The following is a 240,617-nucleotide window of genomic DNA, read 5'->3' on the forward strand; positions in this document are numbered from 1 at the left end:
ACCTGGTGCTGACCCCAGCAACTTCAACAACCTCCGCCCAATCTCTCAGATTCATGACCACCTTTCCCACAATAGTCTCTATGACCATGTTTCAATCAGGTTTCCCTCCCCTACACAGCACTGAAACAGCTCTTGTTAAAATAGCCAATGACCTCATTATGGCTGTGGACTCTGGACTTCTAACAATTCTCATCCTCCTGGACCTGAGTGCAGCGTGTGACACCATTTCCAACACCATCCTCATCGACAGACTAGCCTCCCTTGGATTATCTGATACACCCCTGGACTGATTTAAATCATATCTCTCAGACCGTACTCAGTTTGTCCAACTTTAGTCATTCAGATCCCATTCCTCCCCCCTCTCCTCTGGTGTTCCCCAAGGTTCTGTCCTTGGACCCCTTTTGTTCATCATCTACCTTCTCCCCCTTGGCCATATTTTCCGTCAATATAACATTCAGTTCCATTGCTATGCAGATGACACCCAGCTACCTGTCCACTCAACCCACCACATCCCTCCCTCCCACCTCTCTATCCAACTGTCTTCAGGAAATCAGATCCTGGTTCACCCAAAACTTCCTCAAACTCAACAGTGAAAAATCAGAACTCCTCCTAATTGGCACCACATCCATTCTCTCTAAAATAAATTACTTTTACATCTCCATTGAGAATTCTTCTGTATTCCCCACTCCCCAGGCTAAAAGTCTGGGTGTCATGCTAGATAGCTCCCTATCATTCCAGTCCCACATCAATAACGTCACTCGGTCAGCATATTTCCATTTACGTAACATCTCTTGCTTGCGCCCATCTCTCTCCCCGACAGTGCTGAAATTCTAGTTCACACCCTGGTCACATCCCATCTAGACTATTGCAACTCGCTTCTCTTTGGCTTACCTGACAAACTCATCCATAAACTACAACTGGTTCAAAACTCTGCTGCCTGTATCATCACCAGAACCCCCTCCATCAGTCATATAACACCTGTCCAACAGCAACTCCACTGGCTCCCCTTCAGATACCGCATGATCTACAAGATCCTCCTCCTTTCCTTCAAGGCCATCAACAATCTTGCCTCTCAGTATCTCAACGAGCTTCTCCATATCAAGACACCCACGTGTTCTCTCAGGTCCTCTTCCTCCATCCAGCTCATCCTCCCACCTGCCCGTCTGGTGACTATGGGATCAAGAGCTTTCAGTCGCCCCACCTCTGGAACTCTATGCCTCATTACAGCCAAAACTCCACTTCCATTACCACCTTCACACCTGAAAATCCATCTCTTTAGACAGGACTACTCCCTTTAATTTAATCTACTTTCACGAAAATGACCCCACCTTTCTCTTTGTTTTTGTCAGTATTATTATTATTATTATTATTATTATTATGATGTAGTTTTATTAGTATTTGTATGTAGTTTTATTGCCTGCTTTTATGACTGCTTGTTTGATGGACTAAGTGTTTTATTGTTGATTTTGTAAGGCGCCCATAAATAAAATGTATTTATTATTATTATTATTATTATTATTATTATTGTTATTATTATCATTATCATTATCATCATCATCATTATTATTATTGCTATTATTATTAATGATTTTGGTTATTATCAAGTAAACCATGGAAAATGTCTAGATATCAGCTCTTAAATTAAACCCTTATGAGCTATTTTGTGGTTATTATATTTGTCCAACAAAAACGTACCTTTAGTTCTACCAGGTATTAAAATGAACAAGAAAATGAAGAAAACAAAGGTGGTCTAATTTTTTTTTTCCATGACTGTATACTTGATTAAACCTGGTATTGTTTATTTTTATTGCTCCAGGAATCACATAAAAAATTGAGTGACTGGGTTTAGAGCAATCTGTTTTTAGTTCAGTTATTGTGTTACTCTGTACTGACTGATTGACTGACTGTTTGATGAAGTGTCTGGCACTCACTCACACACACACACACACACACGCACACACACACTTTCCCTCCATTGTCTGGATGCCAAGCTGATGTGTAACCCCCCCTCTCAGCCTTCTATCACTGTAAATTTAGCAACAGAAGCTTCTCAGCTGCTCCTTTCCTAAACCTGAGCCCTCCTCTTCCATCCACAGTATTTCACCCATCTCCTTCTCCAGGGTCACATAAACATATACACTACACACACACAGCACACACACACACACCTCACTCTCATCCCACAGCCAATAAGGGCCTGATGAGCTCAAGTATCACTATAACACAAGGACTTATTCTCTGAGCGGAGGCTGCAGATTCTAACAGACCTTCATCTTCATCGTCCGAGGAGCTTCTCTTCCTCTCTGAGGTAAGACAGCGCTCACCTGACCCAGCCTGAAACTCCTCGCCATTACAAAACTACACAATTCTCACTATCTATTTCATCTTTTAGGCGAAAAAAGGCCAGATTTTTGTTGGTTTTTATTGCTTTTTATTGTGTGCAGCGGTAGAAAAAAAGAGCCTCAGGTGTTGAAAGAGAAAACTCAGATCCTCATGTGTGAGGCTGTAACCTCAGGAGGGGCGTCTGAAATACCCGTGGACATGTTCTGCTGCATGTCAGACATGTGTAGTTTACGTTGTGGATGGTTTGAGAGCAGGAGTCCAGTTTCCTGAGAACAGACTTATTAACAGCTTCATAAAAATGCCATTTTATGTTATTAAATACATGTTTCATTAACCTTTTAAAAGGACATAAATCATTTGAAACTGAGTGAAACTTAAGAGTGTGGTTAAGTAATCAAAGGAGCATAATGTAGAGTGATATACTGCCAAATGTTCTGTGAAATTAAAGCAGTTTGCACCTTCACTTTATGTGATGTTGAGGTGTTCAGCTGTGAAGCTGTAAAGTGTCGCCATAAATGGATTTTTCTTTTCGATCTCTTCAATTCGTTTTCAAACTGGTTTTACCTGCATGCACCAACAAAATCTTATTGATTTAATCTTCATTTTTTTATCCATTTAAGTCCAGTTCGACTTATATTCACTAACAAATAGCACACATCGGCCCTGAAGTTTAGCATTGGATGTACTGTGACTGTGACCTGCTGAATTGTGCAATAAGATTGTAATTCTTCGGGATATGCTGCTCGCTAAGAGAGGCTCACACATGCCACATGCCAACAAAATCACGGCTTGTTTACTGTAAATTAGCAGTTTTGTGCCTCAGAGAAATTAACTTTAATTATATTTACCTCCACTAAGGAGGTTATGTTTTCAGCCTGGCTTGTTTGTCAGTTTATCAGCATGATTACTGAACAACTTGCCCAATTTTGATTAAATTGGATGAAAGATTGAAGCATGAGCCAAGGAAGAAACCTTTCAATTTTGCAACAAATCCGAGTCACTACACTTAATATTTTTCACTTTTATTAACATTATGATAAAGAGCCTGGCCGTGGCGGAAGCCTCTTATCTTCGAGTGCCTTCCCAGCTGTTATATTCTTTATTGGTTGAAAATTGCTGCATCTTTTGTCTTTGATTCCCGCTGAATATTCTGTTTTTGTTAATGTGATTCTGCCCTACTGCCTAATTTTCCTTGAGTAGACACCAAATTGTCCAATCAGTTCAGCCTCTCCTTCCTTCTTTTTTGCCCTTTTTGTTATTTTCATTTTTAACTCACACATTTCTATATATATATGGAAACTGGACTATTCTCCTGCTCTAATCTCTTGCCAGTATGCTGAACTTTCCCTGTGAATTTAACACCCACGTAGCCGTCGTGGTCGACCCGAAAACCAGGCCAGCATCTTAGAGCTCTGAGGTCTTGGGATGGTGATGACAGAGAAGGTGTGTTTACTGTCACAAACAAACAGACACATCCTTCAGCAGACTGATGCATCACTCTATAAATTCATCTCATATTGGAATTTACATCTAATTCTGCTCTGCATTGGCTCAGGATGTGCCCTTCACCTGTCTCATCGGTCTTAGTTTCAGCGCTGAGTTTTTAGTTTCAGAAAGACTTAGGAACTCATCCAGTGTTCTCATACTCAAGACATGAAGTGACCGTCCACTAAATATACGGAGCGCTGAAGTGTCGGTATGCACACAGTGAATGCTGCACACACAGAGGTGAGGCCGCTGTCAGCTGTAAGTCGATCAAAGAGCTCGTTTGTTGGAGGCCGACGCTGATTGGCCGTCCGAGTGGCGAGGATCCTCCCGCCGGACCAAGCCGAGGGATTAAAGCAGCTATTTGGACACCGTTCCTCAGCTGATGGGGAGAAATCTGATCCAGGACTAATCCTCAGAGTCCTCTGCAGCTGTGCTCACGGCTGAGTGTGAAGGAGTCATCCAAAGACATTTTATATATATCAAATATGATATATAGAATAGACAGAGAGCAGAGATCCTCCCACATTGTCTCCAGCAGAGCGGCTCCTCATCCCCCGCTGGGACCTTGGGAGAGATGCTTCATAACGTCAGCGAGAATTTGGGGCGGATTAGACGAGTATTTCCCAAATATAGGACTGGACTTTGGCATTTCTTTATGAGCTGTGAAAGCCGGTGCTGAATCCAGGAAAGACGTCAAACGCAGATCAGGCTCAGTTCTGGTGGATTGTTGGCACCAGCAGTCAAATACATTTACTCTTTACAGGATGCTCCGAGCTGAAGAGTAGAGCTGCAACCATTAGTCCACTAATCTAAAATCTATCGCAATGTCAAAAACACAGCAGCAGGACAGCGTCATGGCAATATTTATGATATTTAGATGATGTTCTGATTATTGCACTATGTAGAGAATCTGGAGCAAACCTTAGAAGTCCTGTCTGACTAATATGGAGTACAGGGTTTACAAAACGTCCTCCTTATTGGAAGTGAAGTGAAAATACTGAGAGTATTTTTATAATCTAGTTATCATTCTGGATTTGACACTGATATAAGCAAATACAAATAGCATGAATTTAGTCAGAAAGTGAAAATATCAATTGATAGGCTAACAAGGCAGAAGTACATTATATTTTCCTTCTTTGAAAGTTCGGCCCCCACACTGTCTGCTTAGAAAAAGTCTGGGACTTGGACAAATGATAGTTGATGACCCCAGATGTAGACTATTTATTTCATGAATAACCAGAAATCATAGTATTTTGTGATATGTATCATTATTGAGATAGTATGAAATTGCCTGTATCAGGATAGAATATTTTGATCATATTGCCTGGTTATAGATGGTCGCCCATGAAGTAGGAGTAATTTAATTTTCAGACATAATTCTCTGTTAATTGTGGTTTCATTTTCTTTGTGACATGTTTGGAAGAGATTTATTAATAGAGTTTCGAGAGGACAAACAATTTATCTATCAAGAATAAATCATATTATCACAATCATTTCATGTAAAGAAGTAAAAAATATACATATTCCAACTTTAGAGGTAACCGTGTAAAAGCCATTTTTCATGCCAAAAAGTCAGAAAATGCCATTTTCAGCCTTAAAAAAAAATCTGATTTCCTCCTTTTCTCTGTTTTACTTCATATTAAACTGAATATTTTTGATTTTTTTAGCTTAATTAAAAAATGTATGAAAGACATCCCTTGGGACTTTTTTTTAATATACAAAATGATTAATGGAGAAAATAATTAGACAGATTAATCGTTAATGAAAAGGGGTCGGTTCACCCAAGTTTCAAAAACAAAAAAAACAAAAAACATCTTGTGTATTAAGTCTTGTCGCCAGTTTTGGTTTCATTGTCCAACTGGTGAGATTTCTTCCCTTACTCAAGAAAGATGGAGGTCAATGAAATTTAACTGGTGGTTCTTGTAGTGTTGGGGAAAAAACTCCCTATTTCCTATAAAGTGCAATATCCTTACCAATACTCTGAGACATTTTATTTGAATGTTGAAATTCTAGATTTTCTGCCTCATATAGTGCCCTTAAAATGGAGCATACACGCCTACAATAGATATAAAATGCACTTTCTGCTGACAATCACATACCATGAAGTGCCCTGACTTCATTCCTATCGGGGATGAAGTCAAATCATCATGATAAGTGTCCAAAATCTTAACAAGCTGCTCACTGTAGAGTTAATAATTCAGTGTGTATTATATATGGAGTAGTGAATAAGTAAAGGAGTGAGTTTGTGCGGAACATTGGTAATATAACCTGTTATATATATCCAGAGTAGAAGCTACTTTTTAAAAGTGATTTTACAGTTCTGTGAGTAGCACACACAAAAACCTGATTAAATACAACTAAAGCTGTGTGCATGGCAGGAAACAACAGGGGGAAAAAATCTATTTTTTTATGTTTAATGTTGCATCTCCTTTGCATTTATATGAGGCTTAACGGGCGAGGCGGGATGTGTGATCTGCAGGAGACACTAAATGTCACAACAAATCAACAGGAGAGAAGCATTAAATGTTCTTTAGGCTAAAAACGTCTCAGTGACATAAGTAGTGATGATGTGTTCTTCTGTGGAGAAGTTAACACCTCTGAACCAGCTGAGTCAACAGTTGTGGACAAGGTGAAAATGCTTCACTAAAGATACATACAGTATCATTATATCTGCTGCAGCTCTCTGACCTCTGAACTATCAGTGGAGAAGTACAACTGAAGTGCTTCACTTCAGTAAAAGGGAAAAAAAAATCTTTAGGTTTGACATTTGTGCAGCAGGACAGACATCTCTGTGGGATCAAACTAGTTTCTGTTTGTCTGTCAGCTCATCAGACTCTTTATCTTCTCCCTCAGGTTTGAAGTCTGCTGTCAGCATGTCCGACACTGAGGAACTGTGAGTGTCAATAACAACACACGCTTCTGTCTGATGATGTTTTATTAGTTTTCATTTCATTTCAAAAGAAAACAAGCTGATGTAGAGAAGTCAGCTTTATGTTTGATTGATTTGTTTTATCTTTCATGTTTCAGGGATCAGGTCGAGGGTAAGTGACAACAACTCAGTTTGTGTTATTTCTTATTTCTTTGTTCTTTCTATATATGTCAGTAATATATTAAAACTAAACAGCTACAGTCATGGAAAAAATATTAGACCCTTGTTTTCTTCAATTTATTGTTCATTTTAATGTCTGGTACAACTAAAGGTACATTTGTTTGGACAGATATAATGATAACAACAAAATAGCTGGTAAGAGTTTAATTTAAGAGCTCATATCTAGACATTTTCCATGTTTTGTTTTTTGATAATGATTTTGGTTATTGTCAAGAAAACCATGAAAAATGTCTCTTAAATTAAACTCTTATGAGCTATTTTTGTTGTTATCATTATATTTGTCCAAACAAATGTACCTTTAGTTGTACCAGACATTAAAATGAACAAGAAATTGAAGAAAAAGGGTGGTTTAATTATTTTTTCCATGACTGAATAGTGCTTTATTTTAAATTATGACTTAAAATGAACAGAATTTGTTATTTCTTCCATTTAAAGTTGTTGTTTTTACTGACTGTGAAATACTTTGTCCACATTATTTAAATGGTCCACATGGACTTTTATTTAATCATAATTATTCTACCATAAGACTATAATAATATTTTTTTCAAATTATATTTAAAAATATGCACCAAATGCAAAGATTATATGTGTTCTTTTTTTAATTATATTTTTAAAATGCATTTGGAAATACATGTTGTAATATGTAATATGTTTTCCTTCTTACTTCATTGGACCTTTTAAGAATTTAACTGTAATTTACATGTAGGTCAATTTAGAGGATAATTAAATTTAATGTTATTTTTGTTTCTGTTGTCCCACCTTGTTTTTTTTTTCGAAACTGAAGAGGAGGAAGGTAAAGATGACTGAATCGATTCCATATTCCATATTTAAAATCTTTTCTCCATTGCACTAATTTGTCAGCTGCCTGATTTCACCCTTAATCTGAAGTGTTTGACGCTGACACCTGCTTTCTATCAGGACGTACTAACATCTACACAGTTTATTTGAGCCGTAGCAGGATTTCTAAAATGCAAAGTGGAATTTCGAAACCTTATTGTAGTTAAATAGGTGATAAAAGTTAAACAGATCAGACTCTCAGTTTATTTATCCTCGGTTGCATGAATAAAAAATCCTGGAAGATTCTTCACTGTTTCGTTAAATATTGTTTTTAAAAGGGACAAAAGTTTATTTCAGAGCGCTGACTAACACACAGCTGTCAGTCAAACACGTCCAGGTTAAGGGTGACCTTTTTCTGACCGAGTGATGTTTTGTATCACATGCTGCAGAAAAAGATGCAAGTGAGCTTCTACGCTCTCTGCATTTATTTTCTCGGCATGCGACATGTTTACATTTTCATCTGTTGATGTCACATCAATGCAGCTGTCGCTGACCTCGTTCACACAACAGCCATATTTCTAACAGTGGAGGTGGAAATCTACCTGAGCAGCTGCAGAGACTTAAAATAGATCAAAGGGACAGAAACTGGAAGCCATGTGAGCTACCTGGGGAAGACTTGACACATGGACATACATTTGAAAATGTTACATTTTATTTAAGATTATTGTGCACAAAGTAAAGAAGGTAAAAAAGTGAGCCACAGTGGCAGGGAAAAGGCAGCATTCGAAGGATACATTTAAAAAATAGGTAAAATAAATATTTAAACTATTTGACCTTCAAAGTCTTCATCAAGCAAGTATCAATGTAAACAAAAGGCAGGTTAAATATAGACACTCCATCGATGATGTACTATGTATGTAAAAATCCCATAAAAAGTTCTCCAACTCATACCATACGTTCTTACGTTATAAAACAATCCACAGGACCCGTTCAGGACCAGTGGCAGTAAGACATTTTCCATGTTTTTTTTTTTTTAAATGATTTTGGTTATTGTCCAGAAAACCATGGAAAATGTCTCTTAAATTAAACTCTTATGAGCTATTTTTGTTGTTATCATTATATTTGTCCAAATAAATGTACCTTTAGTTGTACCAGGCATTAACATGAACAAGAAATTGAAGAAAAAGGGTGGTCTAATATTTTTTCCATGACTGAATATTACTTTATTCTAAATTATGACTTAAAATGCATGAAATTAAATGAACAGAATGTGTTATTTCTTCCATTTAAAGTTGTTGTTTTTACTGACTGTGAAAGACTTTGTCCACATTATTTATATGGTCCACATGGACTTTTAGCGTAGAAGCTCTCAGTAAATCAAAATGCTACACAAGAGTGAGCTCAAAGTTCAGTTCACACAGATTAAATTAACTAGTTTATGTTCATCGTTTACAATTTAAATTTGTTTACTGTCACAATATATTTACGTTTATTCCTTTCTTTGTATTTTTAACAAGAAAAACACTGTTCACTATTTGATGGGGGAACAAAAATTGCAAAAACAGTATGCTGGGTGCTGTCAATCTCAGCATTAGCATTGGCAACTGTTGGCACATTATTAGTTGCAAAGTGATGTGTTCGGTTCACCATTTACAAAAAATATTAGCACATTGTTAACATTTTTAGTGCGTTCCTGCAAAGCAGTTTAGTTACATTTCGGCACCAAATCTATTATGTTGAGGAAAAGATCATGGTTTGGGTTCAAATAAGATATTGACATATGAAGTGAACCCACATTGACGTGATGTAAATTAAGTCGGCTTTTGGGTTCACACGGGACATCAACAGTGTTCTGTGTTAGTTTGACACATTGCAAATTCCTACTTCCCATGAGAACTTTGTTGCTCTTTATACTGCATCACCTGACTTCTTCCTTTCTCCCGTCATAATTACTACAAAACAATAAACATAAATATCAGTTGTAATCAGCTGCTTGTACAAACGACCTACGGGGGAAGAACAGTCTCATTAATGGCTAATATTTAAAAGCACACTTAATTATTGTTTTAATATTTCTTATGTATTGATAAAATTAACTACTTCATGTCAATTATTTTGTACTGTCCCAAAATATGTTAATTCCTCCTTCTGTTTCTAGGAAACATTGTTCACTACTTGATTGGGAAACAAAAATTTTACCAACACAATCATGCTGGGTGCCGTCAGTCTTACAGTTAGTGTTATTAACTGTTGCAAAAGTTAAATGTGTTCAAGTTCATTAGTTGCAAAATGATGTGTTCAGTTCACATTTTTACTAAAAATATGAGCACATTAAGCTAACTTTTTTAGTGCGTTCATGCAAAGCAGTTTAGTCACATTTAGGCACCAAATCTACTGGGTTATGTTTAGGAAAATATCGTGGTTTAGGTTCAATTTTAAAGCTGCTGTTGCAGAAGTTACATATGAAGTGAACCCACATTTACGTAATGTAAGTTAAGTCAGCGATTTTGGTTTCACATGGGACATCAACAGCATTCTTCCTGGTTTTTTTTTTGTTGACACAATGCAAATTCCTCCTCCCCATGCGGACTTTGTTGCTCTTTATACTGCATCAACTGACTTCTTCCTTTTCTCCCGTCATAATTACTACAAAACAACAACCAGAAATATGAGTCGTAATCAGCTGCTCATACAAACAACCTACAGGGGAAGGATAGTCTCATCAACAGCTAATATTTAAAAGCACACTAAAATGATTGTTTTAATATTCCTTATATATTCATAAAACATAGAGAATTTGGGAATAGAGGCTTTATCAGGTTTACTTTTGCTAAAGGTTGACTATTAACAAAACAATCCTGCTAAAAATAAAATTTTATTCATTCAGCATTTTTGTCACAGAAGTTGTTCACTTTCTAGAAATATGGATGTTAGTTTTATAATGTTATAGTTTCTGCTGAATATATAAATTATTATAAATGATCAATTATCTCTCATTTATCTATCATTAATAGATCAGCTTCTTTTAATCAAATTAACATTTCTGAGGTGAAAAATGAACTTTGGGCACAAGATAGAATAGAATAGAATAGAATAGAATAGAATGGAAAGCCTTTATTGTCATTGTATGAAAGTATACAACAAAATGTATAATTTTTTACACCTTTGACTTCAGTTTTATTATTAATAGATGACAAAATAATTAGAATAAAAATGTTCTGCCTTGGGGGTTTACTTAATTAAAACCTCAAGTAATGGTAGAAATTTAAAAAACTGAATTAAGAAATGTTTTCAGCACCAAACCTGCTGCTGTTGATGAAGTTTTCCACCTCAGCAGTTCAATATGGCTTCTGTGTGAAAGGTCAACTGACCTCCTCTCACCATCATGTGTTTCTCTCTCTCCAGCAGCTCTGTCCCCCACTCGCTCACCCACCCATCCATCCTCTGTGTAACTAAAGTAATCTCTCACTTTTTGTCATGTCTGTGGTCTTCATTAACGGCCTTCTCCGACACCCTCCCGACGGTTTGGTGCATGCTGCGTGCCCGTAGCCCAGGAGGAGGTAGTAGAAGTAGAAGTAGCCCCTGAGGCGGAGGCCCAGGTGGAGGCAGAGCCAGAGGTAGAGCCTGAACCAGAACCAGAACCAGAACCAGAGCCAGAGCCGGTGGTGCAGCCGGTGGTTCATGAGGAGGAAGGTACGTGGCACGGGCGGTCCGTTCACTGTTCTCTGCAGGACACTCAGCACTGTGTAGGTAGAAGGTCCTGTCAGCATCAACACGCGGCAAAACATGTTGGCCTCACAACTCCAGAGTCTCCACGGAAAATCACACATGAGTCCAGTTTCTGCTCATCTTTTACATCTTACATCTCTGCAGTGTTCTTTCTGTTTTTACCTTTTAAAGATATTCATTATTAGATCAGCTTCTTTTAATAATTTCTGAGGTCAAAAATCTGTCACAAGATAGAATATAATAGAATAGTAGAAAAGAATAAAAAGCCTTCATTGTCATTGTAAAAAAGTATACAACGAAATTTGTTTTTCTAACGCTAAAATTTCTTGTACAAAAAAGTATGCAATGCAAAAACACACTTAAATGGAAATAAATAATAATAATAATTAAAATTTAAAATAAGAGAGTTTGAACATTGATTTAGAAAAATAAATAAATAAATACAATTAAAAATTAAAAAATTAAAAAATAAAATAAAAATAAAAATAAAAATAAAAATAAAAAATAAAAATAAAAAAAAATAAAAAAATAAAAAAATAAAAATAAAAATAAAAATAAAAATAAAAATAATAATAATAATTTGGGCGGCTTTAGTATGAATAATAATAACTGGCCTTTTCCAATTCAGTCAGTGAATGTACTAGCCTGGGTATACCCAGACTGCCTTGCGCGCTCGAATTTGATTTCGAACCTCCAGCCAGTCTGGAAACGAGGCGATTATCGTAGCCCTGTTTTAGGGATCCAATCACAGAGCGGGGAGGGACGGTGAGACGATGACGCGTACTACTCGGCACTTGGAAGCTTTCCGGATCCAACATGGCTGCTGCAGACGCGAAACTCTCTTTAGCTGTAGATGGTGTTTTAAATAGTTTAGAGCCAAAGTTGAAAGGCGAAAGGTCTCTCGGCAGCTCCGCTGTCCCCCGGCTCGTAGCGAGATCACCGGTAGCGGGGCTATTAGCGCCGCTCGGGCGGTTTCTGCGGCTCGTTGCGCCGAGCCGGTGAGACCGCCGGTCACCGCCGGTGATCTCGCTCCGAATCGGGAGACAGCGGAGCCCCCAGAGACCCGCAGCAGCTTGTTTATTGCCCATAAAATCAGTGGATGTGTGGCTGAATGACATGAGGGGGAATAAAGCGTGAAATTAAATAATCTTGCAGAAAGGGAGAACTGGAGAAGCAAAGCAGCAGCAACACTCTCTCACAGACACACACACAACAAACATCCATCTCTGTTGCTCTACTACGTCATCTGGTATAACTGATCTGATTGTCTAAGAGCTACCTACAGACGCTTTGATAGACATTCTAAGCGCCCAATAAACGGCTCCGGAGGATCGTAAACCACACCTCCTCTACGGAGAAAAGCATTGTAGGTGTCCAGACCTAATCTCCAATGAGATTTGGTCTGGTGTTAGCCAGGCTATGAATGTACAGTAATAATTCACTGTGAAGGAAAAAGTCCAGAGTAAAGTTTTGCAAAGTTGCACCAATATTTATATATTTATATATTATAATCTCTAAAATAATGTCAAAAATATGTTTTTGAGAAGTTTAAATAGATTTTAATTAGCTGCTCAGTTAGGGGTGTGCCATATCGTATCGTTCCCGGTTATACCGGTATATATATTTTTTATGGGTTAAAAAAAATGCATATCATGATATTGGCAACATTCCCTACTTCTTGACGTAGTGGTGTAAGGATTTCCCATTAATTACCTAGACTGTGGCGGCCCGCTATAGTATCACGTCACATTTCAAGCTACTGAAAGTATATCTACACTATCCATAATATTTAAATATTATTTTATATTATATATTTATATAAGTTATTTTGCAACTGTTGAGATTTGCAATTTACACTACATTTAGATGTATGATTGATTTTTATCTTGTTATTTTTTTTTACAGACTAAAATGTTTTCTATATGTTTTTCAGTATTTTTTAATATTGTCTAGAATGTCATTGTCGAGAAATACGAAATATCGTGATAATCTTTTAGGGACATATTGCCCACCCCTATTCTCAGTCACTTTGTGGCTCAACAGTAGCTGCAAGATGATGTTTCACAAACTGAAAAACATAAACTTTATTTGTGAATGGCAGCAATTAAAAAAAATCTGTCAAAAATCTACAAAGAAAGCAATGTTTTTGAGTTGATAGGAAGTGCTACTATTTATACCATTTTCTTCTTGATGAAAAATAACATTCATCAGCTACTGAAATTAAACTAAAAAATGTATAATAAAGTAGTGATTTACATTAGAATCTGACAGTCAGTTTTGCTAAAATTACAGTAATTTTGTTGTATAAAATCATTACAACTAAAGTAAATCTGTTTAACTAGAAAAGTTATCAGAACCATGTAGGTGACAGAATCAGTGATTTGACTTGACGTAAATATGAGCAAAAAGTTTGCTATATGTACATTTAATATATATATATAAAAAAACATATTATCTCTTAGATGCATTATATAAATAATTGTATAAATACTATGTTTAGGTCTATAAATTTACCTATAAATAAGTCTCCTGTTCAGACTTCAGAGGCAATTTCAGATTAGATTTGCTGGTTTTAAAGTGTAAAACTGTCAGGAGATGCTAGAAACGAGCAGAAACTGTAATCATAATAAATATGCTTTTGAACATGTGAAATAAATCTGCCGTTGTGATGAGATATTCTCCTGTTTTATTATCTCTGCAGTAGACATTACTCTACAGTGATGATATCTCATCTATTGGCAGGTTTTATTCCTCTCGTTCTTCTGAGACTCTTTTGTCTTGTTAGGTTTGACATTTTTGCAGCTCACTAATCTAGCTCCCCTCTAGCCTCCCTTTAGCCCTTTCCACTGGAGTTACCTTCTCTTCATAACCGCCCAGTATGACAAAAGTTGTGAATCTGCACAATGAGTGAAGAATTTGTGTCAGGCACATTCCCAGCAGGGACAGATGCTATTAATAGTCTGGAAGAACAAAAACAACAAACACAAAGCCCACATGTTACTGAGTTTAATTTAGCTGCAGCGTGTCAGAAAGCAGCTGCAGCTCGCCTCCAAATATTAGAGTGATTTAGTCGTGGTGTGCTTTTTTCTAAATATAGATGTATAATGCAGCTAATTAAACAAAGTTAATGGTTCAGAGAATTCACTGTCAGTATCTGCTAAACCTTTGATAACAAAGCAGACATGTTACAACCCTGTGACAGAAAATAAGGTCAGAAGTTTTGTATATTGTTTTGTATTATCAGATTATTGAATGGGTGTTTATCATTGCTTATCATCCCAAAAGTATGGGCATGTGGGGGCTTACTCCATCTTCTAGTAGGTTATTATCAGCCAATTCAATGGAAAGTCTTTGTTTCGTTAGATTTCACTTTCAGTTTTGTTAATTTTAGGCACAGAAAACTACTTCTCTAAGGTTAGGGCAAAAAAGATCCTGGTTAGGCTTTATAAAAGAAGTTTAAAAAGTGGGAAAAAAAGCATGTAAATGACAAAAGTAAAGTTTTTATGAGGACAAAGTTCATACCAAAAGGGACGTTATGTTGGTTACGTAAATAAGTGTTGCACTGAAGTTATGTGATGTTACCTAAAATACACGGTCGCCTATAAAGTTGGAATAATTTTGTTTTCGGACACAATCCTTTGTTAATTGTGGTTTCATTTTCATTGTGATATGTTTGGAAGAGATTGATTAATAAAGTTTTGAGAAGATATTGTTCTATATCTGTCAAGACTAAATCTCATTGTCACAATCATTTCATGCTAAGAGGTAAAAATATATATATTTTATTCCAAATTTATGAGCAACCGTGTATTAACATTTACTTTTGGTTTCACATGGGACACAAACGACTGTTTCCTGGGTGAAAATGATGACTTTGTTTCCTTCTCTTAGAGCAACTTTTCCTGCTTTAAAATATGTTCCTCTACTTCCCGCTTTGCTTCCAATCTTCCCATCGTACATAATTATTATAGTCACTGGAGGGCGCTGCCTAAAATAGCTAATACAATGAGCTGATAACCTGCTGTAGCTACTAGTAGGCAGAGTAGGCCCCTACAACATTATTATGATATGATAAACATCCATTAAATTGTCTGACAACGATCAAATCAGCTGATGAAACAAGCCAGATTATACATTTTGAATTATTTAGATGAACCTCAGACAAAGGTTTATTTATTACACTGTACACAAGATATCTCTTTCTCGAATCGGCAAATGATTGACCGTAAAGTTCATGCACACCTTGTGCAGACATGCAGGAGGAAATGTCCATATAGGGAAGAGAGGAGACTATTCCTGCACACTGTTTACCTGTAATAAACTTTACTGAGAAATAAAAGACTTTTATCAGCTAAAGAAGAGTCTCACAGTCTGTGTGCATTTAAGACACTTCTCACAATCAAAGGTGGACAATCCACAATCTACAATAGACAGAAACTACATAATTTATATACACACATTGATTAAGATAAGATAAATAAAGTTAAATGTTATGTACAGAATCATCCCTTCCATTATGACATTAATAATATTAGGCTAATAGTCATTTTTAGGATAACATGACCATAAATTTAAAGTTTATCGCAAACATTTACCTATTAATATGCATAATATTACCACCAAACAAAATATTTTTTGCAACTAAGTAGGGTTCATTATTCCAGGTAGGATGAGCATAAAAACCTTGACTGTAAAGTCTCATGCACACCTTCACAACTCTCTTAGAAAAGGCCACATTGCTTTATGTATTTAATGCTTTTATGATCACATTTGGAGTTAATTTGTTCTTTTCAGGACACTTGAGCGTCACCAGTTTAATGACATGTGCTCGGGGCCGGCGTGGCATGACAAGGCCAGTGTGTGTCGCACTTTAGTCTCGTTCTAAACAAAGAACTCTAAAGTGCCTTTTGGTGTCTTCGGGCTCCTCGAAGAACCTTTTTTTTCACTGCAGCAAACATTTGAGCTTTGCATTATCACAACACATCACCATCAGTGTTAGCTGACACAACAAACAACACATGTCCTGTTTCCAGTGTTAGATGTGTGTTTTCAATATGTGCATATCAATGTTGAAAGGGAGAAGAAGAAAACCAGCTGCTTTTACATGACCAGACTGCCCTCTATCCACGTTTAGGCCTCATTGACCTTTTTCCATTGTCGTAGCAGAGAGGATGCTGGGTAGTTTCAGTCATGTAAAAGCTTTTCTTCTTGCCTCCCTTCTGTCCATGTTTAGCATCTTTCTTTTCATGCTTTCTATAGATGAAGAGTTGCTCTGAAGCATTTACGTTGGGGTGTTGGGATGCAAAGTCTTCAATGGAAATGCTTTAGTTTGTTTGTTTCAAAAAGCTTTTTATGATCAGTGATGGAGTCACTGCAGAAGTCCCAGGCTTCTCTGTCCGCTGGCTCCACTAATGCTTTGATTTTGCTGCTTCAGCAGTTTCTGTTCAGAGAATCAATATTTTCTCTGTTGCAGGAAGGAATATTATTACCATATATTAGTGGTGGAAGAAGTTTTCAGATCCTGTACTGCAGTAAAAGTAAAAGTACTAATACCACACTGCAGAAAGTAAAAGTACAAAAGTATCAGCATCAAAATGTACTTGAAGTATCAAAAGTAAAAGTACTCATTCTGCAGAATGACCCCACTCAGATTGTTTTACATATTCCAAATATATTATTGGATTATTGTTATTATTGTTATTGATGCATTTATGTAAGCAGCATTTTACTGTTACAGGGTAGGGCTAAATCACCTACTTAACATACTGTTATGAGGTTTAATTTAGAAAAACATGTGTAATCATTGTTATAAATTTATCATGTTTTCATGTTAAATCTCCACCTGAAAAATAACTAAAGGTGTCAGCTAAAATTAGTGGAGTAAAAAGTACAATATTTGTCTCTAAAATGTAGTGGAGTAGAAGTATAAAGTTACATAAATTAGTTCAAGTACAAGTACAGGTACGCCCAAACTGTACTTGAGCACAGTAATAGAGTAAATGTTCTTAGTTACCTTCAACCACTGACTATAAACACAGAAAATACAACTTTAAAAACATATCTAATTGCTGATCTAATTTCCCCAAAAATATTTTGTGTCCATAATGCAAAGATTAACATCACATCCTGTTTATCAGATATCATGGAACTTGACCAGTTTACAGGTATTTACTGTTTTAAGGGAACTTCTTGATGAACTTGAATTGAAGTAACTAAAACTAAATGTAAAATGAATTAAAAATTACAATATTTACCTCTAAAATGTTGTGGAGTAGAAGTATAAAGTTTCATGAAAGAAGTGCAGATACCTTAGAATGTATACTTGACCACAGTAATTGAAGAAATGTACTTACATACAGTGTTACATTCGTCCCCTGTTAATTTTTTGCAATTTCTTTGATATATGCAAAAATTAAGAGCAGCATTAAACAATATCATATTAATAAAATGCAACAATCATGATGGATATCTTGATGAATGTTAAAAACTGCAGTTTGAAGTTACTTAAATAGTGATATGACACAACAAACCTGCAGCACATAGAAGATCAAACCAAACTGTTATAAAGTGCTATAGTGAATATTTCATACACACTAAGGTACACACACATTTAAACGAGGATCTGTAAGTAGAAGGCTGTAACTAGGAAATCAACTTATTCTTTGAAATATTTTTACGCAGTCAGAAGGTGCTTCTCTAAATAAAATTAGTACATTACGATGCAGGATAAATGCATGTTACATCGTGGGACTTCTGCAGTGGCTGCCTCGGCCCGTATTCACAATACGAACACCCCAATCTGGTAAATGTGCTTGATAAGCTGTGCAGCGTAAAGAGGACAGGAGCAGGCTGACCAGTCCCACCACTAATGATCTCTGTTCTGCTCTTGCTTTGGACGCTTGCTGCATGCAGACGCCTATGAAGAGGAAGGTATGTTGATTTGTATTCTTCTCTGTTCTTCTGTTTCTGTTTCCCTGTCAGACAGGGACTCTTTCACAGCCTCCACACATGAATAATAATAATAAAGGGAAACAGTGGTATTTACTCATGTTTTTGTGTCTAAGAGCACTGGGAGTGCTGCAGGCTGCAGCCATGAAACAGGCTGCAGTGTTATCCCTTAGGCCAGGGGTTACCAAAGTTTTTTAGCCGCGCACCCCCAATCCCCCACACCTTAAAAAAAAAACTAAATGCAATAAGCTTTTTTATAGCCATTTTAAAGGAGGCATGCTTAATTATGCTCAAATGACCAGAACACACATATAATAAAATAATCAGGATCACAGCAATGCGCTCTCGCATTTGAATTAATCTGAAACACAGTTTCAATATAATGAAACTAAAATAATTACATTTTTCATCTCGTGCACCCACTAGCGGCAGCCCGTGGACCCCTCGGGGTCAGTGCACCACACTTTGGGAATCCCTGCTTCAGGCAACTAAAAAACATCAATGTATTTGTTTTTGCCACTGATATCTCAGAGGTGAATTCACAAAGTGCAGCTGCTAACAGCCCTGTCTTAAGGTCTGATTCACAAAAGAAGTTGTGCTAATGATACTATGGCGCCAACTCTCCAATACAGTGTTGCAGCTGTGTGCAATTTGCCCCCTTGTTTGCATATGATCCATGTTGCAAAGTATAAATGTTGTGACATGTTGTGAAATGTGAGTTGCTGCCAGAAGACAACAGTGGAAACATGAGTGAAAGAGTTCAGACAAGAGTTTGTTGTGTTGGAGAACAGAACACGTAGCTTAGTTATTTATCAAAAAGACTTTTGATGTCATGGCTGAATATCTTTTCCTGACAATGTAAGAGGAAGAGGCCACATTAGATTTCTTCTTGAGTAAGACTTAATTAGACACAAAGCCAAACAAACCACACCAAGTGAAAGGTAAAGAAAATAATTTAATTCTCTTTATTTCTCTTAATTTTGTTACGTTTTCCAGATGGTCACAGTTTGTCTAGGTTTAGGCAACAAAACTACTTGCTTAAGGTTAGGTAAAATGTATGTTATGTAAAAGTACATGGTTAGGCGTATCAAAAGAAAGTTTAAAAAGTCAAAATAAATGGATGTAATTAGCAGAAGTGAGGTAGATCCATCACTTTCGGTTCCACATGGAACAAGACCACCGGTCTCCTGGGTCAAAGTCCTGTTTGTTTGATCATCCACCCTGAGCGGACTTTGTCAGTCTTTATACTCTTTAAACTCTAAGGCAGGAGTCATCAACTACATTAGTCTGAGACCCAGACTTTTTCGAAGCAGACACTGTGGGGGTCGAACTTTTAAATAAAGAAAATATAATGTACTTCTGCCAAGTTAGCCTATCACTGTTAGATATTTCTACTTTCTTACTGAATTCATGCTTTATTTGTTTACCTATATCAGTGTCAGCATAGTCTTAATAAACATGGGAAATCCAGAATAAAAACTAGATATTTAACTAGAAAATGCTCTCATATTTCTGCCAAGGACCCAGTTCATTGAGGAGTGAAACCTTTTTGTAAATATGCTGAATCCCAGAACACTTTTTTTTCCTCCTCACATTTTCTGAATGTATTAGGCTGTTATTCTGCAGTTGATGATCGCTGCTCTAAGGCTTTCTTATACACTTTGTAACTTTACTTCCGTCTTGAGTGACTTCATCATTACTGCACCCACTAGAGGGAGCTGGAACTACAAACAACCTATTGTTTTTAAAGGAAAGACAGCCTCCATAAACAAGCACTTTTGTGGACATACATTGACTGTTTTTGTTGCCTGAAGGATTACACTGCAGAACTTAAACTCAATACTGGACTGATTTCAAAACTGTTGTTCCCTTTAGTCACTTAGACATAAAAACGTGGAATAATAATTTTAAAAAAAAAACAAAGTTTCCTTTTAAGTTTGTCACCAATCCTTGTTGAGTGAAAGGCAGAATATTTCCGTTGTGATGTGGAGGAACAGGGTGAAGGATTCAGAAATGCTGAGTCATGGTTCGGGGCCCCTCTGCTCATCTGTGCTTTTCTCTTCTTTGCATGAATGTGTCCTGCCAGAGGACGAGGGAGATCAAGATGGTAGTTTGTATTTCCTGCTGAGTCGCTGTTGCCCTGCCTGCGTTTTTCCTCCTGTGTTGTCTGTTTTGGGTTTTTTTTAGTGTGAGGGTTCCATAAAACAAACAAAAAAATAAATTAAAAAGCTAATCACAAACCTTTATTTATTTATTTGTTCCTGTAAAAAATCCCAACTGTGTTCTTTTTTTTTTTTTACCATGCACATCAATTAACAGTAATTCAGTGTCAAACTCCCTGTTGTGAGACGTGTGCAGAAAATTAAACTCTTAAATAGTTCATGTGGTTTATGACACACACCGTACTGATGTCTCCGATTATTGGTTTGATTCACACACTAATGCACAACAGATTAACTCATAATAAATAGATAAAATTACTGTGTGCTTACAGAACTTAACACACAGGAACTGGGCCACTGATATAAACTGAGACTGACTGTGAAACAACCTGCAGCCTGAGATGTAACTCAGCTTGTTCACATGGATCTTCCCTCTGATTAACAGCAGCCTTTAGTCTGTCTCTCTCTGTTACCGTGTCTCTAACAGTCTGATCTCTCTCTTCTCTTCCTGATGACGCTTTAATGCTGGAATAAATAAAGAGGAGAAGCCGAAGTTCAAGTGAGTATTTATTGTATTTCCTGTGGTAAATTACATACAGACTGTACCGTCATTGAAAATAATATTAGACCACCTTTGTTTTCTTCATTTCTTGTTCATTTTAATACCTGGTACAACTAAAGGTACATTTGTTTGGACAAATATAATGATAACAACAAAAATAGCTCATAAGAGTTTAATTTGAGAGCTGATATCTAGACATTTTCCATTGTTTTCTTAATAATAACCAAAATCATTATCAAGAAAACCATGGAAAATGTTTTAAATTAAACTCTTCTGAGCTATTTTTTTGTTATCATATTTGTCCAAACAAATGTACCTTTAATTGTACCAGGCATTAAAATGAACAAGAAATTGAAGAAAACAAAAGTAGTCAGTTTAGTCATTTTTTTCCATGACTGTATAGTTCTTTAGCCTCTTTTAGTTGTTGTTTTGTGTTTGTTTATAGTCATTACGTACATCTCTGCGATTTTGTGTCTCATTGTAATGGTTTTGGTGGTCTTGTTTGGTGGTGTGTTTATTATTTGTTGTTTTTAGTATCTTTGCTATCCTTTTTTGTCTCTTTGCAATAGTTTGTTCGTGTGATATTTTTTTGTCTGTGGTTGTTTTGCCCATTTTTATAGTGTTTTTGAATCTCTCTTTGTGAAATGATCACAAAGAGAGATTGTGTTTCTTTATGGTTGTTTTGCCCCTTTTTGTAGTCATTGTGAGTCTCTCTATGTTTCTTTGCAGCAGTTTGGTATCTCTTGGTAGTTGTTTTTGTGTCTCTTTATAGACATTTTTTTGTCTTTGTGGCCATTTTGAGTCTCTTTGTAGTTGTTTTGCGTCGCCTTTGTCTTCTTTTTATATGTCATTTTGTCTTTTTGTAGTCATTTCGTCTGTGTTTTTGCCCCTTTTTGCACTGGTTTTGAAGCTCTGGTTGGTTGTTTGCCCCTGTTCTGTATGTTTGCATCCCTCTTTGTAGCCATTGTGTCTCTCTGTAGTTGCTTTGTGTCTTTTTGTGGTTGTTTTGCCCTCTGTCATCATAGTTGTTCTGAGCCTCTTTGTGTCTCTTTGTAGCTGTTTTGCATCTTCATAGTTGTTTTTAGTGTCTTTGCAGTCCTTTTGTCTCTCTTTGTAGACATTTTATGTGTCTTTGTGGTCATTTTGAGTCTCTTTAGTTGTTTTGCGTTACTTCTTAACTTATCTTTATAGTGTTTTTGGTGTGGTTGTTTTGCCCCTTTTTGTAGTCTTTTTGCATCTCTTTGTAGTTATTTTGTGTCTTTGTGATTGTCTTTCCCATTTTTACAGTCATTTGGAGTCGCATCTGTTTGTAGTTTTTTGGTATTTTCAGCCTTTTTCTGTCCCTTTGTTGACATTTTATGTTTCTTCTTTTTTTCCTTTGACAGACCTTCTGCTCCAAAGATTCCCGATGGCGATAAAGTGGACTTTGATGTAAGTCGATTTGTTTTTGTTGACTGACCTCACTACACCACCCTGTAGCCCCTATATGCAGGAACACAAATAACTATATTCAGGAGAAAATTATCAACAAAACTAAGAGATTTGCACTTTTAAAAAGTGTTGCCTGAAGGAGACCTCCATACATTAGAAATACTGCAAACATGCATCCAAATCTTACCTCTGTACCCCTGGAAGCATTTGAAACTCATAAATCCAAACAATGCAAGTTAAAAACAAGAAATTTAACTTTGAAATAAAATTGCTTTTAACTAAAAGGAGATCAAGACTTTAACAGTGTTACAATCAGCAGAGACAGAGCCGGCCAGGAAGCTCTCAACAGGTCCTCTCGGTCCCCTGACTCTGGCTGTCAGTCCATCCTGTCTGTCTGTCTGAGAGACGTTTGTCTCCTGTCCTCCTCTAACAGGACATCCAGAAGAAACGTCAGAACAAGGACTTGTATGAGCTGCAGTCGCTGATTGATGCTCACTTCGAGTGCAGGAAGAAGGAGGAGGAGGAGCTCATCGCACTCAAAGAAAGAATTGTGAGATTTCACCCAAATAAAAACACAAAGATGCACCTGATAACCTGTGTGTGTGTTTCTACATGTACTTTTATGTTGATTTTAAACATCACAGCAGATATGAAGTAATAAACCAGGCTAATAAAGCTGTAGCTTGATCTCTACACATGGTAAAAAACTGTGAAACATGGTGTTTGATTTGTGTTTTCAGGAGAAGCGTCGGGCTGAGCGAGCTGAGCAGCAGAGGATCCGTGCTGAGAAAGATAAAGAGAGACAGGCCAGGAGGGAGGTACGTCCCTCTGTCCTGTTACTTCTTTTATTATTTCAACAGCAGTAAACTGTTGGAATACATTCATTTAGAATAGATTTCACTTTACAAATAGCCATCAGTAAGAATTTATTGTTTATATTTTGGATCAGCACCTTATTAACACCTTATAGTTATCTTTATATTTTAGTTATTTGCACTTTTCCCACTCTGTATTGAACCTGCTGCACAATCATTTCCGAGATAAAAAAAAGTTTAATTTTGAGTTTCAGACTGCAGACATCACAATAGAGATTTGAAGAGTAACTTAAAGCTACAATATGCAGGTTTTTTGCTGTCATTGGGCAAAAATTCAGTGTCGGTTTATTTTAAGAGTTCTGAGAGAAAACAAGACTGCTGCAGCCCTCTGTTTTTAGGGGTTAGAAAAAAGCCAGGAGACTTTGGTCAATCAAAGGTCATTTCAGAGAGAGAACGTTCCTACTGGCTGTTCTACAAATGCAGATGAGCGTGCAAATGGTGAAATGTCTTCAAATGGTGAAAGTCTGTTTCATGGTGGAAAATTCTGCAGAAAAAGCTGCAGCTGAAAAGCTGAAAAGTAAAGTGCAGCCTGTTGCTCCTTGCATGGTGTGTTCACTTAAATGCAAAGTTTGAGTTTCCCCATTGTACGATTAATAAAGGATAAATCATAATCTTAATGATGTATATGTAGGACTAGGACTATGGTTAGTGTTATTTATTTACCTAAAGATCATGATGTTACTCTGGAAATATCAGGCGAAATATATTTTAAAAATATGTATTATTTTATTTGTCACTTTGGTGGTCATTAAGGCTTATGTTTTTTTGTTTCACACTGCAAAGCAACTATGACAAAATAAAGAAAAAAAGAGTCTAAAAGAGAGTCTGACAATAATCACAATAAAAAACAATCATATCATCTTTGGGATATCAGTTTCCAGTACGTTGCATTACTGCAACAAGTGATACATTCAATCACCGGAGGTCAGCAAAAACAAGACACTGTTTCATTACCATTTGTGGACATAAATAAAATAATGCCAGTTAACCAAGTGGTTTTCCTTAGACTTGTGAAATTGTGATATTTTAAACGAATGTTCCAGGCGGAGCGGCAGAGGAAGGAGGACGCAGACGCCCACAGGAAGGCCGAGGATGAAGCCAAGAAGAAGATCGCTCTGAGCAGCATGGGCTCCGGCTTCAGCAGCCACCTGCAGAAGGTACAGGCTCAGTTCTTTCTGTTTGTTGTTGTTGTGATTCATTTGTGGTGGATGCTTCAACTTCACAGAAACAGATGTTTGTACGTGTTTGTGTTTTAACTCGTCTGACTGTTGTAGGTTGAAGGGAAGAGAGGCAAGAAGCAGACTGAGAGAGAAAAGAAGAAGAAGATCATGGCAGAGAGATGCAAACCTCTGAGCGTTGACGACCTCAGCGACGACAAACTCAGGTGACACACAGCAGGAAAAAACTCCAAAAATAAATCAATAAATTACTCTAAATGAATTAATATGCAAATAAATTGACTAAAAACAATATTAAAAATAAAAGTAACCATTTATTGATTGATAAAATGTGACATAAATGGATATTTCTGTTTTAATTTGCTTCTTTATTTATTTACCCATGTATTCATTCACATTTATTTACTTACCTCTGTAATTTTCACTGTTGTTTATTAATTTTTGTTGCTTTTTTAAAATGTATTTATTTATTTTGCACTCTGACTTCCCCCTCATTTACACAATGAAGAACAAATCCATAAAGAAAATAATAAATAAATAAATACTTGAGTAAATAAATAGGGGAAAGTATAAAGCATAAATGCAAAATAATACAGAAATTTAAAATAACGCATGAATAAACATATATTTATTGAAAAAAAAAAACATGGACAAAAAAACTCAAGTAACTTTACATGCAGAAACATTGTCCTTGTGTCGTACAACTTATTCTTAAAGGATAAAACAAAAAGCATTGCATACATGGATAATAGAAAAAAAAGCACAAAAGAGAAGTTAAAGCAAAAGATAACAGAGCATGTCATTGTGCATCCCATGCAGGATTGTGAAAATCAGAATAATGTGCAGGTCTGATTCTAGTGTGTTTGAGGTATTATTCAAGACAGACAGGCCATGGAAATGTTCGTTCTGTCACTCAAGATAACAATGTTGTAGTTTTTTGTCACTTGACATGCAAAACAAAGATGTTCAGCTGGTGCAGAAGATCGTTCAATGAGTGTTCGGCTCCTGCTTTGTGTTTGTTCAGGGAAAAGGCGAAGGAGCTGTGGGAGTGGCTGCACAGCCTGGAGGCCATCAAATATGACCACTGCGAGAAGCTCAAGAGACAGAGATACGAGGTCAGTCAGGATATGTTGGATCTTTTCTGCACAATGCAACACACTCTGGTGGGAGGTGAGGTTAGTCCGATTACAGTTTACAGGAGAAGAGTTTGGTTTCTGGCAGAACTTCAGGAAAAAGTGTGAAGAGGTCAAAAGTCCTGCAACATTTTTAGTAAAAAAGAACTTTGCTGTCAGATTTAATCATTTAATATAAAATGTGAAAACAGTGAAGGTATAAAACAGCTCTGTATATAAATCTGCTTTCCAACCTGAAGCTGTAGCTTATATTTAAAAGAAAAGAAAAATGTCTGGAGTTTTTCAGGTAAAACACAGGATCTTTTTACATTTGAGCAGTTATGTGTGATCAGTCAAAAAAGTAAGAAAAATGGAAATTAAAAGCAGCAAAAGATAATCAGATTCAGCAAACTGAAGTTTTGGGGTCTAAAATACGGCACACTGTGTTTAATTGATGATATTTTATCGTGGAAATAGTTGTATGTTGCAGCATTAAACAGGTGAGAAACATTCTGTATCTGCTTCAAACAGCTGTTTGTCTTTCAGGTGGTCTCTCTCAGGAATCGCATTGACGAGCTGCAGAAACAGTGAGTCACTCAACACAAACAATCAAAAAAACTCTGCATCACAGTTCTTAACATATTCTGTTATTATTTATTCTATCTCTGAGTGCACATACAGTATGTTCTCGGCAGAAAAATGACAAAACAATCAAACTTCTAAATCCAAACTTTGTGAAAACAAAGTAATGAAAATTAAATGATATACTAATAAGAAGTAAATTGACTTGTTTTGCAGAATGGCCCATTTCAGAATAATAGTATATTCTGTGATTGTAATGATTGCTGCATTTCATATACTGCCGAGTAGCTTAACCTTTAATAATGTTAATAACAAAAATAAAAAATAATAATAAAGAAATAATAAAATGTACAAAAATGCACAATATTTCCCTCTGAAATGAAGTGAAGCAGTTTAATGTTGCAAAAATATGACATGTTTAGGTAAAGTGCTTGTTTGTTTTTACTTTTTTCTCAAAAGGACCAACTTGACAGTTTGACATCAGTTTATTATGGTGCAATCCTGGATATGGCTTACTTTTTCTATTTTTTTTTTCTTTGAAATGTTTTTATTATTATTTATGCATTAACAATGTCTTGCTAAATATTATCCCAGTCAGAGTCCATGGTTGTAACTAGTAGTTCTAAATCTGGACACTAGAGGGCGATGTGGCCTCAAGAAAGTGCTCCAGCAGTCGGTTTATTTTTTATTCTGTGCACTCTTCTAAATAGCCTATCACACGTTTAATATTTTTAAAACAACTATCCATCTATAATGTTTAACATGAAGTCACCATAAAGCCTCGCTGTACAGCTCTGACTCTGTTTTTGCTCTTCGCGCTCTGCAGCAGCAAGAAGGGAGCCGCGTCCCGCCGCAGGAAGTGAGCGGCAGCTGGGAGACGGTCAGCCCGGACAGGAGGAGCCTCTCCTCGGCTACAGCAGCAGCGCAGAGCCCGCAGACACCTGGACGTCTTATTGTGTCTGCTTGAAGTGAAACTGTTTTCTGGATGAATTTAGCTCTAATAAAATAAAGAAATTAAAAAAAAAATGTCATCACTGTGTTTGTGTAAAGAAAAAAAATCTGATAATAATATGCCATAAATATTGATCAGCCTGCAAGTCATTCTGTTTGATCGATCTAATTGATCAGCTTCATGTGAATGAACAGAAGGTTCGTGCAGTTAAATTGGCATTCAAAGGCTTTCAAAGAGAAAAATATATTTTAAAAATCTCCAAGAGCATCATTAAAATGTTTATTATAGCTTATTATAATTAGCCTATTAGCAAATGATATATACTCATAAATCATAATATAGGCATAACATTTAAAAAATAAATAAAGAAATGCATATAATGCAAAGAAATTATAATATATAAAATAAAATTATTTCCAGTATGCTTTTTCATACAGTTATGTTATTTTTATTCATTGTTGAGCTTGAATGTTATGCTTCTAAAATATTTTGCGGTCAGTTTCTAAGTTCCAAGAAATTACAGTTTAATTTTTGTGTACTAAAATCAATATTTGTAATAGTTGGCCCACATTTAGGCATCTTACGTCGCTACATTTCAAGTCGCATCAGAGAAAAGGAAAAAATGTACATGAAGAAGTTCTGGGAAAATGTGAGAATAACAGAAGAAAGGAGAGTATTTATCAACTGCATCAGAAAATGTGCAGATCACTCTGCCTACCTGTCTGTCTGCTCACCTGTCTGCATGTTCACCTGTCTGCCTGCTCACCTGTCTGTCTGCAGCTGTAGTTGTCTGTGCAGCCGCTGGGGGGCAGTGTTGACAGGTGAAGTGAAGTCTGCTGACCCTCCGGAACAACATCACGTTGAATGTGGTGTGAGGGTGTTGTGAGGCTTGTCGCACTTAAATGAATGATGGGGTTGACGTTTACCGTTGTTGTACGTTTATATAGTTTTAAAACAAATTTGACTCCCTTAATTAATTAATCAGTGACTGTATGCATCAGTCAGAGAGCAGCTAAGTGAAGCAGATGAAACACACCCTCCCTCCAGCTGCTGCAGGTGCAGCTAACATGCTAACATGCTGACGGTGGATCCTCCACCAGGTGAACTTTACCTTCAGAGTGGACTGGTTTTACTGGGACCGGTTATATTTTGCAAATTGAACCTGGAGCAGAGGAGGAGGACTTGATGGTGCACCTCACAGAAGGCGTTCAGACAGGTGAGTGCTGCAAGAAGCTGTGATGGTTGTAACTGGTGCGTGTGCATCATGCTGAGCTAACATCAAACGATGTTCACAGTCCCAGACTAAAAACTGAGTCAAGTAAATCTAGGAGTTTTATTGGAGTCGCTGGGGGGCGCTGTTTCTTAGTAAAGAGAACATTAAGGAGACCCAGTTAAAATGTATACATAAATATATAGCCTTCATAAATAAGTAATAAACAATCGATGATGAATGTTTGATTAACTAAATGAAATTTGAAATAGCTGATACACATAGTTATTCATTAAACACATTGTAATTAAATAGGACATAAATGTATTTTATGAATTAATTTCAAAATTTTCTAAAAATTTCTACAATCTTCATTACATGTATTTTTTATTGTAAAATAGTCAACTTTTCATGTCAGAAAAACAGAAACCCTTTTTCAGCTTTGTGAGGGGCATTTTGTGGCGTCTTCTCTTCTTGTTTTTTTTTGTTTTTTTTTCAACACAAACCACTGCACACACTAGAGCAGCTGGAGCCAAAAGCTGCGTCTCTTCCATTTTATAAGTTTTTACTAAGAGCATGATGGGAAAAGAATGTCATGGTAGGAAAAAAATGCTAAAAGAATCTAGTAAATAGTGACCCTGAAAGATTCACAGTCTGTCTAAAATCTCAGTGTGAGACTAAAAAACACTCTAAACACTTGTCTTTAGATGTGAGCAGGTGTGAGCTGAAAGTTTTCCAGGAGTCTTTTCCAAATTTTTTCAAAGTCTTCTGATGTATAGGTAGCATTAGGCCTACACTTTGTGCACAAATTGTGCAGCTTAATTTGTGTTTGTGTCTGCCGCTGTTGTGCAGTTGATATTGTTGAAACATCTCTGTGTTGTGGCTTATTGTTGGTCATTTTCCGTGCAATTGTTGGTTGGTTGTCATGCAAACAGAGACAGTTGGTTGTATTCAAACAGGCTGCAGTGAGAGCTCTGTAGTGTTGTTTCTATTTATGCACAACTTAATACACTTTATTTTCAAGAGTAAAGTGTTCTGGGTACATTATTAAATTGAACTTTCTGATTAAGGCCTTCATGAAGTACTTCTTTTACTTTTATCCATGTACATTTTTTCAAAAGTAACTTTCTTATTTCCTTAAAGTAACTGAGTAAAAATATTTAAACTTGTTATATTCACATCATTTGTATCTGCACCATACCACCAAATGAGACTATTCTAAGTCTTTGAATCCTCACATGTTTCTCACATATTGACCACAGAGACTAAATATCATTCACAGTTCATAATCAGCTTTATGGAGCTTTTTGGTGTCTTTCAGCTCATTGTTTTGGTTTTGGCAACTTTGTTGTTTTGGCTCAGTTTCATTGATCTATTCAGGAGGAAAGTTCTCTTAAAAACCCACAAAAAATAACTGACAAAGACTAGAGCAACTAGAGTCAGAGAACAGTAAAACAATCAGATTTACTGTATCTGTCCACACTATGATAAAAAAAAATCGTAATATTGTTATTATTGTCAATATCACGCTTAAGTTGCATGTTTGGAACAAATGTCTCAAATGTAACTAAAACTCATAACAGCAGCAGTTGTTCCTTTAGGAGAATAAATCATTGACTTTATATAGATGATATGATAATGATATGATATGATGATAATAATAGAGGCTCTGTTAATAAAATATTAGACAATATTAAAGTAATTTTACTGAATATAAATATTTCTTTATTATTAAAATGCCATTCACTCATAAATAATATTTAGAAACGTGACACAACAATCGCAGCATCCTGTGTGTGTGTGTGTGTGTGTGTGTGTGTGTGTGTGTGTGTGTGTGTGTGTGCGTGTGTGTTAGGGTTGTCAAAAGTATCGATACTCAAAAAAGTATCGATACTAAAACGTTGTATCCGGATACGATACTCATTTTCAAAAGTATCGATACCAAGCTTTCCTAATATTGTGCACAGCATACAACCTCAAAATAGTGTTCTAATTGCTATTGTATTTATTTATTTTCTGCACTACCTCAGACCTGAAGCTTGTTATCATAGTTGCAGTTTCTTTTTGCACAACTTTTTTTTATCATAAATATTTAACCTGTGGTTCTGTTAATTTTAACATGTTGCATTTTTCTTGTTGATAAAAATATTTCTGTTAAATTTTGGGGTCTTTGTATTTATCCTGGTGGTATCGAAAATAGTATCGAGTATCGAATATTTTCCAGAGTATCGGTATCGAGTTGAAAATTTTAGTATCGTGACAACCCTAGTGTGTGTGTGTTTGAGAGAGAGAACAAACAGCTCTTATTTACATTTATGTACAAAATGGTCCTCAGTGATCTGCAGCAGGAGTAAGAAGGAAAGTGTCCGTTGTTTCCTGCTCAGATTGATGGAACTCAACAGCATCTTCATTAAAAACTGAAGAAACTCAAACAGGAAGAATAAAGTTTGTTTAGTGGAATAAGAGTCCTGGCTCGCTCGGGCTCAGAGCGGCTCGTAGATGCTGCTGGGTTCAGCCGAGGAGGAGCTGGAGCCTGCAGGGCTGCTCTGAGGGGATTCGGGGCCCCGGGGGACCACGCTGTCGCCCGGGGGGGCCACGGCCGGATCTGTGCTGATCCGCTCCACGATGCTCGACAAACAGTCCAGACTGGAGACGAGCGACGGTTTACTGCTGCTGGAATCTGTCAGGAAAGAAACAGGCAACATTAGCTTCTGCAGAAGATCTTCTAATGACTAATTTTTACCAAAGTTTGAATATTAGACGGGTTTAAAAGTAAGAAAACTCTCAAAAAACAGTCAAAATTATTATTCTTTCCCCTTTTTTTTAACCCAGCTTTGTGAAAATAGTAGCTAGCAGATGTTTGCAACATTTGACTTGGAAGATATGAGATTTTAGTATGTCCATTTATATGGTTACATTGATAAAATAATTGTTTTTTTAATAAATTGACTCAACTAGTGTTTCTCCTGCAGACCAGCGAGGGTTTAAAGTTTAATTATCAAGTCGACTGATTGTTTGCAGCTCTAGTTTCTCCTCAGTTTGCAAAATTGTTTGTTTTTTTAACTATTTTTAGGAGAAAATATGTCAGATTCTCAGAGTTTCTAGTATTAAAGAACAACCAGGTCAAAGTAAATGTTGTATTAAAACGGCAGTGATCACATTAAAAGAGTAAAATGTTTAAATTGTATTGTAATTTAAACAAGAGGCCAATGATAATAAATAACTGACTGAATTTTATATTCAAGGATAACTTTGTTTTAGTGCTTTAAATAAAGAGGAGGCAGATATTTTGAAGCAGAATAAAGTCAGAATCAAGTTGTGTTTAAGGAGGAAACTGGTAATTATGATTATGATGGAAACCCAAGCTGGAGTTTCTATAAGGTGACGAAAGGTACTTTAATTTATAGTTTGTTCATATTAAAGGCAAATCTAATATATAAATGAAGATGAAAATGCAGAAAAGGGTCTTTTTAGAGGACAAACTGATGGAATCATGAAGCTAGCAACATTGAAAGAGAAAGTTTTTAAAGCCACAATCAGAAATGAGTCATATTAACACAGAAAGTGGTCAAATGAAAAGAGAAACAAGACGAAGATGAATGTGAAACTGACCGTCTGTGTTACTGCAGTACGAACCGTCGCTATTCTCACTTCTGGTCGAACACGGAGAGATGAAATCCATCTGGAAGCACAAAAAAGAAAAAAATTAATGATCAATAAAGGGACACAATGTTTGAGGAGAAGATTGGTTAAAAAACAAAAGTAACTTAAAAGTAAGATTTCAACATGATTTATATTTTAAAAACTTTTTCTGTATTTTCTATCACTTAATTACGTCTTTTTAACAGTAAAAAGTCTTTGTTCTACAGAGTTTGTAGGGATTTAAACATGAAAACTAAACAATAGAATTTTAATTCTGGGAAAACTTTAAATAAATACTTCCCTCTCTCACTGACAACAAAGATATTTCTCATTAAAGTAACAAATAAAAAGCCCATTTTAAACAGTCCATCTGAAATAAATGCTTGAAAATGTGTTTCCAAATTATTTCCCAATAAATAGCAAATTGGTTTCAGTCTTTGAAACTGGCTGACTATTGAAAATGTTGAAGAACATCATTTCAGAGTAAAAAAAATAAAGAAAAAAGACCTAAAAAGTCGATTTTAAAGGCGCCCTTCATTGAAAAACTACTGAAGCCCTGTGGTTAAAAATAAATTTCCCGAACACATTCCAAACATTTCCTGAGGCAGCACATGAAGCATTCAGCTGTCAGGGACTCACCATGCCGTCAGAGCAGTTGGATCGGGGGCTGGAGGCGCCCGAGTCGCCGCCATAGTGCTCCAGCGGCGGGTAGAAGCCGTCGTCCCGGCCGCTCCGCAGCAGCGCCTGCAGCGACTCGATGTAGCTGATGGCGTTGCGCAGGATCTCCACTTTGGGCAGCCGCTGGTTGGGGTTGGACGCCGTGCATCGCTTCAGCGTCTCGAAGGCGTCGTTGACCTTCCCGAGCCGCCGCCGCTCTCGCATGGTCGCCGCCTTCCTCCGGTCCTCGTGAGACGTTTTCCTCTTGCAGGCTTTGCAGGCCCACAACAGGCAGTGCCCCGCCTGGTGGAGGCCCCCGGGGGCCCGCACATGCTCGTCCTCCTCCTCGGCGATGGGGACGTGGTGGTGGTGGTGGTGGTGATGCAGGTGGTCCTCGGACTTCAGCAGGCCGGCGTGCATCAGCCGCGAGTCCAGGTCGTCGAAGAAGTTCATGTCGCTGGTGCTGAAGCAGGGGTCGTCGTAGAGGTCATCGGCGGAGGCGAGAGGGAAGGGAAGGTCGGACAGATCCATCGTTACCAAGAGTCCCGACAAGAAGAAGAGGAGAAAGTTCCCAGAAAAGTTCCCCCAATGACACAAAAAGTCTCCACAATGTGTGAAAGTCAGCTGGTTGGAGAGCTGGAAGTGTCTGCAGAGAGCTGAGTGATTAAAGGGCCACACCGTGAAACTTCAGCTGCCTCAGCTTAGGATCACTTTATAAAGCAGTCAGGGTGGAGGCGGGGCCACAGCCGCACGGACCAATGACCAGAGGGGTGTGGGTGTGTATATGTGTGTGTGTATGTGTGTGTGTGTGTAGGTAGGAGGGTGTCTCTGAGGTAAGACTCAGCAACAAAAAGGAAGCAATAAAAAAGTCCATGTTCACAAATCATTCAATGTCTTCTGATGTTTCCTCTTGAATAAATTAACTAAAATAACTGTAAAATGTTTTTAAGCATTTTTCAGTGTTTAGATTTGTTGTTGCTGGATTTCGTTAACCCAATGGTAGAAAAAATATCAATTTTGCAACATGAAACAACTTTTTAATTTTTTGTAGTGCAGGCTGGTTTGTACCCACATTATCACAAAAACAATATTAATGGCAAAAAATAAATAAATATTAAGTGAACTCAGTTCTGCCTTTTTTTTTAGAGTTTAACAGTTTAAGAGTTTCACAGTTTCATCTGATATTTTTCTGCAGTGGTGGAAGAAGTATTCACAAACTTTACTTAAGTAATAGTACTGATACCACACTGTAAATGACTCCACTACAAGTAAAAGTCCTGCATTCAAAACTTACTTGAGTACAACAGTACAAAAGTATCAGCATCAAAATGTACTTAAAGTATCAAAAGTAAAATTACTCATGATGCAGAATGGACCCACTCAGATTGTTTTATATATTCCAAATATACTATTGGATTATTACTTTTATTGATGCATTTATGTAATCAGTGTTTTATTGCTGTCAGTGGTTAAATGGTGGTTGATTTAATCTAAAAAAGCTTGATAATTTTAAATATATCATGTATTTTATGTTAAATCTCGACCTGAAAAAAAGCTGTCAGCTAAATGTATTGGAGTTAAAAGTTCAATATTTGCCTCTAAAATGTAGTGGACTAGAAGTATAAGGCTAAGGCTGATATTGAAGAAAAGGCAGAAACCTCTGCAGCACTCCGCAACATAATCTACATTGTAAAAAATGTCTGTAGATTTACGGTGAAAAACTGCTAAACCATGACAGTAAAAGACCGTAAAATGATAAATGAGTTAATTCAGTTTTAGTAAACACCCAAATGTATATATCAGCCAAAACAGTATTTTTTACAGATTGTTTTTCTGTTGGATAATACATTACTCCACTGTAAAATACACTGGCACCGTGTTTGTAACAAAAATATACTGTTAAATATATACAAGCATCACTGTAATTTTTCCATTTCTCTTTTGTAAAAAATACTTTTTCTCACTGTTAAATGTACAAAACACCATATCTCTAACAAAAATATACTGTAATATTTAATGGTAAAATCTTTAATTCATGCAGCATTTATAAAGTATTTTCTTGTCAATTATATGGCAGAACAGCTTTTCTTTTGATGGAAAAACTTTTAATTTTATGGTAAAAAATTGAAGCTCTTTAGTCCTGAAACAGACTGACTCTTCAGTCTGACGTCATGCTGAGGAGGTCGTCATGTCGCACAGCCGCCAGCTCTCTAAACTCTGTGTGTGTGTGTGTGTGTGTGTGTGTGTGTGTGTGTGTTCAAGAGGGTTGTGACTGGACAACAGTTTAAGACAGTTTGTCCAACAGGTGAAATGATCTCAGCTCACAGACTGATTCTCATTTGTTTGAAGTCGTCGTCTGTTTTTGTCTCAGTGGAGTTAATTTAATGTGCTCGCTGTACATCACAGGTGTCTTTTACAGGATCTGATCGTGGGAAAATAAACACTTTATTTCAACATACATGGGAAAAATTAGGGAATGTACAAAGTCAGAAAAACTTTTAAGCTTTGAAGAAAGATTAAATTATTTAATATGGCATGAAAATCTTATTTTATTATATTTATATATATTATTTTGAAGAACCCTTTTTTAGAATATGATATAAATAACTGGTGTTGTTTGGTATCAAAAAGACAGCAAATATAGTGGTTAAAATGAGTCACACTAAGGTCTGATCCTTAAAAATTATTATTTAATTATTATATTTATTTATTTGTTGTCTTGTAACTTAGCTTTGTATTTGTTAGTTTTCTTGAAAATTAATTTATTTTTTGTTTTGTTAATGTGATTTTTATTTGTTGTTTTGTGAGTGTGTTTGTGGTTCATTTATCTGTTGTCTTGTAAATTTGTTTGTTTATTTATTATGTTGATTGTAGATGGGTTTATTTCTGGTCTTGGGAATTTGTTTTATTGAAAATATGTTTATCTGTTGTCCTCTAAATGTTTTTCATGTTTATTTGTGTGTTTTGTAAATGTGTTTTGTGTTTCTTGTCGATGTTTATTACGTGTCTTGAATGTTTTTTATGTTTGGTTTAATTGTAAATTAAAGTTTATTTGTTTTAATGTGTTTTGTGTTTATTTGTTTGTTTTATTGTAAATGTGTGTATTTGTTGTCCTGTAAATGTGTTTTGTGTTTGTTTGTTGTCTTGTAAGTCTGATTCAGTTTATTTATTTGGTGTCCTGTAAATGTGTTTTGTGTTTGTTTGTTGTGTAGTAAAGTGATGTTTCTCGGTGCAGCGGGACAGAGCAGACTCCTCGCAGCTTTAATGAGACGACACGATGTTAAATTTAGCAGCTTGTGAAATCGGAGACGAGTGGCCTTTTCCCTGAGCTGGTGTCAGTTCAGACCCTCAGCCTCGCTCCTCTTCCTGGGACACGTTCAAATAAGCCCAGAGAACGTGAACCTGAGAGCAGCAGAACCAAACGCTGCGATGGAGGCGTCAGAGTTGGCATCATTTTTACATTTTACAGATTTACAGACTCACACAAATAAGAACATAAAAGATAGTGACGTGAACAAGTATTTTGTGGCATAATGCTCCCAGTTTTGTTCATTAAATCCCTGCCAGGTGTTATAAAGAGTGATTATTTTGATTTGACTGTTATGCAGCTTTAAGACATTTTATGGAACTTATTATAATAATTATTCCAAATTCCTATTTTCTGCACGATGCACCTTGATGTTCAGTCAGATGAATGAAACTCACCATGCACTCTGATGTCTTAATTGCAATAAAATATACAGAATACTTTGCACACAAACAACATTTTGTGCAACACATGACACCCTGTGATCAAATATTAGTTATTAGGTGAATTTAGACACGAGAGGCCTGTCAAACTTTGGGATTTGTCTAATGTGGAGTTTAGATGGTCACTTTAAGCCTGGATTTGCATTTAGCGAAAGGCCCAAACGGTGTTCATACGGAACCTGCTGAGGCAAGAAGACAGGAGAGGCTGTTTACACAGAGCCAAGAGGAGAGGACAGGAGAGGCTGTTTACACAGAGTAGAGAGGAAAGGAGAGGACAGGAGAGGCTGTTTACACAGAGCAGAGAGGAGCGGACAGGAGAGGCTGTTTACACAGAGTAGAGAGGAAAGGAGAGGACAGGAGAGGCTGTTTACACAGAGCAGAGAGGAGCGGACAGGAGAGGCTGTTTACACAGAGCCGAGAGGAGAGGACAGGAGAGGCTGTTTACACAGAGCCGAGAGGAGAGGAAAGGAGAGGCTGTTTACACAGAGCCGAGAGGAGAGGACAGGAGAGGCTGTTTACACAGAGCCGAGAGGAGAGGACAGGAGAGGCTGTTTACACAGAGCCGAGAGGAGAGGACAGGAGAGGCTGTTTACACAGAGCCGAGAGGAGAGGAAAGGAGAGGCTGTTTACACAGAGCAGGGAGGAGAGGACAGGAGAGGCTGTTAACACAGAGCCGAGAGGAGAGGACAGGAGAGGCTGTTTACACAGAGCCGAGAGGAGAGGACAGGAGAGGCTGGAAACATGTTGAAACATTTTAAATATGTACAATATGTGGAGACCTATTTTTTTTCAATATTCATGAAACGTATGGGCACTTGGAAAAGTGTTTTATGTATGAATTACATTTATTCCAATTTTTAAAAAATAATGTATCAGAAAAATTCAACTTTTGTTTTTCCTGTTTTTTTGTTTTTTTTAATGATTTCTGTTATTCTAACTGTTATTCTGCACAAAGACATGTTTGAGTTGTTCCCACTTCTAGCCATGATTGTGCTGATTCCATAGAGCTGCAGGACTTTTTTTTTATTTTTTTGCAGTGAAATACAAGGCCACGGTGAGTAAAAATTGATTAGCACTAAAGAGGGAACAGGAGTGAATTTTCACTCTTTTCCCATCTCACTCCCACAAAAAATCCTGCTGTGATCTCCAGTAATTAAAGAACAACTCGTCTCATTCTGTGTTAAGACCTAAAATTCCTTCACTGAAGAGCACAAAACACACTGGCTGACTGTCTCTTTACTTCTTCTAATGAGCGCCAGCGGCCAGATTCCTGTTTCTTACACTTTTGGATGGCTGGAATCTGTGTGTCTTTATATTTTACCTGTTATTATTATTATTCCATTCCTGCCTTGTGTTGACTTATGTTCTTGTCCCGTCCCAGTCAGTCCTGGGAAAAATACAGAAATAAGGGATTCCCGAAAAAATGTCAGCCTCTAATTGGAACAACTGGGTGATGCTGTTCAATGTGTGCTATATACTGAATATACATAATATTTGTATGTTTTTACTTTAGAAGACCTAAAACCAACATACAGTGATGAAAAACTCAGAAAAATCTACATTAACCTCTAACTTTGTTACTGTAACATGTTGTGACACTTTCAGAGCAGAACTGTGAGTCATTGACTGTCTGCTGGTATTTTGATGTTTTCTTTTGTGGTTTTAGTAGAGAAACGACTCTCTGCTTTTCAGTCCTGTTGTTGACCCCCGCCCTACCCTGATTCCTAAAAAAATCCTCCTCATGTTTGTCTAAGTTTGATTCCTGGAAACAATACTCCTCCTCCTCCTCCTCCTTCTGCTCTTACGCCACCATCTAACATCAGTCTTTTGATATCAGCTTTGTGGGAGGTTCAGTGTGCAGTTAACTTACAGTCAACAAAATGTATCTTTAGACCTTAAAACTGTTTCACTGGAGACACAAATGTTCAGAGGAGAGTAAAGAGTATATAGTATAAAAGTTTGCAGCGCTATGTGAGTCTAATAGTGAAACCTCATACAGTAAATCTACAAGAACCAAAAGCAGATCAGGAGTCCATTTTAAAGGGATATTCACCCCAAAATATTATAAATTGTATAAGTGCTCGCCTCCCTCGGACTCTCTGTGCTCTCAGAAGATTTCTATCAAATGTACTTTGATAGAGGATGAATAAAATTTGGCAAAAAAGATTATAAAATGTGTGAAAAAGCTTTGTTAAGCGTTTCAGAAAAACTGTTTCCTTGGTACAAGACACTGCACAAGATTTTTCAGAATGTTTTTTTCGGATGTTTTATAACCTTTTCTGCTGTAAATTTTTTTGTTTTTTTGATAGAAAGGTTTTTTCTTGGGCTTTAGAGACCTTAGAAAGGTGAGTACCATAGAAGATTTATCTTGTTTTTGAGTGAAGTGTTCCTTGAATTTGGACTGCGGCAGTTGACACATTGACAACCACATTCACACCTTCGGGAACTTCAGAGGTAACCGGGGTCCGATTCCTCCAGCCCTCTGGACGCCAGACTGTCCTCCCCATAGGTCATTTTTCCAGCAGCTTAAAAATGCTAGTGGTTGTAGTAGGGTTGTCAAAAGTATCGATACTGAAAAAAGTATCGATACTAAAACGTTGTATCCGGATACGATACTCATTTTCAAAAGTTCCCGTGTTATTATTAGCCATTAGCCGCAGCTAGCAATTAAAGGCTGACGTCAAGTTAATGATTATAAGCAACGTAAATAAATCAGGCACGTAGTATGCCCATATTACGTTAATTGACACAATGTCAGTATACATACCGGTAAACATAGAGTAAATAAGTTTACATAAATGTTGGTGATTGAAAAATGTTATTTTCTCTCTTGAAGTCCCACAATGAAGCAGAGAAAAGTCGACCTGCAACCAAACAGCAACAGCTGACTCTACCTCTTTTTTTTAATCAAGCTTTCCTAATATTGTGCACAGCATACAACCTCAAAATGTTCTTCTAATTGTTATTGTTTATTGTATTTATTTATTTTTTGCACTACCTCAGACCTGAAGCTTGTTTTCATAGTTGCAGTTTCTTTTTGCACAACTGTTTTTTATTATAAATATTTAACCTGTGGTTCTGTTAATTTTAACATGTTGCATTTTTCTTGTTAATAAAATTATTTCTGTTAAATTTTGGGGTCTTTGTTTTTATCCTTGTGGTATGGAAAATGGTATCGAGTATCGAATATTTTCCTGAGTATCGGTATCGAGTTGAAAATTTAAGTATCGTGACAACCCTAGGTTGTAGTTATCATGAATGAAACGAAGGCTGAAGTAAAAGCAAACGTGGAAGCGAGGTTAAAGAGTATAAAGAACACTAAGCGAGTGTGGGAGGAGCAGCAGGAGGATCAACAGGATCTCCAACCTAAACAACAGAATATCTGTTAATACCACCCAGACGACCCAAATGAGCGTTTTACTGGTCCACAGCGGAGGATTCGTAGATTAGGTATTGAGTTGTGGAACGATAACGGTAGAAGAGAGAGCAGTATTGGAGTCAAGACCACCTAAACCGAGTCAAGACCCAGACCAGTCCCTGTCGCTTCTGTTAGCATTGCTTTGCAAAATTTACAAGTTACTGTGTTTTCCTTTTTTGTAGCCGTGCACAAAAAATCTGTGTGGTTCAGGAAACCAAATTCTATCACAGACAAGTTGGCTGACATCTTCTCACGGCCTCTTCTCCTGTCACTCACATGCTCTTTTGAGCGGGGCAGGTGAAAGGAGGCGGGAGGAGTGACAGCCGTTACCGGTGACAACAATTCAAATGACATATGAGCCATGTTATTGGTTGTACTCGAAGCAATACGATTTACGCAAAATCACAGTAATGATATTAACAAGTAAATCCAAAATTGCACAGTTGTGGTCTTGACCAGTCTTGAAATAAAATCCAGAGTCCGCTTTCTCTGAGACTAAGACAGACCGAGTAAAAATGCAGTCGATTCCAAGACGAGATCGAGACCTTCAAAAAGTGGTCTTGAGACCAAGACTGATGTCGAGTACTACAACACTGAGAGAGAGTATAAGGAGCAGCATGGAGAAAGCAAAGAGTGTAGTTGAAGAGAACTTAAAGAAAGGGAAGAGCAAGTTAATTGAAGAACTGAGCTGTTAAATTCAACCACTAAAAGGTCATTATTGGTCTGCACACATTCTGCATAATGAGGACTTTTTGTACTCTTGAGTATATTTTTAACCCTTTATCGGGTGAAGAACCATATTTGGTAACTTCAGCGGTTATCCAAAATGTGGTCCCCATGTCTGTCTGTTTGGTCATAGAACCACATGGATTTCTTCCAGCTCATCAGCAAAGATCAGGCTACGTCACAGACAGTGACACCATGACATCTGACAATCAATCTGACATCAATATGATAATAATATAATAATATTAACTTTATTGACCTTGACCTCCAATGTAAAAATGACGGGGGGGGGGGGGGGGGGGGGTGTTGCAAAGTTGCAAATTTACTAGATTAAAGTGGCAAATCTCCAAGAAAAAAGTTGCAGATTCACCACTTTAATTCTCATAAATCTGCGCATTTTTATAGAAGATTTGCCACTTTAATCACATAAACTTTCTTCTCTAAATATTACTCCCCTCGCTCGGGTCAGTATGGTTTTTTTTACACATTCTGGCAGTATGTAATATCCTCCAACATTCTCTAGGGTTGAAATTTGGAATTTGCAAGTATTTCAATGAGTGTCCTATTAAGGGTTAGGCTGATACTTTTGTACTTTTACTTCAGTAACACTTTTAATGCAGGACTTTTACTTGTAACCAAGTATTTGTACACTGTGGTTTTGATACTTTTGTTAAAGCGCTGATCAAAATTACTATATACTGTGATGAAGAAATGGAAACTACATAAAAAATAGCCCATGTTGTTATGCATAAATAAGATTTGCTGTTGTGAAAAAGTCTGTAGGTTCATTGAATTTAGGCTACAAAACCACTGATCTAGGTTAAAATAAATGTAGTGAAGTAGTTAGGAGGACGACGTAACTACTGAAAGTGACATAGTTCAGTAAAAACTTGATGCAGTGATGTTTATTAGAAGTCAACCAAAATAAAACAAAGATAATATGTTGAAGTTAAAAATTGTAATTTTAACAAAATAAACAAAAGAAAATACAAACTGAGTAAAAAACAAAATCTCATTTATGTTGGGTTTTATAAAGAAGAAGAAAAAAAGTCCTTGTTTCCCCCTTTCAGATTATTAATCCATTTCATAATCCTTTGAAAAACAACTAAGAATGGAAAAGAAAAAATCATCTTTGGAAGAAGTAAAAGTTTTGTTTCATGGTTTACTTTTGTTTTCGCATGGGACACCAACACTGTTTTCCTGACTGAAAGTCCGGGTTTGTTGGATCTATCCAACTAACTTTTGTGCTTTATACTCATTCAGAGTTACTACAGCCGCTACAGGGCAGTCGAGAACAGTCTAAAATCTAAATATGGGCCATATCGAGCTGCTTTCTTTTGCCTGGGAGGATGGGTCAAACCATAAAAAGTTTCATGTTTAGCTGTGGATAGCTTTTACTTCACCTACATTACTACCTGTCTTCCAGCAGTTACATCCTTTTATTTAACTTTTTTTATTGGCTCTGCCTCACCTTGGACCTTAAACACGTAGTTTTATTGCCTGAAGCTGACCAAACTGTGACTGTTTCACAACGTTAATGATGTGTTTAAAACGTCACCTGTAACGTTAGGGATGAGGACGTGCCAACAGTTGTTTGGTTTGATTGACTTGTTGCTGGACACCATTTATATATTATGTATGAAACCATGAAAACTCAATCTGAAGTCATCTATTGGGCCAAACCTTTCCTAAAACCCATTTTAGAACAGAACTTTTTGACTGAAAGGCAACACAAAGAAACTGGATCGTTTGTTCTTTATCTCTGCAGAATGAACACACTGATTCTCCAGCTGGTCGTGTTATCGCTCAGGCCGTCCTCAATCCAGATTTTCTGCTTTCTGAGTTCGTCTGAAGCTCTTAATCCCGTTTCCGTCTGCTCAGCGCTACAGCGAACGTCTCGCGTTACATTCAAGTACCCTCGATATCCCACCGGGGCCTGATGCCAGGGCAGTTTATAGCGCAATGTACCAGGCAAGGTTATTTTTATTAGGCATGTGTGTGTGTGTGTGTGTGTGGGTGGATGGGGGGTGGGGGGGCATTTTGGTGTCTTTCAGCTCATTGTTTTAGTTGTTTATTTACTATTTATTATTATTTAACTTTATTGTTTAGGCTCGGTTTTAATGAAAAAGTGCTCCTAAAAACCCACCAAATAACTCATAAAGACTGGAGCAAATAGAGTCAGAGAACAGGGAAAAATTCAGATTTACTGTATCTGTCCACACTATGAGAAAAAAAAATCAATATTCCACTTAAATAAAGTTAAGCTGCATGTTTGGAATAAAGACTTATATACCATAAAACTTATAAAAGCAGCAGTTGTATCATTTGAATTTATGTAGATTCATAATAGAGGCTCTGTTAATAAAATATTAGACGCGTGTGTGCGTGTGTGTGTGTGTGTGTGTGTGTGTGTGTGTTTGTGTGTGTGTGTGTGTGTGTGTGTGTGTGTGTGTGTGTGTGTGTGTGTGTGTGCTTAAACTGTGGTGGTTTGTTAGATTTTGTCATGAAAGCTGTAAAATCAGAACATTGTTGGTCAAATGAAGCTTTGAGTTGTTCATCTTAATTAACATATTATTTCTTAAAAAGACCAATATTATTGTAGCAGCTGCAACTAAAAATAACCTCCACTCATTTTTATTGATAAGCCCATTAATTATTTAGTCCATAAGACTTCCTAGAGTTCTCAAGCCACAAAAAAATGGAATTGAACAAACAAAACGTAAGAAAAAGAGGAAAACTTCTCCTTGAAGCCGTGTTTGGTATTTTCTACTTGATAATTTACTAAAAAGCTTCACTGATTGGACTCATTTGCTGCTGTTTTGTTAAAGTCCACCTTTGTCAGCTGCTGCTGTTGTTTTTCTCTAACAAACACAAACGGACAGTAAATCTTCAGCCGTCATCATCGTGTTCTCATCAAAGCTCAAATGAGGAAACCATGAAAAGTCAATCTGATGTGATGTGAGAGCGACATGTTGGCACACGTAGGACACGTAGGACAGGACAGGACAGGACAGGGGGACAGACTGCTGCTGCTGGATGTGGTTTCCAGATGGATCAGAGCTCAGAGGGACTCCCCAAACACACTGTACCCCCTCCTCAGTTTTACGACCCGTGTTAACAGTCAAAACAAACTGACGTCTGGCTTATGAGTTGTTTCTCTCCTCTCTCAGGTCTTCTCTGTGTTTTACTGACAAACCTACGAGCTCATTAAAGTCTCAGTTTGCTTTAAACTGAGTACTTCAGATTAGGGGTCTGCCATATTAATATTCAATTTTTATGAGTAAAAAAATGCATATCATGATATTAGCAACATTCCTCCTTCCTGACATAGTGGCGTAACGGTTTCCCATTAATGACATAGACTGTGGCGGCCCGCTATAGCCTCAGGTTAGTCACATTTCATCTACTGAAAGTATTTTTACACTATTCCATATGTAAAGTTATTTTTGAGTTGTGTTGCCATTGCTCAGCAGAATGTCTGTCACCAGTCTGTGAGTCAGTCAAAACCTTGACCCACCTCTCCGTCCTCCTCTGAGACATGCACGCACACACTTACTTACACACACTGAATATACCAAGCTTCCTCAAAGTGGACAGGATTGATGCATTTCACTTGTGTACAAAATGGGGGGGGGGGGGCCAGATATGGTTATTTTTATTATTTGCTAATACTCAAGAGTCAAGAGTACATTTTTTGTATTTGGCAACTGTTGAGATTTGCAATTTACACTACATTTTAGATTTATGATTGATTTTTATTTTTTGTTGTACGTTTTTTATTTATTTATAATTATATTATTTACCAATAATTTGTGCAATAGATTCTCCTTCAACGTGCAATATATTTATGAACACTAAATAGCATCATATCTGCTTCTGGCAAATTGAATTGAAGACTGTGCACCTTACCTCCCTTTCTTGCCTATGTTTTACATTATATCTTATATATTTTTTCTTTACATGTACTTGCCTAAGTATGTGTATGTTTATGTTTATATTGTATATTTTTATTTATTTATTTTATATGTATTTAATTTATTGTCGCACTGCTTTTTGGAGTCTCAAATCGAATTGTACATGTGTATAGTGACAATGAAGGCATTCTATTCTATTCTATTCTATTCTATTCTATTATACAGACAAAAAAATCATATTTTCTATATATTGTTTCAGTATTTTGTAATATTGTCAAGAATATAGTTATCGCAAAAATACCCTGAAATATTGTGATAATCTTTGAGGGCCATATTGCCCACCCCTACTTCAGTTTATCTTATAGTCTTTGAAGCCCACTTTCTGATGGTGGAGACCTGGATATGTTTGTAATTTAAGAAAATCTGACAATCTGATAATCCATGAAGCGAAGTGTGTGATTTGACAAGGTTTGAGCTTCTCTCTCAAGCTGTCCTCAATTCAATATAATGAATGCCTTCGAAGAGAGACTGTCTCAGAGTGTGCTCAGTTCGTACAAGTTACTGTGTCTCAAAAACTCTCTAAAAGTGTGCTTATATCTACCTGTTTTCATAAAAAATTTCAGTTTGTGCATAAAAAATGTCAGCGGAAACAGGAAATATATTACATATAATATATAATATCTATTACAAAAAGTGTGACAAAGTGTAATGGAAACAGACTTATAAATCATGATGAACATAAAGCAATTAATACATAATACCTATGAGAAATAACATATTTCCACAAAATTGAACATCATTATTGAGAGTTTTACTAACATCAGTTCAAAGTACTCTCTTCTTCTGCAGCAGTTTAATTGCATCCAACTGGATTATTGGTTGTTTATCTTCATACATACAATAATACAACTTACTTATAAGTTGTATTCACCTAACTTAGTGGAAGCATTAATTTGTTTTTGTTTGTTTTTTTAATTTGCTCTACATTTGGACTATAACTTTACTTAATGTACAGTCTGTGAAGCCCTTTGAGGCAAATTTGTGATTTTGGGCTATATAAATAAAATTGATCTGATTTTGATTTGATTTAATGACAGCAGGCATTTGATCCTGTCTTAAAGGGACAGGTCACCCCCAAATCAAAAATATGCATTTTTCCTTATATTAAAACTAGAAGGCTCTTTGCTTGTGGTGTTCAAAGTAATAAATAAATAAATAAATAAACAACTTAATAGCAATGTCTTTCTTTCCAGAAATCATTATCTGGTAACTAGAGATAATCCACAGAGCTTTTGCGAGCAGTTTCATGTGGAAACCATACTAGAAAAAACTATTTCCTAAATTAACTTCTCAATTACAGTCTGACTGTGGAAGAGGTGGAGGTGGGGTGGACAGGTGTACAGCTCCTCTGTGGACCAGCTGAGTGATGCTGACTCTGAATTACTACTTCCTGTTGGGCGGGGAGGTGGTTGACCTCTGGACTCACTGATCGCCGTGACTAACTGCTCTAATAGGAGGCAAGTAGCCTGCTGAGACGTGCTCACACACACACACGCACTCACACACACTCACACTCACACAAGCAAGTTAATTTTTACTGTAAATGCCTCTCGATCATCCAACACTGCTGACGTTGTTCTATTGTGGAGTTTAAAGCAACCAACATTTTTTCTTTTAATTCCAGCTTTTATTGGCTTTATTGTGCACTTGACACTGAAACTGGAAGCAGATTTTTAGATTTTCTTCTGCTCATATTTTGATGCACAGTGAACAGTTTGTTGTCTCTGAGTAATGAAAGGGCAGAAAGAGTTTGATTAGAACAGAAGAAATCAGTGTGGTTGAACTGTTGTACAGCATTTTTGTTCTCCACGTACAAAACAAAATACTATCTACCTGAGGACTGGAGATGTAATTGGGAGGAACACTTAATTGCAATCAGTAATTGGTTGTTTATTTTTCAAAAGCATTATTGACATTCACAGAATCACAAAGACATTAAAATAAGAAGAATCTACAGAGTGAAACCATCCGTAAAACTCTTGTTTTCTGATCTTTTTGGTTTTCAACTCTCTTAACTGGAATACGAGTCTGTTTTACTTCAATGGTCTTATTGTTTTGGTGTGAAACAATGATGGTGCGATGTTTTTAAAGTGTTTTATTTTGCTGTCTATTAAGTATGGAAGCCATTGAGATAGAAAAAAAGATAATTTAAGTTCATTTCTACAATGTAAAACTATAAAAAAAACTCAACTCAAAAACTCAAAACTCAAATCAAGCATTTGCGGTAACAGATTCATAACTTTTAGGCCACACTTTGGGTCACACAGTGAGTAAGTTGAGTAAGTAAATTTTGTTTATAAAGCGCTTTACACAGGCAAAAAGCGTACAGGCAGACACAGGACTTAATATCCCAAAGTGTCCATATTTGACAACCTGGGAATAAAGATTAAGGTTAAGATTAAGACTCCCTTGTTAGTCCCACAATGGGGAAATTAAAACTCTGCCTTTAACCCATCCTTTTTTACAGACCAGTGAACACACCATGCTTAGGAGCAGATTCTAATGAGAATCCAGATCTCATCCTGCACATTTAAATCCAACATCAGTGAGTTGTTTATTTGAACTCTTTTCTTCCATTCAAAGCTGCTTTCACTCTGCTCTAAATGTATTATTGCACTTCTAACAGTTTCTTGACTGCAGCTGTAATATATGTTGTGATTCTGTTCAGTTCCTACACTATAAGGACTAAACAAAGGCAGTAAGTGAGCGGGCAGCTGCAGCTCTGATCACTCATGTGTGACTCCTCATCGCTCGGTCACTCTTCAGTCACTGTTCCTGAAACTTCTCACGGTTTTTCCCTCTCTGATGAACCAACACGCTGCTATGAATCATCACAACTGAGAGAAAACCACAGAAATGTATTTCTTCACACAGATTTTGGTCGATCTGTGCCGATTTAGAAAGTCATGACTTGAGATACAGAGGAGAGGGACAGTCTGTGAAGTCATTATCGGTTAAAGCAACAGAAAATGAATTGTAGATTTATCATTATAACTACTAATTTCTCTTCAGTGTATGCGAATATACTGACAACAGCTAACAGGAAGTTAACATGAAGCCAAGCTGTTGCCTAACAATGCAGTTCCAGTGAAACTTTCTGCAAATTTCAGAGGAAAACATTATATTTTTTTCCATGATATGACTGTTTTAGTTTAACTTTCCCATTGAGTCAATAAATCTTTTTTTCCAGAGAGTCCTGGCCAAGTTAGGCAGCAGCTCAACGTGTTTCGGTCTTGAGAAGAGATCAGCCTTGTCCTCACTCCTCTCCGGGGTCGAAGGTTAAATCAATTCAACCTGCTCTCTCTATCTGCTCCTGCTGGGACAAAGCCGTCAGGTCACTTCCTGTAGAGGAGACAAATGTCCAGCGCTCTGTCCCAGGACGTCACCTGACGGCCGGGGTCTGGCCTTGTCGTCAGCTGGGATGTTTTTCCACTCGTCCTCGTTCTCCTTGTGATGTAAATCGTCCTGTTCAAAGCTGCAGAGACAAAAGGAGTTGTGACTGAAGTTCTGACGGCGCTGACGTGTTTTATGAGCTTCTGACCTCAGACAGGAAGTTAAAGTGGACTTGAAGAGTTCCAAAGTGACAACTTAAAATTGCTCTTCTTTACAGTTGAATGGTCCAAAACCCAAAATATTTAATATACAGAGAAAAGCAGAACATTTCTAAGTATAAGAAGTTGGAAACAAAAAAAAGTTGCTTTAAAAATTAATAAATCATCAAAACACTTCCCAATTAATTATTTATACAATAGATTAAGTAATTAACTGTTTCTGTGTCATTTATTTCCACCAAAAATTAAGAAAAATAGTATAAAAGCAACTTTAATATTTATTATTACTCTGGAGTATTATATCATTATTATTATTATTTATTAACTAAAATTAATGTAAAGAAAATCGACTAAAATCCAAATAAAATGTATTTAAAAATTATTAAAATTTATCATCATTATTATTTCTTTTTTGTTTAAATTATTTTTATTATCATTATTATTATATTTAATCAGTTTATGACACAATGTACCTTTAATTCTGCTAATAATCAAAAGAAGACAGATTTAGTCAGTTTTGACTCAAAACTTAATGAATCACCTTTTTTCCATTTAAAAAAAATATCTAATTTGAAACTTTATTAATGCATATTCCATTCATATAAAACTGGTTACATAAAAAAGTTATGTCGGCTTTCTGTATATTTCTGAATATACAGTACAATTTTTTGTCTGCAGGCTGTCATGATGTTCTGGTCGTTCTGCGAGTTTTTAAATTGCAGTTGATGCCTGTCCGATGACTGCAGGAATGATAGTAATAATAATAATAATAATAATAATACAGTTACAGTTATGAACCAATGATATTAAAGCAGCTCCGTCACATGTCAGAATCCCTGAAACACAGATACAGAACACGTGAAACTCCTTCGTAGGAACTCATTCATATTATATATCAGAGCAGATATCATATTGCTGCACAGCTCATATTCAGCAGTCAGTGTGTGAACAGTTGGCAGCAGGCTGGAAAACATGCAGAGAAAAGTCCTGCAGAGCTTCAGAGCCAAGCATGTGGAGCTTTACTACATACATAATACATAGACACACACTAAAATAAAACTTTTGATTTTAATGAATGATTTCTGTATAAAAAAAGTATCAGACTCTTTAATATTGCTTGAGTTGTGTGTATTATCTGCATTACAATGTGTGAAGTTGCATTAAGCTGCACTGAGATTTTATTTGATGCAACCGGTTACTGCTCTGATGTTCCGCCGGCAGAGTGATACGCCGCATCTTTTTCCCGGAGGGCTTAGCGGGCTCAATTTTAATATTATACTAAATTGATATAATATGAAACTAGAAGATCATGTGATTTGTCGGGAAGTTGTTGAAAAAAATGCTGCAAAAATAGGCTATTTTGGAGATTTTCTAAGTGGTCATGTGACCTCTGACATCATGCTATCTGAATGAAAATAGGCTCCCTCCTCTTTACATACATGCCTATGCTGATAACATGTAGTTTAAGGCAAAAAACCACATGGTTTTTTCATTTAGCACTAATTTGCCATTTTGCCTACTGTATTTGAATATTGTGCATACTGAGGTCCCCAAACAGGCTTTGAATGACATAAACTGGGTATCAGTGGAAAGCTGAGACTCTTGTGAATTCAATGAGCCCAGTTTCTTCATGTGGGATGATGTTAGTCATCAGTAGTAGCCAGTTCATTGCAGTGAGGGCATTTCTTGAGTCTCCACTTCAGTGTATAGAATGAGCTGCTGTGACTTCTAGGATAATCACAGCCTCATGAAACTTACAACCACAAACTAGAGACCTAGAAGAGACCTAGTCTTGGCATATTGATGTAATATTCTGGAGGGTTTTTCTGACCATTTTTATCCATTCTCGATATGAATAAAATTGCATTATTGAGCACCAAATGTGTGTAACAAATGGTAACAACTCAAAAACTGCTTCAACAACTTCTGGGACATAGTTGAACATGTGCTGGACTTTAGAAAGCGTTCCCTAATGTTTTGATTTTTTTCTTTATACACCATATTAGGCTTCAATAAATAAATAATTCATTCATTAAGACATTATAATTAGATATTTTTGACCAGAACAAACAAATAAAAACTTCAAAACAGAATTTCATCTTGAATTAATCTTTAATTAATCTTCAGGTTCACAGCTTTCAGATGATGTACACAACTTCTATGTGGCATTTATTGTTGACCTGCTATCACCCCTAAACATCCACCACCGACAACCACCAAAAATTAGAGAAACGTCTAAACTAGAATTTGCATTTTTTGCATATAGTATGTTGTAAATAAATGGATATAAGATGCAAAAACAAAACCAATCAGCAAAGTATTGAGGTTAGCTGGGGTCTAAATTTCATTTGATTTTAAGTAAACGGATAAATCATGTAAAGCCTCCATCATGGTCTTTTAATCTTTGATATAAATGTAATCAGAATACAAAGAGTACTGCAGCAGCTGGTGATGAAGATCGTGACAATGGTTGCAAACGAGTCTCCTGCTTGTGTTTCACTCACACACACTGGCACAGGAGAGCATGTGTGTGTTTATGTGTGTTTGTGCAGCTGCTTTGAGCTCGTCAGGTTGATGGTCATTTTCCAGTGACGTCACTGTGAGCCATTACCCACAATGCATTGCTCTCTGGCTGGGACTCTGCTGGTAAGATCAGCTCTGAGCTGAAAGTTTTGGGGATATGACGGGTGTCAGTGTTGGTGTGGACAAATCCCCAAATCTTCATAATTTATTGGGTTTAACGGGTTTAACTTGTATGTTCATCCAAGATGTTGACCTTTTTTGCCTTTAGCACACTTAGACTTGCTGTCAATAACATTGTATTTTCTACTCTTCTCAGACAATTTGAAGCCACTGTTGTAAAGAGCGTAATCACTGAGTGCCTATGAGTCATCTGAGGACAGATGATCCTGCAGACAGATCTGTTCCTGCAGCCGACATACTGTACATACCACTCTGTAAATACCAGCGTGTTCGGTTTAACTCCTTATCTTCCTTCCCATAACTACAAATTATACATACTTGACTAGTTTTCTGGGAGTTTGTTCCAGATGCTGCTTCCCAAAATTATCTCAGTTTATTTAATTTGAGGCTTAAAACATTTGTGTGTGCCTTTTTAATCTAATTTAATTCAGGGTTATTTTTCATACCATGCACTCCCCTGCAGCACTGCAATTGTATTCAATATTTTTAATTAATGTCTTTATTTATTTTATTTTTTTAACGCAATGCATATCTATGTTTTTATATACATTGTTCTAATGCTAACTGATAACACAAGTCTCATAATAATATAGAACAATGTCATTTTTTAAATGAATGCAGACCCAATGTTCATTCACATGGTTCGCACAGTTAAAGCAAATACTCTGCTCCAATAAAAGTCATGCATTTAAAATATTACTTAATTAAAAAAAAAAAATAGTAAAATATTCACATAAAAATATACTGAAAATACAAGAAGTAACAGGCTCTTATTATGCAGGATGACGCTTTACGTAATAATATATTTTATATCATAGTATTATAATTATTGACGTCACTTTAATGTTGCAGCTAGAAAAAAATAATTTGATATACTGATGTGCAGCTGAATTTCTAATAATGCATCACATTTTATTTGTTTGTTTCTTGTTTTGTATCATTAATCTGAATCTGTACAGGAACTAACATGTCAAATAAATGTAGTGGTGCAAAAACAAATACAAGTACCTCAGATGTTGTTTTTGTTTTGACCTTCTGTTAGTGTCTGGTTGTTGGAGGCATGTCAGTTCTGTAACTGTGTTGGTTGACAAATTAATCTAAACATGCAGCTCTTCAGCAGGGGGAGGGAGGGGAGGGTTTGAGGGTTTGTAGTGGAGAGAGGTGCAGCTGTTGCAGCAGGATTACCAGAGCAAGATGAGCGCTCCCAGCCCCCCTCACAGCCCTCACACCCCCACCCATAACACAACAGTACCCCACCAAACCCTCAGTGCCAGCACACTGGGAAAAGGAAAATGTGGGCATCAGTGTTATCTGAAAGCTGTGAATGTGGGTTTATTGATTTTCAACTGTATTATTCCCAGTAAATTAAGGTGCATTCACGTTTTAATGTAATCAACATGTCCATAGAAACTGTTGTAGAGAAGAAAACTAAACATGTCTTTATGTAGACATCAAGCTGCATAGTGAAGCCAGTGTCTTCAAACTGTATTCTATCTAATGTCCAGCAGGGGGCGACTCCACTCGTTGAAAAAAGAAGCCAGGGGTCAATTTAGTCTGTTGATACATGGTAGTATAGTTTGTCCAAAAATTACCCCCTCACAAAAAAGTCATACTATATGTCGTTTTTTGTCAAAAATTGTCAAATTTTAATAGGCTTAAAAATGCTTAAAATGGGTGAATTATTGTCTGTTGATACATGTAATAGAAAAGTTTGTCCAAAAAAGGTGAAGAAGCACCATATTATGGGATGTCCAAAAATGTCCCTTTCACAAAAAAGTCATACATGTCGATTTTTGTCAAAAATGGTCAAATTTTTAAAATGCCTGGAAATGCTTAAAATGGGTCAATTATAGTCTGTTGATACATTTGGTCCTATAGTTTGTCCAAGAAAGTCAGAAAAACAGCATATTATGGGATGTCCAAAAATGACCCCTTGACAAAAAGTTCATGCATGCCGATTTTTGTCAAAAATAGTCAAATTTTTAAATCACCTAAAAATGCCTCAAATGGGTCAATTATAGTCTGTAGATACATGTGGTAGTATAGTTTGTCCAAAAATAGCGTAAAAACACCATATTATGGGATGTCCAAAAATGACCTGCTCATAAAAAAGTCATATATATATATATATATATATATATATATATATAGCATGACGATTTTGGCTAAATGGCTAAAAATGCTTAAAATGAGTCAGTAATAGTCATAGTATAGTTACTATGACTTTTATTACGAAATTTTGACATCATACTTTGAAAAGTTGACTTGTGCATATGAAGATTTTGTCCAATGTGATGCAAAGAGATTACTCTTAAGGAATTTGGGTCAATTTTGTTATCTTTTTAATTTACATAGTTTTTAATGTGCTTACGCAGAGGAAGACATGATGATGAAAAACAAGGACAACAACATTGGAGAAATAAAGATAAAGAGACAGGACTATCATATCAACAATGTATAAATGTATTTAAAAAGCAACAATTATCAACAACAAGAATACATTAAAAGATGACGCACAATTCAAGTGTTCAGTTAGTAATTTTTTAACTATAGAAACAGTGCAAAGCTATACAGTCTGCATGGATGATTATGTGCAGTATATGTATGTATACTTCTATTACAACCTATAATCGAACAGTTGATTGTTTTTTTGTGTGATCAGAGTGACAACCTGCACAAAGAAACTGTTTTTGTAGTTCTGACATAGAGTTTTGTAACATCTGTATGTGAAGAGTCTTCTGCGATGCTTCCTGCCTGTGGAGGGCAGGTTGGCACCACCAGTGATTTCCTCTAGAGTGCCGTCGTCATAGTCTCTTCCTGTCCTGTTTGATGTCCAATCTGAAACACATACTCCATTTACATACTATGACATCATATGTGGTCAAAATGTCATAATAAAGTCATAGTTAAATATATTGTCAAAATTTCACAGAAAACTTATTATGTCGTCAAAATTTAGTGAAAAAGTCGTACTATAGCATTTCTTTTTTTGTCAAAAAATGTCACATTTTAAATGCATAAACATGCTTAAAATGGGCCAATTATGGTCTGTTAATATATATCGCTTGTCCAAAAATAGTGAGAAAACACCATATTATGGGATGTCCAAAAATGACCCCCTCAAAAAAAAGCCATGCCGATTTTTGTCAAAAATGGTCAAATTTGAGAATACCAAAAAATGCTTAAAAATGGGTCAATTATACTCTGTTGATACATATTAGAGCATTATATAGCCAAAAAAAGGACAGAAAATCACCAAATTATGGGACGTCCAAAAATAACCCCCTCAAAAAAAGTCACACTACAGTTAGTATGAATTTATTTATTTCTTTTTTGTGAAATTTTTTTTCACAAACATTCTATATAGTTTATTATGCCGTCAAAATTTCACAAAAAACGTATGTTTTGTTTTTCTTTGCCATACTATACCATCCCATTTTTAATAAAAGTTCTATAACAGTCAGTTCTATGAGTTCTATGAGTCCGTGGCTCAGTTCACCCTCTGCACCTGAACAGCTCAGTCCTCCTCCTCATTCACTGCTAACAGCTCTGAGCTCTGTGTGAGCTCCTCGTCTGGTCTTGGCAGCTCATCAGATATAAACGTTTGTGGCCGAGCTTACATGTCTGCTGAAAAATCTCCTGGATTTTGTGGGTTCAGGGCTCGGTGTCATTTTCCCGCCTGCCCCTGCCAACACGATGTAGCATGTAATCTGCCGTGTGTTCAGACCAGCCAGCCAGTCTGGAGTCAGAGATACGAGAGGAGGAGGAGGAGGAGTGGCACATTTACTGGTCCCACTTCCTCTCAATATCCATCCTCACACATCTGGTTTAGCTGTTGATTGATACTGGACACTGGCTCTCTGAAATTAAAGATCTGCAGTGGTTTTCATTTGATCTGAAAGTGTTTCCCTCTCACTGCATCTGCTCAAGAGGCGACACACAGAACTGTGAAGTCAGAATAAAAATATAACATTCAAAGATGCAGTTTAACACCAGCAGTAGTGAGCAGAGACTGATAAAGAATAAATTAAGATAAATCATTAAAACTGCTGAGTTTAATACCAAAACAAAACTGTCATTGTGTCCACTAACTTGTTGATGAGATCGTACAAGAGTAAGGTCTTTTATTAACATTAATATCAAACAAACACTCAATTTAACTTTACTTTTATAGCAGCTTTCATACATGTTTGTGCCTCAGAAGACAATAAAAAGGACAGAAGATTAGACTGTAAAAACAACAGAAATATTGGATATTAATGCTCTATGTACTACCAATTTTCTTGTTTTTTATTTGTTCTTTGTTGCACTTTTTTTCTTTGCACTGAATGGGATTGCCCACACATTCCGTGCATAATGACATTAAAGATTCTGATAACAGCAAGCAAAACAATCAAAAACAGTCAAAACTGAGCACAGTTTAACATTATATTGAGACATTTGAAAAAAAAATGTTAATAGTGTGTGTATATTATAAGAGTCATTTTATAATAATAATAACCAAATCGATTTTAAATGCTGTTGAAATGTGTCCACCTTTATGAACATCATGAACATGGCACATTATCCAACTAAACATGCCAATAGCTCACTAAATAAAAGTAAAAAAAATAAGAATTGAAACTACGGATGGGCTTTCGGAAGAAACCTGCCAACTCAAGCATCCATAAGGTTAACGATCAATGTATAAAAGCCATTGAAACATACAAATATATATATATATATATATATATATATATATACCAGGGATGGGCAACTTAAATGCTGGAGGGGGCCACAATTTTTCATGGACACTACCACAGGGCCACATATAGGACTGTGCACTTAACCAGATAAGATGAAACTGCAATTTTAAACATGTTTACAGTGCAGTAACTTAACATATTTCATGCTCAAATGCATGTATAACAGTATAAATAGGAATACAAAAGGTTTGAAGCAAATAAAAAATAACCACTTACTATGATTTCTTTTGTTTTCAGTGCAAGAACAGCAGACCAACATTAATTGCAAGAAGTCATTTTGTGCATTTTTACACTACACTTTTAAGATTTCATGCTCAAATGCATGTAGTTGTACTGAGGGCCACTTCAGGTGAGAGTGCGGGCCGTATCTGGGCCCCGGGCCTCAGTTGCCCATCCCTGATATATACATGTGTTTTTTGTTTAAATAAGTTTTGGATAAAATTAAAGTTAGTAATTCATGTTAGCAAGGTTTGATACAGTAAGCTAGTTTTGCTCCAATTAATAATATTAAAATTAATAAACATACAGATCAATTAAAAATTCCAGGTGATCGACCAAATTCTTAACGACCATTAATCGATCATCAATTAATTATTCCCATCCCTACTTGGGAACACAAAATTATTTAGGAGCATAAAGCTTCAAGAAGCCTGATTTAAGCATTAGTAGCGAACGAATGCTTGTTTTTATACAGAAAGGTTAGACTAAAAGGACCAAATTTCAGTGCAAATAATGTCAATATATACTTTAAATTTGTACGTTTATAAATATGTTTAATTGACTGGTATTTCTGGTGCAGACTAGTGATTAATAATCTAATTGACTAATGGTTCACATCCAAATGAAATAAGGAAAGTCACAGTAACAGAAATAACACTTCACACTGTTTTCTAATAAACAGAACAAACGAAAAACAGAATGTATAGTTTTTCCAAAGGAAATATTTATTGAAAATGCAAATGTACATTTGTATGATACAAATCCTCTTTAAGTCTTGAACTATCCAGGTGGGTCTGTTTGATAGAAACAAATTTAGTCCACAGAGAAACGTCTACAAACACTCCGCCACACTCTCTTAATATTCTTCTTGTTCTGTAATCGGGAATAAAAACCAAATGGAAAAGTTTTGGATCCTGTTCGGTTCGTGTCTGTTGGGCCGAAAGCTTCTCTTCATCTGTTCTCTATCAAACTCCAATAAATAAATAAAGTGCTCCGCGTACAGCTGGATTTAAATCAGTTAATACACCTCGCTAGTGTTGATTATATGAAGAAGATTTCACATCACTGAATATACAGTTTATTGTCCTCTCGCTAAAAGTAAAATATCTAAGAATTTGATATTGCAAAATCATTTTTTTAAGTTATTTACAAAAACAAGGCACAAGATGAGGAATTCTGGGAAAAATATGATCTTCAAACAACAATGATGATGGACTGAATCTGAGAATCTCCTGATCGTCTCTATCACATCCTCCTTTTAAAAGCTTTTCTCTTGTGGCAGCACTAAGGCGCTCGAGAACAAAAGATCAACTTACTTTTTCGATCGACATTTTAATCCCTCTGCAGGCTGACAGGGAGGAGACAGTGCAGTAAAGCAGAGTTCAGGTCTTTGCAGAGAGTTTTTAAAGGTGTTCATGTATAGTTTCGAGTTTCTGACAACAGAAACTACTAGTGAAGTGACAACTAAGCTTCGTGAACCATTTGCTTTATTTTTTGACCCCACTAGATGGTGGTCTTGGCTTAAAAAAGCCTCTAGCAATGGTAATTGAGTGTGTTTTCAGCCCTTTGTTGAACAAAGAGCGCCATCTAGTGGGCTCCGAAAATAAAGAAAGCTTCGTTGTCACTTCACTAGAAACTACTGGGGTACAATGACTTTCTTTACTTTCTGTGAGTAGAAAACATGATATTTCTCTGCTTTAATATTTTATTTTACAAATATCTAGCACTCAGGCTGGGCAGTATAACGACTGGATCGATATATAAAAAAATCTATTGTATATATTTTCTACAACGTTTCAATCAAGATGTTAAAAGAATATCTGTTGAATTTACACAATTTGAGTGTCTAAAAATAGGCTTTACCTTGTGGTTATTTCATATAGACAATTTTATTCATTACGTACCAGAAAACATGCTGTATCCTGATTTTTTTCTTCAGAATAAAAGCCATATCGCCCAGCTCTAAATTAAAACTTTTGAGTAATAAAAATGTCCTCAGGAATCGAAATACAAACAAAACGTGTCTTTTGGTGTCAATATTAGTAGGCCATCCTCTTGTCTAATTGTGACTTCTTTTGCTTCCCTGATAAAGTAAATATCAGAGGTCAGAGGTTACTTCAGTGTCCTGTGGTTGCAGCTGCAGTACCACCTCCCTGCCAGCAGAGGCAGCAGAACAACTAACTAGAGGAGCGTCAGTCCGGCCAATGAGAGCTCAGTATTCCTCTCTCCCAACGTCCTAAACATGGCTTAGGATTCTTCTTCTTCTTCTTTGTGTGTGTGTGTGTGTGTGTGTGTGTGTGTGTGTGTGTGTGTGTGTGTGTTTAGGACCACTGGCAGGAGCAGTCGGTGGGCTCCTGGATGCTGTAGCTGACCCAGGTGGCGTTGCCGCTGCAGTAGAGCTGCACGGAGCGCCGCTGCAGCCCCGTCTCCCTGCAGCACTTGCAGAAGCGAGCGTACGTGTTGATATTGTAGTTGTAGATGCTGGCGGACGGACACTTCCCGTCACACGACACAATGTTCACCTGCAGGACACAGAGAGCAGAAAGCACCAGCAGACTTAGGACTTATTCTTTGTAAACATGAGGTGCATTTCCATTAGGTACTTTTCCCTCTAGTGAGCCATTCATTAATTTGCAGACTGGATGCTGAGGAGTTAACATCTCCTGCTCTGACTGCAGCTGGGAGAGACTGCTGCGGGAGGACTGGGCCGCTTGTGAGTGCTTTGGGACGTTGCTACTCGTTAAGAAGAGTAGGAACCAAGGTTATTATAGTTAACGAAAACTACCGAAATAACGAAAACTAGAATTGAAAAAACATTTTTTCGTTAACTGAAATAAAAATAAAAACGAGAGTTTTTAAAAAAAAAATGTATAACTAACTGAAACTATATTTTGTGGTTAGAAAACTAACTGAAATTAGAGTGAAAATGTCCTTTGTTTCCGTCTTTGTCACCTTTTTTTCTTACGTAAACCTTTTTGGTTGATATGAAATCTATTTCATCTATCTGGCTGAGATGGATAAGGCAAAGGAAATAAAGGCAGCATTTATTGTGACTTTTTTTAATCTGGCAGCCAACAAATAGCCCATTACAAAAAACTAAAACTAACACTAAAACTAATAAAAACGAAACTAGAACTAAGCTTTTTCCAAAAATAAAAACTAATTAAAACTAGCAAACTCACTCTAAAAACTAATTAAAACTAACTGAATTTGAAAACAAAAAATCACAACAAATTTAAAACTAAAACTAATGAAAAATCCAAAATTATTATAACCTTGGTAGGAACTAGTCTCCAAAAGTCTCCAATATCACCAGATAAAGTCTCTAGATTTGTCGCTAGTCGCTTTTTTGAAAAAGAGTCTCTAGAGGGTCTGAATAGTCGCTAAATATAGCGACAAAGTCGCTAAGTTGGCAGCACTGATTGCCGTGTTGGTCTTTTGTCACATTTGAACTCCGTTGGCTGCTACAAAAGTAGCTGTATGGGAACAGAGGCCGAGGGGAACTAACTAGAGGGCGGAGCCAAAACACTCAGCCGCTTTCCAGAAAGTACTCATGAAGTACTCAATAGAAACACGCCTATATTGGATGGTTGGTTTGATGCGTACCGGTCTGTTGCTGCGACAGTCGTTCTTTCTGATCGTCATCCTCACCGTCACCTTCTGACACGACTTCCCGTCTTCTTTACCTGTTCACACGACAAGCCAGACAAAGTTCACATGAAATATATTAAACAAAACATCTGACCTTCTGCATGTGGAGACACAGCAAACAGCAGGAAACTCTCAGAGAAGTAAAGAGGCTGGAGATCATGCGCAAGCTGTCCAGCTGTTTTTAGTGGGTGAATGAAAGCTTTAAAGTTAGAAAGCAATAAAGGAGGAAGCTTCCCCGTCAGTGAACAAAAAAAAAGCTTCTTCCAAATGAGACAAAACAAACATATTCAAAATGTATATAGATCCTTCATGCATTTATCATCAGCACAAAATGGCTCCAAACAAATATTTCAGAATGTGTAAATAAATTAAATAAAAGAAAAGTTTCCATAAACATGCTCCATCAACCTTTGTGCCATTTAGAGGAAGCAACAAACAAACAAAATCAACATAAAGCTGCCATGTGTGGCATTTAGTCTTTTTTTCACATTTTAATCCTCTTTCTAAAGAGTATTTCTCAGTTTTTCACCATCTGCAATCACCAGAAAACTGTAAGTCTTATATATTTGGATATTATCACTCACTATTATAATTTGATTTGATTTAATGTTCTTTGACCTCTTTCACATATTTGCTACCTCACATTTATTTAGACTAAATCAAAAACAATATAATCAAAAACAAGCCATTTGTTCATGATGAGCAAACTAAAAATATTTAGGTAAACTTGTTTTTCCTCATTGGTGTGATGATGGAAAGGTCCTAATCTACAGTCATTGTTTTGGTGCTTTGATTGTTTAAATATTTGGGTTTTTTTTCTAAATCCTTTATTAAGCATTTTCATTTAAGAGATGCTTTTCAGTTGTTTACCTGTTGCCTTCTGAGAAAATGTTGTAGTGTAATATAGAATGTTTGAAATATTCCTTATTTTTATAATGAAAATAGTTTCAAACCAAAGTTGCCAGTGGGTTGAATGTTACTTCAGTCTCCAGCAGGACAATTTAAACATGTTTGGCACTCCTGTTTGTTCAAAGTAAATTCAAATACAAACTTGTTTTATTTACCAAACTGCAGCTCCGAAATCAAGGTGTGAACTGAAATTTCTATATAAAATGAAAAAAATCTGAACATCATTTGGGAAAAATGATCCTACCAAGTCTGCATCCTACTTTGTATCTGATTGTTATTCAACTGTCTTCATGGTTCGGAAACCACCAACTAATGTTGACGATTTGTCACAAATGATCCATTCAAGGACAGTCGGAGAGTTGAATATCTGACGATTTTTTTGTTAAGTTAAAAATAAGATTCTGGGTTTTTAAGAAAAAAATGTAGGGTCGGAGCACCAGATGCCGCTACGTCCCTGGTAACACTCTTATTTGAACCAGATATTTTCTAACACAGTTCGTCTTTTGTACTGATGATTAAAACATATCCCAGCCTTGAGTCACCTTCAATGGTCTGTGCAAAAAAGTATTGTACTCTCTATTATCTGAGTGTTTTTAAATAAATATACATAAAATCTCTGATGTTAAATCCTTCACATGGCAGCTTCAGTTTCCCTCTCAGCTCCCCCTGGTGGCGCAGCAGCATCATGCAGATCTTCTACAGCAGCTACGTGTCCGGTGAACAGACTCCCAACACCAAACCACATCAGGTTCTACTGACACATGCAGACGTCTAAGCCCGACTACTGGGCCACTACCAACAGTACATTGTTGGCAATCAACAATGCACTGCCCAGACAGTGCTAATGGGGAAGGAGTTTAGCTGTCATGTAACATGTACGTGATCCACAGGGAGGGGCGGGGGTAAAAACTCGTTACTGTCCTCTCAAGTGTGGCGTCATTTACGGCCTACGGTAAGGATTGTGTCCCCGCCTCCTTTGAGGTATAAATTACATTGACTTATTTGTAAGATAAAAACTTGGAGAAAATTACAAGAAATCTACAAGAAGTTTGCTGCTTCTTGAAGCGAGCATATTGCAACTTCTGCCCCAAAGTTTGTTATAAATACATATATATTTTGCTTTTGGTGTCATGTTTTGGCTTTAATCTACAGATTTTTCATTCCCAGAGACCTGAAATGAGACAGCAGTTGAGAGGACTGTTCTGCAGAGGGCAGGAGGATGCAGTCAGACTTCCTGTGTGATTATAATATAAATCATTTTGTTGTTGTTTGTTTTTTGGAGGGAGTACATTGTTGAATATCAACAATGGCACTGACAAGCCTTGTTGTTTTGGTACCTCGTTCACAGTTTGTGTTAACTGTGGGAGTCAGGGGGCTAACAGGGAAAGGGAACAGAGAGAATCCAGTACCTGGGGGGATTGGTACATGATGGTAAGCTGCAGCACATAAACCACAAACCCACTTGCAATGTGATCAGATACTTTTCAGTGAACACTTCTTCATTCTATCATTTGGCTCTGTGAAAGAGTTTCATGTTTTACTGAATTCACTGAAAAGCACCTGACAGACTCTCTAATCTGAATAAACAGCAGACAAATGTAACGGAAAACAACGGCTACGATCCAATTCAGACAACGTGGTCGATGATCTTGGGACTGAAACGGAAAAAACTGAAGGGCAAACATGTTGGAAACATGTTGAGCGGCAGGTGACGGTGCTCTTCAGTGTCACTGCAGCCTACAGCGCTACACTAACTACTGACTACGCTCAGAGCTCCTACTCACACGTCTTGCAGCATCCGTCCATGTAACTTACGACAGTTCCACCGATCTGAAGGCACAAAAACGTTACAGTGTTAATGTGGAAATAAAGAAAATATCCTCAAAACCTCTGTCTTTGCAGCAGAGTTTGGTTTTTGAAAGTTAACATTCTTTGACTGAAGTCCCTGATGCTTTATAAATTCTGCCCTTACTAGGGTTTGTCATATTTAGTTCTTTAGTAATGTTCAATATTATATTCTCATATAAATATATTTATTTCAGAAAAAGATTGGCCTATTTTATTTCATAAGCTGTTTTATTTAAGATATTTTTATTTAAATGTGCACTTTATGGAGCTTTGATTTTAAAAAGGTACTCCTGTTGTTATACAGTATTTATGTTCACTTAAATAAATGTTTCAATAAAACTACTTGTGACATGTCATATTTGACTTTGACTTTGACTGAACATTTGCTCTCAATTTGCGATAAAAATATCGTGATATATATTGTATATCGATACTCAGCCTAAATATATCGGGATATGACTTTTGGTCCATATCGCCCAGCCCTAATTTAGCATTCATAGTGTTAAAAAGCTTGTAGATGAGTGGTTTCCATCAATGATTTTGGGACTGATCCAGGCAACCTGCAGCTAGGGGTGGGCAACAACAAAAAAAGTCTGGATCTTTTATAATTTGTGATGTGATTTCTTTACTAATAAAAGTTGTTAAAATTCTTCTTGCTTACCAGGACATCTCTGGATGGGCACAATGTTTCAGAACAACAGCTTTTGTTTATTTTCTTTTAACTTAAACATTCAAGAGACTCCCAGTTAAAGTTCAATGTAGAGACATTAAATTAATAAAGTAAACATTCAGGTAAATTGTGCAGCACACAAGCATGAGCAAATAAGTGGCAGATTATCATTTCTTAATATGGTAAACAAAGTGACTTTCATGCACCTCTCTTCTACAGTCTATTTGCCTTTCGTTTGTTTTCTTTCTGAGATATTATGCACTCTATACACTATACACACGATAATGTAAAATTGGACATCGTTAAAACAATGTTTACAATATTATTGTAGACGATATATATCGCCCACTTCTACCTACAACAAAAATAGCTCGAGAGTTTCATTTAAGAGCTGATATCTAGCCATTTTCCATGGTTTTTCCTGATGATAACTAATATCATTATCAATAAAACCATGGGAAATGTCTAGATATCAGCTCTTAAATTAAACTCTTATCAGCTATTTTTGTTGTTATCATATTTGTCCAAACAAATGTACCTTTAGTTGTACTATGCATTAAAATGAACAAGAAATTGAAGAAAACGATGGTGGTCTAATAATTTTTTCCATGACTGTATGTAAGTGTGTATGTATAATATAAAAACCTGCAGAAAAAGAGGACTTAATAAACACATTTTGATCTAAATGTGTTGGTATACAGAAGCACTGAAAAAAAAATGCAAAAAAAAAAACCTAAAAGAAAAAACGAAACTACAGGATTTAATCCTCTGATTCAAAGAGCGTCAGTCTGGCCAATGAGAGCTCAGTATTTCTCTCTCCCAACGTCCTAACATGGCTGAGGTTTCTTCTTCTCCTTTGTGTGTGTGTGTGTGTGTGTGTGTGTGTGTGTGTGTGTGTGTGAGAGTGAGTGAGTGAGTGAGTGAGTGAGTGAGTGAGTGAGAGAGTGAGTGTGCTATTGTGTGTGTGTGTGTGTGTGTGTGTGTGTGTGTGTGTGTGTGTGTGTCTGTGTGTGTGTGTCTGTGTGTGTGTGTGTGTGTGTGTGTGTGTCTTTGTGTGTGTGTGTGTGTGTGTGTGTGTGTGTGTGTGTGTGTGTGTCTGTGTGTCTGTGTCTGTGTCTGTGTGTGTGTGTGTGTGTGTGTGAGTGAGTGTGTGTGTGAGTGAGTGAGTGAGTGAGTGAGTGAGTGATTGAGTGATTGAGTGTGCTATTGTGTGTGTGTGTGTTGCAGCACGCTGACCTTCATACACTCTGTCTCGTTGAATGGCGGGCAGCTGAAGGAGTAGGAGATGAGTGTGGGACCGGACTGAGTATCTGCACAGTCGAACTTCATACAGTTTGATACCCAGGACTTCCCCGGCTAAAAAAAAACACCAACAACATCAATTGCAGTACCACAACTACTTCTAATGCTACTAATACTACCACTGCATTACTGCAGATAGGTTGTTCAGCTGACTCAGAAGTTTTAAAGATATTTTGTAGTAGATTTTTGGGTTATATGAGAGAATGCATGTCAAATATTCAGTATTACTGTTGATATATAATTTCTATGTAATCCATCAGCTTCCCACCTTATAGAGAACTGTCGTCCCATTCTCGTGTTGGTAGAGGCAGGAAATGTTCTTACACACACCGCAGCACGTCGTCTGGTCCTTCGGAGGAATGTAGATCTGATTCTGAAACACACAAAGAAGCAACATTAGCTTTCAGGAGTTAAAATAAAATAAAACTAGAAAAAGACAGATTTGTTCAGCAGGAAAATAAGTGAATGTGTATGTTTAAATTTAAATTAAAAATATCTTTGTGTTTGAGAGTTGTTTTTAAAAGTCACAGGTGTGAAATGTCATTATTTTCATTAGTTCTCCACTTGAATCACTATGAGTAGGGAATTAATTATCTGAATAAATTAAAAATCTATTAAATAAATTGTCTCCAATGCTCTTGTGTCTATTATCTTTTCTATGTTTTTAATTATGTCCTGGTGCAACAACCAAGTTGCCCAATTTGGAATTAGTAAAGATCTATCTAATCCTATTCTTTAAAAAACAGAAAATATATTGAATAGACCGTAAATATATTTTCTACATTCCAGGAAGAGTTTTATTTTGTTCTTTGTATCGTTAAAAAGTTACTTTTTCTACAAATATTTGGTCAATAGAAAAAAAAATGCAAATGTAAATCATAAATTTACCAACTTTGTCGTCCGACTAGCGGTCCAAAAGTGAGATATTCAGTTGAAGATGAATAAAAACAGCAGATATTCACATTTGGGAAGTCAGGACCAGTTATTTTGTGGCTCTTTCGTTTAAAAACAAAAAAACATGAAAAATGAATCAATTATTAAAATATGCTGTTGCTGTTTTTTCTATCAACTATTTGATAAATTGACTAACTAGCTGTTTGAGATGATGAATCATGCACCATAATCTGGTTGAGAGGTAAAATCTGTACCTGTGTATCTGGAGGGTTTTGGCTTCTGTGGTTCTTTTCTGAATGCAGACATTTTTATAGGAAAGGCAAAAGGAAGATGAAGAAGGAAAAGAAGAAGAAACAGGTTGAGATCAAGTTGAGGAGTTAAGTTCAGGAAAAGGAAAAGTTGAAAGCACATCAGCAGACTGTGTGTGTGTGTGTGTGTGTGTGTGTGTGTGTGTGTGTGTGTGTGTGTGTGTGTGTGTGTGTGTGTGTGTGTGTCTCACTGGTTGGCAGTGGGCGGAGCAGTTGATGCTGCTGGTGCGCAGCAGGTGGAAGCCGCTGGCTGGGTCAACGATGCGGCTGCACTGCCGGCTGTGACACAAGCCATCGTCGTGGTGCTCCACCAGAGTCTGACCTGGCCGCAGCACGCCACGCTCCCCGAACACACACACCGCCTCGCGCACTGAACACACACACACACATAGAGAAGGTCAGAGGTCACAGTGCACAACGTTTCTGCGCATTTTGTAGATACTGGTTTTGGATACTGGCAAAATTCAGTTAACGTGTGTTTTTGCCGTTTGTTGTTTTCTTATTTTCCTTCTAAATTATTCAGATTTGTATTTGTCTCAATGTTCTGCTTCTTCTACTCTTTTAAATAATGTATGTCTTTGTTTTTCATTGTATTTCTGTGTGTGTTTCATCCTTTTTAATTGTAATTCAGTTTTTTCCTGTGAAAATAAAATTCATATAAAGATTATGGTCGTTGTTGTGAGAGAAAATGTGCACTTCTCACCACACTTGTATCTTTTGCAGGCACACTGGTTCTGTGGGTCGGACAGGAAGGCCCGGTCCAGCTGGGCGGCTTCTCCCTGTAGAACAGAGAGAGAACAGAACCAAGTTGTTGTTTAAAAATGTAACGCACAGAATCAGTTTTTTTGAAAAAGCTGTATTATTTCTATCTTCACATAGTAAAGGGTCCTTATTATTTTTTGTGTTCTGTAGTTTTAGAAATGCTTTAAAAAAACAAAATTTCAGCTGGCCTTTTATTAATTTTTAAACATGTATAACTGTCAGATTTAATGACTTCTATACATATAAAATACAGCATTAGACTGAACAATAGAATTCATACAGACGTACCAGGCCACATTTAGGGGAGGTGATCTTTTCACAGGAACACTCTGAAAACACAAAAACAAAGAATAAATGAAGAGTCGTCATCTTCCGTTTTAAGCTGACAGTTGCACTGAAAACACCAAAATATTCATTATCATTATAAACCAAAACTCAGGGTAAATTCAGACTGCAAACAGCCTAAATTAAAGCTGTTTAAAACCCATAATATCATACTGATTAAGCTGTGTCTTGGAATACATTTAAAGTGTTCCTATTGTTTAAGGTTTTGGAAATCATACCGCATGTTTGGTTCGGACAGCAACGACCCGGACTGGACACGGACACCACCGACATCCCAACAGGACAACTGAGCAGAGGACACCTGTAGGGCTCACACACTGCATACACACACACACACACACACACACACACACACACAAAGCAAAAACATACCAGTCATTTATGTTTTACTGCAATTTTAACTGCAGTAATATTGCTAAACATGTTTGCCAATTTTGCACAAAACGTTTTCATTCTGCACAAAGTTTTTCCAGTTAAAAGGCAGATTTATTTCAAAATGATGGAAGTTGAAATGTAAAAAAATAGAAGTACATAAAAATATTTCACATATTTTTTTAATCTTTGAATATTTTTATTAGCAATTTTACTATTTTATTCATGTTTCTTGACTGCAGCAATTTTATTTTCTGTTCCACTTTTTATTGTGATGCATCAAACCACAGAGGTGGATTCCTTGATGTGTAAACCTCCTTAGCAATAAATGGTACTGACATTGATTTTGGGAAATAAAGAAATCTGAAAGTGTGTGTGTGTGTGTGTGCGTGCGTGCGTGCGTGCGTGCTCTCTGACCACACTGGTAGGCAGGGCAGCAGCGGTCCGTGGTGTTGCTGTCCACTGTCAGCACCTCGCCGTCCTGGCAGAGAGGAGGCGTCTCCAGACAGGAAGAACACACTGCAGGATACAAACACACGTCATTTATCACACTGATGACTTTAACTTTAACTCAGTGCTGAATCACTGATGGCTGAATGAGACACAGAAGTTAGAAGTGAAAGTGTCAACTGACTGCAGATGTGAGCGAGGCAGCAGCTGCCGTCGGCTCTGGTGGCGATCAGCGTCTGGTCCTCTCTGCAGGCGGGAACGTCCGACTCACACAGTTCAGGATCACACTCTGAAACACACACACAGTAAAGGAGTAGTTACACATTTTAGGAAATAGGTTCACCTGCTTTGTTACACATTGAATAGAACGCTATAGCCAGGAGACACTCAGCCGAGCATAAAGAATAGAAAACAGGGAAAACACAGAGTCTGGCACTCTACAAAGATTTTAAAAAGCCTCTCAGTCTCACTAATAAAGTCTCCAGGAAGACTAGCTGGAGATCCCATAATAAAGAAACAAGCGTTATACAGTCATGGAAAAAAATATTAGATATTCAATTTCTTGTACATTTTAATGCCTGGTCCAACGAAAGGTACATTTGTTTGGACAAATATAATGATAACAACAACAAAACTGGTAAGAGTTTAATTTAAGAGCTGATGTCTAGACATTTTCCATGGTTTTCTTGATAATGATTTTGATTATTATGGTCTCTATTTTTTTCCATGACTGCAAGTGTGACAAAAATGCAAAAAAAGAAGAAATCAGTAAGGGGGCCAAGACTTTTTTACACCACTGTAGGTGAGGTTGTACTGAAAAAAACCAACATGGCATGGTAAACATTTTTAAAGTGGTACATACAGGCAGAATGAAAAGGAGTCAAAAATGGATGAAATGGAAACTCACCACACGCGTAGTCCGGACAGCAGGAGTCCTGTCTGTAGTACGACACCAGCTTCTCTCCGTATTTACAGTCAGGAGGCAGCGGGTCACACAGGCTCTGGTTACACACTGCACACAAGTAGAAATAGAAAAAACACGTAATGAGCCTCAGATTTGATGCAGATTTGAAACTAAAAAGCACCACGATCAGGCCTCGAATCTCCTCACCGCAGACTTTGTGCGGGCAGCAGCTGGAGTCGTCTGCCAGGCTGATGATCACCTCTCCGGCCCGCCGGCACACCGGCACCGCCATGCTGGAGCAGTTGTACTCCACGGGGACAATGGTGTCGTTGTCGCAGCGGTACATGCAGCAGGCGTCCTTCGAGGCTTTCCACACCTCGCCGTGTGCACGAGGAACGCCGGAGCTGTCAGTGCAGGCTGCACATTCAAATACACACACGCGCGCACACACACAAACAGACATGATTTGTAGTTCAGTGGTAATGAGCTGACAGTACTGAAGCAGAGTTCAAGCATGAAGGGTGTGGAATTTTAAATTACTTGAGTATTTCTATTTATGTAACTTTATATTTCTACTCCACTACATTTTAGAGGCAAATATTATACTTTTTACTCCACTACATTTATCTGACAGCTTTAGTCATTTTTTCAGGTCCAGATTTAACATGAAAACATGATCAATTTTTATTTAAAAAAGCACATAACAGAAAGTTAAGTAGTTAAAATTAGCACTACATTGACACCAGTAAAATGCTGCTTATCTAAATGCATCAATAAAAATAATAATCTAATAATATATTTGGAATATATAAAATAATCTGAGTGTGTCCATTCTGCATAACGAGTACTTTAACTTTTGACACTAAGTACAATTTGATGCTGATACTTTTGCAGAATTTTGAATGCAGGACTTTTACTTGTAGTGAAGTAATTTTGCAGTTTTTGGTTTTACAGTTTCAATAATTAACTTAAAGCATTGATCACAGAGATTAAAGACATAATAATTAAGGTATGTAACATGATTACTATGTATTGTTGTGGCCCTGTTGTACTGACAGGTGATTTGTCGTCTTACCACACTTGTCCGGTGAGATGCAGAGGGCGGAGTACGGCCGGTGGAGGAGCGTTCCCTCGGGACACACGCAGCCCTCTGTCAGGCCGGAGCACTGGTCTGGGTCCGAGTCGAAGTCGTGGTTGGGGCAGGACTGAGACGTGCAGGCCGGCAGACAGGCCTGATACCGCAGCGTGTCAGGACACACAAAGGCTGCAGGAGGGCACACACACATGTCAACAACATCACTTCACTTTAGACTTTTATTCAAACGATAACAGCTGAATGAGTCTAATACATGAACTTAACCATGCACCCTGCAATTAGGTCTCTTATTCTGTCTGATTCAACCTCTGCTCAATTTCAAGCTGTTTGATGTCACCAAACTGCATGCAATAATACCATTGTCCAACAGACGCAGGAGTGTGAGAGATACTTAATCAAATCTTATAACTGCAGTGTTTGGATTCGTTTTGTATATTAAACAGAAATCTTACGGCAGTAATCTGGACTCCTCCACTCAATGCAGATGTTGAATTTGTGGCAGGAAGCCACATAGGCAGCCAGCGCCACACACTGGTTGTTGACATACTCTGCATCCTGGACCCAAATCTCACAAAAGGTGCTTGGCGGGACCTGGAAACAAAGAAACAATCAAATCAAGCTACTAACCCTTATTGTTTTACTATGTGAAGATAGAAATAATACAGCTTTTTCTTTCATTAGCAGTTCATATAAGGCATCTTTACAATAATCTGATCCATAATTTACATTTTTCATTTATTTGTCAAACATAAGGCATTTAGACTCTAATGATTTAATTTTTTTATCCTCACAAGAAAAACAACTTTGCCTTTCTAGGTTTCAAACAGAAAGAAGAGTTTGGTTCAGAATCAGGTGCAGAAGCTGCTAATCTCCTGGCTTCAGTGTGAGCAGAGGATGTTAACGTACGAAGGAGTGGCAGGGTGAGAAGGCGTGGTTCTGCAGCATGAGGAAGCAGCCGGAGCAGTCGCTGGTGGAGCAGTTGAGCTCGCGGCGGCGGCTGTGGCTGACGTAGCTGGTGGTGTTGGGAACCTGCCAGCTGTCGATGAAAACAGCCGGATCCTCGCTGATGCCCACCGTGGTGCCGTTGGCCAGAGTCAGGTCATTTGTGGGGTCTCCGTCACAGAAACCTGAAGTGAGTGTATGAGTAGTTCAGTATTTTTTGCCAGATATACAGTCATGGAAAAAATTATTAGACCACCCTTGTTTTCTCCTTGCTTTCTTGTTCTTTTAATGTCTGGTAAAACTAAAGGTACATTTGTTTGGACAAATACAATGATAACAACAAAAATAGTTCATAAGAGTTTAATTTAAGAGCTGATATCTAGAAATTTTCCATGGTTTTCTTGATAGTGATTTTGGTTCTTATCAAGAAAACCATGAAAAACAGCTAGATATCAACTCTTAAATTAAACTTTTCTGAGTTATTTTTGTTATTATCATTATATTTGTCCAAACAAATGTACCTTTAGTTGTACCAGGCATTAAAATGAACAAGAAAATTGAAGAAAAGGGTGGTTTTCCATGACTGTAGTTTATGTTGCTGCTTAAGAGTGGTGAACCATTTGTGAATTTGTGCGCTCACTCCAGTTCTTACTGATGTTATTATGCCCATTTGCAAACATCTGTATAAATTGTGATTTGTTTGGCGTTATTAAGAAATTGACTGAAATAATTTCTGTACTTCTACTCAAATCTTATCTTTCATGTAACTTGCAAAATTGACAAATAATTGACAGTTCAATCATATCATCATATCATGAAACAAAACTTGACTTGTTTGCATGTGATCTACCCAGTAAGAAGGGAGTTTCCAGCAGAAGCACCAGTGCTACTAACTTCCTCATTTCATCGCACCACTGCATGACTTGGTTGCAAAGCATGTTATTAATGATTGGCCCTGCATGCTGATGACTAGTTTTAATATGCATACCCTTGCTTTGCATTGTGTAAAATATGATCATTGCCATTCGCCTCCATGGAGTAATTACTTTCATCTAACCATTCAAAATAATTAGAGACATTTCAGGTCATTCATCTCTCCCTGCAGGTTTCTTACTCAAAGTTTTAATTAATGTGCCACGTTACCGAGAATGCACACACAGCATGCTTTCCCCTCATTCTGGTGGTACTTTTTCATCTTCAATGCTAGCAGTTGCAACAATGATAATGATTGTCATATACTTGCATGATCATGACCATGTAACATCTGCAAATGTGACAGTTTTGATCGCAGTCTTATGCCTCTTCTAAAACTACATGCAGGCAAGTGAGGTGTAGAGGAACTATTACCATAAATATCTTGCATGGAGTACGACTGTTCTTACCACAGAGGCCCATGGTGTGCAGCTTGTTGCTGGAGCTGTCAGAGTCGATCACCATCATGCCGGTGCTGTGGTACCACTGCAGCTTGAGACCGGCCGGGCTGCGGATCAGGTACATGTTGCCTGTGTCGTAGATCTCAAAGCCAAACTTCTTGAATCGAGGCTTGGCGTACCGGGAGTTGACGTAGAGCTGAAAGAGTCCATGTTATCAGATTTTATCAGCGTTAGAGGTGCATTTTGAGCTTTTATCTTCTGATGTGACAGATGAGAGAGTGCCTCTTACCCTCCTCTGCAGCCTGTTGATGATGATGTGGTTGGAGTTGTGCGTGATGTTGAGTGCCACCAGACACAAGTTGGTGAAATTCCAGAGGAGCTTTGAGAGAAAATCAGGTCAAAATCAATAAAAAAAATCAAATAAATGACTTTTGTTCCCATCACTTTGAGGGAGGTTGGGACTTACTGGTGACTGTGAGTCAGCGGGACACTCCTGAACCAGGACGCTGACCGTCTCATTGGGCAGCTGGGTCACTATGTATGAGGCAGCTTTGTAGACTGCGACACTGTTCCCATCAAATGTGATCACATTGAGATCTGGAAACATCGAGCAGCGACCTGGAACACAGAAAAGACAATAATGAAACACCTGGAGAAATGTGAAAACAAAAATGTGTGTAGAGTAGGGGTGGGCAATATGGGCAAAAAAACATCTAAATTTTTTTTTCCCCGATAAAGATTATCTGACAGTGTCCTTTAAAATGTGATTTCTTTACTAACTTACCAGTTACTTACTTACTTCTTGCTTACCAGGACATCTATGGTTGGGCACAATGTTTTTAGAACAACAGGTCTTGTTTATTTTCTTTAAACTTAAACATTCAAGAGACTCCCAGTTAAACTTAGAGACGTTAAATGGGTAAACATTCAGGTAAATTGTGCAGCATACAAGCATGAGCAAATAAGTGACAGATTATCATTTCATAATATTGTAAACAAAGTGACTTTCATGCACCTCTCCTCTACAGTCTCTGCGCCTTTCGTTTGTTTTCTTTCTGAGATATTATAAATACTACTAATATAAAATTGCACATCATCAAAACAATGTTTACGATATTATCGTAGAGAATATACAGTCATGGAAAAAATTATCAGACCACCCTTGTTTTCTCTAATTTCTTGTTTATTATAATGTCTAGTACAACTATAGTTACATTTGTTTGGACAAATATAATGATAACAACAAAAATAGCTCATAAGAGTTTGATTTAAGAGACATTTTCCATGGTTTTCTTGATAATGTTTTTGGTTATCATCAAGAAAACCATGGAAAATGTCTCTTAAATCAAACTCTTATGAGCTATTTTTGTTGTTATCATTATATTTGTTCAAACAAATGTACCTTTAGTTGTACCAGGCATTAAAATGAACAAGACATTGAAGCAAACAATGGTGTAATAATTTTTTTCATGACTGTATATTGCCCACTTCTAGTGTAGAGTTAATTTTTAGATGTGTCTGTTTCCCTCACATGGACAGTCCCACTTGGGGCAGCACTTGTCTCCGTTGACCAGTATGGCGAAGCCGAGCAGGCCGCAGTTCGGGGGTTCGGAGGTAAAGGGGCAGCTCTGGGATTTGTTGAACAAGACGAGTTGGTTATTGATGCAGATGTACTTTGTGCATTCATCCACGATTTCTGCATACGGAGGCTGGAAGCAAAGAAATTAAAAACTGAAAACCCAGAAGTCACACAACAACAAAAAATAAAGCACAGAGATTTTCATAAGCCAGAAAGAAAACTTAAAAAGAGATTGATTCAACCTAAAATGTACCTAAACTCTTTGTGTGGAAATTAATTAATGAGTGAAACGACTCTGTGATCAAATATTGTAGACTCAAGGTTTTTCTTACAAGCTTTTTCTGAACATGCTGTTATTAAACTCATTAGGAAAAATCTTTACTGAGGTAATAAATCAAGTTAGAAATAGGATCCTTTTTTCATAGACTTCTAGAGAATCTGACTTCTTTTTTTGCAGCCAGTAAAGTCTCTTCCCGCCTGTTGCTGTAAACATTTGCATAATTAAAGCGACAGCAGGTGGTCTTATTTAAATGTAAGGCTTTTTTTGGTCCACATATAAATGCCAAAAATTCTAAAAAATATATTATTTAGGGACAGAAAACATATACATAGGGAAGAAAGTAGTTTACAGGTGCATCTCAAAAAATGTTAATATCATAGAAAAGTTTATTTATGTCAGTAATTCAATTCAAAAAGTGGAAACACATTATATAGATCAATTACACACAGAATAAAACATTTCATGTTTTAATTCATTTGATTCATTTTTTCTCAGTGTAATGATTATGGTTTACATTTAATGAAGACCTAAAATGTGAATACTACAAAAGACCAATTTTATGGATGTGTTTATGGAAATGTTGGCCTCTGAAAAGTATGTCCATCTATATAAACTCAATACTTGGTTAGGGTTATTTGACTTGAACTACTGGAAATGGACTTCCATCATATTCTAATTTATTGAGGTGCACCTGTTTATAGAAACATGTTAAAATTGTGTGAAGATGTATAATAACTGGACCTACCGTGCACATCCTTGTCGGTGACACAGCGACAGACGTCGTCCCCTCTGCTGTGTGTGTGGTCGTTTCTGAAGGTGTGTGAGGCACCACCGGTGCAGGAGGCGTCGTTGCATGTGGAGCAGTGTGATCGACTCTCTCCGGCTCAGTCGTGTGTGCTGAGGTGGCTGCTGGGAGTGAGGTCGTAGCGGGAGCGGGAACACCGGGCTGCTGGGTGGAGATCAGGTGTGTTTCAGGAGGCGTCTCCAGTTTGGGTGTTGATGGAGACACTTCGGTCTCCTTAGTTGTAAGTGTTTTCTCAGATGTGACTGACTCTCTGGTGGCTGTTGTGGGGGCGGCTGTGGACACTGGGGCAGGAGGTGGAGCGGCTGAAGTGGTCACTGCTGCGGTCGTGTCGACATGTTTGGTGGCGATCGATGTTGTGACCGACTCTGCAGACATTGCAGCAGTTGTAGTCGGCGCCTCTGAGGTGGTTGTCGTGTCGGGGCTTGTAGGGACGGTCTCTGGGGCGGGAGTGGTCACTCTGGTGGTTACTTCTGGAGGCCTTGTTCCCACTGTGACCCTTGCAGTGGCCGGCCTGGCGGTCGGCCTCTCTGTCGACGTGATTCTTGGTGTAACTCTTGTTGTGAAAGGAACCCTTGGTGTCGTTCTGAGGACGGTGGTCCGCGTGGTGGTGGTGGTTGTTCCGGCGGGTGTAGCTCTCGCTGTGGACACCAGCCGGGTGGTGACTCGGTCCTGGACAGTCGTCTGCCTCGCAGCTGCAGCAGAAGTCGTAGTCGTGCGCAGTGGAGACGAAGATGGAGGTGGCGTGGTTGTCGTTGACACCTCCACTCTGCCCGTCACCGGATGTGTCGTCTCTGTGATCGGCTGCAGGACGACGGGTCTGAGCGTGGTGGTGACAAAACCTGGTGGAGCTCTTGTGGAGACGGTGGTGAGAAGCGTCTCGGGACTTTCAGGCGCAGGTGGAGGCGGCGGTGTAGCCAGCTTTCTGGTTGTTGTGGCTGCAATTTCTGCAGTTGAGATTTCACGAGAGGTTGTAGTTTTGGCGGTGGTGGCAGCTGATGTTGCAGAGGTGACAACCGGCTCTGATGTTACAGGAAGAAGAGGCACTTCTGTAGTTTTTGTGGAAGTGACTGGGTGGACAACAGCTTCTGAAGGTGTAGTTTTCACTGTGGGGCTGGAGACTGGGGTGGAGGAGGTCTCACCCCATGGCTCTGAGGTCCGCACTGTAGAAGCAGGATGTATGGAGCTCTCTGTTGTTGGTAAAAGTGGAACAGCAGTCGTTTCTGTCGGAGACACTGGAGGTACGGTTGGTTTTGTTGTGACAGGAGGACCTGTGGAAGTTTCTGGAGGCTCTGGAGGCTCTGGAGGCTCTGGAGGCCCTGAAGTCGTGGTCCAAGTGGTTTTCTCTGCTGTCGGGGGAGCTGCAGACCAGGAGGTCCTCTCAGCGTAGGATGTGGTGGAGGAGGACACTGGAGAAGAAGTCAGAGGTGGCGGTGGAGGTGCAGTAATGGTTGTGGCAGCTACAGGAATTTGAGATGCAGTGGGTTCAAAAGTGGTCACTTTCTTTGTTGTTGTTCTCCAGTCTGCAGCTGAAGAAGGAGTAGGTGGAGGAGCTGTTGTTGGTGCAGCATGGATGGGGGCTGAGGTTGGTAACTCAGGGACAGCTGTGGTAGAAGTTGTGGTTGTTGAGGTGTGCAGAATCTCTGTGGTAGCAGGTGTTGGTGTCGTCTCTGGACTTATGTCTGTTGTTGTTGTTTTACTGGTGGTGAACGGTGCAGCTGGTGTGTCTGATTCTGTGGTTTTTGCTGAAGTGACTGTGGGCAAAGATAGAGTTTCTGTGTGAGGTGAGGTGTGGAGAGGTGAGGAGGCTGTGCTTGGTAAACCAGGTGGGATGGGTGTGGTTGATGTTGGGGGGAGTCGCTCCACTGTTACAGGCTTTGTGCTGGTGTCTGTGTGTGCAGTGGGAGCTGTACTGGGAGCTGTGGTCCTGTCTGTAACTGTCTCCGTCTCTGAGACTGGAGCAGGACCAGATGTGGTTACAATCGGAGGAACTGCTGATGAATGTGTTGTAGCGTCTGTGGTCTGTGTGGTTGGTTGCAGGAGAGCAGGCTGAGGGGTTCTGATGGTGGTCGGCCCTTCCACTGAGCTCGTGGTCGGTTCTGCAGTGGCAGGTGGCCGCAGGGTTGAGGCAGTGGTGGTGAGGAACGGCTGCAGGAGGTCGGTGGGCTTGGTGGAGGCAGTGAGCCAGAACAGAGCGGTGATGGCGAAGGGGGCATCGCTGGTCCTGGACGTGCTGCGGTCGAAGGGGGAGGAGCTTTCACCGCTGGTTGTCCAGGCTGTCGTGTCTGCTGTGGTGGTGGAAGAGGCTTCAGTCGCTCTGACCGTGGACCGCGGCTCCTCCACCTCTGGTCTGACAGCAGGGAGCGCTGTCGGAGGAGCCGGAGGTCCTGCTGTTCTGGACACTTCCGGAGCTGCTGCAGAAGGAGAGACGGTGGCCTCACGGGTCGGCTCGGCAGGAGCGGGCGGCGCCTTTGACGTGGTTGTCTGTGTGCTCACGGCAGGAGTAGTGGTGGTGGTTTTAGCGGTCGGACCGGTTTCTGGAGGGATGGGGGATGAGGTGGTGCTTGTGGTGGTCTGCAGGGGGGGGGTGGAGGCAGCAGGGACTGTGGTGGTTGCAGAAGTGACAGCTGCAGAGGTCAGTGGAGCGCTGGACGGTGTTACAGGCTGCACAGCAACTGGGCCTTTAATGCCTGAGCACAAACAATAAAAAGAGTGTTAGAGAAGCGCTGAGCTCAACAGAGACACACTTTATGGGACAGGACAGCCTTTTTGGCTCTTATTTCATAGAGGTATTAGGGATATTTTGGGTTAGCAGTAATGTTAACAACAAGTCTCTGTTCTCTGCTCATTTCAGGGTTATAATACTGTTAATTGTTTTTAGTATTCTTTCATTTGTTTGACTGATTTTTCATTGTTTGGTCTGAAACTTTTTATGCTGCCATCATGGCTCCGTCTCCCCAGCGAAGTCCAAGCTCAGTGTGACTTGCAGTGTGTGCTTCGATAAAGGTCGAATAGATTTGAGGATACTCACAGTCTTCAATAAAGACACACCGACGGGTGACCTCATCCAGGACCATGTGGTGGGGGCAGACAGGCAGGCAGCCCTCCACTCTGCAGAGAGAAACACACAGACATGAACAAAACGTCCACTATACAATAAAGTTGTGTTACTTGTGGTTAGACTTAATTACAGTTAGACTTGATTTAAATCTTGATCATCTCATACTTGACCTCCAATTGAAAAACTGCTATGAATATCTGTATGGAATATTTCACTTTTCCTGCAGAGATATTTACTTCAGATTAGAGCAAAAGGTACAATTTGGGAGATAATTTATTTGTATTTATTCTACATATAGGTGTTATTGCTGTTATGTTCACCCTATAACTACAACATTTCTGCACTCTAAATGAATAAAAAACATAGTTGAAGATCTAATTGGTAAAAGAAGCTCCATCAGATCAGATATATCAGTGCAGGCCTGGATGAATGTCTACAATCTGAGTTATGCTGAGTTTTACTGAAAAGGTCAAAGGTCTCACTGTGGGATGGTTTGGCAGGCTTCGGCTGACGGGTCACTGCAGGTCTTGAAGCAGGGGATGACGCAGGAGTCGTACCTCCACTGACACCGAGGGCTGGGCGGGGCGTCTGGGCTGATGCCTGGTGAAACATACCAAACATTTGACTCCTTTACTTCAAGCTCGCAAGACTGAATTTCTCAGCAGTTAACAAGTCCAGCTCTGTGCTGAAGGATCCCACCATCACAACTCAAATATTCTTTACAAAAAAACAGATCTGAGAAGAGATATCCATGTGATCTTAAACATACAATAGAAGAGGAGAATATGAACTTTTGTAGTAAAACAAGAAAATATCGACTTTCAGATCAGATGTAATTATACATTGCTTGATGAGCATTATGTCTGTAATCAGTATCAACAAACTTAATTCTGCACATCCCCTAAATACAGATTTATTAAAACATCATATCATATCTTTTTGTTTCCTCCACTTCACTATGCTTTTAATCACTGCACTATTACATCAAATATACATATTCTGGAAGTTGTGTGTATCATTTTACATATAAAACATATTTGGTGTCTTTTGTTTAAAAAAACAAAACAAGCGTGAATTTACCTACATGCATGCATCCACACATTTATACATTATCACACACATAAACACACACACAAACAAACAACACACACAAACAAACACACACTTGACCTCCATGCCAAATTTCATTCAGTCTTCTGTAGCGTAAAAAGCCACACAGTCACTTTCTAGCAAAAAATAAATTATTGTTTACATTTCCGAACAACTTCTCTCTTTTTGCAGATTAATGTTCCTTTCTGTCCACAAGATATTTCATGAAGGGGGGGGGCGCTATAGAGCAGCTGGATGCAGCTATAAAGTGATGTGGTTTTAAAGAAAGCTTCACCAAAATACATGAGGGTGAAACAATGAACTTCACCAGTTGCAGCAGGGCCAAAAGTGTTAAAATATATATTATGGCTCAAGTTAAACAGGTTATGTTCTACTGATATAAAATAAGAATCACTGTGATGCCTGCTCAATCTGCAGGAAAACTTGTATAACAAAAGTATCTCAGGTTACTAATCTTGCCCGGCTAAAATGATCCTCAGATGTTTTCACGGAGCCGTAATGTGATGAAGTTAGAAAGCCATTAGTGTCTGAAGGCCGGACTTCATCTCTCACTCACAAAGTGTTCAGCATTCACTGCCGTCAGCAGGAAATCCAATCTGCTATTGGCCGCCCCGCTTTTTCCACCAACTCACACAAATGCTGCAGTATTTTTAGCCTCGGTGATTAGCCCGGCTGCTCTCGGAGCACAGTATGCAGCCAGAGGAGTCACTGGGCTTGACCTTTGACCCCTGGTGGCCAGCTGAACCCCAAGCAAATCTGCCTGACTCCTCAGTAAGGCTCAAAAATATAACGAGAACCTCAACATCAATATAACTTTACGACCTATAATGTCTGAATGTCTGTCTCTCTGAAAATCGATATATTATAATAACGACCTCTTTTAACCCATTAAGGCCTAAAGCGCCTGGAAAAAAATGCCTGGAAAACCTATGGGCGATTTTCAAATGACCCCCTAAAACCTGAAGTTTTTCTGGAAATTCAACACCTACTAAATAATAGATTTTTCAGCCTCTGTAGCAGATAAAAATGAAATTCAAAAAGTATTTGAGAGCTTATACCCGTGGCTTTCATTCGAAGTTGAGTTTATTTGTCCAAACCTTCAATAAATTTTTTTTAAAAATCAACAAACTCAGCAAATGTTACATTTGTCTGAATAAAAAATCCTATGCATAATACTAATACATGCCCATTAGCAAGATGCAAACATGATATGACCATTGGAAGAACAAGACATAGTTCTCATTAGCCTACTCTAATAAAAAAATGTTTTATCATAATAATAATAATAATAATAATACATTTTATATATTGCACTTTTCAGGGTACTCAACGACGCATAAAGTAATATAAGACATAAACAGTCATGATTTCTTATATCATCATCACAATCAATTCGCCTATTATTATTATTAATATTAATATATTATTAATAATATCATTATCTCCAGATGGCCACAAATCTGTCTGTTCTTTGGTGAAAATATGTCGTCTAAAAACATATTCCTCATCCATAAATGCCGGTCGATTGGTTCCGAGGGTTCAAAGTCCGGATCAGCAATTAAATCATCGGCGCTGTTTTAATCAGATCTCCTACGTCACTTAGTGTTGAGCTCCTCCGCTATAGTCGTCTTCCGTCATGATTTATAAGTTCTGGAAAAGTCCGATGTTGCATTGCGACACTCCCGCATGTTTTCTGATCATGTTCTGATGCATTTCATTGGCCAGGGGACCGAAAATAGGTGGAAAAAAATACAAATACTACAAAATGACATATCCGCTGTCCCGGCCTTAATGGTAGAGTGACGCAACAGCGCTCCCGGCTTTAATGGTAGAAATGCGGTAATGCTTTCCCGGCGTTAATGGGTTAATGACACAAATGTTGATGCAGGGTGATAAATCCGGGGAGGTTTAGCTCCTAAGTTCCAAGCCTCACTTGGGACATTTGCCCTATAAATGTATATTTCCCTGTTTATTTAAGTTCCTTAAAATAAAGAATTGGCTCATATTAAAGCACTTGCATGTAACTGTTTCCCATAATTTGCTCAGAGGGCGCGATGTTGATTTGCATACTGGAGGAAGAAGCACTCCGATCATTTATTGAAGTAAAAGTAGAAATATCACTGTCTAAATATACTTTGTTATAAGTAAAAAAGACACGCAGCTTTAATCAGAAAAATTAACTTGAAGTATCAAAAGTAAAAGTACCGATTATGCAATGGCTCCTTTCAAAGTGTTATATGATTATAGAATTTTATAGCCGGCTACTGCAACACATCATGTAGATTTTTATGTTAAAAGTGTAGTGGAGTAAAATAGTATTACTACTGCAACTCCCTCCTCTCCGGCTTCCCCAGAAATCCCTTTCTCGCCTCCAACTGGTTCAGAACGCAGCAGCTCGGCTTTTTAGCGGTTTTTACAGCCGATGTCACATCACCCTGATTTTAGCTTCTTTGCACCACCCCTGTTCATTTTAGGATTGATTTTAAGATTTTACAGATCACTTTTAAAGCTCCTTTAGGTCGGCTCCTAGCTATTTATCAGAGTCATTCATTAAGAGCCGACCTGCGTCCTTACTGAAAACCAAAGGTGACCGGGCTTTCTGCACCAGAGCGCCCAGAGTCAGTAACTTCTTTTAAATCACTTCTTAAAACCTACTTTTATGTAATGCTTTCTATTTTAATGCTCTTTTTTACTTCTTTACTTTTTTACTCCTTATACCTTCTAATTCTGTTCTTATCACTTTATCAGAATACTTTTCCTCTGTATCTGAGAATGTCTTGTGATTGTTCCTACAGTGTCTTTTATTGTTTTTTCTTTTAATTGTTTTTAGCCTTATGGCATTGTTCTCCTTGTGATGAACCATTCTCTGTCAAAGCACATTGCAAGCTGTTGTTTTTAAAAGGTGCCATAAAAATAGTGTTATTATTATTGTTATTATTATTTTATTATTATTATGTATACAGTCTATGGTACTTAGTTGTGTTTGGGTTGTGTAACCTATTTGATATTTGTTGTTTGCTTTTGTCACAACTTTTAAATGTGTAGAGCTTTAAAAAAAATGAGTCAATTAACCGATCATCAACAAAATAATCTGCAACTATTTTAATAATCCAGTAATGGTTTTAGTGGTTATTGGTTTAATACCCTTGTAAAATATTCCAGCTTCTCATTTATTTGTTAGTAAACGTTATTTCTTTAAGTTTGTGACTTTTCAGACTGTTGTTGTTGTTGTTGTTGTTGTTGTTGTTTCTGACCTGTCAGTCTGAACAGCGTGGCCTTGCGGAAGCTGTCCGTGTGTCTGTACTTGAGCAGGTGGAGGCGGTTCAGCGTGGCGTGCAGGAAGAAGCCTGGTTTAGCATGGGACTCCAGCGAGTCATAGCCGGGGATCCAGGTGTTCCTGTGGAGGACGAAGGTGGCGCCGTCCCAGAATGCCATGCTGTCTTCCCACTTAGCGAGCCTCACCTGCCCGCTGGGGCTCGCTGACAGGAAGTAGTTCGGTCTGTCTGACGCCTCAAAGGAAACCCGGGATGTGTCTGTGGAGAGGGAAACAAAATGATGATGAATTGATGCTGAAAGAATGACTAAAAAGCTCCATTGAGTTTTACAGTGTGGTGATAATGAGTGACACATTTCCCATTACATTCGTTGTCCATACACAGTTTTTAAAAAAGGACTAAAAACTTTCCTTTTTAGCAAAACTTATGGTTCTTCCCCTTTGGATGTTTTTTTCTGTTTTTACCTGGTTTATATCATTTTTATAGACATTTTTTTAAAATAGGGTTAAAGTTTATAATAAGACTGGTATGCTTTTTACCTGCAGCACTTTGAGATTTCCTTAAGGGTAAGGTGCATTATAAATAAAATGCATTATTCTTTTTTTAAATTATTATTATTATTATTATTATTATTATTATTATTAATAATAATAATAATAATAATAATAATAATAATAACATTATATTGTTCCATTATAAACATAAGAATACTGATTAGAACATCTTTTTAATATATTTTATTTGACATTTTTCCTCCACAAATCCTCTCTGTTTCTTGTTATCAATCATTTACATGTGCAGCTGGATTAATGAATAGATGATGATCTGCATAGAAGGCTCCACAAAATCTTAATAGAGAAACTATTTTCTTTTTTAACAGACTGAATTAATTTTGTCAGCAGAAGGTGATATATTATTGGATATTAAGTTTCCTGCCAAGTTAAATTAGGTTTATGTTTGTCCTGACATAAAATAATAGAATGTTTTCAATGGAATCAATATTTTATTGGCATTAATACTTTTTTTGGTATCTGGAATCCATTGGTACCAACCATGTCATGATATCTTGGATGAAAATGGGCTCTATGGGTACCCACATGTCTCCTCTTTACAGACATGCCTACTTAATGATGATAACTTGCAGTTTAAGGCAAAATCCACATTTTACTCATGCATTTGATGATTTATGCATACCTAAACAGTCTGTTTGTTGCATAAATCGGGTATGACTGGAAAGCTGAGACTCCTGTGGATTCAATGAGCCTAATTTTCTTCATCTGTGATGATGTTAGTGAACCTTGAGCTCAGTGTATAAAATGAGCTGCTGTTACAACCACAAGCTAGATACCCACAACATTCAGAGGATGGATGGCTTTCCACACTATATTGACAATAAGGGGGTTTAGCAACCTGTTGCAGAGGCAGTACATGAATACATTTCTATGTGTAATATCACAGAGAACAATCAGAGCAAAAATGTTAATTTATGTAATCAATGGTCCAAAATGTGTCTGATCCAGAGTACAGCAGTATCGCAGCTCACATGCAGTTTACAGTGAGAGCAGCTTGTTCCAGTCTTGGCTTGCTGACCGGCCGATAGCTCAGGTTGCCATATTAGCATCTGGCCATCTGATTTCAGAGCTCCTTCTGTCACTGGAAGTCATTGGAAGTCCATCTGCTGCATCACTGTTTTCACTGAGACACTCAAATCATCCAAAACACTGTTGAACGCAGGGGAAACAGAGGAGGAGGAGAGCTACGACCGGCTGGATATCAGTGTCTCTGAAACTCTCGGATTCTCAGATTAGCTGATGGAGGACAGATTGGATGTTGGATCTCTACACCTGATATTTGGTGGCTGACTCTGCTGTTCACGAATCCTGAACTCACCAGGAAAATCAGAGTATAAAAAGTCGGGCACAGGGATGTATTCATGGCTTCACAGTTGCACTGAGGAGTACAGAATTTAATGTTTTGACAGGATCTGATCAGTACAAACTGTTGTTTTTTTGGGGCAATTTTTTTTTAATGACACATGTAGAATGAAGTGATTTTGATGAAATATCACTATTTATTTAAACTGTGTCACGCTTGAGATGTTCAAGGACCTTTGGGAAATTTTAAAATCAGATGATAACTTTTATTTTTACAGTTTCTAGCTATGATAAATGGTTTAATTTTGACATTTTTTGTAATTTCTTTACAAAAAATGTAAACATTCCTTTCAAAACCTCCAGCAAGTAAAAAAAAAATTAAATGTATTTATAAAATGTATTTCTGTATTAGAATAGTTCTTATTTTATTTTTGTTTCAATTGTTAATACTTTTTATATTTCTACTTGTTTATATTGTAAATTGTTAATACTTTATATATGTTTTTACTTGTTTAATTGCCAATTACTCTGTAATTACGCTGTAATTCCTTAAATTTCTCCGTTGTGGGACTAATAAAGGAAATATTAATCAAATCTTAATCCTAATCAAATGGCTGAATCTGCAGTTTCCAAAGACTTATATAATGGACACGGCAGCTCAAATCCATCTATGTTTCTTCTAACAGTGAACACAAATCTTTATTTAAAGTTTTTTAGTAAATTTTAAAGTAGTTTTAATTGACTAACCAGACCTAAACCACAGAAAACACTCTTATGTGAATTTGCAGGGAAAGGCATTTTATCTCTACATTTTGAGGACTTGTGGTGAAATAGTTTCCTGCTGATTTCTCACAGTCGAGTTGCCTTCAGTGTCTGACAGGAAAACATATCTCTGTGGTATATCTACACACCGATCAAACTTTCCCAAACTCCACTACAGAAGTTCCCTTTCATGCACTGATACTGCATCTGCTGTGTCCTGCATTAGTAAAGCAGACACGTCTTCTTTTCCACACTGACAGTGTAAAATAAAACTATAAAGCCTCTCAACTAACCACACGGTTCCCACACTCACTGACACATACTGTACAATTCAAGGAACATTTCCATCATTTTAAAGCTCTTTTTCCAGGATAGGACACTGCTCTTGTAAATTATTAGGAATTAGTATCAATCTTTGTCCGTGTGGGTGTTTTTTATAGGTCATATTTTAAAGGAATTGGCAAAAAAATATATAGATTGAAATGCTACAGTTGACGCAGTGCCATTTTGCAAGGTATCACTTCTTAATATTGGGAAATGTGCAAAATTTTACTACAAAACAGAGATGTTGGGGATAAAATAAGACACTGATTAGAGTTTACTCTGTGTTTTCATACTTCTAAAGTCTTGTCAAATTAAGAAATACTGATGAAATCCTAATTTTTTTAAAAACTTGCAAATTGCAACAAATCTCAACATCAGGGTTTTTCCTCAAGATGTGATCAGGCTCATCAGTAAATCTAGGCTCTGTTGTGTAAAGAAAATACTTATAAGAACATTTATTATAAAACTTTTAAGATGCTTTTTTTATGATTTCATTCTCAGATCAATAGTCTGAACATTGAACGGCAGTGACTGACCGTGTGGTCGGGCTCTGCTGAGGCCTGGCGTCATCATGAACTGTGAGAGGACTCCGGGAGCGGCGGTGACGCTGACGTTGCTCTGCAGCAGGAACACGGAGCCGCTGGACCTGCTGGCTGCCAGCAGCGCCGTCCGATCCCTGAAGCTGATCAGCCTGAAGGGACCTTTACCCAGAACTGCACACAGGACGACATTTTAATGTATTATTGCACAAAATATTCAACAAATCCCACAAACGCTACATCACAGCTACACATTCTGCGAACCATACTACTACTACTTTTCCAGCGGATCCATACAGTCACTGTTTCCTGTTCACTTCTGTATTGTATGAAAATAAATCAGCAGAACATCAAATCTATTTTTTTCAGAGTTGTATCAACATCAGAGGTTAATGTGGTACAGACATTTAACCTCAACCAGTGGCTGTCTGGAGCTGCAGCAAAAATCATCCAGTTTAGTAGCTAAAACTTGCAAAAAACAGTTGTGAACGTTATGTGTAAATGGTGGCTGTGCTGTTTTGTGTGCATTGTAAGAACCTTTGCTGTCAAGCCAAAAAGAAAGGTCTTCAATAAAGTTAAACTCATCTAATCTAACATTTACTAATCCAACATCCACCAAATACACGAAAACAGCTTCTGTAACTTCAATAAATACTGTGAATGACAACAACCTGTTGAGTGATCAAGTCTGCCTGAGTGAAGAGGAATATTTTTAGCCATAAAAACCTGAGAGACTTTCATGAAATTCAAAAAAAATCACTGCACAAGTTCCTCTGACACCTCAGCTCAGTGCAAGAAAAAGCTTATCAATACCTTTATTTATCTGTGTGGAAAGTGTTGCAGTTGCAAATTATTTATGACTTTTCTTTTAAAATGGGCAAACAAAGCAAGTAGATCCAGTAGTTGGTCTAATAGCTAATAAATCTGTGGAGAGATTTTCATACCTTTGTTGTAGAATTCACAATCATAGGCTGCAGAGAGAAGCACAGAGACAGTTAATAATAATATGAATAATAGTAATGGATGTCAAAAGTGACTCATATGCAGGTTTTTGCTCCCTGCGTTCTGACTTACGGCACAGAGACGGGGAGCGCCAGTCGACAGGAACGCCCTGGTGGCAGCAGCGCTGAGCGTACGCCGCCACGCTGGTGCAGAAACATTCACAGTCACCTCCACGGCTGCAGGCACACGTATCTGCCAGGCAGTTCATGTAGAACCAGGTGACGTCCACCTGAACACAGAAAACAAACAACAAATACTTCAGTACTACTTCACTTCAGCAACTGAACATCTATTCAGCCTGAAGAATAAGTGTTTGACACTTCAAAGATTTAATTTGCATGAAATTAAAAGTGTCAGGATTATAAATACTAGCACATATTTTGGGTCATATCAAGTTAAAAGTCATAAATTAACTGTAAAACACAATCAGATGTCAATGAGCAGTATGAAGTGGAATAACTGAGCTCCAAAGAGTCCAAACTGCAGGTCAGAGGGCTGTTGTTGTTTTATCACTCACCACCGGGTGGCAGGCCTGGAAGACCTCACTGAGCAGGACGCTGCACTGCCGCTTTGCAAACGGCTCTCTGAGCGGACTGAGGCTGCAGGGGTGTCTGATATCTGGACTGTTCACACACTGAACAAACACACACACGGTGGTGTTAAATTCAACTTTTCAACAAGAGGTTAAGTAGTAAAGTATGAAAGCAGAGGTGGAAGCCATTTACACCAATAAAACAACTAAAACCACACTGCCAAAATACTCCACTACAAGGTGAAGTTGTGAAAGGGGATTAAAATATGTCTGCAAAGTAGTTTAAGCTGTCTCTAACTTTAAAGCTCCACTGAGAGTTAAAAAACTTCAAGTTGATGTTGATACAGGCGACGTTTCTCTCACCTCTGCTGCTGTCCAGCTGTTTCCAAACTCCTGCGGAGTCGGGGAGTCGATGTTGTCGGGTGTCCGCATCTCGTTCACCGTCTTCATGTCAAAGTTCCCGCACAGCCCAGTCAGCTTCCCCTGAACACATCACCAGCTCTCTTTAAAAAGATCAGCTTTATACATTTCAACTTAACTCTAAGAAGTCTTGGGCTATTTTGTCCATTTTTGAATCCTTTCGTGTCTTTGTAAGTCATTTTGTGTCTTTTGTCGTCATTTGTGTCTTTTTTGTTGTTGTTTTTTTGTCATTTTGTCTCTGTTATTGTGTCTTTTTTGGTCATTTTGTGTCTTTTTTTTTTTTTTTTGTCTTTTTTTTGGTCATTCTGTGTCTTTCTTTGGTCATTTTGTGTCTTTTTTTAGTCAATTTGTGTCTTTTTTAGTCCTTTAGTCCAACATAAAATGTGATTTTGAATCTTTTTTTTACTTTCAAAACACTATCATGCTCAATAAAGAATTTTAAATGTTGCAAATGTGAACAAAGGTTGCAAATATAACATATAAGAGGGTTACATCCAGTTCTATCATTTTATACTAAATATATTTGACCTTGTCTCCAGTTTTACTTGGTATATCATCATCAAACTGAAACTGGCCTCGTGGAGTTTACAGCCAGAACTTTAGAGGTAAATTTCCAGTAGGGCTCCACGCTGCTTTGTTTTCTTTTGTCTGAATGCGATGAACAAGTCATGCTTTGGCTCTTTTGGACTCTCCAGAGGGTTAATATCATCAAGTTCTGAATATAATATCCTCTTAAAAAGTTCCCATATGGTCAGAGTTGACTGAGTGGAGTGAACCTCCTCATCTGAGTGTGTGAACAGTTTATACTCCGACTGCAGCGTTGTTGCAATACAGCCTCTGACCACTGGTGGCAGCAGTGAGCACAGCATACTATGCAGAAATTTTAATTTACAGTTAGTAAACGCAACATTCAGACTTGGCCCAAAAACCCAGATTCACAGCTTTGTCCAATTGCCAATTTACCTCACTGTATTTGCAAATTTTTACGCATTGTGTGTTATTCTCATAGGGTCAAGAATTAATGTGTCATGTTATTTATCCTCATCAGTGAGGATTTAGTAGAAAAAGCTGATAGAAAACTTAGTCTGAATATGAAGAACACGCTTTGACTGTAAATATTTTATCTTTAAATCACTCAAGAGGCAAAAAAAGGAACCAAACCAGCATCCTACCTGCCAGCTGGGTCCGACCTGGATGTGGACGGTGGTCTTGCGGTCCCAGAGGACGGTGACGTCTTCCTCTGGGAAATGAACCACTGTGAAGTATCCGGCCGGCCAGATGAACATCCTCTGCTTCCTGTCAATCACACTGGAAGGATTCTGCAATAAACAGAGAAGTTTAATTAAAGTGCAACAGCGAAACCTTCACATTATTCTGTTTGTGTTTGTTTTTTTAATTATCTCAAATATGCTGCTGGTTAGCTGCATCATAACTTAACAAACAGAAAATATTCTGAAGGTGACTCTTACTGGTTTTCCAGACTCGTCATCGAATGCTATGAAGGATCTGCCGATGTTGATCAGCAGAGATTTCCTGCAGATGACTCCGCTGTCGAAACAGTCGATGTTCTCGGCCGTTACACTGAGCATGACATCAGCACTGCTCTGTGGAGGAGACAAGACACAATCACAGAAACTAAACCTGATATATTTATACTTTAATATACACTTAAAGGATCCCTGTGAAGTTTTTGACCTCTCATATTACTATGAAGGTGGTTTTCTATGAGTGCGTTAAGTTGTGTTTGTCTCATGCATTAGGATGCTAATGCACACAAACAAATTACATGATACACATTCATGCTGACCTTTTTCACAGAAGACTTATTGACTTGTCACAGTAGGAAAAGCACAGGTATAAATAAATAAAATAAATCATGACTTAATTCAATTTAACTGCTTTGATTTCAGGGTTCTGGAATCAAGCGGTTGATAACTTCTTTTAATCTTTTATTTCCAGTAAGAGCAAATCAGCTTTTTTGTTTTCAATTAATGTCAGTAATTAAAATGCATAATTTACAACAGTGAATATTCTTTGTATTTCATTTTTTATTGATCTAATTTGATGACTAAAAACAGGTGAGATTTGAATCACAAAAGTCTGTAATACTGTAAAGTGGACAAAATGGGATTTTTAAAAGGCTTTGCCAAACTCTGTGGTTTGTTTGTTTGACTTACTGCTAATTCGCACTTTTTCCCCACATTTCACCTGATCATTAGTCATTTTTTGAGCTACCAAGAGGACCTTGTTTACTACAAACTGCAGTGATCGACAGGTTTAAATCTGTTGTTGTCCTTTTAAAAGAGCTATAAACATTTAGTGTACAGATGAATAGTTCATGGATTAAAATATGTAAAAAAAAACAGTTTCTCTCTTGCAATAAACAAATAGTCTTAATACCTTCACGAGATAGACTTTGCATGCACCAACGTAGTCAAACAGCAGTCCATCGAACGTCCTGTAGTGGCGGTCACCGTAAGCCATGCACATGGATGGACACGGATGAAACACACACTGGAACGTCCCATGCTGGCAAACACTACAAAGACAGCAAAGCTTCAGTGATTCAGCATCAACTTGTTCCCACTTAGTGCGAGGACGTTTTTTTCACGTCTAATGGGCTCCTTTTGTGAAGAGCTTCAGGTTTACAGCAGGCAGAAAAGTGGCCGGTGAATTGTCAAAGCCTGAATCGCCACTCATTTCGCTATTAGGCTGTCATCTACATCTTCTTCCCTGGCTGTGGCTTGAAGGAGAAATGGAAGGATGGGAGAATGACTGAGATCACTGGGAGAGAGTTTCCTTTCAGCAGTGATGAACGGTCCGAAGCAGAGGGAATCAAAGAGTCATACAAGGGCCCGCTCTGTTTCCAAGGCCTTATTCTGTCCCGTGATAACAGAGAATTATGGATATCAGGTGGCCACTTTCGCTGCTCCGACAATCTCAGGACCCCACGCTTTCAGGCGAAATCTGACTTTGAAAAATTAGCAGCTTTGTTGGAGATTTGTCTTAATTCTGATGGATATTGTTGCCGAATGATTGGTGGGGTTGATACAAATTTGTATGCTGTGACAAATGATATATGAAGACCCACTGAGGGAAGGAAAATATCATGAAGAATCACCAGACATTGAAATTGTCTATAATAGCTTGATCAGATTTTATTAACAGAAACGTACCACTGATGGCAGGGGGAGGAGACTCTGTCGCCGGGGTAATACTCCTTTCCTTTCCACAGACAGGGGCAGGCTGCAGGTTCAAAGCACTCGTCTCCGTGTTTCAACAAGCTGAGGACAAACACAAAGTTGTTAATGATTCTGGGTTGAGATTAAGGTAAAGCACAGTAAATTATCCAACTGTGGCTCGCTAACCTACGGTGCCATGCCATTGGTCGAACGACCCAATAGTCCGAAAGAAGTGGTCTTTCTATAATCCTAAACAGGTGGGTTTTGTGCCTAAACCATACCATTCTTTAACCACAGCATTGTAACATAGTTATTTTTTTAACCAATGGGATGACGAAACATGAGCAATCCCTGATCTTACAAGAGACATGGGGTTCCGGATGTTTGCTGTTAGTTGGCTTGGTTTTTCCACTCACTATGATGACATTTTTACCAAAAACATTCAGCCAGATGCCTAAAAAGACGTATCTACTGTTTACAATGAGAACATAATCCAACCAGCTACAGGAAACAACCTCAAAACACAAAACTATAGTCTCATTTATCAAGTATTCCCAACTGGTCTGAGCTGAGGGCCATATTAATTCCTGCCAAAACAGCAAAAGGAAATGAAAAGAAAAATGCTCTGAAAATGATGTAGCAAAGTATTGGGACAAATGAAGACAAATAGACCTTAGAAGCTGAAGCAAAGTGCTGCATTTACTGGAAACACATGAAACTGGAAATGCATTTCAACCAGTGAAAATAAGCTCAATACAGAAAGCAACACAAGATGTGAGGACATAGACTTTCAATTTCAAGGTCACAATTGCCTTTTGATTGAAACATTTTGTTGTTGTTTTTTGCAGTCTATAGACTTAGACTTAGTCTATAGAGTCTTGATTCAACAATATCAAGAGATCATTGGTTTTATGCACCAAAATCTTCTTTAAAAAGGTAGGCAAAGTGGTTTAAAGAGATGATATGACATATTTCTTTGGGAATGTACCACACTAAGGCCTCTTGGGGTCGCGTACACCCACTTGATAGTTTTGTGGGTTGTCACTGAAAAAGGTTAAGAACGACTGATCGATGACACCAGAGACTAAACTCCTTGTCCAGGCAACATTACTTTGTTTTATGTTTTTGTTTCACGACAAGACCCCTCCATTCCCTAACTTTAATTAGGGATGGGGGTTAGGGTTAACTAGACTAACCCCACACAGAAAAAGGTTAACTGGCCCTAACTGGACTTTACCACAGAGGTTGCAGATAGATAGCTGATATATAGGTAGAAGGACATCTTGGTAATTTATTTTCATTAATGGACCAAAGAGGACAAATAGATGCGGTCCCACCTGACGATCACGATGTGAAGACAATCAACGTAGAAATAAGCTGATTGAATTGTTGGCTGAAATCTCCAATTGGCCAATAAAAGGGCTTCATAAGTCAGTGCAGTCTCATTTGGAGTCATTATTCCAGAACTGTGGGCTAACAGGACGCTATCATGTTATAACATAATCATCACTCGGAGCTCTCGTGTTCATCTCCAGCCCAGATATGAGGACTCGTCCTTTGCCAGGAGAACGACAGAGGCAGAGCCAAAGCAGGTTGGCTTCCAGAGCGGAGCGGTGCCAGGAAACAAGAGGGAGAGGGTTTCGGGGGTGGGCGACTGTGGATGAAAAGCGGTAACACTCGTTAGCTACATGAGAAAACCAGACAATTAGGATTCTCAGAGATAGGGAGAGAAACAGTCTTTGTCTGGAAGCCTCCATTTGCCTTCCACTCTGCGAGACGAAGCTGATAAGTATCTTGTAATATCCAGGGTTGAGCTATATCCACTGGCGAGGCTGCAGACAATGAAGTGACATACTGAATGGTCCCGCCACAAACCTCAGGTTCATCTGAGTAGAGTTACACCCCAGATAAAACGGTGTTAACAGCTTCCTTTATCCGCCCGCCAACCTGCCGTATCAATTACTCCGATCAAAGATTCTGCAATCATTCATTCTCCCGACCTACGTGCATATTATGAATAAATCCACAAAAACACAGCCCTCATTTTCAGTTTAATTCCATCAGACGATGTAAAAGTGGTGTAGGGAGACGCGGCTGCATGGAGTGGCGACAGGCGAGCCAGACGGCGCAGAGCGGAGACTGCAGTCTGCAATGACATCCGGTGTCCTGCACACACACTGAAGATTTCATTATACCAGGTCACAAAAGCAGAACCTGTTAATAACCTTTTTTTTTTAATAATAAACATTCTTAACCAGAACTAATTTTCACGTGTTGCAAGCAGTGGTGGAAGAAGTATTCAGATCCCTTACTTAAGTAAAAGTACTAATACCACACTGTGAAATTACGTCCTGTATTCAAAACTTATTCAAAAGTACAAAAGTATCAGCATCAAAATGTACTTAAAGTATCAAAAGTACTCGTCTAAGTAAAAGTACTCGGTATGCAGAATGGAGCCACTCAGATTGTTTATATATTCCAAATATATTATTAGATTATTTGTATCAATCACCATTTTAATTTTCTCAAGATAGGGCTCATTTTAACATTTTAATAAACTGTTATGAGGTTTAATCACTAATCAACGTAAACTAATCATGTTTTTTATGTTAATCTTAACCTGAAAAGCAACTTAAGCTGTCAGCTAAATGTAGTGGAGTAAAAAGTACAATATTTTCCTTAAAATTTAGTGAAGTAGAAGTATAAAGTTAGATAAAATGGAAATACCCAAGTAAAGTACAAGTACCTCAAAATTGTACTTAAGTACAGTACTTGAGTAAATGTACTTAGTTAGATTACACCACTGGTTGCAAGGAAGGCCAGTGAAGTAAGATGTTCGGGATAGCAAACAGATTAAGTAGTGGAGCTGATATTGTTGTTTGTTTTCTTAAAATTTTTATATGAACATTAGGTTCAACTTTACATGTTGACAGAGAACTATTTTCCATTTGCATTTTTTGCTCTGTGTGTGTTATCTCCATTTCTGCCAGATATTTAGAAATCTTTAAGTCCACCATTTCAATTCCGTCCTGACAAGTCCTTAAAATGCAACCTAATGTTTCGTTTGTTTCTAGCCTCAAAATCAAGCCACAGTTGCCAAACACATCAGTTGGAGGAGATCAAAACCTACTCTAACACAAACTTAATAATTTCCATTGTAAAATGGTGAAAGGTTTAGGCAATAGAACTACATGGCAAAACGTTATAAAAGATAATAGTTTAAAAAAAAGTTAAATAAATACACGTAAATGCTGTAAGTGAAGTTGTTTCGTTGGTGATGTCCAGAAGTAAATTGACATGTTTTGACACAAATGCTGGTCTCTTGGGTGAAAGTCCTGTGTTTGTCTGGCAACAAGTGCCCACTCAGTTTCAACAGTAACTGGTACTATTACTGAACTATAACCGACTTCTTTCTTTCAGAGGCTACAGTGGACTCAGCAACTATTTAACAGCAAACTAGAGAAAATACAAAAACTCCAAAATGTCTACAGTTTTGCATGGATTTTTCTATAGTGTTCCTTTAAAGTCTTGGTGAACTAATTGGGGCAATGGCTCCTTCCCTACTTCTGTTGACCTTGCTCAGATCACACCCATCTTCGACCTCGACCTTCATCTTGATCTCAGCTACACACTAGTAAAGTTCCCTGACTTCCTCTTACACAGTTGTAACAAAATATGTCCCCAGACACACATATAAACATCTGGCAAATTATTCAAAACTGCTTCTGTGGTTGTTGCTGCTACAGTATGCGTCTTGAGGACCACATTTTGCCCAAATTAAACGCACACACCCAGTCTCCCAGGTTGAAAACAATACCAGCCATACACTGTCATGACTTGTGAAAAAATATACTCCTGAGTTTTGCTGCAGCACCTTATCTCACCATTCAATTGTTCTTCCAGCTGTTGATGATTCTCAGTTAAATCACCCTGAACATCTTCCAAATAGCATCTTTGCTGACAGGTTTGAGGTTATTTTGTGTCTTTATTCCGTACCGTAACACTCAGTTTTAGTTTATAACACTGCCAAACTTATTTTTACGGTTGTATGCACGGTATGCATGTACTGTAACCAAAACCAGATTGTGGTATGCTGCTTGGTCCTGTGCTGCACCTGATAGTCCAGGTTCATACGAGTTCAGCTGGGCTAATTGTCACAGAATGAGGAAGGAATGAATGGTCTACATTTTGATCATAAACAAAGTGTGCCATTGTGAATGAAAACACAATGGTTTCTTCTGTCAGCACCTCAGCTAATTATTTCCCATTAGAGGTTTTAAAGTCCTGCTGCAGATGAATACCTTGCAGTTGACTTTGAGTTTTATTATTATTATTATTCTGACGATAATATCCAAGTGTAGTATTAATATGACAGAGGGAACACCTGCTTATCATCAGCAAACCAAAGTGAGTTGAAGACATGCGACTGATGTAGCAGATCAACAGATGTGGGGGGTAAAACGTGAACATCTTAAAAGAACAGTGCCGATTTTTAACTGGCTTTGTGTCACTGCAGTGTGGGTGGTGCTTGCAGATGAACATCCATCATCATCGGTAACATGTTTCTCATCTTCCAGTGGACTTCTGCCAGCAAATGAGCGGCAAGCTCTGGCAACATGGGGGGAAAGTCAAACACTGTTCATCTGCATATATATATACTCCCAACACTGCAGTGACACAAGCTGGATGAAAATCTGCAGAGTTTCCCTTTAAGTCAGGGGGGAATATTCAAGCATGAGAGGATTTTTACGGGGAGATGGCCTCATCTGACTCAGAAAACATTTATGTGCAACTTTATTTCTGCTAAAAAATCATTTACACAATGTGTGAAGTAATTACCAGCCCAAAATGTTGGCATTGTTTGTTTCTGCAAACCACAGAGACATTGATCTGCAACGTTTTTGTCAGCAAAAAAAAAATTGAATCATTGTATGTACCTGGAAACCACAGATATGTTGATCAGTTATTTTTTTGACATATGATGTTTAGACGTGGCAACATGATGTATATTACCACATACGTTTGTGTTTAAAGCAGCCATAGTCACATGTCTATCGAAGCAGGTTGCAGCGGTTCAAACGATCATAGTCAGTATAATTAATTTGGTCAAAAAATGAATGGATTAGTCATAGCTGGAGTGTGTGGGAACTCACGCTTAAAATATGTTATTGCAGCCAAAAAGCATAGCAAAAAAATTGGGTACACTCAAGTGAAAAAGTAAACAAGGAGCCTTGATTCTGCTAAAAAATAAATGGTCAAAGGTTGTAGTGACTATTTCCCGTAACGTCCTGCTTCTGGTGTGGATGTAGCCACGGCAGATAAAGTCAATAAACAAGCAGTTAAAAACAAACTAAATGCATTGAAGCAAGAATTCAAGAGACAAATCCCTGTAAGAATGAACATTTAAACTGTCTATTCATCCCTGAACTTATCAGGGAGCTAAATAAGATCTTTGTTTCCATATTTACGGTAAAATTAGCTCAAACATTATCAGGTTCCAGTTATTAAACACTTGTACAATGACTGGTAAGATACTCATCACTATAAAGGTCATCCTGCCTAAAGTAGCGAGGAGGAATAAATGAATCACAGCGGTGAGTGAGGGGAGTTTGACGCAGGATGAAAATGACTAAAAGGTCTCTGTACCTGTCCAACTGTGACACAGAGGAAAAGGTTAATGCTGCTAGATTAAACATTGCACAAACATAAAACGGAAAGACGAATCAAATATGCATGGTTGAAGCAGGAAATACCATGACATTTTGACTATAAATTGATGCAGAAAAGGCACAAAATATTGCAAAAAAACACCAGAATTAAGTAGCGAATTAAGTGTTTTTCACTCAATTATATTGGAACCCAGATCCTGTGCTTAATATGTGTCCCCCAAAATCCCACGCTTTTATTCTGAAATTTCTGCTCATCAATATTATATATCAGGTGTGTATTAGTGACCAAGCCCTGCAGAACACAGGGCCTCTGTTGTCAGATACGATCAGCTACATTATCTGTACAAACGCGTCATAATCTCTGATATGTTTCTCTAACCTCCGCCAGTGCATATTGTGATCAGGATGACTCCTGGTTGATGTCACAGAATGAAACCACTTAACCCTCCTTTCAGGCCGACAGCCAGCAGGGATTACAGTGATCAGGTGACTGTAATCTACTCCACGATGTCTGTCCACCTCATCGGCTGCTTGTGAGGACTTTTGTTTTTGTAAAGACCCAAGACTCGTCAAGAAACATGGACGAGAGGAGTCCAAACTAAAATATCATTTCCTCACTTGGCATCAAGAATTAGGTGAGTTTCAGCAGACCTCTAAGCTACTGGAATTAAATCTCAGCAAATCAGCATGTGGCTGATAAATCTTCTGACCAACCTGAACAATTTCAAGCAAGTTTCCTGCCCTGTTTGCTCAAGAGATTAACCTAAGAAACTCTGTCTTATTATGACCAGTAGAAGATACAAGAAAGTTTTAAACATCTCAAAAAAATAGTCAAAATGACAGGAGAATTTTTTTTAATTTTGACCACAGCTGGAATTTCAACTGGTCCATAAATAACAGAAATCTTTTTCCAATCAATACAAAAAAATCCAACAAAATCATTAATGATCAGTGGAAAAAAACACTCAAACATGACTGGTACTGTCTTTACTCATCATCACCATCAATATGAATAAACGCCTCCCCTCAGGTAACCTGTCACCAGTTACAGGGATTTTTTTGATCATTGATCCTTCTGCAGAGGCAGGAGGAGTCGGAGGGTCAGAGGATTATTTCTGGCTCATGTGACATTTTTAGAGTCAGTGTGCAGCTCGACCCTCTGCTGACCCCGACCCAGCTTCAGATTTCACCAAATCTTTACAGTCATTTCTTAACCTTCATCTATCAGGAAAAAGAAGGTTACGCTCTTTTGCAGAATCATCCTGATTCACCTTCATACAACAACAGCTGAGCAGCCAGAAAGCAGAGGGACATTTGGGGCTTAAACTGCACATTATTTTAGTAATGTTAGCTCCTACAAAAATCAAAATCAGGGCTGCTCTGGATAGACAATTTGTGTGAAATGTGTGATAAATATGCACAAAGTTGCTCTGGTTGCAAGAGCCACGACTGGAGTGTGTTTGAGTTCACCTTTGACTGCAAACCTCCAACAGCAGAGTTTTATACTTTTCCTGGTAACACTTTAATTGAAGATGTATGCATAAAACTGACATGACATCTGTTTTTAACTGGAAGGAGTCTTTATGAATGTTTTCATTCAAGTGTCATTCGGCAAATTATGTCACCTTTAATGCAAAGTTGACATTGTTTCTGATCAGTCTGTCGAAGTTATCACAATGGGCATTATCGGCAAAACATACAAAGGCAGCTTTCAGAGTCAAATTTCCGTAAAAAACCCTAGTATAGGCACAAGTACATTTCAACATACTAAACTGCTGTGACAGTGTCAATGTCAACCTTTTCCTTAACAAGAACCATTTATTTTTTCTGTATAAATGTGACAACTCAAATGAAATGACAAAATTATTAAGATTATTGTCTGTTTTGTTGCCATAACAAATTACAGTTATTTTAGTAGGAGAGCATTTGTTCTTTGCATCTTACTTTATTTTCCTATTCACATATTTTATATGTTCCCAAGTTTATGTTCCCAATTTCACATCCAGAGTAAAGATATATTGTTAAGGACCAAGTGAAAGAGACACAGCATCTGTTGCGTCTGACTTGAATATTACGCACTAATGTTTAAATTAAGTACAGGAGACAAACATTTGATGAAATGTTTTTCTTTCTCACTCAACGTGATCTAGGATAAAACATTTTTGTGGACTGTTCTCTTCACTGTGTAGATGATTCAGAAGCCATAAAATCATGAAACTGATTAGTGTTGTGACTGGATGTTGCCATTTTCAGAGTTACACAGATTAAAAATAGGAAAGTCATGATGCTGCAGTATGTGCTACAACAGATGTAAATGTTTGCTGAACTTATTGTGTAAAATGGACCCTGAATTTCAGTTTTATATTAGTAAAAGTAACATTTGCATTTCATTTTAAAGTGTAAAGTCCATTTGACATTGACTTAACTATAATTATGGCAGGGGGATAGTTCAGAGTTAACTTGTGTGACGTGTGATACATCACAAAAATGACAAAGTACATTTCAGCTCGATGTAATATCAGCAGTCATGTTCTTCTCTGCAGAAACAACTATTCAGTGAGGTCCAAAATGACTCCACTCACCCAGGAGGGCAGGTACAGCCGGGCACGCAGGGCTCGTGTGTCGAGCAGGTGAGGTTGAGTAGGTAGGACTCGCAGGTGCGCTCACAGGCCACGCCCCTTCCTGACAGGAAGCCATCGTCCTCCTCTGAGCAGTTCTGGTAGAGCTGACCAGCCGGACACAACATTTCTGCAAAGAGGAGAAGAAGAGATCACATGTATGTCAGGTTTATATCAATCAATCAATCAAACTTTATTTATATAGCGCTTATAGGATCCAGTAGGTCCAGAATTATTCTCCACCACGCTCTATCCTCTTTTATCCCAGGTTTTGTGTTGCTTCTTATGATTATTATTGGCTTAATAGAACGATTACAAAACAAGTTTTCCATTTTTATGTCCATTTTTGTCCATTTTGTTTAGACATGGGGCAAGACTGAGAAAGAGAGGAAGGTTCTGTTTACATAGCTCTCACTTTTTAAGTACAGATTCTAATAAACATAATAGAATAATGCACATTAATATAATATGTTGAACAAAGCTCAGAGGACCGATGCTTCATTCAACATGTGATGTTAATATTAGGCTAAGAAAGAATCAATTAAAGTGACTTACCACTGTCTGTTGTTTGGGACACCAGTTTACCATTCAGACAGAGTCTGTAAGAAAACACAGAGAAGACAGGATGTGAACACACAAACTACACAGGTTACCACATGTTAATAAACATGAAATTAAACACATGGATCTCTTGAGGACAAACCCAATGTCAGTGCAGATTTTACACATTTTTTTAAGATAAACTATGGTAAACATTTTTGTATTCACTTCACAGCCCATAAAACTATGATAAACTCTATGTGCAGACATCACTGCAGACGAAAGGATTTAGTGAGTGACATGTTAACAATTATGTCAAAGCAGTTTCATACAGCAGCTCTGTGCAGGGCTGGGTATCGTTTGGGTTCTTTCAAGGTCAAAACAGGTTACGGGCATATTGCAGAGAGAAAAAAACATTTTTATAAAAACTTTTACATTATTAAAATTCATTCATATTCCCTTCATGTTGTGTAAATTTGTTTTCCTACAACTTTAATCTGGTTGCTGTTATAAATAATATTAAAATAATAATATCAGTTTATAATCAGGCCTCACTGAGGGGACACTTTCCACAGTGGGAAACAAAAAGAGATGTATTGTATTGGTGGCAAAAACATGACTCAAGCTAAACCAAAAGTTTGCTAACTCATCAACATTAATTAACACTAAATTAATGCTGTAATGTTGCTGTAAAATGGGGGAATGTCTTGAGGTTTTTTGATGTAGACAGAGACAGAGCAGAGGATCTTACTGAACACCTGCTGACGTCATGATCACATCTCCAGGCTCGTAATCTGCTCCGAGGAAACTGCAGGGACACTCGCTCCTGTAACAAACACACACAACTCCAACTGAGACTGCTGATGTATTGATAGGACTGAGAGAGAAAAGAGTTGGTAGTACTTTGTGAAGGTCAGTGTGAGCAAAGGGTCTTTAATTAGCTGTCCAAAGAGGGACCTTTAGAGACCTCCTTAATCCAAAATGACACATCAGGCTTTGGTGGTGAAAACCAGACACTGCTCAGTGTGTTCATTATTGTGTAAAGAATTATGTTAAAGAGGGCTTTGTGTTACCTTAAACAGAGTATTACAGGAAAGTGGAGAGGGGGCAGATAAGCTTTAGGAGGTGAAATTAGTGCTCAAGGTGTCGAATCCACAACAAACCTTCCCTCAAAAAACTGAATCTGTTTGGGCAAAAATTGCAGATTGTGAGTTGTGTTTAGCGGAGGCTGAAAGCCTTGTAACATATAGGCCAACGCCACACATCGGCCTCTGTATTACAAATTCTTTCTCACTGGTTATCAGATATCTGGGTCGTCCCCAGCCCGAGCGGGAATGAAAGGGGGGTTTCACGGTGAATTCCTTGATGTAACTCTATCACATGGTAAGTAAGGCACCGCGTTGCACTAGGATGTAAAAACCTGGGACATTTAAGAGGAATTAAGCTGCATGTCTTCTAGGGCAGAGCAGTCTGAAAAGGAGAGCACAATTACCGAGGTCCTCTGGCTCTGTAACGTCTGCAGGAAAGACACAAGGCTTCCCACTTAAAGGCTGACCTAAACTTCAGAGCAGATACAAATATCACTTTGAGAGGATTTGTTTGGTGGAGTGGCTCCAGCCAGTTAGCCGTTTAACGAGCTACACAACCTTCCACAACACGGCAGCAGGATGAGACGGAGCAACAAGGACACCTGGTCACTCAATCCCACTTTCCCTGTTTAATTAACATTAAAAAATACAGTAAAAAATGACTGAATGTGATAGAAAAATACTGTTTGGTTATGCATCTCACTCCTTGTCTGGCTATTTTGTGCACAAAAGTAAAAGAGTTGTTTTTCAGAGACTCAGTCTTACCTGTGCACACAGGTGTGTGTTCGATGGTTGTAGAAGGACTCCAGCGGGCAGACGCAGCCCTCCTCACACTCCTCCCCACAGTGCTGCGGGACCGAGAGGGCGGAGCAGCGGCGCTGGCAGGACGACACGCATGTGCCGTACTGCATGGTGGCCGGACAGTTGACGGCTGCAGGGAGAGACAGCGTCAACAGGAAGAAATCCATTTTCATATCACCATATCACCTGATAATTCCTCATCTGCTCAGTGTGGCTTACAAAACAGTCTGGATGTGCAGTTACAACATCCTCACACTGAAAGCTGCTGTTAGTGATTTTTTGAGGCAGCAGAAACAAGTTAGAAACCAAGATGTGTGGCCAGCTCGCACCTCCATTTTTTTTTTTATTTCCCTTTTCAAACTTGTAGTCTTCAGCCCCAACTAATGCTGACTCAAGTTACATCAGTTGAGGTTTATCAGATCTGGTGCACAAAAAATCTTTCTACAAGTTCTTATAAACATCATATTTAAACATTGAGTGTTATGACTGCAAAGACAAGAAACCACATTCATTTCTACAGTAATTGGCAACAATTAAGGAAACCTATATTCCGTTATTGCATGTTTATGGGGGGAAAAAGATCCTTCTTCTGCAACACCTGACTTCAGTCAAGCAATTATTAAACTAAACATTTTAATCTCAATATGTGTGACATGATCTTGTGATAGTGAACCCAAAGCCCAAATGTTTATCATCCTAACATCAACACAGAGCTGGGAGGAAAAGTTTTAGATTTGGAGTTAATATTCAGCAGCATAACAACAAGAAGAGAAGTCAAAGAGAACATTATATTTCCAGGACGGCAGCCTTTGGCTCCGTGCCTCCTTCAAAACATCATTATAATTACCATCAATAATTTATGCATAACTTCAGCCTCTTTGACCAATATATAAACTGTGTCAGTCTGCTGAATACTCACCACAGTCGGGTATCTGTGATCGAAAGTCCACGATGATGGAGAACCTGCGGCAGTGGCGAGCGTAGTGAGCGAGCGCCGAGCAGAGGCAAGGCGTCCCGCACTTACAGGTGTCTGAGCGACACTGCTGGTGGAAGGAGGCCGGGCTCAGGTACTCGTGGCAGGCGGAGAACAGATCCTGGTTCAGCACGTCACACATCTCCGAGGCGTAGGCCACTGAGCGGGGGAAGAGCAGGGCCACATCACGTCACACACAAAGACGTTGTTATTTGAAAATGGTAAATGATAATGATCCCGCAGCAGTCTCTCCCAGCTGCAGTCAGAGGAGGTGATGTTAACCGCTCAGCGTCCAGTTTGGACCAGTCTGCAAATGAATCACGCATGTTTCGAAATTGCCGCTCAGTAGGGGCTCAGTAAAGTACCTACCCGAGGCAGGTAATTTCTGAGCAGCTAACCGGTGAAGTTGGGCGGATCCTCTCTCCCAAGCCACACCCATTGCAGCTCACAAGAGGTAAAAGTACCAAATGGAAACGCACCTAAAGCAAATAAATGATCTGTCTACAAATGAGAGAAACTGACCAGCCTGCTGGTGTGTGTCACAGGGGTCGAGCTGAGGCGTGGTCAGGCTGGTCGAACAGGCTGACGAGACTCTCCAGGAGTTTCCAAACAGCTGCGGAGTGCTTTCTATCATTCCTGATGGAGATCTGCAGGAGAACCAGAACACAGGTTCATTGACAACAACAACAACATGGAGCTAGAAAACCACAAAACCATCCATCAATTCTCAGGATATTGTATCTGGTAGCCAGTGGTGGAATGTAACTAAGTACATTTACTCAAGTACTGTACTTAATCACAATCTTGAGGTACTTATACTTTACTTGAGTATGTCCATGCTATGTAACTTTATACTTCTACTCCACTACATCTTGGGGCAAGTATTATATATACATTTAGCTGCCAGCTTTAGTTACTTTTCAGGTCAAGATTTGACATGAAAAACATGATCAATTTAAAGTTATTAGAACTTTAAAATGCTGCTTACATAAATACATCAATACAAATAATCTAATTATATGTTTGGAATATATATATAACAATCTGAGTGGGTCCAATCTGCAAAACAAGTACTTTTACTTTTGATACTTTTGTAGTTTTACCTCGTTAAGTTTTGAATGCAGGACTTTCACTTGTAGTGGAGCAATTTCACAATGTGGAATTAGTACTTTTACTTAAATACAGTATATGAATACTTCTTCCACCACTGCTGGTACCCCTGTGTATAGGGATGGGTACCTTTCACATTTGAACCGATACGGTACCGATACCCGGTACCTGGGAATCGGTACCGGTACTCAACGGTACCAATTTTCGGTACTTTTGCGTTTGTTTATGTGGTAATAAATGTTAATTTGTTTAATAATAAAATCTATTTTTTTCAATTCAACATATTTATTTCTCAAAATATAAAGTTTAAAAAATATATCAAAACACTATAACATCCAGGATGAGCAGTGCTTTATTGTTGAGTGAACGTGCATTTTGTAAAATGAAGGTTGCAGTGTTATCAAAGAAGAGGAGCGCTCTCAGGTTGCAAGTGCACGGAGGAGAAGAAAAAAAAAAGTGCACGTGTGATTTGTTGTGATGACGTTGTAGCTGTGCTGCGCAGCACCGGTCAGACAGTATTGTGGCCATAGCATGGTTGGAATAAACAAAGTTGAGTCGGGCTGCTCTGTGCACTTATCGAGGATGACGCAGGAGTCCGAGGGATTTAATTTCAGCGAGGCAGTTTGGAGTAAAGTGGCAGGTAATATTCCAGAGTTGAAGAGCGGAGTATTAGCGGAGGACCAGAGATGCAGCAGATAGCTGCTAGCTGCTAATGACTTGTCTAAAGAAGAATGGAGAGAGCAAACGGAGTAAGGAAGGTCCAATCTCGAGGCAGACGAAGCCCGGGTAGAGACATTGGAGGGTTAGCAGCTGGCGGCTAGCAGGCCTAGAGCCGGCTGTTCGTCTCTGCGCCGCGGTAGAAGGGGGCAGCAGCTAGTGGCCGCGGTGAGCAGACAGGACCAGACCAGGAGGTAAATAAAAAAATTAAAAATAGTGCGATCGTCAGCACGCTTGTTAATCAAAGACGTTAAATGAAAACAGGTTGTTATCAATGATCAGTTTAAAGTTAATGCCGTTTAGGTACCGAAACATGGTACCGTTTGATTTTACATGAATCGGTACTCGGTAGTACCGACGGAATTCGGTCGGTACCTATAAAAGTACCGAATTCGGTACCCATCCCTACCTGTGTATGATGATTTTTAAAACTAAACTCTTAATTTCCTATTGTTGCTGCAAGTTCCACAACATTTCAACTTTGAAAGAATAAATGTAGACAAAACAATTATTCATTACAATCATTAAAAATGATCATTTGCTGCTATCTTCTACACTGACATTTAACTGCATGTATAGTGGCAGTTTTCTGTTGTTGAATGCTTCACATCTGACATCAGTGTATTCTAGAATTCACACATTTACACCAGTAAAAACTAAATAAAAGTCTCATCTTATCTAGCATAAAACACCCCCTGCAGTGGGTTGACATAATCTCTGCTGAGAGCTTAAGCTTTTTCTCAGACTTTGTGTTCACCACGAGGTTCTATCTTCTTTCGGAAATGGTTAAAGTACTTGTCTCCTTTCTCTGTCTTGAGAGAGAGAGAGATGGGGGAAACTTTGACTCAGGTAACACTCTCCCTGCAGAACATTCTGTATTAAATGATAACGCATTTTACTTTCAACCATTAGTGCTCTTTTGTGTGTCTGTTTCCTTGAGTCCTGAGATAAGATAAGATAAGATAAGATAAGATAAGATAAGATAAGACTTTATTTATCCTGCAATGGGGACATTTAGTCATCACAGCAGCTCAGGATACTCAAGATAAGAATGCATGTAAAATGCAATTCCACAACATGCTACAACCATAACAGCAGAGCTCTGAATTGTTTTTGTATCTCAGTGTAATAGATGTCAGCCTTCTGCTGTATAAACACAGTTTTTATGTGTGTTGTATGTGGTTTCAAGATACAGGTGCATCTCAACACATTAGAATATGATGGAAAAGTCCATTTCCAGTAGTTCAAGTCAAACAGCCCCAACCAAGTATTGAGTCATATAGATGGACATACTTTTCAGAGGACAACATTTCCATATTAAACATACTTTTTAAAATTGGTCTTTTGTAATATTCAAACTTTTATGAGACACTAAATTTAAGGTCTTCATTAAAGGTAAACCATAATCATTATAATTAGAAGAAATGAAATAAATTAAGACATGAAATGTTTCATTCTGTGTGTAATGGATCTATATAATGTGTTATTTCCAGTTTTTGAATTGAATTACTGACATAAATAAACTTTTCTATGATATTCTAATTTATTGAGAGATGCACCTGTAAGTGTCACCAATCAGTATCCTATCAAATGTCTGAATTAGGGTGTTGAATAATGGCTATATAAGAGTTTTTGCAGATTATAATGATGTGAAATATGAGGTTTTGGATTCTGCAAGTCATCATTTAAAATAACTGCTTTAAGTCTTAAGCTTTCCAACAAAGTGAGTTCCAGTTTTCTTTCTAGTAGCATGCGACCACTTCAGCCACCGGCCGTGATGTATATCCATTTACAGCTGTTAGACAACATCCGCCCTTTATGGTCGGCCATTACGATACGGTACAGTGGAGCCCCTATTCCACTAACAGTAAATTCCTTGTTGAAGTGGCGTGTCCAGTTGGGCGCTCATCTGGCCCGCCTAAAAGAGCTGATCAGAGAGCGAGGCTTTTGATGCCGAGCCGCCGGCCCAGTGTGCATTACAGAGAGAGAGTGTGAGAGAGAGAGCACTTCCCCATCACCTCCCTCTCCACCTCTGAAACAGGAGTATGCTCTCTCTTTTTGTCAGCAGAAGGGGGGGGGGGGGGTTCAGTGAGGCCGCGGGAGGGGTCAGAGGTCGACGGGCACACACTTACAGGAAGTCATCTTGAATGTTGCCATTGAAGGTGCCGCACAGGCCCACCGTGTCATCCTTCCACGGCTCGTCAGCCTGCAGGTAGAGGCGGAACTCCTTCCAGCTGTACTGTAGACGCAGGCCCAATGCCGTCTTCACCTGCAGGAACATGGACGACAGCTCCTGGATGTGGAACATCTCTGCAAGGGAGGAGGGAGGACAACATTTAAGGCAAATACATACTCCGCAAGAACAGAGACATTTGTTCTCTCTCCCAGGGCTGCAGGAACAGAATGACGTCATTTTGTTCTTGCAACCCTGGGAGAGATCAAATTTCTCTGTTCTTGACACATCAAGAACTGTTGTTTGATTTGTCAGAAATTTGAATTTGAATGAGACGTGTGCTGCAGTGGGAGGGTCCTGTGACGACTTCCCAGGAGTTCTGCAGTGAAGTTTCTAGTGAAGTATGAAATGTTCTGGCCAGAAAGAACTTTTTTCTTGTCCTTGTAACCTCAAGAAAAAGAAAAAAACTTCTCTGTTCTTGTGAAGCATGTAAAGGGCTTTAGGCTTTCAGGTTGGTGGTAGAGGAGATAATAAAATAGGCATTCACTTCTGCACAAAACATTTGCATTTTTATATTTCAAAACCTACATTGTTGACTACATTGTTGCAAGCTGCCAATCTTCTTCAATCCCTACTTTTCCTGCATTTCTGCACATTACTGTCAACTGTTTGTCAGTCAGCAGGACTGTTAATCGCATCACTCACATACTCCTCTTTCACTCCTTCCAGTGAAAATGAGTGTGCAGCTATACCATGACGTCAACGTTTGCCACACCCATCAGCGATTTTAGAAGTGTGAATCAGCGTTTCGGCTCCATGACACGATTTTATCCCGATACTTGAGTCACGATACGATATTATTATGTTTAACTGCATTTTGTGTCCACAGAATAAAATTCAATCAAGAATTGTTTTGTCAAATAAGAGAACATTCTCAGTCTATTCATCTCACTTCAATATTTTTATTTATCTACAATGAGAGTCAAACCCACAGACTGACAAACATAGTATTCAGTCAAACTGAACTCAACTGATATCAAACATGTATGGACGACAACCACTGCAGCATTTTATCAAACTTTCGTAAACTTTAAGCTTCACTGCTCTTTTTTTTTTTTAAAAGCCTAACTTTGCAGCATCATTTCGACAACTTCCCGACACGATACCTTGCCTATAGATTCATAGAGGTAATTTTTGACTTAACATCGCAAGACAGGGCACTGCTTCTACATTGTTGTTAATTTTTTTGTTCATGAAATATAAGAAAACTGAGAAAAATTTAAGTGATGTCTTCAAATGTCTTGTTGAGTTTGAACAACAGCCTAAAACCTAAACCTATAAATCCTCAGATTTCAGTTGCTGGAAACAGTGAATGTTTGTCATATTTGCATTATAAAAGATTGACTAAGTATTGTTGGTAATTTTCCTGCAATAAAAATTATTAATTGTTTCAGCACTAGTTTGGGGTCTGCTTGGGTTAGCACATTCAGATTTTTTTTTTCTCTTCATATCTTGAATTTATTGTAAGCACTTTTTTTTCCAATTGTACATGAAAGGTTAAACATGAAACAGACTGAAGGAGTTATTAAATAGAGTCAAGAGGTGCAATTACTCTATCAGAACCTGTTTGTTACAGAACATAAAGTTTTGTAAGTGTTGTTATTATTCCTTAAGGTACAAAAATATCAGATCATTCTCACCGTTCATCACAAAACACACAAAGGGCTGTTGACTCGTGAAAACACTGGTGTGAAAAGGGAGTAATACTCAGAGGGAAGGCATTCTGTGCAGCACAATGTGAGTGCTAACCCAGTAAAGTATTGGGAAAATATCCATTCAATAGCAGAGCTGTCATTCAATCCGTCTCCGCCGTGACCCGCCGAGTGCTGAAAGAAGTCTGGCGCTGGATGTGAACAATGTTGGACAGAGATAAAAGGTGAGGAAGTTACCGTCAGAATAGGGCAGCGAGATGCGGTACTGTCCGGCCATGAAGACCTCGCCAACGTGGCTCAGCGTAATCTCCGTCCTCGGATCCTCGTCAATAACCAGGTTGACTGATTGGATGCAGGATCCGTCCAAATTCTGCAATTGAGACAAAACGAGTTAATTACACAAGCTGGCATTATCCCAAAACAGCAGCAGCAATTCAGATACACAACAGCACGCACAATGAGAGCGAGGTAATAAGGAAGAGAGAGAGGGAGAGGGGAAAAGAGAAGGGGAGGAAAGTAAAAACTATAACAGAAAGTTACTGATAAGTCCTGTTGCACCAGCTGTGTGTAAGTTCTCTCCTAAATTAGGGTGCAAAGAAACTTAACGAGACACTGAAACAGTTAGTTAGTTTGTATGCACCAAGATTCATCTTAGCTACTCTGGAGTGAAGTCCACACTATCCAAAATAATGTCACAATAATTAAGTGAAAGTTATGTTAAAGATTAATACCGTGATTTTTGTCATGCATAATTGCCTTTGAGCACTCTGTGATACGCAACAGTGAAGAGGCTAACAGATAAAAATACAACAAAGAGTAAAGTAAACTAGGACAGGGCATTAAAATGTATTTAGTAATTATACAAGGTTAATCTTTAGCTAGTGCATAATAACTTGCATTCATGGACACTATTTGACACAATCAAAAGATTGGTTTACTCTCACACTTCCTCATGTGCTGACTGAACTTGGGAAGTCATCCTTTTGTTTTAATGCCCCACGACCTGGAATGATCATCAACTTACACTGGCGATCAATATGCCCAGAACATTTTGTCAATTTCGTAGCTTGATTGCAGACTATCCTGCAACTGTCAGCAACTGTTTTTAGCTTGGACTTACTTATTTATCTTGTCTGTTATCTGTATTTTGAATTTGTATTTCTGTACTGGTGGTAAATGTACTCGTCGTCACTGTAACTTAGGGAAACCTCAGTGTCTTACGAGTTTAAATAAAGTCTTGGTAATAACAACGGTGACATCGACTGGGCTCAACTCTAACTTTTAAAAGTGTTTTGCCAGGTTGGTAACAAGTTGCTGAAACTGAAAATATTATTTAGAGTAATTAAGATTCTATGCTCTTATACATAAGATGAACGTTTTGCAGACTAAAAACTGCCGATATAAATAACTCCTCCTGGCGCAACCTTTAAAATGTTATTAGCAGGTAACTTAAACCAAAGTTAGAAATTATGTTAAAACAAGGCTTCTTTTGAATTTACAGCACTGGATTGCACCAGCTGTGCATTCAAACTGAAGAAAAGTCTTAAGGTTGCAATGTGCATTAAAAAACTTGGATTTTGCTAATTTCTTGCGACAGTTCGTTTTAATTTGTTCAGACAGAAACTGCTTTTTGCCCTTGAAAGCTATGAACTGTATCAACTCTCTATATAGCAACAATGTGTGGGTTTTTTCTGTGCATTTGTGTTAGTCTGAAAAGTGTTAGACTGGCGCTCAAAAGTTTGGGGTCACCCAGAAAATGTCTGTGTTGTTTTCCATGAAAACAAACTGTTTTATTCATGAAATTAGTTGAAAATATAGTGAAGACATTGACAAGAGTAGAAATAATAATTTGAACCTGTACAAATCTCCAACTTAACCTCTAGATACTCAGCTAGCCTGAGGAAGGATCATTTTATTGCTTCTCAAATCAGCATTAAACAGTTTTCAGCTGTGCAAACATGCTCAGCAGGTGTTTTAATCATCAATGAGCCTTTCAACACTATAAACGTGGATTAACACAATGTGCCACTAGCCAGGCTAATGTGCCACTGGAACACAGGACAATATATAATAGATATTCCATAGGAAAATCAGCTTTAATAGTAATTTACCACATTAACAATGTCTAGACTGTATGTCTGTTACTTTAATTTTTCTTTAAAAAAATAAGGACATTTCTAAGTGACCCCAAATTTTTGAGCGGTAGTGTATATTTAGTTTGTATTTGATTTTTGAACAGAGCCCGTGACAAAAGACCTACAAGTACATATAGCAGAATTATTCCCAACAGCAGCTGTAAAGAAGTCTCAGACTAAATACAGACAGACAATGCATCATTTTTAATTAGAAACCTGCAGGTGTCACAGAACTCCACATCACTTTGAGTTACTGTGATATTTTTAAAGTAAGGAAGCCTGCGCGTTGCTGACAGTAAGCAATCTGCTTGTATGAATCGTCTCTTTCATAAGTGGCAGAGCCCCATAGGTTTTAGTACTCCCCACCCGCTCCTCCTTTTACTCTTCCCATCATTCACCTCCTGTTTTTCGCATAACCTTCTCTCTGTCCAAGTCCCCCACCCCTCCAGTGCCTCTCTTCACCTCCCTCCTCACTACAAAGCCGTCCGCAGCTCTGTCAGTCAGGCCAGATAAGGTAATCCTGTTCAGTTGGCTGTTAGAGGTCTCGGGCCTCTGCTCTGATGAGTGGGACATCTTATATCTCGCCTCCTCCCCTTCCTTCGCCCCCTGTTTGCCGAGCAGCTCAAAGGCTGCTGGGATATTAAAGGCTCGAAGAGAGAGGAGAAGAAGCTCTCAGTCTTTTGTTGCTTTTCATGTTCATTATCTCCCCCCATTTTAGATCGACGACGTTTTCCCCGAAGCATTAATTTCTCCAAGTCTCTAAACATGGCTCTTGAACAGAAATGAGCTGGACTCAGCAGGGATTATTGAGCACTTAAATTATGATATGATCTACATGACAGACAAATTGCATAAACCTGTAAGCCGAGACAGCAGAACACTTGCAGAGGCCGATTGTGGAAGTGGAAGAGTTTTGCAAGATTCTTTAAAGATTCAGAGAAAAAAAATCAATACGAAGTTGATTAAAGCAGATTAAAGGTAACTCACAGCTCCACAGGGGGCGTTCTGGATGGTGACCGTGAACTTTCCTGAGTTGCGGCTTTTGGCGAGAACGTACTGACATGTTGCGGGGAAAGTGAAGATCCGCCCATCAAAGGATTGAAAATACATATCTCCAGTCACCGAGCACTCGCCTGTAGAGAGACGAGGACAGTTTTTTACTTATTTCCTCTCACATCTTTGCTGCCTGTCTCCTTCCTGGGAAGCCTTCTTCCTTAGTTGCCTCCTACCAAAAAAGCTACCTTCTTTCTTCTCACTTGCAAATTATTTGCCCTTCTTTTTTGCTCCTTAATTATGTAATAAGCTTGGTCTTTCTATGCTTTCTAAATGGAAAGCATCCTCTCTCCTCAATAAGTAAGTTACCTAAGATGCCCTGTCTTTCCTTGCGTTGCCTTTCTTATCTGTGACTCCCAAAGTAGGAGGCAATTTCCTTTCTTGACCCCTGCTACAATTGTTCTTCTATTCGTATTCCCTTACTAAGTTGCTTTGTCCTTTCTTGCCTTGTTCCCTAACGAATATTCTTACGTTTTCCTTGTTTCGTATTAGAAAGCTTAATTTCTTTCCTGCTCAAACTCTAAGGTGTTCCCTTAGGAAACGTGAGCTTTCCTTTCCCTTTTCCTTCCTGATTTGTTGTTCTCTAACTTGTTAAACTCATCCTTAATTGACCCCTACCTAGGAACCACCCTATGTCTTTGTACCATATCAAGGGAGTGCTTTTCCTCCTAGCTCCCTTAAAGGAATCTATCTCTTTCATTGCTCTTTGTTATGATGCTTTTCCCTCATCGTTCCTTGCTCCCGAACTAGGAAAGATCTGCCTTCTTTGCCCTCTTAGAATTACTCTTGCTTCCCCCTTTCCTTTCCTTCCTCCTTCCTTCCTTTCCCTTGTCCCTTATAGGAAGTAGGAGACATTATTCTTCCTCAACCTCTGCTATGATTCCTTTCTTGTTCACTAAGATGCCTCATTTCTTGTCTTGCTCCTTAAGTAGGATGTTTCTCCTTCCCTTGTTCCTTCAAAGGAACTTCCCTTTACTTATAACCTTCCTTTTTTGTGCTTTAAAACTAGGAGGGTTCCCTTTCCTTAAAAACATGAACTTCCGCCTTTCTTGCCCTTTTTACTCCCTGATTTGTTGCTCTCTAACTTGAAAACTCATCCGTTCATTGCCCCCTATCTAGGAAGCTTCCTATGTTCTTGTAGAAAGCTATTTTCGTTCTTTTCTCCAAAACTAGCAAGTTCATTTTCCTTGCATGTCTAGGGACTTTCTTCCCTTTGGCTCTTAGTAAAAGAGGGTTTAATTTCTTGACATTTGCTAGTTTGATAGTTATTCCGTTCTTGTTCCCTTACAAGCAAGCTTCCTCTATTCTTGTACCCTAACTAGGAACACCTGTCTCTAAGAGCTCCAAAACTCAGAAACCTTCCTCCTTTTTCACCTTAACTACAGAGGTTTTGATGTACAGAATAAAGCAGCTTGAGGAAAAGACGTCTTGCTGAGATCATCTTTCCTGTTATAAAATAATCACCTCCCATCACAGCATCTCGTTGGTTACGAATACGAGCTGCAGCACAGTCGAAATAAAAATTCAACCACCCACAGAGAGAATGCACAAACCTGGGCAGCTGTATTCGGTGCAGTTCCACACTCCACCCACGCATGTGCTGAAACAGAAAGCAGAGACGTCCACAGGTGGGGAACATGAAAGGCTGAGCTAATCAGCAGGATCACTGATAGAAACTGGACACACCGAGCCCAGGTGGTCAGATCTGAGAAGATTAAAAGGGCTGCATGGAGTCTGCAGCACAATAACTGTTTTTTTAATACGTGATGATGATATGTATTTCAACATGGTCTCACGTGTGTCCATCATGGGTTCATTTGAAATCCAAAGCGAGTGAAAAGAGCTTGTCAGAGACGCTATTTGAATTCTATAAAATACATCAAGCTGGTTCTTCTTGCAAACATTATTTACCGGATAAAAGGACAATATTTGAACAGATCAATTTAAGTTGTTATCCAATGTTTTTCCATTCAGCCTTGTTATAATGGCATAGGAGGCGAAATAGAGATCAAACACTGCTCACCAGTTGTTGCATTCCTCCTGCAGAGTCTGTCCAGATGGATAAAACATGCCATGGTACTCGCAGGGACAGTCGGAGGGCGTCACGCAGCTTCCGTCCTCGTAGATCAGACCTGATGAAAGACAACAGCAACAACAACATTATTGCATCAAACTATCTGTAGAAAGCAAAAGCAAAGTAATAAAAAAATAGTTTATGCAGAGCAAAGGAGATTTGTTTTAAGGTGAGGAGACAAGAGAGACATTGTAATAAAAGGTGTATTTTCAGAAATTTTTTTCAGGGTAATAGACTGTCTGATTAATGAAAGAATCAGATTATAGAAACTCACCTTCAGGGCAGTAGCATCCGTCCAGGCAGGCCAGCTTGCTGTCGATGCATGTTCGCTCCAGGTTGCAGGACGCCGGGCAGCAGCTGATGCACTCCCTGTACTGCAGACCAAGGACACACTGCTTCGCTGGTCGCAAAAATTAGACACAATATAGATGTCAAAAACTTTCTACTAAAAAAATAACAATGGGGAACTCAATCCATCAAACGATGGATTCAAACTATGATCTTCAAAAAATAAGTTGAATTGTCCTGTATACATGTTGATTATTCAAACCAACCAATCATTTATAAAAGCATGGTAATATAATTTATTTAAACAACAAATGGATCTGCAGCAGTTAACTTTAGCAACAGTAAGATGACTTAAAGATTGTGATTACATATAAAATACACTTAAATGTTAAAATTTGTGTCATTTTGTTGTAATTTAAATCCCCTGCCTGCGAGCTTGCCAGTTCCAACTGTTCCAGCAGTTCTTTAGCTAAAGTCACACAAGCTATAAGTACACATATTTGATCAATAAATATAATATTAGTGGGTTTCCAGGCAGTATCAAAGTATTGAAACAATGTAATGTGATTAAATACTGGCAATATTTAAAATTGACTAAAATGTATTGAATATTTTATCTTCTGTGCCCTATAGGTACTACTCTAGGGTTCTAGCTAACATTAAGCAAATCCAATTGGTTTGCAGACATTACTTAAAGAACTGAAGTAAATGATGTGATCAATTTGACAATATTTTAACACAATAGCCTATGTTAAAATGTTAAAATGTATGTCTTATTATTTTCAGTTTAACTTAAGCCCCATCTGCAGTCGACCTTAGCCACAGTTGATAGATAGATTGATATAGATTATTTTAGGTAGTGTGATTATATATTGCCTTTTTTTACATTAAACTGACAAAAGGGTAAGAAGTTGTATTATATTTGTGTTATTTTCACGGTTAAATGTCTTGGTTTAAAGTTAGCCATTCCATTAGCTAGCTTCTTAAGCTAACTCACAGCCACATTTAACGGTTCTTAAGCTAATATATGTTAAGTACAGTATTGCAACACATGTATCAGACCAACAGAAATTATTTTAGTGGATAGTGTGATTATATATATTGAATATTTTTCATTAAACTGACAAAAAAGTCAGAAATGTTTAATGTCTTGTGCCTTAAAGTTAGCTGTTCCACTAGTGAAAAAGATCCTTCGCTCCTACAGCAATCAGGCTGTCTCATTCTAACAGAGATAACAGACTCACTGAACCCTCAGGGATAAATAAATAAATTTTGATTTGATTAAAGTTAGCCAGCTTCCTAAGTTAACACTGCGTCAGTTGGCCTTAGCCAGAGTTAGCCAACAGTTATTTAGCTAATGTTTCTTTAACTAATGTACATTTTTACATTCACTGAACAAAAAATGCAAGAATTTGTGTTATTTTCATAATTTTACTTTTATGTACTGTGACTTCTAGCCAGCTAGCTAGCCATTTTTACCATAATGATGTCTGTATTCTCATATCCAGTTTATGCTAAACTAGATAGTCCAATAGTCCAAATAATACACCATCTCAATTATCTAATTTGTACACCATGTGTGTATTGCATTTGCCAAAGAAAAATAAATTGACTCATTTTCATACAAATCTTCCATACCTCATATTAGCATTTCATGATTATTAGATGAAAGTATTACAATACCTGTGCATAATTATGAAATAAGTGAGTCATTCTTTTTCCAGTGCAGTATGTTTTCATATTATTGTATATTCATATTAGGAGAATCTAAGCAGAAAATGTAGTTGGTTTTGTGTTTGGTTGAACTGAAATGTGCAGCTTTTTCGGTCCTCTGTGGCGCACGGTTAGAAACACCTGGAAAAACGTACCACACTGAGGAATGTGCTGCCTCCAGTCGTGCAGTGGGTGGTCAGCGTGGGCACAGGCCCGGGCATACTCGCTGAACACCTGGCATACCACATCACCGCTGGGACCCGACCTTCAACAGAGTAACAAACAGAGAAGGACTCTTTGAGCGAGGCCAGGAGAGGTGTGGCCACAGGAGCCAGGTACGCTGAAATCAGACGGCACCTCAAATAATAACTTTACCAGCTGTGTCTCCATCATAATGAGTAAATATTCCAACTAAATGGAAAACTATAGCTGAACATTTGTGTTGTAGTATGGCTGTATAAGTTATCTGATAAGGTTTGTGTCTGAACCCACTAAACTGAGTGAACAGTAACAGACTGCCAGGGCCAATGTTACACAAAAAATGAGGACACGTTCAGGATCATGGACCTGAGCCACCAAAAGACTCAATGAAGAAATCTTTGAGTGGGATCATTTTAAACCAGACAGTAACAAAAAGTGGTCCACAAAAAGACGTGTTCTTTGAAGTCTGTTTCGTGAAAATCAAAGAAATCTCAAATAACACCTCAAGTGGCAACCTAAAACATAAAAACCAAGCAAGCAGATTTCAACACTGCAGCTTAAATTGAAGATTTTCAAAACTCAAAATACCCAGTGCATGATGTTATTAATGTTAAATTGGTCACTAAATAAGTAATGTATATATTTCTATATGATGAGAGGTTTTGTCAGATTATTAAAGAAACTTATTTAAAGAAAGACACAACTTTAAAAAAACTGGTACATTTAAAAAAAATCATCTGACTTTGGTGTCTCCTAGTAGCAGTATTTTAAAATACACCCCGGTACACCTCTACTCTGTTCAAAACAGAGTTCAATTCCTATAAAAAATTGCAGTTGATATTCATGGTCCGCAACAGATTAAAGGTGCTATGTGAAGCAATTTACATGTATTAATTTCTTTGTAATGCCAATGTGTGAACGCACTGTCACGTAACTTGAAAACTGAAACCTTTCCTGGCTTTCTTGGTTGCCTAAAACAGCCTGTGGACTGATTTCTTGCTGGGAAAATCCTAATGATGTTACGTTTATGCATGCTTCTGAGTGCCTTGCCTCTCTTCAGCTCCATTATAGCACCAACAGTACCAACCAACACTAACGTTAGATTTGAAATTTAGTCTGATAGTGTTAACAAACAATCGGCACCCACAACAGAAAGTCAACGTAAGCACATAAACATTGAAAAATTAAAAAAATCTAGTAATGCTTGCCTCATAACAATGTAACTAAAGCTGGGGGTCAAACTAGGGCCAATAATGGCTAGGCATTTAATTCATGGTGGGACCTTTGCTTGGTTTTACTTTTGCTTTGGTTTTCCAATCAACGTGTGATGCCATTTGATCCTTAATAACGAGGATTTTCTGAAAAGTCCAAATAGAGGACCACCTTGACCCTTCATGAATTTGATCACAGGCCACCATTGGGACAAAATGAACGCCAGGGCAGATCTGAATCTGGTGTTCTTACATGCAGAGGTCATTGGAGCAGCTGGCCATGTAGGACAGCGGGCTAACAAAGTCGTGGCAGCTCTGAAATGGCAGATCCAGCAGCATTGCACAAATCTCCTCCACTTTCTGCAGCCGCAAAAACACAGAGACAGTTTTTCACACATCTTTTTTTTTCGCAGTTGGATTTGCAGTTTATGTCATAGGATGTTTTCATCAAACATCTTACCAGCAGGACATGAGCTTCGACCGCATCACACGGAGAAGGGAAGCCGGAGGTTACCAGCGGACATCGGGCCTCGTGGGGCTCTGCCTCCACCCAGCTGTTCCCAAACATTTCGATTTCATGTGTCATCACACCTGGGAGAGACAGAAAGTGTTTTAAAAAGGTCTGGTCTGCTGAAAGTAAGGGAGGGGTTCACAAATAAATTTAATATGCTTTACATCATCGCTGACTACTGTGAAAGTTAGACTTGTAAAATAATCTTATTGCATTTAGTTGATTGACAGAAAGTTATTGCAACGATTAAAAAACATATTTATAAAATAAACAAACATTTGGTAGTTACAGTGTGTCAAATTGGAAGATATTCTGTTTTTCCTAATTAATTATTTAAATTAATGTGAAAAAAATGTTTAATAATCATTTTTTGAGGCTGGACAAAACTAAAATTGCGAAGGTGTCACTTTGGGCTGTGGGTAATATATGGGTCAGTGACAAATAAGGGTTGGCAAGATGTCAAATGGTGTAACCACAAAATAAATGATAAATATTAAGGACTTATACATATAATTACTTAATAAAAAAAAAACCATCAAATTAATTTTTTTTGTATTTTTACATTTACACATTTCATCAATATTGAGCAGAACATATTCTAAAAACAACCATTTTTTTCTAAAGTTTTAACAAATTATGTAAAATTTGTTACATACCATAGTGTTGCAATGTAAATGTGGTAATAATATTGTTATGGTATATTAATTTAAAGTAATCAATTAATGGAGAAAATAATCAGCAGATTAATCAATAATAAAAAAAATAATCATTAGTTAGTTAGCAAACAATAGTTCATTCACTCAATCTAAACCAAATGCGACAGTAAAATCCTGCTTTCACATTAATGCATGAACAATCAAATGATGTCTTATAATTAGGACCAGGACTCGATTAAGAAAAAAATTCTAATTAATTAGAGGCTTTGTAATTAATTAATCGCATATAAATATTTGACCTGAGAACAGTGAGAAGTAATTTTTTTCACATGGATTTTTAGTATACCATTGAATAATGACTGAATGCATAAGCTTAAGCAACAAAAATATTGTTAGTTTTGTTCAAATCCAACAGACCAGTGCAATTTTTGCCATTAAGTGTAGCAATAGCATGTTTAGAAATAGGCCTATAGTACATTTCAGAAATTCTATAGCTTGCACACAACCATGCTCTTATCGACGCTTCCATCCGTTGGTTTTTAGCAACAAAATGTCCCATCATCCACGGGGCCAACCAAAGCGTCTCATCAGCTTCTTCCTTCATGTCCACTGTGGTTTGTTGTTGTCTGAACTCATGAACGCTAGTTGGTGCTCCAGTATAATGGGTCCGCCTGAAACTCATCCAGTGAGAAACGTTCCGCGGTGCAAAAATAAGTGCGATTAAAATGCGTCAATTTTTTTAACGCGTTCATTTTTGTGTAATTAATTAATCTTAATTAACGCGTTAAAGTCCCGGCCCTACTTATAATATCAATATAAAAGTATAAGAGTATCCTTTTCATTTTCATGATTATATCATCAAATCATACGAGAAATTTATTTAAGTGAAGGCTCTGATTAATTCTTCCACCACTGGTCTCTATAATGCTGTCATGCACTTCATTTAGTCCCAGTTTTAACGCTGACATCTGACCTGTAAATCCCTGCTTAGGGACAGAATGATCGTACCATAACTGGTCTTTAGGTCGTCCTGGACGTCTGCGTTGAAGTTCCCACACAGGCCGCAGGTTCGGCCCACAAACTCTGGGCTGAGTTTGATGTAGACGGAGCCGCTGCGTCCCTCCCAGGCCAGCGTGAAGCCGTGCTGCTGCGTCACCAGAACATACTGAGAGATCTGCTCCAGCTGCAGGTCGTGGATGTGATGAGGCAGCTGCAGACTGAAGACAGACAGTGAACACCAACCACTCTCTCTCCTGTAAAGAGCTCACACGCACTGATGAAGGGTATTAAACTTTCTAAAGGTAACTACGAATACATCTAAAATTCAAACATATAAAAACACATTTAGAGCATATTTCATTCCATGTAAAATAAATCACAGAAAACTGAATTTGAAATCATGAACACATAAATATATTTTGTATCTGAAGACGTTCTGTTGGCTAACCTTTGGCCCTTGAAGGTTACGCTGGTGGCGTGCAGCCGAACTTCTCCCTCCCACGGCAGGAAGAGGCTGACAGATCGTTGGCAGGTGTAGGGGGCAGAGCTGCAGCCCGGGTCATTGTGGACCTGCAGACAGCAACATGCATCGTGAAAATTATTATGATAATAGTTATGCATTACACCTTTTAAGAGATCAAACTGATGTTTTTCATGTTTTCCCCTTCATTTCATTACAAATCCTGACATAACGCCAAAGATTAGTTTCCTAAATTTCAGGCATATTAATTTCAGTAGACAATGAAAATTTACTTGCAAAGACTTGATTTGAGAAAGGTAATATCCATAATTGTAAACATTCAATGACATTTGTTATTCTTTCAGAGTTATAATATAACAGAAACATTTAAAAAAAAGTCCCTGATTTTCCTTGGTAAAACCCACTGACTGAGTCAGGCTTTGATATGAAGACAGACATTATTTACATAATTTTATTCACTTACTTTACTGTAACATTACCTTGACCACACAAATTGTAGTTTATTTTGACTCAGTCCCACACACACCATCCTGCTGCAACAAATATTCACTAGAGTAGAGTAGTAGAGTAGTCCCTAACAAATGCACTATTTTCTCAAATTTTTGTGGTTTACTTAAAGCTACAGTTTTAGCAAATTATTTGACCTTTTAGAAATAACATTATGTATTTGTGAAGCATTTTAAGATGGTATCATAAGTAGGAATCAATGGTCTTGAAGCTGAGAGCCAAAGACGGAAATCACTGAGAGACAAACTAAAAACTTGATTTTTGTCTTTTCATGTTGTTGACATTAAACTTTGACTATAAAAGTTCTCAGAGTTCCCCGAATCTTCTTATTTGTTTCACCTTAGGTTTTTTACTTTTGAGTTAAAGAAATTTATATTAACAATGAGTTTTATTTTGATGTCCGTAAAGCAGTGGATTCTATACCAGCTCCAGTACTGCACCAATGAAGAAAAAAGAGAGAAAAAAAAGCAATCAAAGCAATTTCAGCCTGTACTCTCCCTCAAAGTGTGATTCAAACGCTGAAACTTGAACCTAAAAGTCACACACATTCTTGAGTAAAGTGTGGGTTTGACTGCAGCAGAGGAAAACGTTATCTCACCTTGTTGTGTTATGTTCTGGATTTGTTATCACTGCAACTTTATATTATCTTTTTGTATATGAGATGGTATTAATGTACTGTCAGTAATCATAATGCATTTAGATCTTTCCGTGTTCCCCGTTTGGTTCAGTTTTCCCATAGACAGATACGGTATCTGCTGCCTTTTCAGGGGAACAAAGTCCCGGTCTGTTGCAGATGCTTTCAAGGCATAGTGGGTAATTGCAGTATTTAATGGTAATTGACTCTAATAACCAGATAGCTTTCACTAATCTTCAGAGCAAATCTTTTCCTCGGGCTGAGACTGAACCTCGCAGAAGTCAGAAAGGAGAGTGTGTTTTAGAGCAGGACACCACCCAGTCCAAACCCTCCTCGACTGGAAGCAGGCGACGAAGCGAAACCTTCTGGGCAGCTTCGAGTCGGGTGGATTTATTTCGCTTCGCGGTGAGTTAGAACTCACCTGGACGACGATGCTGGCCTGGGTGGTTTCCTCACAGTCCTTCAGCAGCGTGTACGTGCAGCGACCAGGGAAGTGGTAGTAAAGGCCGTCAAAGGTCTCAAAGTTGTACTGACCCCACGAGCGGCACGTCATCTCCCTCTCAAAGCCGGGGTTAGGAACTGGGCAGGGGAATTTAAGGAGAAAAGACATTATTTTAAAAAGGATTTCCCCAGTTGATTGACAATATTTAGGACATCTCTTTTCTATATTGCAAGTTTTCTACATTTTTAGGTCTAAATATACAAATGAGGCATCATCTTATCAAATATGTGTTAATCTGATTACATTTCCTGAACAGAAATTTAAACATTGAATAAGGCCAGGTTCATAATTCTTGTTTTATTTTGTTAAAATACCAAAGTCAAAGTTTAATAAAAAAATGTTTTATAAATTAGGATAATATGAATATGAATTATGAATAATATATATATATGAACAGACTCCACTGTCAAAACCTTCAGAATATACTGTATATACTATGTAAATAAAACTGAAAGGTTTGGTGTATGTAAGTGCTACTGAAGTAGAGATTTCTCACTCATTGTACCTTTTATGCAGAAATATAGATTAATAGAGCATAAGCCGCCAAATTTCCTCAGTGTCTTGACACAAGACAGAATAAGATCGAGAAATTAAAATAAAGTGGGTTTTTTTGTAGATACAGATGAAATTATCCCACTCTGTTGGTAGTTTGTGTCCTATTTTACAAAAATAAGATTTAAGAACCTAATACTGCTGACCAAATCTCTTGTAAATAAGAATGAGACGTTTTGTCGTGTTGAAGTCACTTCATATTGAAATGTGTTGATTATTATCAAAAATTTGACGGAACAAAGAAATATTAAAAAATTGGCCTCATAATAAGTCATAAAATGGCATATGAGATGAAAGCTGGAGTAATAAAATAAATTAAAGTTTCATGTTTTTATGAAACATTTTTCCCTTAAAACAAAAGCAATAAACTAAAGACTTTTCTTTAATCACCACCAAGCTGGTCACTTAACTTTTGCTTTAATTGTTGTGAAAATAGCCCCCGCTTCTGAAGTTCTTATGATGTTATAATGGCTGATTGTTTTTCTCACCTGTCTGACATCTGTGTCCAGTGGCCTGATACAAGCTGCAGTCACACGACTCCGACTGAATGCACTGTCCTCCGTTCAGGCAGGGAAGCATGCACGGCTCTGCTGGGAGAAAACAAACAAACAAACAAACAATTATACTGCTGCTCATCCAACAGACAGAGATGCATCCACAAAGGAATACTTTCACTGCCACAAATTTCACCCGAATCTTAAGGTCTGATATAAAGTGAGAAAGAATTAATAAATGAAAACATTTATAGAGCAGGAACACTGTCAGAAATATCTTTGAGTAACTACAGGTCACAACTGTAACTAAAGTCGCCATCTGTCAGAGCTCATATGGAGCTGTGCGGCCCTAACAAATGTTCCAGGCACTGAACGCACCACCAAACACCAAACCATGGCTCCTCATCCTGCAGTAACACCATCTGCTCAGTGGGCTTACAGCTTGTCTGTTCAGCCAGCCGCGTCCCACACAAGCACAGGTACCATACAGGGGTTTGGTTTTACTGGGGGGCAGACGAGGGAACGGGGGCTTGATGAATCAGATAAAAGGCTATTTTCCTTTTGTTCACTCTGTCAGGAGGAAGTAAAACAGGAAGATTACGTGCTGCTCTGTTGAAAGTTACATTTCACATTTCTTGTCCTTCATAACTGGCATCAGAATGTTCAGGTCAGTCAGGTAAATATATATAGCGCTTTTCTAGTCGCTTTGCGACCACTCAAAGCGCTTTACACTACAGACTGCGCTCATTCACCCTTTCACACACACATTCATACTGGTGGCAGAGGCTACCCTAAACGGTGCCACCTGCCACCATTGGGAATTCATTCACACACCAATGAACGCAGCATCCGGAGCAACCGGATCATTTGGGGTTCAGTATCTTGCTCAAAGATACTTCGACATCTTCGGCTGCGACGGTCAAGGATCGAACCACCAACCCTTCGGTTAGGGGCCAACCAACTCTACCAACTGAGCCACAGCCGCCACAATCTGCAATGCATTGCATTGCAGATTGCAATGCTTTACACCCAAAGGCATAAAATAGATAAAATATGTGTGTTTTTACAGGACACTAACATTTTCTGTGCCAATGCAGGTAATAGTTTGCTGCTTTGTGTCATGTTGACAAGTAAAGGCATGGATGTCTTTTGGTGAATGGGTTTCATATTGTTCAACTAGCTGGGAATTAGTTTTGCTGACCTGAAGAACCTGTTTAATTGTAGAACAGATACGAATTATAGTTGGGAAAGCAAAATTATTATTCACTTTCTGATTAGTCTGATCATGTGTTGGAATGATCAGAAAAATTAGTTCCCTAGTAGGAAAATTAATGTGCCCTTCTGGTTAACACATTGGATGTGGGTTATTTATCTGTGCACAAACTAAAATTTAAAAACTGGTTTTGTGGGGAGCTCTGCTGGAACAGCTTCTTGTTGACCAGACAAAATGGGCACAGTTGTTGTTTTATTGCTATTTTTACATTTCAGTCAGTGACCAGATTAAATAACTCAAACATTAGTGTTAAGGATCCTTAAATGATCACAAACATGAGATAGGTACGTATTTGTCCTTAAACTTTTAGCAAAAAAAAGTGAATTAATTAAACTGTTCTCCTAAAGCCAATATATGTGTAGGATTAAGAATTGACTTTGGCGTCCCCCAATGGTAGCCCCAAAATGAAAAGTATATTATAGAGGCTTTAGGGTTGAATTTTTCCATAAAAACATACCTTTAATCCTACGGATTGATGACCTCAGGGCTTCCTTCGCCTGCCTGGCGAGCAGTGAAATGTTTACTGGACGCTCGTCTCTGCCGACTGTGTTTCCTGGTGAACCGGATGATGATTGGTTTGATGGCACTGAGCCGGTCAGGGATTGGTCAGATGGTGCTGAATCTGGTACATGTTGTGATGCTTTTGAGCTTTTTATTGGCTGATTAGCTGATGTTAAAATGGTTGGTGATTGTTCAGAAGATGTTGAAGTGAGTGATGATTGTTGTGATGGTTTTGAGCTGGCTGTTGATTGACTTGGTGGTGTTTGGTTGGATTGGCTAGGTTTTGTGGTATTTCCTGCTGAATGGCCTTTTAAGGTCTTGGCTGGTGCTTTGCTGAGTCGTGATTGACTGGGTATAACTGTGTTGTTTGGTGATTGGCTGGATTTTGCTGTGCTGGTTGGTACTTTGCTAGGGGGTGCCTTCTTTGTTGGTGCTTGGTTGGCTGGTGCTGTCCTGGTTGGTGTTTGGCTAGCTGTCGTGCTGCCGAATGATTTCCTGGTTGATGCAGTGATAACTGGTGATTGGCTGGGGGGAATTGTGCTAGATTTGCTGGTTGATGCTGTGGTGGATGGTATATGGCTGGTTTGTGTTGTGGTTGTTGGTGATTGGCTGGTTTGTGTTGTGGTAGTTGGTGATTGGCTGGTTTGTGTTGTGGTAGTTGGTGATTGGCTGGTTTGTGTTGTGGTAGGTAGTGATTGGCTGGTTTGTGTTGTGGTAGTTGGTGATCGGCTGGTTTGTGTTGTGGTTGTTGGTGATTGGCTGGTTTGTGTTGTGGTAGTTGGTGATTGGCTGGTTTGTGTTGTGGTTGTTGGTGATTGGCTGGTTTGTGTTGTGGTAGTTGGTGATTGGCTGGTTTGTGTTGTGGTGGTTGGCGATTGGCTGGCTGAATTTATCATGGTTGGAAATTGGCTGGCTGATTCTAATGCGGTTGGTGAATGGTTGGTTTGTGCTGTGGTGGTTGCCAATTGGCTGGTTTGGGTTGTGGTAGTTGGTGTTTGGCTGATTTGTGTTGTGGTTGTTGGTAATTGGCTGGTTTGTGTTGTGGTTGGTGGCGATTCCCTGGTTTGTGTTGTGGTTGTTGGTGATTCCCTGGTTTGTGTTGTGGTGGTTGGCAATTCGCTGGTTTGTGTTGTGGTGGTTGGCGATTCGCTGGTTTGTGTTGTGGTGGTTGGCAATTCGCTGGTTTGTGTTGTGGTGGTTGGTGATTCGCTGGTTTGGGGTGTGGTTGTTGGCGATTCCTCGGTTTGTGTTTTGGTGGTTGTTGATTTGCTGGCTGGTACTGTTATTGCTAGTGATTGGCTAACTGATGCTGGACTAGTTTGTGGTAGGTTGGATGGTACTGTTGTTGTTTGTGATTGGCTGGTTTGTGATGTGCCTCCTGTTGATTGGCTGGATGATATTGTTCTGGATGGTTTTTCATTAGATGGTGCTGTGGTTGCAGATGATTGGTCAGAGTTGAGGGTCCATGAAGAGGTGGGTGTCCTCTTCGAGCTGGAAGGTGTCTGATTGGACATCTGATTGGATGTCCTGCTGACCAGTGAATGACTGGAGGAAGACATGTTGGTTTCTAACACAGCAGCTGCTGTCTGGAGGTCCTTCAAGGAGAGAAAATGTATCAACAGGTATTTCATGCAACAGTAGGAAGCTTTTAGTCATTCAACCATAACCTGACCCTTACTAACAACGTTTCAGAGCCTCTTCCAACCAAATATATTAAACCTGATCATTGTCATATTGGGCTTTGGAACTGAGTGGAAAAGAGATCAAGGGGCCAATTTCAGCAAATCAAAATTAAGTCCTTGTAACGCAGTCTGATTCTTTTAATTAATTCCATGAGCTTAATATAAAATCTATCAAATCCGAAAAACAAGCTCCGCTCTCGGGTGACGGATTAATAAAGATTTGATTAAAATGTAAGACACCAAAAGCTTTTACAATTCTGTGTTTTGTTGGGGCAAAAATTCCTCCCAGAATTACGCTGGTTGTTGCCAAGCCAGAGTCCAGGCTGGTTAGGATGGAACAGGGGGAAGCGGTGGGAAAAGAAGAGGCTCGAGAGAAAAGAGCTGTCATCCAGCTTTCATTAATGAATCCTCTGTGACTTCCAACTGAGCTTTCCCATCCAGATTTATAACCCCACCCCCACCACCTCTCCCTCATGTGTTTGTTTCATTTTTGGATGATCTTTGCTGTATAAGATACACAGTGAGTGAATGATTATTGAGTAGTTTGCTGAACTAAAATGTGAATTCTCCCTTTGTGTACCATGCAGAGCTGTTTCAAGCAACAGACTAGGTTTTCAAAACTCCTGGAATAAAACTAAATAATATAATGGCATATTTCTGCACAAAAAACGTCAGAAATTAAACAGTTATTGCAGATTTGGTTTAAAATACTGGCATTTAGAAACCATCAGTCATTGTTTTTAGACTTTGAGCCTCTCTGGATACCTGAGCTCTCAAACTAAGGCTTTCATCTTGAAGAGCACGTACAAAACAGATGGCAAAGGTGAAGGATTGGGGGGTCTGAGGGGTGTGTTGATGAATTATTAATCACTGATTGGGATACATATAAGGTCTTAAATTCCATTACAGTTACAGTTTGGTAACTGTAATTAGTGGTATTCTGAACACAGTTACTGTCTTTAGAAATAGATTACTTGAAGGGATCACTTTATTATATCCGCCATGGCAGTAATGTTTTTTTTTGTTGTTTTTAATTTTTTTGGGTGGTATTAAAGAGTGGGAACAAATGACATATGAGGTTGTTTAGTCTGGAGGACATGCCAAATGTTTTTGGTATAAAAATATAAGACCTAGACAGCTAAGCAAGACGATTATGAAATATTCCAATTGTAATCCAAAGTATTTAGACTGCGTTACATGATCTGAGTAAACTAATGGACCATATTACACATTACATTTGTAGTAATCAGTTATCAGATATGTTTTAAAAGTAATTCTCCCAACACTGTAAATATATGTCCTACACAGATTTATAGCCGCGTTGACCCAGATGACACATCTCTGACATGAAATAGATCGGCTCTCTATACCTGTGACCTGCAACCTGTGCTACTAATTGCTTTGTTCGTTTACTAACCCCCTATAGTTTGGACCGGATTCTCACGCCTCTCTGAGCCAAAGCAAAGCCGGACAAAAGGAGCGACCACATTCAGGCTGATGGAGGCTCTGATAGCAGAAGAGTGAGACAACAGACCGGCCACTGTATATTCCTGCTGGGACTCCCTCACATGTCTGTTTCTGAGGAACAAATGTCACTGAGGAGCAATTTCACTTTTACATGCTGAAGTGCACATCAGCGGTGAACAAAGTATAATTTTCAGATTATATCTGAACATGTCATCTAGGTACAACCTGAGCTGGATCTCCAGGGACATTCTGACATGTTTTGTGCACAAATGCATGGATTTCAAAGACACTTATCATGTATTCCTGTCTTGTATTTCTGATTAAAAGATTCCAGTTTTTTGGACTGAACTTCAGCGAGTTTTTGCAATTAATTTTTTTGAAAATGCACAATAAAACCACATAAATAACGTTGGTGACAATACTTTTTGTTATCAAATTGAAATTAAAATGCAAAAATAAATTCTGTCGCTTTTCTTTAAAACTCTGATACAAAAATGTAGACAATCTGCATCTATAACTATACTGTTCCACATCATAGACATCGTGTTTATTTATATATTTACATCATTGTCTATCATTAAACTGTATGTTTAGTCCTTTACTATGCATTATTTGTCTGTGAATCTACATCTATATGCAAATAGTGACAATATTGGAAGTTTATGTTGGAACACTGTGTATAAATTATTAGAATAAACATCCTCCAGGTGATGTTTTTCTGCGGCTGTGTTTTGGTGTGAGCGCTGCAGATTTTTGGTGATCTGTGTCTGAAGCAGCTCCATCAGCATCAATGATCAATGCGGCTGCCTACCTGCCCTCCCTGGGAAGCGGTGTCCCATTTCTGCTGCTTTATCCTGCTGCTCCCGCTGCTGGGACAGAGAGAACAAGGAGAGGTTTGTTCCTGTGGCAGTTTTCCCCCTGACACCCCAAACCCACCACCGACCAGGAACCAACCAAACCACCAAAAAACCAAACAACCCCCCCCAAAAAAACTCTAAACTGCACATCAATCAGACAAGCAGTGCCTGCTGCACCAAATACTGCTGGCACAGAGCCACATAAAGTACTCGGGCTGCAACAAGTCAATTAATCTGCTAATTAGTTTCTCAATCATTTGATTAATCAGTTGGTCCATAAACTGGCAAAAATTAAAAAAAATACTGCTTAAAAATCCCTAGTTAAATTATTTAATTTAAGAAATTTTGTGCGTCTAAACAGCAACGATATTATGGGATCAAAAAATGCCCAAAAAAGAAAATAGTTAAAATATAATTTTTAAAAACTTTCACTTTGATTTCATGGAAAACTTTTTTTTTTTAAAACAGCAAATATTCACATTTGAGATACAACACTCATAACAAATGTTTGCAAATTTAAAAAAAACACTTAGATTTATCAAAATAGTTTAAAATGAATGTTTTGTCTTGGAGAAATTGATGATTCTGCCAAAAATTTCAGCCCTTGTTACAACAACATGCTTTGGATATAGTTGTAACAGTATTATTATTATCATTATTAATAATATAGAATATAAGACACATGATTCTGGAGAAAAATATGTATATACAAATGAATAATGAAAAAGACAATGTTTTGTTCAAGTCATATCACAATTAATATCAACCTAAACACATAAAAAATGATGATAAAATAATAATAAAAAGAATGCATTGCTGTTCAAATATGGGGAAAAAATGAATAACTCACTTATTAAATTCATTCCAGTTAGAAAGATTCTCTCTCTCAACACTCCAGGACAGATGCGCTGAAATCCAAGAAAAATAAATAAATACTCCAAATAAATATAAGTAAATAAATAAAAATTGAGAAAGTCAGTGTGACTCCAATAAAATGAGAACAACTAAACTGAAAAATAAATCAAGATGTAGACATGAAAGAACAATTGAGCTGCTACATAAAACACATGTAGAGTAGTAGTAGTAGTAGTAGTAGTATTTCCTAATTTATTTTAAACTCTTACAACAAGAAATTAAACATTTAGTGAGTTTGCTCTTCACTTCCACTGTGTGAGGTATAAGCAGCTGATCGAAGTCGCGCGTGTTTAGGTGACTCACCTTGATAAATTAGGATAAAATACAAAGATAAGAAGTGAAAAAGCCTTTTCCAACTCCGTCTTAAATAGGGATCCATTCGTGTTTCGCCGATCCGCAGTCAGTCGGGTTTGGACAGCATCACCTGGTGAAAACCCTCCGGCTGGTCTCCCGCTGCTCCCTGCGCTGCTCCATCCGGATCATCCCCGAGCGGCCCGCCGCGCGCCTCAAGAACCGCTGCACCTGCTCATTAGCATAAAATATGCGCAGGTGGGCGCGCGCGGGGTGGGCGGGGCCGAGCCGGGGAACCACACACACACACACACACACAGTGCTCTGCAGAAAACAAAAAAGTTTTATTTGGTGACTTAATAACGTGTTTGAATTCAAGTAAATATAATTTAAAATATATTTTGACCCAGTGAGATTACTCTGTTTGATGGTGAAATTGTCTAAATTAAACCTTTATTAAAGCAAAACTTAAACACCCAGAGCTGTGTTTAAAGCACCTGAGCCCGACAGGTTTAAAGGGACAGTTCATCCTAAAATTAACGATACATATTTCTCTTACTTGTAGTGCTATTTTTTTCAATTGCTTTGGTGTAAGAGTGTTGGAGATGTCAGCTGTAGAGATGACTGCCTCTTCCAATATGCTCAAAACACAAAAAAATACTTGAAATCATGACCAGGTCACTTAGGATAATCCACATACCTTGCTGTAGGCAGTTTCGTGAAGGAACTATTTTCTTTCTTGTTTAGGTTTCTTGTACAGTGTATAAATCTGCCAACTGTTCAGGTGTGTGGATGAACTGTCTCTTTAACTGTGCGGTGATGGCAGAAGGCAGCAGCCGTGAGAACAGCGCCCCCTTGTGGTCAGTGGCGCTTCACAGCAGACTGCAGAGGGAACAGAAGTTATCCTGCAAAATCAAGATTGCACAAATAAATATATTATTATAAATAATAATTAATACTAAATTAATTAATTAAAATTTTTTCATTCCTTCCTGTTGTCGTCAGGTCAAATTTGACCTGGTTTTTTTTAATCGTACTGCCACATAATAACATGGTTAACTTCCAAAAAAGAAAAAAAAACTTAATGAGTAATGAGTTTGAATTAAGTTGGCCTAGAAGATTTGGGTCATAATTTATATTTTATAAACAAGTAAACAAAGCCTGTTTGGAGGACAAAATGAAGGTTTGCATGTATATATCTTTTGAGACATTTTCCACACAAATAACTTCATTTTGTTAAATCTTTAACAACATGTACTCCTTCTCAGTTAAAATTTCTGAATCTATAGAAATAAGGTGAACTGCTGGACTATACGTGTTTCCTTCTTTACTGAAAAGTCAGTATTACTTTATTAAGATTTAATTTTATTTAGTTTTTGCTCATAACTCTTTTCTTTTATGCTGCCGTTACAGGACAATTTCCTGCTGGGATTAAAGAAACTAGAAGGAACTTCTAACCCATTATTAAACAGTCTCAATTTATTACTGATGCCTCAAATGGGACCTATGAAGGAACCCGACCCTAAAATATTATATATATTCTTAATACCTGCCACAGTGCCATCTGGTTGAATCTGAAGACATCAGACAAAATCATGCAGGCTCACCAGATACTCCTCCAGCTCTGACTCCATCAGCAAGCAGCTGACCCAGATCCAGCTTTTCTACCTTTGACCTGCAGTAGGAGCTCCGGCAGGAGGTGGAGATCTATGCACGCTGCTTGAGGCCCTCACCGTTTTTCTGGGCCTACTGGAGGGAAGGTAGGCACAGAACCAAAACCAGGACTGAGCGTAACAGACTGTCATACTCTGCTGTAGTAAAATCAGAGGTTTTCTTAAGGAGTCTGGTGCTCATGGAAACACTGATTTTTGTCCACAGATGCCGCCAAAATCAACAAGTTGAAAGTTTCTTATAGCTGCTTTAATAATCAATTTATAAAGCATTGTGAGATTTGCATTACATTAACAGTGAATGTACTAAATATGATTAAAATATAATACAGGGAAATAGTAAACAGACAATAAATGCTTTGATTATGGTTGCTCACCTGATGTTTTCTCTGCTGCAATCTGAAAGATAAAATGTTAACTTTGCATGCACACAGACAGATAATATACTGTGATAAATGCATTGCTCTCTAGACAAAACTCCTTTATTTTTTTTAAAGATATTTTTTTGGCCATTTTTCAAGGCTTTATTGATAGTGAGACAGATAGAAAGGGGGTGACATGCGGCAAAGGGAGCTCAGGCCGGATTCGAACCCGGCTCCGCCGCAGCGAGGACTGTAGCCTCTGCACATGGGGCGCCTGTGTAACCTACTACGCTACAGACCACCCCAAAACTCCTTTATTTTTAATGTTTATTTGATGTTCATGGATCCAACATTTAAAACCGGGATCATTAGTGGGGTTCAAATATTTAAGGCAGCATCTTCTTGAGTTTGCTTTTAGCTGCATGGCCTCTCTCTTGGTTGTGGCCCGTGACGACCTGTGAACATACAACCTGCTCACACCTGACCAGAAACACGGACCTCTCATACAGCCGAGGTGACCCCGGAGTCACCAGCTTCACGTACTCGTATTAGCATGTGAAAGTCTGGGTTTTTCAGCAGAGGAAACGCTTCCTGCGTCTGTCTGTCTGTCTGGGTAAAACAGGGCCTTTGACTGAATGAAGCCCTCAGAGACCCCAACAGGCTTTGTGTCGCCTGGTCAGGAGGTGTCTGCTTTCATAAATGGAAACAGGACCAGAAAGAGAGAGGATGGAGGGGGGCAGAGGGGCTTTAAGAGGAAACATTCTTTTTTTAGAAAAGTGAGTGATTTCTGATTTGTTTGTTCGACAAGTCTCCTAATCTTACACACACTCCTACAGCTGATTGTCAATATGGACATTAAAACTGAACCATCCTTCTGAAGCATACAAGGTTTTTGCCTCATCAGACACACATACATGCACTGTACTGAAAACCTGGCGCCTCCTTTGTTCCCTGCAGACTGCTCATTAAAGAGATCCCACAAAATGAAGGATTGTTTTTTTTAGATTTGTTCCTGCAGGAATTAAAATTTGTGGCAAGAGATGAAAAGAAAATCTGGTGTTATTTTATCTCGTCTCTATATTGTTTCTGGCACTTAATCAAACCCATTAGTTGCTATTGAAGGTGTAAATCTTTAAGAGCCTACAGCGGTGTTAGCAGCTCTGTGGGGCTCTGTGTGAGAACATAAAGCTTTGAGCTAAATGCTGACATTAGCATTCTCACACTGCCAACATGGAGCAGATGTAATTTTGAACATCTTAATTTAAAGTTACTATAAGGAACTTTAATTTAGTGTTCATTTTTGGATAAGTTGGCGTAAGGTTCTGCAGCAGCCACCTTCCCTTTAGAAAACGAATAATTTTACTGCAGCAGGGTCTGACAGTCTGTCCCGGTCAGTCCCGATTCCTTTCAGTAATACGGCTTGGTCTTCAGGCAGCGTGGTGTCAGTTTTGGCTAGCAGGAAGCCGGTGGTGAGCTCCAGGACCTGCAGAAGCTGCAGAGGGATCCTGCTGCAGCTGGACCTCATAGAAAATCCTTCCAACCATCACCTAGTCTTTGGCCTGTCCCATATGGATCAGTGGTGACTAGTGGAACTTCTAGGAGAAGCTCTGTTCAAGGCCAGAGGAAGAGTTATGCTGCCAGGCTCTCGGCTTCGGCAGGAGACCCAGATATGGGTCTGTGTCTGAGTCTGGCTGTAGCTGCTGGAGGCTCGGCTGAAGAGGTTCTGAAGAACCTGCATGCTTTACATTGTGAATAACTATAAAGAAATAGACAATCTTCTCGCTGACGATCTCATTTGCTTCTGTAGGTCATAGTAACTTCAACCTGTGAACATTTTCTAATTAGCAAAAAGAAACCAATTTACAGCTGATGCTGATGGGAACACTTTAGTTTTTAAAGTATTTAGTCATGAATCAAAGTACTGGTATCACAAGATTTAAAGTCAAGATATCAGCAAAGTTATAAGAATTCATCTTGAGTGAAACGTGATTATCTGTTGGTGGTGCTCTTGAATTGTACTCCATTATACCAGCAGTTGTTTCTATTACTTTTTCCACCTGTAGACTGCATAACAGAAACATCTCAAAGTTCAACAGCAATACAAACTACATGATCATACCCAAATGATCATACAGTTGATTTAACACCTCTGATTTATTGCAGGACTGATGTATCAGTCTGCAAAAGTTTTAGCTATAACTGTAAATAATAAACAGAGACTTTTCTACCTGTGTGAACAAGACTAATTTGTTTGAAAGTGGCAGCACGACACAGGAAAGCAAAAAGCTGAACACAAAAGGTTCCAGGTTACATCTTTAACTAGTTACTAACATCCACCTCATCCTCATGACACACAGCAGTGTAATCTATACAAACTGTACAAGTAGATCAACAACAAAACAAAATCAGGTGCAAAAAGGAAAACATTCATTGTTTGGAATTCTTCGGACACAGCTCACGTTATCGCCTGTGCTCGCTCGCTCACACACATAAAAAAGGCAACAAAGAAATTGAACATTCAAAGATCACTGAGCCCAAACTGCCACATGTTCTTGGTCGTGTTTATGGAGTTATAAAAGTGGGTTTACGTTCACAGAGGAGCGAGAAATAAAGTACAGGAACCTTCTAATCCATATAGAAGCTGAGAGTTTTTATTTCCAGTTCTCCAGTCACCTTCAGCACAAGTATGAAAGCTAATTACCACCAATGAGTGAAAAAAAATCCTGGAAGTTAGAATTATTTTGCACTTTTAAGGTGTGTTCGACTCCACTTTTTCTAGTCAAATGGTGCATAATCTGAGCAGTTATATTGAGTCTCTTTATTAATCACATGTGTGTTTTGGGCGTAATCATGAAAGACTATCAGCAAATATCAAATCATTGCCCAGAGAATTGATGTATTGTAGTGTAATGAAACTTGTGATTTACACCCCTGACTCTCAGTCCTAGCTAAATGCCTCTCAGGAAGGAAGCAGAAGTGGGACAAAACTTGTGATATGTTACAAGGATTTGGGATAACAGCAGGAGAAATAGCTATAATAATAATAACTGCAAATTAAATTGGCTGAAATTAAATGTATGTGCGTTTGGCCTTCAAATTAGTAATCGCTGGCTTTTATTACCATTACATAAATACTCAAATCAACTGAAGCAAGTCATGATGGCTCAATCTACAGGAGTAATTAAGTACATAATTAAGTTGTGACCTCAAGATAACCGAGAAGAAACGTATAAACACCAGCCGTGTCCTCTCAGCTTCTGTAACTGTGTTCATTTCAAATCAAAGGCAACTTCTCACACAGACTAAAGATATCACATCTTGGAAAAAAAAAAGTTTAAAACTTCTCGCTATCTACACATCAGAGAATTAAAAATGCATAAATATTTACACAAAGAGTTTTTGTTCATGAATGATAAATCTACCCTTTGAAAGATTTGACACATTTGAAAAGAAGACAGCTGTCAGAAAAGGTGAAAATATTGGAATATGTACAGAATGTGAAGAGTGCCGCCAACTTAAAAAAAAGCTTTTGTAGGTTTGTTGTTTCTTTTAGAGCTTAAAAGGACAAACAGGGGACTTCATCAGCCAGATATCTGATCAATCTGTGTTTTTGAAAAGAGTTTCATGATACAACCTAATTAAACTTCCATCTTGGGAAATAAAATGATCTCCCATCTTTGTTTCTTTTAAGGATCTTACACTGATTTTCATTTTATGAATTTAGATTAAAGATGAAATACCTCTTAAGTGAAAGAGCAGATTTACAGTAAGTTAACGCAGCTTCTTTGCTGTGTTTAGTGTGTGTGTGTGTGTGTGTGTGTGTGTGTGTGTGTGTGTGTGTGTGTGTGTGTGTGTGAACTCGGTGATCTTTGGATAGAGAGTCCTGCACACTGCCTGGCGTGCTGCGTTATCTGGGCCGATGGTTGGCGAGCAGGAAGTCCTTGTCTTTGCAGGTGAGGCAGAGTTTGAGGTTCCTGAGGGAGCCACCGGCGGAGTAAAACGCCCAGACGCCCATCAGGAACAAGATGACGTAGGTGGGAACCAGGCTGGCCACGTAGTCCGGGTTCTGGAAGGTCTGTACGAGAAGACGAGAAACAGAAATCAGCATGAGAAAATATACAAAACATAACCTTTATTACATGGTCTTTTCCTGATTTTACTTTTTCCAAAAATGGTCACTTCTGGCTACAAAAAAAGCCAAAAGTCATGGACAAAATGCCAAATTCAAGGCTTTAAAACTGTTCTCCACAAACCACAAAGAAGGTTATTTAATACAGAAGCTCAAAAGCTTGTTTCACCTATAAAGTGCACAGTTTCAGTTCAGTGCAGAAAACTTTATTTATCCCATAATGGGCAACTCAGTTTACAGTTGCCAGTAGAACAAGACCCACACAGATCATTGCATTGTGTTGGAGCTTTAGTCAAATAAAGAAGACCATATGACTGATTATATCCTAGTTTTCAAACGTCGCAGAAAGTGCCATTCAGCTGGACAGTTTTGCAACAGTGATAGACACATTAGTTTGATAAGAAAAGAGGATAAGAAGTATACAGATGTACTCAAGAAAGACAACTATTTCCTCCGCTAAGCTATCCAGGCTTATTGCAAGCCTCTTAGACTTTTATTGAACAAATATGAGACTAAAATAATCAAGCACAGGGATGTGTTGTAATGATCCAGCTTCTGTCGTGAAGGGCGGATGCAAGTTTCACAAGTCACCACATGTTCACCATGTTAACTGCACTTGAAGCCCCAAAGCTTAAAATCTTTTTTCAGGACAAATAGAAAGAAAGTATAAAAGCTTCAAAAGGCTTCATCAGTAGTAAGCAGCCACCCACCCGGCCCTCATCAACCCCTTAGCAACACTCACCAGGCAGGAAACAATGAGGTGGCTGATGACGACAGCAGCCACCGCCCACCAGCGCTGCTTCTCACAGGCGTCGAAGAAGACGACGCCCCAGAACATGTGAAGCAGGATGATGGCCATGGTCATAAAGGCTGAAGAAGGGAAAAGTGTGAAATGCAGGATTCTGTAAACTTAATTCACTCGTTATTAATACTGCACGCAGTTTTGTTTAACTTGCTTTCTGAAACAACTTTACAGACTAAAAACAAGCTCGACATGTCATGACATCAAGTCTCGTCTTTGTTTGGGTGGGACAAAGACACACATACATAAAATACGCAGAGTAATCACTGTAGCTGACAGCTGAAAATGTTTGTGTGCGTTGGTACCTGAGGACAGGAAGTAGTGCTGTGAGTCTCCATGGATCCCCACGGTCCCGGGCCCCACAGAGTCCGCCAGGATGTTCACCACAGAGAATGCACCGCTCATGAAGCCGAAGCCGAGGCCGGACACTGAGGCAAAATAATGACAACATGGGTTATTAGGAGCAATATTGGCAGCTTATTTTAACTTATCTCAGCTTGATTAGTACTGGATATATGTTGGTCGATTATCAACAAGCAATTCCAGTACTGAAACAATAAAATATATGTTTTGAATTTAGAAACCATCTTTATCTAGGAGTTTGTCCACCGGAGAGAACCGCAGTGTTTCTCTGATTACAGATTCAACATTAATCTTTTTTACGGTATTGATTGGGAGAATTGCCCATAAAGTATCGAACTCTGTTCAGCAGTTGAAATAAGAGTTTTTTTAAGCAACATGCACAGTCAGTGTTGAGTAAAAAAAAAAAAAAAGAGATATATTGATGTGAGGTGCAGACTGATTGTACCATAAGCCAGCTGCCGGATGGAGATGGGCATGGTTTCCTCCTGACTGAGAGCGAGGAGGCCTTCATTTGCTTTTCTGCAAGAAAAAAAAACACATCAGTGCTTTTGCTCAGAGTTTCACTGTGTGCTGTAAACAAGAACATCAAAAAGAAATATGTGTGTCAGTTAGTGGAAGATGATACACACTGCAACAATGACCCTTTAACAGAAAAAGACTAGGTGGGAAACTGAAACAAACTGGGACACTGGAGGGGACAAACACGCTGGGAAACTACAGGACAGGATGTGATGGGAACAAGAGAGAGACTTTATGTCCACCTGTGAGGTATTAAAAAGAAGACAATCTGTTCTTTTTCATGCAGATTTGACTTTTTCTGACAATTAACTCCATGACACGAGTCTCTGTATTAAGGATGACTTTGTGTCAAACAGCTGTGAAGGCTTACTTTAGCAGCTTGTAGTAAGCGAAGCGGAAGGTTTCCTGCAGCAGGACGGACAGCACCACGCCAAAGATGAGTAGTCCTTTCTGCTGCGCCGCGCTGTTCTTATCACTGATCTGAACTGAGATGAACCAGACCAGAGAGGCCAGCAGCAGGGACACCAGCCAGAAAAATGCTCTGAGATGAAAAATAAACAGACACACGGTTAGCTACATGAATAAGAAGAAGACCTAGGAACTGAACAGACATTAATTCAATTATAACAGGACTTCCAGACCAATACCTCTGTCGGGGTGGCCAAAAACATTTATATTGGCCTGATTATAAGATGACCTTCAAAGTCTTATAACTGTGACTGTGAAGGCAGACATGCAGCTTTACAGTCTAAATAAATGCTCAGAAGTAGGTTATTCCCACTACAGGGCATTCACTGAGGTATCCTTTACGCCTTGCTAAGCACGAGACGGAAGGACATGAAAGTTACAGTGACATTATTATAAGGCAGATTACTGCATTTAGCATTGACATTGACCCACAGAGGGAAAAGTTACACCAGCACAAAAACAAAAATAGTATAGTTAAACAGACAAAGTAAAAGAAATGCACAATAGCAAAAAAAAATTAGAGAGAGATACAAATCTTAAATTTAATCGGAAGCCAGAGAAGTGACATGACAACCTGGGTGATGTGTGGTTTTATAGAGAGGGGCTCAAACTTTTGCTATGAAAAGCTCTAAAAATGCATTACAGTCACTCAGACTGCTTCTCCAAACTGTCGGTAATAGGGTATGCATCTTCAAAATATCTGAACTTTCCTCTAAATGTATGATTCTGATATTTAGTTACCATCAATTGAACTTCTGCTACACGTATTATAAAGGCTGGACAGTCACGAAGCTGGACATTTGTGGAGCTTGAATTGATGCACTAGCTAGCCCATTTCTGATCAATGGGCTGTTAGTTGAGTCATTACACTTAGATAGCGCTTATATATGTATATCTTTTATTTATCCCTTGTTCAGTGTGACATACAAGTTGGCTATTGATGCTCCCACAGTGTTGTTGTGATGGCTGTATTTTTTTTTCTGTTTAATGTTGCAACTTGTACCATTTCTATGCTGCCTTCGTAGTGTTACTCTGTCTCTGTTGTCTGTCTCTGTGGACGTGGGTCACTATCTATGCATACATGGTTCACTGTCTGTGAGTGTGCCCTCTCTGTGCATTGGTGGATTGATCATGCAAGCTGCTTTGCTGTAATGCTTATGTGCTAATATTGTTTTTAACTATGATTAAACTTAATACATTTACTCCATCTGCTTAAACTTCCTCTGCCCTACTTAGAGTAAGATTCTATTATCACAAAAAGATATATTTTATGTGGATATTGTTTGTTGCAAAATCTGTGTCTCCAATAATATCTCTGCATGTCATATCAAGGCAGGAGTTTGTGTTTTGAAAGTTTATTACAGGTCAGGTCACAGACATGATGTGCTGAGCAGAAAGATAACGGTCTTCTCTGCTTGGTGACATGACGTGTCCACGTATTGAATAAACTGACAAATCAGTGGATTGAGAGGGAGGCACCTTTTGGAGAGATCTACCTACATTCTTAGAAAACTTATGTCAGGCTATAAAATGGGTTCAGGGAAATTAGACTGCATCCAGCCTTCATGAACTGACCAGCCTATATGTAATCAGGGAAGTGAAGATTGAACCCAGAGACTCTGTAACTGCACAATTCTTGACGTATTGTAATAAAGTGAAGTTAAACTGAGAACGTCTCCTGCTCATTCCTTATCAAACGATCGGCGCAGAGAAATAGGTGAGGATCTTGTGTTGGAGTCAGATAATTTAATTTTAAAGGTTTCCTCAATGTATTTCTCAACAGTAGCCAGGTCTCTCTTGAAAAATAGAGGGTTTTTTTTTTATCTCAATGAGGCTTTCACCTGGTTAAATAAAGGATTGTTATATAGAGCTTAAAAGAAAGCGAATGGGGAAAAAAGTTTTTTTGGTATTTGAAATGTAAAAGCAGCTTTGACACAGCCAGTGGAGTGTGTGCGAGCAGTAGGTTTGAGTGATGGTCAATCTGTGCAGCCCATTAAAGACCTCCCATCGGTTCCATTATCGGACACAATATCACTCCCCTCCTTTATTGTAAAGTATTCTTAAATGTTCTGATTTGTTTAGATTGTACGATGTGTATGACGTTCTGCATTGTTTTTTTTTTCCCATGTTGTAAGGCGACCTTGAGTGCCTTGAAAGGCGCCCTATTAAATAAAATGAATTATTATTATTATTATTATTATTATTATTATATACATCACATTCCTTGTAGTAAACAACATTGTAAAATGTATGTAAAGCCGAAAGCAGGTTAAAGTGCAGGAAAGTGAAAAAACGCCAGTAACTCTTCTAACGGCTGGCTGACGATGCCTTTGGTGGAAAAACTAACATCTGACAATGTTTGGACTCTAAAACTGGAAATTTTAGCTACAATATCTGTTGTTCATTACTGTATATACACGAGAGGGAGGCTGAACAACTTAGTATGTACTTGGTTTATGAGTAAAAGAAAGAAAGTAGCATGATGCCTGAAAGTTAAATGAAAGGGAAGTTATTAACGGGTAATAGTAGCAGCTAGCCAATGAAGCGGTCTGTTAGCAAGGAAGCTAGCTCCGGTAAATACTGTTTTATCGAAATAAACAAGACTTTATCACCCTGCTAACATTGAGATACATGTAGTATCGTCTTAACTTGATGAATACAGGTGAAGTCTCACCCTGCTATGAGGAAAATGACCCTGAGCGGCTCCCGGGCGATGGTAAACAGGAACAGAGCGATGGCCGGGCCGAAGGCGATGAAGGTGCAGCCGAAAAACACCGCCGCCGTCATGATTGTGTCTTTTTTTGGATGAATTAGCTACCAGCAGCGCGATCTGAAGCGCCTTGTCTTGTTCCTGGACACGGTGGTTTACAGATGTTTGTGTTTTTAATGCTAATAATCGGAGCCTGCTAATGTAGTGGATGGTTTAGTTCCCTGTTTCTTCCTCCAGCGTATCACAGGGTCGCCTCATGACGTCACATGACCAGAAAAAAAAAATGACTTCTTCTTCTACGTTCTTTGTTTGAGTTGGCGACCAGCTGCATAAGCGCCACCTTCCGCCGAGGAGAGTGAACTGCAGGTTGAATCCTTTATATTAATCCTGTTTGCCGCGTTGGATGTACAGGCGCATCTCAATGATCTCAATACATTAGAATATGTAGAAGTAGTAGTAGTCAACAGCCACAACCAAGTATTGAGTCATAAAGATGGCCATACTTTTTAGAGGCCAACATTTCCATATTTAGGTCTTCATTAAATGTAAGCCATAATCATTATAATTCAAAGAAATGAAATACATTTAGGCATGAGATGTTTCATTTTGTGTGTAATGGATCTATATAATGTGTTATTCCCACTTTTGAATCGAATTACTGACCTATTTTGCACATTTAAACCATTAAAAAAACTTAGAAAAAGTAATCTTATTTTATTTATTATTCTGTTTTTATCTTATTTTCTTATCATATTCTGTTTTTATCTTCTTTCTGTATTGCTGCTGGGCCCCTATTTGAAATAAAGAAGGTCTTAAAACTAAGTGTTTTTTTAATCAACCCTTTAGTTAGTTTTGACATGCAGGGCCCCTCTTCAAGACAGATTAGGTTTTAAAGCAGGACCCAACTTAAAGTTGATGATCCAGCCTGATACAAAGAAGAAGAAAACTTAAGCAACATTATATTTAAATGTGGCAAGAAAGTGCAATGTAATCATTGCTTATGTCCTAAACTTTAACAATAAAGGACAAAAATTTAAATAGATTGACCTTTTTTTAAATCTCTTCTGAAAATCCATATTTACAGATTTTTTTAGGTAGGCCTATTATTATAAAGCTCTTAATACTATACTGCTACTTTAATACAGGTGAAGTAATAACATACAAAAACATGTATTTAAAAATCTTTTTAAGTGTTTTATTAATGTTAATTTATTGTTTATTTCGATATGTTATGTTTTTATTTATTTGTAATTTAATTGCATAACTTTACAGTGTTAACTTTTGCTCTCCCAAAATATGTTAATCCTGAAAGAGTATTTATAATCTGTAGCACCCTATTCATATTTTATGATTCATCAAATAATTACAATGAAACACACAAAAGCACCACATGATTTATTTATTCTATACACACTGCCAACAACATGGACTCACATAATACACAGAAAATGAATAATACTGATGAACAGAAGAACAACACCCTGGTGTGTTTAAGCCTCTGTCTCGAACATCTTCTTCCTGCCGTCCATGCCGGCCTTGTCTTCGATGTTCTTCCTCCAGTCGCCTGTTTGCTTCTCCTGCAGAGAAAAACATGCAAACAGAAGAAGCAGATAGATGCAAATCATTCATAATAAATGGTTAAGACTCTTAAGTTTAAGTTTGATTTTTAGAGATGAAACCTGGGAAAACAGAGCAATCAATAAAAACTAAATTAAATGTAATCGTGCTGTAATTGTCTGCAGCACTCACCTCCTCTTTCAGCTCCTTCTTGACCTGTTTCAGGTTGGCTCTCAGGTCCACAGACACTTTGTGTTTGGAGCCGAGCAGAGCGGAGAGCATGGCGTCGGCAGACATCCGCACCTTCCTCAGAGCCGGCTTCTTAAACTTCCCCTTCAGGTCCTGAACCATCATCTTCAGGTCTTCAACCTGACAGAGAAACCAGTCACTCAGACCGTCACCGAGTGTGTGTATTTAAAAACCTACAGTGTGTTTCAGCTGGAAAATAGTTGGATCGAGTTTTCTTGAAGATGCAGATAAAATTATTGTTGATATTGTTTAATTGTGCACTGTTTCTGTGGACAATTTGAGAATGAGACATTAATTATTACACAGTTACTGATTCAAAAAGGCTCAAATTTATAGCCCTGTTTTGTCTGTATAAAACATGGTGTAGCTGCTACTGGTGTAGATATGTAATATTACGCTTTATATAGAAAAACAACCTTGGTCAATAAAAAACTCTGGCAGAAGGTCAGACATGAAGAAGACGTACCTCCTTGTCTGACTTTTTCACTTTGAGCTCCATGTCGTATCGCTCGTCGTCCACAGCGTCGATCTGCTTGTGGAGTTTGCGGCACAGCTCCTGATAGAGAGAGATAAAGGTAAGACATCAGACAAGATCCATCCTGTTTATTATCAGTAAATAAAGGAACAAAACTGTGTTTCCATTGTCTCAAATGCTATATAAATGAAGGACTATTAGGAACATTAAAAGCAGTTTTTGGGCCCCTGAGGATATTTATGTGGTATGGAATCCATTCTCTCAACATTTTAAGCCAATTTTTGTCACTTTGTGTCCAATATTCTCTCTTTTGGCTCTGTTTTTGGCCTCCACCAACTCCTGAGGGAAATATCTCTCTCTTCTGCTGCTAAATGCTCCGTTATTTGGTGCAGGGAGGGAAGAGTACAATGTGATTATCAGAACTTTGTTAGACAAAACAGCTGCTGCTGAAAATGGGGATGATGAGAGTGACTGAAAAAACAATTCAGTTGTGGGTGATAAAATTAGAAAAAACTAGCTGAAAGATGAAAAACTCAGCAGAAGTGATGGGAACTGCATGTAGTAATTTTATTCACTGATCATTTCAAATATATTTATGATTTAATTAATTAAATCAACATGTTTTTTAATCTTTTAAAAGTGTATGGGCCGCCTTGGGTTTAGACTGTTTATTATCAAGTGAAAAATAAACATTTGGTCATTTTTAAAAAGAGAAAGAGAGAATGAAAGAAAGGAAGGAAGGTAGGAAGAAGGAGGGAGGGAGGAACAAAGGAAGGAAGGAACAAAGACATAAAGGGAGTGATGGAGGGAGGGAGGGAGGGAGGGGGATACAGGAAGGAAGGAAGGAAGGAAGGAAGGAGGGAAGGAAGTTGGGATGTAAAGAGAGTCTTTAGAGATTCATCCAAACCAAAATTAGAAGATAATTAAGTTTTCATGTTGTTTGTTTTCAACAGTAGGAGGTCTCGTGGGGTTTCTGTTTCCCCATGAGGCAGCAGACTCCTGAGTTGTTGTTGAAGTCTTAAACAATAAATAATGTGTGTTTATTAATATAATATGTTTAAATGTTTTGTGCAAGCAGTGCAGTGTCTCTGTACTAACATTGTTGTGTCTACCCAGCAGCAGAAGAGGTGGAGGAGGTTTACCTGGAGCTCCTGCAGGCCTCCGGAGATGGACAGAGACGGGCAGTTCTCCTCCATGTACTGCAGCTTCTCTCTCTCAGCCTCCTTCGCCTCCTCCTCCAGCATCGACTCGCCGATCTGCAGCAGCAAACTCTGAGAGGAAGAGGAGGAGGAGGAGGAAAGGAGAGAGTTCAAAGAAGCTCAGCAGCAAGATTTATTAATGTTCATGTTTATTTGAGAAGCTGCTTTTCAACTGTCTTTAAAACATGTAAATACTGTATTTAGTCTAATAAAATACACTTGATAAAATGGTAAAGAGCTGATAAAAGGTCAGAGGGGCTGAAATGTTTAATACAACCCAAAATAAGAAGGTTTCAGACAAATAAAATAGTACTCGTGTTCTACTTCAATGTCTATATTTTGTTATGCTTTTCTAAAAAACAGTGCATATTTATATTTATCTTCTTTAACTATCTTTCTCTTGCTGTAAATGTTGGGTCCGTGTTTGCTTCATGTAACAGTTATTCCACCATTATACTAATTAAGTTTAATTGAATAAGTAATTATAAAAGAAATTCTGATATTTTTCTTACCAATTAAAGGACAATTAAAGGATGAGCATGCAGTCATTTTTATAACAGTATTGCTGTCAGTTAGTCTGAAATATACGGCAACATTTACATTTTTAGGTAATTTCATTTCATTTCATTTCATTTCATTCCACTTCATTTCATTTATACAATTAAGGGGTAAATGTTTGGCACATTTAATATTAAAAGATATTTAAAATATTTAAAAAAAGATTTGCTTCATAAACAACACAAAGGATTAATTTATTATCCTGAGTGAAACTAGAGGAAAACTTGATGAATGAAAAGGAGTCATCGTGGTGGAGTTTATGATTATTAAACTTTAAGGAGAATGTTTCATGTCCCAGAAGATGTTTCATATTTATAAAAGAAAGGTTGAGTTAGTCACATAAACAAAAAGCGAGTCTGTGTGAATGAGAACTATAGAAATATATATATATCAGTATTTAAAGTATGTAAATAAATGATTTTACAGTAAATAATCTATACTTTAATGTATGATTGTGACATATTAAACTCTCTCACACATTTTAAAATCAAATAAAAAACATCATTAACATCATTTGACTTTACCTTGAGGTGATTCCTGCGGCTCGACGTCATCTTTTTCCTGAAAACAGAAAAAGAAGAAGAAGAAGGAAAAAGTTTAAATTAAAAGTGATTCAGTGAGTTTTTTTCCCTAAAGTTTCAGAGTTCAGATGGGGACTCACTCAGCCATCCTGACTGACTGCAGCTGACTCCTGAGAGATGAGTGGAAATACCACACAGCTCCCTGCCCTCTTTATAGATGTTGGTTCAGTGTGTGTGTGTGTGTGTGTGTGTGTGTGTGTGTGTGTGTGTGTGTGTGTGTGTGTGTGTACAGTAGCAGTTGTCTCCAGAAGCTGCTGGTGGATTGCAGACTGAGGGGTCGGTGGTGGCAGCTGAGCCTGAAACAAACGCTTCAGGAATTCTCTTGTGGAAGCATCTTTAGACTCTTTGGACAAAGTGGGACCATGATGAGGACACTGCACAGATTTAGTTCAGCTTTTCAGGGTTCGGTTTAACTTAAAGTGAAGGATAAGGCTGATTATACACACACAATCTCAATGTCAACAAATCCCACTAAAATATGTGCATCAAAGTCTTATATATGTTTTTCTTCTGTGCCACAGAGCTCCAAAATCACATATTAAAAACACATCAATAAACACTCAGTCACACACACACACACACACACACACACACACACACACACACACACCGTCTCTAGAGCACCAAAAGTGGATTAATCAGCCGCTGAAAATAGTCCTCAGCAAATGCACTGTTTCCTCCTGTTTGTTTGATCCTAATTAGAAATAGCAGCTGTTTTAGGAAACTACTGAGACTTTTTAGGATAAAAAACTACAACCCTGACTCCCAAACAGTTGGGACGTCATCTAAAATGTAAATAAAACAGAATTTGATTGTTTGTTTGTCCTTAATTCTACTGAAATCGGTACAAAGACAATAGCCTATACCTCATGTTAAAACGGATACACTTTTGTTTTTGTAACTTGATACATTCAGTTTTTATGGACTTTTTACACAGTGCCCTTTACCTGTTTAGACTCAAGGTTAAGTAAATGCTATATTTATAAATGCTTTTCACTATACTGCAATTTTATCTGGTTTATCTACTTATTTCATTCCATTTTAAAGCTGTATTTATTTCTTTTATTCTAATATCCACTCTATTGCATGTTTACTATCCTTTATTCTAACTTTTTACTATCATACATGTTGTTTTGTCTCAACACCCTTGTAATTTAGGATACCGCTTAATGGTATTTTGATGTAAAATAAATAAATATTATTATTTTGTGAGCTACTTTTTACACCTTCAGTAAAAATCAGTAGGTTTGATGATGAGACACAGACAGAGTAAGACATGTTGGTTTTTTAAAAATCTTTTCTTTGTTCAAAAGTTTGATTAAAACCTTAAAAGGGAAATGTCAGTAAATTTGTAATAACTCAGCTAGTAGACTGACGCTACTTCACCAACGTCTGATATTCATAAAGAACCGTCTGATATTTGGAGAGAAAATGAGCGCAGCAACCACATGATTGTCTATAAGGACAATGAGAGCTCAGTTTGTTGGAGGGATTTCTGTGAGTCAGCTCAGCTGGAGTCTGAGACAGCTGACGCTCCTCTCTTCTCTGTTTGTCTCGTTCTCTCAGACAGTAACAGAATCTCAGCAGAGACTCATTCAGTTAATATAAAGACATTCTGCCTGATATAGACTCATGTGAAGTCAATCCTTACAAAAATGCTTATAAAAGTATTTGATGTTGAAATGAAGCTGCCTGAAGATATAAAACTCTGTCTTCCTTAAAATTATCAAACTATTTTATCTTGTTTATATCCTAAGGTTGAGCTCCTAACCACTTATTATATTATATTTTTATTCATTTATTGTAAAGCACTTTCATAACTTTGTGTTTGCAAGGTGCTTTATCAAAAGTGATTATCATTAAAGTAAAAGAAAGTTACTTGCTTAATATAAAGATAGATTTTATTTATAAACTTTATTTATCCACAAGGGGACAGTTGCAATTTGCATAATAATAATAATAATAATAATAATAATAATAATAATAATCATCATCATCATCATCATATTTTTTTATCCTTTTTCCTAAATGTAAAGGTCACATTTAAAGAAGCAAGCTTTATTGGAGTGTAATATGTTAAAACAAATTAAATATATCAAATGTAGCTTGATAAGTGAGATAAGGTTAAAAAAAAACTTTTAAAAAACTTCAAAAGTAAATACAGTAACTAACTGTGGACGACGTGCGGCTGGTGGTGAACCAGAAAAAGACTCCCAGCAGCTGTCAGCTCTAAACTGGGAGGATTTATTGCTCTTACTGGTTCCCTTTATACTCAGCTGCTCAGACACACTGGGAGGGGACGGCACACAAAGGCACGCACACACACACACACACACACACACACACACACACACACACAAATGCTCTTCCCCTTCCCTTAAAGTTTTATCTTAAAGCATCTCGTTGAGTGGCTTTTTGATTTATTTTCTTCTTCTTTGTTTTTTTGGATTTCTTGCTGTCTAATGTTGTGCAAATAAAATACTTTTATAATAATATTTTTATTTATTAGGGCCACGGGTCAATCGCACCAAGCACTGGTCCCATACAGCAATAGCTGTATTGTTATACTGTGGATTTCTTCTTCTTCCTCTTCCGGACGCAATTTCGTCCCGCTACTAGTCCTACAACTTGAAGAGTTGCAGGACAAATTATATATCAAAACGTGCGGTTCGATCGGGATCGGTGTGCTATTACTTTTCTCTAAGAATACGAATTTTTCGCGACATAAGTCGCGAATAACTGCCCAAAAACTGCCCAAAATTTTGCATTACACATTTTGAGGTTAAAGGGCATAGTTTGAAATCTCTGAAGAATCTCATCATAGTGTACACACACTGGCAGTTAATTATATTTGTTTTAAAAGTAGCAAATAACTCAACTCACTTAGTTGCATAGTCATATCTGGGCAAAAATATAAAGAAATGTAAATATCAATAGAAATGTTTACAGCCTTCTGAGTACCTGTGCATAGTCATATCAGTGCAAAGTATATACAAAAGAAAATAGTTGCTTGAAAAAAAAGCAGCCTTCTGAGTAGATTTGCAAAGGCATAGCCATATCGGTGCAAAATAATAAACAGGACAAAATCTAAATATGTCTACAGAGTACCTTTGTATGGGCATATCTGTGCAGAATCCAAATAAAATTCTAACTTAAAAAATGTTCCTCTCTAAAATCAGTATCTGTCTCGAAAATCCCATATTGGTCGTTCTCTTACCACAATACAGTCCCAAAAGCTGACTTGTTCAATTTTAATAAAACTGACCGGAAGTTGTGTGGTATTTACTCTGTTCCAGATACTTTTATTTTGAACTCATTGACCGGAAGTGATGCATCCTCATCAGAAGCAGCTTGACAGTGGTGTGAAGATGGCGGCGTACAGTTACTCTCAGCTGCTGCCGCTGCTGTTGTCGTCTCTGTGTCTCTGCGGCTTTGGCTCCGTCCTCGGCTCCAAGGCGGCCAGCGGCCCGGCCGAGCCGCCCAACCCGCCGGTCCTCCGAGCCGCCGATCCCCCGGCCAAGGATGCACCTGCCGCGGCTGCCGCTGCTGCTGCCGCCGCTGCCGCCGCTGGGGCCTCTCAGCCTCGAAGGGCGACCGGCTGGAAGCTGTCGGAGGAGGAGGCCTGCCGGGAGGACCTGTCCCGCCTCTGCCCCAAGCACACCTGGACCAACAACCTGGCCGTGCTGGAATGCCTGCAGGACCGCAGAGAGGTAAGCGGGCGCCGGGCGCGGAGCTGACAGGGTGCACGCCGGTCCCCGGGAGGTGATGGGCATCCGCTGGGTGTGTCGCCCCGGTGGGTTAGATCCTCCGCGGCGGCCAGCGGGACACTGATGCAGAGGTGAAGAGCTGATGGAGAGGGGGGGAACCACACCTGCGCCAGTGTCCCACCAGCCACACACACTCAAACACACACACCTGCTTAATTATAGGTAGGTTTTTCTCCTGACTCTAGAACCTGCAGATTCTACAAATATGTTTACCAAATCAAAATAAAATAAAAACAAGTTTTTAATGCAATATTACAATGTAGTATCTGCACATATTATGCAGTAGCCTAATGTACACTTTTATGAATGATGCCACTTTACTTTTACTCCTCTAACAGCTGTTACTTTGCAAAACATTGTTTTACATGCAAAACAACAACTACTATAGGATATATGATGCATTATTGGATATTTGTTTTAACAGCCTTCTGAGTACCTTTGCATAGTCATATCTGTGGAAAATCCAATTTTAAAAAAATACATTTTAATTACAATGACAATTACAATGTAGTAACTGCACATATTATGTAGTAAGATACAGTTTTGTGTACGCCCATTTTTTGAGGCCACTTTACTTTTACTCCTCTGACAGCTGTTACTTTGCAACACATTGTTGACATGCAAAATAACAGCTGCTATAGGATATATGAGGCTGGATGATATATTAAAAGTCAAATAATAATTTTTGCCACATAGAAATGCCAACAGCTGGTGGAAATATAGTCCTTCTGTTTTACTGCTTAGTTACTGGTTTAAAAAAATCTAAACAGTAAATGCAAACTTTAATATAATGTGTTTAGATGTTGTCTGGTTTCAGCTTTTAAAATGTGATGATATGGTTGCTTTTTATCTATTTCATATATAAATAGTATAAATATATCATATATAGTATAAATGTAATATATTTGGATTTTGGACTGCTGGTCGAACAAAAGAAGTGGCTTGAAGAGGAACATGTGATTGCCACTATTCTCTGACATTTTATAAACTAAATAATTGAGTCCTTGTACTAAAAAGACTGTCAGCAAGCTGTCGTCAAGATTTAAAAAAAAAATCTGTCCCCACAAATGTCTCCAAACCACAAAATAATTGATTTGGCAGCTGATATAGTACATCCTTGAGCTGAAATAAAAAAATACATTTTCTTTGTTGATTGTGCACAGTTTGATTCTGCAAAGGCACTCAGATCTAATTCTGTACACAAATTAGTCTTTTTAAATAATATTTAACATTGTTGTGCAATAGAAAGGAGAACTAAGAAAATAAAGAATAAAAGCTAAATAAACAGTTCCAGTCAGTTGACAACCATTAAGTAAATAAATAGATAATAACACCAGAAGTTTATACATGCATACATACAGATACTGACAGATGCAGACACATTTGTGTGTAAAAGGCTGATTAAATCAGTCTCTAATTTGGGTTAAAATAAAAAATAAAAACAGGTGGAGAAGAATGAATCAATTAATTGACAACAAATTTGATAACTGATTAATCATCTAAGTCATTTCTCAAACACTCTCTGCTTCCAGCTTCTAAAATGAAATTATTTGGCAGTTTTTTACCTGTTTTGTCTAATTATAAATGAAATATATTTGGAATTTGGGCTGTTTGTTGAACCAAACAAGCTGTTTGAAGGCGTCACGTTGGGCTCTGGGAGCTTCTGATTGTTTGACATTTTATTAACTAAAAAGAAAATACATTCATCTTTGATAAGTTGCTGGTTTAGAATAATTAATTGAGGTGTTTGTTTGTTTATTTATGCAGTGAAATGAACCTTTACTCCACCTGTGCAACTGGTGAGAGCGTGTTAGAATCAAAGTGTTTATCTGGAGGGGAAGGTTTGTTGTGGTTTGAGGTTTTCTGCCTCTGCACGGTGCAGCTGCTGACTGCGACCTCGGTGAGGTAATTATCAACCTGGTGTGTGTGTGTGTGTGTGTGTGTGTGTGTGTGTGTGTGTGCGTGTGCGTGTGTGCAGTCATCCAGCTGTCAGGTGACTCACAGTGAGGTGAAGTTAATAACCCTCACACTCTCCCTGCCTTCTCTGCTTCTCTCGTGTCTCTTTGTGATTAAAGAAAAAATTCCAACAAACATTTTTTTTTAAATCACAATCTGTCTCCATGTTTGCCGCCTCCGTGCACAGATTCATCTTGGACCGTTATCTTGGAAGTGAATGTGAGGATTGTTTGTTGATTTTGTGCTAAATTTGCTTTGGAGTCCACCAGTTAGTGTGCACACTACTGATAAAAGCTGCAGCTCCATATGCTGCATATAGGATCACAGGCTGACAACCTGGTTTATCCATATTGTAATTAAGCTTTGTTGCAACATATATTTCCTATCTGTCTGTCCTGAAAGAGGGACACCTCCTCTGTTGCTTTTATGGCATTTCCTCCATTCTTTTCCTGTTAAGATTTACATTTTGGGTGTAAGGAAGCTTCTCGAGGCAAATTTGTGAGACTTGACTTTTTTGATAACCGGTTATTTGTTTAAGTCATTTTTGAAGCAAGAATTCTGGTTGCAGTGTCTCATATTTGCGGCTCTTCTTTGTCTTATATGATCATAAATTAAATCTCTTCTGTTTTTTGGGATAAAATAAGTAATTTGATGGATTTTAGGAACTTAAGCTGGGAAAATATTATCATTTTGAAAATATTCCAAATTGGAAATTTTCATGGGAATTATGGAAATTTATGGGAATTGATAGAAATTAACTGTAAATTTGGGTGATTAAAACAAATTGTATCATATTTATTGTATGTTTATTATACGTTAATTCCCATGGAACATTTCCAACTTTAAAAATTCCCCGAATTTTGCAACCCTAATAACTACAGACTGTATATACAGATGTATGATGTGACAGCTGCCCACTAGTGAGGCCAAAACATCTGGATCACCCCCTGGTGGCTGGCTGCAGTATAGGTTACAAGCCCCGCCCCCTCCATGTTAGTGGATGGAACATGAGCCAAACTAAAAACTCAAAGTAGAGGTTGAATAAATGTTTCCGAAAGATTACTTCTGTCATTTTAGGTCGTTCTTATCACGCTGATGTTTGTCCAAGTCTTTGTTTAGTTGATAAGTTTGGTTAAATAAAGATAAAAGATAAAAACAGGATAGATAAAACAGGGCTGTGATGTCATGATTGACAGCTGTAACTGACTCCTGATTGGTCCGGCATGAGTTTCATGGTGAAAAAGCAAATCGATGGACGGGACTAAGACTGCTGTCAAATGTTTCAACATAGAAATAGAATAGGAGTAGGAGTCTATTTGAATGTTTTTAGTTTAAATGTCCCTCTTTACAACTTCAAGGATTCAAGGACGTTTATTGTCATTACCGGAACATGTTGGTACATGAAAGGGAACGAAATAATGAACTCAGGGGAGCAAAGATAAAAAGAAAAGAACACTAGGAGGGAAATGAAGGCTCTTAAATAAATAAATAAAATACACTAGACAATGCAATAAACAGACTGAGGTTAATTAACTTCTGACACCAAAATTCAACATTTTATGATTTCATGGTGATGATAATTTATGATGATTTATTTATGATTGATTGAATTTTCCTGTCAGTAATATGATTAAAATATAATCCGTCTGAAATACAAAAGAAAGAAAATGGATTTTGGATTTCTGTTTAATTGGAATCTGAACCACTTCAATATATAACATTTATATATATACAGACTGCAGTGTGTGCTACTGTTGGACTGTTTTGCATGAAACAGAGAAATGTTTCTTTTATTCAGCGTTCTCACTGACAGAGTAGAAACACTTCAATATCAGTCAATATAAAGCAATACAAAGAAAAATAAATCTTGACTTTAACAGGGTTTTCTATTTAAGCTCATAAATATCGGTGTCAGCCTCAATAATATAAGAATCAGTCTGCACAATATAAATACTCAGATTGACTTTGCTCTGATTTTCATTCACTGCTGATAAAAGCTGAATTACTGCAGGTTAAAGAAGTTAAAGTGTTATTGATGCAAACGCATCGAACGGATGTGAAATACGCCCTGACCCTGACGGTTTCACCTGCTGCTGACGTCACGATGACGCCAACCACACGCACACACACACACACACACAAACACACACACACACACACACACACACACACACACACACACACACACACACACACACACAGCAGCCCTGAGTGATGCCCTCTTTACTGAGATAATTACATGGCTCCGACTCTATAACAGCTGTGGCCTCCTGAAGAGGTAAATGGCTCTTATAAATCTGCCTCTTCTCCAGAGAAGGTCTCCCCCACCCCCCGACACTCACACACACACACACACACACACACACACACACACACACAGAGCCAAGCAGCAGCAGTCCTGGCAGCAGAGCAGCATGCAGCCACAGTTCAGTCTGAGTATTTATTTGTGGAGGTTTAAACCCTGAAAATCCGACACTTGAGGGATGTCTGAGAAACGGCACTGCGGTTATAAACTAACTGCTGGACAGGAAGTCACTTTGCCGCAGCACAAACAGGCCCGTGGACATCACGGACACTTCCAGCTGCGGTCATCGAGTCAGTCTGTCACTGAGATGTAGATTATAGAGCCGCTGCAGGCTGTTGTCTGTCAGAGCAGCATTTTACTCTGATTCTGCATTTTTATTTTGACTAAGATTATTTCGCTAAATACTCTTACTTTAAATCACAATAAAACTATATGACGGGGTCAGGACCCTAATGAGGGCTGACAGGATGACTCTATGGGGTCGGGAGATCTTTAACAAGGTAGAAAATGGTAATTTAATCAACAAAAGCCATGATGAAATATTTTCTTAACAACCTCTTTTTCTTGATAAAAACAGGACTTTGTAAACAATGAAAGATATTAGTTTATATTTGTCGACAAATTCAAACTAAATTATACTATTCAATGCTAAATGTGATTCTTATTTTGTCATTGTTGCCCTTTTATTTTGAAAAACTGTATAGTGTTAACTAAAAATGAAACAGTGAGATGGAAAGTTGACTCCTGACATAAACAGGACATGCATAATACATACATAAAAGTAACAATTTGGTCGATTTACTGGGGCTGAACAATTTTATCAATATTGCAATATTCGACTTGTGAAACAGCAGGAGGCGCAATACATGATGGCCCATAAAGTTGGAATAATTTTGTTTTCAGACACAATCCTCTGTTAATTGTAGTTTCATGTTTGGAAGAGATTTGTAACTAAAGTTGTGAGAAGATATACACTATATCTGTCAAGAATAAATCACATTGTCACAATCATTTAATGGGAAGAGGTAAAAAATATTTTATGCCAACTTTATGGCCGATTTCAGTTCTGATTCTGAATAAGTAGACTCCACATGAGACCCACTGGGATTACTTTTTATCTTTAAAATGTTTCTCGGTTTTGGGGTCACAATTTGGTACAGAAGGGAAAAAAATTCATTTTTTTAATTGTTTTGAAAATTTAAACATTCTGTGGTAGCTTATTGGCCAACTTTTAAAGAATAATGTGAAAATTTACTCAAATCGTGGCCTTAAAATGAAATGTCCAATCGACTTGTGGTTCTATTATTTATTCAAGTGCAATAATAATAATAGTAATAATAATAATAATAATAGTGTTTACATGTTAAATTATATTATATTTTATTTCATTTTATGTTATCTATTTTCCTTGTTTAATTTCTTTATATTGTGTTCTTAATTAAAGTGTGTTCCAATTTTTTACTGCATTTCTTTTGCACATTATTTTTTTTGCACATCTTTTATTTTGCACATTATTTCTTTTGTACATTATTTCTTTTGCATATTATTTCTTGTTTGTATTTCCTTTTCTCTTTTATTACGCCAAGGAGTAGCATTTAATTTTCGTTGTGTACTGTAATCACAATAAAGGTGATTCTGATTAGGCCTGTCAAGATAGTCAATATCGCCAAAAAAAAACTCTGAAAAAGCTGTTTATATATTATTTATAATATATAATAATATGATATTTATCTCAGTGCAATTTCTGTTAAAAGAGAATTGAGAACCCGATAATCTATTTTATTTGTTTTGATAATGTTTATTTGTTTATGTTTAATTTATCTAGGATGTTTTAATATTTATTTTCCACATTTCAATTTCAGTGTTTAATATTCTTGAGATTTAAAAAAATGCATTGCTGTGGAAAAGGATGTACTCCACAATACTATCGTTTATCGTGATAGTTTCTGGGAAAATATATCGTCCTAAAAAACTGTTATCGTGACAGTCCTAATTCTGATTCTGTTTTGGAGAATCATGACACGTCTACTAATTACACGTCTAGCATCATTAGCATTTGTTTTTGTGTCACCTGATTGATTTACGTCCAGTAATCACCTTAATCTTTTAGCTCTGTTTTTGGTCTCCACCAGCTCCTGAGGGAAATATCTCTTTAGCTGCTAAATGCTCCAATAAGTTCACCAGCTGGTCTATAACTGTGTCTTTCTGCTGTGGGTTGGTTAGGCAGTTTTTTGTGCCTGCAGAAGCTGGAAACAAGCTTGATAAGAGCGCAGAGACTAAACCAAACAGTAAAAGTGCCATAAAAACAAAACAATGAGCTAAAGAGGCGAATCAAAAGAACAGTAGCTCATTCTCTGTGTGTTCATCACTGCCAGATAATAATCTAATGTCATTTTAAAAGGGCGCTGGCACGGTCTGGCTCTGCAGACCACAAAGATATTTCTGTTTCTAACAGTAAATCTACAATAAAGCTTTTGTTATCTTAAATGTACAGAGGTTGGTTTCACACTGCCAGCTTCTCAGTGTATCATATTAGGTTTGCTGTGATATAAAGAGAGTTCTGTCACGTTACTCCCACCCCTCCACCCAACACAATTAGCCTCTGTTACCACTTCAGTGTGATCAGTCTCGTTGATTAATCTGGTCCAGTTCCAGAAGCCTTTGATGTGAATAAAACAGCTCCTTCATTAATTAATAACTCATAGTTTTTACTAATTGGTAATTCTAATCTCGGAGGCCACTGAGGGTCTGTTTCCTCATTACATCCGTCCCTCTGTCTCTGAAACATTTAGTGGAAATGACGCTTTGGAGTCAGAAGAAGGGGTTTTTGTCTGTGTTCCCGTGGGCCGAGGAGACTTTACATCAAGTGCTTTCATGTCTTCGTGCTGCAAAGTGACGCGAAGCTGCAAGAAAAGCTTCTGTAGCTGCGTTTCCTCTGATAGTCAAGGATGTCTGTGAAGAGCTTCTGCTGCTTTGTTCGTATTAACTGTGGCTTAAATGTTGGAAGAGACATTTTCTAGGCACATTTGTGTGTGTGTGTGTGTGTGTGTGTGTGTGCATTTTATCTTGCTTGTTTCTTATGCACACAAAGCTTGACTCTGCACAAGTGTTGCTTTCTGCAGAATGTGTATTTGAAAAGGCTGCAGAAACTTTCTCCACGGACTCTTTTGAGGCACTCGTTGCATTTCGATCGCATGGACCAGAGGGCTGCACCGTGAAGCAGGTTCCAGGGTTTCTTTTGAGAGCAAGAAAGGCAGATAAAAACAGGGTCATTTTTCAAAGGCAGGTCGAGTCTCCAAAAGAACGTGACTGGAGTGCAGTAACAAGAGCCGGCAGCATGTTTGTCTGACTCACTGTGTCAAAATTAACGTTGCACCCTACGTAACTCTCAGTTTGAGTACGATTTAGACACGATATGCGGATCGTGTGCTTTACAGATTGAGATCTTTGCACAGAGTCAGAAGAGCTGCCTCCAGTTTTTGTGCTACTATGTTTAATGCACAGATGTTACCAGATGATAAGATGTGTGTTTATCATCCCTTAAATACGGGCAAGTCAGCCTGCTGGCAGGCCAGCAGGTTGTTATCAGATCATTGAATGTAGCTGCTTTATTAACATGTTTTTTAGTGGCACCCTCTTGTGGTCGTAGTAATTACCACCAAGGTGGAAGTGAAGTGACAGTGTGAAATCGAAGGAAACAGAAGAACGAAAAGTTTCTCTATGGGCGGCTCGTTCAAATAAACAAAAAGTTGGCAATGTTGGCAATCCACTTTTTTTCAAAGTGGGGATCCCCCACAAATTCTAAAAGAAAACATGTTTACTGTAAATATAATTCTCTGTTGAGAAAAAATATATATACAGACTTATTTTTGTTTCTCTCTCTGTTTTTCTGCAGGAATCTGACATCGCTCCTGACTGTAACCATGCAAGTATTTTACACAAACACACACACACACGGAAATGGCAAGGAATCACTAAATGGTTACTCGGTCTAATGAAGGTGATGGATATAAGTGTGTGCAAAGACAAAGGCTTCAGTATCTCCTCATAAAATAAAGGTTATATAATATTATAAATAGAAATAACCATAACTGACGACCTTTACAAGCTTCCGTTGCCCTCTGACAGTCTGAGGTTTCTCTTCTTCTGAGTTTAACATGTTGCCGCAGCTCGTTTAGCTGTTTTCTGGATGATAAAGTGATAAAGTGTTCAGAGTTCACTGCAGTTAACGGCTCACAGGTTTATGCAACGACACAAGGTTAATGGAGCCACTTGGTCTTATGTCTTTATTACAGCAGCACCGGAAAACACTGGCTGCAATTAACATGTCTCTCTAACACACACACACACACACGCACACACACACGGTGCTGCTGTTGTTATTTTCTGGGCGGTCTGACTGTCAGTCTCTGTTATCTGTTCGTGCTGCAGCCAGAGCCTCGCTGACAGCAAAACAATAAACACAAAAAGACAGAAAGGGAGAAAAATAGAACAATCTAAACACAACAGAGACATCAGGACACCTATTTGCATATTTAAAACAAATCCAAAATATCTGTTATTGTCAGTTTTTGGGACACCGGGAGCAGATCTGCACAGCATTGTGTTGTGAACATCATGCTGACTCATCGTTACTGGACTGGGTCAAGCCACATGCAGGAATCTATCATTTCCATAATGCAACTCAACAGCATTTTTTCATCACAAACGTTTAATCTCTCAGAACTGCTTCAGACTCAGCAGAAAGTATCAGCGCAGCTCTGATCTGCATGCAAACTCTTTATACTCCTGATCGCAAGACTCACAATCAACAATGAACCCATCATGTCAATGTGTAACCAGATAATAAACATTATAGACAAAATCAGGTGTCACCATCTTGTAAAAACAGAGTTCAGCTTCTGTTGATGACTTTTTCCAACTTGAAACTTTTTCCAACTTTTCTCTGAATGCCTGCATCAGGGGTCAGAAGAAGCCAGACTTCTTCAGAGTCAATAGACTCCTGAATAAAGAAGGGAAATAAATAATGATAAATAGTAAATAACTAGAAAAATGCTCTCAGATTTCCACCAAGGACACAGTTCACTGAAGAGTGATGTTTAAAAACTGTGATGCTGAAATGTCTTTCTAACACATTTATTTTCGTCCTCACATTTTCTGAATTCATAAGGCCATTAGGCTATTATTCTCCGTCTTTAATACTGTCAAATAAAGCTGAAAAAGCCCAAAAAATAACTTAAAAAGACAGCAGGACACCAGTAGAGCTGACAAGTGGACCACAATAAATGATTATTGGCATATTATTTAAAAGCTCAAATGCAACAAAGTTTTTTTTATTATTAATAGAGGTATTAAAGCACGGCTAAAAGAGAATGAATATGGACACATAGCAACCACACATCATCTGTCTCCTGCTCCCCTGGACGTGTAGAGTTGTGTAATGAGTCACAGGGAGTAAAAGAAGATACAGACAGGACACATGATCAATCATAAACCTTTAAAAAGTGCCAAAATTATATACTGTACTGTAATAATTACTGGTTAATCAATAATCAATCCACCCACTGAGAGAAAACTTTCAGGCACAAAAGCTCAAACTCGGTGTCGTCTGGCTCATTCTAATGCCGCTATTCCATAATATACAATTATATTAATTATTGCTTATTTTAATGAGTTTGCCTGCTCAATTTAAGCATGTAGGGAGTTATTGTAGAGGATAATCTTTTCTATCTATCTATCTATCTATCTATCTATCTATCTATCTATCTATCTATCTATCTATCTATCTATCTATCTATCTGTCTGTCTGTCTGTCTGTCTGTCTGTCTGTCTGTCTGTCTGTCTGTCTGTCTATCTATCTATCTATCTATCTATCTATCCATCCACTTCATCCATCCATCCATCATCCATCCATCCATCCATCCATCCATCATCCATCCATCATCCATCCATCCATCCATCCATCCATCCACACATCTGTATTTTGTGTTTGCATTAGTGGGATTTGTGAATGTTTGATTGTTCTATTTTAACTCTTTATCTTTAAATAAGTAAAGCCTCCAGTAAAGTAAAGATTCACTGCAGACACTAAACACATTGTTTGGTCTTGAATGCTAATATTCTGATGCTGCTGTGATCCATATCAAATAAAAACTAATAAAACTCAATTAGACTCTCTCTGTTTGGTAAATATCCAAGTCTTTCACGCTCAGATTGTAGTTTAAATTCCCTCAGTGCAGATTAATGACAAAAGCTTTTTGTGCCCATATGGGCTGCAGGTTTGTTTGTAATTTATAAATAATCTAGAAGTCTCTACTGTATTAATGTTTTTTTTCTCTTTCAGCTGCTGTGGAACTATAAACTCAACCTGACAACAGATCCAAAGTTTGAGTCTGTGGCTGCAGAAGTCTGCAAGAGCACCATCAATGAGGTCAGTGAGCAGCGCGGAAGAGGTTTAATTTACTGCCAGATTAAATGGGATTTATTGACTACTGATTACATAATTAATCTGATAACTGTTTTTTTTAACAGTATTGGTATTTAAGTAAACAACATATTTACAGTACTATACGATATTATGTATGTCATATACCACTTATTCTATACTGTGAATATCTCTGTATATATTGAAATATATGTATTAGTTTTTGTTCATACTACTACATGCAACAACCTATTTAACATGCTAAAATATATTTTCTCCAATGTGCAATATCTGCAAAATACAAAGTACTTTTAGGAAAACAAACAAACACAAAAAACATGTATTAATAATAAATGCCAAATAGCAGAAATGTATGTATATAATGTATATAGAATGTATGTATCTGTCTTATGTGTCTGTATCTTGAGCTGCTGTGATGATTAAATTTCCCTACTGCGGGATGAATAAAGTCTTATCTTATCTTATCTGATCTTATCTTACTGTGCAAAAGTTTTAGGCAGTTGTGTGCTAAAATGCTGTAAAATAAGAATACTTTTTAAAAAAAATAGAAATGCTAATAGATAATTTTTTATCAATTAACAAAATGCGAAGTGAGTGAACAGAAGAAAAATCTAAATCAAATCAGTATTTGGTGTGAGCACCCTTCAAACCAGCATCAATTCTTCTTTTGCACAGTACTGAACATTTTCTTTTTATATTTAACACAACAATGATGAAGGCATTTGCATATTGGGAGGTAGCACAAAAATGTAAACCGAACCTTTGGCGTTTAATTTTAACGTCTTAATCTAAAATTTTCTTATTTTTTACAAAATGAACCGAAACACTGACAACTAGTTACATCTTGGGTCGATAATAATGAGAATAAATATGAAAAAAAAACACTAAACTAAAAAATAATTCAGGTTTGAATTTATCTTGCTTGTATCACCTGAAAAAATAGTTAATCAGTTAAATCCTGCCTGTCCTTTTGTCGTGTCACGCGTTCGATGCCTGCAGATTAAGGAGTGTAACGAGGAGGAGCGGGGGCGGGGCTACCTGGTGTCCTGCCTGGTGGATCACCGTGGCAACGTGAGCGAGTACCAGTGCAACCAGTACATCACCAAGATGACCAGCATCATCTTCAGCGACTTCCGGCTGATCTGCGGCTTCATGGACAAATGTAAAGAGGACATCAACACGCTGCGCTGCGGCAGCATCAACGTGGGACACAAGGTCAGTCAGTTGGTGTGTGTGTGTCTGTGTGTGTGTGTCAAAGTCAAAGTCAAATTTATTTCTATAGCGCATTTACAGACGGCTGAGCCGCACCAAAGTGCTTCACATAAAAGTGCATGAATAAAATACAGAATTGACAAAGGTGAAAGAAAGAAACAAAAACAAAAAACAAAAACAAGGGTTAAAAGACATTGCCTGCAAGAGTTAAAATTAGGGCTGGGCAACATATCGATATAAAAAATATATCGATGTTTTTTTTAAATGTGATATGGAATTGGACCATATCGCATATTAAAAAAAATTGTCTTTATATATAAATGCTTACTAGGGTTTGTCATTTTTAGTTCTTGTGTAATGATTGTTATTCTTTTCTCATATAAATATATTTATTTCCAAAAAAGATTGCCCTATTTTATGTCATAGGCTATTTTTATTTTATTTTATTATTAAGATTCTTTTTATTTAAATGTGCACTTTAAAGGTACTCCTGTTGTTATTCAGTATTTATGTTCACTTAAATAAATGGTTTCAATAAAAGTACTTGTGACATGTCATATCTGGCTTTGACTTTGACTGAACATTTGCTCTCACTTTGTGATAAAAATATCGGGATATATATCGTATATCAATATTCAGCCTAAATATATTGGGATATGACTTTTGGTCCATATCGCCCAGCCCTAGTTAAAATAAATTTAAAGAAGAAGGGATCATTTTAAAGGCTCTGAGGGATTACTAGGGGACACTATTCTCTAGCACCTGCCGGAGGAAAACTTTAATCGAAGGCAAGAGAAAAGAGGTGGGTTTTTAAGTGAGACTAAAAAACATTTAGGGACTGCGCTGCACGTATGTGGAGGGGGGGCAGGTCCAGAGTCTGGGGGCTGCTACTGAAAAGGCCCTGTTGCCCCTTGTTTTTAATCTGGACCTGGGCACCTCCAACAGCAGCTGGTCAGCTGACTGTAGAGCTCTGGAGGGGGTGTGGTGGTTGTTAGAAAAATAGCTTGAAGAACCTTAAAAATTGAATTATCTGACACCAACAGAAAATCCTCACCTATTTCTCTGCGCAGATCGTTTGATGGGGAATGATGAGCAGGAGATGTCCAAGTTCTCAGTTTAAGATAATTTTATTACAATGCGTCAAGAAATGTACAGTTAGAGAGATCTCCTGGTTCACTCTACATGTCCCTGATACACACAGACGGGTTTCAGTTTGTGGAGTCTGAACCCCCCTCCTTTCCCTCGAACCCATTATTTATCTAACAATTGTTTACTCAGACATGAAGATAGATTTCTTTTTCAGGAAGCTCCGCCTTCTTGATCCGCCGATTCGTCAGTTTTAATCAATACAGGGACACGTCATGTCACCGGGCAACAATCTTCTGATGCCCGGCACATCAAGTCCTGACCTGACCTGTTCACCAAAACATTCAACAAAACCTTCTACCTTGTTATGTCTTACAGACATAATTTGGAGACACGGATTTTGTAATGTATACATGTATTCTAAAATCTAAAATATGGAACATACAATATATTCTTTGTGATTATAGAATCTTAATCAGTTTAAGCAGTTGGGATACATGTATTTAAAGCAATCATAGTTTTAAAACAATATTAACACACAAACATAATCATTGTATCAAAATCACATTGCACGACCAATATATAAATGCATAGAGAGAGGGCACATACATGTACGCAAGCACTTGATAGTGACCTTTGATAGTGACCCGCATCACGCACAGAGACAGACAACAGAGACAGACAGAGAGATAGAAAAAGAAAGAATTATCAAATTATTTCTTACATGGTGTAGAAGGTCAGACAGGTATGCAGGCGCAAGACCATGGAGGGATTTGTGAACAGTTAGTAGAAGTTTATAGTCAATAAGGTGACGGATGGGGAGCCAGTGGAGCGACAGAGGACCGGGGTGATGTGATCATGTTTTTTAGTGCAGGTGTGTGTGTGTGTGTGTGTGTGTGTGTGTGTGTGTGTGTGTGTGTGTGTGGTTGTGTGTGTGTTTTAGTGTTTCTTTCCAACTTACTGACTGGTTGTTGTTACTCCCCGTCAGGACGTCCACTCTCAGGGCGAGGTCATCGCCTGTCTGGAGAAGGCGCTGGTGAGGGAGGCGGAGCAGAAGGATCACGCCCGACCAATCAAAGACGAGTGTCAGAGGGCGATCCTGCGCGTGGCCGAGCTGTCGTCAGACGACTTCCACCTCGACAGACATCTTTACTTCTCCTGCAGAGACGACCGCGAGAGATTCTGTCAGAACGTAAGAGACTTTTATACATTTGAGATCATATTGAGATGGTGCATAACTGGGGTTCAGAATCAGTTTTATTACTGGCAGCATTGTTTTTAAAAAGGGACCAACTGTGCACACATGCCGGTGCTAGAAAAAAAAACTTATTTTCAGAGAATAAAGGAGGTCTGCACACTGTTCCAATCAAACAGTTTTATTGTTTCTATCTACAAAGATCGATCATTGGCTTGAAGAGAAAGAGAAATAAACTATTTGTAACAGCAGACAGTTTTTAAGCTTTTTTTCTAGTCAAATTTATAAGCAAATTATAATTAGTCCAAACAAAAATAATATGTGGGAAGGAAAACTTTTTATTTAATTTACTCAGAACAAGAATTAACACAAACATCTGTATTCAAAGACTGCAATTGTTTCTTATTTATTATTCTAACAATAAATTGTACTTTCATTAACAAATATATATTGGATATATTTTTCTACTGATACTTTTTCTATATTTGTCTTGTAATGTTTTTCTATTTTCTTTTTACGTTTCTTGACTTTGCAGTTCTTGCTTTTTATTTTTTATTTTTATTTCTATTTTTATTGTTATGCACCGACAAACGAGTCTGAGAAATTGTTTAAAATCTACATGAAAGTACAGACAGTGACAGACAGGCAGTAAGTAAGTTCAGCAGTTCACAGATGAATCTATTTTTCGATTGATTGATTAAATAAGTTGTTTGAGAAAATGAATTGGTAGCTGTTTTGATAACTCAATGGTGCTTAAATGCAAGAATTGAATGCTTTTTTTTGTCATACATGATAATAAACTAAATTGATTCTCTTGGAAGCTCTTGGAATTTACACAGAGCTTATTTCACTCTTTTGTGACATTTGATTGAAAAAGAATGTATCAATTGATAAAGGAAATAATGTGCAGATGAATTAATCATTAGTTTTGTAAACCCTAGCACTATGGTATAGGGTTGTCACGATACTAAAATTTTCAACTCGATATCGATACTCAGGAAAATATTCGATAATCGATACCATTTTCGATACCACCAGGATAAAAACAAAGACCCCAAAAATTTAACAGAAATATTTTTATTGACAAGAAAAATGCAACATGTAAAAATTAACAGAACCACAGGTTAAATATTTATAATAATAAAAAACAGTTGTGCAAAAAGAAACTGCAACTATGATAACAAGCTTCAGGTCTGAGGTAGTGCAAAAAAAAAAAATACTATAAACAATAACAATTAGAACAATATTTTGAGGTTGTATGCTGTGCACAATGTTAGGAAAGCTTGATAAAAAAGGTCGATACTTTTGAAAATACAACGGATACAACGATACGGATACAACGATACGGATACAACGTTTTAGTATCGATACTTTTTTGAGTATCGATACTTTTGACAACCCTACTATGATAGAATATCTGTTGTTCCTCGTCTCCACAGACTCAGGCCGGAGAAGGGAAAGTCTACAAATGTCTGTTCAATCACAAGTTTGAGGAGGCGATGTCAGAGAAGGTACGACCAGCTCAGGATTGCAGTTTTGGGATCATAGTGAACTTATTTCAGTCACTCATCCTCTCCTCTCCTCTCCTCTCCTCCACAGTGCCGTGACGCTCTGACCACCCGTCAGAAGCTGATCTCTCAGGACTACAGGGTCAGTTACTCTCTGGCTAAAGCCTGTAAGGCGGATCTGAGGAAGCAGCGCTGCAGCCTCGACACCAACCTGCCTCGAGCCCGCGAGGCTCGGCTCTCATACCTGCTGCTGTGTCTGGAGGCTGCCGTGCACCGCGGTGAGTCATGCTGCTTTAACATTCAAACAGGGGTTATAATGTCACTCACACATGAGCCACATCAACCTTATAAAGTGATAATATGTCAGAATGTGTTGAAATGGTGCCCTGCTGCCCCCAAGTGGATAGAAAGAATATTAACCCAATGAATGAATGAATGAACCCACCGACCTGCCAGCTTACTTTGAAAAGTATGTTTTCTTTTTAAAAAACTGCCAAAATACGCTATTTAACATTAAATTGTAAAAACAGGCATTATCGTCAGGATTTGAACTTTCTGTTTCCAAAAGTAACAAAACAAAGCTTAAAATGTTGATTTTTGTGTGAGAATCTCTTTATTCTACATGTGCTATTTAAAATAAAGTGTTTGCACTAACCAGATCCTGTTAAAAACATTTAATTCTGCTCATCAGAGACACTGTGAAGACATGATTGATTCTGCTGAGACCAACGATCACATGACAAATATTCACTGAAAATCTTTTTACACAGAGCAGAGAGGAGAGGACAGGAGGGGCTGTTTACACAGAGCAGAGAGGAGAGGACAGGAGAGGAGAGGCTGTTTACACAGAGCAGAGAGGAGAGGACAGGAGAGGCTGTTTACACAGAGCAGAGAGGAGAGGACAGGAGAGGGTGTTTACACAGAGCTGAGAGGAGGGGACAGAAGGGGCTGCAAACATGACAATACTTCAATATGTACAATATATGGAGACACAATTTTATTTTCCAACATGCATGACACTTGTGGCCACTTGGAAAAGTGTTTAAATATAAGTTCCATTTCATTCCATTTTTAAAAAAATCATTTATCAGAGAAATTCAACATTTTTTTATGATTTCTGTCATTCTAACTGTGATATTCTGCACAAGACATGTTTGCGTTGTTCCCACTTCTAGCCATGATTGTGTTGATTCCTTAGAGCTGCAGGACTTATAGATTTCTATAGCTTTTATATGTTGCAATGAAACACAAGAGCACAGTGAGTAAAATGTAAAAAGAGCAAAAATGCCCTGAAACAGCTTGTTAGGGATCAGAGGGTTAATGCACCTCTAAATGTGATTAAAATGTAAATACATCCCAGTAAATGTTTAAATCTTTTATCTGCCCCCTGTTGGTCCTGTGGTGTGCAGGTCGTCCGGTCAGCGGCGAGTGTCAGGGCGAGATGTTAGACTACCGGCGGATGCTGATGGAGGATTTCTCTCTGAGTCCGGAGATCGTGCTGCACTGCCGAGCCGAGATCGAGACGCACTGCTCCGGGCTGCACCGCAAGGGCCGCACGCTGCACTGCCTGATGAGGATCGGCCGCGGCGACCGCAGCACCACCGTGGACAGCGCCTGCCAGAACGCCGTAAGACCAACACAGTTAGAGGACTATTCATAAAAAAATGTTTTCTGATTAAATTTGAAATAAGAGTCATTACAGCTGCAGAATTAGGCTTAAGTTTCTATCTACGCATCGAAATCTGTAATATATTCCCATTATTGAGTGTGGTTGAAAAAGACTATCATATTTTTCTCTTGATATGAGGCCTAGTTTTGTATATTTGACTAAAATTGACCAATAATAATGAAAAAAATATGAAAGTTATATATCAATGTGTTGGTCATGAGTTGTCTTAAAAGGTGAAAAAAAAGTTGGTAATAATTTTTTTCCACATGTCCTAAAACCAGTCTAATGTCATGGGGTCCTTTTTGACCCCTGAGGAGCATGGTCGTTATACTTTTTTTTATTTTTGCTGACATGCAAAAATGAACAATGCTTTCAAAACATAAGTTTCACTAAAAGTTGACATAACCTACTCTGTGTATTCCCATCAAGAAATTATTATTTCACTGTAACTATTAAAAAAATATTCAGGTTTTATTACTTTTTTTTCTCTTGAAATGAGGCCTAATTTTGTATATTTGACTAAAATTGACCAATAATAATGAAAAAAATATGAAAATTATCTAGTCTAGTCTAATCAGGGGGTCGTTTTTGACCCCTGAGGAGCATGGGTGTTATACTTTTTTTAGGAGTACACAAGGGTTACATAGAATATAGAAATAGTTATAAAATCCATTTTTTTTGTTCCTGCTCCAGCTGCAGACTCTGATCCAGTCTGCCGACCCCGGAGCAGACTACCGGATCGACCGAGCGCTTAACGAGGCCTGCGAGTCCGTGATCCAGACTGCCTGCAAACACATCCGCAACGGAGATCCCATGTGAGACACACACACACACACACACACACACACACACACACACACACAGAGCACATATTATTGTCTTGTGTCAATTTATCTGAACTTTTAGTTATTATTTTGTTCGTTAAGCTTGATAAACCAGGTGTGTATTTACCGAAAAAGACACCAGACTGGAGACGTGTGTGTGTGTGTGTGTGTGTGTGTGTGTGTGTGTGTGCAGGATCCTGTCCTGTCTGATGGAGCACCTGTACACAGAGAAGATGGTGGAGGACTGTGAGCACCGGCTGCTGGAGCTGCAGTATTTTATCTCCAGAGACTGGAAGTGAGTCTGGATCCTCAAACATCTTCTGCTCTGAGACTTTAAACACTATTATTATTATTATTAATAATAATAACCTCAGAAATAATTGCTTGAACTCAAGATCCACTTACTTGCTTTTTCTGAGTTTGCAATCTCCAGATAAAGTGAAGAAAACTTAAAAAAAAAGAAAGAAAAAGGGTTTAACAGATTAATCAGATTTCCATTTTTACTAATTTTGCTGAATCATGTTTTTTATGCACTTTTATTTTTTTACATTTTAATTATACACATGTATAATCAAGGGATTTAGATTAAAAATATATATTTCAAGTGTAGATTCTGTTATTTTTCCTGATGGAAGCTTAAATAACACATGATCTGTTCAAGTACGGTTGAAAAAGTTGAAAATCCAGGAATAATTTCTATTTTTGAAGTTTCTGTCTCTGGTAAATGGTGTAATTTTGGTTATATTTTTGTGCCTATTTGGGGGTTTAAACATAGAGATGTGTGTGTGTGTGTGTGTGTGCGTGTGTGTGTGTGTGTGTGTGTGTGTGTGTGTGTGTGTGTGTGTGTGTGTGTCAGGCTGGACCCCGTCCTGTATAAGAAGTGTCAGGGTGACGCGGCTCGTCTCTGTCACACACACGGCTGGAACGAGACGAGCGAGCTGATGCCGCCGGGCGCCGTCTTCTCCTGCCTGTACCGCCACGCCTACAGGACCGAGGAGCAGGGCCGCCGGGTACGCTGACACACACGCACTAAACATGATACCAGGAAGAGGATATAGGATTATATAGGAGGATATATTTTGATTTATTTCACTTGAACTATGAACTCAGCAGGTGAAACTCTGATGTTTTTAAATCTAACAGGTGAAGCGAGCGGAGCAGGTACGTGGTCGGTCAGTCAGCACTGATGCTGGTGAAGGGTTAAGTTATAATAACGATGGTGGTGATTTAATTTATTTCCGTCAGTCACTGATAGTTCAGGGATGATTTAATGTGTTTGTGGAACTTTCTGCTCCACAGAAAATCAAGAAATGGTGAAAATTTGATAGATCATAACACATTTTTTTTTTTTTTATTTACTTTTTAATTACAAGCAGGCTTCATTATTTTATTAAATCCTGTAATAGTAACCCTGCTCACCATTATAGTTCAGTGTTTTAGCATGGCAACATTTGATAATGATCATTAAATCCAAAGTACAGCTGAGGGAACAAGAATGCGCAAAATCTATTTTTATTTAATTTTTTTTCAAAGAATCTTTTACTTGTTGATCCTTCAATCCTATTTTGTCCAAATTTAAATTGCAAATATAAATGGGTCAAAGGGAAATACATATGAATAGATAAAAATAAATAAAATAAGTAAATAAAATAATAGACACATCAGGAATGTGTTATCTATAATACAAATAAAATATAATAATATACATAATAATATAATTAAAATATGTAAACATAATCATAATGACATTTTTTTATATTTGCATGCACAACATTTTATAAAAAACTTCTAAAAATTGTTGAGATTTTAATCAAAACTAAAAATATCTCCTGGTGACTAAAGAAGTCAGCAGTCATTATAATAATGACTTTATTGTGACTTTATATATGTTCATATCGCACCTTTCATACAAATGCACTTTAAAATGCTTTTTAACATAAATAAAAATAAAAGAGACATATTAAAACATGTTAACATGAAAAATAATAAACTTTTCCCATTTCTGTGAGTTTAAAGTACTCATCCTGCAGAACAGAATTCAAATAGTTTGTTTTGACACTTTGAACAAAAACATTGAATATGAATGAATTTAATGATGCAGCCGGATGACCTGATGTCCATGTAATCAGAGTCTCAGTGTGAACGTCCACTCGGCCTGATTCATGTAATTACTCTCATCAGTGAGACGACCTCTGACGGTTTGATTTGATTGATTAAATATGATAATATATGATTATTATATGTGTATTTCAGAGTGAGGACATTCCACTTGGTTTGAAGCTAAACACACAAGTGTTAGACAACAATTTATCTGAAGTGATTACAAATCAGAGAATCATGAAGATATAAAGAAGAGTGATCGTAAAAATGAATCAGTTCCAAGAAAACTGAGCTTAAAAAAGTAGAATAAGCTGTAAATTTGTTCCAATTTGCTTCATAGCTGAGAGAAATCAGTATCAACAGTGAAAGGCTGTCATTAAGTCCTCATACTGAGCACGACATTACAATTATTCTAGTAAACATCTAGTTATAATACAGCAGAGTAAAAATAGAAATATTGGAGACAGAACCAAATAAAAAAGGTTCATTTTTTTTCAAACATTTTTTACATATTTTTTTTTATTAAATGACTAATAGGTTCTCCCTCTTTCACTTTGTATCTCCGTCTCTATTAAATAAAGCCAAAATGGCCCCAAAAAATATAAATTACTTATAGGTACAAAAAGTTTTGAAATCGGTCAAGTAGATCTTCACGGCACAAACTGCAATCTAACAAAAGTTAGGGGCGACTTTGACGTCCACTAAAACTGCTTATTTTTGCCACTGACGGGCTCAGATTGTTATTATAAGTGTCTGACTACTAAAGAAAGAATACCTACAGATATTCTTTTCTATGAAATAGTAACATCCTTTTAGTTTACTAAGAAACAGCAGCTATGTTGCTTCTGCCAAATATACCAGACTCCACTGACAAAAACAGTCATTTTACCGTGTCATAAAACATCATTTAAAGTCGACAGAAACAGAAATTAAACCCTCAAAACCATCTTAGTTAGTCTTTCCGCTGCTCCAACAATCTCCAACTCTAGTTTGATTAAAAGATAAATCCTTAATTCACCCTCTTTTATTTTGTTTTATTTTTGTGGATGTTATGATTGGTTAGTCTGCGTTCGAGCAGTGGGACAATCAAAACATACGACAGCTGATAATTAAGTTTAGTATTGTCATGCTCCAGTAATCATATGTGTGTGTGTGTGTGTGTGTGTGTGTGTGTGTGCAGTTATCTCGGGACTGTAAGGTGGAGGTTCAGAGGATTCTCCACCAGAGGGCGCTGGATGTGAAGTTGGACCCTGAGCTGCAGAAACGCTGCATGACTGATCTCGGCAAGTGGTGCAGCGAGAAGACGGACACCGGACAGGTGAGACACACACACACACACACACACACACACACACACACATTCTTGTACTTTTATCTTTGTGAGGGCCCTCATTGGAACAGTGAATTCCTTTGCAAGGTTATAAGAGTTCTGGATTTTTCATTAGTTTTAGTTTTAATTTTGTTGTGAATTTTTGTTTTCAAATCGAGTTAGTTTTAATTTGTTTGCATGAGTTTGCTAGTTTTAGTTTAGTATTTATTTTTTTGAAATGCTTTAGTTTTAGTTTAGTTTTTATTAGTTTTAGTTTTTTGTAATGGGGTATTTGTTGGGTGGGAGATTAAAAGAGGTCATAGTACATTTTGCCTTTATTTCCTTTGCCTTATCCATCTTCATTATGAATGAAAAAAGTTGACAAAGACAAAAAACGAAAGACATTTTCACTATAATTTTAGTTAGTTAGTTTTGTAACCACAAAATACAGTTTCAGTTAATTATGATTTTTTGTAACCTTAAACCTAAAACAAAGTCTTGAATCTCAAAAAAGCCTTTAAAGAAGTGAGGACCGGCCGAAATGTCCTCACTTAGCAAAAATGTCCTCACTCTGTTGGTTAAAAACATGTTTCGGTCCTCACTATGAAGGAAGTACAAGAACACACACACACACAACCCGGCAGCGGATGTTTGAGCATCCTCTGCTGGTTGGTTGGTCCACCTAATAGTGAGTAGTAGAAATAGTAAGATTTTTCATGTTGTAATAATTTTAAATGCTTATACTGTACTGAGCTTTTTCCACATCTGTATGTCTGTGTGTGTGTGTGTGTGTGTGTGTGTGTGTGTGTTCAGGAGCTGGAGTGTCTGCAGGACCACCTGGAGGACCTTGTGTCTGCCTGCAGGGAGGTGGTGGGGAACCTGACTGAGCTGGAGTCAGAGGTCAGAAATCGTTAATATTGAGTGAAAAATTTTTAAAATGTTGACGTTGACCTGTCAGGATAACTATTTCTGTTTGACGATATTTTGTCCCAGAAATGATCATGATAAAATATTTTTTTGTAATTTCAAGACCAATTTATGCCTCTGATATCATGATAATATGACAGGATTATGATGCAAGTACAGCCTTTCAAAGAGCAATGAACTGAAATTTCTTCGTTAGGGTTTCTTTGTCTCACCTGAACATTTTTAACTTCTGGTCTCCGTTTTTGCTGCAGGACATCCAGATCGACGCTCTGCTGATCAGAGCCTGTGAACCCGTCACTCAGGCCCACTGCCACGTGAGAACATGACCTTTACCTTTAAACACAAACATAGTATACAGGGAAATAAAACAAAACACCTGATAATCTATTACAAGAAATGTAGCAGCTGTGTAATGAATCTGAAGTTTGTGAAAGTGTCATTGTCAAGAAGGTTTTTTTACATCAGGAACTTTACTGTCACATTTAACGTAGAAAGAGAAAGGAAAAAGGAAAAGCAAGTTCTGCAATATGAAATGGAAATTTACAATACAACAAAGGAAAATGTGTGAAAAATTTGTTTTCTTTTAAATGAGAAGAGCTGTCCAACGAGCAGTGTAAAGAATATGTGCAATGTGCAAAATTATTATAATAAGATCAATATGTTGAAGATGTTAAAGAGGTTTTGACTGAATGCTTATTTTCATATTTTCATCATTTTTAGTCATTTTTAGCAACTTGTGCCCCATTATAGATGCATATTTATTTCAATGAATCAGTGAATTATTTTAAGTGACTTCTCAAAACACATTTTTACAGACTTGCATTCACGTGATGTTGGTCTTTTTAACTTGTGTGGTACTTTTTTCTTCTTCATTGTTGGTTTCTTATTTTCGCATGAGTTTTATCCATGCTTGTTCTGTCAAAGCACCTTGTGAACGCTGTTTTTAAAGGTTATTATTATTATATATAGTTATTATTATTATTATATATACCAAGCTTTTGGTCATTTTAATTTTTGTGCAAAAAACGTATTTTGAATATTTAAAATATATATATTTGTAACAATATTATATATATAGTAACAATATTTTATATATACAGTTGAAACCAGAAGTTTACATACACTATATAAAAAGACACATATGCTTTTTTTCTGACTGTCTGGCATGAAATCAGACAATCACTTTTCTGGTATTGGGTCCGTTAGGATTACCAAAATTATTTATACTTGCTAAATGCCAGAATAATGAGAGAAGGATTTTTTTAGACAATTTTTTATTACTTTCTTCAAAGTCAGAAGTTTACATACACTAACATTATTATGCCTTGAAACTATTTGGGAAAGCCCAGATGATGCTGTCATGTCTTCTCAATCTTCTGATAGGTTTATTGACAACATTTGAGTTAATTGGAGACACACCTGTGTGGATTTTAAGGCACACCTGAAACACACTGCAGATTACAGTTTGCAAATGCACACAGGGACAAAGACCTTAATTTTTGGAGACATGTCCTGTGATCTGACAAAACTGTAATCTGTCTTTTTTATGTTTCTTTTGGAGTAATGGCTTCTTCCTGGCAGAGTGGCCTTTCAGTCCATGTCGCTACAGTACTCGTTTCACTGTGGATAATGACACACTCTTACCAGCTTCAGCCAGCATCTTCACAAGGTCTTTTGCTTTTGTTCTTGGGTTGATATGCACATTTTGGACCAAAGCACGTTCATCTCTGACACAGAGCCCGTCTCCTTCCTGAGCGCTGTGATGGCTGGACATTCCCACGGTGTTTATACTTGGCTATAATTATTTGAACAGATGAATGTGGCACCTTCAGGCATCTGGAAATTGCACCAAAGGATGAACCAGACTTGTGCAAGTCCACAATTCTCTTCCTGATATCTTGGTTGATTTCTTTTGACTTTCCCATGATGTTACACAAAGAAGCAGTGTGTTTCAGGTGTGCCTTAAAATACATCCACAGGTGTGTCTCGAATTAACTCTAATGTGATCAATAAACCTATCAGAAGCTTCCAAAGACATGACAGCATCATCTGGGCTTTCCCAAATTGTTTCAAGGCATAATAATGTTAGTGTATGTAAACTTCTGACTTTGAAGAAAGTAATAAAAAATTGTCTTAAAAAATCCTTCTCTCATTATTCTGGCATTTAACAAATAGAAATAATTTTGGTAATCCTAACGGACCTAAAACAGGAAAAGGTGATTCTCTGATTTTATGTCAGACAGTGAGAAAAAAAGCATATGTGTCTTTTTATATAGTGTATGTAAACTTCTGGTTTCAACTGTATATAAATTGAGATATTAAAATATATATACTTGTTACAAATGATTTCAAAATATATATTTGTAAGAAATAATATATATATATATATATATATATATATATATATGTATGTATGTATATATACTTTTTTAAACAGTTTTAACCAATATTTCTGACTATAAGAAATTGTAAGAAAAAAAATAAAGATACTTTCTAAAACACAAAACGTCAACTTTTACTGCCTTATAATGGCCAGATTGCTGTTTAAAATTCCCCAAAGCATGCTTTAGATTTTAGGCTTGTTCAAATTTTGTTTCCTTTAATGGTATGTAGATAATATTATATGTTTTTGCATTTCTGTGTGTGTGTGTGTGTGTGTGTGTGTGTGTGTAGGACGTGGCTGATAACCAGATCGATACCGGAGACTTGATGGAGTGTTTGGTTCAGAACAAACATCAGAAGGAGATGAACGACAAATGTGCCGTCGGCGTCACACACTTCCAACTGGTCAGTAAAAATAAAAACATCTTTCTCTCTTTGTACACTCCACATCTCTGTGTTCATTTATTTACTGTAGTTTCATTGAAATGACTTTAAAAAATGTAAAAAAAAAAAAGTCAAAGTAAAAATGTTCTACTAACTAATTCTGGAGTTAAATAAGAGTTTCATAAAATAAAATAAATAGCAGAATTTTTACCCAAGCCACAACAAGTTATTATTAGCAGTTTCCATCTCAAACTGACAGCTGGTGTTTCATGTGTACACTGATTTCTTCGTCTTGTCTCCATAAAAGCGTGAAAATTTAATGGTTCCCTCTGAGATATCTGGTAGGATAAAAGAGAGAGAAGAAATATAAGATGACACTCTTTTATGTGGTTGTTGCTGTTTGAGATGATTGATGCTAATAAATGCTCAACTTTCAGGTTCAGATGAAAGATTTCCGGTTCTCCTATAAGTTTAAGATGGCCTGTAAGGAGGACGTCCTCCGCTTGTGTCCAAACATCAAGAAAAAGTGAGTTTGATTCACAATAAAACTTCCAGAAAACTTCACTTACTTTTGAAGCTTTTTTCCCTTTTGTTCTGTTCTCTGAGAGTTCAAAGTGTTTTCTTTGTCCGGTTCGTTTAAACGAACTCAAGCTGACACGTTGTCGTTCGTCTGCTGCAGGGTGGACGTGGTGATCTGTCTCAGCACCACAGTGAGGAACGACACGCTGCAGGAGGCCCGCGAGCAGCGAGTGTCTCTCAAGTGTCGCAAACAGCTGAGGGTGGAAGAGCTGGAGATGGTAACACACACATACACACACACACACACACACACACTCTTACTATGAGGGGCATTTTATGCCAGCACACTATACTAAAGCGCGTGTACAGCGCCTATGCGATGACATCAAACGTCTAACGTGCGCGTGTAAATTCCATTCACTTTCAATGGACAGACAGGCGTCACGTAGGCGTCACGCAGACGCTGTACACGCGTTGTTGCACATACGCCTACGTGACGGCTGTGTGACGGGTGAACTACGCCTCAAATACGTGACATGAAGACCCGCGTGACTGTTAAGTACAATTCTACATAGGCGTACAGACACGCGTATTGCGAGTACACCAGATAACATGGGTGACGGGTGAAAAGTGCCACTAGCGAACGTAGTGGACGCCTGTGTGTGTGTGTAACGCGTGTACGCCTATAACAGTTCAGCTGTTACACAGAGTCTCAGCTTCATATGGTATTGTTTATAAGAAAGCACAACTTATAGATGAAGAGAAAGACTATCTCGTACGTACCAGATAAACTTAACGTTTTTCCGGCCAAAACCGGAGGCTTAATTAGCCTGTTTTAGGAGTGAAAGTCAGCAAAATGCAGCTTAAACAAAATGTTTTACCTCATTAGTTAACTACGAATGTCTGTAAAACATAATGGGACTGTGCATAAGTGCCGAATTGGGTTAAACAGTGTAGATATAAGGTCCGATGGAATCATATTGTGAACGGACTGCTGTCCACATGGCTACTGAATATTCATTAGATAGGTCCGCATGGCTACTTAATATTCAGGGGTGACAGCGATTACGGCTTCTGCAGGCAGGTAAACCTACCTAATTACAGCTGGTGCGTAATGAACTGTGTGTCCGCGCGCGAAGCTGGGAACTGGCTGTGAGCGTTGCACTTTACTATTAGCCTACTATTTTTAAGTAGCTGAAATTATTTTAATTATCCCTTTCACGCTTGCTATCATTAAATATCAATTCGATATCATTCAAACCTAGAGAGAGAGAGAGAGAGAGAGAGAGAGATTTCGTTAACAAGAAAATAAAAACTGGCCTGAAAATAATAGAAATATCCTGACAGCTCTGTGGGGGCTTGGAGTTCATCTGTAAGTTGTGCTTTCTTATAAACAATACCATATGAAGCTGAGACTCTGTGTAACAGCTGAACTGTTACACAGAGTAACACACTGTTAACGTACACGCGTTACACACACACACAGGCGTCCACTACGTTCGCTCGTGGCACTTTTCACCCGTCACCCATGTCATCTGGTGTACTCGCAATACGCGTGTCTGTAAGCACGCCTATTAATCAGACTTTATGCTGGCACAGGCGACGCATTCTAGGCGTTTAAGTATAGTGTGCTGGCATAAAATACCCCTCATACTCTTACATGCATGCGTTCACACACACACACACACACACACACACTCATACACTCATACATGAACCAAGCCCCAACAGAGCTGTCAGGATATTTTTATTTTTGAGTGGCTGAAATTATTTTAATTATCCCTTTCACCCATGCTATCATTAAATAGAAAGATAGAGAGAGAGAGAGATTTCCTTATCAAAAAAATAAATATTGGCCTGAAAATAATAGAAATATCCTGACAGCTTTGTTGGGGCTTGGAGTTCATCTATAAGTTATGCTTTCTTATAAACAATCCCGTATGAAGCCGAGACTCTGTGTAACAGCTGATCTGTGTAGATAGGAGTTTTTTCCCACAAAAGTGAGTGAGGGACCGCTGGCAAGCTGCTGCCGCGCCTCGCCTGCTGTTTTCGCTATTTTATATGTTTTATATCGATTCATCAAGTCTGTCTTTTGATGAATGTTGGACCTCAAACCCACCTGCTAGATTCGGCTTGCTCAATCTAACCGTTGCGACACCGAAACAGCAGTTTTGTCTCTGCCTGTCTGCTGTCACTGCCTCAGCACTCGTTAGCCTGAAGCTAGCTTCGCCGGTACAGGGCTCACCTGTTGGGATTCCTGTGGCTCCTCTCCGCACTCTGTGGCCGGATAACCTGCGCTGGTGTGCCCCACGAAGCACACCCGTTCGGACTGGCCCGCTGCCACCCTGCCTGCTCTCCCGGACGCTTACCCGCGCCCGCGGACTGCTGTCAACGCGGAGGACGCCGCCTCCCTGCTACACCGCTACCTGACAGTGTTTACCTGCCAGCCGGCTAGCCTGCTGCTAATCCCCGACACCGTCCAACCGGCTTCCCAGTCTCCAGCGAAGCTACAACCGGCACGCTCCACTCCAGCTGCCTCCACTGCGCTGGCTCTGTGGCTTCACCATAACCACCTGGATCATCTACCGCTGGATCACGTCGCTGCCGATTTCATATCGAGGATTTTTAACCTGCCCCTCTGGACTACGCCATGTCGGACTCTGCATCTCTGCCGCTTCGTTACTCGGTAACGGAGATGTTACGGCTCCGGACCCTCTCAAAGACCCCCCCACCTCAGCTTGCATCCCACTACATCCTCAAACGACCAAGGTACGTCCACCGAGGCTCTGGTCGGAACTTTCAGTACACTCTAAACAACAACACCAATACAAACATCCGCTCCTTCTGGTCCACTTGGCCCCGCCCCCCTCCTCGCACTGCCCGTCCACTCAATCCTGTCAATCACAGTGTACTATCCCCTCTGCTCAAAGCAACCCTCTATACTCCACTCACCTGTCTGAAATTCTGTCTGTTGAACACCAGATCCCTCTGTAATAAAGCTCTGTTGATCGCTGACTTCATTGTTGACCGCAAACTAGACATTCTCTGCCTCACTGAAACCTGGCAACAACCAAATGACTTCTCCCATCTCAATGAGGCTGTCCCACCGGGTTTTTCTTTTATTAGTAAACCCCGTGCTACTGGGAGGGGGGGTGGCCTTGCTCTCCTGCACCGGGATCACATCAAAGTCACTGCTGTCACAGTCCCCCATCACTCCTCTTTTGAATGTCTAGCTGTAAAACTCACAGGCCCTAAACCCACTATCATTGTCACCATCTACAGACCACCAAAACCCTCTGCTGTTTTCCTCAATGAATTCTCATCACTACTAACATCTGTATGTGCAATGTCCCCCACTGTTATCCTCCTCGGCGATTTCAACATCCACATTGACAACCCATCCAATATCTTTGCTAAGGACTTCACATCACTTCTGGACTGTCTTGGTATCACACAACATGTCAACCTCCCAACCCATAACAAAGGCCACATACTGGATTTAATCTGCTGTACTGACATCACTCCCACCAACCTTGATGTCACTGATTTCCCCATTTCTGACCACAAAGCTGTACTTTTTGACATTCGCACCCAATTACACAAAGCCAAGGAACAACGGACCATCTCCTTCAGAAACATCAAACACATCGTCACCACCGATCTCTCCACCCTGATCAGCTCCTACCCCAGCCCTCCCCCAGCATCCTCCCTGACTGACCTGGTGACTCACTACAACAACTGCCTCTCCTCTTCCCTCACCGCCCTGGCTCCTTTGAAAACCCGCTCAGTCTCATTCACGCACACTGCTCCCTGGTTCACCCCTGAGCTCCGCCAGCTCAAAGCCACTGGCCGTCGACTGGAGCGACTTTACAAAAAAACTGGACTCACTGTACACAGCCAAATGTACTTGCACCACCTCCATCACTACAAGAACACCCTCGTCACTGCCAAATCTTCATACTACTCCAACATCATCAACACTGGTACAGGTAACAATAGAGTCCTATTCTCTACAGTCAGCCACTTACTTCAGCCTCCTAAAACCCTCCCTCCAGAAATCTCCACCGACCAGTGCACTGCCTTCTTGGACTTCTTCACCTCTAAAATCAACACCATTCACCAACAACTGGCCTCATCTTGCACCCCCTCAAACGACCCACCCTGGATGACCACCACCGGCCAACCTCACATCAGCCCCCTCTCTGACTTCACCCCAGTATCAGAGCACACCATCGTGGAACTCATCCACAAAGCCAAAACCACCACCTGCCAGCTCGATCCTCTTCCCACCTCCCTTGTCAAAGCATGTCTGCCGTCCATTTCCCCAATGATCACCAACATAATTAATTCCTCCCTCACTACTGGTACTGTACCCCCCATTCTCAAACTGGCTGCCATCACACCCATCCTGAAAAAACCCGGTGCTGACCCAGCTGACCTTAACCACTATCGACCCATCTCCAACCTCCCCTTCATCTCTAAAACACTTGAAAGGGTGGTCGCCGCACAACTACAGTCCCACCTCGATACAAACAATCTTCATGAACCCTTCCAATCCGGCTTCCGTCCAAAACACAGCACTGAAACAGCCCTAGTCAAAATCACCAACGACCTCCTCCGTGCAGCCGACTCTGGATTACTCACCATTCTCATTCTCCTCGACCTCAGTGCAGCATTTGACACCATCTCCCACCCCCTGCTCCTGGACCGCCTGGCTGGCATTGGGATCACTGGTGCTGCACTCTCCTGGTTCACATCATACCTCACTGACCGTCAACAATTTGTGCAATTAAGGAACCACAAGTCTGGGTGTCTGGGTGTCTCACTGGGTGTCCCCCAGGGGTCAGTCTTGGGTCCACTTCTCTTCACCATTTACCTCCTCCCCCTGGGCACAATCCTCCGTCACCATGGGGTCCATTTTCACTGCTATGCCGACGACACACAGGTCTACATCTCCTCCAAACCCACCGCTGCCATCCCTCCCACCTCACTCACCACCTGCCTTGAAGACATCCGGAGCTGGATGAGCAGGAACTTCCTCAAACTTAACGGCAATAAAACCGAGGCCCTGCTCATCGGCTCCAAATCCACCCTCACCAAATCACAACGTACCCCAGCTCCACCCATCATCGTCGACGGATTCCCTGTACCCTTCTCCTCCCAAGTTAAGAGCCTCGGCGTCATTCTGGACAACACCCTCTCATTTGCACCCCATATTCAAAACATCACCCGGACTGCATTCTTCCACCTCCGCAACATCTCCAGACTCCGCCCATCACTGACCCAATCCAGCACTGAAATCCTGGTCCACTCATTTGTCACATCACGCATCGACTACTGCAATGCCCTCCTCACTGGACTCCCCACCAAACTCATCAACAGACTGCAAATAATTCAGAACTCGGCCGCCCGGATCATTACCCGTACCAAATCAGCTGACCACATCACCCCTGTTCTCATTCAACTCCACTGGCTCCCCGTACAATACCGCATCCAATACAAGAACCTCCTCCTCACCTACAAAGCTCTCCACAACCTAGCCCCCACTTACCTCTGCGACCTCCTTCAAGAATACACTCCCTCCCGCTCCCTCCGCTCATCCTCTGCTGGACTACTAATCACCCCCACATCACGCCTCAGTACCATGGGTGCCCGATCCTTCAGCTGCTCAGCACCCAGGCTCTGGAACTCCCTCCCCCCACACATAAGACAGTCTGACACCATCACAACCTTCAAGTCACAACTCAAAACTCACCTGTTCAAACTGGCATACACTCTATAACTGGACACTAATTCACTTGCTTTTATCGTATTGTCTTGTTTTTACCATGTCGTGATGTTTTTACCATGTTGTCTTGTTTTTAAAGATGTTTATGATTTTAGACTTTGTAAGGTGACCTTGGGTGACATGAAAGGCGCCTATAAATTAAATGTATTATTATTATTATTATTATATGCTGCAGAACAAAATTAATAACTGTCAGGTCCTGATGATCCAGTGGACCTCGTGGGTAAATGTGCACAGCACCTTCCTCAGTTTGTTCCAATGAGCAACGAGCAATGGTCCAGTCCTGATATACTGATGTACGCGTGACACGCGTGTGTGTTATTGTCCTGAAGCCAACTCTTCAGACACCTTAACGCGTGCATGTGTAGACTTGAAACAGCCTAAACTGTCTCATCGGTCTCTCTTGGTGATACATGGATTGCTTGAATTGTGACGCGAAATGGCTGTTAAACTCAAAATTTGTCATCATAAAGAAAATAATTATTTGTACATTGAGACGAGCGTGCGCACAGGCGTCCGCTATGTTCGCTCGTGGCACGAATGACCCATCCCTATTTGATTTCCACACACACTACACAGCGTGTGCCTGTACGCTCATGTAGAATTGAACAGTCACGTTGGTCACGTAGGTGTATGAGCAACAGACGCTCGTCTGTCCATTGAAAGTGAATGGAATTTACACGCACACGTTTGAGGTTTGATGTCATCACATAGGCGCTGTACATGCGTTTTAGTATAGTTCGCTGACATAAGATGCCCCTCATACACACACACAAACACACATTTTCACTGTCACTTATCTAAACTCACACAGGCCATTTTCACACATGATCAGGTTCTTACGAGTTCTAGCGGGTCTGAAAAGTCAAGCCTTAAACCTGCATTATGCCCAGCAGAGGGCGACTACCTTTGTTTGCAAAAAAATGTCAGTTTGTTAACATTGGTTATTTAAAACATAATTAGTTTCGTCTCTCCTCTTCTTCCCTCTCAGTCAGAGGATATCCGGTTGGAGCCGGAGCTGTACGATCCCTGTAAGTCCGACATCAGCCGACTGTGTCCCAACGTGGCGTTTGGGAACGCTCAGGTGAGGAGTCAGGACTCAGACAGAAGAAGCAGCTGAGAATAAACACAAACATTAAGAATATGATGTTATTTATGCTCCTCTCCTCCCTCTGTGCTGCTCCTCAGATGATCGAGTGTCTGAAGGAGCAGAAGAAGCAGCTCAGTCAGCGCTGCCACCAGCGCATCTTCAGGCTGCAGGAGGTGGAGATGACCGACCCCGAGCTCGACTACCAGCTGATGAGAGTCTGCAAGCAGATGATCAAGGTGAGGAGGAGGAGCAGGAGGAGGAGGAGGAGGAAAAGAGAGAAATATAACAGAGTTTTTGAGGATTTCTACTTCTGATACAGCACTTTTTGGAATTTAAATATCCAATCATTTTAATGTTTTCCAACATACTGTGCATCATACAACAAAAAAACTGTTTTTGTTTGTGTTATTGTGTTTTAAAGAATATAATTATGATTTAATTCACATCATAGCTTTAATCATCATTCTGATTCCTAATATTTTAAACTTAAAAAAACAACAACTACAAAATGAATAATCGAGATGCAGAAACACAGAGACATTGCTTAAAAGTAAGTCTAATCGGGCATGAAACACAAGTAAACAAACCCCCAGATTTGGAAAAATGTCCATTCTTAATCTAAATTGTGCTTTGTAAACATCCATCACAGTTTACAGACCATACCAGAACAACAATGTAAAAATATTTCTTTGCAAGAGAAGTTTCTAAAGTAAAAGTACTGCTTCTCTGGAAAATTCTCCCTTGACTGACAAATTATAAAATAATCCATTATAGATTCATATTCTGGAGTCATCAGTGTATAAGCTGAATTTTTGTGTTGTTGCTTAGAAGCCAATTTTACTACACCTTGTTCCCAGACAGCTGTATTCTAATAATGAAATGATCCCTTAACTGGTCGATGTTGATGTAAACTTTTCTCTGCTGCAGCGGTTCTGCACCGACGCCGACGCCAGAAACGTCCTTCAGTGTCTGAAACAGAACAAGAACAGCGAGCTGATGGACCCAAAGTGTAAACAGATGATCACCAAGAGACAGATCACACAGAACACCGGTCAGGAAAACAAACCAGTCTGTAAATCTGAACACAATCAACATTTACCTTACTGACTCCTCCTCCTCCTCCTCCTCCTCCTCCTCCTCCTCCTCCTCCTCCTCCTCCTCCTCCTCCTCCTCCTCCCCCTTACTGACTCCTCCTCCTCCTCCCCCTTACTGACTCCTCCTCCTCCTCCTCCTCCTCCTCCTCTCTTCTCTCTCTCCTCTTCTCTTTCTCCTCCTCCTCTTCTCTCTCCTCCTCCTCTACCTCTACTTCTCCTTTCTTCTCTCTCTCTCCTCCTCCATCTCTCCTCCTCCTGCTCCTCTTCCTCTTCTCTCTCCCTCTTCTCTGTCTCTCCTCCTCCTATCTCCTCCTCTTGCTCCTCTCCCTCTTCTCTCTCTCTCTCCTCTTCCTCCTCCTCTTCTTCCTCCTCCTCTTCCTCCTCCTGCTCCTCCTCCTGCAGACTACAGGTTGAACCCGGTGTTGAGGAAAGCGTGTCGAGCAGACATCCCAAAGTTTTGCCAGCCGATCTTGAACAAAGCGAGCGAGGACAGCGAGCTGGAGGGTCAGGTGATCGCCTGCCTCAAACTCAAATACGCCGACCAGGTCAGTCCACGATTACTTCACCATCGCTCCTAAAACCTCAGGTAGAAAATACACCAAAATAAAAAAAAATACTAAAGACAAACAATGAAACATGCAAAACTGCAAATAAAAATGGTTAAAGGGTAAAAAAGGGGGGTCAAAGCAGAAGTTAACTAAATTTGAAGGTACTGATATAGTGAATAGTTCTACTATAAGCCATACTGTGTATTTGTCATGATACTTTTTTAAAAGATGTATGTAAAATCTTTTACTGGCTCAGCTAAAGAAAGATAATGATTTCTGGTGGCTGCTGTCCTAAATTGTGTTTTGTGGCTGGGGTTTGGTTCAGAGGTTGTCTCCGGACTGTGAAGATCAGATCAGAGTGATCCTGCAGGAGTCGGCGCTCGACTACAGACTCGACCCGCAGCTGCAGATGCACTGCACAGATGAGGTATACACACACACACACACACACACACACACACACAAAATACTGTGGGTTTTTTAGATTTCTTTCTCTGCATTAATCTAACTCTTTGTCTCGATTATTTTTTCCTCTCCTGTCCTCCTTTGTCTCTACTCTCCTCTCCTCTCTCTCCTCCTTTGTCTCTGCTCTTCTGTCTCTCCTCTCCTCCTGCGTCTCCTCTCCTCTCCTGTCCTCCTTTGTCTCTCCTCTCCTCCTGCGTCTCTACTCGCCTCTCCTCTCTCTCCTCTTTCATCTCTCTTCCTTTGTCTCTCCTCTCCTCCTGTGTCTATCCTCTCCTCCTTTGTCTCTCCTCTCCTCTCCTCTCCTCTCCTCTCCTCTCCTCCTTTGTCTCTCCTCTCCTCCTTTGTCTCTCCTCCTGCTGCAGATCACCAGGTTGTGTGCGGAGGAGGCAGCAGCTCAGGAGCAGACTGGTCAGGTGGAAGAGTGTCTGAAAGTCAACTTACTGAAAATTAAACAGGAGGGCTGTAAAAAGGTAAATATTATTGTTTTGTCCAGTGTGCTAATTGAGGATATTTGGCACAAAGTGTGTGGATGAGTGGAGATGATTTGAGATATCGCTGGAGTTTTAGACTGAACTTCTCTTTTGCGAGTCTCTCAAAAAGTGCATGGTGCATGTGCAATTTAAACTATTACAATATGGTAATGGAGTTAATGTCTCTAGCGACGTTTTTGTTAAAAATCCTCCTCCTGTTGGTGTGTTCAGGTGTCTGTGGACTGCAGGAAAAATTCCTTGATCAACAAGTCTATGAAACAAGGTCTTTTTGCACTGTTGCACTGCTCCTTCTCAAATAAACTAAAGAGCTTTGTTCCCTCTTGTCTTCCTTGTTTGCGTGTTGCAGGAGGTCCTGAACATGCTGAAGGAGAGCAAGGCCGACATCTTCGTGGACCCGGTCCTGCACACGGCCTGCGCTCTGGACCTCAAACACCACTGTGCCGCTATCACACCGGGCAGAGGACGACGTGCGTGCTCTCACACAACATATTTAGATTTGTTGAGAACATTTCCCGGCTCATAAAGATCAATTTTAGGATGTGAACAAGTTAAAATCAGTAACCTGTGACTCTAAGTGTGACCAAACGAATCAATTAAGCTTTGATCACTAGATTATTATACTAGATTGTCTGTTGTTTGTTTGTTTTTACTTGTTTCTCCCTCTTTCCGTGCAGAGATGTCGTGTCTGATGGAGGCGTTACAGGACAAGAGAGTTCGTCTGCAGCCAGAGTGCAAGAAAAGACTTCAAGACCGCATCGACATGTGGAGCTACGCTGCAAAAGTAGGAACAGGAGGATGCAGTTTCACCTCGTCTCTATGTTCTTATTTTAATTCTTTTCTCTTTTTGTTTTGGCTCAAGGTCATATAAAGGCACCAAATGTTTAGGGCTGGGACAGAATATTAGACTCTTAAGATATTTGTTTGTACAAATGTATGCATTTCATTGTTGAATTTTTACTGCGATTTGCTGTCATCTCATTTGATTTCTGAGTTTCTCTGAGGGCAGGGCCTTGCACACACACACACTCAGTGCAGAGCAGAGACACAGGTGCAGTGAAGACTCTGTAGTGATTTAACTTGCTGCTCTCACGACCAAAACTTGCTTCATTTTAGACTGACAACATACATACAGGCTGAAGTTCATCAGCAAAAAACTGAGGGTGGGGACTAACCGATCAACTGAGCTATAGAGCTGTTTGTTCAGAACTAAACAGCAAACTAAAGGTTCATCTTTATCAGTCGAATCAGACACACACACTCTCATACACACACACATGTACTCACTCTCACAGACACACGCACTCACACTAACACACTCGCGCACACATACATTCACACACATATGAGGGGTATTTTATGCCAGCACACTATACTTAAACGCCTAGAATGCGTCGCCTGTGCCAGCATAAAGTCTGATTAATAGGCGTGCTTACAGACACGCGTATTGCGAGTACACCAGATGACATGGGTGACGGGTGAAAAGTGCCACGAGCGAACGTAGTGGACGCCTGTGTGTGTGTGTAACGCGTGTACGTTAACAGTGTGTTACTCTGTGTAACAGTTCAGCTGTTACACAGAGTCTCAGCTTCATATGGTATTGTTTATAAGAAAGCACAACTTATAGATGAACTCCAAGCCCCCACAGAGCTGTCAGGATATTTCTATTATTTTCAGGCCAGTTTTTATTTTCTTGTTAACGAAATCTCTCTCTCTCTCTCTCTCTCTCTCTGTCTCTCTCTCTCTCTCTCTCTAGGTTTGAATGATATCGAATTGATATTTAATGATAGCAAGGGTGAAAGGGATAATTAAAATAATTTCAGCTACTTAAAAATAGTAGGCTAATAGTAAAGTGCAACGCTCACAGCCAGTTCCCAGCTTAGCGCGCGGACATACAGTTCATTACGCACCAGCTGTAATTAGGTAGGTTTACCTGCCTGCAGAAGCCATAATCGCTGTCACCCCTGAATATTAAGTAGCCATGCGGACCTATCTAATGAATATTCAGTAGCCATGTGGACAGCAGTCCGTTCACAATATGATTCCATCGGACCTTATATCTACACTGTTTAACCCAATTCGGCACTTATGCACAGTCCCATTATGTTTTACAGACATTCGTAGTTAACTAATGAGGTAAAACATTTTGTTTAAGCTGCATTTTGCTGACTTTCACTCCTAAAACAGGCTAATTAAGCCTCCGGTTTTGGCCGGAAAAACGTTAAGTTTATCTGGTACGTACAAGATAGTCTTTCTCTTCATCTATAAGTTGTGCTTTCTTATAAACAATACCATATGAAGCTGAGACTCTGTGTAACAGCTGAACTGTTATAGGCTTACACGCGTTACACACACACAGGCGTCCACTACGTTCGCTAGTGGCACTTTTCACCCGTCACCCATGTTATCTGGTGTACTCGCAATACGCGTGTCTGTACGCCTATGTAGAATTGTACTTAACAGTCACGCGGTTCTTCATGTCACGTATTTGAGGCGTAGTTCACCCGTCACGCAGCCGTCACGTAGGCGTATGTGCAACAACGCGTGTACAGCGTCTGCGTGACGCCTGCGTGACGCCTGTCTGTCCATTGAAAGTGAATGGAATTTACACGCGCACGTTAGACGTTTGATGTCATCGCATAGGCGCTGTACACGCGTTTTAGTATAGTGTGCTGGCATAAAATGCCCCTCATACACACACACTATCACACACACACACACACACACACACTCTTACACATGTACGCACACACACACTCACTCACACACTCAGTTTAGTGTCATTGTACTACAAGAGATAGGAGGTCTCAAAGTCAATGCAATTTCTACATAAAACAAAACAACTTAAAAAGTAAAGAGGTATAAGTTCATGTATAATACATGAAATAGAAAAGAACTTCAGATACCAAAATCTTGTCCCATTACAGATTCTGCAGTCGTTATCACAATAGTAACCTTTCGGTCCGTCCTGCAGGTGGCGCCAGCGGAGGGCTTCTCAGACCTCGCCGTGCAGGTGATGACATCACCCTCCAAGAACTACATCCTGCTCATGATCGCCCTGAGCGTGTGCGTGCTCTTCCTGGTGGGGCTGCTGTGCGGCCGCATCACCAAGCGAGTGACGAGAGAGCTGAAGGACCGGTAAGAGGACGAGAGCGCTCTGACGATAGACTGACTCCTCCTCGCACCTCCTCCTCCTTCTCCTCCTCCTCCTGCTCCTCCTCTCTCAGATGCCCGGTCTGTAACCAGCCAACCTGCACAGTGCCAACGCCAGCGCCCACATCTGGAGCTCCTCCTTGGCTGCTGCTGAAAGATTTGCATCCAATGCAAAGAAAACGGCCCCCTAAACTCTCACGAAAATCTCCATTTGGGCATCTCCAAACTCCAAACTGGAGCGTTTTTCTTTTTCCTCTCCAATTCCGTTTCTCCCTCCAACGATTCTGCTTCTGTCGAGGATGTGTGTTCGGGGTCGGATGTGAGGTCGTCCGGCATCTTTTTAAGTTTCTGAATAAGCGCTGTTGATGATGTGACTGAGGGCTGCTGCTGCTGCTTCAGATCGCTTTCCACTTCGAGTCCTGATGCTTTTTGGTGATATTTAACAGAGACTGGAGCATGTAGAGCAACAGGAAGTTTCTTTTCTTTTCTAGCAGCTGCCTGAATCGCACATGGAGCAACTAAACTCTTAAAGATTGGCGTTTCCCTGTTGCTTGAAACATTTTCTCATCGATCGTGACGTCCCGTCCTCTTCACTTCCTGTACAGGATCACATCTGGCTCGAAAGATTTGGATTCTTCTGGATGTTCTCACCTCGTCCCCTGTTCTCTGTTGCCTTTAATGAACAAAATCTGTCTCATAACTCACAGAGAGACATCTACATCTTCTGCATTTAATAACAGAACAATCTGCCTGTGCACAAACAGCATTTTTTTGTGTTTTGAGAGGAAAGACGTGATTGTTAATATGGATATAGCATTTAAACATGTAAAAACAAATTTAATTTATGCATCAATGACGCTAAAGTTCAAATCTCACGATTAAACCTGCACTGAGCTGCTAACATGTGAAATGATTTCCCGTCAGGTCGCATTTACTCTTTTATTTGTTGCCCTTATTATATTTTTTTTTATTTGTTTCCACCTACATTTAAAGTGCATTTACACTCAAAACTACCTGCATGTGAACAAACAGTAGATGAACAAAAAAACAGTTGGAAATACAGGTGCATACAAGATAATTATTTCCATTTTTTAAAATGACATTTTACAAAGAAAGAATAGATAGAACGATAATAGGTTTTTCTTTTTAAACTAGGCAGGATGAAATAGCCTAGCGTAGCATTAAAACTGGTGGCAGGGGGCAAAAAAAAAACATGTTGTCATTTTATCTGAGTTGTTTGATCAATGCTCAGCAGAAATGGAAGTTTTTGGCATGCAGCTGCTGTGTGAAGTGATTTCTTGTCTTCACAGATTAACGTTTACTTTTTTTGTTTATTTACAGATTACACAAACAAGATGAAATATGTTAATTAGTAGGAGTATCATAATTCTCTGCTTCCTCAATTTGATGTCAGAATTAAACTGGAGTTGGGCCAGTGTAAAAATGCACAACTGGTTTGATATTAAGCCGAACACTGGACTGTTGTACCAAACTTTACCACTAGAGGTCATACTTGACACAGCAACTGCTCCAGAGTGGAACATAATGAGACTGAGAGACCATGAATGAGAGTGCAGCGACTCCAGTACACTTGGTGGCAGGACTGCACCTCTGAGCTGAAGAAGAAAAGGCTCTTTTGTCGGCTATAGATTCAAAATGTGTCCATCAAGCTGCAGCGTTAGTTTTCTTTAAAACTAACTCTGTCTGATGGGGTGTCTGGTACTGGTGAGCTACACTGTGTCGCTATGAACTGTTGTTGACGATATATAGAAAAAAATACCCAGAGAGTGGCTGATCTTGCACAAAATTTCACTGGATTTCAATATAAATCAGTTGAAACAGTAAATTGGTGGGCTTTAGAGATGTTATTAGGTGTATTCTTTACTTTGGACAGTCAACTGTTTCCACCTGCTTCCAGTCATGCTAAGCTATTTCAGATGTACATTTTCAATCCCATGCTACATGCATTATACAGTATGTGATGCATATAGAAAACTTGTTCTGGGTCACTTTAACCAGGTCAACTAACTTTACATTCAGAAGTCAGATTAGTGTCCCATCATGGCATAAATGCTGTTATATTACATTTATCTAAAATATGTCAAACCATATTAAAGAAAAAGGAGACAGATGTTTTACTACAAATAAATCAGTTTTAGAATCCCCCGCTCTGTATTTTTTACAGACGTTCGAGCCATAAACATGTTTTTATTTTTCTTTGTTTTGCAGGAAAACTTGTAAATTGAATTATTTTGCATTTAATGCTTTTTTTCCTCTGATTGATGAATATTTAATTTTTTGCACTTTAACTTGATGCACGTCACCGGAGCCTCATTCATCTCATTCATCTGTTAAAAAAAAACAAAAAACAAAAATATTTAAAACAGTAACCTCAGCTTTGTTTTCTTTTTTCTTGCAGATGTTTTGCAGCTTTTGGTTGAATATTAATATTTGTGAATGATAGAAACAACAACATTACCACAGAGAGGAATAGTGTGTGCAGCACATTTACAGAAGTTAAATGAAGCTGAAGTTGCAGATCATTTGTTCGCTGCTTTTTGTTTCTGGCGTCAGAAGTTTTAATCTGAGCGACTCGACAGGAAACAGACGCAGCTCAGTAGAACCAGTTTTGTACGTCGAGTCTCTACGTGAAAAAACTTAAAAAGTGTGCAGTTTTTATTTTTTATTATTATTTTTTACATTTTGCCATGTAATATGAAGAAGTAACAGATTTATCATTGTGGAGTTTGATTTTGCTGTACAGATAAAAATTTGTCAATTTAATAAAAATGTCTGCAGATTTTCATAACTCTGGCTCAAACTGAGTTTTTTTAAATATAACTATTATTTTATATAAAATCCTCGACTTTTACTGACAGCACTGGTTCCCAAACTGGGATACACATTTTTTAAATGAAATTGAATTTGCATTTTCAACATCAATCTGATTCTAAATTAATAATTATTATTAGAAAATAAAGTCATTTTCTTGTTTTTTTTTTATCATGCAGAAATGTATTTTAATATAGATTACAAGTCAAATTCATTTGATTCTAATTTTGCCATTGTATGTCAATAAAAATAATTGAAGTATATATAATAAATTAAAAATGTTATTCAAATAGATATTTTTAATTAATTGTTTCATCAATGCAACTGGGATGTCCGAAGTAACATAGGGAGTTAAAAAAAAAAGTGAATTTGCATTTTCAAACTGACCTATAAACACACATGCAATTTTAATACATTTTTCTGCAAAATAATTATGTTGCCAAAAATAGCTTCAGGTCGGTTTAAGTCAAAATATGTCAACTACTGTAACTAACTGTATATATAATGTCTCTGAGTATCTAGAAAATTGTTATATAAATTGAATGTATTATTATTATCATCATTATTATGGATGTTTAAAACAATGAGTTTGATTGTTTAAAGGACAATAACATCTGATTGACTGTGATGAAGACGTTAAATATGTAAACTGCGCAAACTGCATCAGTGTGTAATTTATTGCAGCTGTAAGGTGCTTGAGAAGCTTGAAAATGCTTAAAAAGTGCAAGAAAAGTTACTTTGGAAAAGCTGTAGGAACTTTGCTTGTGTTTGTCAGTATTCAGAGTGCAGGTTGAACCACCAGATGGCACTACTGAGATTTAAAGTAAGCAGAACTCAAACTTTCTGGACACCTGAACACACAGGAACACACAGACACACACATCATCTCAACAGGTAACTCTCAAATAAAAGGTCACAGGAAACATTCTCTGCGTTCTATGTTTGGGTGTGGATTGTCAATCATTTTTGCTCAAAGACTTGTAATAATGAAAAAGACAACTTTTGTTTTGATTCTTCTAAAGTCTTGAAATGTGGTACAGACACATTTTTGGCAAAGAACAGTAAAACTCAAGATCACATGTAAAATTACACTTTTCCCCCAATTTGTGTTTAGGATTTTTGATAAATTTTGTTTTTGTTCATTGTTTCTATTAAATGTGTTTCCCCTTATGAAATATTATTTTTTTTATACTTCATGTGTACATTTTTAACTTGTTATGAGTTCATAGATAACAAATACTTCAAGCTTGAAACTCCTTGTAGCTTCTGAGACATTTTTTTCATCATGTATCTATATTTTAGACATTGGGCACATTGTTTTTCTAAAATATAATACAAATATATAGGGAAAGGTCATAGAGTTCAAAGATTAAAATATGATACGATAACTTGATAGCTGGTTTGTTGTTTAGCAACCCAGAGGAAACTTCTACTAAAAGGTAATTTAACAATTCTGTAGCGAGCATCAATGAGATTATTGATTTATTAAATAACATTATACCAAACTGAAAATGTTTTTCTTTACCAAAAGACATATTTCAGAGCTATAAATTGTAGCCAAAGCAAATTTTAAATGCTTCGTTGTTGCAATTCAGAACAAAATGTGGAACCATAGTTGCCAATTTCCTCCAAAATTGACCCGCAAACTGAAAGCAAATTGAGTTAAGATTCAAAATTTGGTTTACAGAGAACTAGATAATTCTCCAGTGTTTCCTCCAAATGTGAGTCATGTCATACTGGTTAAAGAAAAATGTAAGTGAGTCTATAATGTACTTACCTGAGTCTCTGCAGGATGACATAATAATTACTGCAGTATTAAAGTGACATGAGGACAAAAGAAAGTCTGTCAACCCTCCAGCTACAGAAAGCTCTTTATTGTTGCTTCCCACTTTAAGTTCTGTACATTTTATAATCTTGGAAAGAAAAAGGAAAGAATAAAGGAGCAACACAGAAGCGTTAATCATCTCTATTATTATCTCTTATTATTCTGGCGTCTACGTGGGTTAGCTGAAGCGAGGACAGAGGAGGCAAACCACAAACTTAAAACATGAAAAACCCCAAAACAGACAGAATATTACCAAGTAATTCAGATGCTGAAGGTGCTTCATGATCGCAGCGAAACAAAACTAGGAACAAACCTCCTTCCACAGGTTTAATGTCGAGCTGCGACGATCAGCAGAAGAATAAGCTATTCTGATAATCAATTAATTTTCAGAGATTCCCTGCTTTGTTATATTAAATTTAACAGATTTGGTCATTTAAATTTTCATTTTTCACTATTTTCTTACATTTTATGGCCCAAATAATTAACCGAGAGGATAATCTGCAGATTAATTAATCAATAATGAAAATAATTATTAGTTGCAGCCCAAGTTAAATGACCCAAATCTAAACAGTCAACTTTTTAACTCTCTGTGCCTCAGTCAGTCTAAAATGCTAAATTAAAGAGAATAAATTAGAAAGTAAATAAGTTGACTGTAAAAATGCTATTTAAAAAAAAAAGGAAACATCAATAATCAAAAATCAGTCGACTTAATATAAACATACAGCTATCACATTAAAAAAAAGGAAATAAAAAAAAACCGGAGAGAAAGTGAATTCAGTGTCACACCTAAAAACCTACAAAATAACTGAAGCATTCCATCGTCGAGCGAATTGAAGATTAAGTGAAAATGTATTAAAGTAACAGGAGATTCTGCTTGTTTCTGCCGGATCAGATGCGAGGTCGTCAGCACGCTGCAGTTCCTCGGTCAGACAGCAGGGGGCGCCTCGCTGACTAAGGCACTGACAGTCTTTATCAGGTTTATTTCATCTGTTTGATTCAACATCAGAGTGGAGACGAAGAGCTGCAGTTCCTCTGATGGCCACTAGAGGCTGGAGCACTGAAATCTACTGAAGAAAATCCCACATTTTACAATTTAAATTACTTTTTCTCTCAACAGGAAGTTGATTCAAATGAGAATACTAAGGCTTTAATGTTGGTTAGCTTAGGTTAGCATAAAGACTGGGAACAGGGTTATGGCTAGAAAGGATCCTTTTTTTTTTTTTTTTAAAGCTTTTCGCAAGAATTCAGCTGTGTTGTATGTCCATCCGGCAGTTATATCAGTCTTGTGAAATATGAAGTTGTCACTAATTTGGAGACAGTAGTGAGCTGTGACAAGAAAATGTGGATAAAGCATTTAAAGTTGTTAAATTTAAGGCCGACTCATTAAGCAGCTGGCTCTTTATGAAGCTTGCTTGCTGATTTCACCAGTTTCATGATACAGCGGTAAAAGAAAATGAGCTGAACAAACTTGTCACTAATTTGGGGATGATAACAAGCTTTCCTAGGCTGAGACAAGATGAAGCAGATGTTAAGATGTGATAGACAAATAATTCTTGTTTAATTTTCATAAACAGTAACAACGTCACTGTCGGCCAAACGAGGGATGCCGAGACTTTCCGGAGTATCCCAATCATTACAACGAGACCTGCTGACCCTGTCTACATGTATATAATGTTCTTTAAGTTTTTTATTTTTGTTCTAGTTGTTAATGTTTTTTAGATTTCTACTTGTTTATATTGTAAATTGTTAATACTTTATTACTTTTTGTTTATTTGCTTATATTTCTTGTTTATACTGCTGTTTACTATTTACTGTTTTTTGCTATCCACTTTGCTGCTGTAATTCTTGAAATTTCCCCATTGTGGGACTAATAAAGGAAATCTTAATCTTAATCTGAAGTCATATTTACATAAAACGGATTGTTTTTTTAATATTGTAGTTCAGTGTTTCTTGCCGAAATGCACCCTGGGAGTTGGAGTTCACTTCCACCTCAATGTTTGTATGTACACAAACGTGTAACTTTGCCTTTTTAAATCAGAGAAGTTGTTAATGTTCTGTACCAATGAAGCCTTTCAGAGCCACAATATTTAAGTTCACACTACTACTCTATGTATCTGTTGGGCTCTATCAAACATCATGAAAGACTTAACAGGTAAGCTATCAACAGCTTTTTGGATTTATGCAAATATAACAACAGAGACCTTTTCAAGAAGGTTGGTTCATTTTCGTTTACCATGTAAATTAGTATAGAAGGAATACTGTCTTTTTTTTGGACTATGGACAAATAACGTTTTGTGCATGTAAACAGTTGTTTTCTGTGCACAAAACAGACTTTTACTTCTAAAAGAAAGTGTATAAAACCTCCAGTCTTCATGCTAAGCTAAGCTAACGGCTTTAGTTTTATATGAGAGTAGCAAGTTAATAAGCTTTTCCCCCAAAATGTCAAAATGTTTCTATAAAAAGAAGAAGAAAGTCTTGGGGTTTGATTGACAGATGTTTCAGCCAATCACAGTCCCTCTCACTGCTGCTCCACTCAGGTTTCGTCCTCGTTGATTAAATGTGGATTTTCTGACTCTAGTAGGTGAAAAACGATGGCAGTGAGCAGAAAACCAAAACTCCAGAGTTTGATAACCTCTGTCCGTGTCCGGAGACTTCTCTCTCACTGACCTCGGCTGAGTAAACAGCCTTTCACAACAAGTGGACTTTTCCCACTGGCTGATTTTCAAAAACGCAGCTCAAACAACAGAAAAAAAAAGTAACAGTGAGGAGTTCAACAGTCAGTCACCAAAAACTGTCTGGTTTCACCGTCTACGTGTCAGCACTAGTAGCTTTGATTGGTCCTGGCATCTTGAGTTGTACCGTTGGCTGTGTGATCGCAGGGGGCGGGGCATCAGGACGCCACCAGCTGCACGTAGTTGGCGGGATAAAGGCCGACCTTCCCGCTGCTCAGCTGACCTTTACACCAGCCCTGCTCGTCCTCCTCGCCCATCTTCAGCAGCTCCTCGCCTGCAGGACGAAGGAGATGGAGGAAATTTAAACTAAAGAAAAAGTGCTGAAACCACCATTTATCGGGCGAAGAACCATATTTGGTAACTTCAGCGGTTATCCAAAATGGGGTCCCCATGTCTGTCTGTTTGGTCATAGAACCACATGGATTTCTTCCAGCTAATCAGCAAAGATCAGGCTACGCCACAGACAGTGACACCATGACATCTGAACAATCAGTATGATAATAATATAACAATATTAACTTTATTGACCTTGACCTCCAATGTAAAAGTAAAAAAAATTAGAAAAAAAATCTGCAAGAAACAGTTGCACAAACAGAGTTATTCTTCAGTGACTTGTAATAATAATTCATATATAGAAAAAAGTTGCAAATTTACTAGATTAAAGTGGCAAATATCCAAGAAAAAAAGCCGCAGATTTAAGAGATTTAAAGTGGCAAATCTGTGCGAAAAAAGTTGCAGATTTACGAGAAAAAAGTGGGGGGAAAAGCAACTTTTTTCTTGCAGATTCACCACTTTAAATCTCATGAATCTGCACATTTTTTTCTTATAGATTTGCCACTTTGCCTTTCTTCCTTAAACCCACTTTTCTGACATTAAATCGTTTAAAAACAGCATCGATTTCAAAAGAGTTTGGATGCTGTGTACTAAAATTTCCCAGTTCGTGCATTAGATATTAGATATATGCATCCAATTTAAAGTAGGTCTCAAATCTCTGCATTCTGTTTTTTTTTTTTTTTCCAGTGTGTTTTCAGTGTGACAATTTTTATTGAATGGGATTCGGGTGTGTTTCGTGGTTTTCAGGTGCACCCATTCGTGATAAAACTGGAGGAACAGAGGCCGGTTGTCGCATTTTATCAGCGACCTGGTCCTGGTCCAGGATAAGCAGAGCTGAGCTCAGCAAAGCTTTTCCAAACTGAGGTGTCTCCCTCTGTGGTCCCATCAGGTTTCATTAACTCAGTGTCCCTCTGAACCCCCAGGAGGCAGGACCGCCTGCGGAGGACCGACTCAAGCTGCACAGAAAACCAGCCAAACCAACCAGTTACCTCCAGCTCTAAACTGAGTGACAATGTAGAGTTTAATCACTAAGCTGTTTAGCCTCTTTTAGCTCCATGTTTGGTTTTACGCCACGTTTACCTCAAATGTTTTTTTCTCATCTTCTTTTTTACAAATAGACAATTTCTATTTTAGTAAGTCTTTAAATATAAGACAATATGGGAATAACAATTGTCCAAGCATCAGAACACATAGCACACACAGTACAGTACAATATTCTTGTCATAAAAAGGTCAGAGGAGAGGAAATCTGCACTGAAAAGTAAAAACAAATCTGTGTATCTGACTGTAAATACTGTAGAAGTAATAATTGTGATTCATTAAACAACAAAGTACATTAACAAAATGAAGTCTCTTCAGCCTTATCATAGAACTATTTAATGTTTCCACAGCTGTTTTGTGTAAAGACCTTTTTACATAAAGGTGACTTTACTCAATTTACCTGACAGATGACTGAATGTTTATTTATCAGATTATTCTAATGATAATCCCTTTTAATTAGTATATAATACATTTAAAACATCCAGTGGATCAGGAAGATAAAACCACTCAGAGAAGGTTTAATTTCCTCCCAGAATAATAACAGCAGTGTGAGTATTTAATAAAGCTGAGCTTTTAATTTTTACACTAAGAGAGAAAACTAGAGCAGCAAGTTACTCCATTAAATAAAAGCATCAATCCTCTGATTGTTGTGAAAAGCTGCTCAAAATGCTTTTATTTTCAGACAGAACAGATGATATGAAGCTGCTCAAACTTCACATCTGTCACAGCTGCACACAGCATGCAGGAACAAGCAGCTCTCATGTTATCAGAGAGTTTACGTGTGAACAGAAATGAGACGTTTTATATTTCACATGTGAGGTATAATCTTAGAGATGGAGAGAAATATTATTATAAAGAAGTAAAATTTGTTTCAGTTTCACAAATTGTTTCCGTTCCTTGATCTAAACACAGACGGCAACTAAATGAGGAAGAAGCCTCCTTTCCAGCTGCTATTTCATAAACAAAGTTTTTATAAACCTACTTTAGCTGCTCAGTTTCTAAAACAATCACTTGTGTTTTCTAGAATCATTAAAGGGATAGTCTGTTTTTTTTTAAGTGGAGTTGTATGAGGTTCTTATCCGTAGTGAGTGTATTTCTGACAGTTTGTGGCCTCAAATTCACCCTTACATGGAAGCTAAGCAGTGTACTGCTGCTAAACATACATTTACAATATTTATACTGTTTTACTTTTCCATTTGTAAGCCTTTTCCGACAGAGAACTGAAGCTGTTATATCGATCTACGCTCTCTACAAAGCCACCAGACTCCATTGACAAAAACACCTCGCTGAAAGTTGCTGGTCTCCCGCTGTCTCCATCAGTTTATTCATGTTATTGTGCTTCTTTGGCTTCTTTGTTTTAAAGGGTTAGTTCAGATTCACCAAAGTCACAAAATAACACAAAAAAACTAACTAAAATGACTGTTTTTGTCAATGGAGTCTGGTGGCTTTGAAGAGAGCATAATTGCAGAGTAGGGAGAAAAGCTTACACATATATGTAAACTGATAGATAATTTTTTCGTGGCTAAATTATATTTTGCTGCCACCTCATGCAACCACACTTAATCTCACAAATAATCTACACTATCTCTTTAATGCAAGATTAATGCATTTACAGCCCAACAGGTGACAGTGCTGACTGACATGCAGACTGAAGTAAGATGTAACAGCAGAGCTTAAACTTTACAGTCTTACTGCATTTGATCATCAGTTCTCATGTCTGAAATGTGTTTAACATGAGTGTTTGTGTAAATGTGTTAAGACGAGGCATCACTGGAAAACAAACACAATTATTTATCATTTTTGGACTACCAGGACCGCAGGACGTATAAATATATACAGTTTTGAGGCTGTAATTTCATAAAAATGTGCAAATCAGTTGCAAAGTTGATCTAAAGGAACTCATTTTCTCATTTAATTCAGATAAATATAATTATGCTATCTTAAGAGATAAACAAATACAATTTCAGGAATTTTAGTAAAACAAAATAATAACATTTTTATTAACAAAAACAATGAGTCCACACAACTTGTTTTAGTCTGTTTCTAGTTTCTGTTTTGCACATTTGATGACAGCAGCTAATGTAAACCTAAAACCGATCAATCAATCCAGAAACCAGCCCTGTGATGCCTCCCTCTGTCAGCGTTAGTCAGTGTTAATACCTGCTTTAAAGCTGAGCTCGTCAGCCTCCTGGCCCGCGTAATCATAGAGTGCTCGGACTCGCACCGCCTCTACCTGATCCTCCTCGTCCTCCGCCTCCCCCACGCCGTTCACCGCCAGCTTCTTAGGACTCTCCTCGTCTGACCAGTCCGAAGAATAATCTTTCACCCTGAGAGAAGAGCGGCAGGACGTCACACAGACACACATATAAAAATGATATAATGTCCAAAATGTATATAAAATGTTGGTGTGGAAGCAGCTTTACAGATGGAAATAAAAAGAGTTGGGAGGTTTTAAAATAAAAATAAAAACCAATTTATTTATTTAACTATATTGCCTCATTTATATATTGATATTTATTCATAAATGTATTGCCTCATTTGTTCATTTCATGGCTATATTTATGCATTTCATGTGCATTTATGCATTTAATATTTCTTATATACAATTCTAAAACTTTTCCATTATTAAAAAGGTGTTGATACTTTTTAAAACCTTTACTTTGAAATCTGTTGTTTGTCCTAAAGCATCTAGTGCTTTAAGTTAAATTAAGTTGAATAAAAACCTAAATAAAGCTGCAGACCTGTATGTGTTTGCAGCCTGATTTACGTACTTTCTCCCCGGGTTACTGAACATCACATGTAGCCCTTTAAACTTAATGTGCCCCACTGAGAGGTTGTAAATGTGGTGCTGCAGTAACGTCACAAAACTCCTGGCAACCGCATCACGGTCGTCATCACGGACGTCCAGCGGAGAACAGAGTGTGTGAAAAAATCTCCTCAGTGAGTTTATTTAACAACACTGAGCTCTGGTTTGTAAACCAGTTTATAGAGACGGTGATGAAGCTGCCAGCTATAGAAAATATGTAGCTAAGCTCCTGGAAAAACTCACACTTTCTAATTTTATTTTGACTGAATTTTCCCTAAATGTACTACACAGACAAGGCAAGTTTATTTATAGACCATTTAGAAGCAATTAAAAATGCTTTACAGGGACACAGAAATATATCAAACATAAGACGTTAAGTTCGCACTGAAACTGCATTTAAAAGACAATAAATGGTGCCTTCATAGTATGATAATAATGTAGTAAGTGTGCAGCAGACGTGGAGGTGTCTCCTACCTGCTGCTGTCCAGAGTGATGGGACTGGGCGGGGCATCGACTCCGCCTGAGGACACGATGTTGGTGAGGGTGACCACGTTGTCTTCAGAGTTTCCGCCTCGCTCCTTCCTGCTGATGGAGCGACTCGCCTCAGGAGACCACTCCTGCACATACACATGAAAAGTTTAATTCATAAAAAATTGAATGCAACAATGCTCAAGTCTTTCAGGGATGTTTTCTTTTATAGCTTTACATTGCACGGTGTGACCAGAGACATAATGGTTAATGTCAGAAAACTTTTAATAGATAGTGATGTGTACTGACATTACGCACTTGTACTTTGTACAAAATAATAATAATAATGTCTTTAAATTAGCTTACTCAAGAGAATTCAATGAGCCATCATCATATAACTGTCAACTTTGGCCATAGTGGGCGCTGTACAGAAAAAGTAGTGCAGTTTGTGTTAAAAAAGCTTCTTCTTGGGAAATTTTTCAAGACAACATGAAGCCAGCAGCATATTTTTAAAGTGCAAAGCAGACAGAATATGATTCTGATTTAGAAACGATGTGACTGCATGTAAATTCATATAAAAATTGCCCGCAGTGGCACAAATTGGCTTACTGCACAAGTTATCACAAGATATTTAAACTTGAGCTGAAAATTTACTCTTCATTAATCTGTCCTTACTTGATTGTTCAGAGACGAGCAGGAAAAGGACAATAGAATGCAGAGAAATAAACCATGAGAAAAGAGGAAGCAAGTTCCTGCTCGCTGAGTCACAGGCTGAGCTCCTATAAACATGGTGGTCAGTTTGTAGCTTGTTTACCGTCAACGTTTGAATAGTAACGATGCAGTCAAATTTAGTAGATTTGAATTCATTTTTCCTGTATTTATATTCCAATAAAAGAATATATAATCCTGTGGGAAACTGCAGCATATTCTAATATGTGTGTGATCAACCCCAATTTAAAAAAAACTTCAAAAACAACAACAGATTTTCAATTAAAAACTGTAAAAAGAAATTAGTTGTAGTATATTTAATGTTCAAACTTAATAACTTTTGCTTTTGTAAACAAAGACTAATTTTGAACTTTATATATATTCTGATTTTATTTACATCCCACAGCGTCCCAACTTTTTGGGGATTGGACTTGTATGTAAGCTTATTACTGGAAAATGATAAATAGAACTTATTTAAAACAATAAAAACTGAACAAAAACACCAACAAATGTGTTTTCTGTCTGAGTGGTCAGTTAATGACCAGTCCTGTCCTGTGGTACATAATCAATGTCTGATCAGACACACACCCAGACAAAAACACACACACAAACACACACTGTGTCCATAATAACAGGGTGCTGACAGAAGGAGGTGGCGGTGGATTCAGTTACTGGTATTTACAGTCTCAGAGGAGCTCAGAACAACCTCCAAACTACCCGCTCTCCAGGAGAGGTGTGTGTGTGTGTGTGTGTGTGTGTGTGTCTGAACTAACTGTCCTCACAAGTATAGAATTAACACCACGCACGCTCAGTCTCTATCTCTAACAAAAGATGATTACAGATTGACACTTTTAAGGTTTCATCATGCAGCAGAAGAGTAAAGTTTGAGTTATGAATGAATATAGTTAACAGAAAGTCCTTAAAGGAGAGAAAGACAGTGTGTGTGTGTGTGTGTGTGTGTGTGTGTGTGTGTGTGTGTTGGGACAATGGCTCTCTGTTTGCGTGTCAGCAGCGCTGTGGGAAAGCCAGGAGATTCCTCAGAGGACAGAAGAGATTCGTTTCTTTCTGCCAACGTCTCTCTCTACACTTATTTTTCAATTTGAGAAAAAACTGTGGAAGATAAACAGCGTTCACTTTGTCATTACAGCTAAAAATGCATTTCCAAATCCTCTTTAAATGTGGAGAAAATGTCACGTATTTGTTCTGTTTCCCAACGTTCTCAACAAACCTACTTCCTGATCTCGACACTGTACATTAGTCTGAACCATAATTATCACCTGACTTCATGGCAAAACAGCTGAATTATCCTTCAAGCTGTTTGTGTTTATATACTTAAACTTCACAGCAGCCTCTCCTCTTTATTGTTACACTGCTACCCCAAATGGTAACACTTTATTTTAGCATCCATTAGCAGAATATAAATGGTTAATTAATTGTTTATAAGACACAATAATGGAGCTATAATGCATCCTGTGTCAACAGCTATTCCCCTGAAGCACCCATAAGTGGAGACAACTGATAGATGACAGTATAAAAAACACAGGTGTAATGATATTAATTATGTCTTAGTAGGGGAAACTATAATTGTTGACAAACTGTATATATAACCACATCATAGTAAGTTATGAATATATAATTAACTGTTTATATGGTGCTTATAAATGCTGAGTGGGGGGACTTAGAATGTTTTCCTCTCCTTCTGAATTCATAAGATTCTTTCAGAAACACACTTTTCAAATCAGCCTACAGATTCCTGAAGGAACAAAAACAAGTCAATGTACATGCGTGTTTACAATATGGCCACCCAGACTAGCAACTTAAACGTGTAGCTAAAGTTAAAGAGACCACACAAAATAACAGAACAAAAGAAAATATTAAGAATTTAACCGTAAGAACCTCAGTAGCCTCTCACCCTAAAATATAGTACACTCATTTGTTTGATGCATTCTGTATTTTTACACAGCATCCACAGCAACTTTTTGGGAACAACCATGACAAGAAGAAAGCAACCATATTTGGGGAAGAGGGTGGAGCTATGTTGCGCTAACCAGCAATCTTGGTTAGCAAGTGCAAAAACAGCCAACTCCTCAGAGTGACCTTTAGTGCAACTGAACACCGAACAAGAAAATTGAAATTGACCAAAGTGGAGACAACCAAACTGGAAACCAACGTAGTAGTAGCCATTTACAAGGTAGCTCCCCTTAAAGCAAACCTGCTTTATCATCTATTTTACTCTAAATGGACCATAATTTAGTAAATGAATATCATGCTGTATTAACCCATTTAAGCCGGGAAAGCATTACCGCATTTCTACCAATAAAACCGGGGGCACTCTTGCGTTATTCTACCATTAAAGCCGGGAAAGCGGATTCGTCGTTTTGTAGTATTTGGAGTTTTTTCCACCTATTTTCGGTCTCTTGTCCAATGAAATGCAATGCACGCCACTGCAACATGGGATTTTTCCAGAACTGAAATCATGGTGGAAGACGATTATAGTAGAGGGAGCTCAGATATGACATATATAAGCTCTCAAATACTTTTTGAATTTCATTTCTATCTGCGACAGAGGCTGAAAATCGATTATTTAATAGGCGTTGACACTTCTGTTGAATTTCCAGAAAAACTTCACGTTTTTTTTAAATCGCCCAGAGGTTTTACAGGCATTTATTCCAGGCGTTTTAGGCCTAAATGGGTTAAAGAAGACTTAAAACTAATGATTAAGACCATAAAGCCATTATGACAATGTTTACTGAGGTCAGAAATCAAGTGAGAAGTAGGGTCATTTTTTATAGACTTCTTTACAATCTGACTTCTTCTCGCAGCCAGTGGAGTCGCCCCCTGCTGGACATTACAAAGAATGCAGGTTTAACTTCACTTTTCAGACCTGGAGGTTGCTGCCTGAAGCCGACTGAATGACGTTCAACGCGTTGCCACTTGACAGGCTTCGTTTAAACTTGGCCAGAATAATCTTTACTCCCATCAAATATAGACAAATAGCTTTAAAAACATCTTCAAATAGACTTTATGTGGTGCAGTCGCTGCTTTATGAGTGTTGTATGTCAACTCTTTTGTTTGATATGAAACTCGAGGCTGCAGGCCTGGAACAGCACACACGCGTACGCGCACACAGACACACAGACACACACACAGTCAGTCAGTGTGTAGCTGCCAAAAATAAAAGTGGAGGGCAGGAATCCAGATGATTGTATCTCCATTATGACTCGCAGATCTTTTCACAGACAGAAAATAGGACAATACAACAATTCCTTCATTGTGAGTGTGGGACAGAGAGTGAGGCGGGTGTGGAAATGCCTGCGTGTAACTGATCACAATCGGTTATATCATCCTCAGGCTGGATTCACAATAACCGCTCAGGAAATGAAAGGACTTGGAAAGAACCGATACATGTCTCACTCTTCTTCTATTTTTAACTTCAGGATAAAAGAGCTTTTTCACAGCAAGTGTTGACTTAAACTGTGCAAAAATACATTTTAGAAGACAGGCGAGCCTGGCTTTGTCCAATGAAAAGAGCTGTTTTAATTTAGTCCTTGCAAAGATAAAACAAATGACATAAAACGTGTATTAGTGAGTTGTTTATTTACAGATCCCTTCATTGGCATAATGCAGAAGAAATGCATTAAGAAATTTATGAAGAAAATAATACAGAAATAAATGAGTTTGGGAAATACCACTAATAAAAAAAAAATATATATATATATATAAATACATTTAAATAAAATTAAATATTAAAAGCAAAATTACATACATTAAATATTAAAATAGTTAATTTCAAATAGATACATATTAATATATATATATATATATATATAAATAAATAGTTAAATTAATAATAGATACAAGGAAAAATTAAATAGGAAGGTAAATAAATAGGGGGATCAGAACAAAGGTAAACTAGAAAATTGCATATTTTTGCTCTTTTTTCTGGTGCACTGAGTGGCAATAAATCAATAATTATTAATAAAGTCATTATTTTTTATTTACTTTTAATTTTGGCAGTTTGGTCTTCCATATAAGTGAAATCAATCTTCCCACGTAACGCACAGAAAACCAGCGTATCTCGCAAAATGAGATAGAACTTTTCTATTAAACTCTGAAGAATCAATAATTTGTGCTTCTTTTTCCCAGATCTGTAAATATTGGTTGGTCTCAGTGGCCTGCAGGTCTGCAGAGAGAGGGTGAAACCTGTAGATTTCCACCAACATCTACATAAACCTGTATCTATGTGTGTGTGTGTGTGTGTGTGTGTGTGTGTGTGTGTGTGTGTTCAGACATTCCTGACCCCACTCAGAGCTCTCAGTCACACAACAAGGCTTTCACTGCAAGCCTGTTTAATATTCAGTCTGTCTCGCTGACACAAGCACAAGCACACACGCGCACATACACACACATACACAGAACAACTGCTACAGTCCTGCACTGGACTCTTGTTTCCATCAAGATGTTTGAAAAGAAATGAATGAAAATGAATGAATGAGATTATGTAAATAACCCTGAAATTCAATTAGCCTGTGTGAGTGTGTGTGTGTGTGTGTGTGTGTGTGTGTGTGTGCGTGCGCGCACCTCAAACTGTGGCCAGTTCATGCTCATGCCCGGTCCGTGGGTGTTCCTCCACCATCTCAGATCTTCCGTGTCATTGGCTGCTTGGATGGTCTGACCCAGGTCCCGGTACAAACTTTTGAACCTGTTGGACAAAGAGACTATCAGCCATCACATCTACTGTACTCCTCCTCCTCTATGTTCAGTTATTAAAGATGCAAGTCCAATATTCATTCTCTTAGCTCCATTTTTTCACTACCAGCTCCTGAGACAAATATCTGTCTCTTTTACTGCAAAATGCTCATCAGGAAATCTCTCATTTTGGCAAAACTACAGTGCTCATGCACTCAGAGTTATATGTACTGATTACACTGTGTGTTCTGCAGGCTGAGCCTTTAAAATCCTGAAGCCTCCATTTAAAAAGGTGTAATTCCAGATAAGACTGTTGTAAGTGCATTCTTTCTAGCCGGCATTATCAGCTCTGTCGTGGTTTGTTTACACTCAGCGATGATATAAAGAAAAAACCTGCATCTATTCATCGACATCCAGGAACATGACTGATGGCTGTTTGTTCAACACATTCAAACAGATGAAGTCCAGTATGTCCAACATTTCTGTCACCAGAATAAAGTGACAAGCACATGTACAAGCACGAGTCTAAGAGTAAACCTGTAAAATCACTGAAATATTCCACCAATTTTGACCACAAAATTCTAACTCTTTCAATTTTTTGTTGCGTTTTGAGCTGCATCCCATGAATTACTGACGTTTTTATATTATTGTATCAGTAATATACTATAACAACTCCTCTTTTGTCATCCACATTTAAAACGAACATGTATACACAAATGATGTAATCTTTACCATTTCTTGTGAAATTCTTCATAGTGTAAGTCTTAAGGCCTCAAACAGTTTTTAAAATGGCACAACAAGATAAACCGAGAAGATAAAATCTCACTTTGGAGGAACTTCTCAAACTTAAAAACTCATGTAAGAAGATACTGCTTCTTTTTAAAGACCGGGTTTACGTTTATCCAAGTCTGTCATAATACTATACTGTCTATATGTACATTAAAACTGTTTTTTGATGCTGTAATTGCCCCCTGTTTTAACAGACCATAAAGAGTTAACTTCTTAAGGTGTTATGTAAAGTAATTAACATGTTTTAATCTCTTTGTACTGCTGATAAAAACTGAACTCTTCCGACTTTCTCAGTTTACTTTAACAGCTAACTGTCAAAAGCGTGAATCTACCCTCACAAGCCAAAACTTGGCAAAGCACTCAGTACAGTGCCCTCATGCACAGTCATTCACTTCAGGGAAAGAGAGCTCAGTCTGTGAGTCTGGACATTTGATTTGGACCGAGGTCACTGTAAGGTGGTCTTTCTGAGCAGTCGCTCTGTACTTTAACTTCAACTGTTGACTTTGATTTTGTACACTGAACCATCTTACTGTAAAGTTAACTTTTACAGAACAAAAGACAAATAAAAAGATATGAATTAAGTCACTGGATGTCAATTCTCCCTTCCTGCTCACAGAGTTAAAGACGAAAGGTTTTGTTCAATATCTGGACAAAGATCTTGTTGGACTTTACCAATCGTGGTTGCCGTGGTAACAGTGGCTTGTTTAAATAAAAATGAGAGGTCAATAGTTAATGGACAACAAAGAGAGTTTTCTATTAACTCCTGTGTACACACACACACGTTTAAACCTCGACGGTTCTGTATGACTTCATTCTGAGTCATGGATCATCAATCACTTCTCTCATGTGTGTATATGTAGGTATATGTGTGTGTCCTACCCGTCTTTGGCGGACAGGTCGAGGTGTTTATGGATGTCCAGCAGGACGTCTTTAAAGAAGCACAGCCTCCTGCGCTCGGCCTCCTGGGTGAGGTCGAACACCTGCTCCATGTCCTCCATGTAGCGAGGGTTACAGCGGTTCAGCTCCTCCAGGGCCTTCGAGTAGCGCTCCTTCAACTGCAACACAAACACACACTGAGCTACTGTGCAACTCCTTATCACACTGCATTCAGTAAGACGAAGAGAATCAAATGTGCCCCTGTCATTACTCCCTCACTGTGATACTTAGTTCAGATATTTTGCTAAATGCACTGTTTCATATGAAAAGCAGCAGCATTTACTTGCATGTGCTCCTAAACATGTGAAAGTATTCAATATAAAAATATGAAAAACTGATTTCGACCCATTTTCACTTCAATGAGTTTTCTTATTTTAAACTCCAGTTTCAACTCCTGCAAGTTAAAAAAATGCTTGGCGTACAGTGACTAATATGAACATGAGTGAAAGACACCATTTGGTGAGTTTTATTGACTTTTGAAACTAATGTTAGCTGCATTCATTGAAAAAGGAGTTGGTAACACTGTTAGGTTCTAAGATACTGTGATTCCCTTCTTGCATATGGTATCATTAAATCCTTGACTATCACATCATGGGAATAAACAACACCTGCTCTGTGTTACCATGTTTGGTTCAGGAGACGATACAACAGAAGATTGGGACACTTCTAACATGCCTCACTGCAAGCAAATGTAATCTGTTGTACACACACAGCATGTCCTGTTTTCCATCCAACAGGATGGAGCGCTGGTGATGTTTACCTTGATGACGTGTTGGAGGTGTGGTGGTTCAAACTCACCGCATTTAGAGTCAGTCATCTGCAGCATTAAGGCTTCTTCTTTTACTATTCCTCCCTACAATATTTTAAAACTAATATAATGAGAAAACTCTTCTTCTTTACTGACGTTTATAGGCAGTAACAGTCTGCCGTAGCCGTTTCACCATAAAAGCTTCCCTTTGGAATGGAAATATTTTAATGTGGAAGAATAACAGCAGAAAGTTACTTAAAGGTACAAACTTTCATACTGTGTTGATTTTGGTGGCCCTAGTGGACAGACTCCATTTAGAAGAGCTCTCGTTTTATTGCAGCAGGGTCTGACCGTCTGCCTCGCTCAGTCCTGGTTCTAGTTCTCCAGTGGGCCCAGCACACGGCCTGGGTCGCCAGCTGCTGCGGCTGTGAGCTTTAGGTTCTGCAGCCACAGAAGATCCCTCGGCTGTTGCATAGCATGGAGCTCTGAGCTTCCCACAACAGCTTCAACAGAAGGTCAAAGGTGGCAGCAAAGCCAGATCTGGGATTGTCCGTGGAGTTTCCCCGGGGCGTCATGGCAGGCATGAAGAATGACTATATAGAAATACCCAATATTCTTGCTTTTATAACCAATTAAAAAAAATTAAACTAACTTAACATGCATTCTGGTTATGATCGGTGAAAATAAACAAATCAACTGTAAAATAAAATGCTTTGTGGTCACCTCTGGACAGAGACAACAGCAATCCACAGGTTGCTTCTCTAATGTTTGTGGCTGGAATACAGCCTGCTTGTGACTAGTCTAGGTGATCTTTCAGGTATTTTCCCCCGCAACTGTATGAATGAGTCATGATATTGGATTGCATTTCCTCGTCCTGTATTTTGTCCCAGGGTTTCCCTGTTTTTCAATTGATCGTTTCCCTCTACAGGACCTGGAGTTTCTTCTCTGAGCAGAGAGCAGAGGAGACAAGCCCGGTCATGTTTCGAAACTCAAAAACACACACAGGTATGTTTTTCTGGACTCACTGACACACCCAGAATGTGGAGCTTCACATGGGACTGAACGAGTGTTTGTGAGTGCGTGCGTGTGCGTGCGTGCGTGCGTTTCGTACCTTCTCGGCCTCCTCGCTGCATCGCTCTGCTCGGGCCGAGAATTTACGAACTTCCTCCTGCGACTTGGTCGGGTCAGCCTTGGCGTGCGTTTCCCTGGTGACTGCTGTCCACTCCTCCTTCCTGGCCTGATGGTAGCTCTTCTTACTGGCATCCACCTAAAACACACAAACACACACACACACACACACACATTCATACACAATGATACACTTTGATTTGCTGCTGAAATCAATATAGCTCCCATTACATTCCCCACATCTCATTGTCTTTGTAAATGAAAAGTGTCAATGAGGAAACAGACTGCTTCTTAGTAGTCTAATGTTAATTTTTCAGTATTAGAGTAAAAGTGTGAAGGAGATATAACTCCTCTGTCATCTATAACTCAAGCAGGACTTTACAAGTTAACCGGTTGTGTCGACCTCTCAGACTTCCCTCACCTCTTTGAGTTTGCGGACCCAGGGTTTCTGTGCTTTGCGGAAGCCGTCGTCTGCGTCCTTGGTCTCCCTGAAGCCTCCCATCATCTGCTTGTGGTAGGCGTCCTTCTGCCAGTTGCGCACCTTCTCGTTGTCCTCGTTCGCCAGCCGATCCCGCAGCTCCAGATGCAGCTCGCTGAGCCGATCGGCTGCCTGCATAAAGGCGTGCCACGCTTTCTCCAGCGTGCCATACTGAGGACCTGAGGAGCAAATGAAGGGGGAAGAGACGCTTGAATCATCAACATTTATCTTGAAACAACAAAATAAGACAGCGACTTCCTTGTTGGATGGTTTGTTTGTGTGTACAACTGTCAAGTCGTTGGCCAAGATCGTGTACTAACTTGCTCAATTAGACTGGTGAAGATTCTGATCTGGTTTTAATACTCAAACAACTCATACATACTTTTAATACATAAATGCCGAACCTCTGGAAACACCACAATCATGGCTAGACGTGTGAAGAACTTAAAATGTATTTTGTGCAGAATAACACAGTTGCAAAAAAAATTATTTTATAAAAATGTAGTAAAAATTTACTATATAAAAACATAATTAACCAAGCGCCCACAAGTGTCACCAATATTGGAAAATATCAGGCTCCACATGATATACATATTAAACTATTTGTATTTTCCATGCCAATCTTGTCCTCTCCTCTCTGCTCTGTGTAAAGAGTCTGCAGTTTATTCATTGCTTCACAGTGTCACTGAGGAGTGCAATTTTAAATTTTGTTTTTACAGGATCTGGTATGTGCAAATGTTTATTTTTCTCAAAATGTTTAAAGAGATATGTAGAATAAAGTGACTTTGATGAAATATAACAATTGTAAGCTTAGACTTTATTTTTCTTGACTGAAGCATTTGTTGCACATGACCATAAGAAATGTGAAAATCCACCAAGAATTCCTGTTTTTACAGTTTCTGGCTGTGAAAATGCTGCAATTTTGGTGATTTTTTTTACTCCATTTATCCATTTTATCCACTTAGCAGCAGACTAAGCAAAGTATTCAACATCTCCAGCTCTTCCTGGGGAACTCTGAAGCATTCCCAGGCCAGGAGAGATATAATCTCTCCATCATGTTCTGGGTCTTCCTCTGTGCCTCTAACCAGTTCGACTTGCCTAGAAAACCTCCATTGGGAATTTTAATACATTTTTTTAAACAAAAACTAAGCCTTTCAAACCTGCCAGTAAGTTGTGGGGGTTCAGGGAATAAGAGTCTGTCAGTCAATGCTTCAAAATACACGTCCTTTAAAAGGAAGGAATCAATTTAGCTTACAACTGAGTAAGTGGAAGTAAGTGATGCATACCAGCTCGTGATTTTGGTAAAAGTAAAATGATTTTGCCATATTTCAAGTTATAATAAACACAAAAAATCTAACACATACTGTATTTATCCCAGAGGTGTTGGATGATTACAGGACAAATCAGTGTTTCAAAACTTCAAGTCTTTCCCTAAAATATTTTTTGAGCTCCATTAAAATGCTTCTTGTGTTAATAATTTATAGATTAGTTGAAGCAAAACCTGAAGCTTTGCAGTCAGATTGAGTGGCTTGTCTGCAGACCTTGACAGTGTACTGATCCAAAACAAACCAAAAGTAAAAATATTAAATATTATCTTCTGCTGCATCCTGCAGCCCATATGATCAGTGTTTATACTCACCTTTCTCCACGACGCCCCTCCACCTCTTGGCCCAGCTGCTCAGCTGCAGAGCGTAACTCTTCTCGATCTTGGCTCGCTCCTGGAAGCAGCTGACCATCTCGTTACACAGCCGGTGGCCGTCGTCTATCCGCTTCACCGTCCTTTTGTAGGTTCCCGGCTGCACAGAGACACAGTTACAGTGAACACACAAAATAGTGAAGAGTCTAAACTGTTGTGAGTCATTGCAATCATTTTCTACTGTTGTGCATTAAAGTGACTCATGTGTTGCCAACATGCCAATATTAGTGTGGCCAAATATTAACACAGCAGGATGTTTAGCAGACTTGTGATGATGTACATAAGATGAAAATAGAGACAAAATGAAAAGGGTGAACGAGGACAGACGGAGCAGTGAGTGGAAGGTTGAAGGTATGTAGTTTTTCCAGATGGAGGGCTGTGAAGCCGGCAGTCAGTCAGCAGGGACTCATTATGCGTCTGTGTCTCTATCTAAACACCACCTCCGGCTGCTCCTCTCAGCTGCTCCAATAAACTCATCGAGTACGGAAAACAATAATTGTCCAGGTTTCCAGAGCAGGAGAAAATACATCTAGAGTTTTATTGACTGATCCTGTTTGTGATCTGGTTAAATCATTAAGAACAGAGATCATAATCCTTGCCGTTTGTTAAGTAAGTCACTAAGTGTTTTTGGAAAGCTGCGGCTCAGCAGATAGAGCGGGGCGTCCACTAATCACAGGCCTGGTGGTTGATTTTCCGCAGTTCCTCCTGCCCACATGTGAAGTGTCCTTGGGCAAGATGCTAAACCCAAAATTGCTCCCAGTATGTTGGCAGGTTAGCTATGGAGGACAGAAGCTGCCAAAATCCAAACTTAATTAATTAATTTGTTATTTAATATGGCCTGAAATGCAAGAAACTCCAAAAATAATATTTTATGTATAATATATTTTTTACATTAATTCATTGATATAATTTTCCTTTGTATTAAATCCTCTATTTATTTACTTGTCTATTTCATTTACATTTTATTTATTAATCTATTTATCCATTTAAAATTAATTGAATGTACTTATCATTGCATTTTTTTTCAATTAACTTTAAACTAAATTACTTTTATTGTAGGTATTTTTAAATATATAATTTAGATAATAGATATGTATTCTTTTTTCTAATTATCTATTTTTAACTGTTTATTGTCATACATTTTTTAAAGAATGTATTTATTATTGCATTTTAAAATATTTTTTTGTATTTATTTTTAAATATATTATTTACATATATAAATATATATTAATCTTTTTATCTATTGATTTACAATCCTTTTTTAAAAATATGTATTTATTATCGCATTTTAAATTAATTTTAAACTATATTATTATTTACATATATGAATATATAAAAAATGTTATTCTATATATATTTATTTATTAGGGTTATATTTTCTTAATACGACTATTAAGGTTTCCATAGTTGGCACCACATGGTAGCTCGCTGTTGTTAGTGTGTGTGTGTGTGTGTGTGTGTGTGTTTGAGAATGAGAGGTGAAATGTGGATTAAACTGCTATATAAATGCAGCCAATAATGTGTGAGCAAGCTCTTCCAGTCCAATCTAATAATTGTTTTTTCCGCTTGAGTTTTCTGTTAATGTCAGAAATGAGTGTGGTGTGTGTTTCCACTGTACCTCCCAGAAGCTGTCGGAGCTCCCCAGGTCGCTGAGGTCTCCGTTGGAAGACATTTTGGGGTCGGCCTTACAGCACGGAATGATGGCGGCTAGAAAAAAAACTGCAGAGAGACAGAGAGAGAGAAAGAGAAAGACGGAGAGAGAGAATGGCATTTAATACATGCAGCTGGTTTCAGGTTTTACACGGTAGAAAATCAGCCCAGCTACTGGTTGACAAATCTGATTTGAAATGGGTTGAAATATCACACTATTTTATATGAGGGGAGGAAAATTGACATCTCCTTTTACATTTATTTCAACTTTTACACAGTTAAGTCCAGTTGAAAAGGCCCCAATGCAAACTAACCTGATACTACTTTTATTGCCTTTTATTGTTTCTATTCCAATTTAAATATCTGAATGTCTGCTGCATTTCTGTGTGTGTAGCATGGACAGGACTACAACTACACTTCACTGTGGAAAAAAACAGATGAGATAAGATGAAAAAAACGAACTTTTTGATTTTCCTTAAAGACTGTTTCTGTTTCGAGCATCAAACTTGTGACCTCCTTGTGCCATGGATGTACTGTACGCATGATTACAGTTTTATCCTCAGACTCTGCAGACTGCAGCTCTCAGTCAGTGCAAACAGAAAACTGCAGTCTGCAGAGTCTGCCCCGCTTTCTGCCAACAGGGCTGTTTTCTCCACGTAGCTGCCCAATTTTCCTCTATACACAACCGGACTGTGTGTGTCCAACAAACACTGATGCCCTGCCCTGCCACACACACGCACACACACACATCCGCTCTATCACTGAGGCAGGAATCTGTTTCACTGAGTCCAGTTCATCCACAATGGATGTCATTCACCAGAAGAGGTGCACAAACATTTGTACAGGATGATCTCTGATAACAACTCACAGATACAAATAGTTACTAACAGTCTCTGCCTCTTTATGTTCAACAAAGACTCAAACTGCCAAAAGGAGGAACAAGATCGACACCTTACTGAAACCTTAAAAAGACACCAGAACCCAATCGGGATCTTGCATGAATGTTTTCTCATCTTTCTTGTTTTGTGCTTAAGAGAAGAATAAGAAAATCCTATGTGGGATTCAAAAACAGCACAGCAAACAGCAAAATCTGTTCTTACCCACCAGAGAATGTTGCAATCCTAAAGTGGACGTGCATACCAGGCAATTTGCAATTAGCACAAGGAACCCCTCCTAATAAACCGATAAAATAGCAGCAGACTTTAGCGCCCTGTGCAAAGAAACCACAACCCAACAAGCCACTGACAGGTAATGTTAAGCTCCAAATAAAGAAAAGAAAGAAAAACTAAAGAAAATGTCACAGAAGACCAGCAAAAAGAGAGAAAAAAAGCGACAAACAAACTGAAGAAATTACAGATTCTTCAACACAGCTTCCACTTTTCACAAAATAATAACACACAGAAATGACATGTGGTCTAGGGCCCTCTTAAATGTTTTTATCTTACCTACGAACAAACCATTAATGATCAAATTTGTATATTCTAACATTTCATGCATGAGGCTCATTGTGTCTAACAAATGTGTGGAACGCATTTTCTTCGCTATAAAACATTTATTACACTGATTTATAAAGTATTCAACATTGTTTACATCCATGTTTACTGTAGAGCTGGGGATCTGCCCCTTGAACCAAGCAGTATCAAAACTTCAATCAAACACTACATACATATGATCATTTTTGTACACAGATCTGGAAAAAAATACTTTGTGTGGTTTTCCTCACTTCAATTCAATGTGACAGTTCCAGCTCCCACAGTCTGTGGTGTGGTCAAATCGAGTGCAGAGTATTTGACAGAATCTGCAGTTCAGTATGCAGAGATGCCAACAAAAAATTCAACAGTATGACTCTACTCCACCTGTGGCGTCTGATAAAATAAATCGTGTTGATGGCTCTTTTTGCGACTGAACGCTTCCATTTACATGATGGGATTTAAGGCTGTGAATCATTTTAATTAATTTATGAGAAGAGCATCAAACAATGTAAACTATATTTAAATGTAACTCTTTTATCACTCGCTCTCCAACAACAAGGCTCAACTCGACACGACTGTGAGATGTTCCCGTTTATTCTTCCTCCTCCTCTCACTGTAAATGACTAGTTGACTCTCAAAATAACAGCATGTGGATATAGATGTGCAGTGGGAGCAGCCAAGCTGGTGGTAAATTAGATGCAGCGTACAACAGTAGCCTTGGTGAGCTCTGCAGGGAACAATGTGGGAGTGAGTCTAAATAAACTCTACAGTAAGCACAGATTATAAGGCTGCAGCAGAGAAGAAGGAGCTGCACTCACTGCTGCTACATGCTAACACCAAGAAGAGGCTTGAATGTTAGAGATCAGGTTCAATGTGTATATGTAGGTGTGTCTGGTGTGTGTGTGTGTGTGTGTGTGTGTGTGTGTGGCTGAGGAGACAAACTGTGTTCAAGATTAACCAACGCTGACATTCAACAGCACAACATCACACCTTTCAGACAGTGCAGCTAATCTCCTTCAGACAGCTGAGCTCTAATTGTCTCTCCACCCTGCAGAGACTGTACAGCACAGGTGGAGGCAACAGAAGGGCGGCCGAGTGTGTGTGTGTGTGTGTGTGTGTGTGTGTGTGTGTGTGTGTCACAGGTAAATGTAAGTATTACAGCAGCAGAGGTATCTGCCACCAGCATGCTGGAACATGAGTGAGTGTGAGAAAACTGACTTCGCCATGAATCGCTAATTACTGCTCCTATATCCTACAGGACATAAGTGTGTGTGTGTGTGTGTGTGTGTGTGTGTGTGTGTGTGAGTATCAGGGTGTGGCTCATTGAAAGAGAGTGGGTTTGGCTGCTTGCACTGGTATTAACTGTATACCTACTGAAGGAGTGCAACTGACAAAATAATTGAAATTAATAGAAGTCCACAGAGAGCTACAACTCACCACAAACTGATTCATGCAACAAGTTCTCTCACTGAAAACTGCCACAATTAAACAACACTCAAACACAAACAGAACTGTATTAGAAGAGCTGCCTCATTGTTAAAAACTACAGTAATCTGAACAAAAATAAGTATAACATGCCTTAAAAAATGGCAATGCCAGCATGCTGATGTTTAGCAGAAAGCAGGTTTGAGGAGAATCAATGTGAACAGCTGGTCAGTTGAAAACTGTGTTTGGTTTTAGTGGAGAGCTCATAAAACAACCGGCATCACTCCCATGGCTCTGTTTGTGTTTACATTCCTTCATCACTGATCATGAACTTGGGTTCAGTCCCCTCAGTGTAACCACACACACACGCACACACACACACGCACACACGCACACACACACACGCACACACACACACGCACACACACACACACACACACACACACACACACACACACACACACACACAGCCCACAACTACAGACCATCTTGGTGGTCAGGGACTTGCTGGTGGACAGTGTGGTCAGAGGACAGAGAGGAGCAGGAGAGTGTGTGTGAAACATAAGCACCAATGTGACGATCCTACCGGGGTGATTGTTATCTACACAGATAAAGTGGCTCCATCCATCCTCTCATTTGTTTAAATCGTGCATAAAAAAATGCAGACTCCTACAAACAAAAAGAGAAAAAATAACCAAAATGACACCATTTATCACTGCTAAAAACTGTAAAAACATACATTACTGTCAGATTTTAAAATTTCCAACGCTCCGTTAATAAATTGTGTGTGACGAATGCTTCCCTCTAGGAAAACAACCAAATCTGAGCTTTAAATAGTGATATTTAATCAAAATCACTTATCACTTATTATTCTACATGTCTTATTGAAAATTTCACCAAATCAAACCATTTGCACTAACCAGATCTTCTAAAAAACATTTAATTCTGCGCTCCTCAGTGCAAATGTTCCAATAGTCACATGACTGAAAACTCAGCTCAACTTGGACTGAACTGCAGGTTCTCCCTACTTCTTCCCATGATTGTGCTGTTTCCATAGAGGTACAGGGTTATATATATATTGCAGAGAAAAACAATGCCACAGTGAGTGAAATGTAATGCCCTGAAAGTGCTCTGGGTTCAGAGGGTTAAGCATCTGCACTCCAGGTTTTCAACCACCGAGGTTATAAGTCACGTCTGCCCTGAGATATAAACATAACGTACTGTTTGGATTCTAGATTTGAAAAAACACTTGAAATGCTGACTGAGGCCCACAAGTTGTTTCATAAGCCTTGTTTTCATGTTACAACTTATGATTTTAATAACATATGCTTTGGAAATTGTCACTACAGTTCTGTTTTTGTCCCAAGAATGTTTGCGTCATTAAAAATAAATAAATACGTTTGCACTGGTTTCATTCTTATTTAATCCATTAACTATCTGAAAGTACAGGTTGGTCCTTGATCCAAACGACGGTCAGGCCTGACCGACAGAGAACAGGAGGAGTGTTGAAAAAGGGCAGAAGTGATGGAAGGAACATTGAAAGGCGAGAGGAAGGAGAGAGCGAAGCCTGCGAGGGATAAGGAGAACACAAGCTCAACTCGGGATGAGCCAAGGGTTGCTCTGTGTGGAAAAGAAATGTGAGATAGGGACGGAAGTTTACAAGCTGCAGAGACACAGTGGGGCAGTGAGAATCAGGAGGAGGAGGTCTTCTCATGTGGTTTCTGTGACACAAAACAGCTTAAAGGACATGTGGAGCTGGTTTGTCAGGCTCAGATAAATGAAACATGTGCACTTAATAGAGATACAGCCAAATAAATTAATCTGATATCAAATTACATTAAACTGAATCCCTCACATTCCCTTCTCTTTGTACTCATGTACAGAGGTGTGGCTGTCTCACCAACACTTAAACACCTGTCACCTTATCTTGTAAAGTTGAATTTCAGAGAAATACTCCACCAGAAATCTGTCTTTTGAGTAGCAAACATTTACTCAGAACTACTAAGAAGTCCTGCCAATAAGATACAAACCTCCTCAACCACCTTTAAAGGCTGCAGAAGGAAAGTTTTCACAAAAGACAGAGAAAGTACACAAAACATCATACCAGAGGAGAAAACTATCAGCCACACAATATACAATCAAGGGCTGAAACACTAAAAATAAAACCTTCTAGTTGGCTAAAAACATTAGGTTTAAGCATGTCTACGGGTTGCTATAGCACCCCATGTCTACCAGAGAGGAGGCAACACTCTTGTGTTTTTGCATAAAGATTCTGCTTGCAAAAAGCTTTTTTTTTTAAACTTTACAGTTACAAATCAGCAGTAGAAACCACACTATCTCTGTTAATAAATACAACAGCATTGGCTAGAATCTCCTGTCAATTAAATGACATTTAACACTTTCCATTCAAATCAAAGTACAATTTATTTCACTATTCATGTCTTTGTTAAACTTTTCTCTCAGTTCAGAAGTGCAAAAAAAAAGATCTGGGGTATGCAATTCTATAAATCATTTCATTAAAAACACAATTTGGAGTTTTCTGCATCTTATACAGGCTTGCAGAAGAGAGAGAGACAGAAGGAGGACTCTGGTTGTTTGTTTATAGAGAAATGGGTCAGGCCCGTGAAGAGGAGGAGGAGGAGGAGGAGGAGGAGGAGGAGGAGGAGGAGGAGGAGGAGGAGGGGAGAGACCAGCTGAGAGGGTGACGATTGAGAGAGGCAGGTCCAGACCTTATAAGCTCCACTGGAAAAACTCACGGTCATTAATCTGATTAATGTACACCAACAGTTTCCCTGCAGGCGGGTCGGGTCTATATGCTTCTGGAGCACGAGGAGGCCTGTACGAGTCTTAGTCTGTAAGCTCCTCTGCTACGCCTGCATTCCAGCAGGGTCTGTGAGAGTATGTACTGTAGGTACACATCAGGGCCCGGAGGCTTCAAACTATAAACAGAAGCCTTTTTGAGATACTTTTTTTGCTCCAGATGCAGTTTCTGTGCCAACAGCTGGCCGTATATCAGAGCCTGAGACACAGCTGTGTGCCAGAGCACTGCTGCGTCTCTTTCCCAAATGAGAGACTCTGTTTAAAGAAAGAAAATGATAACCATGTCTGCAGATTGCAGCGGGCAAAAATAAACAACATCATGATGTGTTTCAAAAGCCACCACCATACTGAACTATCTGTCACTGCAAATGGCAACTAAGGTAAGTCAGAAGTTTGTAAAAGTAGTGTGTTTCAGAGTGAATCACTTCTTGGATGAGCTTGCCCTCAAGCTGTTTTATTAGCCTTGTTTCCATGTTACAACCCACCGCAGAGTGTGTGTGTGGCTCGGCCATAACTGAAGCTCCACTAAAATGCCAACAGGAGGACTTGATTCTCACAGCTCCTCTCAGTGTCGTCACAAGTGAGCACACACATGCTGCGTGAGGAGTGAAGACAATGAGAAAGGAAGAAGGAAGAAGACTTCCCATGGTCACACCCAGCAGCTTCAAATCAGACAACAGGTACCCTCTCCAGAATAAATATGCACCCAAACAACAATATACTCACTACAATATCACAAAGCAATAAAAAGTGACACAAAAATGCAACATTATGCCCAAACAAATCTGAAATCGGATCAGTTCCGACTCTCAAAGGGTCTCATTTTTGTTTGCACACATTAAAAGCCAGCAGGTGAAATAAAAAGTCATCCATTAACACCTTGAACTCTCAGCATCTCAACTGCTGCCTGTAAATACTGAGAAACTTCCAGTCTAAAATAATGTCCTGCAGAAGCCTAACTGACGTTTAAAAGAATTGTTTTACATTTTGCGAAATGCTTTTATTCGCTTTCTTGCCAATAGTTACATGATGAAAGCGAAGCCCGGGTTCGAATCCGACTCGGAGCCCTTTCCCGCATGTCTTCCCCTCTGTCTCCCCCCTTTCACTCTGTTTCTCACTATCAATAAAGGTTGAAAATTGAAAATGGCAAAAAAATATCTTTAAAAAAAAAAAAAAAAAGCTACAGAGAGTAAGCTGAGCAGAAAGACTGGAAACAGGGTGAAGCAGACTGGCTCTGTCTAAATGTGACAAAATCACATAATAACACCGAGTTCCCTGTTCATGTGTTTTGATAGGTGGTGACTGAATCATGAAATTGGCCAGAAAATCCTCTTTCTTGACGGGTTTATCTGGCTCATATCTGGTCAGGCTCAATCTCATGTCAAAGCATAAATTTCACAGATATCATCTGGCTCTGTGAGGCAACAGAAAGATAAAAATCGACTAAATCAACAACCCGAGATACCGATAGGATTAAAAGTAGCTGGTAACAACTGCAGGCAGAAAATAGCTTCATGGATGTCTTGGATGTCATGGATGAGGTACTTTATTTAAGCCACTGTATACTGATGCTTCACTGCATTTCAGGGGCAAATCACATACTTCCATCAGTCCATTCCATCACAGGTATTTGACAGCTTTAGCACAAGACAACATACATCATACACAATAATTATGGATCTCAACATCTTAAAATGACGAAGTGGCAGTAACAAAAGTAATGACTGGATTGTTCTTCAACTGTTATGGAAGTGCATGAAAACATCACACCGTGCATGATATCCTGCATTTAAAAACTGAGGTAAAGTGAGTACATGTACTTAGTTACTTTCCTGCACTGATGACAATATGGATGATTACACACACAAACCACATGTTGCACAGGACCAAAACAATGCAGCCACTGTTATAGCATGGAGCCCAGAGTGACAGCAGAACTTACCTTATCAGAGACGAAAACAGAGACGGACAGATGTCCAAACAGAAGACAGTCCTTGTCTCCGCGGGCCTGAGAGACAGAGAGGGGACAGACGGCGAGAGAAGACCCCTCAGGAGCAGACGGACAGCAGAGGGGAAACACAGAGAGGTTTGTTAGTGAGCGGAGCAGCATGCGGTTAGATCCCAGCAGCCTGTTATATGTCTCGGTGCTGGCTGGAAGGTGGCACATTCTGGGGCCCGGGGTGAAATGCCACACATGGAGCCTGTAGTGGACGGATAATGAGACGGCCAGGGGACCGGCGGCCCCTATAAGAGGAGGTCAGAGCAGTTAGCTCACACCTCTAAAATTACCTGCCTGGGCAATGACTTGGGAAAGGAGTGTCAGGTTTAAAAAAAGAGCCTAACAGTGATTTTTTTGGTCTTAGCTGATTTACTGCAAATCACTTTAAATACTTCTTATCTCATTCAAAGACAGATCATGATACTTTTAAATATTTTTTAAATGTTTTTCCACCTTGTAGAGAGTCAAAATACGTTTATTTTGCTTTTATTTTGAAGTTTTGTTACAGATAAGTATGGAAGATATAAAATGCCTGAACTGAATGACATCATATTGATCTCTATGTAATGTGAGTAAATAAGTAAGGGCTTTTTTCTCACCAGCTAACACAAAACATGATCCCCACAATGGCTGGATAACACTTCAAATTTGACACCAGTTTCACTTTTGAAATGAGAGCCCCACCCTATTCCCAGAACACAAACAAAGAATGCAAATGGTTAGTGATGAACAGCTGTTAATGCAAAACCACATTCAAGCTGCTTCATGACCTGATGTTAGATATTAGACAACAGTGAGAGCTGCAAATGAAGAAAGACGAGCTTGTTCCCAAAACCCCCCAGAAATCACTCATGCTTCATTCACTGCATTGATGTTTGTACATGTTGGTTATACTGGCTTCTAGTTTTAACCTTCTTGGGTTTTTTCTAGAATGACAGAGCCCATTCATGACTTCCAAAACGGATGAAAAGAAGGAAAAAATTGTTTAACAACAATACATGGTCAAATATGAAGATGCTATCGTCTGAGATACTGCAACATCATGATAAAACTGCAAAGTCATCTTTTCCTGATCTTTAATTAGATAATAATTACAATTTAATTCTCACAAGATTAAGAAAATACTTGTTTAAAGTATTTGGAGCAGAGTGAAACTATTTTGCAGCTTCTCATGAATTTCTTTAAAAAAAAATCTAACACATAAACAGGGTAAAGTTCTTGTCAATATCCCATGAAAGCATACAAAATTGTCCCAAGTATCACATTATTGCAAACATTTTTCATTTCTAAGAACCAGTGCAGCGACATTTGATCTCCAAGTTGTGAATCAAATGTAATTGCAGGTCTTCTGGGACATTAATTCCACATTTCACACTCCCACTGTGGTGATCTCACTGCTGCACCGTCTGACAGCCCGAGGCTCTGCGTCTAACTGACAACACACCATGTGACAGCTCTCTGGTCGAGGCGAGGCAAGGACAGAAAACAAAACCAAAGCAGATCACAGAGAGGCGGAGTACAGCAGACAGAGAGAAGAAAAGGACAACTCAGCCTTGTTCCCACACACACAGCTGTTCTCCCGGCTCACTTCTAACCAGAACCACATCACTGAGCTGCCATGTCGGGCCGGAACGCCTCCATGCCAGCTCCCCGAGCTCTGCAGTGAGCGGGACGCTGGCTGGGGCTGGCCTTGGCACAATCTGTTGCACGTTGCAAAGATTAACCCAGAACCTGCTTCGCCTGCTGTTCACATTTGACTCCAGAGTGACTGTATGAACCCTCTCTGGCTGCAAAACTCAGAAACACAGAACAGCCAGGACCTTTATTCTCTGACAAACACAGCTTTAACAAGAAGATCCTGACTGCTGGTTTCTTTAAAATAAAGCTGAAAAAGATTAGTCACTCAACAAATAATCAGCCACTGTTTTGATGAATGATTCAAGGCTTTTTTAAAGCAATGTTTGACAATTGCAGCTTCTCATATGTGAGGATTTGTTGCTTTTCCTTCATATTATAATATATCTGATAGATTTTGGTTAAATGGATTAGGCTTATTATAAATTATTGCCAACTGTTTTGATAATCTATTAATCGTTAAAGTATACTTACAAATTTTCATTCAAAAATGTCAGAAACGCCTTTTTCAGCCTCTCAAATATGGAGTTGGAGATTTCTTGCTTTTCTCTGTTGCATATCAAATTAAACTGAATATCTTTGGATTTTGGACTGACAACACAGGACATTTAAAGATGTCAGCTTAGACTTTGAGGATATGCACATATTTCACTATTTTCTGATAATTTATAGACCTAACATTTAATCGATTCATCTAGAAAATAATCAGCAGGTCGCAGAGGTACTGAAAATATGAGTGTTCTTATTCTTTCCATTCTAAAAATGACTTAAATAACAGTTCATTTAAAAAGGTTTTTAGAATAACAGCATACAATTAGGTCTATGGTTTTGCATCTTTCAGGTCATTTCAGGTACTCTTTAAGGTCGTTGGAGCACTCGTACCAACCTAATGAGACATCATTACCCTCACTGTTGGTTAACAAATGGAAAACTAACATGGAGCCTGTTTGCTTTAATCAGTTAGAAGCACAAAAACTGACATTACTCTGACCTGCACCTTTCACTTCAGTTGTCACTTTTAACCCTATAAAGCCTGAACCATGAAATCATTGCCAGAAAATTCAATTTTTGTAAAAACTGAGTGCTTATTAACCTGCTGACTAATTTTAATAAATAAATAAATTGCATATATGAATTCTAATTTGTATCATATTTGATACATCAGGTCTTTTTGTGCAATTTGTTGCTCACAGTTTGTTTTTCTCGAACTAACAAAAACATATAAACCCTAACATTTTTAACCTTTTAAGACTTTGACTTTTCCTTTTTCCTCAACCATGCAAAATACATATTTTTTCCATATAACACAACATCATACATCTGCTGATATGAAGTTTTTTAATGCAGCAATGACTGATCCACTCGTGGAACCTGCATATCATTTTTGCTACATCTGGTATTTTTGTGCAATTTGTTGCTCAGTTTGTTTATCTTCAACACATGTATACATCAGGTTTTTGATGATGTAGAGGTCTCAAAAATAACTGTATCTAATATGATACACTTGGCTTTATAGGGTTAATATTAAATTAAAATTCTGTTTGGGTGGGAGTTCACGTTCTGCGTTGACATATTTCATGTTTCTATGAAATTCCACTTACTTGACAAGATTTGAAGCCTGAAGCTGGGACAAAGTTTCAGCCTGCCTGCCCCACCCCTCCACTGATCCACTATAATACAGCTGCCTGTCAGGGACTCCCAAACTCCCCAACATGGATCTCTACTAACCAGCAGCCCGCCCGCCTCATCTGATGAAACCTTTAGTGGTTATTTGAAAAGAAGATTATCTCGACTCAACAATCACGCAAAGCATAGAACAAATGTAGTGACTCACTACAGTTGCCTTTATTCTGTTTTAACCCATTACTCGGTATTCAAATCAAATCATTCTGTTTTCCGATACGTTTTGCATCAATGCAAATAAACAAACAAACAAGTGGACTGCACGCCACCTCCACAGCACCCTGCATCAGACTGGCAAATTCAGTCAACAAAAACATTTAGCAGATCATGAGATAGATGTTGTTTTTCTCTGGAACTGGTGGAGACGGAAACAGAGCTAAAAGGAGAGTGAAGCAGATACAGAGCAACATGATCGTCTCGTTGCTGGTCCACATATTAGCTGTAACCACTTGATAAGTAACCGTATGCTGGGGCTTCTGTCAGTTTGTTTTGCAGTATTGCTGAGCCCACTACTGGTACAAAAAATGACTTTAAGCAGCTTTAAAAATAGAGAGAAAATTGAACAAGAAAGAGGAGAATAACTAGCCTTGTAAATTTTGTTAAGATGAGTATCCATGTTGTCACTTTGATACGATGATATTAGAACTTGATGATCACTGAATTGATAAATTGAGTATCATTACTACTCTACTTGTTGGTAAATGTACTTAGTTAGGTTACAAAATAGGCCTACTAATACATTTAGCTTAGCTGCCAACTGTCAGTGACTTTTTTAGCAGTTTTTTAAGGGAACAGAGCTTGGGTTGGTGAAAGTAAAATAATATAAGCAGTAATACATAAGTATATATATATACATACACCACATAGTGTCAACCTGTGCTGGCTAAATATAAAGTGGGAATTTCAAAATAAAGGTGCATCTTGATGATGAGTATTGATATGTCACTTTGCATTGATGATATTGGATCTGTTTGATCATTGAATCGATATAGATCTATCCATATCGATGCATTATGAGGCTACTTTCAAAGCACTATTAAGTTTAAGCTAAATGTTAGCTCTAACCAGCTGTCAGTAACGTTTATTTTTGTCACTTGATTCTCGGTGTTGAAAACAGGGTTTGGTTGATAAAAGTACTGATTTTAAAGACACAGAAGTATATAAATGTTTATGTAAAACAGGATTATGTGACTGCAGAGCATCAGTCTGCTGGCTAAATATAAAAGGAGAATTGCAAAATAAAGGTGCATCCTAAAGATGATATGTATCGATTTTTACACAGATATATCGATCAAATCGATGAATCGTTACACCTCTACTTATAAATGTACTTACTGAGGCTCCTTTCCACCATTACGAAACACTATTAAGTTTAAGCTTAAGTTAGCTCCGACGTTATCTTTATCTAACGTTCATTTTTTTTGTCAGTTGATTCTCGGTGTTGAAAACACGGTTTGGTTGATAAAAGTACTGATGTTAAAGACAAAGAAGTATACATGATGGTTTAAAACAGTATTCTGTGTGTTAAAGACACAGAAATGTTGATATAAAACAGTATTCTGTATGTTAAAGACACAAAAGTGTATAAATGTTTATATAAAACAGTATTCTGTATGTTAAAGACACAAAAGTGTATAAATGTTTATATAAAACAGTATTCTGTATGTTAAAGACACAGAAGTGTCTACATGTTGATATAAAACAGTATTATGTCACCAGAGTGTCAACATGTGCTGCAGCACACAGGTGAGGTCTCTTACCTGTTTCCCTCCGACCTGGAGGAACAAACCAGATCTCCTCTCCGGTCTGACCGTCTCTCCTGACGGGTATCCTCGGTAAAACAGCCCTTAGTCCTCTTTTTAAACCTCCTCAAACTGCGACATGTTGTGAGTTTCCTCCGCAGTCAGCAGTCGGTCCCCCGCAGCCATTTACCCGGGGAGGAGATCCACCAGATCACCGCTGCTTCGGCGTTTCTCTCCGCGGCTGAACAGTAAAGTTCCTGAGTTTAATGCGGAGATAAAAAGTGTCTGTTGTTTTTTCTCCGCAGAGGATCGAGAAGCAGCTCCGGCTGGCAGATAATGAGTTGTCTTCCCCCTCCGATGCCTACTGGCGTCTCTGTGTAATCAGATGCTGCTCACCACAATATCCATTCATCCTATTACAGCTTAACCCTTCACTGTCCGCACGGCTTTATGACGCGTTACAGGGCCGTCGGAAAAACCCATACTCAAACAAACATCCCTCCTCCTCACATGAGGATTACTGTAAGTAAGTAAGTAATAAATAAATAAATAAATAAATGAATACTGTATCTGATGAGTTAACTGAATGCAAGAATAAAATCAATCAATCATAACATAAAAAAAATAAACATTATAATCTCCTTTTACTATACTTCAATATACAATTTGTTGAAATAAAAATAATTCTAAATAGTGGATGTCTAAACATAATTTCATTTTACATCACTCTTCACATAATCATTACTGAATACGATGAGTTAGCTAAATGCATGGATAAAATCAATCAATAATCAATAATAATAATGATAATAATAATCTCCCTTTACTTCAATGCAACCGTGCAACATATGTTAAAATTATTAACAGAGGATGTTAAACGTCCATTTATTTTTACAAAGTCATCTTATGTCCATTTACTAAATTGTATATGACAGAAATAACTATCCGCTTATTTAAATTTTAAATATTTTTGCTTCTGAGACAAATTGTCTTTTCAATTGTAAAAAGAACAACATTTCAATATTCTTATTATTATTTATCATTATTAAAAGTATTTTTGATTATCATTCATTTTATGGCTGTAAATAAGCTCAAACAATAACGTGTTATAGTTTCTCTAAACATAGAATACCAACAGTTAAAAATAAATAAAAATCGTAAATTAAAAAAAGAGTTACTTTTTAGTCATCATACCTCCAGACCAAATAAAGTATAGTTAAAATTATTAAAACAAATGTTACAGGCAAATTAATTTAATTCCTTAACTTTTTTAATCATCCACCAGCAGCCCACAAGAAAAAAACTTAAACATGGAAAAAAATTTAGTTTTCGAGGTGTACTTGAAGGCACCATTAACCCAGACCCACTGATGGAAGTGGGTTAATGCGCGCGCGCGCGCACACACACACACACCATGTGCAATACACCGGACTTGAAAACACTCAAATCACATATTTTATTGTAATTTAGATAGAAAGAAACTCATCAGTCAAATTGAATATAAAAAACATTTTCCAGAGTACTTCCCATTCACACACTGCAGATTAATGTTTCTTCTTGTTTGCATTAAATTCCACAGTAATTATTTTCTGTATTTATCAGTGAAAATCACTTAGCTGTACAAACAGCGCCACCCTCAGGACACCAGCGGAACCACAAAAACACTGAACTGTAATATCAGTCAAAGCACATTTTCACATAAATAATCATGATTTAATTTTCCTGAAAACATTACATTGGAGCTGTTTGCAAACTTTTCAGTCCCTTCAAATAGCTGGAGTTATTTTTTTTTAAAACAACAACTTAAAAATCACTTCAATAATACAGTAAAACTATTACCACTGTCAAAACAAATTTTAATTTTAATACAAGAAAAAAAAGACAAAATTCTTCCAAAAACAGAGTTGCCGAGGTACCTATTTTGCTTCTTTAAACTTTTACTCCACTACTTTTTGCGGTTAAATAGTGCATTTTTTCTTCCAGACTTTCCAGTGTAACTTAATTATTGAAACATGTAAATCAGCTATAAATTAATGTGTATTTTTTATGAATTAAGATACCCAACAGGGCATGAAATGATTAAACTAAGCTCCTTTTTACCAGCTGCAACATCAAAACAAAGGGACATATCAATGCATTAACAATAAAAATCCAGTAATATAACAAATATGATTCAGAAATGTGCATAATTTATCATTTTCATTTCGGTACTTCAAGTTTATTTTGACGTGAATACTTTCAAACTTTTACTTTGATAAGATTTCGTAACATAACAGAGTTGCACTGCAGCACTTGGCTTAAACATAAACATAAGCAGATTTATCTCCTGGTCGTCATCTCTCTTCTGCTAACAGAGATCTGAAGTTCTTCAGCTCTCTAATGCTCGTGGAAATCCTGCAGAACATTTAATAAAGAAAAAAGTTATATTTGGGGTTGATGTATATATATATATATATATATATATATATATATATATATATATATATGTGGTTATTGCCAATGAGTCCAGTTCACCTTCCGAAGGCGTTGAGCAGGGAGACGATCTCCTGCCGGCTCAGCTGGAAACTGGGTCGCTGCTTGCTGGACGAGGGCAAAGCTTCAATCTGTCGCTCTGAAAACAAAATCTTTAGCGCTGTTCCTAATCCCTGAGTCTGATGATGACAAACAGATCAAAACAAATCACAATGAAAACACAAAACATGTGATGGCATGATGTCATCATCTAATACAACCATATCATTTATGTTTGAGCATGCAGAGGAGGCATCATCTGGTGGATTTAGAAGAAATATATCCACTTCAGTTATTTTTTAAATTGTTGTATATGGTTATAATAAAGGTCCAAATTATGTAAAAATACATACTTTGAACTGGAAAAATGTAATATTTTATCATGGGAGAACCCTCAAAACCACCTAAATACACGAACCAAAGTCTTCCATGAACTTGTAGGTGAAACATTCAAAGTGTAGTGAAATAAACAGTTAAATGTTTTCTTGAAATTAGTCTCAAGAAATGTGAGGTATTTCCCTCTGAGTTGAAGTGTAGATGTAAAAAGACGTGTGAAAAGTAACTCAAACTTCAGAACAGTACTTGAGTAGATGATCAGATCATATTTTTCTCATACTGAACAGAATAAATGTGACTGGCCTGCAGTTTCCCCCAGAGTCGACACTTGAAGCAGCCGACACAGTCCATGATCCTAGAGATGTTGAGGAAGGCCAGCCTGACGTCCTCCTGCACACAACACACTCATCAATACTCTAATCAACCAAATCTAGTCCTTTTATTCATCTATTCATTTGTTCAACTTTAGATTTAATTGAATTTATTAGTATTGTTTTTTTGTTTCTTACTTCTGTTAATTAACTTTGGTTATACACATAATAAAAATGTATTAAATGAGGCAGGATAAAAGAAAAAAGTGAAATAATAAATACAATTGCTTTTTGACTTTAGGTTTCTCTCAAACTGCTGAATCTTTGATATCCATCAGGAGTTTTGTAATCAATATTATTTTTATAATGCAGTTGGAGCCTTTTTGTTAAGATTGCATTTTTTTGTATAAAAAGAGAGCATCAATGTCATTATTTGGGAAGTTCAGGCTGGCTCTGTGTTTTCAGCTGGGATGTGTACATAATGACTTTAATTAGAGAGTGAACTTGTCTTTTAGATGTTCATTTTTCTCTTGTTCTAAATGTACAAGGGGAGTCATATTTGAAATTATACTACAGCAGGCCTGCTCTCTCATAAAACCAATTTGTGCTTGATCAATTCAGGTGCATTACCTTTAAATAATAAGTTTTACTTAACAGAGTTTTACACGTCTGCTGACCTTCAGTTTGGCTGCTTCTTTTTCATCTCCAGCAAACAGAGACGTTTCATCAAAGTGCAGAGGGAAAGATCTGCAGGAGGAAAAGTCCAGTTAGGTTACTTTCATTTTTTACCCAGAGGTATATTGAGTTTGCAAAAATACAAAAAAACGACAATAGACACACATGATAACCACTGGTAAAAAAATAAAAAAAATCTTTATAAAGCTATACCTTTTATCTCATAATGTTGTCTTTCGTTGTTCTTGTATAGTTTAAAAAAAATAATATTCATTTTTAAGTTTTGTAGAGCTCTTATTATTTATTTTTTACTTATTTCAGAGCTGCTGCAACAACTGAATTTTCCCTCTGGGGATTAATAAATGTTTATCTGATCTTTAACTGGAAATAAAATAAAATAAAATAAAAAATAAAATAAAATTTAATAAAAAAATGTTTTGAATAAAATGTAATTTAATTTAATAATTTAAAAAATAATAAAAATTAATAGTGATGTAAGGGAAAAAATACTAAATAAATAAAAATATAATAAAACATTTAACATCCATTAATATATAGCTATACCTTATATACAATTGTTAATGAATTTTTCAGAACTGACAGAATATTTACAGGAAAATAACCTTATAATAGAGCAGAATGAATATTGGATGCAAACACTTAAACTGAATATAAATACATATAAATGTGCGTCCAGACCGTGCGAGCTGCAGGATGTGCAGCAGCAGCTCCTTGTGTCTCCGGTCCTCCTCGGCTCTGCCGGTGAACAGCTGGACGGACGGCTGCTGGAAGAACGGCAGCACCTTGGCGAGCGCCCGCAGCTCGATCAGGAACAGGAAGTAGAGGTTCCTCAGCCTCTTGGGCCCCTCGCCGGCCGTCAGCTCCGAGTCGAAGCGCTGCCTGAACTCAGACACGTTGTGACCCCACTTCTTCTGGAACCAGCTGTCTGAGGGAGGGAGGAGAACAACACAGGAGGGTCACCTTAACATGTCACATGCTGCCGATTTTGATGATTTACCCACTAAAATAAGGGTTTTTTAATGTTTTCTTTAATGTCTACGGTTTAAGAGTGACCGGTAATCTCTTTTTCTGACTATTTCATTATTATTATTATTATTATTATTATTATTATTATTATCATCATCATCATTGTGGCATTTGTAGGTTTTTTTATAGCAAATTGGAACCAGAATTTCCTACAGGTTTAATAAAGTTGTATCTTATCTTATCTGTAAACAATGCTGTTAAATATATACCTATGCTGAATTTATCATGTGAGCTGATACAGTACAGGTAATTTAGATTTCCATTATTTAAGCCTTTATTTATAGAGATCAGTTTGTTATTTTTAAAGAATTCCCAGAACAAACTACAAACATTCAGTCTGTTTCTGTCTCGCTGCTGACTTAATGATTTTCTGCAGATTTCTCTTTCTTCCAGAGGCTGTAGCAGACTCATACAGGAGAAATACAGTAGATGATAACACATGATAGAAGATCTAAGGAACTGGTACCAATAATGTCATGATATCTTTTCGGGAAGGTGGTGAAATAACATTCCAAAGTTTGCCTAAATTGAGCAAAATGCAGTTTAAAAACCACAATGTTTTTCTCCTGCAGTAGAATGTGTAATTTCCACCTGTTGCATTAAGAATATTTCTTCACACTGGTGTCCCTAAACAGTTTGTGAGCTGCATAAATCTGGTCTGACTGGAAAGCTGAGACTCTTGAGGATTCAATGAGCCCAATATTCTTCATGTGTGATGATGTTAGTCAGTGAAAGTTGAGCTCAGTGTATAAAATGAGCTGCTGTGACCTCTAGGATAATCAATTGAGAGGATGTGCAGCTTTCCACACTACGTTGACAATAAGGGGTTTTCTGCGGCTGAGAGGACACAAGTGCTCGCCATCCACTTGCAGAAAAAAATGCAATTCCTGCAGAAATCTCCAATATCATGGATTACTTCTCTGGTGCTCCTCAAGATCCTGGTGACTTAATGTGTGATTCTGGAGGGATTTTGACCATTTTCATCCATTCTTGAGTACAAAATGGTCAAATTTAGCAAAAAGTGTGTAACAAATGGCATTAACACAGGAACTGCTGCAACAACTTATGAAACATAACTGAGCATGAGAATGGACTTCATATCACAGCCTCATGAAACTTTACCACCACAAACTAGAGACCTAGAGCATTCAGAGGATGGATGGCTGACACACTAGATTCACTATAAGGGGGTTTCTCAGCAGGCAACACAACCCAAGTGCTTGCCATCCATTTGCAGAAAAATGCAATTCCTGCAGAAATCTCCAACATGCTGGATTTGGGGTTCCTCAAGATCCTCGTGTCTTAATGTGGGATTCTGGAGGGTTTTGATCATTTTTCATGCATTCTTGAGTACAAACTTGTAAAAATTTAGCACCAAATGTGTGTAACAAATGGTATTAACCCAGAAACTGCTGCAGCAACTTATGAGACATAGTTGAGCTGGAAACGGACTTCAGAAAGCCATATTGTAATGATATAAACCCTTAAAGGGGTCTCACCATCCAGCAGGTATCTGGCGCTCAGGTGTATGTTGATGCTGGAGTGGAGGCCAGAGATGAGGCGGTAGAAAGCTCTCTTCTCTACACACTGACCTGAAACACAGAGAGACAGAGAGGTGAAGGAAAACTGGACAAAAAAACAAAAACTTTTTATCTTGAGGCGCATCATCGGCTTACCTTGCAGCCAGCTGTAGAAAATCTTTGCTGTGAATAAAAAACAGACAAGTTGTTGTCAGAAACAGTTTGAATAAAGTGAATAATAACAGTAACGAAGCAGTCACCTTCACTTCCTGAGCCGCTGTGGAACGAGTCAGGGAGTAACGGCCTCTTGATGGTGTACGGCCTGAGAGAGGAAATAAAGAGAGAGATGATTCATTTTCACACATTTCTCAGATCGTGCATTTCAGCAGTTCTCTACAGAGCTTTACATTTTTTTAATTTTCTGACCTGTCAGGTGCATTAAAAGAAAACTAGATGAAAATGTTATTTTTTTTATGCTTGGATTATTAATTAAGATGTTAATAATGTTATGTTTCAAAATAAAATCCCACAGGAAAACAACCTGATAAAAGAGTGACCAAGCACCAAGGAGAAGAAAATACTGAAATCATAAAAAAACAACTATTAAGTATGTATTATTATTAAATAATTAAATACTAAATAATACAATATATAATATAATAAATAATACACAACACGGACAGAGAATTCCTAAAAATAAAACTCATCTTTGACTCAAAATTCACATGAAGTAGTTTGCTCAAAATTAATCTAAAATGCTCATTTTACATAAAACTATTTGTGTTATTGTAAAGATTAAAAATAGACACAGAAGATAAAAACAAGGTGAAAATTATCAAATAAAAATGACAACAGCACAACATCTCTTTAAAGCTATTCCTTTTATCTCATAATGTTGTCTTTAGTTGTTCTTGTATAGTTTATTTTTAAATTGTATTAGTATTTAAGTTTTGTATAGCTCTTATTATTTATGTTTTTACTTTCTCTATGCATCTGAACTTATTTCAGAGCTGCTGCAACAACTGAATTTTCCCTCTGGGGATTAACAAATGTTTATTTGATCTTTAACTGGAAATTAAATTTAAAAATAAATAAATAAACAAAATTAAATTGAATAAAATTAAATAAAATTAATGGTGCTATAAGGGGAAAAAGTACTAACTAACTTAACATATAATAAAACATTTAAAATAAAACCTATCTGTGTTATTGTACAGATTATTAGTTGTTCTGTAGTATTATAGTAATGCATTGAATATAATATGAAATACACATAACATATGTCACTTATTAAGGGTCGTCAGAAACCAGCTTGGTTTTCACTGGACAGGAAGGAGATAAAACATAATAACTTGAACAGTAACTCATCTGAGCTGTACATATAAAACGTGTTTTTAGATTTCCAGTGTTTACTTGAAGCAGTTCTCCTCGTAGATGCTGTTCCAGATCCTCCAGGCCTCCGGTCCTCTGTAGCCCGTGAAGCGCTCCGGGTTCAGCAGCAGGTCCACGTGCTGCGAGTCCGGAGACTCCTCGTCTGGAAAACAACAACGCTTCAGTCAGCTGGGAGTCACAAAAAAACCTGTTTCTGATCCAAAACACAGAAAACTAAAACAAAAGGCGGAGAAAGATTTAGATACTCTACAACTTGTGTAGCTTATAAAAATCCTCCAAGGTACCGAATGAGTCCTAAAAGGAATTTATCGGTGGTCTATAACGTTACCTACAAATTATGTATTTGGTTTTTATCATGTTCCCTAAAACACTCCTTACATCATGTTTGCAGAAATATTTATGTTTTTATAAAGAATTATAGATTTTTAACATTATGCTCCTTAAAATAAGCTCATTTTTCATGTTTTTCTTTTCCTTTTATATTTCTAAAACATTTTTTGTATCATCATGTTCCCTTAAAACAATATTTAATTTCCTTTCAATTATGTTGTCCTAATAATTTCCAATCATTTTACTTGTTTTTACTGTTGTTTTTCCTAAAAATTCTAAAAAAGATGAAATATTCAAAACATTATGTCCTTTAAGTTTCATTTTGAGTTCAATTCCATGTTCACATTCCTAAAAAATGTCTGTATTCTTTCTATTTATATTTCCAAAAACATGCACAGTATTTAATCGTCATGTTTGCTTCGGAAAGAGAAATAATGTATATAAAACGTACCGTCGACCACACAGAAGCGCTCGGCCTCGTCGTCGTGTTTGCTCCAGTTCAGCAGAGCCTCTCTGGTCTCCTGACTGAAACAAGGCAGACAATCTGAGAGTTCAGCTTCACCTGTTGGCACTTATTATATTATATCATCTTATAATAATGTATTATATTACACATTAACTGTACATGATGTGGTACAAACCACTATAACATGATTAATTATTGTATTGTGTGTCTTTAATGTTTGCACAGAGATTTTATATTATATTCCACATAACTGTTACATTAGTTTTAATTATTGTGAGTCTTTAATGTTTGCACAGTGATCTTTTATTATATTGACTCGCCTCAAAGACACATCGACGGCTCCGAGATGTTCCGACTGCTCACACTCAACCTGCTGCTGGTTAGCTTCTGCTGAGTACTGAAAACACACACACACACACACACACACACACACACACTTAAAAATACATATATGTATGTTTCCTGTAGTTCTTTTCAGATCAGATCATATTGTTCTGGTTTTCGTTGCAGAGTGTTGGAGATAATAATGAAAATAGATCCACAAAAATAATCCACAGATCATGGTGGGAGCAGTTTCATGTAGGAACTATCGTCTTTCTTCTCCTACCTGAAACTGCAACTACACTTTGTTTTTTTAAATGAACTCAAAGCTCAGAGCTGATCTTGACTGACTCACCTTGTTGTGAGACGAAGATCTGATCCCCTCCGGCACCTCGTTCTGTGGACAGACAGAAGATTTAGTGAGTCTGATGTTAGAACAGGTGAGTGTGTTTGTTTCCAGCAGGTGAAGGGTTAAAGGAGTTAGAGGTGGACTCACAGGAGAGCAGGGCTGCACAGCGCAGAGCTTCAGTCCACAGTGAGCGATGGACGTCCAGAACGGACACGCCTTGTTCAGGTTCACCTGCGGAGGAGCAACACACAGTTAATCTGGGCGTGTGTGTGTGTTCTTGTACTTCCTACGTAGTGAGGACCGGAACACGTTTTTGGCAAATAGAGTGAGGACATTTTTGTGAAGTGAGGACATTTCGGCCGGTCCTCACTTCTTAAAAGGCTTGTTTGAGAGTTCAGACTTTGTTTTAGGGTTAAGGTTAAAATTAGGTTTATGTTAGGGTTGGGCATTTGGTTAGGGTTAGGGTAAGGGGCTAGGGAATTCACTATTCTAATGAGGGGTCTTGTGTGTGTGTGTGTGTGTGTGTGTGTGTGTGTGTGTGTGTGTGTGTGTGTGTGTACCTTGTAAAACCTGAAGTAGTCGGACTCCAGCAGAGTTTGAAGTTTGGGGAAAAGCTCGTTGTTGTTGAATCCATCGATGGTTTCCACGTCACAGGTACAGTCGTCCAGATCTCCTGAGAGCTGCAATCAGAAAACAAAAACTTCTGCTGAACACCTGCTAACAAAAGGATTAGGAAAATAATTTATGTCAGAAGAGATGAGTATATCCACTGTTTGTTAGAAGTGGACTTGAACATTATGAGTACTTTTATTAAATTTTCTGTGTTTTATTGTACACTAAGTATTTTACCTACTTATCCTTTACTGGAATATTTCCAGCTTTAACTTGTTAAATACAACATTGTTTGAGATTGACAGACTTTAAAAAAAAATTGTTGTATTGAAATAAATCTGACAAAAAATTGTGTACAGTCAAATTTTGTTCGATTTTGTCAATTATAAATAAATAAATAAAAAACGCACCACCATTTATTATAATACATGTAATAAAAATATTGAGATAATTATAAGAAATGTATGTCACTATTGCTGACAAAATTAATCTAATTTACATAAAGAAAGTTTATGTAATTACTTTTAATAAATCTGTGTATTTATTTATTTATTTATTGTTCCAGTTAATATATTCCTATCCAATTCAAATTATTTAAAGTTAATTTACTTGGTCACAGACATATACAGAATGCATTCACAACAATTACATAAACTTTATTAATGTAAAATAGACGGATAATATTAGCTAGTTCGTCAATTTATCTCAGTTTAATTGGATTTTATTGCATTAACAGTTGGTTAATGTTGAAATGACTTGACAAATGTCTATTAGTGCAATATTATTCTCTGAAATGTAGTAGAGAAGAAGTATTAAGTAGTACAAGTCTGCCCTACAAAGTCTAACTGCAGTAACTACGCAAAAGGTAAAACTGAGAAAAACTTAGCTTTAAAGTGTTTTAATGTGTTTTAGCTGGCCAGCCAAATTAGTTATGGGTAGGGCAGTGTTATGACACTTATTTATTGATGATGTCATTGTTATGCTCAAAAATCATGATGACTTATTTGACCTTTGACCCCAAAAACGTAGCTACTGCATTGCTGTAAAAGGTTATAACAGTAATGCATAAACAGGGTTGAGTAACAACAATGTTGTTGTCTTCTTTCAGATTTTATATTTAGTTTTCAGTGAATACATTTCAAATTGGTTTTGTTATCAGTGTGCTCAAAGTGTTTAACAACTCTATTCAAATATGTGCGTATTTTAGACTTAATATTATAAAAAAATGTTATATTTTAGTCTTAATATAATTTTATCTCAGTTTCTACTTCATCGCTATCTAGATAATAATTTCCCTTTCAAATAAACTTATAATTTCTATTATTTTTATCTTTAAATTAGTATATATATCCAAAGCAGGCCGTGATAAGTGTAATTACTTTTTGAGTTGGATTTTATGTTTTTTATATAATTATTTCTCTGAAATAAAGAAAAATTGAAATCTAAAACTTTGTCACAAGATAAAACAGTCATCAAGGAGTTCATTTTTAGTTATAACTCAATTTAGACCTAAAATGTAGGTACTGCAGTTAGACTTTGTAGGGCAGAAGTATACAAAGTACTTGTAAAGTTACAGTACCTGAGTAAATGTACTCTCACCACCGCGTGTTACCTGTAATTTACCTGTTTTAAGAACAACACGTGGCTTTTAAACTGCTTTAAATAAACTCTCAGCTGTATTAAAGAGCGTAAACATGCAGGATAGTGAATATTGTCATTAAAAACAGATATATGAGACTCTCTCACCTGACAGAAACACCTGCCGTCTGCACATCCGGTCACCTGGAGGAGGAGCACGAGGACCACCAGCTTATTCATCGCGACCTACCCCTGAAAAATAACCACACACACAAACACACACACACCTCTGTATGTATGAGTTCAATAAGAGAGTGAAGCTTCAGCTCTGTGGCTCAGCTGGGTGTGTGAATGTGTGTGTGTGGAGGAAGAGATGTGAGGTCACGGTTAACTTCCTGATTATTTCCTCGCGACGTGTGATACGTGACTGATCAATCAGCTGATGTAATCACACGCGCTTCAATCCTCAAAGTGTTTTAATAACAGTTTAAACTCAAACTGACAGAAATGTGTTTCAGCTTTGAAACAGTTTGAACTGGAAGTGAATTTTCTTCCTGTTCGTTCACAAAACAATCCGACCGAAACCTTCACTGTTACCAACATCACCAACTTTCTCTTTGTAATATAATGAACTTTAATATAATATATACATCCAACTAATATATATGAAAACATTTCTTATTAAAAAATATGTATTTACATACATTAAAACAAACAAATAGTTACCAAAATTATGTTAAATTATTTTTCGGCAGACTGAAGTGAGGAACTTTATGAAATATAATGTAAAATGTCTGCAAACGTGCAGATAGCCAAACTCCATGCAGTTTTCTGCTGTTTTATAATATTTTAATGTTTTTATGCGTTTATGCGCAGTTCAGTTTAAAGTGGGTGACGTCTCTGTGATGTAATATGACCCTGCAGCCACACGGCGGCGCCAAAACAGCCTCATTTATTTAGCTTTACATTTAAAGGGACATTCCGCTCAAATTTTACTCATATTTTCTGATAAATGAAGCCAACATACAGTAGGAAGATCATTATTTACTTTAACTATAATTTTCCTTTAACAATCGAACTAAAAGCTGTACTAAGTGCTGAAATAGAGTGGTTCCTTCTCCTTATAAGGATAAAATGATGTTGTGATGTGGTGAAAAACATTATTTTTCAATATTTGCATGCAGTTCCAAGTATTTCTTAGAATCATAATATTTTTACAAAGTATTGTTAGTGCCCCCAGGTCACATATTTTAACATAAAAGTCTTAAATATGTTTATCCAGAGGTGGAAGAAGTTTAAAAAAAAAAAAAGGTTTTTGTGAATACTTTGCAAGAAAGGAAAAAATACCGCAGGTCAAATACTTCCTGGGAAAACTCCCAATCCCAGAGGAATCACTTCTACCATCCTGTTCCCATGTTAAGACCCAAAAAATCCTTCACTGAAGGGCACAAGAGCCTTAAAAAACCCACATCTGCAAGTGGTCCCAGGACCAGCTGCACTTTTAGAGGGCTGGAAACAGTCTGTATTTCTTAATATTCAATAACTAACCTATTGTTATTATTTTCCTGTTCTGCCCATTCCTACTTCCTTGATAAATATTGAAAAATTATCCATCATCTCGCAGGAATTCCTCAGGATTCCAGAAGAAATTTCAGCCTCTACTACACAGGTTTGAGTTTGCAATACATTTACAATATTTTTATGGCTTTCTGACAGTGAACAGAAGCTGATATCTATGCCCTCTTCTAAGCCACCAGACTCCATTGAGAAAAACAGTAATTTAACCTCTCAGAACAGAGGAGATGCTGGTCCATCACTGCCTCCATCGGTTTGTTGCTTTGTGTTACTGTGTAGCTTTTAAAGTCAGATGACCAAAGTCCAACACAATAAAACAAACATTAGCGAGCTCAGGTCAAACTTAAAAATTAAAATATAAAAAAACATGAAAAATACACACCTTTGCCAAAATTTGTGTCATGTGGATTAACAGTCAAAATGCTAGCAAAGAAGGAAAAAAAGCCAAAAATAACCCCAGCAATGCAGGGTTAACTGATACAGTTTGCTAAAAAAAAATCTGTATTTACAAACAAAATTATTTTTAAAAAAAATGTTCGCAGAAATGTCCCTAGTGATGCACAAAGGTTACCTCCACATTTTAGTGAGTTAACCTTTAAAAGTTGAAAAAAAACTTTTTTGGGGAGCTCAGGCCAAACTTCAAAAAATGAAAAAACAAAAAAAACTCTGCACACCAAAATTTGTGCCATGTGTATTAACAGTCAAACTGATAATAAAAATAAATAATACAAATAATGAAGAAGCCAGAAATGTCCCAGATTATGCACAAAGGTTACCTGCTACAATTTATTTTAAAATAAAGAAGTAAAATAAAACCTTTTTTTAAGCCAAACTGATAACACAGTTTCACTGTCGGTCTGAATGACACTCGGAGACACTGGAGGAGTTACAACTTTTCTTTATGTATAACGGGGGCATGCCAAGTCACAGCATTCTGGTACGTCGCCACAAAATTACAGCAAGACACATTGAAAAACACACACACACACACACACACACACACACACACACACACACACACACACAGTCACACACGCTCTCACTGTCACACACTCATTCACACATTTTTTTTTGTACAGACCAGAATAATTCATAACTTCATATCAGCATTAAGAAGTACCTACAGAGTACAGAAACAACAGTTCACCGCCGCGGGCCTCGTTCACACTGCACCACTCAGAAAACACATTTTGACGAATCCGAAGGTTTAACAGCTGAAATACATTCAGGTTGTTTTTGAAAATGACTCAGCTGTGAGGTTGTAAAAGTCCAGATATTGTTGATTTAATTTAGCTTTCATGCTGATTTGTGTCGTCGGGCTTAAGCAAGTTAAACTCTCAACATGACATTACACTGATCAGCCTCCAGATGGCGCTACAACACGTGTATGTTTGCTCTTCTGTAGTGTTTATATTATTACACACACATGCAGAAATAGTTTTTTTATTTTGGAAAAACAAAATCTTTTTTTTTCCTCCTTATTGCTATTGTTTGAACAGGAGATGTTCAGCTTCTTTATTTCATTTTATTTTCAAAAGGGTGATTTTTAAAAAATACTTCCATAAAAAAATAAAAAATAAATGATATAAAATAAAAAAATAAAAAGCAATTGGAGGAAATTATTTGTGAATTATTTGTGCTTTATTTTCCTTAATTATTTTACACTTAATATATTTTGGTTGGAGACTACTTGTCAGAAAAAATAAAAATAAAGACGTTGAACTATTGGGAAACTTTTCACTATTTTCTGACTTTTTACAGAATAAAGAATTAATCAAGTTATCCAGAAAAAAAATCCTCATATTATTAATTAATATTAATTATTTTCTTTGTCAAATCTTTCAAACATGAGTGAGTTATTAGTGACACAAAACCAGCATCAAAAACATTATAGATCTTGTTTTGGAAAGTTTTGAGCACAAATGAATCCTTTTCCACATTAAAAATCTCTGTATGTGTAGTGTGAACGGGACCCGACTCAGCTGTTTCATCCTGTAACGTTACAGTTTTTTAAAGTCTATATAAAACCATTTTACATTTGGGGTGAATGTCTCGAGTACAAAAAAGGCACTGCCATTTGTTATTCTAAATATGACTTTCCCAGCCTTGTGCATGCAGTTTTAAAATATAAATTACACTTCTTTTTTTTTTCTCAAATTTTCTCCCATTTCCTTTTTTCTGCATTTTCTTTTCAATTTTTTGTCTTTTTTGTGATTTTTTATTATTAAACATACAATATTCTTTTGTCAAATATATACGTAAGCCTGCAGTCAATACAGGACATCGGCTCTTTGATAAAATAAAACTAAATGAAATAAAAGGAGCAGTCAAGCGGTAACACTTTGTTACAGAATGGATGCTGCTGAATTTACAAAAAAAAAGAAAAAAGAAAAGTCTTGGCATCCCATATCGACATAAACTGACTAAACTGCAGAATCTATGACAAAAAAAATAAAAGATACAAAACAGCATATATGTCTCAACTTAAAGTACATTAAATGTTTTTGGAATATCAAGGCGTTATCTGACTGTTAATACTGCAGTGTGCACGGCGTTAGAAGCACTCCCACAGAGCTGATATGCATTTAGAAAAAAATAAAAATAAAGCATTTGGTTTGAAGAGATGTGTAATGATGCAGACCTCAGAGCTGTCACACACACACACGTCAACGATGCTGCAGGAAACTGGAGGCCTGTGAAGTTCGTTTCAACTCTAAATACAAAACATGTAACTTTACTGTTATATTAGAAAACAAGAAAATCACATAAACTTCAGGTTATTTAAACGCCGTCAGTCACAGACGAGAACTAGACGAGTGCTGAAAAACTAACAATCTCCTGAACTTTGTATCAACACCTTTTTAAAACTCAAAGTGATATGAAAGTGAATAAAAAATACTGCAAAAGCTCTACAGTTTCAATAAATCCCTTTGATTACATGACAGACTGCAGGTTTGATTATTTTAACAAGTGATGTAAAACATGTTTAGAGGAAAAGTCTGGTGATATTTCCTACTTTTCTTAGTGTAAACAAATCCCAATAAAGACCAAGAACACCATCAAGTATGTGTGAATCAACAGGCAAAAATTATCACAGTCATGTAGTTATATCGTGTGATATCACCTGTTGTGTTTACATTTGTTTCTTCTTTTTTTGTCATAAGGACATTGTGCCACTATAAACAGCAGGGTTTTCCAGAATATTATCAGACTTCGGAGCAGCTCTGAAGTGGTTTTTTCACAGCCGAATGAACAGAAAAACAAACATGCAGAGACACGTTTTGCTGTCATTTGT

The 240,617-nt window shown here is 38.2% G+C and overlaps 8 protein-coding genes across 11 annotated transcripts; 2 read left to right on the plus strand and 6 right to left on the minus strand.

The window, feature by feature from the left end:
- Nucleotides 1-1,019: 1,019 nt before the first annotated feature.
- On the plus strand, nt 1,020-27,286 carry LOC131981829 (troponin T, fast skeletal muscle isoforms-like). The gene is made up of 14 exons (XM_059346322.1): nt 1,020-1,161; nt 6,685-6,724; nt 6,859-6,872; nt 11,267-11,410; nt 18,359-18,376; nt 21,097-21,115; nt 22,504-22,549; nt 22,983-23,099; nt 23,290-23,367; nt 24,468-24,581; nt 24,699-24,808; nt 25,627-25,717; nt 26,261-26,301; nt 27,123-27,286. The coding sequence occupies exons 1-14, from the start codon at nt 1,020-1,022 to the stop codon at nt 27,157-27,159; spliced, it is 1,011 nt and encodes a 336-aa protein (XP_059202305.1). The 3' UTR covers nt 27,160-27,286.
- Nucleotides 27,287-30,839: 3,553 nt separating this feature from the next.
- On the minus strand, nt 30,840-33,485 carry LOC131992542 (myoblast determination protein 1 homolog). Its single transcript, XM_059358158.1, has 3 exons — nt 32,740-33,485; nt 32,071-32,140; nt 30,840-31,138 (listed from the first exon to the last, which is right to left on the minus strand). The coding sequence occupies exons 1-3, from the start codon at nt 33,286-33,288 to the stop codon at nt 30,942-30,944; spliced, it is 816 nt and encodes a 271-aa protein (XP_059214141.1). The 5' UTR covers nt 33,289-33,485; the 3' UTR covers nt 30,840-30,941.
- A 24,679-nt stretch (nt 33,486-58,164) lies between these two features.
- otog (otogelin) lies at nt 58,165-122,021 on the minus strand. The gene is made up of 52 exons (XM_059346333.1): nt 121,818-122,021; nt 120,697-120,854; nt 119,102-119,223; nt 118,663-118,871; nt 116,948-117,078; nt 116,741-116,847; nt 115,231-115,340; nt 113,349-113,474; nt 113,024-113,132; nt 112,554-112,600; nt 110,935-111,080; nt 108,050-108,182; nt 106,060-106,237; nt 102,623-102,747; nt 102,047-102,259; nt 101,092-101,257; nt 99,990-100,064; nt 99,254-99,297; nt 98,663-98,828; nt 90,406-90,513; nt 89,630-89,768; nt 88,699-88,833; nt 88,402-88,548; nt 87,173-87,292; nt 86,795-86,911; nt 86,350-86,506; nt 86,220-86,246; nt 85,273-85,449; nt 81,756-82,034; nt 77,874-77,991; nt 77,362-77,441; nt 74,274-77,020; nt 73,201-73,378; nt 72,136-72,287; nt 71,959-72,048; nt 71,679-71,865; nt 70,261-70,481; nt 69,807-69,945; nt 69,334-69,522; nt 68,466-68,675; nt 68,262-68,366; nt 67,539-67,643; nt 67,322-67,423; nt 66,751-66,849; nt 66,476-66,516; nt 66,129-66,204; nt 65,617-65,795; nt 64,492-64,596; nt 64,158-64,277; nt 62,188-62,233; nt 59,450-59,529; nt 58,165-58,365 (listed from the first exon to the last, which is right to left on the minus strand). The coding sequence occupies exons 1-52, from the start codon at nt 121,963-121,965 to the stop codon at nt 58,165-58,167; spliced, it is 9,489 nt and encodes a 3,162-aa protein (XP_059202316.1). The 5' UTR covers nt 121,966-122,021.
- Nucleotides 122,022-133,388: 11,367 nt separating this feature from the next.
- On the minus strand, nt 133,389-140,086 carry aph1b (APH1B gamma secretase subunit). The gene is made up of 6 exons (XM_059358930.1): nt 139,797-140,086; nt 137,025-137,195; nt 136,581-136,654; nt 136,078-136,200; nt 135,713-135,840; nt 133,389-134,916 (listed from the first exon to the last, which is right to left on the minus strand). The coding sequence occupies exons 1-6, from the start codon at nt 139,907-139,909 to the stop codon at nt 134,749-134,751; spliced, it is 777 nt and encodes a 258-aa protein (XP_059214913.1). The 5' UTR covers nt 139,910-140,086; the 3' UTR covers nt 133,389-134,748.
- A 1,236-nt stretch (nt 140,087-141,322) lies between these two features.
- LOC131982357 (troponin I, fast skeletal muscle-like) lies at nt 141,323-147,854 on the minus strand. The gene is made up of 6 exons (XM_059346986.1): nt 147,717-147,854; nt 144,395-144,431; nt 143,256-143,384; nt 142,105-142,194; nt 141,582-141,758; nt 141,323-141,409 (listed from the first exon to the last, which is right to left on the minus strand). The coding sequence occupies exons 2-6, from the start codon at nt 144,422-144,424 to the stop codon at nt 141,323-141,325; spliced, it is 513 nt and encodes a 170-aa protein (XP_059202969.1). The 5' UTR covers nt 144,425-144,431; nt 147,717-147,854.
- On the plus strand, nt 147,398-187,877 carry LOC131982326 (Golgi apparatus protein 1-like). Of its 2 annotated transcripts, XM_059346947.1 has the most exons (27): nt 147,398-148,161; nt 156,375-156,404; nt 158,823-158,909; nt 159,924-160,139; nt 162,211-162,414; nt 163,857-163,928; nt 164,017-164,203; nt 165,335-165,552; nt 166,288-166,409; nt 166,612-166,713; nt 167,275-167,428; nt 167,562-167,579; nt 169,699-169,836; nt 170,641-170,727; nt 171,006-171,068; nt 173,428-173,541; nt 173,958-174,046; nt 174,200-174,317; nt 180,819-180,911; nt 181,016-181,153; nt 181,845-181,968; nt 182,414-182,556; nt 182,885-182,986; nt 183,387-183,494; nt 183,862-183,982; nt 184,190-184,296; nt 186,487-187,877. In XM_059346947.1, the coding sequence occupies exons 1-27, from the start codon at nt 147,781-147,783 to the stop codon at nt 186,652-186,654; spliced, it is 3,504 nt and encodes a 1,167-aa protein (XP_059202930.1). In that variant the 5' UTR covers nt 147,398-147,780; the 3' UTR covers nt 186,655-187,877. The 2 variants fall into 2 exon arrangements, with proteins under 2 accessions (XP_059202930.1, XP_059202937.1); XM_059346954.1 differs by lacking the exon at nt 167,562-167,579 and having other exon boundaries at nt 147,399-148,161.
- A 3,704-nt stretch (nt 187,878-191,581) lies between these two features.
- pacsin3 (protein kinase C and casein kinase substrate in neurons 3) lies at nt 191,582-224,677 on the minus strand. 2 transcript variants are annotated; one of them, XM_059346966.1, is made up of 11 exons: nt 224,318-224,677; nt 219,183-219,248; nt 211,492-211,592; nt 209,817-209,973; nt 208,121-208,356; nt 207,683-207,838; nt 205,767-205,942; nt 203,991-204,111; nt 198,708-198,850; nt 197,588-197,754; nt 191,582-194,328 (listed from the first exon to the last, which is right to left on the minus strand). In XM_059346966.1, the coding sequence occupies exons 3-11, from the start codon at nt 211,543-211,545 to the stop codon at nt 194,213-194,215; spliced, it is 1,326 nt and encodes a 441-aa protein (XP_059202949.1). In that variant the 5' UTR covers nt 211,546-211,592; nt 219,183-219,248; nt 224,318-224,677; the 3' UTR covers nt 191,582-194,212. The 2 variants fall into 2 exon arrangements, with proteins under 2 accessions (XP_059202949.1, XP_059202957.1); XM_059346974.1 differs by lacking the exon at nt 219,183-219,248.
- A 1,061-nt stretch (nt 224,678-225,738) lies between these two features.
- Nucleotides 225,739-236,366, minus strand: ero1a (endoplasmic reticulum oxidoreductase 1 alpha). 2 transcript variants are annotated; one of them, XM_059350854.1, is made up of 15 exons: nt 235,916-236,366; nt 234,118-234,237; nt 233,705-233,788; nt 233,564-233,605; nt 233,204-233,284; nt 232,873-232,942; nt 232,113-232,233; nt 230,960-231,021; nt 230,856-230,882; nt 230,679-230,771; nt 228,832-229,078; nt 228,135-228,204; nt 227,450-227,536; nt 226,814-226,950; nt 225,739-226,693 (listed from the first exon to the last, which is right to left on the minus strand). In XM_059350854.1, the coding sequence occupies exons 1-15, from the start codon at nt 235,985-235,987 to the stop codon at nt 226,633-226,635; spliced, it is 1,374 nt and encodes a 457-aa protein (XP_059206837.1). In that variant the 5' UTR covers nt 235,988-236,366; the 3' UTR covers nt 225,739-226,632. The 2 variants fall into 2 exon arrangements, with proteins under 2 accessions (XP_059206837.1, XP_059206836.1); XM_059350853.1 differs by having other exon boundaries at nt 232,873-232,946; nt 233,208-233,284; nt 235,916-236,361.
- Between the last annotated feature and the right edge of the window lie 4,251 nt (nt 236,367-240,617).

This window comes from Centropristis striata, chromosome 2 (assembly GCF_030273125.1).
Source record: "Centropristis striata isolate RG_2023a ecotype Rhode Island chromosome 2, C.striata_1.0, whole genome shotgun sequence".
Lineage (NCBI taxonomy): Eukaryota > Metazoa > Chordata > Actinopteri > Perciformes > Serranidae > Centropristis > Centropristis striata.

Bases quoted from the DNA above. Each gene is read 5' to 3' on its own strand.
- pacsin3 (XM_059346974.1), bottom strand. From the start codon at position 211,545: ATGTCTTCCAACGGAGACCTCAGCGACCTGGGGAGCTCCGACAGCTTC. The intron at 208,357-209,816 runs GTGAGTATAAAC...TTTGCTCCTCAG, and splicing joins GAGGGGCGTCGTGGAGAAAG to GTCCTCAGTATGGCACGCTG. The intron at 207,839-208,120 runs GTGAGGGAAGTC...TGTGTGTTTTAG, and splicing joins GGGTCCGCAAACTCAAAGAG to GTGGATGCCAGTAAGAAGAG.
- LOC131992542 (XM_059358158.1), bottom strand. From the start codon at position 33,288: ATGGATCTGTCCGACCTTCCCTTCCCTCTCGCCTCCGCCGATGACCTC. The intron at 32,141-32,739 runs GTGAGTCCCTGA...TTGTGCTTCCAG, and splicing joins CCAACTGCTCTGACGGCATG to ATGGATTTCATCTCTCCGTG. The intron at 31,139-32,070 runs GTCAGTTTCACA...CTTTCCTGACAG, and splicing joins GTACTGCAGTAACACAGACG to ATTCCAGCAGCAGTAAACCG.
- LOC131981829 (XM_059346322.1), top strand. From the start codon at position 1,020: ATGATCTACAAGATCCTCCTCCTTTCCTTCAAGGCCATCAACAATCTT. The intron at 1,162-6,684 runs GTCTGGTGACTA...CTTCTCCCTCAG, and splicing joins GCTCATCCTCCCACCTGCCC to GTTTGAAGTCTGCTGTCAGC. The intron at 25,718-26,260 runs GTCAGTCAGGAT...TTTGTCTTTCAG, and splicing joins TCAAGAGACAGAGATACGAG to GTGGTCTCTCTCAGGAATCG.
- otog (XM_059346333.1), bottom strand. From the start codon at position 121,965: ATGAGCAGCAGTATAATTGTTTGTTTGTTTGTTTGTTTTCTCCCAGCA. The intron at 117,079-118,662 runs GTACGATCATTC...TGTCTCTCCCAG, and splicing joins CGACCTAAAGACCAGTTATG to GTGTGATGACACATGAAATC. The intron at 82,035-85,272 runs GTCAGTCACTGC...CCCTCTCCACAG, and splicing joins CAGCAGAGCCCGACCACACG to ACACATCCCGGGTTTCCTTT.
- ero1a (XM_059350854.1), bottom strand. From the start codon at position 235,987: ATGAATAAGCTGGTGGTCCTCGTGCTCCTCCTCCAGGTGACCGGATGT. The intron at 232,943-233,203 runs GTCAATATAATA...TGTTTCAGTCAG, and splicing joins TCGATGTGTCTTTGAGGCGA to GAGACCAGAGAGGCTCTGCT. The intron at 228,205-228,831 runs GTCTGGACGCAC...TTCCTCCTGCAG, and splicing joins CACATCCTGCAGCTCGCACG to ATCTTTCCCTCTGCACTTTG.
- LOC131982326 (XM_059346947.1), top strand. From the start codon at position 147,781: ATGCATCCTCATCAGAAGCAGCTTGACAGTGGTGTGAAGATGGCGGCG. The intron at 169,837-170,640 runs GTGAGACACACA...GTGTGTGTTCAG, and splicing joins AGAAGACGGACACCGGACAG to GAGCTGGAGTGTCTGCAGGA. The intron at 170,728-171,005 runs GTCAGAAATCGT...TTTTTGCTGCAG, and splicing joins TGACTGAGCTGGAGTCAGAG to GACATCCAGATCGACGCTCT.
- aph1b (XM_059358930.1), bottom strand. From the start codon at position 139,909: ATGACGGCGGCGGTGTTTTTCGGCTGCACCTTCATCGCCTTCGGCCCG. The intron at 137,196-139,796 runs GTGAGACTTCAC...TTTTCATCTCAG, and splicing joins GTCATTTTCCTCATAGCAGG to AGCATTTTTCTGGCTGGTGT. The intron at 135,841-136,077 runs GTACCAACGCAC...TCCCTTCTTCAG, and splicing joins GCACTACTTCCTGTCCTCAG to CCTTTATGACCATGGCCATC.
- LOC131982357 (XM_059346986.1), bottom strand. From the start codon at position 144,424: ATGACGTCGAGCCGCAGGAATCACCTCAAG. The intron at 143,385-144,394 runs GTAAAGTCAAAT...TCTTCCTCTCAG, and splicing joins GCCGCAGGAATCACCTCAAG to AGTTTGCTGCTGCAGATCGG. The intron at 142,195-143,255 runs GTAAACCTCCTC...TCTCTCTATCAG, and splicing joins GAGGCCTGCAGGAGCTCCAG to GAGCTGTGCCGCAAACTCCA.